This window comes from Rousettus aegyptiacus, unplaced genomic scaffold (assembly GCF_014176215.1).
Source record: "Rousettus aegyptiacus isolate mRouAeg1 unplaced genomic scaffold, mRouAeg1.p scaffold_m13_p_7, whole genome shotgun sequence".
Classification (NCBI taxonomy): domain Eukaryota; kingdom Metazoa; phylum Chordata; class Mammalia; order Chiroptera; family Pteropodidae; genus Rousettus; species Rousettus aegyptiacus.
Window position 1 is genome coordinate 45,792,672 of NW_023416310.1, and position 265,418 is coordinate 46,058,089.

Below are 265,418 nucleotides of genomic sequence, written 5' to 3' on the forward strand. Positions count from 1 at the left end.
AGCTTCTGGATATATGTATACACACGTATGCAAATACACATGTATACACGTATACATTTACTAAAAAAAAAAAATTAATGGATAAACACAAAACTAAAAATCCATTTTGAAATAAAAGTTGCAAGAGCAGTAACAAAGAGGTACTGTTATCCTCTTCACTAGATCCTCTACTTGTTAACGTTTTTCACATTTGTTCCATCACCCTCTTTTCTCTCTATGAGCATTCCCATTTTCCTGGTTCTTTTTCTAAAGCATTCCCTCCGTCCTGCCCTCTCTTCAAAGCCACCTGGCTTTTCTCAGTGCATCACACCAGGGAATACCTGATGTTGACCTGTCCCGTCATGTGGTGACGTTAACCTTAATCAGCTGATCAGGGTGGTGTCTGTTAGATTCCTTCACCATAAATTGAATATTTTCATTTTTCCACTTAATTGATAAACATTTCGTGCACAAATATCTTAATATCTTTTGCTGACTCCTGCCTGAATTAACCACCACTCTATAAAGGCCAAATGATTAGCATCCTATGAGGGAAGAACTTTCCTTCTCCCCTTTCATTTATTCATTTTGTATTCATAAGCATGGGCTCATGAATTTCTATTTTATTCAACAGGATGTAATTCATTCATGTCATTATTTATTTTAATACTTAAATTGTCCCAGATTTGGCCTGTGGGAAGCCCTTCAGGCTGGCTCCTTTCTACATGACCCCAACTTTCTCTGAGCACTTTCTTACTTGGGCCAAAATAAGATACAACATGTTCCAGGCTCATCCTGAATTTTCCAAGTCCCAGTCCTAGAATCAATCAATTCTCCTTTTAGTGGAAGACGAGATTTAGAAACCAAGACTGGATGCTTGATTCCCTTTGGAATATCATAGCTTCTAAGCCCTTTTCACAAACAAAAAAATATACATACATACATGCATATACACACAAACATCACGCACATATACATATATACAGCTGTATCTATCTGTGTATATAGCTGGATAGACAGATTTAAAAAGCGTGAATTCACACTAATGTCTCCAATTCCAACTCAATGCCTAGTTTTCCTCCTTTCCTTATTTATAACTCCCTTCTCCAATAGTGAGAAACCTGACTCCAGTCATCCTCAGTATATTTACTTATTTGCTCAGTTCTGATATATAACCTATTTCCTGGCCACATCAGCCACCTCCTCAGCCCCATCTCCTCAGCTCTCACCATGCCACTGCCTCCAAGGGAAGGGCAAGGGGAAGAGAAGAGGACATACCAAATACTCTACTGAGGTTCCCCGGAGCAGCGGGCCTGGGAATGGGGAGGTGTGATCTGTGCATCCCATCTTTTATATTGCTTGTGCTTTTCATATTTAGCATGAGTCACTTCTATACTTTTTTGAAATATATTTTTAGGAAGGAAAATAAGTTCATTTGCTATCGCCTGCTGGGAGACAGACAGAAAGCAACAGGAGCTAAACGTACGGGGATGCAGCTGAAGATGAAGACAGTTTGCTCACTTAACTTTCCTTGAGCATCAAAAAGGACATTACTGACATTATTCTATTTTATTGCCAAGCTCTTGAGTGGACCAGCTGGTTTGAATCAGGAACCCAGTGTGACACCCCCAGAATTTGTCTGTTCATACTTTCACCCCTCCATTGACTCCAACTGTAACTTTCTGATGTCTTGACCATTAGATTCCTCCATTAAGCCATCTGTTCTGAGGGAGCGCAGTTTGAGCTAAAGTGTTACACCTGATCGTGGCTTAATGCTGATACCTTGTGATCAACCAATAATAGAATGGCCTAATGAACAAATAAGTTCATCTCTCCCCTTTAACAGTGTGAAAAGCATAGGTCGGTGGGGCATCTCTGCCCTTCATGGTCACTCAGGGACTTAGATTCCTTCTAAATCATGCTCCTCCATCATTGCTCTTGGGTGTCATTTCCAAAAATGGAGCTGTTCCATTGGAGGCTTCTGCCACCGCTGGTGCCGGGCAGGAATCAAGCCTCATAGCACCAAAGTCCCTGGACATTCACTCCAGTCAGGGTTCAGAGCAGGATCAGAAACTCTTCTAGGTATTATAAGGAATTTAGTTCAAGAACTTAGGTGCTTATACAAGCACTGAGAGGGCTGGAGGAGCAAGGGGAGCTCTGGGTTCAAGAACACACCACCGAAGCTACAGATCATGGAGCAAGAAGTTCCTGCAGTTGCCACTCAACCCTCCAAAGCTGGGAAAGGGCCCCTGGAAAGGGCAGTGTCCTCTGCCTCACTTCCACACTCGCGATCTCACGCTGGAAAATAAAACTTCAGCATTCCTGCCTCAGCAATGCAGAAAGGCACCCTGGAGGAAGGGAACGAGGATGGTGGTAGAAGGAGCCGATCCACATTATCTTCCACCCCAAAACACAGAAAAATTACGCCTTGTTCCATCTGTGTCCCAGCCGGGTCATGTCATCAACCTTTGTTACCCTGAGGTCCTGCTGAGAGGAGCATCCCCTCCCACATCTGCCAGCCTGGGTGCTCAGCAGCCCCCCATGCCACCAACCAGATCATGGCTCACACTGGGCTCCCTTAATCTCCTTAGCTTAGTCAAGACACAAAAGAGATGTTAAAAAATAGCTTCAGTAAAAAAACAAACAGCTTTAGTAAGAGAAGACGAAGAATGACATTTTTATTTTTATTTATTTTATTATTAGTTTTGAGTATATAGTACATTGCTTAGGCATTTTTATAGCTTATGAAACAGTCCCTCCGATTGCCCTTTCTCTCCTCTGGCTCTGCACCTGGCCGTTACATAGCTGCTGACTGCATTCCCTATGCCGTGCTCCCCATCTCAGTGACCATCTATCAGCTACTGATTTGTACTTCCTTAACCCTTCACCCCTTTCTTCAAGCCCCCCAACTCCCCTTCCTTCTGGCCATCACCAGAGTGTCCTCTATATGTGTGAGTCTGTTTTTGATTAGTTTGTTCTTTTTGTTCCTTAGATTCCACATATAAGTGGTATTATATAATATTTATCTTTCTCTGACTTACTTCACTCAGCCTAATAACCTTTAGGTCCATTCATCGTTGCAAATGGTAGGATTTCATTTTTTTAATAGCTGAGTAATATTACATTGTATATATGAACCATTACTTCTTTATCCAGTCATCTGTTAATGGGCATTTAGGTTGCTTCCATTTCTCGGCTGTTGTAAATTGTGCTGCCGTGAACATAAGGGTGCACAGATTTTTACAAATTATTGTTTTGTATTTCTTTGGATAAATACCCAAAAGTGCAATTGATGGATCAAAAGGTATGTCCATTTTTAATTTTTCGAGGAACCTCCAGACTGTTTTCCATAATGGCTGTACCAGTTTGCAATCCCACCAACAGTGTAGGCGGGGGGTTCTCTTTTCTCCACATCCTCGCCAACACTTGTTGTTCTTTGAGTTATTGATGATACCCATTCTGACAGGTGTGAGATGATATCTCATTGTGGTTTTAATTTGCATTTCTCTGATGATTGGTGACCTTGAGCATTTTCAAAAACTATGCAGAGACGTGTGTGCATGGCTCAGAATATCCCAATTAATTTGGCAATTTCATATTATTCATATTCACATAAATTTGTATTATTATTATTACATATTCTTTATCGCACCACATTCCTGGGAGTTAGACTTTACTCCCATTGTAAAGTTGCGAAAATCGATGCAAGAGAAGTTGAGTGACTAGCCAAGGTCACACTGCTGGCCAGTAGCAGAGCCCAGCCTAGAACTCAGATTCGCTGCCTCCACTGCAGTTCTTTTTCCTCTACGTTTGAGTGGCCTTCCTCCCAAGGTCACTGACCCTATGCCCATGTTTCTGGTTGACTTGGTCCACTGTCACACCGGCCCTGCCCCTCTCTCTAGGGCCCTGCTTGCCTTGCCCCTTAATTCACTTCCTTTGAGGCTTCCCCTTCTCTACCCCCACTGGGCATGAGCTGAGGATAAAAATTTGGCCACCTCACAGGCAGGGTTAACAGTGGGTCAGAAGTGCTTGTGCACCAAAAGCAGAGAAGAGGAACAGACCCACAGTCTTTGTCCCCAGGAAGCTGTTAAAAGGTCATGCCCTCACAGGGACCCTCAGCCCAAGTCTCAGTTTGTGCTTCCACAGCAGCCAGTAGCCTTGAGCTCTGACAAGACTCAGAAAGATGCCTGGCAGCTTTGAGTAAGGGTAGATGGAAGCTTAGAGCCCTGTGGGCTGTGGGGCCTCACAGAAGAATGAGACATAAGCAGGGCCCAGGGTTGGTTGTGGGTCAGAGGGAAGACTTTCTACTGCATAGGAGTCACAGGACCTTTGCGCAAGTCATTCAAACTTTAAGCCTCATCTCACCACTTGTAAAGTAGAGGCTATAATAGAACCTCCCTCAGAGTTGTAGTGAGGAGTCAATTAGGCCATTGGCATAACAGTAACAGTTAACACTTTTATAGAGGGATTCATGTGCCACATACCATTCTAAACTCGTTATGGACAATAACTTTCTTAATCCACACAACAGCCTCAAAAGCAAGGTACTCTAATTTTTTTCACAGAAGACATTGAGACACAAAAGTCAGGTAACCAGCTTTCCCAGATAGAAAGGGACAAAGTCTGGGCACAGAGCCTGGGTCTATAACCACCAATCTCTCCTGTCATATGTAACTCCCATCACATTGTTAAGTGATGGCTACAATAGCAATGATGATTTATGAACCAGCAAGAATATCCAGAAACTCAGCTATTATACAGACAAATCCTAAGTGATCCAAGCAGAGGGATGTTCTGAACAACAGTACAAAAGCTATAATCAGAGCTGGTTAAGGGGACACTGAGGTACAGGGCTTGGTTCCCATGACTGGTAGCAGAGATGTTAAGATGTCAAGATGTCAAGGCTCATTGGGGCCACCTTGAAGAGGGCCTGGAATCCCAGTCCTGGGACTTGTATACCCTGGGAGTGGGAAATGCTTGCCATATCTAAGAAGGGTAAGATTACAACATAAACAAGGCTTTGAGAGATTCAAGGAGTGGGGTGCAGGCTGCTTTGGGGAGGGTAGGAGGAGCAAAGAGGCATGTCTGTGCTATGGACACCCTGCTGGGTGGGCCCTTGTCCTGCAGGAGGACGCCTTTTTGAGGCCCAGCTGGCAGGCCCCTCTTCTACGTTAAATCATCCCACCCCAGAGCAGCCCAGGCCTCCTCACTTTTCTGTGATTCTTCCCGGGGCCTGGGGCTTTCATTGGCAGTGGGGGTCCCTGGGGTTTATTGGCGTCAAGCTGCAGGAATTGCTAATGGTGGTTTGAGGTAGAGCCACTTATTACTGTCCCTTATAAATGAGAGAAATACAGAAGGAGAGGGTCTTTCCGGTAGGCATGCTGTAAGCACACTGGAGGGATTGTGCCAAGGCCCAGCCCCAAATCTGGGTACGGTGCATGGGACTAGAGCCGTAAGAATTCAGGAGCATTGAGGGCTGGGACGGTAGTTGGTACAGCACACTCAGAGTTGCTGACTACAAGCACGGGTACGTTTTCCTTTAAACTAATGACTTTCATCATCTTCAAAATGCTGTGACATCTTCTTTCAGAATGTGTTCATGCTCCTGGCTGAAAAATCACTTCCTGCCCCTAGGAAACCAGCCCTGAGAGGTCATTTTGTGACAACAAAGAAGCCTATGCCTTCTCCCTGTGCTGGAGTCAGGCTCTCACCTAGATCACAGTGTGCAGACCCAGCTTCGACGAGGTCGAGGCCTCATACCCAGGAAGGCTGGAAACCATGGGTCTGAGAGAAAAGGTGTGGGCGCCAGGGTGTCAACAGCACACCCCATGTGATGGCAATTGTCTCTCACAGCCTGCTATTGCTACCAACACAATCCATGGTCACCAAAAGTAGTAGCTGTACATGGCTCCCACAAGCAGAGGCATGGTGGGGCAGGCTATCCAGGGTGACAAGCTGACCACTTCCCCCAGGACAATTGAAGACTTCACTCTGTCTCCCCAGATGGCTCCACTCAGTCTGCAGAGAACTTAATATCTCTGCCTTTCTGACGCTCTCTTGGGGAAACTGCAGCTTTCACAACCTCCTCTGGAGGAGAGAAATGGCTTCCCTGGGCATGAGAATTGACCCTAAAGTGAGAGCAGGAATAGAAACCTATTATTTTTGGGTTTTCTTAGCATATGCAAAAATGTTAGAGCCAATATTTTATCTGATTATTTAATTAATCAATTATTTAATTAAATTACTTAATACCGGCTCCAACTTTTTTTCATATATGCTAAGAAATCCCTAAGACAAAGAACAGAAGTACCTATAAAGAAAAGTATTACCCGTCTCTACACACCTCTGATGCAACATATCAAGGAATAAACTATCAGGAAATCAAATCCAGCAACATATTAAAAAAGAATACCATGACCAAATAAGTTTCTATTCAAGAAATGCAAAGATAATTGATCATTAGGAAATTATTAATGTAAGTTATTATGCTAACAGATAAGAGGATAAAGATTTTTATTAATATTTTGATAGATGTTGAAAACCTATTTGACAAATTAGGACCCATTTCTAATTTAGAAAATAGCCTCTGGTGATTTGGAATTGAAGGAAATTTCCTTCGCTTAATAAAAAGTAATTATCAGAAATCAACAACAAGCAGCATAGGGCAAAATTGTAAAAGGTCAGAAACAAAAGCGTGCCAGGGATCCCTGTTAACTAGTTACTCTCATTTTAGAGGTCTTACCAACCCACTAACAAACAAAAAAGAAATAGGTGTAAGTTCCAGTTATCATTACTTGCAAATAATTTTGTTTATCCAGAAACCCAATACGATTAACTAGGAAAAAAAAAAACATAAAACTAACCAGAGTTCTTATGTATATATTCAATAAACTGGTTAATACATGATAAATATGATACCTTAATATCCTAATCTCTTATTAGAGAATATAATGAGTATCCAGTCAAAAGAGGTAAATTCAATGCACATTCAATGCACACATTCATGTGTGTTTTCTCCAAAAATCTACGATAGTGACAGTAAAGAAATAAATATAAGAAAAACCCATATTAATGAGAAGAATGAGAGAAGAATCAATAGCAGATATAAAATTTCAAAACAATTTGGAAGCTGGCAGTGGGTGGGTGAGTGGTAGCTGACTCAACAGAACTGAGAAAATAGAACTCTAATTGGCAGTAGTGGCGGGAGAGAATAAAAATCAGGACAATCCTGGTAAACTCAGAACTCGGAAGTACCCATTGCCTTACAGAGCAAACTGAAAATGAGAGAGCTGTCTTACCCATCCCCTCCTCTACATCCCATACCCAGGCAACACCCCACAGCTGCCTGCACTGCAGAAGGCTGGTTTATATCCAGAGAGGCCTGCACAGCCAGACTGAAAGCAGAGGACTTCAGGGGCCATCTCTATACCAAACAGAGAGATGCCCGGCCCTCTTCCCGCTCTGGGGCTTGTTGACTGGTAGCAGTGGAGTTTCTATTTCCTAGGCAACATATTAGAGAATTCCTTTCTGAGGAGCCTCCCACAGCCCTTGGATTAACTGCAGTTCGAAATGCAGGGATGCTTCAGTGAAAAATCTAGCTAGCCACCTCATGCCCTTTAGGAGAACCCACCAATCATCAAATCAGTTCCACAAAGATGTGACTTTTTTTGAAAAAGTTAAACGGGGACTTACTCTGCTGGATAACCAGACATATTGTAAAACTACAATAATTAAAACAATGTGGTTCCAGTAAAGAAAAAGGGAGCTCATTGGAATGCAATCAAAAGTCCAGAAACAAGTTCGTGAATTTAGTATTTGAAAAAGTTGGCTTTTCAAGTGAGTGAAAAAGAGCATGTTACAATTGAGTAATATTTGAGGAAAAAATAGATGCCTACCTCACAATATTCTCATAACTAAATTCCAGATGCTTAGTAATGTAAATGTAAAAAAAAAAAATTAAAAAATATATAAGTAGTAGAAGAAATGTAGCAAAATGTTATTTCCATCCTGGGATAGAGAAGGAGTTTCAAAAATTGATCAAAAGCTAAGAAACCATAAAAGAAAAGGTCAAAGAAAAAGCCAAAAGAAAAAGATGAATACCATCAGATTAAACTCTTGTTCAGCCAAAGATATAACAGAATAGAACAGATTTTCATTTCTGGTCATAATGGAGTAACTGGACAAGACTTTTTTGTTGTAAGCAATGAGAAAACTGGAAAAAAATACATAAAATGATCGTTTTCAGATATTGGATAACAGGCAGAGCAAAACTGTGATCTGAGTTCCTAGTTAGATAAGCCCATGACCCCCCTGGGTTTCCTCCTGGAGGCTCTTTCCAGACTCCACTGCAGGAAGGAGGGTCTGACATGATGCATGACAGTCTCAATGAGCTGGAGAGAGAAAGATGGGAGTTTGGGGAGACAGTGCATGCTAGAACTTGGGAGCAATGAAGAGAAAGAGCTCCAGAAATCTCCTTAGGGTTCGCTGTGCAAACATAGGAGGGGACTCGACAATGTGGGGCGAAACACTGCTAAATAAATCCTCATTCTAAGTTAAGCTAGCAGAAAGCGGAGTCCCTGGGAGGGTGAATGGGGTCACAAGATGAGGCCAAAGCCAGAGATTCAGCTCTGAGAGTTAACAGTCTGAAGATGAGATGTGGCCAGCCATAGGAGAGAAATAAGTTTTTGGAGTGGATTACAGGCCTGGGAAAAACCAGCTCCAGCCCCACCTGCAACAGAGAAAATGTAGGGAACATCTAGGATGGCTATTGACTTCCTGGGAACTTGGACCTTCTACGGCGTCCCTGTAGTTTGTGTTAAAACTCTGCTATTTTTAACAAACTAAGCGTTCCTAGCTACAAAGGCCTTAAAGATATGCTTGTTTCAGGACATTGAGAAAGGAGAACAAATCCAGAGAGCAGAGTGTGGTGGCTGTCACAGAGACGAGTACAAAGCTTTTGTTTATCCAATGAGTATTTATTGAAGATCCACTGTCCAACAGGCTTGTGCAGGTTGCTGAGAGGGACGCAGAGGCATGACAAGCAGCCGCTGATCCTCCTGCATCACATGAAGTAAGCATGTTTGAACGGGTTAAATAAAAGGACAGAGCAGGAGACACAAAAGGCCAAATGGAAGGCCCCAGAGAACAAGTTGGGTTTGGAAGCTCACAAGAGGTCATGGTGGAAACAATCCAGAGCTGGCAATGGCAATGACCTCTCAGCTCTGGCCTGCTTCAGACCACACCCTAGCTAATGGGCTTCTTGCAGACCCACTGATAGGGGGAGTTACAGTTCATATCATTCCACTTTTGTTGAATATGGACACAGTCTTCACTCTGACCATCTTTGTGCCGCCAGTTGTCTGGCTGATTACGATTCCAAAACCTGGAGAAAAGAGGGCTTTATTCTGCTTGATGAAGGAAGGGTCCCTTCCTTCCATTGTTGCATAAGGAGTTGAAGTGACTTGGGTTCCTAATCCCCTGGTGGCCCCAGGATGGGGACAAAGCTGGGGCCAGAGTCACCATGAGGATGACTCTGCTGAGGTTGTTTTTAGTTGCTGAGGATTGAGGGACAAGAAAGGTGTCTGAAGCTGCAGGGCCCCTCCCTAAGACTCACATTTGGAGATCCCATGATGGGGGCAGGACCCCTTGGGACCATGCCTACATCGGGTATAGATAGGCAAACAAATAAACAAATAAGAAGATCCTCTCATAGGCTGCTTGCCAACCGCAGGACCAGTCCAATTCTGATACCCCTCTGTGGAGGAGTCCAGGAAAGGATCACGACTATACCCATGTGTACACACACACACACACACACACACACACACACCCCATACACATTACACACATCACACACACATCACACAGACACTATACACACATTGCACAGATATTGTATATGTGTATCACACACACAACACTAACACTTACTGGTCATGTAAACACACACAGGACAGGGACACACAAGAGTCTTTAACCAGGCCTGCCTGAGACAGTGCCTGGAACAGCATTGGGGGCTGGTTGGACTCACCCTCTGCTCTGGGCAAAATCGAATGGTGTCCCATCTACCCAGCGCCAGGTGCCCTCCGTGCCACTGTCAGTGAGGCCAATCCAGTGGTAGGAGGTACTCGTGAACATTACCAGATATGCCTGTAGAGAAAAGACAGTGTTGTTTGACCCTGTGTGAGGAGCCGGTTCTCCAAGCCATGTAAGAGTCCAGGTCATTCCCCCCTGGTCCCAGGGGCATGCAGCCCACTCCTCTGAGGGAACTGGGCCCCTCCTTGGGCCTTCTATGGTTTATCCAAGATCTAGGACAGCAGCCAGATCCCCTCAAGAGAAGTCCAGTTTTTCCCATGTTGACTTGGTGAGAAATGTAGCTTTACTGGGACAGAGACCTAGCTACAGTTTATTAAGATTTGTTTTACAAAATAGTATGTCCTTTGACAAACATACAAAAACAGTCTCAGGAGAACCACGAGTAGATGGTTCTGTAACTTGAATTGTACCAAACCTATTGTCATCCTTTGTCAACAACCCTAGTAAATTCTGATAAACACCTTCAGCAAATGGGCCACCCAGGGACTATATTGCCTTTGGTGGTCCTCAGGCTCCTATGTATGTGTCTAGCCTTGCCAAGAAGCCTGAGTCTCTGGCTTGTGGGCCCTCCACAGCCGATGTATTAATTGATGTTAAAATCAAGATTGACAACTGGAGAGGAAGCTGAGGGTCTAAACACAGGGATGGGGACAGAAGGATGCTCCCACACTCTAAAGGCAGTCACTTGGTGCCACCTCCCATTGCCCTTCACTGCTGACATCTAGGGTCCTCTGAGAGTCTCCCGCATTTATTGAGGTTATTGGGGTTTCCTGTCAGTGCTCATTAGAACTCAATAAATATTTGCTCCCTGACTTACAGAAGTGAAATGAAGGTCTCTGCCACACCTGCTCCCAGAGGGGAAAGGCCAAAGCACCAAAGCCCTTTGTCTCACACCCACCCCATCAGCACCACCCCAAGCCAGCAGCTCTGACCTGCTCCTCTGCAGAGGTCACCGAGGCCAGGTGGGCTCCATGAGACACACAGAACTGCTCAGCCATGTGCCAAGACTCCTTGATGTCAGAAAAGTAATACAAGTTCTTTCTGTAGACCATCCAACCTTGCAGGGCTAGCTGGAGAAATTGATCTGCAACAGAGGTTGGGGAGGAGAGAGAACCAGGGACTGGGAGTGGATGTGCAAGAACACGCCTTCATGATCTCTGCAGGGACTGACCACTGAGAGTCACAAGCACATGCAGTGCTTGGTGCCCAGTGCCCCAGGGGCAAGGCCTGGGAGGCTGCGCCACTACCAAATATGCCAGGAATCTGTCGCCCAGGACACCTGGCTCCATCACTCCAGGGATCCTCAGACAGTTTTGCTACCCAGACGACACTTTCTTTCTGTGCTCCCGCTTTCTGGCTCTACTACCGTTTTCCAACTCCTTGCTATCACCTGACAGCCCTCTGCACCTCAAACCCTGCCAACTCCCTGGCGGAGGTTTCACAGTCACCCCAGAGTGTCACTCATTTTCTTGACTTCATCTCCATCTATTTTGGCTGCCCGCACCCAGGAGCGTACCTGGGACCCTGTCATCACCTGGTCCTCCTGACCTCACAGTTTCAATCAGCTCCTCGCGTGAGCACAAGCCCTGATGATTCTCCCAGCGTTTTCATCCCTCCCCGCAGTGACACTCGGCTCCTCAACACCACCTATTCCACAGCTGTTTGAAATGGTACCACAAGAGACTCGCTATTTATTACTTGATTCTTTTGTTTAATATTCGTTGCTCAGGGTTCCTTAACCTCTATGAACTAGAGACTGTTGTAGTACAAAGATCAATAAGACATAATTCATGCCCTCAGGGAACTTACAGTCTAGTAAATGAGGTATAAAAAAAGGTGTTGGAGAAGATGCATTGATTGAAAACCATGTGCATGTCAGACTAGAAGCAGGAAAGGGGGTATGATCTATTTCACCTGGGCTGGAAGGGGGGCTCAAGGAAGACACCCTAGGTGAGATGTCACCTGAGCTGAGTCTTAAAAGACTGAGGAAAAGTTTGCCAGGTGGTCAGGGCCAAGGAGAGCATACCGGGCAGGGGAAAAGTAGACCCAAAAGCATCAAGTTGTGAAACCACGCCACAGGTGTGGCCTGATCTAGTCAAGTCTTTGGTGCAGTCAGCACGCGAGGGATAGGAGATGAACTTGGGTGGGTTCACCAGCACTAAATCGTACATCCCTCTGAAGGAGCTTGGGGTTTTTTCCTGTGAGCAATGGGAAGCCATGAGGCCTTCTTTCTCTCACATCAGATCAAGTCTGTTCTAATCTAGAAAAACCCTCTCAACGAAGTTCACCAAAATGTTAGCAGTGCATTCATATAGAAAATATAAAATTTTTCTTGAAAATGCAAGTGGTTAATTACTTTATTTCTCTTTTTCAACATTTGCCACATTGTCTACAATTAATGTGTGGGTTTTATACTGTAAATATCAATGATACAGGGTTTTTTCAGTCCTCCCCTCTCCCATGCTAGCCCCTTCGCCTTAGCCTCATCTCCTCTCCTCAGGCAAGGTCCTTGAATGACTCATGCGCCTGATCCTTCATTCATGCCCCACTAACCATGGTCTGGCCTCCAGGCCACACACAACTCTCCATTGACTTACTGATCGCTCAGAGTCCTTGGATGTCTACTGGTTATTTTACCTTGCCCCTCTTATGAACTTGCCAGGACTAGTCACTCACTTCTTGAAATTCTGTCCTTCCTTGGCTTCCACAACTGTACATTTCCTGGTTCTCATACTGCCTCTAAGACTGCCTTCTCCAGTCTCTTTCAAAAATACCTCTTTCCCTTCTTGCCATCTAAAGTTTGACTTCCTATTTCCACCGTCAGCCTTCTTCCCATGAAGCATTTTATCTCATACAAACCCTGTACCTCCACTCCCATTGCCACAATCAGAAGCAACATACCCAGGGCCCCCACATCTATGTCTGCAGCCAGGGCCTCTCTTCCTACACTCCAGACAGCCTGCAGGTGACATCCACTTGAATGTCCCTATAGCATCTCCAACTCAGCATGTCTAAATCTCACTGCTCTTCTGCCTATTCTGTTCTCCAGCTCGGCAGGAGACCCATCTAGTCAGCCTCCTTGAAGCCCTTCTATAGAGCTTCATTTCCTGAAGGCTGAAACTCAAGCTCAGAGGCCTTCCTCACCTAGCCGATGTCTCTCCGGGTCTGCCTACCTTTCTAGGATAGTATTTTTCAAACTGCAGTGAAAACCATTAGTGGGTTGTGTTGAGATGTTTTTTGTTTTTTAAGAATAAATTATAAAATATCAGAGTGCATTCATGCAGTAACGTTTTGTTTTTTGAAACGTGTGTATGTATGTGTATGTGTGTATCTTACACATAATGATACTTACTGGGTCACAAATGTAAAATGAATTTGATGCTGTAGTTACATTCAACACAGTTTGAAAGCCACCGTTCTGGCCCCTGCCTACTGTCCTTTCAGCCTATACCTCATCAACAGCCCTCTTGGCCACAGTCTAACCATCTTTATGCCCCTGACACATAACAGAGCCTCAAAAAATGTCAAATGGATGCATGAATGCTGGGTACCCTGTTAAATGTGTTGACTCATTTGATCCTCACTGTGATGCAAATGTTATTGTCCCCACTTTGCAGACAAAAAAAGTGAATCTCAGAGAAGGTAAGCAACTTGATCAAAGTTGTACCATTTGTGATCACAGGAATTCAGAAATAAGGCTGTTTACCCCCACTGGCACCCACTATTCTGATTACACACCTTTACCATACTTAGCTCATTCCCCAAGTGTTCATTTTGTCACTCTGGCCAGTTGATAAGCAACTTGGGAGCGAGGCCTGTATCTCCTATGCCACCTCTGCCACTGCCGAGGCACTTCGAGCCTATTTGGCTGGATTTGGCCCCTCTCCAGCACCCACACTCTTTCCCAGGGGGATGCGTGATGAAGTAAGCAAAAGGACAAAGGAACAAGAGATTCTACTCTCCCGATGGACTGTGCCTTCCGCAGGCCAACCCCCTCCCTCCCACTTACTCTTGGTCTTCTGTAGCTGCTCCTGAGAAGCAAAGGATGCAGAGAGGTTCTCCAGTCTGCTATACTCCTCCTGGATTTTCATTGTTAGTATCTTTTTAGTGTCCTCGAAATCCTCTTTTAACCTCTGGATCTCAGCATTGGCCTTTTGCAGGTTGTCCTCTAATGTCTGGGTCTTGGAATTTAAAGCTGCAGCACCCTCCATTCCTTGTTTTAAGGTCTGAATCTCTCTGCTGACATTTTTCGAATGATCATTTAACACCTGAAGATTAGAATTGAAGGGACTGGCATTTTCCAGCTCTGTTTTTAGTACTTGGATCTGAGCATCTGTCTGCTCCAGGTGGCTATTGGCTATCTGGGTCTGGGCAGCGGCCATTGCCAAATCTTTTTTTAACAAGTTGATCTCATTGCCAGCCTTTTCCAAATCACCTCTTAATAACTGGAGCTCGACACTGGTGTTGTCCAAACTGCCTTTTAGAAGGGTCTGGGTCTGAGAGTTTAAAGCGCTTGCATTCTGCAGGCTTCTACTTAGCTTCTGAACTTCAGCATTGGTTCCTTTCAAGCTATTTCTTAAAACCTGATTCTGGGCCCTTAAATCATTGACTCTGTCCAGGTTACCTCTCAAAACAAGGATCTGAGCATTAGCATTCTTCAAAGTACTATTTGCCAACTGGGCCTGGGCACTTGCCTTCTCCAACCCTGCCTTCAGTGCCTGAATTTCAGTATAAGCATTTTCTAAGCCTCTGCTTAACATGTGCAGCTCAAGACTAGTGTTTGCTAAACTGCTTTTTAAGAAACTCTGAGTCTTGGAATTTAAAGCATTTGCCTCTTCCAGATCTCCCCTTTGCTTCTGGATCTCAGCACTGGTCCCCTCCAAAGAGCTCCTTAACATCTGGGTCTGGAAATGCAAGGTACTGGCATCCTTTAGAATGCTTTTTACCATCTGGACGTCAGCACTGGTGTTTTTCAGGTGACCACTGAGCATCTGGATCTGAGAACTGACATTGTCCACTCTAGATGTCAACAGATGGATCTCCACGCTCCAGGTTCTGGAATTCTCCACATGGTCTTTAAACATCTGGATAGCCTCTTGCAACTCCGCCACCCTGCCAGAGTGGAAGGGATCTGGAGAGAAGAGATGGAGAAGGCAGACACAGAGGCCCATGACATAGGGAATCATTTATTTCATAGGCAAACCAGAGTGTCCTTAAAATTTTCAAGAGGCATGTCTATGGCACAGCCCTAAGTGCTCCTCCAGCAGCCTGCTGCTCACTGCAGCCACTGAGACCCTGGGGATGGGGCCACCTGAGAACATGGGCCAAAAACAGAAAAAAAAAATAGTTATCTCACATGAACTGAGGGGCAAATTGCATGACTGATAAAGGATAAAAAATAGAATACATACTTCCTTTTATATAAAACTCTAGAAAAAGCCAGCCGATCTATATTACTGCAAGTCAATCTGTGGTTGGCTGGAGATGACGGGAGGAGGGGAGAGGCAAGGATGACAAAGGGAACAAGCAAACTTTGAGGGGAGAATGATGGATATGTTCATTATCTTGAGTGTGGTAATGGTTTCACAGGTATGTACATATGTCAAATCTTATCAGATTATACGCTTCAAATGTGTGTACTTTATTATGTGTCAATTATACCTCAATAAAGCTGTTTTTTTTAAAAAAAAAAAAGAAAAGAAAAGAAAAGAAAAGAAAAGAAAAAGATCATGACTTTCTGTGAGGAGAGTGGAACCCAATCAGGGGCCTGAGCGTTAGGGGAAAGCCACATCCTAGGGTCTGGGAACTCGAATGCCCCAGCTCCCTCCCACCTGCCCGCCCCTACTGTGCCTACTCACTGTCAGGTTCCACGGGTAACTCCTCAGTAGTGTTGTCTCCTGGAAACCCTTGGGAGAAGGCATAGGCCTCTGATGCAGGTCTTGGGCGCTGTAGAACTGAGACACCCCATTCCTGGGTCAGCACAGTCCCTCAGCACCGAGCCTGGTACAACAGGCTGTCCCACCCAGAGTCAGAGTTCCAGAAGGAGTGAGATGGCACCAAAGACCCCTCAGAGTTTCCCTCATGGGCCTCTGTTCTTGGGAGGCTCCCCTTTCACAGTGGCCTTGGTCAGGTTTCAAGAAAGCTCTAGTTTGGGCCTGGGGCTACAGATGGACTGACCCTTCTAGGAGCAGAGCACATGTGTCTGGCCTTCATGCAGGAAGAAGAGAGTCAACAGGGCTCAGATTACCTAGGAGCTTACCTACAACACAGAGAGCCATAAGAGAGGTGACGGTGGCCACGAACACAAGTGCCAGGGTGACAAGAACAAGCCTTGGTGCCTTGGGGGCTATGGGAGCCACTGCCGAGGAGTCCAAGCCTGTGGGGAAGACACCAGTGTCCAGAAAAGAGTGTGCTATGTGGGCCAGACAGAGTCAGCCCCTAGGGCTCAATCTCCTGACCTGCCTTACAGAAATGAGAACACCTGCTACACTTATCACAAAGAAGAGAAGCGGGACACTTTGAAATGCTCGCCAGAGCTCACTGGGGGATACGGTAGCAACACAAAGGCTGAGAGGAGACCACAGCCCAGAACCTGGCGGAGGTGCACAGGGCACAGAACCTGGCATAGACAAGGAGAACAGCAGGAGCATGGTTTAAATAAAAGAAGGAAGGAGGGAGGGAGGGAGAGTAGGAGAGACAGAGCAAGAACCCTGACCTGAGTCCCAGGGCCAGGCTTGTTCATGAATCTTAACCAGAGCAAGACTCACAGCCCTTTGGGGCTGCCGCCTCCCCCACAAACTGACCTGGGTCAGTGCTGGAGCCTCCTTCCACTGGGGTCAGGAAGCCCCTGTTCATGTTCTAAGAAGGGCTGTGCCTGGGGATCTGGGGGCTGTGTTTAGGGACAAATACTATACAGGGAAATCCACTCAATATGGAGCAACATCAGCCTGGAAGCCCTGACACCTCACGGGGCCACCCCAGTGTGCAGAGATGGGATTTCAAATCGGGCCTCTCTGAACTCAAAGTTCACCCTCTTTCTTTTGCCAGGTTGCAGTTCCCAAGAGAAGAGCCTGGAGAGATTTCATGTGGAGACTGAGGGTATGTCCCAGGCTCTCTGGCTTCATCTGACCTACCTTCTGTCCTTGCTTGTCTGTCCTGGAGGCTGAGACAGAGACAAGCAGAGCTCTGACCTGCCAAGGAAAGGCTGAGGGACAAGCAGGCCAGTCCCTGATCAAGGATGAGCTGAACCCCCAGTTTTCTCACCTGGAGAGTACAGAGAGACCCTCTGGTTGTCTGTGCAGAAGTGGACCTTGTCATCATTCATCTTCGCTTCCTTCATCCTTGAATGCTGTGCCCTGCCTCCGTCCATAAGGGCCGTGCTGTGGCCAGCAGTGGTGGGAAGGGAAGCTGAGATACCCTGGATTTATATGTTCCTGTGTAGGTCCTGACCACCCCTAAGCTCTGCCTTCCTCCCCTGATGAGTCTGCAGAAGCACCCCAGTGAGGCCCCTCCCCTCAGGGCTCGCAGGCACCAGTCAACCCAGGCCCTATCCCCTCCCTCTTCCCATCAGCATCAGTCCTTGCTCTCCTCTTAGGCCCATCACTCCAACCTCCTCACTTAGGCCCATCTCCCCAACCTCCTCACTCTGGCCTAGCCCCCAGACACTGGCTTCTGCCCCCAAATCACAAACACCTTTCACCAGCTCACCAGCAACCTAGAAGAGAATCAGAGATTCCTTCTCAGCTTTGCAAAAATAAATAAATAAATAAATAAAATCCTTGTGACTTGTGGTGATGTAATCCTAGCCTGCTTCAGGGGGTTCCTGATACTTGTGGACCTAGACTGAGAAGACAGGGAAGCAAGGCATCCCACTGGAGCTGTGTGAGTCCAAATTCCCCATTCCCCCATGAGAAAAACCAGTGTTACAAAATCAATAATCCCACTGGCTGGTCAAGGCACCCCTCCCAAAGTCAGTTCCGAGGATACTACCAATTCTTGTTCCTCAGTCCCTCATAACTTCAGATAATTACAATTTTATCAAAACAGATCACATTTTAACTAATAAAAATCTAATGACATATTTGTCACCCCACCTCACCAGCAACCCATTTACAAGATGTCAGTTACAACCTTGCAAATGGTTTGTTCAATCTATATTGTGTTGCTTTTTGCTATTTCCACTTTCAGTTCTCAAATCCTGGGGTCAGCCTCCCATAGGCCTCCTGAGTGCCAAATAAGAAGCCTGCAGCCCACTCTGCTGGTGGAGGAGCCATAGTGAAAGCGCCTCCTCTGAGGCTGGGCTGAGAGAGAAGCTTTGGTCTAGGAGAAGCCTTTGCCATGGATGACCAAGGTAAACTCAGCCAGCATCTAGCAGAGTGCACAGCTGATCTGCAGGCTGAAGAAGCGAGTGGTTGCCTACACTCAGTTCATGAAGACATGGTGTTGTGTGTGTGTGTGCGTGTGTGTGTGCGCGTGCTCGCAGAGCCAACATCCATCGACCTGTTTCCTGTCCATGAAAGCTGACCTGAGAGGAAAGACACAGGAGGAATGTAAAGGCACCAGTTTCTGGAGTAGTCAACAACATCATCTGAGCTCCAACAGCATCTGCCAAGCCTCTTCCCCTTGGCATGAGAGGGGGGATGCAAGAAGTACCTCCCTAGAGGCCCATATGAGGTCCAGGGATGGTGGCAGAGAAGAATGGGTGTGCCTTGGTTTCTATTTCCCCCCACACAGGAGGGGACCAAGCCAGGCCCACTCCCGGGGCCTGAGAAGCCAAGGGGGCCTCAAAGTAGAATTCTAGGGACCCTTTGCCCAACTGGAAGGGCAGAGCCTGGGCCAGGAGAGGGGTGCAGTCCTCCAGATATGATGACCTCAGATGGGTGCTCAGCAGGACTCCTCCTCTGGCCCCTCTACCCTGTCCCTATACCCCCAAACCCCGGGCTTCTCCCACAAGAACACCACCTATCAATAGGGAAGAAACTCCAGGAGAATGCTACATCCTTGCAGAGAGGTCTTCCTGTGTTCTGGCCAAAAAAAATCAAATGGACATTTTATACATTAATATCAAAACCACTCATTGGCCAGACCACTCACACATTTGTTTTCCCTGTTCCTGCTGAAGGGTATAGGGCCATGCTCCTAGACATGTAGACCCCTAGCTTCAGGAAACCCAGAAGTTTTTCAGTCATCTATATCAACCCCTAACAACACCGGTGGTCAGCTGTATTCCAGAGAGTGGCGAGATCTAGCGGATTTGATGGAAAGGAAAGACCCATAGCTTGCAAGCATGGGTCCTTAGCAACCTTCGTTCTTCAGGCATTTCTCCTGGGATTTGTCTTGAGAACCACCCTTCCATCATGCTCAGTCTGTCTGGTAAGGGCAAAGCTGAACCCACACCCAATTCCCAGCCCCAGGTATGAGCTTGTGGCTCCATCAACATAACCCATCTCCCAGACCTCCAACATTACTTTGGGGATGAGCATGTGACCCAATGCTGGATTTTGGTTGGAACTGTTGAAAGGGGGACAGTCTTTCCTCTGAAACTGCAGAGCCATGAGGTTGTACTCTTAAAGCTACCAAGATCACCAGTAAGGAGTCTGCCTGGCACTAACGCCAAACCACAGGCAGCCAGAGCTTCATGGCTTGATGTGAGTACATGTACCCAGCTGCACGAAGTGTCTCGACTTTACACCCTACACCGAATCCAACCACAGTCTCTCACATCACAGGCCTCAGTGCAGGCCACCATCTCGCCAGGCTTTAATTTAATTAATGTCCCAATGGTTCTCCCTGTCTTTAGCTTTACCTCCCTCGAGTCCTGCCATCATATTGCAGGCATAATGATCTTTTCAAAAAAACAGTTAGGTCCACACATACATTACCTCGCTCTCTCAGCCAAGAAGAAGCAACAATGCCCAAAAGTAGCAGCACCCACATCTTGGTTTCTAATATCATTCTCCAAAAAAAAAAAAAAAGAAAGAAAACAGGGCTTTTTGGAGAATCATCTGATTCTAGGAGTGGGGCAGGAAATATACAAAATGAGTTTGGAATATCTCGTACTGCCAAAAGGTAAAGAGATGATTTAAAAAATGATGAAGGTAAGTCAAAAGAACACAGGAGCCAACTGAAAGAGCTCCCAATGGCCAAAGCTAGAATAATTTGAGCAAGAAAATATATATAGTATTATTGGATTATAACCCAAAGTATAAAATTCATGAATTCATATTGATATAAATAAATATTTCAATGCATAAAAAGATAACTCTCCCATGCAGAAAAATTCCAAACAATTTCTGTAGATATTCTGTCCTCAAAAAAGTAGAACATAATTCCCACTCCTTAAGTGTGGGCTGCACGCAGTGACTGCTGTGGTCTGAACGTTTATATCTTGCCAGAATTCAAATGCTGCAATCCTAATTCTCCATGTGACCTCTCCCCACCAATTGACTCTTCAGATGAGACCATAGCCCCAGCCAGGAGATGGAATTCTCATAAAGGGGACTAGTGCCCTTATGATAAAGGTTCCCAGAGGACTTGCTCACCTATTCTGCCATGTGAGGACACAAGAAATCTGAGATCTGGAGAAGATCCTGTTTTAAAATGTCCTCTCCTCAGGATCCTAATGAGGGTCCTAATGAGAATGCTAATGAGGTGAGGGCCGCTGTGATGAGCCCACCCCTGTGCTCAGACCTTGCTCCTTCCTGCTTCCCTCCACTCCCCTCCTGTCTGGTGCCACCTGGATACCTGCCGCAGTCACAGGACTGGGATTCAGACCCATAAACAGTGTCTCTGTGAAGAGTGGGAAACCTGAGGAGTCTTCCCCTCCAGAGTACAACCAGGGTAGAGGGTAGTCCAGCGAGTATCTATGAGGCGAGGCCACCAGGAAGGTCATGACACCGCAGACCTCACTCTCCTTTATTTCAATAACTCCAGGGGTAAGCACGGCTCATATTCTGTGGCATTTCGAGAGCTGAAGTTTCCCTTCTTGTTAATTTTGAACCCTCAACTGCTTCCTGAGGACACCCAGAACTTCATCCCCAGCTGAGGCAGGATAGTTAGTTTAGGCCAGTGTCCCCCCCCCGCCCCTCCACAATGAGGCTCTAGAATTTTTCCTTAGTCCTTCACTCAGCCCCCTCCCTGTTTTAATTCTGAGTGTAATAATGGAGCCACAGCAGAGACTGGATGCATAGTCTTGGGCCACACCCTCCTCTCTAGGTGGCATGAGAAACAAGCCAAGACCCAGAGGCAGGATGGATAGCCTTAAGACGTATCCCCGCCTCCAGGATACGGCTCTGAGTTTTTACGTTGTCCTTCATTTGGCTTTGGCTAATCATAATATCATTATAATATCACTTGCATTGCAAGTACCACGTCTACAGTCCTCCTCCACCCAAGAAAACAGAAGCCAATAATTCAGAAAGCCTGGGACAAACTCTGTCTCCGAATTTGCCCTCACTTTTAAGTGTGTGCTTTTGCTTTAATAAAACGTTCCCTTTCCTGTTGCTGTTTGCCGTGTCCTTGAATTCTTTCTAGCTGCATAAGAAAGAACCTGGTCACCAGAGAAGCCCCAAGTTGGGGTCCCTCTTTGGACTCCCCCACCCCACCCCCATGGAGCTCTCCAGCACCACGGCAAAGCAGATGGCCTTTCCATGAACACTCATCTGTACAGCAGTAAAACGTGCACACAGAGAGAGGCCTTCGCCAGGTAGCATTTTATTCTAATGAAGCTTGGAGGTGACCTCTTCAGGTACTGAGGGCCACTTCTTTGCACACAGCACAGGAAGGGAAGAAATAAAGAAAAAAGAAGAGGTGCAGGGCAGTGAGGCAGAGGGGCTGGGCCCTGGAGTTTAATGAGTGAGGGAAGGGAGGAAGAGCCCGAATGCTGGTCCAGCCCCTGATAGGGACCAGTAGATCCTGTCCCAGGGAAGAAGGGGCTCAGACCTTAGGGGATGTGGAAGAAGAGGATGATGGGGACATAGCATGGACTGGGTCACCAAGAGCAGAGCTCTTCCCACTGAGAACATAGCCACCTAAGCAGGCAACTGGCCACTGGGGAGAGCAGGGTGGGGTGGGGTCAACTGGAGAAGCGCTGAGTGTCAATAACAGGAGATTTGTATGGCTGTCTAAAGCAACTTCGGTGTGATGAAATTGAAGCTTCTCTGAAGTGATGAGAAACCTCAGGGTGTTGCCCCAAATTATGGATTCTGATCCACCTTACTGAGGCAGTTCGAACTTCTAAATCCTCTCCACCCTCCCCTCCCATTTTAACCCAAGCTCTCCTTTCCATTCCAGCTGCCTCTATGAGGTGGGAGAACTCCCAGCCGAGGCGGACGAGGCAGACGGACTCCAGGATGCCTGTGGGACCATTCCGAAGGGAAGAAAATTAAAGTGAAAAGTCACCCTGGAGTATGGAGGACAGAGTAGCACTTCCTTGAGTGCATTGAGCACTGGAGCACTGCCAGCCCAAGGGCTAGTCCTGTCATAGTTCTTAGGGGTTGTAGGGCCGTTTACAGATGAAAAGGAGCTGTTTGTCACAGGGGGCATCATTCCATGACTGAAGAGAGGATGTCTGTAGATTGGCACAGTGTTCATTGTTTCCAGAATTGTTGGGCTCGCCTGGAATCCAGAACCTATCCAAGGAAAACACAAAGAAAAACTTATTTCCAATGAAGAAATGAATGACTGCAATCCCAGCTTTGAGATTTGTACTGTGGCAGTATCATAGCCAATGAGGTTTATCCAAAACACTATTATTGATAATTGATACAATCCCAGCTTTGGTCCTAGGAAATAGTCTCACAAGTTTTGACGCCCAGGCCGGAGAGAAAGGGAATTGGTGAACTGACAACCTCTGAGCCTACAAGCAGCTGCCAAGTGATGGCAAAACCAGCCCACCTCTCTCAAGGCCCTATACAAATCTACAGTACTGAGACCTGACCTAGAACAGGGTCCCGGCCAAAATCTGGCTGCCAAAACCCAGCGAGCACAGAGTGGCCACAGATTTGTCCCCAATCCCACAGCCAATTAGTGGCATAGGTGAGCTGGATTTTGGTTCAGTGCTCCTGCTATTCGTGAAATGGAAGAATCACAAACCCTGTAGTCAAAGGTAAACATCACCCCCACCATTTGTGCCCTGTCCCTGGCCTAAAAAAAATGAGGCTGGGAGGGAGGGCTCCGAGGGCCTTACCTCATACTCTGGACCTTGTCGAATGGAGTGTCATCCACCCAGTACCAGTCCCCCTCACTCCCTGTTTTGGTCAGGCCAATCCAGTGGATAAGTCCACCTGCTGTCTTGTACAGGAACTCCTGTAGGAAAGACAGAATGAGTAGAATCACGGCCATCGCTTGGAGTTGGAGCATCTGTCTCTCTGGGTGTTTTTCACCTGTGCTCAGTGACAGCCACAGACACACTGCACACACTGACCTCTCTCAACCCTCTTCCTGTTCCTGCCCAGAGTCCATCTTCTATTTTCTGGTTTGTCTCTGCTCTGCAACTAACAGATTCAGGACTCAGGCCTCTCTGCCCCTTAGGAAGAAAGTACTGGAGCACAGAAAGACTCAACTAAACCCCAGAGCAAGGAGCCCAGGAGAATGGCCCAGATAATAATAGCTAAATTTAATGAGCGTTTAGTATGTGTGAGGCACTGTACATTTATATGCATTTACTTGTTTTCTTTCTCTGAGGCAAGTACTATTATCATATATGTTTCATCTAGGATGAGTTATAGACCAGGTTGGGACTCTAGGCTTTGGCCCCAGAGCTCTTGCTCTTGCCTGTGCTGCTAGCGCACCTTCCAGATAAAAGGAGATTGTTGGATATTCTGCCTCATCAGATAGACTTCTTGGGTTGCGTAGTGTCAGTAATGCTATATGCAAATACTTTTTGTTTTCTGGGCACAGAGAAAAATTGTACGTCCCTGTCCTCTTTGAAGCTAAGAGTATTGAATCATTTGCTTTGCAAATAAAACGTAAGCAAAAGTGATGTCTGTTGTTTCTAGAGAGCCAACACACAATTTGTCATGTTTCCTTTTCCTGCTTCAGCAATTATGGAAACATATGTAGAGAAGAAGGCTCCTTTGCCCTGCATCCTTGAGTAACCACAATGAATAAAACCCCTTGTCAGCCCTTGTCGGACATGTAGTGTAAGTGAGAAGTAACCCTTCACTGTCATGTCACTGATATTTGAAGATTTTCATCACCACAGCATAATCTTTCCCATCCTGCTTAATACAGCTACTAATACATCCCCTTCCTAGAGCTCATAGGAATGGCACTCACCTGTTCACTCTCTGAGGTCACTGAGGTCAGGTGTGAATCTCTGGACTTACAGAACTGCTGTGCACTGTACCAGGTCTTTGCGACACGGGAAAAGTAATAGAAGTTCTCCTTGAAGTACTTCCAGCCTTGAGAAATCACCTGGAGAATGTCATCTGGAGAGCAAGGGTGAAAGGTGAACACTGGTGTTCCTGATTTCTCTGTGTGCTGGCTAGGTGGGGGTACTTGAGCGGGATCCAAGAGATAGTAGTGAATGAGGCTAGGCTCTGGGGTCTTTGAGTTCTTGTGTAGAGGCTTGGGGACACTCTCTCAGATCCTGAAAGTCTGGCTGAGACTAGTAGAACCTCTGGTCTCAGAGAGGGGAGAATGAGAGAGGATGGATCAAGAATCTGTCTCTCTCGTGAAAGAGAAGGAATTCTCCACTGGCCATCACAAGTGGCTAAGCCCATCAGCTCTGGATAAGAAACTTAATGAAAAATGGCCAGATTTGGGCCAGAACAGAGACTCCCTAATGCCTTCATATTCTGTGCCTTTGTGTGAGAGCCTAAGTTGGTCCCTGGTCCCTCCTCTCCTGAAAAGCCCCTAAGTTCTCCCCAAACCCAGTGCTCAGCCCTCTCTTCTGAGCTTTCCAGCCATGCCTGCCCCTCTCCTCTCCTGCTTTCCCCCACACGTACTGAGACTGGCAAGGTCCCATGGGCCACTGATCAACTTTCAACATTCTTTTCTGAGTCACTTACTTTGCCGTTTGAGCAACTTGCTGGTATTCTCCAAACTGCTCTGGAGTGCCCGAACCTTTGTGTTTAAAGCACTGGCTTTATCCAAATCATTTTTTAACTGTGGAATTTGGGCATTTAAATCGTCGACTTCCTCCCAACTTTTCATTAACATCTGGATCTGAGCATTGGCTTTTTTCACATCGGTTTCCAACCTCCGGATATGAGAATGAATGTGATCCAGGCTGGCATTCACCATCTGGATCTGAACGCCAGCTGCCTCCATGCCACCTCTAGTCCTCTTAATTTCAGAGCTCAGGGTGCTGACGTTGTCTACACGACCTTTCAGCAATTGGGCATTGGTCTTTACATCTGATAGTGTGCCCATAACCCAGGGATCTGGATTTGAAAAAATCAAGAGGTTATTCAAGAGGATCCATAGGAGAGGGAGTGGGGATGTTTTCAGAGTGATAAAAGGAAGGGCAGGGAAGGAAGGGAAATGGAAGGGAAGGGAAGGGAAAGGAAGGGAAGGGAAGGGAAGGGAAGGGAAGGGAAGGGAAGGGAAGGGAAGGGAAGGGAAGGGAAGGGAAGGGAAGGGAAGGGAAGAAACAGGCTCAAACTTCCCAAGGATCCAACCCAAGTAGCTGTTGCCTTCCTTCCATTCATTTTTAATTGAGCCATTTAATAAACATGTGATGGCACCTACCATGTGCCAGGAACTCTGATAGTTGCAGCTAATGCAAAGATTGATAAACACAGGCTCACTGTTAGAAGACTTCACAGGCAAGCAGAAGTGGGGATTAGACCCCAGTCCTAAATTTTCTTCAAGCATTCAGGGCACATTTGGTAAAGGGATGCCTTCAACCACCCCCATGTCACCTTCTGGGCCTCATCACTTGATTCCAAGCCCTCTTCTTTCAGGGCCTCCCACAGTGGCCATCAGCGAGGGCAGCACTACCCCTCCCACATCTGTTCACAGACTCTTCATGACCATGGGAGGAGCTGGCCATGAAAACTTCTAATCTGGAAGTGACTTCTCCAGAGCACACAGAAAGGAAGAATTATGAAACCATTTTTCCCCTTCCCTTGTCCCTCTCACTGTCATGCTCTGCTCAGGCCACAGGATCCATGCCAGAGATGAAACCAAAAGTAACCCAAGAGGGCTCCAAGCAGAAAGTACTCTGCTTAGTAGCTCCAAGTCTGAGACCAGGTATGTCCCAAGGCCATGAAGACTGTAGATCTGGTGGGAGATGAAGGTTCTGTCAGCAACAGAGGCCATGAGCCTCAGAAAAGCTGGAAGAAGAAGAAAGATAAGTCACACATCCAATGAAGAAATGGGAAATTTTCCTTGATGTGAATGAAGAGAGCATGAAGGGGTCCTGGTGAGGGGAGGGGACATGGGGATTTATTAGCTTGGTCAGGTTCTCTATCTAGTCAGCTGAGGCTGAGGATACAGTTGGGACTCCATCCTATCAGGTCAGGAAATACCTTGCTCACTGTCAGGAGCTGTCAGTGACACAAGGCTCTGGATCCAAGGGACGCATTGTTCAGAGAGGGAGGAGAAAATAACACAAGATGAGGAAATAGGTGAACATTTCCTGGGGACAAAAGAGTGTATCTTTAAGCACAAGCATGCAAGTAGGTTCTACTCTAATTTAAGACTGAGTTCTAATCCCCACTTCTGCTTGCCTGTGAAGTCTTCTAAGAGTGAGCCTGTGTTTATCAATCTTAGCATTACCCACATCTACCAGACTTCCTCACACACGGTAGGTGTCATTGCATGTTTGTTGAATAAACAGATTATAAATTAGTGGAGGGAAGGCCACAGCTCCTTGGGTTGGATCCTTGGGAAGATTGAGCCTATCCCTTCCCTTCTCATTCAGGAAAAATTTCCCCAGACTTGAGAAAAAAAGAGCAGCAGCTCATCTTACTGAGGACAAGGACTCTGTGGCTACACATGAAAAGAGAAGAAATAAGACAAATGAAAAAGGCATAGGTGGGAGAGACCACTGGAGAGCAGGAAAGAGAGGGTCTAGATGTTGAGGGAGCTGATTGGCTCTGGAGAAGGATCATGCCTGGATGATTAAACCAGAGGACTTACAGAAAATGGCCTGCAGCAGGACGGAGGCGAGCACAACCAGCGTCAGGACGATAACTACAGCACGAACTGTGCAAGGTTTCCTCAGAACCAGAGGCGAACCCGTCTTGGGAGGAGGTTCTGTTGGAAGAAAAAGAGAACATTTGTTGAAGGCCAGCAAATGATGGCTTTGGAAGCGGAGCACTGAGCAGGTTCTGAGCAGCGACTGGTGCTTGCCTCGGGGCCAGAGGGAGATGTTCTGTTTATCTACGGTGAAGTGCGCGTCAGGGACCTCGCTCTCGGCAGCCTTCATTTTGCACACTCGCGCGGGCAGCACAAGTGTTTCTAGCTGGCTGTCTCCCCAAGGAACTTTTATCTAGAGGAAAAAGGAAGTGAGTCCCATAAGAGGTGATCATGTCATCCCAAAGTTCCCCATTCCTGACCTAGGCACCTTGCCTGGCTTATGTCACAGCTCGGTCCTCTCCTCAGAGGTCTGAGTTTTCAGGAAGAGGCCATTTGTCTTCTTTTCTGGGGGATCTGTTACAGGTACTTTTTAATCATCTTGCCCCCAGACTATCCCACCTCTTTTATCCCCTCATCCTTCATCCATCCTCCCATCTATTCATCCCATAAATACATATCGAGTGCCTTCTAAGTACCAGACACTGTACTACGACTGGGCCACAAGGATGAATAATTCAGTCTTTGCACTCAAGCAGCTCACAGTCTGGAAGGAAAGACAGACCCAAGGAAATAAATTACAATACAAGAGAAGAATATGTATGTACAGTTCAAAGGAAGTTCAGAGAATGGAATAATGGTAAAAAGTTCCATGTAGAGGGATTAGCATATTTAAAAGTATGGGAACATAAGACAGCATGGAGTGCTTGGCAAACTGTCAGTAGTTTGGTAGTGTTGGAGTGTAAAGCATGAGAGTAGTGGGGTGAGCGTGGGTCTACAGAGGAATCTGGGATCAGATCATGACGATCTTTTTGTATAGTGTTAAGAAGCTTCAACTCTGGCTTATGGGTGACATGGAACCAATGAAGGACTTCAGGCAGGTGAAAAACAAGGACAGAGACATTATAGAAAGATCACGCTAATCATGTTGAGAAGCATAGATTAAGGCATGGAAAGTCTGGAAGCAGGGAGACCAGTAAGGAAACCACTGCGATGAAATATTCTACTTTCTGTTATTAAGACATCTTAGATGATACAGTATCCCTTTATAAAATAGGGCTTGGAGATGCAAAATGCAGATGTAAAACCTGGGTTTTCCTCCTTGCTTCCTGCACTTGTGAGCCTCTCAAAGTGGGGAGGCTCAGCAACATCAGACCAGGAACTGTTCTTTCATTTGTGAGAGTTCGTTCCTCAGTGCAGAAATGAGCTGATTTAGGGGCTCAGTGAAGGACTAAGTTTTCTCCTGGCTAGCTTCCCATGCTTTGAAGAAGTCTACCAAATCTGAGAAACCTCATATGTAATAGACTCTAAACAAATATTTCTTGGAAAGTAGGAAAAGAAAGAGAGAAGAGAAAAAGGAAGAGAGAGAAGGAAAAAGAAAAGGAAATAAGTTCAGGTAATTGAGTGGATGGATGGATGGATGGATGGATGGAAGACTGATAAATGGATAGATGATGGATAGATGATCAATGGGTGGATAGATGAATGGATCAATTAATTGATTGATCAACCCATCAATGGACAGGTACATGAAAGATAAATGATTGGAAAAACTGATGACTGATCATTAATTCTGAAACCTACAGTCTATGGACTGGGATCAGTCTTCCAGAAGCTACTGCTTCTTCCCACTGCCTCTGGAAGTGCTCATTCATTTCCATAACAACGGCATGAAGGAAGTGTGATTGACACCTTACCCAAAATTCAAAAAACTCTGGCCATAAAACTAGAAAGTTAGCTCAGTCTCACTGAAGCTGAACCAGTGGGCTGGATGACAGAATGGTGTCAGGGACCTGGGCTGGAGGCTAAATGAACAGGGCCAAGGAAACAGCTACCTACGGTTTCAGAGGATGTTTGAGAGGATCCTACCTCCCTGAATAGCCCAGCTCTGCCTGGCCAGCCCGTTGTTCTTGCAGGCCACTTGCTGCTCTCTCGCTCTCTCTCTGGCTGATTAAGCCTCAAACTGGATCTGCTTCTCTGACTAGATGACGGAACCCAGAGAGAGCACCATACCACACTTCCTAAGTGCTGAGAAGGAAGTTGGGTCATAAGGATGGTGCCCCATTCATCTTATCTCATCTCCTTACCGACATCTGTCTATACCTTCCAGGACTGCTATCTAGCCTAACCTTTAAAATTAGCTGATCGCACAAACTGAAGTCCTCACTCTAACTCACTGCCTCTCTCTGTGACTATACCTATTTTCTTCAGGCTGCTCATCTAGTTGCAGAGCCTTGGTTCCCCAGTAAGAGTGTTCTGCTCCTGGACTCTCATGTTTGGTACTCAGTCTAACCCCAGTCTCCTCAGCCCTTCTGCTCTTGGCTCCTGGCTTTACATTCACAACCTGTCATAGTCCAGGGCCTAGGGGTAGAAAAGAATTAGAGTTGCTCAAAACCTTGGCAGAAGGTGCCCTTGGGATCTGCGTCTTCTCCTGCAGCATATAAGGGAGAAGAGCTGCCACACAATATAAGTCAAGAGCATCTGGGCCCTTCCCTCTCTGTCAAAAAGTTGACTTTTCCCCAGCCCCCGCTGGTTGTAGCATAAGCCATTGATGGAACACCCATATGCCCTCTCGGTGGTCTCAGGAAAGGATTCAGAAGCCTCACTACACTGGTGCCAGCTATAGAAAAAAGGGCTGAATGTGGAAAGAATTTATCTAAGCGATAGAAGTGGAGGCCTCTGATAGACATTCTGCTGATTACTGGGCAAAAGGCTGATCCCGTATGAGGAAGTTAAACATGAAGCAACCAGAATCCTGGGCTGTGGGCCCTGTGGGGTTTTGGAGTGTAAAAGTCCCAGCTAGAAGAGTTTCATTTCCCACTCATAGGGAAGGAGTGAGTCACATGTGGCTTCCTCGTGGTCATCTGCAGGTGCTGCTGAGCACGAGCACCAATCCTGCACATTCCTCTGGATGCTCCATGTGCCCCCTGGCCTGGCAGCCTGGGAGAAGAACAGACAAAGCAGGAGACAAGTTCCTCAGCCATGCTTCCCAGCCAGAAAAATTAGCAATTCTCCTGGATGCTCAGAAGATGCCAGTTCTTCCAGGGTATAAAGAACTTCTGGCCAGACCAGAAGTGACCAAAAATCACTGCTCTAATGAGAGAAAGAGAAGTCCATGATCATTTTTTGGTTTGCCCACTCGCCCTGCTCCAAATGTGCTAAGACAGTCTCTGGATAAGGGCAGAAGGAGAAAACAATTTGGCCACTTTTTCTCTTTCTCTGGCTGGGACCTACCCTATGCTTAAAGGTGGACTATGGACATAATCAATGGGAGCGGGAATGGAACTGAGTTATTAAGAAATTAGAATGGACAGAAAATCGAGGAGAGGCAACAGGGTTGGGGTCCAGGGCAAGGGTAGAGAGCAGAAGGAACAATGACTATGAAATGAGAAAGGAGCTATTACAGCTGGTCAGGCTGGTAGGGGATTTGACCAGCAGGTCCCAGATAATGAAAGGATTCCTTGCTAATCTCTGGATGGATGCCCTGGGAATATGGGGTGGAGCGGAGACACCAAGAAGAAAGCAGTGGTAGGTGGGACAATTCATCCGTTTGTGTCTCTAGAATGCCTGCTTTGCACCAGGTACAGGGGGAAAGTCAGATAGACCCTGCCCGAGTAGATAGTATGTCTTCTATTGGGAAAAAAAAAATCTTATTTTCTTAATTCCCGAGAGAAAGGAAGACTCTCCCAAAACTGAAAAGGACCATGGAGACTGCAGGGAGCCTCTCCAGGTCTCCCTTGAACTGGGAATGAGGTCCTCTTTTTTAGGACATTGTGCAGATGTGGTTTTTCTGGAACAGTGACAATGAGCTAGATCTCAGTGAACAGGCCGTTACGTCTGGTGCCATGAAAAGCATTTGGTTGGATATGGGTGGATGACCTGCTGCACAGAAGGATGGCTGAGTCCAGGTACAGGAGGCTGCTCTGAACTATGCAAGTCAAAGAGCACTTGCCTATAGTCTTAGTGGGAAGGGCAGATTCATATTAGGAAAGTAACAAAGGGCTCTTGGAAAAAGCACACACAGTTCTTTTTAAATCTTTTATTTCTTTGTTATATAAATAACGATATTCATTGTAGAAAAAATCCAGGTAACCAAAAAAAAAAAAAAAAAAAAGGCTGTATACCAGTTTATTCTTCCTATCTCTGTGTATATAGATACACATCTACATCTAAGTCTATAGCTGTATATGACTATAACTCTGTATATATTTATATAAGTATTAAACAAGACAGCTCTTGTTTATTTTCCCCAACATCCCTCTCACCCTCATTTCTGATACCAAAAATTTCTCTCCTTTAAGAAACCACTTCTCCTTTTGAACTCCTACATTTATTGTCTCATAGCCAATATCAGCAGTTTGAGTTTTTAATCACATCCTATCACTGACCCTGAGTCTTCTGCTTCCTGCTTCCACTCTAAGGACCCTTGCATATAATTATTGGTCCCACTCATATAATCCAGGATAATTTCCCTTTCTTAAAGCCAGTTAGTTGGCAACCTTCATTGCCATGTAACTTTGCTATATAACTTAATACACTTCTAGGTTCTGGGGTTTAGGATCTTGACATCTTGGCAACCACTGCTCTGCCTACCACACTTCATCACCATATTAAGTTTGGGTGGCCTTCATGGAACCATTCAGAAAGTTTGGTATGTGTCCCTGGAATTTGAGACATAGAGTCTGGTACTTGACACATAAATGAAAAGTCTAAGGCCTTCAACTGATGAATGAATAAATAAACTGTGGTACAGCAGATAATAGAATATTGTTCAGAGCTAAAAAGAATGAGCTATCATACTACTAAGTGAAAGAAGCTGGTCTGAAAAGACTACGCACTATATGGCTTCAACTATATGACATTCTGGAAAAGGCAGAACTATAGACGCAATAAAAATCTCAGTGTTTGCCAGGTGTTAAAGTGGAGGGAGGGATAAATAGGTGGATAACAGAGGATTTTTAGGGCAGTGAAACTATTCTATATGATACCATAATGACAGATACATGTCACTTTACATTTGTCCAAATCCATAGAAACAACTTCACTAGGAGTGAACCCTAATGTAAACCATGGGCTTTGAGTGGTAATGATGTGTTAATGTAGGTTCATCAATTTTAATAAACGTACCACTCTGGTGGGGAAAGGTTTATAGTGGAAGAGGCTGGGGCAGGGGGCCAGAGTATTTGAGAACTCTTTGTATTTTCTACTATACAGTTAGGGGTGGGAACTCTCATCTACCTAGTAACATGTTGATTATTTTGTACCTTTTCCATCAGGAGTTGGATAGCAAATTGGCGCAAAGTGTGAGAATATTTTTGTCCTGCATTGGTACTTACCAAAGAGTCTCCTGGAAAAAAACACTCTCAATAATCTGTGGACCAGATGACCCTTCTATGAATGAGAGTCAGACTCTTTGCCCAGTCTCTTTTGTGATTACTCAACGAGTTCATGTTCAAAGTGTCATATATGAGACCCAACGGCATGGATTTCTCCACTCCAAGGCCACCACTGCTCGGTACCCAAACTGCCAGCACAGCAGCTAACGCTGAGCACTCAAAATGATACCATTCCTCGGGTGGATTAAAGTGCCACCTAATAGCAGGTTGATGGTTTGGGACCCCTGCCAGCATGGAAGGGACACAGTTTTGTCTTTATCGCCAAAGAAACTTTTATTTTGGATTTGGGTTTGTTCTTGCAGCTTGTCATGCTTCTGCCAACACCATCCATAGTCACGTAATAAATGTCATGGCATCCCATACAGCATAACCCTTTTCTAAGAAACTTACTTTAGAGTGAAAGAAGAAAGGCAATGGGCTTGCACCATAGGATTTAATGTACTTACCATATATTTCATCACCCAGAAACAGCTGGCCTTACAGAACAGTCGAATGGTCTATTAAAGAGTCAGTCATAGAACCAGCCAGAAAACATCTTGAAATTCTAGCAGCTGTTCTGCAGCAGGTAGTATCTGATTTAGGGGTTTTTTCTTCCCCAAAAAGTCCATGGATCTGGGTACCAAGGAGTATAAATAGGTAGTATCTCTCACATTGACATGTAATAACCCATCCTCAAGGGTTTCACTTGCTGTTTCTGAAACTCTGAATCTGCTGACTTAAGGTACCCAGAGAGAACTATTTCCACCAGGAAACACAACAATTATTCCCCTAAATTAGGAGCTGAGACTGCTACCAGACTATTTCTAACATCTCGTTACACTGGAAAAACAGTTAAAAAAAAAAAAAAAGATTATTGGTTTGGCAATGTCGCAAACTGGGTTTTCCAAAAGCAGACACTGAGATGGAGTTTGGTGTCTAGGGTATTAATGGAGAACCAACATCTGTGGAAGGGAGTAGGAGGAGACAGGATTAGGCAGAGAGAGAAGCTAAACTGTTTAACTGTAGTACAGGCCCAACAAAATTCAGTCAGCCCTACAGGAAGCTCTGGAGTAAGTATGACCCATCAGACTTTTCTTATATTAGACCAAAATGACCAGGCCTGATTAGCCCTGGCTCACTTGTTCATTGGGTACAGGCCACCTAGGGAAAGACATGCCCTTGGGTGAGGGGATCTCTGTAACTGAGGCTCCCTAAAGGATCTGACCGACAGCTACTGGCCACCTTTTGACAGCCCTCTCAACAGGTGAAGCAACAGGTTCTTTTTTGAAGGGGGACCTGGGAAGTACGTCTCCATGTCTTCCACATAGGATGAATGATCCTGACAATCAAGGGAAGAAGTTTTGCTGACATACAAATGGATCGTGGTAGGAAGCACCTAAGATGCTGCCCAATGATCTCTGTCTCTGGTATTCATGCCCTTGTGAGCTTGAACATGTGACCTCTCCCCACCAATTGACTCTTCAGATGAGACCATAGCCCCAGCCAGGAGATTGATTGCAACCTTGTGAGAGACTTTGAGTCAGAGGTGCCCAGCTAAGCCACAGCTGGATTCCTTACTCATAAAAACTGTGAAACAGTAAATGTTTGTTGTTAAAGCCACTAAATTTTGAGGTAATTTGTTACACAGAAATAGATAATTAATACAGAGACAGGTAAAATTACGAACAGGGATTTGGTTATCTTCTAGTTCAATCTGTAAAGTTTGTAGTTCTTCTGGAACTCTTGACAAACAAGATGACCAACAAAGATAACTTAGAAGGTTTGGTTCATTCCACCAAGTAAAGAACCTAGGCAGTTGATGTGCTGACTAAAGGCAAAAGGAAAACAGAATAAATGGTTACGGAGGGAAGTCATATGGCCTCATGAAAATAGTGGAAACAGGGATTAAAGCCACTACCTGTATTTCCTTCTTGTTGGGTCATGTATGTATGTGTGCATGTGTGTGTATGTATGTATGTATGTGTATGTGTGTGTATGTGTATATATATATATTATATATATTTTATATATATTATATATATATATTCAATTTATCAGCTAGTTTATTTTCCAGAAATAACCTGGTGGTGTATCCATGGGCAAGTATACAAACATATCCCCTCTACACACACCAAACCTAAAAATTATACCATATCTATTATATATTTGATGGTTAAGTGTCATGCATATTTTTATTTTTATTTCATTTCACTTTTTTTCTCCCTCTCCCTTACTATTGGAGGCAACTATTCAGAACATCCAGATGGAATCATGACAGAACTAAAGAGGAAGACCCATCCCTCAGCAATCCTGGACTTGGAACTAGATGTGGTAACTTAAAAGACAGTGGGTTGTCTACTCTTGGAAAGAGGGTGTGTTTCAGTGGGATAAGATATAGCTATACTAGGTCAGGTGACAGCAGCTTGAAGAATTGTCAGTATGAGGCAAAGAGTGTATATAGGTATTGGGCTGTAGAAATTGTTGTCTTTTTTGGCTGTCCAAGATATGATCACCCTTCTTAACAAAAAGAAATCTTAAAATCAGTGGTAGACTGAACCCCAATTATAAGTCGAAAGACAGAGGCAGTCAGACACTTCTTCTTCCCAACCCCCTGGCAACTAAATCTCAAGCATATTACCCAGACTCAGGCAATCAGATGTTACCACCTATGTAACTGAGACAAAAATGCACTGCCTCAGAGATATCTGAGATTCTTCAAGGGACATCTTGTGGGTCATCTCTGATGCTCATTCCTTCCTTTATCCTACCCCATTTTCTAAACCTTCTCATTGAGTCTGAGAGCAAGTGGTTAGCATCCCAATAAATTCCTCTGATGCTTAAATTATGCCTACATGAACTTGTTTCTAATCATGAACCCTGAGTGATACCCACCAAGGTCTTTCCTTTCCTATTAAGACTAATCCAGTTTTCCCAAAGTGTGTGTCATGGAATACTAGTCCAGAAATATATTCTGCCCCAAAACAGGTTCCAATATTAAATAAGTTTGGTAAATATTTCATGCTGTGTGCCTTTTTTAGAGATTCAAGGTAACTGTGACCATATCAAAGGTTCCAAGAAGTCTTTGTTAAGAAAATCTGCTTAACATTGTTTATAACAGAGTTCCCAGTATGGCTTTCCTATTATGCTTACTTAATGCATGACACATCTCACTCTGAAAAACATTGATCTGAAGCCAAAAAAAAAAAAAAAGATTCAAAGAGAGACTGCAGCTCCCTCTAAGTTCCTATTTGTTCTGAGGTCTTACCACTTCCCCAGTTGAATCACACAAAGAATCATCACTCACTTCAAAAGTGTCCATGTTACCCATAGAATTTTAGTGTCACTCTGTTGAGTAATTTGTACCCCTCCATTAATTTCAGATGCTTCCTTTGACACTAACAAAGTGTTTTATTCTGAGGTCTACTAAGGGTCTCTCTACTCTGTTTCATTGATTTTTGAATTATTTTAATATTACCAAACTAATAATTGCTTTACAAAACATCTTAAAATATGGAAAGTCCCCTTTTGAACCTTTTTTTTAAATAAAAATTTTCTTAGTCATTCTTAACTTGTTCTTTCAAATTACCTTTTGGCAAGTTACAAAAACAAAATTCTATGAAGATTTTAAGTAAAGCTTAATTTTAGTAAATTTAATAATTTATTAAAGCTATAAAATAATTTGGGAAGATTTGATGTTCTTTATAAATTGGATGTCCTGTCTTTATACCCAGATGCACACAATGTCTCTCTATTTCCTTTATATCTGTCAGTCAACATTTTTTGGTTTTCTTCACGCAAGTCACAATCTTTTCTATTTGAAGGAAAGAAGATAAAGTTATTATACTTATAGATGATGGTAATTTTTATCTATGAAATATGAAAAAAAATCTGGAAATATTGTTTAAATTGATAACAGAGTTCAATAATCATATGGACAAAAATAATCCACATGAAAATTTTCCCTGTATACCAAAACAACTGATTAAAAATATGGATATGCATATCATAGTAGGAGACCTAAATATCTCACTGTCAGATATGGACAGATTATCCAAACAGAAAATCAATTAGGAAATAATATCCTTAAATGACACATTAGACCAACTGGACATAATTGACATTTGCAGAGCCTTCCATCCAAAAAATAGTTGCTTATACATTCTTCTCTAGTGCACATGGAACATTCTCAAAGACTGACCATGAGGATTGATCATAATGCTTTGAAACTAGAAATCAACTGTAAAAAGAAAGCGGGAAGAACCACAAATACGTGGAGGTTAAATAACAAGCTACTGAAGAATAACTAGGTCAGAGAAGAAATAAAAAGGGAGATCAAGAGATATATAGAAACGAATGATAATGATAGTACAACATATCAACATATCAAAACAAATGATAATGATAGTACGACATATCAAAACTTTTGGGACACAACAAAAGTGGTAATAAGAGAAAAGTTTATGTCATGACAGGCCTATCTCCAAAAATAATAATGAGCCCAAATAAACAACCTAACGCTTCATCTTAAAAAATTAGAAAAAGAAGAACAAATGAAGCCCAAAGTCAGCAGAAGGAAAGAAATCAAAATTAAAGCAGAAATAAATAAAATTGAAAAAATAGAAAAAAATAAATGCAACAAAAAGCTGGTTCTTTGAGATTAATAAAATTGATAAACCCCTGGCTAGACTCACTAAAGAAAAAAGAGAAAGGACACAAACAAAATCAGGAATGAAAGAGGGGAAATTATAACTGACATAGCAGAAACACAAAGAATCATGCAAGAATACTATGAAAAAGTATATAACACCAAATTTTATAACCTAGAAGAAATGGACCAGTACTTAGAAAAATACAACCTGCCTAGACTGAATCAAGAAGATCTGAAAAATCTAAATAGAGTGATCAGCAGTATGGAAAATGAAACAATCATCAAAAACCTACCAAAAAGTAAAAGTCCAGGACCAGATGGTTGGACTAGTGAATTCTACCAAACATTCAAAGAAGATTTAAGACTCATTCTCTTCAAAGTCTTCCAAAAAATCTAAGAGAAGGCAATACTTTCTAACTCATTTTATGAGGCCAATATTACTCTGATACCAAAACTTGGTAAAGATAATACAAAAAAAGAAAACTACAGACCAATATCTCTCATGAACACAGATGCAAAAATCCTAAGTAAGATACTAGCGAACTGAATACAGCAACACATTAAAAAAATTATATACCACGATCAAGTGGGCTTCATCCCAGGGGCACAAGGATGGTTCAACATACACAAATTGATTAATGTGATACACCACATAAACGAATTTAAAAATAAGAATCATACGATCATACCAATAGATGCAGAAAAAGCCTTCGACAAGATACAGCATCTATTTCTGATCAAAACACTTAACAAAATCGGTATAGAAGGAAAGAACCTTAACATAATAAAGGTCATATATGACAAACCCTCCTCCAACATTATACTTAATGGTGAAAAACTAAAAACCTTCCCTCTAAGATCAGGAACAAGGCAAAGTTGTTCATTATCACCACTCTTATTCAATATAACATTGGAAGTCCCAGCAAGTGCAATTGGGCAAGAGAAAGATATGAAAAACATCCAAATAGGAAATGAAGAAATCAAACTGTCACTATTTGCAGGTGACATGATTCTCTATATAGAAAACCCTAAAGACTTCACAAGAACACTACTAGAAAATTAAGCAAATACAGTAAAGTTTATGAATACAAAATCAACATTCAAAACTCCATAGTATTCCTCCATACTTTAATAATGAAGTGTCAGAAAAAGAAGTGGAAAAATAATTTCTTTTGCAATTGCACCAAAAAGAAGAAAATACCTAGGAATAAATCTAACGAAACATGTGAAGGACCTATATAATGAAAACCTCAAGACTCTATTAAAAGAAATCAAAGAAGATACAAAGAAATGGAAAGATATTCCATGTTCTTGGATTGGAAGAATCAACATAGTTAAAATGATCGTTTTACCTAAAGCATTATACAGATTTAATGCAATCCCCATCAAAATCCCATCACATTTTTTAAAGAAATGGAAAAAAAAATCATCAGATTTGTATGAAAACACAAAAAAACCCTGAATTGCCAAAGCCATACTGAGAAAAAAGAATGAGGCTGGAGGCATCACTTTGCCCAACTTCTAATTATACTGCAAAGTGACAATAATCAAAACGGCATGGTATTGGCAGCAAAATAGACACACAGACTAGTGGAACAGAATTGAGAGTCCAGAAGTAAACCCATATTTATATGCGCAAATAATTTTCAACAAAAAAAGCCAAAAACATACAGTGGAGAAAGAAAAGCCTCTTCAATAAATAGTGCTGGGAAAACTGGAAAGCCACCTGCAAAAGAATGAAACTAGACTGTTGTCTATCACCACACACCAAAATTAACTGAAAATGGATTAAGGACCTGAATATAAGACCTGAAACAATAAAATGCATAGGAGAAAACATAGGAACAAAACTCAAGGATCTTGGACTTAAAGAAGATTTTATGAATTTGACCTCAAAGCCAAGGGAAGTAAAAGCTAAAATAAATGAATGGGACTACATCAAACTAAAAAGCTTCTGCTCAGCAAAAGAAATCATCAAGGGAAAGAGACAACCATCCAAATGGGAATAAATATTTGCAAGCAACGCTTCCAATAATGGCCTAAATCCAAAATGTACAAAGAACTCATACTACTCGATAACAACAATAATGACAACAACAAAATGATCCAATCAAAAAAATGGGCAGAGGACCTGAGCAGACACTTCTTCCTAGAGGACATACAAATGGCAAAAAAATATATGAAAAGATGCTCAACACTGCTAGCTATTAGGGAAATGCAAATCAAAACCACTATGAGATATCATCTCACACCTGTTAGAATAGCTATAATAAACAGGACAAGTAATAATAAATGCTGGAGAGGATGCACAGAAAAAGGAACCCTCATACACTGCTGGTGGGACTGCAAATTGCTACAGTCATTATGGAAAACAGTACGGAAATTCCTCAAAAAACTAAGAATTGACCTACCATATGATCCACCAATCCCTCTCTGGGTATTTACTCTAAAGACCTGAAAACTCATATCTGAAAAGATATTTGCACACCGATATGCATAGTGGCATTATTCACAGTGGCCAGGACATGGAAGCAACTGAAGTGTCCTACAATAGATAATTGGCTAAAGAAGCTGTGGTACATATATACGATGGAATATTATTCAGGCATAAGAAGAGGTGAAATACTGCTATTTGCAACAACATGGATGGACCCCGAGATAATCATGCTAAGTGAAATAAGCCAGACAGAAAAAGTTGAAAATCACATGATATCACTTATATGTGGGATATAAACCTAAAAGCAACAAATGAGCAGGACAAACAGAGACTCATGGACAATGGACTATAGACTAGTGGTTTCCAGAGGTAAGAGGGGAGGAGGGAGGGAGGAGGTAGTTGGAGTAAAGAGGGTCAAATATGTGATGTCAAAAAGAAATCTTATTATGGGAGGTGAATACACGGTGTAAATATATATATGCCTTACTGTTAAAGTGTACAGCTGAAATTTATTGGATTTTGTTAACTAACATCACCATTAAAAACAAATTTTAAAATAAAATAAAATTAATTTAATTAAAATAAAAATATGGATATGTAGATAAATCGGTAGTATTGCAGTTATTTTTAAGAACAGAATTAGCAGGACTTGGTAAGGGCTTTGGTGTAGAACATGTTGTGGTGGCGTTATCAATTAAATTTTTCAGTATTTTGTGCTGCCTCCTTCTGTCCCATTATCACTCTCCAGGGGAACCATGTTGGATTATACAGTCTCATTCTAATTTTAAATTCCAACTTTTTGCCTCTAAATCAGCGGTCCCCAACATTTTTGGCACCAGGGATCGTGCTCCTATGAGAATCTAATGCCTGACGGAGCTGAGGCGGTGAGGCTAGTGCCGGGGAGCAGCTAACAGACCATGGGCAGTACTGGGTCTGCAGCCCGGGGGCTGGAGACCCCTGGTCTAGATGACACTTTCCAAAGTTCTTAGTATTCCTAATTTTAGCACTGCTCATATGATCTTTGCTATTTTGATTTGTTGCGTTCTTTTTATTTCAGTTGCATGGACCTGGGTTTGATTAGCTAGTCAGCTCCTACCCCCGAGTTATTCCCAGAAATCTGCCTGTAAGTTTCTCTGTGACTATTTCCCCTTTCACTTTTTCTGTTGTTTAATGACGTAGGAGGATAGGTCATCTGCTGAAGTTGCATACAGGATCTGAAAAGAAAATATTTAGAATAGTGGTAGAGGAGAAAGGAAGAGGAAACTCACCGCAAACAAAGAAATGGACAGGCAGCCCCCCAAGACCACACGGTGACCCCATAATTCATAATGGCCCTGTACATTTCAGACCCTTTGAACAGCATTGATGGAAATAGGTGAGGGAAATGCCAAAGCTTATTTTCTGGAAGAACTTAAAATCTTGCAAATTATGCACTCAGAAAAAAAAATAAGTCAATGTAAATAGTTATTAGGGCATCAAATTACTAAGCAACAACCAAATGGAATCATAGACTTTTAAGGGTTAAAGTTTACACTCCACAGGACATAACAATTTCTGAAGTCCAGGCACCTTAAAGACTCCTTTGTTATATGAAAACAGAACAGGATTCTACACTTTCAACAAGTCTTCTCACTGGGCAGGAGAGTAAAACTGATGCTCTTTGTAAAGATTCACAATACACCTCTTTATCAGAACTCACTTTAAATTGGTATGCTTTCTTATAGTTTGGTATGAGGGATTTTTTTTTCATATTTCTAAGACCTTTTTTTTATGAGCACTATGCTCAAGGTTAAGACTATTCTCAAGGCTAAGTTCATTAGTCCAGGAGAAAAGTCCTGAGAAACTTCAATATAGGTGGGGAGAAGGGGTGGAGGATAGAAGAGAATTTTAAATAAATGAAATGTGCAGTGGTATGCTCAGAGATGTTAACAACTGGCCCTCTGGTACTAACAGGGAAATCCTAATGTGTGATATTTGCCAGTTACCATTGTGTAAATATTCCCACCATGGCCACCAAGTTACCAATATAATGTCACTGAATGCAGAGTTGAGAAGAAATGTACATGATAGGTTCTTGAGAGACTGTAAAGGCCAATTCCAGGCCACCATTAAGGGACAAGTAATGTTTTCCTCCTGTGGCCCCAATGTATCCAATTGTGTTTTTTCTCCAGCCTTGTACTCCAGTCAGGTGAGGAGGCTGGAAAGACAGTGGTGGATTAAATGTCATCAGGAAGACCCAGAATGGGGAGAAGATGCAAAGACCCAGTGTAAAATAGAAGGAATGAGTTTCTGTTCTTCTTGGGAGTCCTCCATTCTGAGAACTTATTTGTCTATTTCCACCAATTTCCACCAACTACGTGCCTTTGCTTGCCTTAAGTTCTCTCTGTAAATTCCAGAATAAACCGTTCCTCTTCCCTGCCTACAAGAGCTCTGGTTTCTCCCCATGACCACAACTCCCTGAAGTGGGCATGGCTCACTTTCCTGGGTGTAGCCTATGGTCACCTTCTCAAGAGTGGGTGACCTGACAGGGGTACTCCCTGGTTCCTGGGTACTTTTCCTGGAGCAGGAACCACCAGGACCGCAAAGGCCATCTCTCTAGTTTGGCCACTAGAGAGATGGGCTGTAGGAACAGCTATGTGTCTATAAGGAACAAAACACTTTTCATGGGTGTGGCAACTCCAAGAACTTGGGGACATTTACTGGGTATACTGGAAGAAATGAAATGTGTAATGGGATTTTAAAACAAAAATATAATCATGTCAGTCCCTTGCTTCAAAGGATCCTCATTACCTTTAAAAGAAAATAAAAATTCTTTATTATCTGTAACGAAATTCTTCAGGATCTGGTACCTGTCTATTTATTCATTCCCATCTCTCACAACTCCTTTTCACTGGCATTCTTTACATTTGGAAATATGCCAAGCCTGTCTCTTCCTTAAGCCCTTTGCACTTGCAAATGTATATATGTATGTGTACATATAGATGCATGTACATATACATATTTTTTCTTGCTGAACCACTTGAAAGTAAATTGCGGCATCATAGATTATTTGATATTTCAGCATTCCTCTCCTAAAAACAGAGTCATTCTCCTCCATTATCATAATACCATTAGCATACCCAAGAAATTTAACATGAGTACAATATCTAAACTGTACATAAATGTCCGAAAAAAAGAAGTCCCTTATAGCTGGGGGTTTTCCTGACTCTAGGATCCAATTAAAGCTCATACATTGCATTGAATTGTGATGACTCTGTAGTTTCCTATAACCTAGAACAGCCCCACTACCTCCACCATCACTCACACACGTACCTACTTTTATCTTTCATGCCATTGACATTTTAGAGCGTCCAGGCCAGTTGCTTATTGAATGTCCCTGATTCTGGATTTGTCTGATTGTTTCCTCATTATTAGAATCAAGCTATGGTTTAAAAATGAAAAATTGTTCATGCAGCTTGACAGCCCTTCATGCAGTGGGTGCTGAGTGATAACTGAGCTGGGAACCCAGCAGGTGTACACCAACCATGGCCCAGCCTGGCCTCTGGGTGTCTCCTGGGCTCCGTGGCCCTGATGCTGCTCAAGTCTGAAGACCATTTAGGCTAGAACCATAATGAAGAATTTTCCGGACCAGCAAGTGCTTTGGAGCTCCTGGAACCAAATGTTTGTTGCCTTTTGACAGTGATACCTAAACCCCTGGGGCAAACATGCCTTGATGGAAGACACAGAAACTAAGAAGTAACTCTATTCAGAAGCCTATGTCCCAGGGATCCTTGACCAAGAGCAAGAAGATGCCCCAGTAGGCAGAGGAACTACGTCCTGCTACTGTTGGAACTGGAAGTATATCCCTACAAACTCCATTGTGGGACCAGAGGACCAGACATATCACATACCTATAATACCAGCCACATGCCCAGTGGTGCTGGGAGGAATGATTCTTTGTTATGTGGTCCCTGAGAACAGAGGCTGGGAGCAAGTCCCCTGAGATGCCCTGAGACTCCTCTGCTGGTGTCTCCAGAAACAAACAAAAAAAAAGAGCAAACAAACAAACATACAAACAAAAACCCAGGAATTTGGCTTGGCCTAATAATTCAAAACTAAAGTGGTCGACTAAAGACTTCTACTTCTGGCTGTGTTTACTCTCCTGCCTAGTGGCAAAGATGACAACATGGAGGAAACAATGGCCTTTAAGACCTTCATCTGGCAATGAAGGTCATCGTCCCTGAGACGAAGGAAATGGTGGGGTGAGCCCGTCCATTGCCTCAGCTCACTATCTCGAGAGTTTCCACTGCAAAGGGAGGAAGAACAGGCAAAACTGGGCAGACTCCCTGAGTTGAGGAGACAGAGCTGAGAGACCAGGTAGACTGAGGCAGATAGAAAACAAGACAGAGCCCCCAAGAGGAGAGAGCTGCGCAGACACAGAACTCCAGAGATCTGCAGAGTCTCCCCAGGGCCCCAGCAGCATATCGTGGTGCATGCATGTGAGAGGAGCACATGAGGCTGGGGAGAGGACCCTTCAAATGGAGTAAGAAGAACAGTGGCTGGGCTCACACAAAGCTGAGAATGGGGCCTGTTTCCACTGGCCAGACTGGAAAAATTCCTAATTCACAAGGCACTGGGTAGGGCTCTCAGGAAGGTATCATCTCAGCCATGGAGGATACCTAGCCTTAGACCAGGCACATCTATGGACCTGCCTCACAAAGCATAGCAGCTAGATCTGAAAGGACCTAAAAATCACGCAGGAACTTCACTGCACTCCGGAATAAAGCAAAGCAGACTCACAAATATACAAAAATATTCAGTCTCCAAAAAAGAAAATTCATAATGTCTGGCATCTAATCAGAGATTACCAGGCATGCAAAAAAGCAGGAAAACAAGACTCATAATGAGGAAAATAATCAACCTACTGGAATCAACCCGGAATTGATACAAACATTAGAATTAGCAAAGGACATTAAAATAGACTGTATAACTATATTCCATATGTTCAAAAAGTAAAGTAGAGGCATGAAAGATTTTTTTAAAAGGCCCAAATAAAACTTCTACAGATGAAAACTATGAAGTCTAAGATTTAGAAAAACAAACAAAAACACAGTGGGGGATTAACAGCAGTTTAGACATCGAATTAAAAAAAAGATTAATAAACTTGAAGGTGTAACAATAGAAACTATCCAAAATAAAATACAAAGAGTAAAAACGACCCCAAGAAACGAAAAGAGCATCAGTGAGCTGTTAGACAATTTTAAGCAATCAATTGGATTTCCTGAAGAGAGAGGGAACAGCAAAAGTTTTGAAGAAAAATAGCTGGGAGCTTTTCAAACTGAAACAAAACTATAACCCACAGATTCAAGGAGTTCAACAAAACCCGAGCACAAGAAACATGAAGAAAACTACACCAAAGCACATCCTAGTCAAATTGCTCAAATTAACATGGTCAATATTATCAAGGATTTTAAATACATCTTAGCCAAGCTAGAAGATGACAGCCCTTCCAAGATGCTCATCAGGCCGGCCCAGGAAGCCTTAGGGAGAAGCGGAAGAGATGATACTAGCATCTGTGGAGATGCCAGCCGAGCCGCCACCCCACAACATGGGCAGTCAGTAGTCTGTGTAATCAGCCCAGCCCCTGATATAGCCGGGTCCCTTATCACTCTGCCAAAGCACATCAGACACTTTAACATGACCCCCACCCCCACTCCCAGGCCTTTGTCGAGAAAAGCCACCTTTCAGTTCTATGTACTATTTAAGGGATGTCCTATTTTGTATCCAGAGCACATCATACATTATTGCGTGGCCTCATACCATGCAAAACAACCTCTCTGAGCTGGACCTGCTTTGTCCCCTTGAACAGATGAGGGAATGGGGAAAAGAGAGCCACAATGGCTTGCCCAGGATAACAGACAATAGGTGACAGAGTAGGGGTTCGAACTCAGCCTGACTCTGAAATAAACCGCATTCCTGGCAAAGAGAGTCAGTGAAGCTGTCAACTGCAGACTCCACGAGGTCAAGAATCTTCATCTGTTTACCCCTCTGTTGTATCTCAAGTGCTCAGAACAATGTAATCCATTCAAATAAATATCTGCAGCCTGAATAACAAGCTCCAAAGTCAGACAACTTTAGTGCAGATCTCGGCTCATACTTCCTAGTTTTCTGTCCGCCAAGCAAGTCACATTAGCCTAATGGGGTTCGTAATCAACAGTACTTACCTCAGAGAGTTTAACGATTGACCGTGGAAACTCACAAGAATGACTAGCAGTGTCTATCACAATAAACATTCAATAAATGTTTAAGAAATTAAAGTAAGTAAGTAAAGGAACCTGGTAAAGGCTGCCTGTCTTGGCTTTATTCTTGTGAAAAAATTTTTGTTCTTCATAGTTCTTCATTTTTCTAAAATCAAGGTACATGGGCTCTATTATTTCTGTTAGGCCACTGAAAGGGACGTTGACAGTGGGAAAAAAGGGAGCTGGGAAGGGGTGCAGACACCCTTAGAAGCTCCTCCCACCACCCAAAATGAGGCAGTTTGGGAGAATGGCACAGAGCAGTAAATGAGAGGAGAGAGGCAGACAGTGAGTACAGATGGACATCAAGGTCCTCTATCCACAGCCAGGTCAGGACAGACCAGCTGCCTCGCTGAACACAGGATCTCCTGGCTTTGGAAATCCTGATGATGGAGACTGGGGAGTGGGCCTCTGCTCTGGGGTACCAAGCACCTCAAAGGCCTCCCTGTTCCCCAGTGAAGGTGGGGATCTGGGTTGCCACCCAAGGGAGAAAGAGTCCAAAAGGGGCCTCCCATTTTTGAGCAAGGGGAATGTGTTAGTCCAAGTAGTCAAAGAAATAGACACTAAGGCAGAATGAAACATGCAACAGATTTATTAGGGGAAATGCCTGAGGGTGTGGGAGGATGTGGAGGGACTGGAAGAAGCTGGGGAATTATCCCACCACCACGCAAGTCTGACCCCAGAGAAGGAGAGAGGAGGGGAGATCAGATGGAAGCGTCCCAGGCTGCTGGTCATCTAAGCAGTGTTCAGCAAGGTCCATGGGGAGTCCTGGAACCAGTGACCCATTAAATGAGTTTTAAATCACCCCGCCATCCCTTGGTATCCTGCCTTAGTATCCTCACCTGGAAGCAGCTGTGGGAAGCACAACCTCGGCACCAAGGAAGTGATGGATTTCAGAGTGAGCAGCTAAGGACACTGTCTGGAATTGGAGGTCCGACTGTGAATTTCCATGGTTGCCACAGGGAAGGCCTAGCGAAGAGTGGAGGTTAAGGACAGGAAGTGAGTAAAAGAGATCTTGCAGAAACCCTGAAAGGCCTAAAATCTCTCTGAAGGTCTCTGTGAGCTTCTCACCAAGCTGGTGGTTCAAATCTTTCTGCCAAATCAGAACACCTTCTCTTGGAGGTTTCCTTGTTTCAGATTCATGCTGCACACAACAAAAATGAGAAAGAGAAAGAAGAAAGATGACCATTACAGAAAGGACCTATGGGTCACTTCATTCTAGCCCTCTGCCTGTGGGAACCCCTTTGGGCCAGGGCCAGCAGACCTTTGCTATGTTTGGGGGGGGCCGGGTATGACAGACCATTTCAGGTGTCGGAATGATAAACACCCCCGCAAGAGACCACAAGCACTTGACGATGTCTCCCCATCAGACTATTCCCACCCATCCCCCAACTGGGGATCTGCACTCTGGACAGGTAGAAGGAATGACCATTCGAGAAAACCTACAAAAGACCCTGTTCTTCAAATTTACCCTCAGCTGCTGCCAGGTCCCTCTTGAGGTCAGCAATATCTCCCTTCTCACAGTCTTCCCCTCTCAGCACTCTTGCACACTCCTGCCTTCCTCTTCTTCCACGTCCTCAGCTGAACCCACTGCTAGAATGACAGCTGCTAAGATGCTTAAGCACAAAGCCCAAATCTTCCCTGGTGAACTTCCTAGAGTTGCGGGGCAAAGACAACTGCCAAAGGAGTAGAGATAGGAAAGTTGTGTCCAGTAGGCACCACAGAGGAGGACCAGGCCTTAGTGGCACTTTGAAGAAAGGGAGAGGAGAAGCAGTGCCTGACCAGACTTCTCCTGAGTGTGGCCCCTTCCTGGTCCCCTTGGACTGGCCTGCTCTGAAACGTCTTCATCCTAGTTCCCATCCTAAGATTGCTGGAGAAAGCACCAGGCCTATTTGTCTGGGGCTCTGTGCACCTTGAAGGGACTGGGCAGGGTTGCCCACAGGACTAGGAGGTAAGGCACTCTCCACAGTACACGGCAACCACCACGGCCTTCTGGATCTGCTCGTCAGGCAGGCACAGCCCCACCCTACATCCCCAGTCAGCAGCACCAGGGCAATGCTGTAAAATGTGACATCGTCACTGGGCTGGATGTCACCAGAGTCTTCCAGCCCCACTCACCTAGCACCCAGTCCTTTCAGTAAAGTGGAATGGAGCAAGGTCAAAGCCAAATGGCTGGGCAAGACAGGTAGAGCTGTCTTCTGGAGCACAATGGCAGGACAAAGTCACCTCAGGAGGCAGTGGAGGCAGAGAACAGAGGACGAAAGAGAGAGTTTCTGACCCTAACTCCCCAGAGTCCTCCATGCCCCTCTCCTCCTCACTCACAACTCCTCCTGAACCAGTCCCCAGAAGCCAGGCCAGGAGACCATACTTGTAGGGGCTCTAGCTTCACTATCATTCCCAGGTCTCCATGCCCATTATCCTTGGAGAAGACTCAGATCAGTTTCTAAAATGGGACCTAAATGGGACCATGTCTCTTCTGCTTAAAATACTTTCACAGCTTTCCATCTACAGTGGGGACAGTCATGAGCCCCAGATGACCTTGCAGCCGATGGCTGCTTCTCAGCAGCTCTGAACCCAGTGCTGTGTTAGTGCTTATTTTATGCTCCTCATGCTCCATTTTAAGAGTCAGGGCACATGTGATGCATTTTAGAAGTAGGCGGAACAGATCTTGTTAACAGATGTCAGAGAGGCAGGACAGCGCAGTGGTTAAGACCTAGGCTCCAGAGCCAGACTTCCTGAGTTAGAGTCTTGGGTTCCCCATGGTGTGGCCTTGGACAAGTTACCTAACTACCCTGTACCTCAGTTCCCTTACATACAAAAGGGAGGCTAAGACAGTGTCTAGCTTACAGAATTGTTGTGAGGACTAATGAGTTAATACATGCTTTGAGTTCTTAGAATATCTGGGACTTGGTAAGAGAGTGCTGGGTATTAATAAATAACTGAGGCACACACACTTGACTTCCCAAGCTGCATCCAGCCCTTAACTTGTCCCTAACCTGTGATCAATGGCCTCTCCCACAGGAACACAGTCCCCACTCCCACCACTCTTTTTGTCATATGCTGGAAAGGAAGCCTTTAGCATTGCTTTTGTAGGGCACAGACATCCACAAGCTTGATTCTCCCCCCTCCCTAATTCACAACCGGGCTCACATTACTGTCCATCCACTTCTTGTATTGCTTTCAAACATCTAGTCATTACACAAAAATCAAGTTCACTTCTCACTCATCAATAGGAAGAGCTCGGAACCCGTTCCTGAAGGCGACACCCATGCTTTCTCCTTCAGTGACCCATAGATGGCACCATTACCTTTGGCTGGACACAGAAGGACAATTTGTTGAAGGCATTAAGGGGTGTCTTAGAGAGTTGGCAGAGTTTGAGGTTGAATTATATCTAAGTATATGAAAAACTAAACAAACAAGAAAGAGAAAACAATTATTAATTCAAAAAATACTGCAGGAAAGGAAAATATACTTTATGACTCAGCCGTGAACAATATTTACAAATTCACGCTAATACGAATACTGAATTGATGTGCCAGATGTTATTTATTGCCTTTAAGCATCTATTTCCATTCCTGCTATATCTTCCTCTACATCAGAGGGGAGAGAAGGCTAGAAACTACATTTCCGCACTTACATCAGCTTGGAATCTGATTAAGATTTCAGATCTGCTACAGAGATACCACTTTTTTTTTTTCTGTTTGGCCTATCAATAACCTAAAAGCATGCTGAAAGCCCCCATTAGAAATGAAGAATTTGTACATTTCTCCCTGTAATTCCATCAGTTTTTTTAGAGTTATAGTGTTAGTGCATACATGTTTAGAACTGTTCTGTCTTCTTGGCGAATGTTTGTAATTACCTAGGATCCTGCTCCATCTCTAATGGTGCTTTTTGTCTTAAAGTCCCTTTGGCAGGATATTAATATGACCACACCAGCTGTTTGTTTGTTGTTTGTTTTTTCCATCCCTCTACTTTCAGATTGTGTCTTTATTTTTAGATGTGTATGTTTAAAGCAACATATAGCTAAGTTAGCTTCTCTTCTTTCTCTAAAAGTGTTTTAAGTATAGCTCATTCTATAGCACGTATTGAGAAAAATCTTTATTATGGTCACATTTTGAATAACAATCTGCCTGAATATAGAATTCTAATTTCAAAATTCTTTCTTTTCAACATTTTAGAAATACTGCTTGATTGTTTTTATATCCAGTGTTGCCATTGAGAGATCTGATATCAACCTTACTTCTTTGGAGGTGATTTGCTCTTACTCTCTGGAAGCTTTTAGAATTTTTTCTTTGTCTTTGATATTTTTAAATTTTATTATAACATGTCGAGAGGTAAGTTTTTCCTTATCTCTCCTGTTTGATACTCTGTAAACCCTTTGAGTTTGAGGTTGGTCACCTTTCTAACATGGCATGAAACTTATTTCCATTATTTTTTCAAATATTTTCTCTTCTGCATATTTAATTTTCTCCCTTATATGATTCCTGTTATCTGGATCCTAGCACTTGTACTTCTACTGCCAATCTTTTTAATTTTTATTCTAAATTTCCTGCTTATTTATTCTTCATAGTTTCCTTCTGGGAGACTTTCTTAATTTAATCTTCTACCTTACTAATTGTTTTTATCAACTGTGCCCATCCTACTATTTATCCCATCTGTTGTGTTCTTTAAACTATTCTATTGTTTGCATTTAATATTTTTTCTTGATTTTTTTTTTTACAATTCCTTACTCTTACTTCATATTACTACTATTTTTCCTTGTTTTCTTAAGTATATTCGTCAACTTTATTTTAAATTATTGGTCCTCTTATTCTAATACTTCAGAAGATATATACTGTTTCATTTGTTATTTCTTTTGAGGTAGTTGTTCCCTTTGGATGTCTAGTTATTTTGGCCTGTGAGCTCATATTCCCCACAAAATTCTAACTACTCCATCTAATAGTGAGTTTGGAAGAAAGACCGAAGATCAGACCCTAGTCTGTGTCAGCCCTATGAGCACAAAAAGAAGGAAGGGAATGAGCCCTGGGGATGAGCACCAGAACCACGGATAATCACACCTGTTTGCTGTCACCCCACCAGGCAACTTCTCAAGTCAAGCTTCACCTTCCAACATCATGGAGAAGCGGCACTGGGTGGAGCTGGTCTCCCTGGATTGTGACTCACCAGCTCTGTCACCCTCCTGAGGATGAGGAGGACCCATCTGCCCCTGATATTTTTGGTATTCCTTTTGCCATGTTTTATCTTGGGGTAAAGGTAATAATGATCCTCTTACTTAAGTTGACAAACACAGTAAAGAACTGTCTCTCTCTCTCACACACACACACACACACATACACACACACACCATGGTCTCGGAGGACCTAATTTACCGCAGGCTGCCAAAAGGTAATGGGGGAAGGGCAGGAAAGAGACAGGTGAGGCCTGGAACAGAGCAAGCAAAGATGCACATATCGGGACTGCCCCCAGCATCTCCGTCTCTGCAGGGGCCTTTCTGTGTAGGAAAGGTCCAGCCGGTGGGCTCCTATAGACCCTATTAAGCCTTGCTCAGGTGCAATCTCTTGGTGACCACTGACCCTCCTAGTACCAGGCTTGTATTTTATACCCACAGTTATTCTTCCATGTATCATCCTGTGTCATTTGCTCCTATGCCTGTCTCTCCTTATCAGACACTCAAAATGGCCTCTAGTCACTAAGAGGAGGGCGGGCGGTGACAGCCTGAGGTGGAGACTGCCAATTCACTACATCAGTCTGGGTGTGTATCTTCGGTACTCAGGACGTACTGCAGGAACGAATTTAGGACTTGCCCCCTTGGCTCTGGACTCAAAGTCCTAAGGAGGCCCTCGTCCCGCCCCCTTCCCACCTCCTCCGGGGGTATAGGGTTAGAGAGAGTGGACCTGCGCACAGGGCGCAGACTGGTAAGCCACAGAAATGAGACACGCGACCAGCTAGCTCCTCGGGCCTGGACTCTGTTGGAGACATTTTCCCCATCCCACCCTTACCCCGGATCTTTGGGCGGGGAGGGGCGGAGTGGGGAACTGAGAGACCGCGCGCCTTCTCCCAGTGCGCATGCGCAGCGACGCCGGCGCAGGGCCGAGCCGCCTCTTTGCGGTAAGGTCTTGACCAGCAGGTGGCAGCATGAGGCCGCTTCCGTGGAGGTGGCCCACAAACTAGCGGCGTAACTGCTGGAACTAGGGCTCGCACCGGACTGAAGGCGGCCGGAGGAGGAAAGAAAGAGAGCCCACCCTCCGGATGAAAGTAGCGGAAAGGCAGAGACGTGCATTTAGTATGGATGCCTGGCGCACGTCCCGCAGATCCTGACACCGTCAGTACTGTAAGGCAAGGGGTTGTGGAATGTGCTGGTCGAGGAAATAGGCTTTGCCCAAGACAAAGAATTTCAGTCTCATCTTTTACTGTGTGACTTTGGACAAGTTATCATACTTACTTCTCTGAGCCTGGGGCTTCCCCATCGATTAAATGAGAGTAGTAGGATCCACCTCATTGAGTCATTATGGAGTTCATAAACACACGAGTAAGTACTTAATTAGTGTTAACCCTTATCTGCACTTTTCTTATTGCATCATAATTGTCTGTCTGTGCATCTCTCTCCTATTCCCCTCACACACACACACCTCGGCCACCCTAACCCACCGCAGGAGTTGCCCCGTGCTGATAAAGGAAGTCAGGCATCTTGACATTGCCAGTGCCCACCACCAGCCCTGATAAAAAGAACTGTTTAGGGAGCCCATGAGAAGCATGAAGCTGAGCTGCAATCAGGTTGTGGGGGTTCCAAAGAGAGCCCTACAGAGTCTCTGTTCACACCTCAATCCAAATCAGCCACTCAGATACACAGACTCTAGCCCCATAAAGCCTAAAGGCTTTGCTCCATCCGGGTAGCCTGACCTGGAAAAAAATAAAAGTGTTTCAGAACATTTTAAGTAAGAGGGGAAAGTTGGAGAAAAATATGAAGTCAGATCCATTTAGGTTTTAAGAAAATATAGTACTAACATGTAGCAGAATGCAGAGAAATGGACCAAAAGGCCAATAAGCACTTAGCACTTGGGAAGATATTGAAGATCACTGATAATCAGGGTTATAAGAAGTAAAACAACAAAATATTCCTTGATGCCTAGTAACTGGCCAAAACTAGAAAGTGGGAAATACCAAGTTAGGGGCAGAGGGGATGTGTGGATACAGAAACTCATGCGCACTGCTGGCGAGTGTGGACTAGAGCAGACATTCTGAACAGCAAGCCGGCAGTATTCAGGCAAGTTAGACATTTTCATACCATATGACCTAGAAATCCCACTCCTGGGTATAGCTCCCACTGATATTTCCCATAGGTGCTCAAGGAAAGCTGTACAAGGATGTTCACTGTAGCATTATTCGGGGTGGTAGGGGAGTTGAAGATGCCCGGATGTCTTTCTCTAGAAAAACAGACAAGTAAAACGAGATAGTCACACACCGTGGAGTGTTATAAGCAGTGTGAAGCAACAGATTAAGTGTGCACAGAGCAATAGTGATGGATCTTTAAAAACATAATGTTGCTCTTCCTGAAAATTCCACCAAAAGCCATTAGGTAAGCATCCACATGAGGGAAAGTGTGTGCCACGGCGATCAGGGAAAGTGTGTGCCACAGTGATCAGGGAAAGTGTGTGCCATGGTGATCCGTGATCCTGCGTGGGTATTGGAATCCAAGCAGGTGACCCAGTGGCTCAACCCGGGTGTCACAGCACCAACAGAGTGAGAAGAGCCTCTGCATTTGAGCCAGGAAGTAGGGGAGGCAAAGCAACAGCAGGAAACCCTTTATACAAAGGGGAACTGATCAAATAAACAGACTGAGGATAATAGGAGCCAGGTTTCCCACTGTCAGAGAAGGGAGTTACAAATACAGAAAAGAAAAAAAAAACAAGAGCCCTGTGGTGTTGAATTAGAATTGGAGCCATTGGTATGAATTTATAGGTCTCAATAATTATAGATGTGAATGTGTTACAAACACATACATATATTCCCTGGCTCTGTCCACTGAGAGGATCTTGAAGCTATGACCTCAATAGCAATGGCCATAGCTAGCATCCAGATCTTGACTTTTAAATAACATTATCCACTAAAAATAAAACTATAACTCTTTACAAAAAAAAGGCTGATTCAAGGGGTAGAGCATGAAAAAGTATAAGGTAAAACTGAAGCATCTGGTTCCAGAAAGTAAGAAAATGCTTAAAGAATAGGACATGTCAAAAGGAAACAGAAGTTTCTGACAAGGACAACAATACAATTCTATGGGAACAGTCTTTTCAACAAATGATATTGGAGTAACTGGATACCTGCAAGCAAAATAATGAAGCTGGACCCTTTCCTCTTACCATATACAAAAATTAACTCAATGAATCAAAGATCTAAATGTAAGAACTAAAATTATAAACCTCTTAGGAAAAAAATAGGCCTAAATCTTAATGACCTTTGATTTGAAAATGTTTTCTTAGATATAATGTTAAAAGTATAAGCAACAACAAAAATATAGATAAAATGGACTTCACCAAAAGTAAACCCTTTGTGCTTCAAAGGACACTATCATAAAAGTGAAAAGACAACCCACAGAATGAGAGAAAATATTTGAAAATTATATATCTCATAAGAGACATATCTAGAGTTAGATAACATAAAGACAAATAATGCAACTTAAAAATAGGCAAAGGAGCTGAAGAGACACTTCTCAAAAATATACAATTGACCAAAAACCATCATGTAGCATGTATCAGCATGACTATGAAAAGATAGTCCACATCATTAATCAGCAGAAAATGCAAATCAAAACTATAATGAAATACTATCACACACACCCAGTATGATGGCTATAATCAAGAAGACAGACAATAAGTATGGGCAAGGATATGGAGATATTGCAACCCTCATACACCAGTAGTAGGGACATAAAACAGTGCAGCCACTTTATGTTTAATTCCTTAGAGAATTAAGCATAAATTTAACTGTGTAACCCAACAATTTCACTCCTAGGTATATACCCAAGAGAAATGAAAACATATGCTCACAGAAAAGCTTTTACAAGAATATCCATAACAACATTAATCATAATAACTGAAAAGTGGAAACAACCCAAATGTCCATCAACTGATGAATGGATAAATAAAATATGGTATGTCCTTACAATGAAATATTATTCAGTATTAAAAAGGAATGAAATAATAATACATGCTACAACATGGATTAAGCTTGAAAGCACTACGCTAAATGAAAGAAGTCAGTCACAGAAGACTACATATTTTATAATTCCATTTATATGAAATGTCCAGAAAAGGCAAAGCTAGATTAATAGTTGTGTAGGGCCTGGAGGTATGAGAAGATTGATAGTAGATAGTTGATCTGAGGTTTCTTTTTGGAGTGATTAAAATGTTCTAAGATTGATTGTAGGGGTGGTTGCACAACTGTGAATATACTAAAAACCATTGAATTGTATACTTTAAGTAGGGGGATTGTATGGTATATGAATAATATCTCAATAAAGCTGTTACCAAAAAAGAAAAAAAAAAGTACATAAAGTCCAGTTTAAAAGGCCTACCACTAACTACATTTGGGACAATTTGCAAACTAAGTAAGTAATGATAGTAACAAGTAACTTAAGGAATAAATAGGAATCCCTTGTATGTATGACATAACAATGCATAGAGAATTTGATGAGTAGCAGGATGTGCACCTAGTCTCAAATTTCATACCCCCCTCCAAAAAAAATACTTGTTAACAACAAAGGGGAAAATAAACTTAATTGGGAGAAACTTAGCAGACACCACCTTACTGAAATGATTAAAGTTCACATAACCAGTAATGGGCTACAGAATCACGCCCCACCTGATAAAATACAATAAGAATTCAGCATTACTTCAGTGATATTCCTGACAAAAATGCATAATCTGAATTGAATCATGAAGAAACATTAGACAAACCCACACTGATGGACATTCTACATAATAACTGGCCAATGAAGTCAAGAAAAGACTGGAATTGTTACAGACTGAAGGAGAGTAAAGAGACAATGACAACTCAGTGCAACACATAATGAGTCCTTTTGCTACAGGGATATTGTCAGGACAATTGACAAAACTTAATGAGGTCTAAGTACTTGATGACAATAATGTTCGTTTTATGATTTTGATCATTGTATTATGATTATGAGTGAAAATGTCCTTGTTCGTTGAAATACAAAATAAAGCACATGTCAGCAATTAATGCTCAAATGGATGAGGAGCAGGGTGAGTTCTGCATATGTGACAACTTTTCTGTAAGTTTCAGATTGTTTAAAATAAAACAAGACACCATAATGTATATAAAACAACCGGCCCATATTCTTCAAAAAATGTCTGTGTTATAAAAGACAAAGTAAAGTTGAATTGTTTCCAGCTAAAAGAGATTAGTAAGAACTTGAAAACTAAATTGATGAATGGTGTTGGAGCAGACTCTGGACCAGGAAAAAATATAATACGAAGAACATTATTGGACAACTGGCAAATTTTGAATAAGACCTGAAGATTATACAATACCACTGTATTGATGTTAAATTTCTTGATTTTGATTATTGCACTGTGGTCATGTAAGTGAAGATCTTTCCTTTTAGGAAATACACATGCAAGTATTTAAGACTAAAGGGACATGGTGTCTGCCACTTATTCTCAAATACTTCAGTAACAATAACTTTATAAATAATAGGGAGAGAGAATGATGAAGCAAATGCAGCTTAAAAATAAATATACTGGAGTTCTTTGTGCTAGTCCTGCAACATTTCCATAAATTTGAAATTATTTTAAAATTAAGTTTTTAAAAATAACATTAAAAAAAAACAACAACACAAAATATAAAACCCAATGTAAATGAATGAAAAATACACGCACACAAAATGGTGCATATTTTGTGACAACATATAACAATAAGACACACCATAAACAGTGGTTCCTGATTGGGCCTGGGAGGGGAATAGGAGTATGCGGGCTAAAGAGAATACATAAAACAATTTGTTTAGACGGGATGAGGGGGCTAGAGGAACATCTGTCAAATTTCTCACCTCACACTTCTGAGAATGGAGTGTCATAAGAGATAAGCATGAAGACGGAAAACATCAGATAAACCCACACTGTTTTGTATTTTATCTTTGTAGTTTAGCATTGTTTGAATTGTTTTATGATAGAAAAACATTTATGTATTATTTATATAATTTTTAAAAGAGGAAAAATGGTAGAACATCTGTATAATGTTATCTAGACAGCTATTAAAAATGTGACAACTATATCTACTGGCACGTGAGAATGCCATGGTCTATTGTTAAATTTTTTAATAGTAATTTAGAGAGTAGCGGGGATATTATGAATCACTGTTGCAAAAGATATGTAAACTGTCCACATATGCAACATTGTAACTATCAGCCCTGCGAGTTCTGGAGGGAAGATTAAGAAGAGGGACTTGTATACATCTTAGTCTTATTATTTTGCAATGAATTTGTGTTGATTTATCATTTTTAATTAATCATATAATGCATGAACACATTCTCATTATGGAAAAAATCAAATACTATGTCTTATTTTTTTAATTTAAGGTACACAGTACTGTGGCTAAGAGAAGGAAATACTTCTTAAAGGACAATTAGTGCTTTTAAATAAGGAAATGTAAGTTCCCTTTCAACAAAACACGATTTTAAACAATAATGATAATATAATTATGTATCTATTGATAAAGCAACGGTTTAAAATAGTGCGAATACCCAAAGTGCAAATACCCAAAGTTGAGGTTGTCAATTTCCAGTTCCCTTGGTCAGGATGGTGAGTTTCACCCTCCCCAACTTTCCCACCCATGCTGGACACTCCTGCAAATTATAAACCACTAGCGAGTGCCTCTCCAAATCCGCAAAGCTCTCAGTTGCCCAGCCTGTGCTGCTGAAGGTCCCTCTGTCCCTCCCTCAGTTTCTTCCTCACAACCCCCTGCCTGAGACTGTCGTATGTCACCTCCACTGTGAAGTCGAACCTGACTTTCTACTCCAGGCAGAGAAAGGAAACTCCTGCCTTCCCCCTGCCTTCCCCCTACCCCAGTGCTCAAAGTGCCTGGTCTTCCCTCCTTCCTTAGAGGGCTCACCACTTTGCGCTGTAAGACTTGCTCTGGGGCCCTTTCTCAGCAGAGGCTTGGGTGCGGGGGGTGCGGGGGGTGCGGGGGATGCTTTAAGGTCTGACTGCTAGCACCACGCCCAGCCCATAGTGGCCTGAAAATAAATGGCTGTACAGATTGCTTTGGAAAGCAGTTGGGCAGTATATTAAGAGCAATGAAAATGTCTCTATCCTGTTGACTCAGTAAGGAGCCTGAAGAAATAACCCTCCCCAAAGGCGAAAGCTATATATTTAACCATTTTGATTTAAGCATAATTTTGATGCTGAAAAACTGGAAGCGCCTGGAAAATCTAACAACTGAACGGGTAAGAAAATTACACAGTACCATAATAGAATACTAGTCGGCCATTAAAAAGTATACTTACAAGGACCATAGCATATGGCAAACATTCAGGTCAGACCTTAAGTAGAAAAGATTGAATACAAAACTGCATGTTCGTCGTGACTAAAATGATGCAAATAAAGTATGCAGTGAAAAAAATAATGCCTTATTATTTATTTATTTTTTTAAGAAAAGATAGTCACGAATTTAGGTTTGGGTACGGAGTCTTTTTTCTTTTAATTCTCTTATCGTTGTTCTAACTGTGTGAACAGTGTGCAGAGGTTGGAAGCGGCGTTGAGTCTGAATATTGTTTATACGATTTAAAGCTGAGGAGATACTTTCCATCAAAAGAATGCATTTCTAATGACGGGATTCAGGCACCTTGACCGACCAGTGAGGACTGGGGGCCCGGGATGAGATTTTCAGGGTCTTTCAGAAGAAAGCTACAGCCCCCGATTACACCTGGACGAACCGGTAGGAAAGGGGCCGCTCGCCCACTATTCATCGACTCCGCACCCGCTACTAGAGTCGTGTTGGGCGGAGCTGAATGCCGGTCGGCTGAGTAAATGGGAATTCTCCAGCATCAGTCCCTTTAAAGTGGCTTTCCTATTAGCAACCTTCACGTCTCCACCAAGACCCGCCGGCCTTCTGATCAAATCATAGGATTCGAGAGAAATTGGGGGAAAGGCGACCACTCTCTGCGGAGACTCGGCTGCGCTTTGTTTGGGTCGCGCGCGGCCTCCCCGTTTCCGGCCCCGCCCCTTCCCGCGCTCCCACCGCGTCTCCCAGACCCCCGCTCTCGCTCCTGGGCTCTCGCGACCCATCTTTCGAGGCTTCTTCCCCTTCGCGGGCCTCCTTCTCCCCTCTCTCTTCCCCTTTCTGCCATCTTCACACACGCTCCTGGCCCCTCATCCCCCGACATCCAGCACCTCCTTCACTATCATCATCGCCCCAGGGATTTGCAAACGTTGCCCCTAAGGAACAGATTTTTCCGGAAAGTTCTCCTCGGAAAATTGGCAGGACCCACTCCAGAGGAGCTGGCCTTCGTGGAAGTGAAGACGCGCGCCTGAGCAGCCCGACCCCATCCCTCCAGCGGCGTCGCCCTCGCCCACGGGGAAGGGAAGGAGAAAGGTCCAGGCTGGGAACGGCGAGGCAGGCCCTTGGGGAAGGGATGACCGGGCGTCGGGACACTGCGAACGGCGAGCGAGCGGGACCATTTCTATCCAGTGATGCTGAGCACTTGCCGTCATTTTCCGCCCGTCTTTTTATTGGGGTTTGGGGATTATCTACCATGGCCAGGATTTCAGAGCGGAGCTCCCACTTAACATTTTGTAATATCCCCAAGTTTGCTCGCCAAGAGTATTGGGGAGGGGGGAGCAGAGAGAAAGAGACCACTCAAGTAATATGTAACTACATTCTTATTAAACAAACCAAACCAAACCAAAACAAAACAAACCAAAACAAAAAATACAGCAAGTCAAAGGGCTCAAGGAATGAAACACACTCCCCCAACTCACTTCTTTTGGGGAAGAGCCGTCTCGCGCAGCGATCCTTCCAGCTCTCCCTCCATACACGTATAGGACTCAGGAGTGTGGAATGTGGGCCGTGATCATCTTTATACAAACGGTGCGACGCTCCGCGATTGTTCCGCAGCGGAGGCCGCGGATGTCCGCGGCGGGAAGGGAGAGACCCTCTTTTCACAACGAATTCCTTTGCACTCTTCGGTGCAGTTTGCTAAGCTATGTGTTGGCCTAAGTAAGCTATGTTCTACCTTGCCAGGAAAAAAAAATGTTAAGAAAAGGAAGTGGAATTAAAATCTAAAGAAAAGTAGATAAACCGTGTTCCACAGATAGAAGCGCGCGTGTCGAGAGCACACGTTGCTCTTTATTCACTGAAATTGTCTCGGACTCATCTAGGGGCTCACCTCTCCACTCCCTTATTCCCCGTGGCCGAGGCCCAGATGGCAGTGTTCCGATCCCGCAGCCGCCAGAGGACACAGCCTTCCCGGGAGAGCCTGCCGAGCGCCCGAACGCGCTCGAACTCGGGCTTCCCGGCGCAGCCTCCCCGCAATCGCACTCTCCCCGCTGCGGTTTCCGCGCCCGGCGCGAAGCCCACCTCCACCGAGGACCTTGACCTCGCGCGGACCTCGTCGCCTCGTTTAGCTCTCTCTGACCTGCTTTTGAACCTGCTAATCCTGTCTCGAACTCTCGTCCTGCGGCGATCCCTCGCCTCGGCCCAGGCGCGCTAATTCCCGCTGACCCCGCTTGCCCCGCGGTGGCTCTCCGCTCCCCCGGCTCTGAAGGGCACGGCTTCGGGCCTGCGAGTGCGGGGCGACCGCGTCCGCCGGCTCCGACCGCCCTGCGTGCGGGCGGACCGAAACTAACAGCCTCGTGTTGCAAACACTCTTTCCTGTTCTTGCTTTCTCTTGTTTCTCTTTAGTTTAATTGTTTCTTTAAGGAAACTATCAGACTCACAAAGACCAAAATCTTAAGTAACATACTAAGCTGGCGACGTTGTGGGGAAGCCAGCAGTGAGGCGCTCAGTGAGGGTGCAGAACCGGTAAGCCGGGGACCGGCTATGAGGAGCAACCCCAGAGGTGCTCGCGAAAGCGAAAAAAGTGGGACGGAGAACAGAGAACAGTGTGACTTTGTTCCTATCTTTAAAGAGAGAGATATATGTCGGAGATGGGGCAAGAACTTGGAATTTCTAGGAATGGGGCTACGGGCCTAAAGTGACATCTACTTGTCATTTTATAATCCTTTATGCTGTTTATAATTTTTCCCCAAATGTCTTTCATTTTTTTATAAAAAAATTAAAGTTGCTTTACAAGTAAATGAAATTAGTGCATGCCATATGCACTTATAAACAAAAGCGAACCCCCACAAACACTTCCAAAAGGCATGGGTTGCATGTTTGTTTAGGGGTTTTGTTCGTATTTTTGTTTTGTTTTATCACCAAACACTGGTTCCCCCTTTTGGTCTTTCGTTTACTACAGGGCCACTGAGGCTGAGCAAACACTGTTTAAGGGGATATATTTTCAGAGACTGTTGTTTAGCCAGGAAAACAAAGCTGTGCTTAGTCACAAGCTGGCCTATGCATCTCTGTGAACTACCAGATGGAGAGGTCCAGCAATATCAACCTCAGAGGTCTCTTCCCTTGGCTCCACGGAGTTCGATCGTCCAAGGGGAGGTTAGCTGTCTCCTGCCATGCAGGCTCCATCACTAAGAGGATTTAGGTCTGTTTGGTTCACAACTGTCCTCCAGTGCCTGGCACTGTGTCCAGCATGTAGCAGAAGCTAGATAAATATTTGTCGAGTAAGGGATATTCCATAGTGTGTGCAGCAGCTCCTGAAAAATAGTTCATAGTAGATATAAATTCCTGGTGACATCTGGGGTAAGGGGACGGACTCCCTAAGCTATGATCTCCAGGAGAACTTGGCTAGTGGTCAAGGCATTACCAGCATTCCAACAGAGGCTCAACGGTCACCCAACAAGGCTGCCTCATGGCTCCTCCTTCCATTTTCTGAAGTGCTTTCCCAGGATCAGGAGATGGAGAACTCCCCAGGCTTACCCCACCCTTATCTCTGGGTAACTCCCTGTCCTTCTCAACTGGTGTGACTGGTGTGTGACCACGCTGTGGAGAGGCCTCAGACACTGGAATCTGGACCAACCTGAACCAGAGAGCAAGGAAGACTTAGCCAGTGAGATAGGGAGACCCCAGAGGCAGGGCTAACAGGGAAGGGGTGTCAACATCATGTTCTCTCAGCTCTACCTTCACCGAGCCCACCTGCAGATGATGCTGATCTCAAGTGATCACTTCTTAGAGCAACAGGACCCAAGACTCTCAAGTTCCCTGGCACTGGGAACTAGGGACGGGGTGGTTGGTGACCTTGAATGTGTGTGGGGAGAAGGGGGGACAAGACAAAAAGGAGCCATGTCTACGCAGGAAGTCTCTGTGGGTAAGCTCTCTGGAGCACAAAGTTGCGGAGGAAAGTTAAATAAGCAGCCCTTGATGGAAGCAAAGAAACAAAATGGCTCTTCAAACCTATTCTAACAACAACACTTAAAGTTATTTTGCTAGATTTGTTTTCATTATGACACCCCACAAATTCAAAAGGTATCAAAGGCTATATAAGCCACCATTGTTGGCCTCCAGGCTGCTCCCCAAGGCAGTCAGGGGAGCCACCCCTACTGTTTCCTGGGGCACCTTGCCGTGAAATGCTGGGGAAAGAGTAAGGGTCAAGACACTGCCCATTGCAATCCCCCTGCTTTCTGGCCACTAGCCACCAGACTAGGATCCTTCTTGGGTTTGCATTTCCTGTTCCTTCCTGGCTGCATCCCTGTTTTGTCCTTCCCTGAGCCTCGGGAAGAGCCGCCAAGCAGGCTGGGCATCTGGGACTAGGAAGCCGAGAATCTGGCTTGGGGATGGAGGCACGTGTGGCACTATAAACGTGAAAAGTTTGACAATGTCTGCTCCAGGCCCTTGAGTCCCTATCTCACAGCTCACTATCTTCTCTGAGCTCAATGTCTGCCTGCTGTGGAGAAATCTGAAGTTTGCCAAGATGATAGAGATTTGCTATCCTCCGACTTCGGCACTGAGTTGTGTTTCTCCCACACCCCAACCTCAACTCCACAGGAGCAGCTGGGATTGAGGGCCCAGAATCCTGACTTGCAACCCACAGGCCAGACAACCTTCCCCTATCCCGTTAGGGGCGCTGACCTGACAAACTAGTGCTACGGGTGCACTCTCAGCTTTAAACTTTAAGTGACACAAGCTTAAATGTCTTTCCTTAGCACTCACCAAGTGCTAGGTATTATATAAAGTGCTCTACACAAATTAACTCCTCATAACAACACTAGGAGTTTTGTACCAACATTATCCCCATTTAATGGATGAAGACACTGAGGCACAGAGAGGTTAAGCGACCTTTTGGCAACTAGATAGCAAATTCTAACCCAATCTATCTGAGAGCCAAGGCTCTGGATTCAGGAGCAATTCTTAAAAGGCCCCCAGTCCAGGGGGACCCTCCTCATTAGAAACAGAAAGGAGGCTTCCGAAAGGCGACCGATGAACTGGGGACTCACAGCCAGTGGATGGTCCTTCCCTGAGCCTCACTACGCTCCTCCAGCTGCTCCCAGAAAACCGCCCCTTTCTCCTAGTTGAGCTGACTGCAGGGCACCCTGAAACAGGGAGACAACCACACTCTCATGCAGGTAAGGTGAAAACATTCTAAATGTCTATCAATATTGAATGGATAAACACATGTGGTATAAACCTGCAATGGAATGTTATTCTGCCCTAAAAAGGAATGAAGTATGATACAAACTACAACATGAACGAACCTCAAAACATTATGCTCAGTGAAAGAAGCCAGACACAAAGACCACATATTGTATGACTCCATTTATATAAATTATCCAGAATAGGCAAATCCATAGAAACAGAAAGTAGATTGGTGGTTGCTTAGGACCGACTATGGATGGGAGCTTGGCAGTGATAGCTAAAGGATACAGGTTTCTTTTTGAGGTGATGAAAATTTCAAATATTTACATTGCAAATATTTGAAAATTTCAAATATTTGCAATGTATACATATGCTATATATTTTAGTGTAACTGTGAATATTTTAAAAACCATTGAATTATACATTGTAAATGGGTGAATTGAATGATATGTGAATTATATTTCAATAAAGCGGATACCAAAACAGCAAAAGCAAAACAACACATACATAGTTCTAGGAGGTCAAGCCACTGCTCAGCCACTGTCAACACAGGTTCTGCTGCGGGGTCCTCATCGACCAGGTTTCCTTCTGTCTCCACAGAGGCCACAGTCCTGTGAGAGCTCCGTGTCTCTCAATCCTAAAGCCCCGCCCAGGCTGCTGTGCCAGGAACCACCACATAGTGCCAGGCCAGGCCTCCAGTGCGTGGATTTGGGAGGGAGCCCAGTTTTCAGAATGAAGTGAGAGGGAGAGGAAGAGATTTTTGCTTTGGCAGGGCCCCAGGATCTGGTGCCCGGGTTTGAATCCATATGAACTAGCTGTATGACTTTGGTCTCAGTTTCTTCTGCAAAATGGGGCAACCAAGTCCTGCCCTAAGGGTTGTTGTGACTATTTCATGATCATATGAGTCCAGCACAGCTTCGGGCAGTTAACTATGTATCCCTTGCTAGAAAACAAAGGAAGGATGGATCAATTCAGGGGAGGATCCAGATAAAATCAGAATGTGGTAGGAGTGAATGGATTTTGTTTGTTAAGAAGGAAAAATTTTTAGAAGATTCTCTCGAATCTCTGGCATTTCTTCCTTAGTTTAAACGCTGCACCTATACTGGATGGTAATTTCTGAAGAAAGACAAGTAAAAGAGATGAAGGCAGACAAGTAAAAGAGGGTGCTCCTGCCTATTGCGGAGAGGGCTATGAGAAGAGGGGAAAAAAGGGTATGAGCGAGGGGAGAGGAGGAGAAGGAGGAGGAGGAGGAGGAGGAGGAGGAGGAGGAGGAGGAGGAGGAGGAGATGGGGAGTGGGGATGGAGGGACACACTGCCACTGAGGTCTGAGGGGCTGAGAGGAATGAGAGGAAGATAGCACGGGGAACAGGTGCCCACGAGAAGGAAAGAGAAAGGAGGCAAATGAAGTAAGATGAGGTGGCAAAATCATCTGAAGAAAGGGAAGAAGGAAGACTCACAGAGAACCCCCAGGAAAGAGGAATAGGAAGCCAAGAAAGCTCTGGGGAGAATCTGGAGGAAAGCATATGAGAAGAGAAGATCATTAAATTGGGAGTCCCTGAGCCCCTGTCCTAAAACCTTGGGATACCCCTTCCGTGCTGGCTGTTGACTCTACCTCATGCCCTGTCCCACTAGCTGCCTCCTTTCTTGCCCTTGGGTGGCCTGTCCCCAGGCAAAAAAGATTCCTGAGGTGTACGGGCGGGGGCGGGCGGGGGAAGCTTTTGGGATCATGTTGGACAAGTGCAGGTCGGGTCCAGTCGTTTTCTGGCAGAACTGTTTACCTTCTCTGATCCCTTTACCCCAAAACTGCCCCTACTTTTCCAGCCCCCACCACTACTGGCTTCCTTTCTCCTCATTTCACTCAAAGTCCCAGCCAAAACCAGCATTTCTCATTCTGGGAATCACCACTTACTGGCCACTTCCAAGCCTTTGTTCCTGCCTTTCTCTCATCTGGCAATGCCTGCTTCTCCCATTCTTGGCCCAATTTAGTGGTTTCCTAGAAGCATTTTAAATATAAGGAGCCCATTAGGGATCAGATTTGTAGCCATTTGGTCTGCAGCTGAGCATTAGCAATTTTTTCTAAGTTCTCTGAGCAATTTAATATGTAACAGGTATAGAGAACTCCTTTGCCTGCTTTAAGCCTTCTTGGCCCTGGCCTAAGGCCAGAGTCAAGGTGGGAGCTGCCTGCTGGTACCAGCTGAGTGATAGGTACCTGAAAGATTTCATCAGATCTGTCCTGCTCGTGAGTCATTCTTGTGTGGCCCTCGTTATAGTAGGGCCCTAGACCCACAGCCTCCCCAGGGAAGCCCTTCTTATCGGGCCCCAAGACTCACAGGCTAAAGAAGACTGACAGGATGTACCAGGCCTGGCACTAGTGACATATTTTGATGGCCCTAGAACTCCACTGCCTGACTAAGAACCTTGCCCTAGTGGAAGAGGGGACAAAGCAAAGCAAGGTAGTGCTGCCGGCTGCCTGAGGCAGGGAGGGCTCGGGCTGCATCTGGGAGGTAGCTTCAGGAATCTAGGCTTACACCTGTAGGACCCTGAACTGGACAAGATAGGTGTAGGGGGAAGGATTCAGCAGTAGCCAAGGCGGCCTGTCCTGAGCCCAGAGAGCACAAGGCTAACTGGAGGCAACCAGATGCCAGAGAGGATAAATGACAGCTAGCCATCTCCTGTACCAGCCACATAGCCCAGCCAACTTGGGTCCCCTGATCTCCCCATCAAGGGTGACCTCCACTCTTTTGATGGTCCTCACTTCCAGCAGACAGACCTCAATCATCTTGTGTTGCCTGAAATGAGTCAGTGACTGACTACAGTGACTGAGCCTGCATGCGGCTAAACCCTAAAATTTGAGGAGCCTCACTCTGCCCCCAGCACCTCTCCACTATCCAAATGAACCACCCGTCTCACCATTAGAGTTGCCCTCCTTCAGCACTGCTATTCTTCTCAGAAATAAGTACATTTTATGGTTTTACAAAATTAATAATCCCCATCATAAAAATCTCCAGCAGCATCCTATCTCCTTTTCAAATGTCAATCTCTCTCTACAAGTGGGTGAGACCGGATCTCTCCCTAATGTGCTGGTGCAGAGGTCTGGCTCCAGGCATGGAGGGGGCAGCGTGGGCGGATCAGGGAAGGAAGTGATGCATAGATTGCTTTTGCCACCTGGGTCTTGTGCTCCCCAGCTTAGTCCTTGAGGCATGTGCTTCCCTGTTCACCCCAGACCTCCAGCACCCTTCAACTGCAGGGGAATCTCCCCCAATCCCAGCAGTGATGGCAAGTGCCACGCAGGATCTCTCAAGGGCCTTTGCGTGGGGCCCCAGAACGAGCAAGGAGAAAGATGGACAAGAGACCCAAACAGAAAGGGAGTAAGACAGGGCAGAGGAACCCAGACTCCTGAGCTTTTGGCTCCGGGGAATGGGTGGGAGATGCACAGGCTGAGAGAGAGAAGCTGGGCAGTGGAGACTGAGAGGCCAAAGAGGAGGACAGGGAGAAAGTAGAAATTCCTCAGGTGTAGAAGCAGCTGCAAGCTCAAGGCAGGGACACCAGCAGCCTGGAAAAGCAGGCGGGCCCCAGCCGCAGCAGAGGGAAGAGGCACCAACAAAAGTGGGGCTGAGCTGGGGCCAGGGGTCCATGCCTGTAGAGCTAACCTGATGTGCCTGCAGGAACACCTGAGAAATACGGAAGAAGTAAAAATGGCCAGACGCAGGATCGGACCAAGTTCCAGGTTCTGAGCACCTGAAGAAGATTCTGAAGTTGTGGGGGTGGGCTTAGCAGTTGGGGCTATTTACCTGAAGGCTGCAGGACCCAGCCCTCAGCAACATGGGAAGGTGAGAAGTCAATTTTACCTGCTAAGCCTCCCGAAGGCATGGGGAAGGTGAGTGGGGAGGGTATGGAGGGTCCCTGGAGAAAGACTGGATCGGGCCCACACCCCGAAAAAGTGGCAGGAATTAGAGGGGGCTGAGCAAGGCAAGGCAAGAGGGAGGACGGCCTCTTTCCCCAATTCAGGCTGAAACTTGAAGAAACCCTCAGGAGACCTAGTCCTAAGGAGCATCAGACTAGAGCTGGGGTTGGTAGCACTCCTTCCTGACCTGCCCTCTCTCCGCTCCTTCTGTGGTAAGTGGAGGACCTGGACCACCGTGTGGCCCAGAAAACTCTTGGTGGCAAAGTGTCACCCAACTCTAATCCAGGATATAATAGTTCCCTGTGCCCAGACCTGCTCCTTGGGGAAAGTTAAAGCCCACTAGATCCTGGGGACATGTGGAGGCCATGAAGGAGACAAAGCAGGGATCCCAACTGGGCTTTAGGCTGCAGCAGCCCTAAAGGAACCAGAAAGGGATAGAAAAACCTGGGATTTGTCTACAGTGGAGATGCAGCAGGGCCAGCGCCCCGGAGAAAGCAACTTAGGCTATCCCCCTGGTTCATACAGGCTGGGGTCCCTCTATATCCCTCATGCTTAGGTTTCTAAATAGTTTTACAAAGAAAAAGGGAGTATAGAGAGGCAAAGGACACTCTCCAAGTCCCTAGGATCCTGGCTAGGTTGAGATGACAGTGAGACTGGCAGTGTAGACTGGCAGTGGAAGCAAAGTCAGCAGGCACAGGACTCTGGCCTTCCCCAGCTGCTGCCGCTGCCTGGCGAAGAAGAATCTCAGATCCTAGCAAATTCCCGGATCCTATCGCCCACCCCCCGCCAGGCGATCCGAGGTTGTCTAGAGCTCAGCGTCCAGATTACTCTGGACAGAAGGGTCCCCCAGAGTCAAATGGCGTCCCATCATGCGTGCACGCGCGCATACCCATATACACACTCAGGGAGGCCAACCCTATTATACATGCCTGCCAAGTGGCAGTACCCGGATACCTGGTGCACCCAGCCTTCCTCACCCAGCACGCGCAGGAGGTAGACCGGCAGGTTGTGGGTGGGAGCCCAGTGGCCCCGCACGACCCTCTCTCTTTCTGCCCCCCCCCCGCCCCTTAGTTCTTCACTGGATCCCCGCGCACGGTCACCAGGGCCGTGGCCTCACTTACCAGGCCTGCAGAGGAAGAGCGCCAGGACGCCTGCGGCCGCCCACTCGCATTCCACTCTAAGAGAACGTGAGGAAAGAATAGAGCACGAGGGAGAGAGGGGACGACTGGGAACTCCCAAGAGTTAACATGGGCTGGGCTCTCTAGTGCTCCCGACTCTCCTGCAGCCACACACCCCGGGCCTGGCTCCGCGGGGCTCTGCAGGAGGCCACGCGGCCTCTCCCCTCAGAATGGCTGGCTCACGGTGAGGATTCCTGGGCCAGGAAGCCATCCATTGACCTTAGAAGAGGACCCCAGGATGGCGACACGAATGTCCGACACAGATGACGCCATTCGTGAGGTGAAAATTGTAAAGCGTGAAAAGAAAACACGACAGGGTTCAGCAAATGCTGTTCCACTTTTCTTCAAACAGAAATCTGGGGATCCTGTGTGGCAAGAGGAACAGGTTTGGGGACTGCGAAATGTTAAGCTGAGTGTTTGCATTCTGCTTAGAATTATTCTATATTGTACATGTCTTATTTGAATAATAAAAATAATTACACTCGAGAGAGCCGGGGAGAACAAAGACTGAAGTGCAAAGCAAAGATGACAGGCTAGATCAGGCAACTAGCACCTTACCGTGTGTGCCAGGGTGGAGGGTGCACTGGCTCATGGGGGGTCCCTGAGGAGTTCGGGTGCCCCTCCAGGAGCCAGGTTCAGAGGGACCACGTGCAAGGCTCACCCATCATATGCAGCATGGGTCCTTCCAACAAAGCTCGGTCCCTCTGGGTCACACTCCCGAGGAGTTAAACACCCTCCTTTATAAACCTCCTTTCTCTCAGTCCCCAGTGCTACTACCTCTCAGCACCAGCAGCTGGTCTCCACTCCTCTCCCTCTGCACACTCTGCCTCACATACCTTGAAATACTAGGCACCCGGCTCCCCGCTGCCTCCCAAATTACCTTGTAGGTGTACCCTTCCTTCCTTCTTACCTTCCTTGCTTCCCTCCTTTCGGTTAGTATGGAGCAGCAGGCCTCTTCCTCTAGCCCACTGACCCTCTGCTTTCCAGGAGTCCCAAACCCTGTGCAGAGGCACAGTCATCCAATTAAATAATTGGTTCACTGGTGCCCACCTGTTTTGGCTGGGTACATTTGAGAGTGGACATATATGCTCACCTGCACGCTAGACACAAACTAAGACACTGACACATGCACGCTCATATACCTCTTCATACGAGTTATGGAGGCTGCACCAACAACACACTCAGCCGTGCCACAGCCTGACCATCCACTGGCCATGCCCCCACTCTCAGGCAGACCCTTGGACAGACCCAGGCACCCTTGCTCCTTTTAGCATGTGGGCCAGAAAAGGGAAGCAAAGTCTGCTGTTATAGTGCTTTAGGGAAGGGGTCATGGGCTCTCCTGCAAACACGTTTGCACACACATCTTCACTTGGCTCTCTCAATATTTCTTCCAAGTTTCTTTCTAAGTCAAAGGAAGGGAAATCGGGCCTGACATCTCCTGGCGCTGTCGAAGGAGAAGCTAGACTCCAGCGAGCACGGGCTCCTCAGAAAGTAATGGGGACCTGGACTCCACGGAGGGCCAAGCAATGCCCAGGGATCCCCAGAGCTCAGCTCCACAGCCCCGCCTGGCCTTCAGCCGATCTCGCCTCCGCCCTAGCCTCTCCCCAGCCCAGAGAAGGCGAGACCTGGGACCCGGGACTGAAGTGGGGGGTGGTCAGCGGGTGGCAGGCATGAAAAGCCCACCTTCTATCGCTGTCTGGGGGTGCGGTCGCTGTATGAAGGCCTCAGAGCCGCAGGGGAAACGTGAGTTTTCTACCTATCAAGCCTCACTCTACCCTCTCGGCTCCTGGACCGGGTTATCCGTCTGCACGTCCGTTTTTCCTGCCCCGGCGAGTGCAGGTCATTCCATCAGTCCCCTTGCTTCCCTCTCTCCGGCTCCTTCGCTACATTCTTGGTTTTGCTCTCCCTGGAGCTCCGGGAGGGGCCTGCGGTCTGGGTTCAAGAGTGTGGCTGGACTTATGAATCTGGGGGTGAAGGAAGAGCACTGAACCCCAGGCCTGAGTCCCCGCCTTCAGCCCCCCAACCCCGCCAAGCGCCCGAGCAAGGCCAACCTCCAATTTTCTGCTAGGTCTCGTCGGAGTCGCCTTCCCGGAGCATTTTGGTTATTGATCTCGCTGAAAGAGCTGGAGCGCGAAGGCTGCGCTTCCCTGGGGACGGAGAGAGAGAATTGGGGGGGGGAGGGGGGCGGAGGGAGTAGCCTGGCGGCTGGGAGGAGGGAGTTAATAAACTTCAGAAGACGTAGGGCGTTCCTCAATACCCCAGGGCAGCGCCAGCCTTCCTCTGCGGGTTGGGAGTGGGGCTAGACTAGGGGTGGAGAAGTGGGGCCCCCCCGCACCCCCGCCCAGCCCGCGCGCGTATTTCCCAAGCGCGCCGCCGCGAGTTGGAGCTCCGCAACTCGGGCCCAATCAGCAGAAAGGGGTGGAGCAGCTGACGGGGGCGGGGCCGGAGGAGTCAGGGTAGTCGGGCGGGGGGCGCAAGGGGAGGGGAGCAGCGGGCTTGGCCAGCCCTGGCTGGCCAGGCGTTTGCGAAAGCGGCGGTGGCGGCCGGCATGGGCGATGGGGGCGCGGAGCGCGACCGTGGCCCCGCACGCCGGGAGTCGCGCGACGGTCGCGGCGCGGACCGCGGCGGAGCCGAGGACTCGAGCGCCGATGCCGGCGGCCGCAGCCCAGGGGAGATTCCCGGGACCTCAGCCGCCAGCCCCGCGGGCTCCAGGGAGAGCGGTGCGGACAGCGACGGGCAGCCTGGGCTTGGCGAGTCAGACCATTGCCGCCGCATCCTGGTGCGAGGTAAGAGGACGACAGCTCGTGGCTCTGGACCACTAGACACCCCCCCCATCCTACTGCTACTGGGGTCTCCAACCTTCCGGTAGCCTCCACTTCCCTATTCAGTCAGTCATCGTTCAGTCATTCATTCAGTAAATATTGAGTGTCTATTGTGTGCTGGACATTGATCTGAGTGCAGGGGACAAAGCGGAGAATGGGACCGAAGAGATCAGCGTCTCGGGCCAGCTCCTCACCCTAGGATCATCCGGCCGGTTGCTTTAGCAGCGGCAGGGGTGGGAGTTCGGGATGCAAAGTCAGGTCCCCGCCCCGCGTCCCTCGCGGCAGGTGCAGAGTAAAGCGTCACAAGCGCTCCGCTAGGTCAGGACGAGGAGGGACCAGAGTCCGGAACCGCGGTCTGGTGAGGAAGGCCCGTGCTCCGCTCAGCGGCGGGGGCGCGTCCTCGCCTCCTGCCCAGCCTTGTTTTTCCTTCCCAGCGACGAAGACAGCACCGGTTGCTCTCGAGAGAGAGGGCACCGGGACGCGGGGGGCGGGGGGGGGGGCTGGCTCGCGGGACGCTCGCCGCCTTTGCTTCGCTCTCCCCGTACCCACTTCCTCGCGGCGCCTGGGCCCAGCCAGCTCTTGGTGCGGCCTTCTCCCGGCCTGGCTTTTCGCGTCTCTCCCTTTCTCCCTCGCCCTTCGCCCTCCTTTCTTCTTTCCTGGCCGTTTCTCTTCGCCGAGCTCGCTTTTCAGCACTCTCTTCCTGCAAGCTCCTGTGGACTGCGCCCGAGTACCCAGCTGTCCCTGGCCTTCTCCCCGCGAGAATAAGGCTATTCTGCCCCCCCCCCCCCAAGCCAACCTCAAGCGGAGCTCTAGGCTCCGCTTTCGCCGGATCCGGGCTTCACCCAGCGAGATGGGGGGAGAAAGGGGATTCCGGAGTCTTGCTCTCAGCTCGCTTCTAGGCCGCGGCCAGAGCCTGAGGTCTGTTTCCCCGAGCATCCTAGAGGCCGGGACCGTGAGACCCAGCGCCCAGAAGAGGCCACTCGCGGGTAACGGTTTCCCTGGCCTCCTCTAACTCCTTCACCCGCCTTCCTCCCGCTACCTTTTCCAGCCTCTTCTATTAGGCGCGCGTTCTGCCAGCTGCGGGGCCCGGGCAGTTTCCTGGGCCACCGCCTGGGGAAGGGGAACCAGCCTGATGCCGGCTAGAGGTCGCTCCAGCGCTGGGATCTCGTTTGTCTGATCCGATCCAGGGGCTACGCACACACATACTGGGACACCTTGGCATGGTGGGGCACAGCCTCCCCACAGCTGCTGAGTTCCAGCGGCTCTGGGTATGGGGATTTGGCTAGCGTACAGTTTGGAGGCAGCCTAGTGTGAGAGTTGACTGATAACTGTCTTGGACACAGATTCAGGGATCCGGGTCTTGGGAAACACTTCTGGTAACAGGTGTAGTCACCTAGAGATGGGTGCCCAGTGCTGTTATGGGGGACAGGCCTGAGTTACAGGACAGGGAATGGGGGCGATCCCCACCTAGCAGGGATTTCGGCAGGTGGGTGGACCTGTTTGGCACCTGGAGTTAAATTAGATCCCATTCTCAGACTGTGGGGTGTCCTGGGTGCAAGGCATTAGCAGCCAGCTTGGAGTTCCATTAAGGAAATCTGCAGGGCTTCCAGAAATGGAGAAATCAGTCCCCTAAGCCCATATTACCACGCTAAGACCCTGAGTCCTTGCCTGTGACACTCACCACCTCACACTCCGTCTATGGGTGTGCATTTGCTTCCACCTGGACAAGTGCAAGTTCTATACCCACCTACCACCCCTCCCATTCTATGAACTCTACATGCAGAACAAAATAATTTTATGTATAGATATCAGTTAAATAACTCCCAGGTGTTGACTCATTGAAGGTAGGAGTCAAAAGTGACCCTCCACTCTGTGGATTTCTGGCCACCCATGCTAGGAGCAATTCACAGAAAGGTAGAGTGGACTTGTGTGCATTGTCAGGGAGTGTACTTTTATAAACACATGTATACACATACAGCAATGCTGTAATATTTGTACAATATAATGGAAATACAGCACAGAGGGCATATTTATGCAGCTAAAAGAAATAAAAGGGCCCTCATAAACTCCTCTGCCCTTTCCCATTTAATGATAAGGTTATTATAGCCTGAGAAACCCAGGACGTCATTTACCACTAATCCCTCCTAGCCAGGGTCACCTGCGTCACTCCCGGCCCCACTGGGGCCAAGGGCAGAAGCCCTGACAGATGAAAGATCCAGCACTGGTGAAGAGAAATTAGCAGTGCCTTAGCCCCAGGATGAATATCCCTCCAGTATGCTCTAAGCAGAGAGTACATTTTGCCCTTGACCCCTGAACACACATCTTCCCTAAGTATCTTTGGATAAAATTATAAAAAGGTGGAAGGAAGGCATTTGCCATTGCAGCCATAGGGTTACTGGTGGGTGTGGATTCTGGGAAAGAGCTCCACTCTCTCTGGGTCTTTGCCCTTCTTTCTGCCTCTTTTCCACTCTGAACTTGCTCCCCTGAGGGCCCTACCCCAAGGCAGCAGATCTATGTTGGGGGAGACGCATGGCACAGGGGAATAAAAGAAAAGCTTAGGCACTAGAATTAAGTGAAGTTGGTTTGGAATACCAATCAACGGCCCTTTGAGCTTGAACCAGTTATATTTTTCTCTCTGCGCCTCAGTTTTCTTATCTGTACAGAGAAACCCATTGTTCTTTACCTTGAAGGGCTGTGCGAAGAGCCAGAGGTGATGTCTAGAAAACTGCAAACACCCAGCAGAATCTTCATAAATATTCCATTGAATGAAAAAAGGGGAGCTCTAAGGTGACCCACAAACCACTTCTGGGAGTGGGCCTCCTTCCTCAGAGGTCTCCCCCAACATCCCACCCAGTAGAGAGGAGGTCTCCTTTGGGCCCTGAGCCCAAGAGGGTTGGGAGGTGAGCAGTCGAGGAGACAGAACAGGCTGATGAAAGGAGGATCAAAGACACCTTACATACCACACCTTCGACTCCTCAAATCCCCTGCAGGAATCCTCACTCAACCAATCCCTCAAGTTATCAACTTCTCCCAAATGAAGGTCAGGGAGCCTGGGAGGCCGACATTGCTGCATCCCCCTCCTCCCCCGCCTCAAAATGGAGGCTGCTTCAAGCCACGCAGGGCACAAACAATGCTGCAGCGACAACAGGCACCCCGCACACCCCACGGCAGACACAGCTAGGCTTCCGCCGGGGCCACACAGCCGCGCAGGCCGCCCCACACCTCTGCGTGCACGGCTGCTGGCCGGTGAGGGATAGGGACCGGGGATCCTTTTGTTTTATGTTTGTTAAGGGCGTGCCAACCACGGACAGAAGGCAGCGGAAGGAACAGGCCGCCTCCCTGCCGGTGCTCTAACCGCACCGGGCGGCCGCGGTGCGATGGCCTTTTCGGTGGAGCCGGGATCCCGGCAATCACAAGAGGTGGAACTACCCTCACCCAAAACTCTCTGCGACCTCACAATCTACGATCGCACCCGCACACTCGGATACGCCGACATGATTCCCAGATCAACACGGACGCAAATTCAACCACCTGTCTGGATAAAGCCTGGAATAACCGTCTGCCAGCGCCACCCAAACACGCGTGGTGCTGCTCCCTGCTTACGCGACTCGGTCCCTTGAGCCTGCAGATCTCAAAATCCTATTCGGGCCGCACCCTCTGCCCCAGACTCTGTTGCCATCTGGGCCGGGATTCGGCAGGACTCAGAGGTTGCCCTGAGCGCTCCGCCTCGGCTTGAGACCTGCGGCGCTCCGCGCCTGGCTCTGCACCCCTCCGTCTGTGAGCAGGAGGACAGGAAAATTGCTGGATCCTCTGACCCGGCTGCCCGCTCTCCGTCCCCACACCACTCACTACCCATTAGCCGAACCGTTTTCACCTGGAACCTTAAGGATTTGCTCCGTGGCTGGGGACGTGGAAGGACGCATGAAGGCCAGGGCCTCTGGCTGCCGCTGAATAATTCCTGCTGTGGATGTGATTTGGAAAAAGAGGACCTTGAATTTAGCGGGCCTGCCCTCCCTGAGAATCCGTGCTCCAGAAGCACGCACGTCCAGACATTTACAGACAGCAGAATGGCGGACACCCGGCAGGGCCCTGGATGCCACAGATGCGACTGAAGACGCCTGGCAAGGGGCCACGGCTTCGGGGACTTGAGCTGGGAGTGGCCTGTGGGAACAGACTCCCCCCTCTAGCAGCCAGGTCTGGACTGGACTGAGCATTGCCCGGCCTCTGCTAGCTTTCTACTTGGATTTACAGCAGCCACTGGCCCTGGGGAAACGGCCCAGACCTCGCGGACCTCATCCTGCAGGTCACAGCAGCTCACAAGGCAAACCCGTGGGCGTTTTGGCAACAGAGAAGGTAGGCACAGTGTTGTATAGGAATGAGCAGGCACTGGACCTGGCGCTTCGGCCCTCGGAGGACCACAACCTCAATATCTGAGTTTGTTAGTAGATGCATTAACCCAGGACCAGCGCCCCGGGCAGTGGCTGGAAAGTTTAAATTGTTCATTCAGGGGACTGCACTTTGGGATTTTTTTTTTTTAATTTTTAGTTTTGGGTTTTGTGAGGGTATTGAGTTTCTTTTTTATTTTCCTGGGATTGTTTTATTTTGTGTTTGTTATGTTTTTCCTTTTGCTTTGTTTGCTTTTGACAGAAGGTTGCACATTCTCCTTGCAGGTCTATGCTAGGCTCTATCGTATTGGTCTTTATTTTCCTTTTTATATGCATGACCCCCCCCCCCCACACACACACACACAAAAGCAGAGCAGGAACCAAATGCGTAGCCTTGCTGATGTGTCTGTGTGAACTGTTTTCATTTTCAGGGAACTGTGCCGGGCATTAGCGGCTCCTCATGTTCTCATGCTAGTTCTGCCGCCCTGGGTGGTCGCTTGGCTTCGCGCGCCTGTAGACTCACTGCCGCATCCCGCATACCTTCAGGGTGGGAACTTCCAGGTGTGACCCACAGGTGACCCAGCCGGGCAGGGGAGCCGAATCTTTCCAAGGCTGAGACAATGAGTACTAGGGACTGGAAGGGACGACTGTGGTGTGTGTCCTAAGGCCTAAGCTGGCACCAGACAAATTCGAATCTTCACCCACGAGGCACCACTTATAGGGAGAGAGGCATCTAAGGGTCTTAGTGGCTCTGCGCCATTTCCTTTATTATCCTTACTATACTCTGGGGCCTAGAAGCCCCAAGCTCCGGCTCTGCTAGCTAAGTTTCTTTGATTTGTATTTTTAAATGGGTAAGGGAGGGGCATGCGAAGCAAATGAATTTTGCTTTCTATTTTTTGTTCTCTTAATATAAAGATTGGCCTGGTTCTCCTTGGAAAGCTGGGAACGGGCTTTCGGGCAGTGTATCTGGCGAGTTCGTACCCGTTTGAGAAACTGATAGAGAACACCGAGGCGGATGGGCCCACCCAGGAATCCCCAAGACCTGGGGTGGTCTAGTCGCCTGATTCGCTCCCCCTCACCCAGGAGGGAAATTGGAGGGTCTCAGCTGCGGGTACTAGAGTGCTTTCCGACACTGCGTAGAGAGGTAGCGCCAGGATCGCATCTGGCTTTACAGAACCCAGTACCGGGAGGACCCGGAACAGCCCGGGCTGCAAGCGCAGCAGGGGGACAAGGAGGGTGCCCCGCTGGAAGGTCCTTGCTAGAGCTCGCAAAGACCCCTCCAATCACCTCACTCACGTTCTCCCCTGGCCTTGCCCTTCGCTTGCTCATTCATTCATGTCACAAACATTAATGAGTACCTACTATGCGCCAGACCGACTCGGCCGGCGATGTTGGCGCTCGGCCTACCTACCGAGACACTGACTCCTGGGAAGTGCGAGGTTTCTGTGACCCGCGAGCAGCGTCCGCGCAGAGTTCAAGGGAGCTGGGAGCCTTTGATGCCGCGCACGCGGACCACGTAGAAGGTAGTCACCGCTCTCGCGAAATCCACGCGATCTCCCAAATGTGTTCCTAGCACACAGTAGGCACTCAGTAAATATTTGTCGTATGTCACTAAGTAGGAGGTTGCAACGCCCTCGCCCAGTAGAAACTGTTCTGTTCTAAGATGACCTCCTCATTTCCCCCCCCCCCCCGACGGTACAGCGTCTTTCCTTATATGAAATGGCGATGATGCCGGAACACAGAATAATTGTTACAAATACAGGATTTGTTCTTGGATGGGAGACCACCTAGGAATACCAGGTGCTGTAGGCATTTTTTAAAAATTAAATAATAATAATAATAATAAAGGCAGAGTTTGCTCTGAATTTTGCTACTTTCGCCAGGCACCTCATCCAGGCGTGGAGCTGCCCGCGCCAGGGTGGGACGAGTGAAGGACACTCCGCCACGGGCCTCTCTTATAGATCGAGGATTTAAAAACAAAAAGTAAAATTGAAGCTGTAGGAGGTTCCTAGAAATGACCCCCATTCCTAGTTTCAGGTGTGTTCTTCCAGGAGATTTTCTCATTTTCATATACAACCAGTAGCTAAAGCAGCATCATTTTACATAATCTGTTTTGAAACTTACCTTTAAAAAAGAAAAAGAAATTAATCTGCAGGAGTCATCTTTTCAGGTGCAAGCATTTCACACTGTTCATGACTGCGAAAGCCAAATCCTCCTTACCTCTGGAAGGACGTCCGGGCTCTTTTCCCCAAATGTAAACACTGAAATGAACTCAAAAGGCACAGGTCTTTGTGCACTTTTTTTGAGTATTTCCATGGGATAAATTCCAAGCAGTTGAATAGCTGCTTCAAAAGGTTACACACACTAAAATGTTTTTTAAAATTTAAAAACGTATTTCCTTTCATTTTAAATAATAATGAATCGATGTGATTCGAACATCAAGAAGTTGTTGTTTTAAGAACACAGTGAAAAATCTGTCCCAATCCTGACCCTGGTTCTCAGGTTCCCATCCCGCTCAAAGGCAGCTCCCCCCCACTTCTAATATGTTCCTTCCAAACAATCGTTATGCTTATGCAAGTCAGTGCAACTATATTTTTTTCTTACTTTTATTTTTCACTAATATAATAGCATCTCTGTTCTTCTGCACCTTGCTATATTCACTTATCAGTATATCTTGAGATGTAAATAATTTCTTGCTCGTTTTTTACAGATGCTTGGTATTCTATTGTATGAACTGGATGGACAATATTGTATATTATAGAACTTGCACCTTATTGGTAGACATGTAGCTTTTTTTTTTTAATCTGTTGCTATTATATACAATGTTGCAATAAATAAAGTTGTTGCTTGGTCATTTCCACATGTATGGGTATATCTGTCAGAGAAGTTCCTAAAAATAGGTTACCGGACCAAAGAGTATCTGTTTGTAATTTGAAAGATAATGCCAAATTGCCCTCCACAAGGTAGTATACCTCCCCACCAGCAATGCCTGAAAATGCTTGTATCTCCAAATCTGGCCATCACAGTTTACATTTTATATCTCGATAGCTATTGTCATATTGTTGTTCTTCAGGAAAAAAAATATTTAGCGATTTATAGGAATTTATACTCCCACCTTTGCCCTCTCCCCACATTGGACTCTAATATATATAACAATTATATATGTGTAATTTTTTTTTTACTTTTGCCAATCTTACAGGGAATAAGTAGTACCTTGCTGGCATTTTAATATTTTGATCATTAATTAAGTTTCTTTATTTTCTTTCCATGTTTATTGGCTAGTTGCATTTCTTCTGCTCTTATCTATTAATTCATTTTCTTTGACTAGTTTTAATTTTTAAATATCCCTTTCCTTATCGATTTGTAGAAATTCTGTATTATGAATAGTGCTCATTGTTTTCAATATATGTTGCAGTTTTGGGGGGGTTATGATTTGTTTTTAAACATTATTTCTGCTGCCTTTTGTTTTCCGAAGTATAAAATGACTTTCTAATTACAATCCATGCCGTTTAGCTATATTATGCAAAAGTTCAAAGTTCTTTTTTCTCTCATGCAATACACTTCCACTTCCAAGATGTAACCTCCTCAACTTTCCCTAGTAACTGAAAAACATAAATATGTAAATTACATATTACAAAAATAGGATTTTTTTTGCAAAGTGCTTTTTTTCATTTAATAAATATTTGTGGAAATATTTCTATGTAGAAATGCCTCATTCTTTTTTAACACCTGCATAGTATTCCATTATGCAGATATAATATAATTTACTTAATCAGTTCCATATTGATGAATATTTAGGTTGGTTCTACTCTTTCACTATTACCAATAGGGCTTCAGTGAACATCTTTGTATCCCAATTCAAATAGATGGTTGTTTAAAATTTCATTTATGAGACAAGGTAAAAAATATTAAAAGGGGGGATATTTTATTATATTAAGGAATTATTAATTTGGGAGATTGTGATAATAGTATTGTGATTGTTTTTTAAAGGAGACTTTTTTTTTAGAGAGAGATGTGTATAGAAATTTTTTGGATGAAATTATATATCTGGAATTTTCTTAAACTTACATGGATATGGAAGTAATACTATTGTTCCTGAGTTTATAATTGTTGAAGTCAGAGGACAGGTATATCAAGGCTCATTATACTATTCTCTCTAATTTTATATGTGTTTAAATTTTTTCATACTAAAATGTTTTAAATAATAAACATCATTTCACATATATCTTGGATGGGTAAAATTACAAAATAAATTTCTAGAAGTGAAATTCAAAATCCAAGCATATACACTTAAAATTGTGATAGATATTTCCAAGTGCCAAAAATATACTAATTTATACTCCCAGCAATTGTGTATACATGTGCCATTTCTCTACATCCTCCCAACCTGAGATATACTCAATCTTTTAGAGTAAAATCTTTTCGAGTGGAAAAAATATTTTATTTTTGTTAGCATTTTTAATTACTAGTAAGGTTAAGCAGATTTTCATATAGTTATTACTCACTTGTATTTCCTCTTCTATGAATTTTTTATTCACATGCTTAGCCATTTCTGTATTGGTTTGCTCATTATTTTCTTATAGTTGTAACACTATTTATGTATTAAGGAAATGATACCTTTTTCTGTGACATGTGTTGCAAATCTTTTTCTTTTTTAAACTTTGCTATGCATTTTTTTCTGAACTTAAATTTAAACTGCAATCACATCTAATGGTCATTTCCTTTTAAGCGTCTACATTTTAATTCTCAATTAGAAAGTTCTCCAAGCAAAGATAAAAATACATATTTTATCATTTTTGTTACAAAATCTTTTTGTTAGTCTTTCAAACAAACCAAATAATAAAGAAGCACACAAAGTAAGAAAGGAGAAATCTTCTCTCTCTGACTGCTTTCCACTCCCCAGAGCAAAGAGAAGAGAGAGGTGTCCATCCTGCAAGACTTGATCCTGAGTAGGTATAAAAACACACACACACACAATTATTAGTTTTACTTTTTGTTCTTTGTAAAAACAGTTTTATACATACTTGCTGTTTTCATGTAGCAGTATACAATGAACATCCATCAGGTCAGTATATGGAAATGTACCTCATTCTTGTCAATGTCTATATAACAGCTGAAGGCATGACTACTGTGAATTCACCAACATATTCCTATTGACAAACATTTAACTTTTTCCTTTTTCTTTCTCTTACAAACTATACTACAAACAGTGTATCTGTCTTTATCAAACTACAGCAATATTTCTCTAGGGTAGAAACCTCTATAAAATTTCTAGTACAAAGAATTTATGGATTTTTAATTGAGCTAGGCATTGTGAAATTGCCCTCATATTGTATTGAATCATATTCTTACAAACAGAGCTCTGGAGAAACTTTATTTTCACTCATCTTCACCAGCATAATTTCCCCAGATTGCTAGATAAAATATGGCATCTGGGGGAAAAAAAAAATAAAAGTTGTATCTCACTGCTGTTCTAACTTTTGTTTTCTTTGATTCCCTCTGAGCTTGAGTATTTTTTCATATTTATTAGCCACTTGCACTTCTTTTCTCTGAATAACCCATCATACAATTTGTTCAGTCTCCCACTGGACTGCATGGCTTTATTCATTGGGCTATAAATGCTACATGTACTAGAAATTAAAACTCTGTCATGAATGCATTATATTTTATCCCAATCTGTCATTTGTCTCTTAACTGTCTCTCATCCTACAGATTTTTATTTCTAGGTACTCACATCTGTCATTTGCTTTCTTTTATAAAAAATTATTTTAAGGTATTTTTCAATTTTTAGAGCTTTATATTTTGCACTAAAAATTTAATCCATCTTGTGTTTATTTTTGTATTTAATGTGAGATAAGTTACATTATTCCAAATAATGAGCTAATTGTCCCAAAACCACATCTCTAATATTTCTATCCTCCAACTAATTTGAAACATCGTCTTTATAACATACCACATCTTCATTTATGCATGAATTTGGTTTGTAACTCTTATGCCAGCATCATACCATTTTACTTACTATGAATTTGTAATATATTTTGCTGCGTGATATTACAAGTATTTTCTCCTCATTCTTTTACATTTTTCTTAACTATACTTTCATTTTCAATTTTCCCAATAAACTTGAGAATGATTTTTTCATAGGGAATTTTTGTAGTAATCACATTATATTTGCAGATTAAGGCAGGGAGGACCTTGTAACATTTAAAAATCAGCACATTAACATCATGCAAAGGAATCTCCTGGGTGCTAAGGGTTCTGAAGTCAGGTAGGACTTTGAGAGGGCCTCTTGGGAGAGGTACCAGAAGTAGGTAATATTTGTTTCCAGGTCAGAAGCATTAGCTAACTATTGTCAGATAGGAGTTACCACCTCTACCAGGGCAAAAGCTCCTTGGACAGGATCACCCTCCCCTATAACCCTAGGGCTCAGGGCTCATTCCATTTACACTCTTGCATTTCACCCTATCAAGCACCTACCTGCAAAGAGTCCCTGATATTAAAACTATCCCTACTTCCTTGTGCTGCCTCTAAATTCCACTTAGAAAAGGAATGACTCCAGGAAGGGAGTTGTGTCAGTAAGGATGGGCTAGATTCTGCTGCAGAGACAGCCCCAAATCTCAGAGATTTAACAAAACAGAAGTGTACTTCTTACTCCCATGAAAAGTGCATCACAAGTGGTTAGGGGCTCATCTTGGTACTCAGAAACCCAGGTGATGAAGCTCTATCTTGGCTCCTGCTTCCAGGACCATCACAGTAGGGATTAGGAGGTGTGGCACATTGTGAACCAGCTTTTAAAATGTTGACCTGAAAGTGACTGCATCCTTTCCTCTTGCCTAAAACAACTCATGTGGTCATACCTAATTTCAAAGGGCAGAAAATTAGTGCAATCCTACCATGAGCCTGAAAGGGGCTGGAAACACTAATGAACAGTATTCATGATTTATCCAGGACCTTGACTTTGATGAGTGGTCTTCTCTGATGGTCCTAGCTAAATTAGTAAACGTGCGCACGTGCATGCACACACACGCACACGCACACACGCACACGCACACACACACACACACACACACTATGGCTATTGGGTTTTGGTTATTTGGAGAGAGTCAGTAATATCCTTATCTTGTTTTATTGTCCTCCCAGCATTTATTATTACTGTACATATTAGTTTTGTTTTATTTTGTTTTGTTTTTTGTCTGTCTCTCTCCCCAATATGAGGTCTATGGGAACATGGATCTTGTTTATTTGGCTCATTTCTATATCTCCAGACTTTAGAGTAGTATTTGGTACATAATAGGTGCTTAGGAAATATAGGTTGAAGTACGTACTTACGAACTATATATTGAAGTTTATGTTGAATATGTTGAATGGTTGCATATTCATAGTCATTTTATTTACATAAATGGTATAGTACTACAAATATTATTCTATAACTTTCACTTAATGTTATTTCATGTAGATATTGCCTTATTCTTTTTAATCACATGGTATTTTATAATACGAATTACCATCATATGTTCAGCCACATTAACGATGCTTTCAAATTTTCAACATTTGGAACAATGCTGCAGCAAATATCCTTATATATATACCATGGAGCACATGAGCCTGTGCTTTTCTGAATAAGTACCTACTAAATTAAAATTGTCAGGGTAAAAGTTATGAGCATCCTTAATCTTGACAAATGCAGGCTTAAAAGGTCATGACAATTTTAGGTTCTACCAGCAGCTTATGGGGGTGTGGATTCCCTATGGGCATCAGTGCTATATTAATCATCTTTTAATGTCTTTCCAATCTGTGGGAGATAAGTGATTTTCCACTGTTGCTTGAACTTGGATTATCCTGATTTCTGTGAAGCTGTGCTTATCTTTTCATATTTATTGGCCATTTGGAATCTTTTTCTGTGAATAGTCCAGATAAATTTCTTGAACATTTTTTCTACTAGACTATTTCCTTTTTGAAAAAACTCATTTATTTTTAATTGCATTTTATTCTGGATAGTATTTCTTTGCCTTTTTAAAAATATTTTCTTCAATTCCTTTTTTTTCTTTTTCTTTTTCTTTTTTTGTATTTTACCTTGGTTTTGGTGCTTTTGTCATAAAGAAGTTTTAGCTTCAGTATAGTCAAGTACATCTTTTGTTTTTCCTTTTAGGCTCCAGTTCTATATCTTGCTTGGAAAGTTCCTCCCAAGCTTAGAATTATAAAAATACCCTCCTATATTTTCTTTTTCGTGCCTTATCATTTTACAATCTATGCTCTCTAATCCATTTGAAACTTATTGTTATTTATGATGTGAGAGAGGAATTTAACTTAATTTAATTACAAACAGATAATTTACAGACATCAATCTACTTAACTTCATTTATTGAGTACACTGATCTTTCCCCATTTAGAATGCTCCCTTGATCATTAACTTTATCGGCATATATACATGGATCTAACTCTGTATTCTTGATTCCATTTTTTCCCAATATCCAGTCATTTAAATACTATCTTCATTTCTGTTATATTCATGTTCCATTTATTTACTTAATATTTTATCATAATACATTTTAAAATTAAATACCTACTTTAGCCTCATCCTAAGCACACAAAATCATAGGTTTAAATATTTTTTCTAGTAAACATTAAAATAAGTGCTTAACTATTGACATGACAAATGCTTATTTAGATGCCATTTTAAATCATCTTACAAATCACAAGTGGAATACAGAGGTACTTTGGGGAAACACTATTGCATTCTTTCCACTGACGGATTTGTCCATTTCTGTGACAAAACACCATTCTAGCTTTATGGCATGTTTTATTGTTGTTCTTGTTAATGTCTTCTTTTGAAATAATTTCAGACTCTCAAAAAGGTAAAAATAGTATAAAGAGGTTCCAATAGAAAGATTCTGTGTATCCAGCACCTAGCTTTTCCCAATGGTGACATCTTACAAATCTACAATAAATTATCAAAATCAGGAAACTGGCACTGGCATAATATAATTGACTAGACTCAGATTTTACCTGTTTTTGCATAAACTCATAATTTTGTCTTCATATATAGTTCTATGATAGTTTATCACATTTATAGATCCATATAACCACTACCACCGTAAAGATTCAGAACTGTTCTGTCACCATCAAAGAACTTCCTCATGCTAGCCCTTTATAGTCACACTTCCCTTACCTAACCCCTGGCAACCATGGATCTGTTCTCCACCTCTATACCTTTGTCATTTTAATAATGTTATATAAATGATTCATGCAGTATGTCTGGAACCTAGGGGACTGACAGGTTTCTTTGTTTGTTTTCACCTAGCATCATGTCCTGGAGATTCATCCAAATTGTCATTATCTATCAATAGTCATTCATTTCGGTTACTGAGTAGTGTCCCCTAGTCTAGTTATAACACAGTTTGTTTAACCATTCATTCACCCACTGATGGACCTCTGGATTTTTTGCTTTGAAAATGTGTGTGCAGGTTTTGATGTGAACCTAAGATTTTGTTTCTCTCAGATAAATGCCCAAGTGTGTGGTCTGGGTTCGGTGGTAAGTATATATTTAACTCTTTAAGAAACTGCCAGGCTGGTTTTCAGAATGACTGAACCATTTACATTCCCACCAGTAACGTCTGAGAGATACTCACTAGCATTTGGCACTCTCAGTGATTTTTAGTTTAGCTATTCTAGTACATGTTTCTTGAGGTTTTAATTTGCCTTTGCCTAACGGCTAGCCATGTTGAACATCTTTTCATGTGCATATTTGCATGACATGTTCTGATATCTGGTGGGCAAGTCTGAGGCTCCCTTTCTTATATGCGACCTGCCTTCCCTGATGCTGAGGGGAAGAGCTGACCTTGACTGCTCCCTGAGGTGGGAATGCTCCTATTAGCTCTTCTTTGAAGACAAAAGGGCTGGTGATGGTGGTGTCTGGTTTGACCTCAGTGGTTAGGAGCACAAGCTCAGAGCTTCAGGTAGGCTCTGCAGGCTCACCAGGGAGAGGATGTGAAGTTTCAGCACCAGATGCGACACCCATCACTCTTCCTCCAGTCCACAGTTCCCAGGACATTTTTAATAAAATCAATGCCCTTGGGAGATAGAGTAACTTGGGTGTTATGAGGAAGTTCTGAGACTGAGCTCACAGTTAAAACTAGTGGGACCCAGGCAAAGGGAACCCAGTCACAACGGGGTCACAAATATTACCTCACCTTTTTGGAATGTAGAAAGAATTGGAAGTGGGGAGCTTGAGTTGTCCCAAAAGGCCTGTGGTTCTCACCAACACTCCAAGGGCAGAACCCAACCCGTTTGTTGTGCTCCGCCTAGTGCCCCCACAAGACCTGCCCAGTGGGGGGCAAGAGGCACCTCTGAGCAGTGACTGTGTCCCTGCACCCAGACTCACCCTATCCTTGAGGACTGACTGTGAACACAGGGGCGGGACCTGCGAGCCAGGAGCCTGTGAGGAGCTAACGCGCATCCTGGAGGAGCGAACTGGCCCTGACAGAAGCCAGGAGAAACAGGTCTCATAAACCCTATCATGGGGGACTTGGGGGGAAGGGTGTCGGTTCACCCTCCAGAGCAGGGATTCTAAAGGTAGGATCTGCAGTCCTGTGGCTCACGAGGAGCCTGCTAACAGACAGCATATCTCAAAGCTGGACCTTCCCTGTGTCTTCCAGGGCAATGATGAACCCCTCCAGAATGTTCCATCTTTACCCATGACCAAAGCCCTTTTCATTATATATCAATTGAATCATTAATAATTACTAAAAGAGGGTATTCATAAAGTAAAATGAAGTGTGTCTAGAGCTTATTGAACATTGTCAGTGTGACCTCAGGTAAGTTAATTAAATTTTTTTTTCCATTCCCCATTCTATAAAATGGGGATAATAATAGTTCCAACTTAATTGAAACATTGGGGAAGGTCAAAGTGTTTAAAACGGTGGCTGGCCCAGAGCATGCATTGCTGAGGTGACAGCTGTTATCATGACTAAAGCATAAGCAGCCACAGCCACTCACACTTCTAGGCACATTGCAAATTCCAGCTGGCCACACTCCCCAGAGATGTCTGGCATCCCTGCAGCTGTGGGGGTGTCTTGATCAGGGCTCCCCATGCTTGATCAGGGCTGCCTTGAGCTGGTAAGTTTTCCACTGGCACTAGTCTTCCTATGTCATGGTAAATTTCTGTTAGTTTATCTTTTTATTATCAACATCATATGTTAGAAGTGGTTTGGTCGATCCTACAGAATACGATTATGCATTCTTCCATGCTCTAGTTTTTGACATAAAATTTTCTAATAACTAGATTTCAAGCCATTGGTGTGTATTGTTCAAGTATGGATCATCTTTGCTTCTGTAGTTAAAGCTGATGTATACACTCCCTCCCCCAAATTTGACTTTTGCTGAATGCTTTGTTGCTGTTACTGAGTTATGTAGGTGGGACTATCTGGGCTGCAGGATTTTCAACCTCTCTTAAGTAGGCTCTAAAATATTGGAGACCCCACGCGTGAGGGCCCGAAGGGTGGCCCTGCTGTTAAGAACTAGGTTCACGAGGAGTGGCAGCAGTCCCCCTCTGTAAGACACCACAGCTCGATGTAGTTTGTAGTGGCAACGGTTCTTGGGCTCCTCCTGGGGACCCCACCTCCCCAGACTTTCCCCTACCTGACAATAGCTGGCCTCTTCGTGGACCCCAGGAGGGTTTATGGACAGAATGCTCACCCATGCACACACACGCGCACACCCACACACACAGAGAGGTTCGAACCTGGCTCTGGACATCTCCAGTAAGCCTTACATGATTGATCATACCCAGTGCTAATCCATCTTTTCCTCTGCACTTAATATATCTCTTTCCATTTGTTCGTTACTCTGCTGAGAGAACAGAATCCTGGCTGGTTCAGAGTTCATTCTTTCTGCCCAAGCTATGATAGCAATCTAACATTTGTACTAAGGCCCATTCACATATTATACCCATTAGATACAACATACTGCATTGAGTGATTAAGGAAGCTAGGCCCAGAGAGGGGAAGCAACTTGTCAGAGGTCACACAGCCAGGCCCATTTTTGAGGAGCTCTCAGTAGATCACACCGCCTCTAATTAAGATGCTTTTTGGTGGCCTAACACCTTAACTAGTGAACTAACTTAACTCCTTTCTTGGCTCCTGCAGATGCCAAAGGGACCATTCGGGAAATTGTCCTGCCCAAGGGCCTGGACCTGGACCGACCCAAGAGAACCCGCACATCCTTCACAGCTGAGCAGCTGTACCGCCTGGAGATGGAGTTCCAGCGTTGCCAGTACGTGGTGGGTCGTGAGCGCACTGAGCTGGCCCGCCAGCTGAACCTCTCTGAGACGCAGGTAACAGGGAACCGGGCCCCTCCCCCTCTGCCCTGGCAGCCTGAAAACTCCTTGGGTGTGAGAACCAACTTTGAATGAGTTCAAACATGCATTAGGGACTGGCTTAAAGTTACAGGTAAACCAGAGCAAATAAATATAGTGCCAACAAGAGAAAGTCGGTATATGCCAACGGGGACACCTTCAGGATACATTGGGCAGTTTGAGTGGAATATGGAAAAATGCTAGAGAAATGGGTGGGGGATACTCAAGGTCTAGGGAGTGGCTTAAAGGCATGTCGGCATGTGAGAAGAGCCTGAAGAAAGGGATGATGAGAGCTTGGAGTTGGGGGAGAGATGAGACATTACAAAATTGGGTTGGGGACCTCTCATTTCCCCATTCCGGGTCTTTTCTAACCCTCTGTCACCTTCTCTTCATGCCAACAAGAAACAGAGCTTCTTGTTGGAGGGATCTGAACACCCTTCACCCAAGAAGGGCTTAGCATTTTAACAATAGTATGCTTAACCTAAAGGAAACACTTTTGTAAACTGAGTACTTACTCTGTGTGAATGGAGGCATTTCAAGCTGGCAATAGAGCTATGTAACAACAACAGCAATAACAGTACTCATTCTGCCAAGGCACTGTTCTAAGTGCTTTGCATATGTTAATTCTTTAACTCCTTCCAACGACCCTTTGATGTAGCTATCAGTATTATCTCATTTTACAGATGAGGAAAAGTTATCCTCAAGGTCACACAACTAATAAGTTCCAGAGCTAGGATCTAGACAGGCAGTCTGGCATCTTTATGCTGTCTACAAACTGAGCAGCCATCCTGGAGCTTGAAACAGAATGACTGAGAGACCTTTTGTTTCGCTTCGACTCTATTAGTTTAATCTCGCATATGAGGGAGATCAGTCAACAGACGTATAGCAAACAGCCAGAACAGGATTTATAAAGGGAAGAGAGGAAGGAGAGGAGCAAGGAAGCGGAGGGGCTGGAAGGCAGCACTTCTGGGGGAAGGCTGCGGGAGGGTGGGTGAGGCTTCTCCCCATGCTGCCTGCTGCCGTCCTTCCCCTGGCACCCCAGGTGCTGCAATGAAATCAGGATCCTACCACTTCCCTCAGAATTCTTCCAGCTCCTCAAGTCACATTAACAAACTGCTGTCCAGTGCACTCCTCAGGAGGGGTTGGTCAGACATGCCTGGACGTCCTGGTACCCTCGAGGGGTGAGCAGGCTCCTTCCAGGATAAACTCTGAGTGGGGCAGAGGAAGAGGTGAGAACCGGCAAGAGGGGATAGAGGGGAGGAAGGCGGGAGGATGGGGCCTGCTGGGCGTTGGCTGCTGTCGTACAGGCACCGGTCATCTCCATCTGGACCTGTTTTCCTCCAGAGGCCGCTGTAGAGCCCCAAACAACTCAGCAGATGGCTCGGAGCAGCTCGGCCCTCCCTCCAGCTGGGGTTCAGCCTGGGGCTAGAACACCAGGCTGCGCTCACAGAGGGCGCTGCAGGAGCCGGGCCAGGCCAGTGCTCCTGGGGGACATAAGAGAGATACCCTCAAACCCTGAAGTCTAGGCACAGAGTCACGCTGCCCCCAATACCTGCCTTTCCTCTTTGTCCTAACTACTCTCAGCCTTCCCTAGTTTTGCTTCAAACTCTCTCCTGAAATTTTGCTCTACAAGGGCACTTCAGATGCCTAGACCACCAGCTCCTTCTCAATCCTCATCCTTCCCCTGCTCTCTCTGCCCCCCAAACACCCTACATTACCTGCCTTTGAAGGTCAAGGACAAGCTCCTTCCCTTCCAGGAATCCTTAACAAAGGCACCTTAACCTCCTCCAAAGAGATCTTTTCCACACGGCTTGCCCTGTAATGTGTGTGTGTGGTGTCATATGTGACATTTGTGTATATGTTGGTGTGGTATGGTGGATGCCAACCAGAATGCACTTCCCAAGGACAAGAATGTGCTCGAAGGCCACATCTCTTCAGGCCTCCTTGGGGATCCCAGCACAGAGCTAGGCTCACAGTGAGCCCTCAAGGAATCTTCACCTTACAGATTATTGCTTATCGGCCTTCTTTCTCTTTGCCCAACCCTGGGGTTTTAGAGACAATATAAGGTATAGCTAACATTTATTGAGAGCTTCCTGTGCACCAGCTGCTGCTCTATGTGCTTGACACGTTCTAACTCTTTTACTCCTCACCATAGCCTTGTGGGATAGGTGTGAGGTTTTTCTTCTGACACCACTTTTGATGCTAAATGTGTGGTGTTTTCCAACACCAACAGAGACCAATTTTCTAGCACCAACTGGGTGTCCAACAGTTCAATTCCATTTAATTCTTACACTAACTCCTGGAGTTAGCACAGACCCTGCAGGTTAAGGGCTCAGTTTCACAGGACAGTCCTACATCAGATGCCAGTCACAAGTCCCAGGAGCCACCTGTACTTCTGACCAGCTATAAATTGGGAGTTCCCACAACCCCCTCCTTAGGTTTGATAATTTGCCAGAAGGAATCACAGAACTCGGGAAAATACTTTACTCACATTTCCACATTCACTATAAAGAATACAACTCAGAAATACCATGTGGAAAAGATGCATGGAGCAAAGTGAGGGGAGCGGTTCAAGGAGCTCCCCCACCCCTTCTGGGTATGCCACCCTCTCAGCAGTTCCATGATCTTGTGTCCACCAACCCAGAAGCTCTCTGGGTCTCATTGTTTAGGAGTTTTTATAACCCAGTCTCCAGCCCTCCTCCCTTCCCTGGAGGTCAGAGGTGGGGCTGAAAGTTCAACCCTCTAATCACATGTTTGGTCTTCCTGGAACCAGCCCCATCCCGAAACTATCTAGGGGACCACCCTGAGTCACCTCATTAGTATAAACTCAGGTGTCCTCAAAAAGGGCTTGTTATGAATAAAGAAAGACCCTCCTATCACTCAGGAAATTGTAAGGGTTTTAGGAGCTCCGTGCTAAAAACCAGTGACAAAGACCAAATATATTTTTTTATTGTACCAGAATGAGTCTCTGTATGTTATTTCTACCTTAAAGAGAAGGAAACAGAGGCACAAAGAAATTAAATAACATGCTCAAAATTTAAAGTGACCGCATTCATTATTAACTCATCTAATTTTTATAAAAAGATGGCCCTACGAATAATATCATTCCCATTTCAGAAAACTGGGCCTTAGCAAGGTTAATTAACTTACCTAAGGTTATACAGCTAAGATTTTTGGAATTCTCCCACACATTTGTTCAAAAATACAACTGAATGGCTACTATGTACAAGTACTGTTCTTGGCGCTAGGGTTACAGCAGAGAACAAAACAGACCAGGCACCTGCCCTCACGCAGTTTGTATCTGGCATAACAAAAATTCAACTGAGTATTAATTTAAAATTTAATTTGATAAAATTAAAGATTTTATTGGCTTTATCGAAAGGGGCAGTATCCCGTCTAGTAAGGAGGAAGGAGCTCTGAGGAGGCATGCAGAATGGAAGGCTTTTCTAGGCAGAAGGAGAAAAGAGAGGATTTTTCAGGCTTACGTACCCTACCTATAGGGGACAGAGGGGGGCCGTCAGGTGTGTTACATTCTAGTGCTGACCAGAAAATTCCAGACTGACTCATTAAGATTGCATTCCTGGGAGAGGCTGAAACTGCAATTACATTAGGTACTGAGTCTTGTTTTGGTGATGTGGGCTTAGCATACATGACTCCATTTTGGGCTTGTTGTCTCTTTATTTATTTATTTATTTTAACAGTGTTGTGAGGAAGACAAAACATGATATGATAGAGACTAAAAGGAAATCTTTTATTAGGGTGGTCAGTAAGAGTCTCTTTGAGGAAATGATACTGAGCGGACAGGGAAGAAATAGCTAGATGAGGAGCCAGAAGAAGAGAAGTCAAGATGCAGGGTAACTGTGAAGACTTTGGGGGTGGGAACTGGCATAGAATGTTCTAGAAAGTGTCAGCAGGCCAGTGCGGCTAGAGTTGGGTAGGTAAGTGGAGCAGATCATGTAGTGCTTAGAGACCATTGTCAGGTGTTGAAGGGAGGATGGCATAAGATGACTGGCATTTTACAGAGGTCACTCGGGCTGCCATCTGGAGAAAGGAGGCAAGAGTGGACCAGTTAGAGGCTGCTGTATGGTCTCTCGAACAGAGTGGTGGTGGAGGGGAGACATGAACTGACCTGAAATGCACACCTAATGGGAGATCGGGCCTGCTCAGACTTGCTCGTGGAGTGCATGCACAGGGCAAGGGGATGGAAAGAGGTTTGGGGTTGGACAACTGGATGAAAGGTGAGAAATTGTCAGGGATGGTACTTAAAAGGTTGTGAAAGTTGGAGAGAAACGGAATAGAATCTAGAGCTTTGTTTTAGATCAGGTAAATTTGAGGACCCAGTGGTGATGTCAGGAAGGTGTGTCGGCATTTCCCTGGGAACTGGTTTTTCTCTGATTATCTGAGGGTCTGGGTCAGGGCTCTTCAGGGGGAAAGGCAAATCGATTCCTTCAAATGTGCTCAGATGATGGATGGACTCCTAAGGGATAAAAAGAGAGGCACAGTCTTGTGGAAATCCAAGAACAGAGATCGTGATATAAACAGGCCTGATGGAGATTGGAAGCCAAAGGTTGTTGTGGACCCAGGGCTTCAGGTCCAGGTCCTCACGGACCTCCCCTCTGGCGCTCCACTGAAAACGTGGCCCGACTGCTCTCCAAGCGCCTGCTTCTCTCTGTGCCTGCCCACTTCCCTTCTCTCCCCACTGTCAAACAGCATCTTTACCCACTTCCCTGGATACCATGAGGGCCTAGGTGTGGTCCAAATTCTGGCAGAGAAAGCATAGGGCTTTCTCGAGGCCCATTCAAATTCCTAGTCTCTTCCTTACCCTCTATGTGCCCAATTAAGTTGAGTTGTCTGAACATTTAAAAAAGAAACCCATTTATAGGACCTGGTGGCCAGAACAGTAAAGCCCTTCTCCCCTCTCCCCACCACCCACAGAGTTCTGCAGGATGAGGATCCTTCTGATGTAGGAACAGTGAACAAGACAGGGCACTGCTGATTTCTGCCCTTGGCCTTGTCCAGAACCTAAGGTTGTGCAGTGAAGGAGGGCCTTGGAGCGCAGGAGGGGGTCTCAGAGGGATCTCACTCTTGGAACCATCAGCAGAGCCCTCCACCCACCCCATCCCCCAAGGGTGCCTGTACTGAAAGCTGCCCTCCTGTGAGGACAAGGAGGGCCCCATGTGGTTCAATTCCCCTCGTTTTTAGAGCCTCCCCCTCCTCAATACACTTTGTCACTCTGCTTTGTTTCGAGGAGAATGGTGTTTGATTAAAGCAGTGATTTCCAAGGTATGGTCTGCAGACCACCCATATGTGGAACCTCCGGGGTTCTTTTTAAAATACAGATTCCTGGTTCAGATTCCACACTCATCCCACAGGTCCCAAGTCAGAATTTTTAGGGAAAACCTGACACCCTACATATTTTTCAGTTGATGTGGTCACCATGCTTCTTAAAAGGCTTCGGTATCTGTCAGGCAGTTTACTAAGTCCGTGATTATTAGCTCAGTGAGTCTGCACAACAAACCGATGAGGAGGTATTATTGCAAATGTCCTTTTACAAATGGGGAAACTGAGGCACAGAGCAGTTAAGTAACTTCTCTCATGTCATCCAACTAATTAAGAGAAAAACCAGAATTGAATCCAGGGCTGTGTGGCCACAGGGTCTTCTTCGTTGTATCATTTGCTACTTCTACAGAAACACCAAGTCAACAGCACTTGCTGACTTATCTCCCCCGCTGTTGGTGTCTGAGACCCAAATGGGTAAAGATGGATTTTTATTTATTCTCGTTTTCTCAGCACCTGGAAATCCTGACATGTATTGGATGCTTGCTATTCGCATGTTGTATGAATGAAGGTCAGAACAGAAGATGTGGCTGTGGATGAAAAGAAGGCATGAGGCTGGCTCCTGGGCTCCCCTCACTCAGCTGGCCTGGGGGACGTTTTCAGGGCCAGGGGCCAGGTGCCAGGCTAAGGACAAACCGCCAAGTCCCAGTACTGACGTGATCGCCACTTAACTTGCCTCTGCCCATTGCCTCTGCCCCAGATGGCTTCTTCCAGAATAGTAGAATAGGGAGTACTTTCCTGGCCCAGGTTACAAAAACCAGGGTTACACTAGATACACAGGTACCGTGCGTCTCAGATTAAGTACGTGCCCACGGTCACAGGAAGCAGTCCATTAAAAATTAATGTCATTTCCGAATCAACAATGAGTTTTAGAATTTAACACTGACTATTCATGAGCCTGAAGAAAGGAATGATCTTCCAGCAAATGCTTCCTTTCTCCTGGCAGCCAAGTGGAAACCATGACCACGCCCCTGATGTGCAGCCACGGGTCACAGTGGGGTCTCGCAAAGGATCAGGGGTGAAGCTACCGAGCAGTCATTGAGTTCCAGAGAATCAGGAGAGGGATGAGGCAAGAAGGCACAGCCCCCAGGGAGACCATAGCAGGCACCTAGAAGGCAAGGGGAGGACAACGCCCCAGGAAGTGCCCTGCACTTCAGGATAGGACCTGTGCCCCTGAATTGAGGGCAACTGAATTGAGCCTTAAGGGACCAGTAGCTTTGGTCCTGGGAAGAGTGTGACGCTCTGAGGTGGAACTGCAGGCTTCCTGGAGGAGTGGCGAGTTCAGCGGCTCTGAGCCTACCTCTTACTCGGTTTGTCCCTTGTTCTCTGAGCCTTACAAATCTATGACGCTTTAGGGACTGGGATTCATGATGGGAAGTGGACAGGCAGGTCTTCTCACTCCCACCTCCACAGCTTCAGCACCCACCTTCATAGTTCCCAACATTAGAATCACCTACGGAGCTTTTAAAAAGTACTGATGCCTAGGGCCCGGCCCCTAGAGGTTCTAATTTAATGGGTCCAGATGGGGCCTGGATATTGGGACTTAGGAAAAAAAGGACCCCGGTAACTCCAAGGTGCAGCCAGGAGTGAATTCCTGACCTAGACCCTGACGCCCAACAAACAACAAAAGGCATGCCACACCCCAGCCCCGGCCGGACCTGCCCTCTGCCTTCTCCTCCCCTCCTGTTCCAGGCCCTTCTTCCAGGAGATTCTCACAGCCAGCACCAGACCACGCCCACCTCTCCCAGCTGTGCCTGAGCTGCAGAGGGGCAGGACATGTGGGAAAGCATCTCAGTCACACCCCTGTTACTGCCACTTTCTTTGTACCTAATTGCCCTCCTTATGCTGGGAGTGGGTCAGTGTCACTCTCCCACGAGGCCCTCGGCTTCTTGAGGGCAGAAACTATGACTTTTGGGTCTGTCCTCTCCCCCTAGTTCAGAGCCAGGGACAGAGAACTGAGCACTATTAACAGTAAATAACTCACATCGAGGGTGAGCCAGGTACCATGCAAAGCCCTCTGCATGGATTTCCTTATTTGATCCCTGCAACATCCCAGGTATTCTTGTTCCCACTGGAGAGATGAGAAACTGAGGCTCTGGGTTCTTGGGGGTGGTGCTGGCCTGAGATTCTAAGAGGGTGGGTGCGAGCTAGGCAGAGAAGCTAGGAGGCTTCCCAGCAGGGGAAAGGAATGTGGCAACATGCAGGTTCGAGGTCCCCAAGGATCCGGAGCAATTGAATTCCAGGAATGACAGAGATAAAAGGGTTTTCTTTGTTCTAATAGCTTCTTTCAGCCAGAACTGGTCATATCTCCCTTGGCCTTTCCTTATGATACCTCCTTCAAATGTTGGCTCTTCAGAGGAGCTGTATTTGCCGTCCGTCCCATTAATAAAATAGTCACCTCCCCGTCTCTTCCCCACCTACCCTGCTGCCTTTCTCTGAAGTGGTGCCCACCTAAGTGTAGTCCTTGGGCTGCTGCCAGCCTACAAACTGTTACCCGTTGATGACTGGTTAAGTGCAGAAATGGAGAGTGTTTAGATATGCATATAGCAATATTTATAGTAATTCATTTTAATTGTATTTTACAAAAAAAAATTTTTTTGATCTGCAACAGATTGGAAATTTTTCACAGTGATTCCTTATCCCAAATAATTCGAGAGACGGTTCAAAGCACTTACTACCACCTGACGGTCATGCCCGTTTGTTTTTATTTGTTGTTCGTCATGTCTCCTTTCTACACTGCACACTTCGCATAACAGGGTTCGCTCTGCTTTATTCACTGCCGATTCCACCAGCCTTGAACACTGACTGTCCGGCACATAGTAGGCACTCAATACATATCTGTTGAATGATTGAGTGAGTAAATGAATGAAGCAATCAGTTTCAAGTAGTTCCTATAACTCTCTGGTCACCTTTGGTTATTGAAACTTAATCCAATTCAGTTTAAAACACCAAGCACTTCTATTTCAAATGTCCTCTGCTCCTAGTCCCCAGAACAGAGCTGGAGGGACCTGCAGGGGACAGACCCCCTCCCTGTCTAACACTCCCCTTTGTAGCCTCTGGAAAGGAGTCTTGTCTGAACCACCTGCTCCCTCTTCTCCCATCAACTACCTCCCCTGGGGTCAGAGGGCAGGGAGGGTGGTGGCAGGAAGACAGAGATCTTTTTAAATAGCTAGGCACCTTCTGGTGTGAGGAGCCTCACTGGGTGGAGGCCTTCACTGGAGAGGCGATGATGCTCAGCATTGCCTTAGGCAGCCTTAGCTCTGCCCTGCTCAGCATTGCCTCAGGCAGCCTTAGCTCTGCCCTGGTCCTCACCCAGGCAGCCCTCATGCTTCTGCCTCCTCCTCCTCAACTCTCAGTTCCTTCACCCAGAGCCACCAAGATACTGGCCTCCCTCACATCCTCCAAAAGCTCGAGGGACCCAGCAAGCCCTTCCCGTCCTTTTCTTCCCTGGTTGTCCACCCCATGGTTTCTACTCATTCCGCTGGCACACACTGCTCCAGCTGGCTGCCAGCCTCCTAAAACCTGCAGGCCAGAAACAGGGTCAGCCTCGGTGCTCCCTGAACTCAAGTCTGGGTGCTGCAGTGGTGGCCCAGTGACATGGGCCTGCAGATGCCGTAACTCGACGTCTTCCAGCTGGGGAGTGAATGCCAGTCTCTCTTCTCAGGCACTTCTAGCCCCTATGAATGAATCTTTCAGGGCCCCCTGACTTGCCTTCTGTCAGGGAGCACCCTCGCCTTCTCAAAGAGGGGAGGAAGTCCCCCGTCACCGTTAGGGGTCCCAGAGAGCTGACCGCTGAGCTTCCCTCCCAGCCTTTCTTCTATAGGGCAAGGCAGTGGTAGAGGGCTAGTTCCCTCTCATAGGCCTCGAAAAGGGCCTCTCTGCCCTCTCATTGGTGGTTCCATTTAGGACGTAGAGTACTTGATACCTCTTTGTCCCCAGGTTTGAGTTGTGGCCATTGGAAGTCCCCCCTCAACATCCTGCCACATCCTCTCACACTTGGTATCATGTCAAGAAACCCAGCCCTTACAGGCGATGAAGTCGGAGGGACTGTGATAGATTCAAACAAAGGAATGGCCAGGTTGGGTTAGAGAGCTCACTTCAGAGGTTGTGTTGGGGTTAAGGTGGGAGAACTGAGACCATCCTCAAACCAGGCAACTGGCCCCTGCCGTACGCCCTGACACTTGAGAGGGTCCCACTTTAGCCCTCCCCTGGCCATGCCTCTCTCTGGGGGGAGGATTCTGCAAAGCCAAGGGGTTGTGCCCACCACCATGATCCTGTGCCAAACTCTAGACCACACCCCAGGTGTCCAAGATTCTAGAATTCCCTGCAAAATGGCCCGAGCCCACTTCTGGCCCCTGCCTGGGCTTCTCCCCATGTCTGTCCTCCTAAGGGCCATTATTTAGCACCCTAGGCCCAAGAAGTGGCCGATGGGGGCTGTTTGCAGAGTGTGAACAGGCTGGGGAGCCCACACATGTGCAGGTCGTGAGCCAGAGCCTTCCGGTTTCCCATTGTCCCCAGCTTTACCAATGCTAAGGTTAAAGCAGTCGTTCTCTCCCCTTGGGGCCACCTGGTGAACTTTAACGACTCCTGGCGTCAGGGTCCCAGCCACCCTCATTCTGAGTGGATTGGTTTGAAGGAATGAATGCATCAGGCTCCCCAGGTGGCTCCCATGGGTGGCCAGGGCTGAGAGACGTGGCGGGGCAGATGCTGCCACAGCCCAGGCAGGAGGAGCAAGGGAAGGCAGGAGGGACTGCACTGAGGCTCGGGGAGGGGACCTCGGCGGCTCTCCCTGGTTTCTGCGTGGGTGGGTGGAGGTGCCCCTCATAGAAGAGGAGGGGAGAGGCCTCTGTGTCCGGGGGTGGATCTGACTGGGTCTGTACGTGTGGCGTTTAACACACAGTTGGATAATGGCCTGGATCTCTCCACTTGGGAATTACCAGGACATAAATGGTGGCTGAAGCCACAAACTTGGCTAAGAGCGGAAGGCGTATTGGGCTGAGAGGGGAATTTCCTTCATGACCTCCAAATTCCACCCTCCGTCTGCCAATCCATTCCTCCATCGTAGGCCAGAGTCAGCTTAACAGTGGAGGGGTGTCCACGGTTTGGCGGTGAGCAGGGTCCCTTATCAGTTCACCCAAAGCAGGCTGGTTGGGGGAAGACCTTGATGACGATCTGAATGCTCTTCTTTCCCCTTTCACTCCACCCTTGCTCCCCCACCCCCCACACCCCTACACCCTCATACCCTTCCTCGCCTTTGCTCCTCCCGTCTGCCCCCTTTGCTTGCCTGACACCCCGGCCCTCTTTACCCCAAGGTGAAGGTCTGGTTCCAGAACCGCCGCACCAAACAGAAGAAAGACCAGAGCAGAGACCTGGAGAAGCGGGCATCCTCCTCGGCGTCCGAGGCCTTCGCCACCTCCAACATCCTGAGGCTGCTGGAGCAGGGCAGGCTGCTGTCTGTGCCCAGGGCCCCCAGCCTCCTGGCACTGACCCCCAGCCTGCCGGGCCTGCCTGCTGGCCACAGGGGCACCTCCTTGGGTGACCCCAGGAACTCATCCCCGCACCTGAACCCACTGACCTCAGCCTCCGCGTCCCCTCCGCTGCCACCTGCTCCTCCAGCGCTCTGCCTTTCCACTGCCCCACTCCTGGACCTGCCTGCCGGCTACGGACTGGGCTCCTCGGCCTTTGAGCCATACAGCAGGCCCTACAGCCGGCTAGAACGGAGAGTAGGCAGCCCCAGTGGCGCCAAGAAAGCAAACGCTTAAGCCTCCGCCCCCATGTGACACTTTGTCCCCAAGCACAGCACCACCCCACCTCCCAAGCCCAGAGGAGGTGGGCAGCCACAAGCCCCCACCGACCTGCCCCACAGCTCAGAGACTCTCGACCACGACCAGACAGCTGTGGTCACGCAGCTCGTGTGCGTGAGTGCCGTGTGAGTGCGTGCGCCTCTCACTGAAATAAAAGGCTAACAATGACAAGAAGGGAAACAGAGTCCCCACAGCTCCACCACTGCCTCTCTACCCTCTCGATGGGGAGGAAAATGGACTCGGGTCGGCGGGACCTTTCATGGGGAGGGGCAGAAACTGGGGCCATGTCCACAGTGATGGGGGTACCTGACTCTCACTCCAGGTTAGAGCTCCCAGCAGGGGCATTCCCAGGCCCACGGGGGCAGCGCCGGTGCTTTCGTGGGGTAAGCATTGCCCTCGGCAAGCTCCTCTTTCAAACATAAAAATACTTGAGCAGAGAGATGCGGAGTCCTTCGAGAGGGTGCGTCCAGAGAACCCGAGAGAGGGAAATCCAGGTGAGACGCCACCTGCTTTAGAGGGCCCACCCATCCCAGACACAGCAATACGAAGCACTTAAATTTTTTTCATTGTTGCTCAAATAAGAAACATGTATTTAACTATGAATTTTGTAATAATTGTAGATTTATAGAAGTTGCAAAGGTAATTCAGAAAATTCCTTGTAACCGTCGCTCGGTTTCCCCCGATGGCCGAATCTTCCATAGCTACGGTATAACACCCAGACCAGGAAATCGACATCGGGACCGCGTGGGTGCAGTTCCCTGGCATTTCACCACTCGTGTGAGATTCACGGAACCACCGCGGCCGTCCGGAATCAGAACCGTCCATCACCGCACGTTCTCCCCACACTACCCCTTCCTCGTCACACCTACCCCTGCGTCAGCCCACAAGAGCTCTCTGAAAGAATGGGAATTGTGAGAGAGGACCAGAGACCCGAAATGGGTCCTTAGGCCAGAGGATGCGCGGTAAGAGTTGGACTCTGTGGGGGAGAATTGGCCTGCTCCGGTCTGCTCTAGGAAACACGTATTTGTTTTCAAATTGGCTGCCCTGAATAACCCAGAACGGGGTGCTGGGAGGGAAATCCTAAGTCTGGAATGAGACGTGTGGGTGACTGGAGCAGACCTTGGGTTGAGAGGGTCCAGCCACCCCCACGCTGTCCACCCTGCCCTGCTTAGCAGACCCGTGCCAAGCTCCGCGGGCGCAGGGGAAAGCACAAGTCCTTTAGTGCCCTGGAACAAATGTTCCTCCATTTGTGCTTTGTCCTCTGCACTAAAAAATCTGCTGCACGGGACCCTGGAGGGGAAACGTAAGACGGTGAGCAAGGGTCCTAAGATCATAGGAGGGATACCTGCCTTGATTTTCGGAGCTCTCAACATTACGAGACAGGTTTTAGAAAGCCAAGTCCAGAAGAGAAGATTCAGACTCAGCTCTGGGGGCTCATAGACTGGCGGCAACAAAGAGAACTCTCCACGGTGCTGTTGGGGCTAAAAATAATAATAGTGTTTTTCCTCCCATTTTCTGAGTTCTTCTAACTGGGCTAATAATCTAACCGAGACAGATTAACAGGAGAAAATCAAATTTTAATATGTACACACAGGGGATTTATAGAAACATGAATATTTCAAAGAGAGTGAGGGAAAATCGGATAAACGTCACTTCAGACAAAGAAGAAAAGAGGGGTGACCGGTTTTAGATTTTAAAAGTAACAATGGGCTATTTGCAGGTAACTGGGGAAGAGCTGAATACCCATGGCAGGTAAATTTTTGCTAGGCAACCCAGAAAACAATGGGGGGGATCTAATTACCTGGTTCCTGCTTGGAGTCTTCCTGTCTAATGCTAAGGTGATTATGCTAAGGTTTCCTTCCTGAAGCAGCTTTTGCCATCTGATCTCTTAGGCCAAAAAGGAGTAGAGTCAAAGGATCTTTCGGAGTCTTTTGTGTGTGGCGACTATAGGGTGCTGGAGGATCCAAGGAAGGCTTCCTGTAGGAGGTGGCACTGAAGCCGGCCCAAGAACAGTCCTCTATAGATGTTCAAAAACAGATGATGATGGAATTGTGCAGGAGAAGTACCCCGCTATGGTCAAGGCAAGGCGTGCAGGGTGAGGACATGCCGTGGGGATAGTGAGAAGATCTGAGGAGAAGGCAGCCTGCCAGAATGAGGGGAGGGGGATGCTGGGAGGGGAGACCAGGAAAAGATGCAGAGGTGTGGTAAGGGGCATGGGCTGTGAGAGCACCTGAAGTACCAGGGGGAGGAATGGAGTTCATACTGGCCACAGATTGGGGGCAGAGGAACAACCAAGGACAGCGGTGAAAGAAACCAGCTGCACCTTTCTGCTCCTCCCCTCCCCTCACCCCCGACCCCCCCTTCCTGTTCTAGGTGGCCTAGGGCACCTCCCAGATCTGGAAGAGTTCCAGGAAACCGGCTTTCCTTGTTTATAGTCAACTAGGAGGAGGAGAAGAGGGGAGAGGGAAGGGGAGGGAAGGGATAGCCAGAGAGGCAGGCTGGTGCTAGAGTGTTGGACCCGCCTCAGCAGGCTCAGGCACTCTGCTCCAAGCCTGACACCTCATTATGGCCACGAAGGTAGACAGTAGGCCTGAGGGGCTTCCCAGCAGTGTCTGCGACCTAGGCACAGCCTATGAGCACAAGCAGGCGGTCACCAGAAACTACATCACCCACCCGCGTGTCAGTGAGTAAGACCCCTGGCGGGTGAGGTTGGGGTGGGCCGCTGTGTCCTCAGGCGCTGCCCTTCAGCTTCAGGAAAACTAGGGGACCAGAGGCCTCGCAGTCCTGTGGCGTTCTTGGTCCAGTGGAGTGGCACAGGCCGCCTGGACAAGGGGCCACCTCTGCAAGGGGAGAAATGGGGGTTCCTCTGCATAGGCTACCCTAGAGAAAGGGCAAGGGAGTAGTCACAGAAGCCTCCCTGTCATGCTTCTGATTCTGCACTGAGTCCCCAAGCCAGAGACAGCCACAACTGCCCCTGAGAGAGAGAGAGGGGGGGAGAGAGAGAGAGAGAGAGAGAGAGAGAGAGAGAGAGAGAGAGAGAGAATGTGCGTGAGTGCATGTGTGCATGTACACGTGAATATGTGTTTGAGATGTGTGTGTGTGGACACCAGAACACTCAGCACAGTAGAATGTATGATCGAGTGTTCTTGTGGGGCGTGTGGCAATGCAGAACGGTGCATTTTCAGGACGGGGAAATACCTGATACGGCGTGGGTCATGTCAATTGGTGCATGTCGTACGTGTGTTCTGGAGAAGGGTGTCTGTGTGTAACCAGGGGAAGGCCTGTGCCTGGGTTGTGTGTGTGCTCCCCCTTCACTTGGGTGAGGATATGTGTAAATATGTGTGTGACAGCTTGAGTGTGTGTAATCAAGTGATCAACACTTGAGTGTGTGATCAAAGTGAGGAAACGTGTGACTGCGCATGCTTGCACTCTCAGGGTGAGGGGTGTATGTGTGTGTGTGTGCGCACTCAAGCGTGCATGCTCATGGGGAGAATACGGTGAGTGTGTGGTCAGGTGATGTCACATGTCTGTGTGTGTGTGCAGTCGGGGGAGGGCTAGTGCCTGGCATCCAGGCATGGAGGTGTGTGTGCTGGAGCATATACCCTTGTAGGCGGCAGAGCCGGTGTCCCTGGGCGGCGTTAGTACCTGTCCTAAATGAAGGGGTGGGCCAAGTTCAGATGTCTGGCCTCAAGGACCAAAGGGAGCTCCCCGCCCCGCCATCTCTCCTTGTTCAAGGTCACTCTCCCTGGCCTGGCTCTGGAATCCTCGGACAGCCCAGCTTACTGGAGTAAACCGGCCTGGCCAGCACTAGCTAAGTAGAGCCAGAGGCTCCTGACAGGGTGTGTATGGGAAGAAACTGGCTTAGCACAGCCACCTCTTCCTCCCTCTGCAGTTAAAGGGCCCCATGTGGGGAGGAGGAGAGATCTGAAAGGGAGCTGAGAGCTGAGTCAGTGAGGAGCCCGGGGGGAGTTGGGGGAGGGGGGTTCTAAGGCACCTCCTGAGGCCCAAGCAGGCACTGAGGGGTAGAGAGCATTCCAGCTAAGGAGAAGGAGAGGAGTGATGTCAGCTTGATCGAGGTGGCCCTGCAGGCCCTGCCTGTGGAGGTGCAGAGAGGATGGAGGCCCAGATTCACCCTTGGGGTAAAACAAGGGTCACCGAGGCCTATTACTATGCAGTGACTAGTACCCCCTTGGGTCCAGAGCCCGGGCCTGGAGACTGAGCGGAGCTGGTTGACTTTTGTCCAGTCTTGTGTGAGGGCCCACCCCTGCAGGCTCCACCCCCTGCACCCGTCCTCCCTGTGAGAGCAGGAGAGCTGCCAGGGTCTTGAGTGGAGTCTGGGGTCTGGACCTACATGCTTTGCTTTCTTTCTCTCTGGAAGGTGCCCTCCCATGAACCCTGCAGGGTACAACCTCGCCCTAGGGCCCCTCCCATCCAGTCCCTTACTTACAGTCAACAAACCCTTCAGGTTTGACCCAGGCTAGAACCCAGGGGTGGCAGCACCCCTGTGTATACAAGTGTGTTGCTCCATGTGGCCCCACCTAGACACGTGTTCACACACAACAGTGACCCAGAGACAAGGGTTAGTGCGGGCGGAGTCCCTTTGGCTCCAGGGCTGTGTTAAAGATGTTACTGCCACCATTGCTTTTGCTGCACATCAGTGTCCTCATAGGATACACCCAGAGGCCAGCCCCAGCCCAGCCCTGACACCTCCCACCCCCAGCGCCAGGCTTCCTCAGGATGCTTCAGTACCTGAAGCTTTAACCAATTGCCCCTCTTCCCTCCTCAGGTGCCTGAGGGGTTGTCTCCCTGCAGGGCCATGGACAGGTTCAAAACCCAGATCTGTTGCCCTGAGTAGGCTGGAGGCAGGACCCTTGTGTCATCTCTGCCTTCCTCCCTCAGCCTGACCTCCTATTGGGGACCGCTAAGCATTTCCAGGCAGGAGAACTTTGTACAGAGACAGAAAGAGCCTAGGAAGGCGGCTGGCTTCGAGCCCCAGGGTCCACGGGGTCAGAAGTCTTCCTGGAGGAGGAGGTGGACTAAACCGGCTTGAGGCACTGCAGTGGCTAGGGAGGGAAGGGGCCAGAAAGGAGCAGGCAGGATGGAATCAGGATGAGGAGTGAACCCCTGCAAAATCCGCCCCAGGAAAGAAGGGACCCCTTTGCCTCCCTCAGAGCCAGAGCAGTTTCCCCAGGGGAGGAGGCGGCATAGAGCTTTATCTGGTCCTGTGGGGCCGAGGTTGCTAGCCTCACGGGGTGTGGGGTGTGGGGCACAGAATGAGCAAAGTTTAGGATGGACAGGTTGGCAGCCTGGATGGAAGGATGCAGCCAGGTGGGGTGCTCAGGGGTTCAAGTGCCACACTGCTGGCTGCCTCAGTTTCCTCAACTCAAAGTCCAGAGAGATTCCACTGAGAGAGTTGCACCAGGGTCTTCGGCTAATTCTAAAAATCCTCTCTTCCAGCCCCTGCCCCCTCTTCCCTAATCCCTCCAGCGGGATCAGGGAGGAGGTGAGGGACCTGCTGCCCTGGGCTTGCCCCTACCCTCGCCTCACGCATGGGCGAGCCTGCCTCAGCCCTCTCCCAGGACGCTGCAGGTGTGGCTGGGCCGCCCTAATTAGTGGGCCGCTGGAGCCCCCGCTGAGCCTTTGACCAGGAAGGCAGTGAGGAGACAGGGGCAGGGAGGGGCTCCACCAGCCGGCAGCCCAAAGTGCAACCCAAAGTGTCAGCCAGGACAATGGAGAGGGGGTGGACAGAGCAGCTGGAGGGAGAGTCTGCAAAGTCTCAGCAAGGCCTATTGAGGAAGTGCCCCTCAGGGGTCTTCTGGTTTAGCCCCTGCCTCAGCACTACACACACCCAGGATGAAGGGTGCGTCCCAGAACTAGGGTAGTAGCCGTTTCCTTGAGTGGCATGGGATACTGTCCTGAATTGTGGTGTGCCCCAGAAGACCTTCTAGGCCTCAGTTTGCCGTTCCATGCAACGGACACATTCCATGCAACGGAGTTGGGGTTGGGTACAAACAAAAGGCTTGGCTTCCAGGCAAGGGCACCATTGTTGTTCAGCCACCACCACCTAGACTGTGTCCGAACCAGCAGGGCCACCCTAGTCTGAGGGGAGAGACACAGTCTGTCTTGTTAAGGAGCACACAAGCTGGAGAGCAGGAGTGCCCCCCAGGGTGCCAGCCTAGGGCACTGTAGCACTTTGGAGGGGAGAAGACCCAGTGGGCCGAAGTAGTCAGTCAAGGGCAAGGTCTTGAAGGAGGTGAATAGTCAGATGCTGAACCGAAACAGCCACATAAGCGATTATTCGCAGTGAAGGACCAGGCTATGGGGCAAGATCTTCATCCAGGAACTGTACATGAGGCCCACTTAGACCCAGGGAAGGGCGCTTGAAGCCTGGGAAGGACGCTGGCGGACCAGGCTGGTGTGATGAGATAGATGGGACGCTTACAGCCCTCGTGCTGGTCACCTACGTGGGTTGGGCTGGGGGAGGCGTTGAATCCAGAAGTTGGCAGTCTGGGCGGGTGAGGCCTGACTGCGGGGGAGCACTTTGTCCCAGCCCTTAGGCTCCCCCCTCCCCCAGATCAGCTCCTCCTCCTTGGGGCTGGGGGTGGGGGACAGATCTGGATCCCCTCTCCGTGCCCACCCCCACCATCACCACTCTCCAGCCCTCCTTGGTGACCCAGCCCCCAGGGTAGAGTTGTTGAATGTCAGGGTTAATGGGGATTTCATATGACAGAAGCTGTGAAGTGCGGGGAGCCCCCTGTGACCCCAGGGAGGAAGCTGAAAGATTTGTCTCCCAAGCAGTATTGGAAATGGTCCCCTGGGGTTTTCTGGACCTGGGGCAGGAAGTGCTTCCCCTCCCCTATCCCTCCTCCCTATGAGGCCCACCCACTCTTCATCTTTCTTCTGCCATCTCAGCCCTTTTGGCTGGTCTGGTATTTTCTCTATAGGACCAGCAAGATGCCAGCTCTTCTGGGGCTTTTTAAAACGTGGCCCTCTCCCCACTCTCATGCTTTTCCCTCGGTTCTCACAATCCATTTCCTCCTCCATCCTCTTTCCACTTCTCCATCCTCCCTCTTCTGGGCTCACTTGCTCTTCTCTGCCTCACACAGTACTAGCGATCCAGAGAATTTCATCAGCCTGCCAGGTAGGCCAGTGGGGAAATGTGTGGCTGCTTGGCAATTTTCTTTCTCTATGGGGAGGGTGGTACCACAGCCTCTGCCTTTCCTCCCTCGTTGGTGTCTTCCTGTGCCCCTCCTAGCTCTGGGCATTCCCTCTCTCTCTTCCCTTCTACCCTTGGTCTTCATGGGAATGGCTGAGTGACAGGGCTCACATCTGGTTTGGGGCTGGGTTCTGATGAGAGAAATATGGGAATGAGCTGGTGCAGTCAGGTAACATCTTCCATAATTTCATCCAACAAATGCTTACTGAGTGTCTATCATATGCCCACACTCAACTAAGAGGTGAGGACCCCTCAGTGGCCACTGCAAACATCCCTGCTCTCATGCCCCATGGAACTGATATGCCCGCCTGCGCCCCGGAAGTGAGCCTGCACAGGCCAGCCTCACTGCCCTCCTTTCTATTTCCCAAAGGCACTGATATCCCTGCCTCTGGGCCTGCTCACCTCGGCCAGATGTGCCCTTTGCCCGGCTGTCTGCGGGCTGACCTAGAAGCCTCAGCTCAAATGGCCCTTCCTGTAAGGTGCTTCCTCGTGAGCGCCCAGTCTGGTCTTCCTGCCCATCCTGTTCCTTTCCTTACCACAGTTTGTAATTATATTGATTTATCTTTATCCCCTTTTTTAATCCCTGTTATATTTGCCACTCTTTATCTACCTAGCCTAGTACCTAGAGGGCATCTGAAACAAACGCTTGAAGAAAAGAAGGGAGGAGAGAAGACAAGCAGATCATCAAGGGGCAGGAGAGTGAGAAGTCAAGAGCCAGGTCCCAGCTTTGAGGCCACCCAAAACCCAGAAGCCCTCCAAATAGGCTGAGGAGAAGCCAAGGGGCAGCGGGGAGGGAATGAGGCAGGGGACAGGGCCTCCCAGGAACTGCAGGGGGACATCCAGGCTCTGGTCCCTTTGGATTTAGCAATCTGCAGGCCAGAGATGGCCTCGAGAGCAGTCAGATTGGAGAGGGCGAGGGGTGGGTAGAAGGTGGAAGGGAAGAGAGGAAGGGAACCATGCTCGCGAGAAGCTGGGCTGCGAAGGCAGTAGCTGAAGAAGGACCGAGGCTGAGGGAATGTTTTCAAGATGAGAGATGCCTGAGCTCGCTGGGTGGGGAGATGACAGAGAGAAGTGCGGGCCCTTCACTCCAGGGAGCAGTCATCTCTAGGGCCTTGTCCCTGGTGGGGGGTGGGGGTGGGAAGGTTGGCCTAAGATGGAAGGTGGGACTCCTCTTCCATAAGAAAAGAGGAGAGGGTAGCTCAGTGGGTCGGTACTTTGGGGGCAGGGAAGTAAGGCAGTCTCCTGCTCCAGGCCCAAGCCCCGGAAGAACTTATCTTCCGGTGCCCTCCTCCTGTTCTTAAGTTTTCCTAACAGTCTTTAAGCTCAGAAAAGCTTTGCAGTTGTCTGTGTCAGTCTTTCCAGCCCAAGTCCCAGTGTAAGGAGCTTAGGCCCAACAAAAATAAGGACTCTGACTACCGAGCCCTAGGCTGGGGAGAGCTTGAGCAAGGGGCATTTAGTTTCTCTTGGCAGGGTCCTTGGCACCAGGACGGCATAAAAGCAGAGGGTAAGTGGCTGAGAGACAAGGAGGGGAGGTCCTATGGGAAGGACAAAGAGGGGCTCCTAGCTCCTGCTCCGCCACAAGTGTACTGTGTGACCCTAGGCCAGGCTCCTCACCCTTCCGGGCCCCATCGGACCACTTTCCCCTGTGAATGACCTAGCGACCTCGCCCTGCCCATCTTGCCTTGCCAACTTCCTTCATCTTACGACCTTAGGAAAGAGCTACCTTATCCCAGGAGAATGGGCAAGAGAGGGTCCCAAGGTCCCTCAACTAGCCTCTAGGGTAACCAGAGTAGGCTCCCCGCCTTCCAGTCCCCAGCTGCCTCTACTGGGGGCCCCAGTGCCCGTCAGGAAGTATGTGCTGATGCCTAACCCAGTCGCTCCCTGTGAGTAGAGCTCATGTCCCCATTTGCGGGTCTCTGCGGCCACTAGGACCGGGACATCCTGCTGCTTCCTCCTTCCTTGTCTCTTTCTCCCCTTCCCCACAGGCATCCAGTGGGCCTGGGGAGTCTGAAAGTGTCCCTGGCAGGGCCTCATGGCAGAGCAGGGGTGCTGGCTGGTTTTTCCTCACTGGTGCCTGCACCCCCCACACAGAGTTGTCGATTAGTGTGGGGTGATGGAGAGAAGTGTGATCCTGGTGAGGGGCAGGGGAGGGCAGTTCTCAGCCACAGCGGGGTGGCCAGAAGCTGGGGGTCAGAGAGGAAGGAATGGGTAAGGTCGGGGCTGAGGCCGGAGGGGAAGCCGCCTCAGGGATGAGAAAGGCCTCTGCATGGCTGGGGAGGGGAGGACTCTGAGGGGCCTCTGCCCTTGCCCTGGCCCTCCCCCAGCCTCCTGCAGGTGTCCGAGGCAGCGGGGACCCTGTGGGCAGGGGCATGACCCTTACAGCAATGGTGGCTGGCCCTGTCACAGCTAATGACCCTGACAGCCCAGGCTGGGGAGGGGGTGGGGGTGGTGCTTAGAGAGAGGAAAGGGAAAGCAGAGGATGCCTCTGTGTGTGTGTGTGTGTGTGTGTGTGTGTGTGTGTGTGTGTAGTGTGTCTGGTGTATCCAGTTGTCTGGGTGTGAGACCCTCACCCGCCTACCCTTTTATCAGCCTACAGAACCGTGTGCAGTGTCAACGGGCCCCTGGTGGTGCTGGATCAGGTTAAGGTAAGACTTCTGCCCTTTCCCAGGCACCAAGGCCATGACCCAGGAGCCCCCAGCCCCTGCGCAGGATTTGCAGGATTTCTTCTAAATTGCCCTGCCTCTAGATGGCCCTATGGGCCCGCATTGTTCTTTTTAATTTCCTGTCACCGACCCCCACATCTCCCTTCCCAGTTGTCTCCCAGTCACCTAGGTTTCTCCTTCCCTCCTTTTCAGTGTCCCCCAGTCCCAACCCCGCTCTGGGCCTAGGGAGACCTGCTTCACCCAATGAGCTGGGGATCTGGGCTACTGAGCCTCTTTCTTCATCAGTCGAACGGCTACGTCTAACTTGCTCGTAAGCCTGCTGCTCTCGTAGCTCTTCTTCTAAAGGGAAGAGAACAAGGAGGCAGATCATTGCCAGCTAACTTCTCTCCAGAGCTCTTTTTCAAAGGCCTTTGGAATGTCTCAGCCTGGGAACCAGCGGCATGGGTGGGAAGCGAAGTGGGCCTCACAGAAGGAAACGGAATGTGGGCTAGTCGTAGCTCTGGGAACTGCAGGACCACGGCGGACACTGGCGGTATTTTGAGTCCTGAGGTTGGGGATTCTTGAAGCATAAAGAGCCCTGCAAAGGCACGAGATCACTTTGCTGCTCTGCTGCCTCTGCCAACCTGTGGCACGGCACCCCCCAGCCTCCCGCCCCATTCCCCAGCTGAACGAACTGGAAACGTCAATGCCACCTTTGACTGCTCACTTCCTCCCTTCCCACCTGTCAGTGCATGTGTTTTCAACAATCTCCCACCCCACCACTGCCTCGTTAGGGCCATGGCCTCCGAACCCCCAGCCTTGCTCCCTCCCATCCTCCACCCCGTAGCCATGTAGCCCTAACCCCTTCACGCCCCACTGCAAACTCGCTTCGGACTCCCAAGCGCCTTCTCGCAGGTCCTAGGTTCCATCAGGGTTCCTGCACACCTTTACACTCTCACGTCTCATCATTCTCCTCCGCCGCTTGGAAACCCACAGTCTCTCCATGGAGCTGCCATTCGATGCCTCCTTTGCACGCACTTTTCCCTTTGCCTCCTTGACTACTGTTCACCCATGCCCTTCGTCTGACTCATCCCCAGGGGTGGGTGGGAGCTCACATACTCCTGGAAGGCCCTCCCAGCCCCCTGGACAGTGAGCCTCCCTCTCCTCAGCTTTGTGCACTGTCCTGTTTGCAGCATTCATCAAGGCATCTGGTCACCCCCTGGCCACATGTCTCCTGCCTGTCCGATTCCCTCCCCCCCATACGCACTGTGCCTCCCATTGGATGTGGATGGTGTCTTATTAATCCTGAGCTCCCAGAGCTTCACATCGCACTTTCACTGAACACCCAAGCCCATTGTTGGTGCTCAGTTTGTTCAAAGAAGGATGAGAAAATGAATGAGTTGAAAGAATGAATGAATGAATTAGCATGACTAAATATGAACCCATCAAAACCTGAGCCAACTATGTTAAAGAAATCAGACTCACTCATTTCTGAAAAACAAATTCCAAGTTCATACAGACATTACTGTTTGACCTACTAATGTTGAGGACTCCCGGGGAGGAAGTGTGGTATAGTTAGTCACGTGTGTGCCTTGGGGTCAGACAGTCTGACTCAGGCTTCTTGACTTTTCTTGCTAGCTCCGTCCCACTCTTTCTGCTAGCTACCTGTCAATTTTAGATCAGCAGCATCAGTACCATCTGGAAACCTGTAAGAAATACAGATTCTTGGGCTCCATCCCAGACTGACAGAATCAGAAACTTTGGGTATATGGCCCAGAAGTCTGGTTTTAAAGCCCTCTGGGTGATATGATGCTCCCTAAAGTGTCAGACCCATCTATCTAGAATTATAAATCCCAGTTTCCTTATCAATTAAATGATCATAGAGTTGTTATGAGGATCAAATCAGGTAAATGTATTATTATTATTATTCTCCTTTGAGGACAGCTAGCAATAGCTCCTCTTGGAATGCAGAAATGCCTGATTAAATAGTGCCATCTCCTGCCCCCTTGCCCATCTCCACTGCACTCCCCAGTCTATGTAGGACCCAGTCAGTCTACAAAGGACCCAGTCAGTCTATATAGGAACCAGTGTCGTATGGGGAGTCAGAACCTATGCAGACACACATTTTCTAACCTGTAAAATGGGGCTGGAGTAAGGAACTGGAGATAGATCCCCAGGCTATGGTTCTGTGATTATTGGACGCATCTGGAGCTCTTGCAGGACAAAATAATTGAGTGATGGAGGCACCCAGAGAACCCTGGGCTGGCAGAGGGAAGGAAAGGAATCAATAATTTATAGTCTCGTAAAGCACCTTTTTAAGGCACCTTTAAAAAAAAAAAAGGCACCTTTATGCACCCTTCTCTACTGTCCCACACTCCTTTCCCTGTTCTGAAGTTGCTTGGGAAAAATGCCACAGTTCCTCCTCTATGGGGCCACCTACTGCCTGCATTGAATCCCAGGCAATGATGCTTCCTTCTTTCATCCTTCTCAAATGGAAAAATATTTGGGGGGTGAATTATGTCTAGGTCAGAGAGTTCTTAGTCCAGGGAATAAGAGCCTTGAAATTGTATGCAAACCTCTGAAGGTGTGTATTCACGGGCCTGTGCATTTTTCTGAGGGTAGTTTCCACAGTTTCATCTGATTTCCCCAGGTAACAAAGTCTCACCAGGCTTGCTAAGAACTTCCCAGTCCTCCCAGTGTACACAGCAGCTCCCCTGTGCCTGACCCCTTGCTGGATGAGAACTCAGCTGAATCTCCAGCAGAGGAGATGGGTTACACTGTACCATCCCTACCCCCTGCAATGTTCTAGTAACCAACAGAGTTGAGAGAATCAGGCTTACTCAGCATGTGGCTGGGAAACGGGGCTCCTTTGGGTAAGAGCTGGTGTTTGCACACTGGAATTCCCCCCCACGCACACACACACTCACTGCTCCAAGTGGCTGTAACCACCCCTTGCCATTCTTCCTACCGCCTGACTGTAATCTCTCTGCTGCTTGAAGTTCTTTTTCTCCGATTTCATCTTTCACAGACACACAGCACGCCACTTCCTCTCCGCTTTCCTTTCCTCCCACACTCCCTCACCCTCGTAAATCCACATTAAAAGGATCGCGATTTTTCACCCTGCCTTGTTTTTATTGGGCCCATTGCCTGATTTCTCTTGGACCCACTCTAGCCTGTGCTCTGTCCAGCAAATTTCCCCCTGCTTTTGACTGGCAGCCCACCATCGGCTCCACAGGCAACGAGGTCATTGGGGGCTTCAGACAGAGGGAAAAGAGCCTGGATGCCTAGTTAACATGTTTCCCAGGCCCGGCAGTCCTTGCTCTTGGGCTCCCTCTTGTGGTTGAGAAGCCTCTCCGCCGACCTCAGCGCATTCTTCTTGGGCTGAGCCCGCTCCTCAAGGACTACAACTCCACACGGTCTGAGGGGTGGTTTGGAGGAGAACCAAGTCACCTTCCGGCATCCCCTTCACAGGACAAAGAGGAGCCCAAACCAGAGCTTCCCTCAGTGACTGTCATAGCTGCAAAATCTCCTGTCTCAGGTTTAACCCCAGCAGGGGTGCCCTAAGGAGTGAACCCCACACTGGTCACACCCAGTTGGGAAATTGAGCCATCTGCCAGCCTCCTTTGCCATTAAGGTCATCAGTGTATGGACAGTAGGGGATATAATGATAGTAATGATGGTGAATAACCACTTGACCTGTAATTGAACATTCCCAAATTTTTATTACATTTTAATTTTTTAAAAATGCTCCTTTGAAACTAGTGAAACAAAAAAAAAGACATGTAAAGTTAACTATCTGCCCCTAACCTACTGAGATCACCAATATAAAGACCCGCTGTATATGGACAAATATACTCATGTCAGAGGTTTACATTGATGTTAGTCTCTTAAAACATATCAAGTAGATACACATTTTACTGTCTTAGAAAGCAGCACAGTAGGCGATAGTATGGATGTGCTGTGACTTACCCCATAGCTCCACTGTTGATAGACATTCAGCATCTTTCCAGGCTTTGCTGTTACAAATAATACAGCAATATATATCCCTTTTATACCAATGCCTTTATTGCTATAAGATAGATGCCCCAAAATGGAATTGCTGGTTCAAAGTGTGTATTTATTCTTAAACAGATATGGATGGTTTGAGGGAAGATTGCTTATCCCAGCTGGGCTGGGGTCATTCACATTTCTACCAACCCTGTGAGAGGACACCCTTGCCAGCCCTGAATATGTTCTCGCCTGTAATTTTGCCTGCCAAATAGATGAAAATTAGTACTTGCTTATATGTGCGCTCCCTGATGACTAGGAGAGTCATCAGTTATCTATTTAGATTTCACTCCTTTCCGTGTAATCTTTCCTGGGGTGTACAGATTGAGTTGTGGGAGCTCTTTATTTATTGTTCACATTTGTGTATCGTGTCTTCGTCATACAGAAATTTTGAGTGTTTATATAATCAAATATTTCTATTTCTTCATTCATGGCTTCTGGGTTCTTGTTCTGTTTAAAGACATCTCTCTTATCGGGTTTTTAACTAGATTTTTCTGAAAGAAAGGAAAGAAAAAAAGCTCTTCTAAGATTTTTGTTAGTTCGTTTTCACTTTATATTTAATTTTTTTTATATGCTTGGAATGTATTTTTGTTTCTGATGTGGGCATCCTCCAAGGAGATACCCAGTTATGTTAGCACCATTCGTTAGATAAATTCTCTTTTCCCCTGTGAATTAATAATACGTCACATTTGTGCTATAACAGCCCCCTGAAATCTAACTTCTATCTCTGGACTCTAATCTGTCCCACTCATCCACCTATGTCCCACACCAATATTTACTTTTTGCCTTCAGTAGCTTCAAAACATGTTTTAATATCTGATAAAGCAAGTCTTCCATCTCTGGTCTTTTCTATAACTGTTTTGGGATATTCTCAGACATTTGCATGAATTTTAAGATTTTTATTAAGTTACAGAAGAAATAATAGTCCATTAGGAATGTATTTAATTCATACACTTTTGAAAGGATTCATGTTTTTATGACAGTAAGTTATTCTGTCTTGGTAAACAAAATTGTACTCCATTTGTTCAGGGCTTGTTTTATGTTCTTCAATAAGATTTTATTATTTTCTTGTACCTTTCTTGTTAAATTTATTTCTAAATATTTTGTGGATTTTGGCCCTATTGTGGGTGGAATGTTTTTCTCCATTTCCTCTTCTGTTTATTATTGGAATAGAAAAAAAAAGAGTTTGATTTCTGTATATTTGTCTTTTATACAGCCAAATTCTCTTATTAATCCTGTTTTATGTTTGTTTAAACTAGAGCCTCTTGGGTTTTTCTTGATGTACACTATCATCTGCAAGTCAAGGGAAATATGTTTCTTTTTCTACTGGCATACTTTAATTCTACTTTTATTTCAAAACAATTTCAAATTTATAAAAAGTTGCAAAAATAACAATAATACAAGGAACATCCATATATCCAATCGTTAACATTATATCTTATTTGTTCTATCATTTACCCTTAAATACGTGTGTATATGTGTGTGTGCATAATTTTTTTCTAGCTCTTTCGAGGGTAAATTATCCCTAAATACTCCAGTGTGTATTTACAGAGAATAAGGATATTCTTTTATATTACCATGGAATTATCAATCTCAGAAATTTACACTGACACTTTTATCTAATCTGACTTCTATATTTTAATTTATCAGCTGACCCAATAAAGTCTTTATAGCTTTTTTTTGTTTGTTTTTTGCCTTTCTGCATAGGATCTAGCCAAGGGTCAGGCATTGTATTTAATATCTGTTTAGTCTCCTATAATATGAAGCATTTCCATAGCCTTTCTTTGACATTTTTGAAGACAACAGTCTCTTCCCTTTACCACCTTTTTATTTTTTTTTAATAAAGCATTCTCCATTATGTTTACTGGGATACTTTTTAATTTCCCTCTCTCTCTCTCTCTCTCTCTCTCTCTCTCTCTCTCTCTCTCTCTCTCTTTCTCTCTCTTTTTGTCTTATCGTATAAATGAAAATTTCCAAAGCAAAATTAAGTGACAGTAGTAATACAGGCATCTCTGTGTGTTACTGATTTTATTAGAAATGAAAATGGATTTAGCATTTCACCATTTATCAGGATGTTGACGTTGGTTTCCGTAAACAGTCTAGTGTTCAAGGAGTTGCCTTTTGCTTCTGTTTTACATAAAATTGTATGAATTTCATCAAACACCTTTAAAGTTTCTATTTACATAAGCCTTTGAGGTTTTTCATTTCATTTATGTAGACAAACTCCCTATTATTATGGTGACAAATTCCCTAATGTTGATTGATCTAGGCTTGCATTCTTGGAATAACCTCTTCTTGGTTATACTTGTTATTTATTTAATACGTTTCTTGATTTGACTGGCTTACAGCTTATAATTTCCGCATTTGTATTCATAAGATATATTGATGTATAGTTTTTGAGGGAGGTTACACTCTTTATTGGATTGAGGATTTGGGGGTTTTCCATTTCATAGTTTTGTTTCCTTCTAATCTTTATTTACTATTCATCTTATTACTTTGTTTCCTCTGGTATATGCTGAATAGATCGAAATAGCAGGTATTGTTGACTTGTTCCTAATTTTAAGTAGAACGTTTTATACATAATCCCATTGGGTATGATATTTTCTGTAGGTTTTTTGAGGATTTTGGGGAAGTTAAGGAATTTCCCTTTTATTCTCCATTTTCAAAGAGTAGTTTTGTTCTTATCTTTTTCTTAACTAAGTGTATTGGGATGACTGGTTAATACCATTACATAAATTTCAAGTGTACAATTCTATAATACATCATCTGTATATTGCACTGTGTGCTCACCATCCAAATCTAGTCTCCTTCTGTTATAGTGTATTTGACCCCCTTTACCCCTTTTAACCTCCCCACACCCAGGTTGTTGTCTTTTGTTTTTAATCATGGACGGTTTTTTTTTTTAACTTTTTCTAAAATTGTTTTAGATGATTGTAGGTTTTTTAAAAATCCTTTAATACACTAATAAGGAAATTACATGAATAAATTTTCTAATAATAGACTAATCTTGAATTTCTGGAATAGTCCCAAATGATTTATTATTATTTGTCTTTATTATTTTTATTTGTGTGTGTTTGTGTGTGTGTCTTCATTTTTTTCTTTTATTATTTGATTCGTTTGTAACTTGCTGAATTGGGTTTGCCAAAATATCGTTTAGGATTTTTTGCATCTATGTTCATGAGTAAGATTGCCTAAAATTTTCCCATAATTAAATTATCTTATTTTGGAATCAAGATTATGCTTTCCTCATAAAATAAAATAAAGACCATCCTTTTTCTTCCAGTTTCTTGAATAGCTTGAGTAAGTTTCAAACTATTTGTTCCTTGATTGTCAGAACTCACTGATAAAACTACCTGGGTCTAGTGTTTTCTTCGTGGAAAGATTTTTAACTATTTATCCAATATCTTAAGGATTATAAGAATACTCTGGCTTTTTATTTTATTTTTAATCGGTTTTAGTTTCAGTTATATTCTGCTAAGACTTTATTCATTTCACCTAAGTTCTGAAATATTGCATAAAGTCATTTGTAATTTTCTTTATCTTTTTAGTATTATTACTATAGATGGTTTTGACTATTTTATTCCAGTAATTATTTATTCATGCCTTTTTCTTTTTTTTTAAATCAGTGTTGCCAGAAATTTTTCTATTTTATTAGGCTTTTCAGAGAACCAATTTGGCTTTGTTGATCTTCTCTACAATAAGTTCATTTTCTTTATTAATGATTTCTGCCCCTTCATTATGTCTTTGCTTTAGATGATCACAGGTTTTTTTTTTTTTTTTAATCCTTTAATACACTAGTAAGGAAATTACATGAATAGATTTTCTTGGAGTATTAATGCTGTTCTTTTTTTCTAACTTCTCAAGTTGCATACTTTTAAGCTTCCTTAACCTCTTTTCTTTTCTAATATAAAGCTTTACGTGTATCGGATATATGTTGCTATATAGTTTTTCATTATTGTTTAGTGCTAAATGTTTTCTAATTCTGATGATAAGTTCTTCTATATTTAGAATGCTTTTAAATTTTCAAATGTACGAAATTTTTCTAACTGCCTTTTTGTTATTGATTTCTGTCTTACTTTGAATATTGTCAGAAAACATGGTACAGCTTTCTGTGTTCTCTAGGTCATGGCATGAAGTGATGCCCTTTCATTCACTCTTTTCAGTTTTGATTTCCTCTAATGTCCAAGGAGTAATTTAGAGGAGTATTTTGATTTCCAGAGCATCAGGAACATCCTGGAGAGGGGTGTCGTCTTTTTACTGGATTAAAATTATGACTTACTGGTGCTTGTTTTGGCAGCACATATGCTAATTGGAATGATACAGAGAAGATTAGCGTGGCCAGACATGCAAATTCATGAAGTTTTTATATTAAAAAACAAAACAAAAAAATGACTTACTCTCTGAAGTACATCAATAACCTGGGAAGCAAACTGAGGGAACCCAGATGATGCTATTCATTTTCTCCAGTATTTCCCCTTGGGAAGAAGATAAAGGGCTTAGCTCTCTTGGCACCAATGAGAGCTGAGGACCAATGTCAGTGTGAAGGGTCTGCTCTCCCAACCCAGCTTCCCTGGCCCAGCTCCTCTAGACGTGGATAAAGATTGAGAACCTAGTTCCTGGAGTGTGCACAGTGTGCTCACCATTAGTTCTCAGAGCCAGAAACAACTGTGCCGTCCAAGAGAACTAAGCAGCCATAATAGCTACTGCAGTTTATTAAGCTGTTTACAAGGTGCTGGGCACAAGCTAATGACTTTACATATATTATCTCATTTTCTCCTCACAGCAGCCCTGTGAAGTAGGTATTATCACCATTTTAAAGAAGAGGAAACTAAGGCTCAGAGACATTAGGTAGCTTCCAAAGGTCACACGGCCTCTAAGCGTCAAAGCTCCAGTTCTAACCCTGGTCTCCAACTCTAAAGTTGGTGCTCCTACCCATTTAGATATACTGCCTCCCAGAAAGGTTTCCAGCTTCTCACTTCTGAGCCCCTCAATTTTATTTCCAAGAGTATCTGAGCACAGGGGAGGAGATGGAAACTTGAGACTGGATTGAGGAAGGATGGGGAAGGGCAGCAACTTCACCTCTGGTCTCACTGTCACTTGGGATGCTCTCCCTTCCTGCCAGTTTGCCCAGTATGCTGAGATCGTCAACTTCACCCTCCCTGATGGGACTCAGAGGAGTGGACAAGTGCTCGAGGTGACTGGGACCAAGGCAATTGTTCAGGTTAGTAGTATCAATGAGATGTTGACTAGTTGAATAAATGAATAGACCCACAATGTTCCTGCATTATCTTATAAGTTCCAAAGGTAGGAAATGTCCTATTTCCCTGAGAACACCTTGTCCAGAGCTGAGTATAGATGGGAGGATGGAGGAGTCCTTTCCTGTCACTAACCTCTCATCCCATAGGTGTTTGAAGGGACCTCTGGGATTGATTCCCGTAAGACCACATGCGAATTTACAGGCGACATCCTAAGGATACCAGTGTCAGAGGACATGCTGGGTGAGTAGTGAGGTGTGACAAGGGTGGGGACACTCTTCTATCCTACCAGCCAGCTCCCCTAACCAAGTACTTCGCACACTGCATTGTCATTGCCTGTTTTTGTGTCTGCCTCCCTTTTGAGCTCTTTGAGTTCAGAGGTTGTGTCTTTTTCTCCCTTTGACCCCCCAACACCAGTTCAGGGCATGACATACAGCAGGCGTTCAACAAATGAGGAAGGCACAGTAGGTAACCATCCATCTAAGGTCAGGCTGAAATGGACTGCACATCCCCTAATTTCCTCCCAAGATCTACCACACCTGGCTCTCTCCTCTTTCTAACTCCCAAACCATCCCATTAGAGTAGTTGTTCTGGGCCAAGGTCTTGTTGTAAAGATTTCCAGGAGAAGAAGGACAATGCCCCCCTAAAGAGATAGTCATTGTAGCTAGTTCTCTGGAGGTAACTGAGGGATGGGGGGAAGGGGACATGAGTCATTTGCAATGTGGGAGGATGCGAGGGATCTTGGCATGGTGTGGAGGGTGAGCAGCAGTGAGAGACCCAGGGCTGGCCCTGAGCATTCTCCAACAGCCCCTGCCCACCCCCAGGTCGGATTTTCAATGGTTCCGGCAAACCCATTGACAAGGGGCCAGTGGTCATGGCAGAGGACTTCCTGGATATCAATGGTGAGTGACTGGAGGCTCTGGATGGCTTTAAGTATCCAGCCCCTCAATCACCTTTTGCACCCCCAGATATCACCTCTACCACCTTGCCCCTGGAAGTTCTGCAGCAGTCACAGTCCAGGGCAGTCGGCCGGGGCTCACTTCTAGGACACTGTATTGGGTAGTGCAGTTAGAGCCCATTTCCATAACTACAGAGAATTCTGTTAACAGTGCCACCCTGGAGTCAGGGGCAGGGTTAGGGGAGGGCAGGGGAGGAATTGAGCCCTCGAGCATGGGTCCATGATCGTCCTCTCCCAGGCCAGCCCATCAACCCCTACGACCGCATCTACCCCGAGGAGATGATCCAGACAGGCATCTCTCCCATCGACGTCATGAACAGCATTGCCCGTGGTCAGAAGATCCCCATCTTCTCAGCAGCCGGGCTCCCCCACAACGAGGTGAGGCCTACAGGAGTTATCAGGCACAATCAAAGGCAAAGGACAGGGCAGAGGCCAGGGCTGATGGGCCAGCATGGAAGGCCTCCTGTGCCCAAGCAGGCAGGGGCCAGCCTACCTGGAGTCACCGCCAGTCCAGACTGGCAGTTGTTCTCTGGCAGCTCAAGACCTCCTCGTGGTCCACAAGCAGGTCTTCAAGCCTCTGCACAAGTGAGTGGGGGACTTGCTGGCTCATGAGAGAACTCATGGGTAGCCCCAGTGTCGACAGTCCTGCTCAGCTGTGCTGACAGCGCTACCTATTGAACCTCGTCATGGTCTTTGCTCCCTGCATTGGGTGAACCCCTCTCATGCCAGCCCCACAGCCATCTGAGGCCTCCCTGTGCAGGTTCTTTGCCCCACCCCTGCCTTTCAAAGCAGCTGGTGTGACACAATTTCTAAATGCTCCTCCCCCGACCACCCCCAATCCAACCACTCTGGGATGTGCCCCAGCTCATCCTTGAAATGGCCTGAGTGATCAGAGGGCATGAGTGGCCCCACCCTCCACCCTACACACATACACACACACACACACACACACACACACACACACACACCCTGATCCGTGTTACTGGTAACTCCAAGTACTGCAGGCCTGGGACAATTTCCTGCCTAGAAAAATCCCAGCAGACTGGGGGGAGGCGAAGGGGCTCCAAAGGGTCAAGCTGCCCCAAATCCATGCTGAGTCTGCTGCTCTTTGGAACTGTTATTCTGCCCACTCCTCAAGTCGGGCACCCTGGCCCTTTAAGAGTCCCAGGACAGGAGAGCCCGCCCCTGAGAAAAGCTGTAGGACCTGGGGTAGCCCTTGGCTTTGTGTATCCCTTCTACTGGAGACTCTGGCAGGAGGACAGAATAGAAACCTGCCCATCCTCTTCAATGGTGCTCAGTAGGGTGGGCTCTGACGTTCTTCCTCCTAACTTGCTCCACGCTAGATTGCTGCCCAGATCTGTCGGCAGGCTGGGCTGGTGAAGAAATCCAAGGCCGTGCTGGATTATCATGATGACAACTTTGCCATCGTGTTTGCAGCCATGGGGGTAAGAGGGACTGGGCAGATTGGCAAGTTCTGGAAGTTGTGGGTGGGCGGTCTTGTCTCCCTTGGCTCCCAGCATGGCCTGATCTGATGGGAGCAGGGCACGATCCTCCTCCTTGAGAAGCTGTCAGAGTCTGGGCCTGTCTAGTGGGAGAGGCAAAAAGGGTGACCAGAGGGGTGCAGTGGGCTCAGTGACTAGGGTAGTGTGTCCCTGAAGGCACCCTGCAGGCAATGGTTGCTATAAGATGAGCCTAGGGTGGCCTGGAAGAGGGTAAACTAGGGAATTTGAGGAGACCACACAGCTTCTGGAGGGGGATACCAGGGGACCCTCATAGGGCCCAAGGTGGGGGACAGGGAGTTAAAGGGAAGCAGCTGACCAAGGGAAAGGCAGATGGCACTGAGCAGAGCTCAACCAGGAGAGGTCTGAACTTCCCTTTGGTAATTTGATAAGACTCTACCCAGGACTGGGCAGCAAACCAGCCCTGCCCTCTCAAGCTCCAGTCATCTCAGTGACTGTGGCACCTTTACCCTCAGTGACTATTAGACAGACAATCAGTCAGTAGGCTTTACTGAGAAGAGATGAAAGAGGCCAGGGCCCCTGTCCTCAGGCCACAGCATTCCACCTCCAGCCCTCCCTATTGTGTGACCAGGTGAACATGGAGACAGCCAGGTTCTTCAAGTCTGACTTTGAGCAGAATGGTACCATGGGGAATGTCTGCCTCTTCCTGAACCTGGCTAATGACCCCACGTGAGTACTCCCCTGGCGCCTTCACTGTCCTCAGGCAGTAGGCCTTTGGCTCCTTCCAAGACCCAGAGTACCAGGGCTCAGGGGTTTCTCAGAACTACTGCCATGGGCAAGGGCTAGAAGAACAACCCCTTGTTGTGTAGAAGCGGAGACTGAGAATGGTAAGGGGTAGGGATGGCCCACAAAAAGACAAAGGGAACAGGACCGTGACCCCACCTGCCACCTACAGTCACTCTGCTCTCCCCACAACCTGCATCCAACCACTGTCCCAAGTCAAGGCTCCTCATCCTTGAGTCACTTCATGAAGCCACCATTAAAAAGATATTTCCCTTAATATTTGTTTAGAAAAAAATGCTATTTAGAAAGTTTAGAAAATGTGAGTTTAAATCTGGGGGCCAAGTGGATGGAAAAAAAGGGACCCGGCAGTGCTTGAAGCAGAAAGGGGTGGCCAGAGCAGGCAAGCACATGGACTGTGCATGCTTAAGTGTGCTCAGGCGCAGTGCGAGGACTAATAAAGAATCCTGAGGACACAGAGTGAGAGTGCTCCGGCTGACCCAAGGGCAGCTGTGCCAGGGGAAGAGGGAGCTAGAGCAGAAGCCCTGAACTGTCTCCCTCTGACATGCCAGAGTCCCTGACCTTCAGGCTGCGAGGATAGGGCCACTACCACCCTCATCAGGGCTCCTGGCCCTGCCTGTCTCACTCTCACTTCACTCTCTACATGCCCCATCCTCTGCCCCTTTCCTCCCTTGAACCACAGGGGAGAGTGTTGGACCTGGCTAAGTGCCGGCTCCCAGGAACCATGGCCCTGACCTGGGGGCTGGGAGCGAGGGCTCATGGTATTCACGCCTTAACTGCTTTGCACAGTTCTAGCTTCCCAGTTCACTTTCCACTCAGCACTGGGGCTAAACGGAGCACAGGCCTGGGCCTCCAGGCCCTCTAACGATTGGCCATACCTCCAGGATTGAGCGAATCATCACCCCACGCCTGGCACTGACCACAGCTGAATTCCTTGCCTACCAGTGTGAGAAGCACGTGCTGGTCATACTGACTGACATGAGTTCCTACGCAGAGGCCTTGAGGGAGGTGAGGTGGCTGGTGAGGGGTGTTAGGTTCATCCGAGTCCCTTTCCCACAGAGCTCGCCCACCCAGGCCTGCACCCACTCCATTTCTCATAGCCACTGGACCTCCCACTCACCCTTCCTTGTCTCAGCCTCTCATTCCTCTTCTTATCCCAATGCCCACGGATATTGCAGGTCTCGGCCGCTAGAGAAGAGGTGCCCGGGCGCCGAGGCTTCCCTGGATACATGTACACAGACCTGGCCACTATCTACGAGCGGGCAGGCCGTGTGTCTGGCCGGGGTGGATCCATCACTCAGATCCCCATCCTCACCATGCCCAATGATGGTGAGCCTCTTCATTGCCCACTAACCTCCACGGCCCCCCTGCCCTTCCCACCTGGACACTTAAAGGGACTGTGCTTCTTTGCATAGACGTACAGCAGCTCTGTCTGTTCCCCTAGCAGTGTAGACACTACCCTTTCCCTGCCTCCATCCACTGCTATCACTCCCATGAGGGGAAACGGACTCAGGTGGCCTGGAGTGGGGGGAGACCTGGGCCCCATCTACACTAAGGCCAGCGTATTTCCTTGTAGATATCACCCACCCGATCCCAGACTTGACAGGTTTCATCACAGAGGGACAGATCTATGTGGACAGACAGCTTCATAACAGACAGGTACTGCACTTCCTCGCCCACGTTCTACTTTCTCCGCCACCTCCTGTGTTTCATCTCTCTGTGAATTAGGAGGGGCCAGGCAAGGCTAACCCCAAGTGAGAGATAACCCCCGGGAAGACTGTATGGTTCACAGACAAAAGACAGGTCTGGGTAGAATCCAGCCTACCTGGTTATGGGACCTTGAGAAAATGATTTCATTTCTCTGATCCCAGGTTTCCTCTTCTATAAGATGAGAATAATAATACTTATCTCACTGTTGCATTTTTGAGGATAAAATAAGTGGGCATACAGAAAGCATCTAGCAGATAGTAGATACTAAAGAAATACCATCTCTCTTCTCTTTCCAGTAACTTGCTTTGGTGAACAGAAAACAATGAATAACTGACACAAACAGATGGTGAATAATGTGCCAATGGGTTAGAAAATGTGTCTATCTGTCCTACCTGAGATCAAAGGCAATCCTATGATTTTTTTCTTCTTTGCTCAGCAGGTTGCTCCTTTGTAGATATTAACTTAAGCTTCAACCTGGGTTTGTCTAAACAATAAAAAATTTTGAAATAGTGAGATTTTCAGTAACCAATGTCATGGCATGTCCTCCCTTCACTCTCCTGTCTGGGAGCACAGCTGCACACGCAAGCCCTAGAATCTGTGGGAAGGCAGGTATAATGCCCTTCTTCTCTGTAGGATGAATGAGGGCCAGTCCCCTGAGAACTATGGGGAGAGCTGAGAGAAGCAGGGTGGGACCGGAAGTTCACGCCCTGCCTTCTGTCGCCGCTTCTTCTACTCCCCCAGATCTACCCTCCCATCAACGTGCTGCCTTCCCTGTCTCGGCTGATGAAGTCCGCCATTGGGGAGGGCATGACGAGAAAGGACCATGGGGATGTGTCCAACCAGCTGGTAAGAAGCAATGGACCCAGGGGTTGGCAAGAAGGTTTGTTTCAAATGTTGGCAAGAAGGTTGGTTTCAAATGAACCCTATATGAACCACGAGCTTTTACCTATCAAAAGCCCTCCTCCAAAAATAGTCCCCCCAGCACAGCCGGTTTGGGGGTCATTGGGATAAGGAGATAAACCTGTGGTGACCACTCCCTCTGCCCCCTCCTCCAGTATGCCTGTTACGCCATCGGGAAGGATGTACAGGCCATGAAGGCAGTGGTGGGAGAGGAGGCACTCACTTCGGAAGACCTGCTGTACTTGGAATTCCTGCAGAAGTTCGAGAAGAATTTCATCAACCAGGGTGAGGCTCGTTGGGGCGTTCAGGGAGTAACCCCCTTACCCCGCTACACCTATTTCCCCTCCCCCTTTCTCCCTTTCTCCCTTTCTCTCTCTCCCTCTCCCTTTCCCTTCTGATACTCCTGCTCTGTCCCCAGGCCCTTACGAGAACCGCTCGGTGTTCGAGTCGCTAGACCTGGGCTGGAAGCTGTTGCGCATCTTCCCGAAGGAGATGCTGAAGCGCATCCCGCAGAGCGTAGTCGATGAGTTCTACTCCCGCGAGGGGGCGCCGCAGGACACCGCGACGGACACTGTGCTCTAGCCGGCCGGCAGCCTGGCCCCGGAGCATGGTCTGGGGACCCCTGCCCTCCGCACCGTGTCTTCGCACCCTTCCCCATTCTCCATGGCCCCACGTACCTGAACCAATCGCTCCCTCAGCCCCCGCTGGTTATGGAGGGCCCCCACTCTCCATCCCTCTCCCTGGCTTCCTGGCACTGGGAAAGAACAGATAGTTAAGCCTGTATTCTATGTCTTGTTCTGATAGGAGTGTCTGTATTTTTATTTTTAAAGTCCCCCAAATAAGAACTGAGATGAAGAGTTTATCTTATGTGAAAACGAAATTGTCAAAACACTGATAATTGTTAAAGCTGGAGGTGATGGGTACCTGAGGTTCATTAAACTATTCTCTGCACTTAAAAAAAAAAAAAAAAAAAAAAAGCCACATTAGTGTCTTAACAGCTGACAACGGAATTCCTCTTTGGGAGATATGTATCTTTGTTAAGAAATGTCTTGGTAAATCTCTTGGGTGGAACATGAGCTCAAGGGCCATGGAAAAGACAGTCTAGGCCACAAAAGATGTGTCTGACTCTAACCAGGTTTGTCTGAGAGATTCTAGGGAGGAATTTGGTGTCCTCCAGACAGGCAAGAGAGTTGCTGGACAGTTGCCTTAGGATATGGGAGAGGGTGAAAGGCTGAGGAGAAGCCCCCCAGTTAAAAAATGGGTGGAGGACATCCTAAAAACCAGGATGTAATGTTGCTCTGAAAAGCTGCCTGCCCTCCTGGAATGTAATCCCTCCTGTCTCCTCTGCCTCATGCACAATGAAGTCATGAATGCTTCCTAAGAGTTAGGGCGAGTTGGAAGGATGGAACTTCAGCAAAAGGCTGAGTTCCATTTCCGGGTCCATGTGTTGTGAAACCAGCCAGAATTCCTGGACATCGGCTGACACCAAAGGAGGCCCTGAGAATAAAAGCCTCATCCCCATGATAATTCACAGTCTTTCGGGGGAAAGCTTTTATTTTTTTTAATTTAATAACAGTTTTACTGAAATGTAATTCACATACCATACAATTTGCCTACTTATAATTGTACAATTCAACAACTTTTAGTATATTCAGAGTTGGGCAACCATCACCACAATCAATTTTAGAACAACTTTATTGCCTCAAAAATGAAACTCTGCTCTGCTATCCATGACCCCTCAAACTCTTCTTCTGCCCTTTCCACAACCCTAAGCAACCATTAATCTATTTTCAACCTGTATACCTTTGCCTATTCTGAACATGTCATATAAATGAGATAATACAATATGTGGTCTTTCATTACTGGTGTTTTTCACTTACCATAATATTTTCAAGGTTCATCCATGTTGTAGCATGTATAAGTATTTCATTTCTTTTAATTGCCAAATAATATTCCACAGCATGGATATACTGCCTTTTGTTTATCTATTTATCAGTTGATGAACATGTGGTTTTTTCTACTTTTTGGTTATTATGAATAACGCTGTCGTGAACATTCATGTCAAATTTTTTGTGTAGGCTTATGTTTCCATTTCTCTTGGGTATATACCTAGGAGTGAAATGACTGGGTGTCAGAGGGTGACTGTATGTGTAACCTTCAAGGAACTGCCAGACTGCAAATTCACTTCCAAAGTAGCTACACCACTTTACATTCCCACCAGGAGTGTATGAGGGTTCCAATTTCTCCACATCCTTGACAATACTTATTTTTTTTTTTTGATTATAGCTATCTTAGCAGGTGTGAAATGATATCTCATTGTGGTATTGATTGCATTTTCCTTCTGATTAATGCAGAGTTTCTTTTCACGTGCTTATTGACCATTTGTATCTCTTCTTTGGAGAAATGTCTATCCAGATTCTTTGCCCATTTTCAATTGAGAAGGAGAATACATATTATTCAGTAACACTCAACACCTGATTCGAGTCAAGGCTGATTGCTTGGCTACTGTATATTGTAAAAAGTTAAAAGGCAAACTGTGGAAAATATTGACAACAAAAATATACAAAGTGTTACTACATTAATAACTTTTACAAATCAGTGAGACACATTAAGACCCTCAGAATAATGTGAATAGAGAACAACCAGAAGACAAAAACACTGATAATCAATTGTTTAACCCTTGCCAGTAATCAGAATCAATTTAGAACACCATTTCCACTACCAAATTAGCCAACATTTCTTTAAAGTCATAATATCCAGTGCTAGTGATGGTTGGAATAGTTTCTCTTCTGACAGTAGCAAATGACTCAGCTTACTTCTCTCACTGGTGGAATCCTTTCCCTCCTTGCCACGTAGGTACGATTTCCCCATGTTGTTGATGCAGAAATTGAGACACAGAAGTCAGGCAACTTGCCCAAAGTCACATTGCTGATGTGCAGCACCTGCTTTACTGCAGGCGGATGTGTAAATGAATATAAAATCTTGCTAGAGGGCAGCTGGAAACACATATCGACAGCTAAAAAAGAAATGCTCATTTCCTTTCACCTAGTAATGCTCTACTTTCTTAGCAGGAATCCCCGCTAAGAAAACAACCTAATAAGAGCCATGTTGCTTTCTGCAGCGCTTGTGAAATGACAGCGCATCCATTCTGATGTTGGGCTAAGTTGCGTCACAATGTGCGTTTGCTATGTGGAATGACGGCAGAAGTTAGCTTGTAATACAACGCGAAATGAAAAGAGGTACAAAATGTCTATATGGTGTATATATACATCGTAATAGACTGATTTCTGTGGGTAGTAGGGTTACGGTTTTTAAATTCTTCATTGTTCTTTTCTCTCTCTCTCTCTTTTTTTTACACTCAGCACTTGCTAATTTTATAATCAGAAACAAAAGCTAAATATCTTTCAGTCCGTTGTGTTTGCATTTGATGCTGCATTTCCAGGACGAGCGGGCAGGGGCGGTGGGGGTGGTGGGGTTGGCAGCAGCCAGGGCCCTCCGAGGCGCCCAGGCTCTGCCCCTGGACCCGCCCCCTGCAGCCTGGGAGGGGCAGGCCCCGCCCCCGCCCCGCCAGCAGCACCAGGTCCAGTCTCCGATGGCCGGCAGGACCCTGCGAGCACAGAGTGACCTCTCAGCGCGCGGGGAAGAGAGGAGGAGCACACAGTTCCTGCCAACACCGCGTGTCTCCACGAAGTCTGCGGAGAGAGCCTACTCGAAGGTCATCTGGAGTAACTCTGGGTCCAAACAGCCCAGGTAAGCTGGGGACTAGATGTCCCCGCTGCGGCAGGGAACCCACTCAGCGCCTCCCTGGAGGGGCAGGGCCTGGAGCGGGCGGGTGGAGACTGTTGAGGAGCCAAGGGCTACGGGCTGGGGTCCCGGCTGGCCTCCACACAGAAGATCGGGGCCCTGGACTCTGGTCATTTCTTCCTTGCCCTGCCGGCCAGCCAGCCCGGCCTGGCCTCCATTAACGCCTTGAGTGCAAGTGACAGCCTCGCCTGAGCGGGACTGCGACCAGCCTGAGCTTCCTCGCTCACTCCCTCTTACCTCCCCCCACGCCCGCGCTGACTCTAGCCCAGTGGATGAGTGGGACCATGGGGCAATTGGAAGCTCTTACGAACTGTTCGCAGCCGCCTTGGGCAACCTGGAATGGTTACAGTTCTGTCTGAACCGGGATCGTGGGGAAATCCCTACCGATAACAAGGTAAGGCCTTGGAGTGCCGAGGCAAGGACTGAGGTCCCCATAACCACCACCAAGAGCTTCTTACATGGTGGTCACCTGGCAAAGAGGTGTCCTTTTCTGGATATACTGTCCTAATCCACCTTCCCACAGTAGGAGGGCCATTTGGGGGCAGCCAGGAAGAGTGAGCACATACAGGAGTGGGAAAGGGGTGTGAGTGACTCCAAGGGCACAGGGAATAGAGGAAGGGGAACCCCAAGAAATTGCTACCTAGGTTAGGTTGTGGACCCTGGGACCTCAATTCTGCTGAGCCTCCTCCTGCCCTCCTCTGGCCCCCACAGGGTTTCACTGCCATCCACTTTGCAGCCCAGAGCGGCAAGCTTGAATGCCTACAGCTCTTGGTAGAGAAATACAAGTTTCCTGTGGACCAGCCCACCAACAATGGCCAGACACCCCTGCACCTTGTCATCCACAGGGACAACAAGACCATGGTCCTCCCCTGCATTCACTATCTGCTTAAGCATGGGGCGGCCCTCAACACGTGAGTCCAGCCTACATCAGGAGAGTGGCTTGGAGTCTGGCATATAGGAACCTGCTTCTAGACAAGCAGACAGGCAGAGTTGCTGTGGGGAGACAAGAATTGGGTCCCACATAAAGCAGTCAGAGAACCCATGTGGTGTACAGGTTAAGAAACTGGGTTCTGGAAAAGGACAGACTTAGTTCATGTCCCAGCTTTGACACCTGCTAGCAAACGTCAAGACCTCAGGCAGGTCACTCAACCCTAAGCATCAGTGCTCTTCAGCACCTCAGAATCACCTGGGGAGCTTCAAAAAGACCAATGCCTGTGTTCAATTCAGAAGTTGTAATTTAATTGGTCTGGGGTGTGGCCTGAGCTTTGGAAGTCGGAAAAGATCCCCAGGTGCTTCTAATTTGCAGCAAAGTTTGGGAACTACTTATTGCCTCAGTGTCTTCAACTGAAATTTGGGAGGATGACAGTGACTATCACATGAAACTAGTGTGATAATTGAGAAAATGCATGGAAAGGGCACAGATGGCATACAGGAGACTGCATTCATTCAAAATATTTATCTAGCATGTACTGTGTGTTCAGCACTGTGCCAGAGGTGAGGAGTACAGCAGTGAACACGCAGAAATGGTTCCTGCCTTCATGAAACTAACATCCCAGGATCAGATAGTAATTAGCACACTAATAAATGAACAGAACAACAGTGGTGGGGCGGAGAGTAAAGGGGACAGGGAGAGGGTCTATTTTGGAAGGAGCAGTCACCTCTTAAGGCAGTGACATTTAAAGTGAAACCTGAAGACAGCCAGCCATGAACATTGTACCTGGCAGAGAAAACATCATGTGCAAAGGCCATGTGTTGGGAAAGAATGGGGCAAGGTCAGAGAATGAAGTGGAGGAGGAAGCCAGGACATGCAGGCCTTGTGGGCCATGGCCAGGCATGGGGAAGGGGCAGGAAGGCTGGCTGACTTAAGAGGATGAGGGTAGTGGTCTCTGAGCTCCAGGCAAGCCAGCTCCCCATCCAGCTCTCCTTCACCCATAATCAGATTTTGGCTGTTTAGTCCAAACCCAGGACAGAGAAGGGACATGCCAGTATCATCCAGGAGGCTGGTGGCAGAGCAGGCCTGGAAGCTGGTTTGCCCGCCTGTCTGATAGGCAGGTGTCCTTTTGTCCTTTTTTCCCACCCTCTTCCCATTGGCTGGACCTCCAGTCAGACATGCAATGGCTCCACGCCCCTGCATCTGGCAGCCCGTGAGGGCCTGCTGAGCTGTGTGAAGGTCTTGGTAAAGAATGGTGCTAATGTCCATGCCCGAGATGCCATGGGCTGCAAGCCCATCGACTACTGCAGAATTTGGAACCACCGCAACTGTGCTCGGTGAGGTTATGAGGACCACCTGCCACCCCTTCCCCTCTCCCAAGCCATGCCCCTAGGGCCCTCATCCAAGGCGGAGTCTTTAAGAGGGTCTGGGAAGCCAGATGGCTATGGGATAAGTCTACCAAGGAAGCCCTTTCCTAGGATATTATTCCCAGAGGCTTTCCACAGGCCTCTCTCCTTTGGTATTAGCACTGCCCTCCTGCCTTGCCCTGAGGCCCGTAGAGCCTCAGCAGAAGAGTCGTGATCAGACTCTCAGACACTTTCATCTCCTGACTCACTGGAAGTAGTTAGCCAGAGGGGCCTGGAGCAATGGGGGTGGGTCATCTTGCTCATCTCATCTCTGGCAGCCCCTCTCACCCCCACCCTGGCCCTTAGCAGCAGCCAGTTTTCCCAGCTCAGGCTGAAGCCCAGTCACTGAGTGATGACATGCCCGCACCCTGGCACCAGGTTCTTAAAGGATGCCATGTGGAAACGAGACAAGAAGGACTTTGCCCGTGAGATGAAGAAACTGAAGAGGCTCAAGGGCCAGCTGGTCCTCATGGAGCAGGACTACCTGATTGAGTATCAAGTAAGGGGCAGGGGCAGGGGCACTGGGCATCAGCTGCTGTCCAGGTATGTGAGCAGACAATGACTAACATGTGTGCTTAGAATAGTGGCTAGAAGCAGTCCCATCCAGAAAGAGCTTCTCTTTCTCCCTCCTCTGACAAATTCCACCCTTAGAAGTCACTCCCTTAGGTCAGAAGTCTTGGTTAGAAAGTAAATACAACTTAAATTATCGAGTATTTATGGAGCTCCTCCTAGAGCACTGCCTCTTTCTGGTGAGCAGAATCTTTAATGAGATGCAGGCCCTAACTGGGGCACACTGGTCAAAAAGACCCATCCTTCCAACAGACACTGAGCACTCACTCTCTGCTAGGCACCTGGTAGACCCTGAGGCTCCAAAAACCAGTAAGAGGTGGTTCCGTCACTTAAGGAGCTTTAAGTTTAGTAGGGGAGTGGTCCAGGAGGGCGCCAGAGGGATAATGTTTAAGAAAAGTCTTTAAAAGATGGGCAGCAGTTGGCCATGAGGAAGTAGGAAAGGGCTGACCAGGAAGAAGGAATAGACAACCATGTGGAGAGGCGAAGAGGTACATGGAAGCACAGTATATGCTGAAAAGTACAAATCCAGTGGAACTGGGAGGTCCAATGTGAGTTGGAGATCGACAAGCTAGAGATTTGGCAGAGTCCCAGATTAATGATAGACCTTAGCTGGGGAAGAAAAGTCACTAAAGGATTTTAATCAGGTATAATTACATAGGATGCAAGACCCAGAAAACCCAGCAAGAAGATGGTGGGAATCCTAAGTGTATCCATAAGTGGGGAGGGCTTTGTGGCTGGCAAAATCTAGGACTACAGCTCTGCTCCAGCTAGCTGCACCTCTTTCCAGTTTTCTCAGCCCTATTTTCCTCTGTTTTCAGTCACATGTGTCCAGAGGAGGCAAAGCCCATCTGTTCCTGTGTCTCTAAACTTTCCCAAAAGCCCCTTGCAGATCACCCTTCATCTCTTATTGGCCTCAACTGGATCATATGTCCACTTTTGTTTCAGTCCCTAGAGCATGGGCTGACTGACCTAGGTCTGGGGCATGGCTGATCGAATTATTATGAGAGGCTTAGCCTAATCAGAGCCTACCTCCCCAGCTGGGTCAATCTCCCAACCACCTGAGGGCTTAGCAACAGTCTAGGAAGTGAGACTGAAACAGGGCAGGAAGGGGGCAGCAGTTCTGTGACAAATCAAAAGGTTCAGTGGTGGTGGAGGCAAGAACAGAAAGCTGGACAGAATTATCACCACCCAGCCTGGAGAACTAGGAAACCATGCCCATACATGACTATTCAAAGCCAACCACTTTCAAGAAGCCTGCCCAGATTAGCTCCACCCAGCTCCAGGCCTGCCAAACCTTTCTGCTTTCTCGGTCCAAGGTCAAGTTTGCAGTTTGCACTTCTCATTTGCTTCCAACCATTTCCTACTCCCCCATAATCCCATTAAACTGGAGACTCTTAGGGTGGGACATGTCTCCACTATCAATATGGGTTCCCCTTGTAAGAATCAAGGGTTTCTGAAGGGCAGGGACTGTGTCTCCCTGCTCAAGTTGAACACCTTACCTAGGGTGGAGGCTATAGCTCCATCAGATTGGAGGTCTTCCCTATGGGAGAGGTTCTGTCTGCCCCATCAGCCCAGGGGCTCCCTTCAGGCAACAGCTGTCTCCCCATCAGACGCAGGGCTTCCCTGGGGCAGGATGATATCTGACCAATCAGATCTGAGATTCCCAAGGGCTGTAGCCACAGGGCCTCCTTCCACAGTACAGGGGGGACAGCCTGCCTCAACTATCTTGCGCCCTCTGATGTTGCAGAAAGAGCACCAAATTCTGAGAGAAGCTGATTTCAAGAAGTGGCTCCGTAGCAAGCTGCAGCCCCAAGGCCAATCCCTGACCCGCAATATTGAGCTAAAACCCAGAGCCCCAACCTGGGCCATCACCCCCTCTGAGACTCCCAAGCCTCCCAGGAGATTTCACCCCTCCCCAGAGGCACGCCTGCAACAGAAGCTAGAGCGCAAACTGCAGCCATTCGTGAGATTCTTACCCGCCTACCGGCAGCCCACGATCAGGCGGCCAGAGTTGTGGAACCGTAGCAACAACCCTGCCAGATCCCCCACTGCCCAGATCGGCTACCCACAGGGGATCCGCTTGGGTGTGCATCCAGACCCCAGCCTGGAGCACGACTTCCACGGATTCGTCAAGGTTAAGTCTGATGGGCACGGTGGTGCTCGGCTGCATACGGTGGCCGGCAACCAGGTGGGGCCTGTGCCCCAGCTGCCTTTGGAGGTGATAATCCACGAACTGTATCCTCTGATGCAGCCCTACAGGATGAAGGTGCCACAGGGCTTTTACTCTGTCAGCATGAAGAATGTGCCCCAGAAACGGTATCTAGGTGACCACACCTTCTGGACTGACACTCTGGCCATGAGCCTGCGTGAGACATTTGACGAAGCCTTCGTGGCAACTGTACAAGCCCATCAAGGGCTTCCCGCTCTGCCTTCTCCCTAGTCACCCACCCTCCATAAACTTATTTTGGCAGCCTCTTGACCTGAGGCAGCCCAGTGAAGGCTGAGCTGTGGCCATCCATATTGTGGACGGGGAAAAAGGGACGAGGCTTCCGACTTCCAAACTCAAGGATCGGAGCCCAAAAGCCCAAGTCTCAGGTCTCCCTTCTCTCCACAAAGAAACCTCTGGGATCCTCCAAGAGATTCAAGTTAGGGCAGCAGCCCAAGGCTTAGAGTGGGGGTCAGTCTCTATCCTAGGCCCTAGCATTGTAAAAGTAATATACTGGTGTTTCATTTGCTCCCCTCTACATCCCAAAAAGCCCACCAGGGACAAGGCTTCCAGGATCGGGGGGCGGGGGCGGGGAGGCACTTGGAAATTCTGCCTCTTGTTCAGATTAAGTCCTTCTGTAGTTTCTAAATCTCACGCTTCATCTCCAGATCCAGAATGGTGTAGAGGACAGCTAATGTGTCACCTGCCATGGGCTTCCATGCCACTGTGGGCTGCCACTAGGGTTTCTACAGTCAGGGAGGCACAGGCAGCTTATGTGGGGGAAGGGAGGGAGGACCTATTACTTCAGTTTGAGACTATGAAAGTGCTTGTCTTTCCTCCAGGAAGCTACCATGCACCCTCCCCACCCCCACCCCCCCAGCTACCCCCTGTACACATCACTACAAATTGTTCTTTAAACAAACATTTATTGAGTGCTTTCTTTGCACCAGGCACCAAGCCAGGCGCTGTTGATACAAAAATTGAAGGACAGTCCCTGCCCTCAATGAGCTTACAGTCTGGTGAGGAGAGAGACCAGTATACAGGCAAATGAGCCCAAAGTGACCTGTGAAATGTGCTGGGGTAGGCTGGGGAGGGGACATCCAAAGCTCCTAGGATGAAGTGAAATCTAAGTTGAGAATTGACAGAGAAGATACCCAGTGAAAAGAACAAAGGAGAATCAAAGCAGCATCTCTGGAAACAGGAGGCTGGCACCCAGAGTGCAAGGTGGCAAGTGATGAGGCCAGAGAGGCAAGCAGGAAGCAACATACCACAAGTCTCACAGCCATGCTGAGGAGTCTAGATTTATCCTGAAGGCAGTGGGAAGCCATGGAAGGTTGCAGATGAGGGAATGACTTGATCAACTGTGCATTTTAGAATGACAACTCTGGATGCAGGACAGAGAAACAGGAGGAGGCTGTCACAATAATCCAGGTGAAAGGTGATGACAGTGGGAGTAGTTCTAAGCAAGAGATGTTAAGAAGGCAAACGTGACAGTTTTTAGAACTTGGATGTGGGAGGGGCAGAAAGACAAAGCAGGGATAGAGAGCAGGTTTCTGGTCTGGCTCCTGAGTGATCTTGGGGCCACAGCAGGTAAAAAGAAGCAGGTTTGCAGAGGCCAGCAACAAGTGCCATCTGGGCCATGAAAGTTGTCTGTGCACCCAGAGGCATCAGAATTGTGGTTCAGAAGCCCAGGAGGGATGTTGGGGCTGGAGGTCAACTCTTAGTTCCTTGGCAAAGAGTCAAAGCCATCAGCATGAATGGGCCCCTCCAGGGAGCCCGTGACAGAATCCTGAGAAACCCCACAATGCATGGGGTGAGTGGAGAAGCCTGCACAGGACACGGGAAGGAGAAGCCACAGAGGTAGGAAGAGAACTAGCTGCAGAAGTGCCAGGGAGGTGCGATTCAAGAGGCTGGGGGTGATCAGCCCTGTCAGATGCTGCAGAAACCCACTAAAATATGAAAAGGGTCTGCTGGATTTAGTATTAGAAGGCCACTGGCAACTCCCAGGGAGAGCACTGGCAGTGGAGCAAATGGAAGGGGTGAAGCCTCGTCATTGGAGTGAGGGACAGCAGGGGGGCAGAGCCAGCTGCTGGCACAGCAACGAGGATGATGTTGGCCTCCAGTGTCCTCTACCTTGTTCTCCTTTGTCTGCATAGGATAAAAGGGCCTGGCAATCTCATTTCCACTGAGAGAAGACCAAAATGTGCTGCTCCTCCCAAGGAAAAGGAAATGCTAAAGCTAAGGAAATGAGGAATGTGGTGGGACTTGAGGCAAGATGTGGAAGAAAGGTTTTCAAACACAAGGGTCTTCCCAGGGTCTTAAAGGTACCATGTGTGTGCAGTCCATCTCTGCACGTGCCAGCCTCACTTTGAGGTATAAGATATGGCTAGCAATGGCTCTCATGGGGACTTCACTCTAAATGTGTACTGTTGAGTACTTGCAAGGCACTGTAGTTGGAGTGCAAGGTCAACAGATGCTGGTCTGTGCCCGGGACCCAGCCTGCCTTCTTAGAAGTCTGAGGTCGTCTCCCCAGGAGCCAAGTACACAGAAAAGAAGGCCCAGCCCTCGTGTGCTCTTAGAGTGACAAACAGCTTCTCCCATCAGTCCCATTTCTTAAAATAGGCTGTAGCCCTCTGAGCCTGACCTAGAATTCAGCCAGAAACCACTCCTTTCCCCGCAGGGGAAGACTAATAGAGTATTGTAGATGTTGCTCTGCAAATCTAAACCTCTCAGCCCCCAGCTTGATAGTCATGAAGTCTTGGGGAAAGAAGAGATGGAAGAAAGTGAGGGGCATGAAAAAGGTTGCCTTCACCCACCACTCTCCATCCCCTGACCAGGCTAAGCTCCTCTTCTCTGCCCCATTCTCACTAAGGGCCACAAGAATAGTCCTGTCAGAAAGGCAAGAGTCAATCCCAGAAAAGAAACCCATGGAGCAGACAAGCCCATCCAGTCTAGGGCAGAAGGTCAGCAGAAAGGAAGATGAACTTTCAGGGTATTAAGGCAAACAATGCCACCTAGAATCTTTATTCAAACAGGAATCAGACTTGGACAGAAATCACAGTTCAACAGCAAAACCTATTTCTCTTGGAAGTGCCAAGCCATGGCCCCACCCCATGGCCATCTGCCCAAATAACTTATCACTGTCTGCTCTCCAGCTTCATGGCTTCTGCCTTGCCTGCCCCAGCTGAGCCAGCACCTCCTGACCCAGCATGGAAGGGGGTGGGGAGGGCCGCAGAGAACTCAGCTTCCATACAACCAGGTGGACCACAGCCTCCTGGCCAAGCAGGCTCTGCCACCTTCAGTGCCCTCTAAGGTCACAGCCTCTAGCAGTGTCAGATCTGAGCCACCCAAGGAGGGTGAGGATGGGAGCTTCAAGGAGAGTTGAAGGAAGTCAGGCCAGGACTGGGGGAAGGTGCCTTCCAGGCTCACGTTCCCACCTAGCACAGAGGCCCAGGGGCCTGACTCTCCTGATCTTGCCCCGGCATCCCCTACCCAGGGGGATCAGTATATCTTCTGACGACTGGGTAGAATAGCCTCTTTGATGAAGGAGAAGACAACCAGGATCCCTAAGCGTTTGCCCCGCTTGCCTTTGGTGAAGTAATTGGAGACCACGTCATCTGTGGAGACACAGGCAGGGAGATGAGAGAGATAGAGAGTGAGTGAGTGAGAGAGAGAGAGAGAGAGAGAGAGAGAGCATGCGCGAAAGAGAGTCAGTCTGTCTCTCTCTCTCTGAATGTTGCATAGCTCTCCCCACCTGGAGCCCAAGTGTCTCCATCATGGGGCTGGGCTCCAACTTCCCTAGCTGACTCAGGCCTTGCTGGCATCCTCCCACCGTGAACCCTCACAAACCCATTCTCACCTCCGGGCTGCATGGTAGAAGGCAGGACGTTCTCCCCAGCCGACAGTGACACAAAGAACGCAAATGGGATTATCCACAGACAGAAAGTGAAATAGGCCAGGACCTGGCAACAAGAGACACTGAGAAGAGGGTACCCCTAGAGATGCCAAGGGTGGGCTGAGCGTGGTCACCATGTAAACTAGGTGGTCAAGAATGCACAAAAGACCCAACACCTGATCTCTGACGGGGGCCTGGGAAGCAGAGACAGGACATCCTAGATATGGAGATGGTACAGCTGGGAGAGGTAGAGGGCGAAGATGACCTAGTGTGGCCACAGTGCCCAAATCTTGGTCACTAGAACAAGCAATTCCTCTGAAGGAGGCAGATGGAGGGCAAAACTATGACTGACCCACAATACCCAAAGAAGTGACCTTGTTCTTCCCCAGGGATCCAGATTGGAGTAGCAGGATGTGGAGAATTCCTAAGAGGAGAAGGTCTTGGTGGGCCAGTGAGAGGAGCCAGGGTTCGGGGCTGCAGTCTAGCCCTGAGAAGTCTGCATCAGGCAGACCTATCTGACTGCCCCTTCCTGTCCTTGGGGTGTTAGGCTGGGATCCTGGGAGACCCAAAGGACTTACTGGTGAAGAGCAGTGATCTCCCCACCTCGGCAGAAGGGGGTTCCCTGCTCCTCATCCACATTGCTTTCTAAAATCACCTAAGTTTTTAAAAATGTGTTATCCCTAAATGGATGGTTTCAAATCATAGCCAAGTTCACAAAGCAAATCATGCAAATCCCCTATATTCCCCTCCATCCCTGTTAATAGTTTGATATACTAAACACTTCTTACCTCTGAGAAAGGATAATATTCTTCTGCAAAAAATTGAAATGCTAGGTAATGATTCACCACCACTAGCCCTGTTGAGGGAAGGAAGAGTCAGTTAATTTGGAGGGAATAACATAAAGCCAGACTTTTAATCGTTTAAAGGCCCCCTGGGAGTTGGGAGCCCTGAGCTTTAGTCCTGACTTGACAGCCAATTCAGTATGGCTTCTGGGCCAAGTACAAAACTCTCCAGGACTCAGTTTCCCATCTGTTAAAATAGGAGAGTTAGCCCCCACCTCTCCACTGCAGAGGGCATTTATGAGTAAAAATAGACAGCAGGTAAGAAAGCTCTTTGAGTGATAAGACACTTCAGTGTTCCATATTCCAAAGTACCATGACAACCTGGTTTTTAGTGGATGTGAGTGCTATAGAGAACTCGCCCACAGGGGAAGTCGCGGGTGTGTAGGACACGTACTCACAGTAGATTCTACTCCAAAATGGGCAGCAGAGAGACAACCAACTCAAAAAAAAGAGGCTCTCATTCCTCAAGAATAAAAGAGCACAGTTGGCTAGACACTTTGGGGGTGTAGTTTTAGGGTTCCTCAAAATTCTGAGGGAGGGGGTCCTTCCTCATCCTACTGCAGAGCAGAGCCCACTGCTCTGAACTGGTATGTTCCAGATCCCCACACACCTCCTTACTGTGCAGCCAAAGTTATGGGAGAGAGCAAGCGAGAGATCCTGGGCACAGGCTGCTCAGAGACAGGTACTCACCCCTGCTCAATCCCATGGTGAGGTGAGAGCAGGCACCAGAACAAAGTGTTCCCCAAAACTGAACACCACTTACATACACCTCATAGCCACTACATCTCTTTTCTCCTCTCTTGCCCCTCCCATGCCTAGCCACACTCTAGCACTAGGGGATACTGGGAGATAGGATGGTGCCTGATATCCACAAAATCTTTCAGAAAAACTCAAGCATCTAAAGGGCAGGTTGAGAGAGCCGGCTGCTAGTGGGGTGGGGAGCGGGGGTGGAGGGCCCTGGAAAGATGCAGAAGGGGCCTGGTCTCTAGGGAAGGGCTCCCCACACCAAACCCCACTGAATAAATTCTTTGGTGAAATGACGCCAAGGCACACAGAGGCCAGTCCTAGCTTTAACACTGTACCCCCCTCGTGGATAATATTCTTGCCAGATTCTCCCACAGAAATACAAAAGTAGTTCTAAAAAACCCAATTCCACGTTGACATCCTGACGAAAGGCTAGGATGACCAGTAACAATTAATAGGAGAAAAGGCAATCCTGGTAACCAAATACCTTCCAGAACCTTTTCCATGAACACCTATAAATATACGTAAGTACCTTCTATGTGCCAACTGAGTCTCCCAAACATTGTCTTTGAACAGATGGAGAACCTAAGGCACAGAAAGGGAAAAGGACTCCGCAGGGTCAGAGAGTGGTGGCAGGGCAAAGGCAGGAAGGCCAGGGTGCTCCAAACATACTCGTCAAGCCATAAAGCGCTATCTGCAAGGGGCCCACAGACCCACGAGACTTCCATCTTAATCACGGCATTGGGCCAGAAGACTAGATGGGGAGCTGCCTGCCTGCCAGGGAAGGGCTTTGGGCTTTTCCTGGCCAAGTGTACCTTAGGGGCTCTAACTACTCAGCAAGCCCACCTCTTCTCTCTTCCCAAACCCTTCTTCATACTTACCTCCCTGGGAGAGCCCTCCCTATCTGAGTATCTCACTCCCACCAAATTCAGTCACTTGAGCCAAGGTAGGCTCTAGGCTCCTCATGTGTGAGAACCCCATCCTCCCAATCAGTCTGGACTCCTGAAGGACTCAGTGATTTGTTTTTCTCTTTATAACTCTTTCAGTGCCCCCAGACTGAGCTGGGCATATCCAACCACTTCAGCTGCCTCCTCAACTCTGCCCCTTCTCACCGCATGACAGGATGAAGTTAGGCGAAGTCAGCATGATGAAGGGGAAGGTCTGGAGGAGGCCAAAGTAGACGAGGTTGGTGAAGAGGCCCACGCCAATCATGCAGGTGGGGAAGCGCTCAAAAACGTAGAGACCAATCAGCACAGCTGTGGAGAACTGAAACAACCAGAGGCACACAGTGCAGGAAGCCTCTTCCAGGCAGCCATCCTGGACTCATTAACCCCCAGCCCGCTCGGGGAAACACTAGGTTCATGCTTCAGTCTTTCCTCACTTCATTCACAGGTCTGATCTCCTCAACTAGTCTCTCAGCTACCAAAGGGTAGCATCTTTAAATGTCATTCTCATAGTTTTTGATAGCAACACACAGCAAGCAAAAGTTTACATTGTGACCCCAACACACATACATACAAATATATGATCAAAATTCAATTTTCAATTCTAGTCTTTTACATTCCGTCTTTTTATGCTGATCATTTCCTACTGAACTGACTATATACCCCAATAATGAATCATACCTGCAGTGTGAAAACGCTGTTCTGAAGGGCTTATAGTTGTCAGTGCTTAACAAATGGAAGTTAGTTGAATGAAGGTCTAATTCCTGTACCAACATCCAAAAGCTGGACCTTTGAACCCAGAGTTGAGAGCTTGTCTCCACCCATGACTCCCTATCCCAACCCATATCCAGAGCGGAAGTGGTTACTGACACCCAGGGACCTGAAGGGCATTGGACTCCTCTTGTCCAAATGTGCTCCCACCGCCACCCCCAGCCTTTCCTGCAGTTGGCAGAAATCTATCCACCAGAAGCCACTCCTGTGGCTTTGACATTAATGGCAAAGGCTGTATCTTCAGAAAGAGAAGTTTTCCATGAGACCTGGGGAGGGCATGCCAGGGCCAGAGAAGGTGCCTCTCTCTTTGGATGAGTCACTTGATCCAATGAGAAACAGGACAATGAACAAGTACTCAAAACTGTCCTTAAGTTTCCTTTCAGTTCTAAATGCTGTGAGCAGAGTGAGGGGCTAGAGATAGTGGAAGACAGCCAAGCAAAGGCAAAGGTATGGTCCCAGCAACAAAGAATGTGCACTTAGCTGTCGCACTAAGGAACTGAGAACGGGGTCTGCAATGAAGCGATGCCCCTTGGGGAAGGAAGCAAAGAAAGACTGGGGCCCAGAAGAGCAGACCCAGAGGATAAGGTGCAGGGCAGGGAGGTAGGAGTGGTACCCTCGAGAAACAGCAGGGACAGAGGTCTCATCATCCATGCCACACTTTCTCCACTTCCTTTTGAGGCAGGGCAAAAGAGTAAGGGGGAGCCCTGGGGACAGCCACCACTTACCCAGATCATGTATTTTATGATCCTGCTGGTAGCCACTGTGTATTCTTCTATCAGTTCTGCCAGATAATAGAGTCCAGCCGCTAAAGAGACAGAAAGAGGGGCAAGTAGAGAGAACATTAGCCAGGGTCACTCCTACCATCATGGTCATCCTTTTCTCTACAGTTGGGGCCCCATCACCGGTGCCTCATGGACTCCAGAAGGCAAGGAACAAACCAAACAACCTATGTGTAGCTTCTCAATTCTGAAGAAGTAAAACTTTATCAGGGCACCTAAGGAGAGACTTCATAAAAGTGTAAACCTGTATCTGACGCCTCAGCACAGTGCTAACCTCTAGCTCATAAAGAGGAATTTCATTCAGTCATTCATAAATGTCTTGCGCACTAAGCGTGGGCCAGGTGCTTGGCTGAGTGCTGAGACGATATAACAGAAGACAAACAAGGTCCCTCCCCTGACCCAGCTGGGGAAGGGGGGAAGTGGGAGGAGCATAAGGTAATACCAGTGTAACAGTTCTATTTTAGGGAAAGTAGGGACATTCCGAACCATCAAACCCTACAAGAATGGCTTCCTGGAGGTGAGATCTCAACTGAGATCAACAGTACGAAGTAGCCAGAAGGGGTAAGCGTATCAAAGTCAGAGTAAGAAGTTCGAAGGGCCGGAGGCGAAAGGGAGGCAGTAGATATCCGGGAAAAGTTCGGAGCTGTTGACCCCGAAGGTGGGCGCGGCAGCGGTTAGCGGTGCGCCGGAGCGGGGTACTTGAGAGCCTCTCCCGGGAACCGCTGGGGCAGACTTTGTGACAACTGGAAGGACTCGCGGTCAGGTTGGGCTGCTGGGTTCAGAAGGTAGGGCAGGACCAGGTGGGATAGGAGGGAGGGGATGCGAAAGCCAGGAGCGCAGGGCAGGAATCTCCGGGTCGCTCTGGCACCCTCGTGGTGCGAACCCAGGCGAGCACAGATGCCGGGGTGGGAGCCCGCTCGGACCGGGGTTGCGCACTCTCACCGACGGCCAGCGTGATGAAGGACACCTGGATGAAGAGCGACAGCCAGCTCAGCACGTACATGAACCACATGGCGCCCCCGTCCCGCCCGGCCCTCGACTGCCGCCGGGACGGGCCTGCGCGATCGGGCTCCGGTGACACGGAGCCACCGCCACTGCTGCCGCGTCCCCGCCCAGCGGACGGCCCGACGACTGTGCGCCGCCGCCGAGAGAATCCCGGCCCCAGAGCTGCCTCTGGCCGAGTCTGGACTAGCGCCGCCCGCCGGCGCGGAGGGCCAACTGCTGCTGTCCCGCGCGGCGTGCGCGCTCGCGCACCGCCGAACTCCCGGGGCTGGCTACACGGAGGGGACAGTCGCCGGGGGAAGCCGGAAGGTCCAGAGGGGCGGGACGCGGCGCCAGTACAGGAGTTCAGAAGGCAGCCTCTGGCCCCTTCCTGCGCACTCCCACGCCAGCCTGGAGTGGGTTCCAGGGCTGGGGAGGGCGACATGACCCCTCCCCAGCAACCTCCGGCGGCCCAAGCCTCCGGGCAGGTTGTCCACAGGGTTTTCTCTTGCTGCCGCTGGTAAAAAAGGACAAAATTGTTGAGTGCCTAACATGTACCAGGCACTGTGTTAAAGGCTAGGCAGTATGTCCATGTTGGATATTGATCGGATGATGTAGCTTATTTTATAAATGGAAAAGCTGGAGCCAAGGAAGACCTTGCCTCATTATACATCTAGGAAGCGGCACAGGCAGGAGTTGGAGCGTCTTTGATCTGTCATCCTCAAGCCAAACTCTTCCTCGGGCTCAATTCCTTTAGGGTACAACCTGAACCTTTGTATTGTCCGCAGCCTGCCCAGTGCAGGGCACGGCAAGGCGCATACTAGGCGCTGAATGCCTTTACTACACCTCTGGAAGAGTTACTGAGGGGCACAAGGAGCTGAATTTCCCTTGTCAAGAGGTCCCCCATCTAGTGGCTGAGAGTGGCATGCAAAAATAGAGTATGTAACGGGAGTCTGGCGTGCTTCTCATCTCAAAATAATACTTTTCATACAGAAAAATAAACACATATTCCTCAAAATATTAAACATCGAATTACGATAAGATTCAGCAATTCCACTCCTAGGTATATACTGAAAAGCAAAGAAATCAGGGACTCAAAGACATTTGTATACCAATATTTATGACAGCATTATTCGCAATAGTAAAAAGTCGGGAACAACTCAAATGTCCATCAACAGGTGAACGTATAAACAAAATGCGGTATATAAATACAATAAAATATTATTCAACCTTTAAAAAGACATGAAATTCTGACACCTGCATCAACATGGATGAACCTTGAAGACATTATGCTAAGTAAAATAAGCCAAATATAAGAGGACCAATTTTGTATGATTCCACTCATCTGAGGTATCTAGAGTGGTCAAACTCATAGACACAGGAAGTAAAATGGTGTTTGGGGAGCAGGAGAGGGCTAGGGGAGTTAGCATTTAATGGATCCAGAGGTTTAGTTTGGGAAGATGAAAAAGTTCTGGATGATAGTGATGACTGCACAACATTGTGAATGTACTTAATGTCACTGAACTGTATACTTAAAATGTTAAAATGTTAAATTTTATGTATGGTTTACCACTATTAAAAAATACATAAGACAAAGCAAAGAAATATTGAAATACAGATATCCGAATATTTAGAAAACTAAATGTGTTATGTAATAATATATGTGCTCCTTTGTTAATACGTAACATAAACCAGATCTAATAGAAAATCTAATAACTACTTGCCACATAATAAGAAATATATATATGTATGTGTGTGTATATATATGTATGTATGTGTGTGTGTGTGTGTGTGTGTATATATATATATATATATTTTTTTTTTTTTGGTCTCTGGCTCTAGTTTCTGATACAGAGCTCCTAAAACCCTTGGAATTTCCTGAGCAATGGAGGCAATAAGAGTGTCTTATGCAGCACTCCTAAATCCCTTGGAATTTCCTGGGTGATGGTAACATCTTTTGTTCTAATGAAGTGACTCTTAGTGTCCTCTTGGACAGCTTCAGGATGGGGGCTGCTCACAGGAAAGACCAAGGCAGGGGGTCACAAGAAGGGGCAAACGCAGCATTCCCTGAAGGAGAGATAGGAGGGAACAGGAAGGCCCCCATGCTCAATTCAAGGGACTCAAAAGTGAAAGTGTTTATAGATTCAGAGTTTTGTTGATTTGCATATTGACAGACTTCAGTAACTACATACATTTGTTTCAATGTTACATGCACATACTCCTTTAACTTTACTAATTCACACACTCACCCGTTACCATTTTATGCCTCCATGTATGGAGACAAATTCCCAAATATCTCCTGTGGATGTTCTAGAGCAGTAATCCTTAACATTTTTGGCACCAGGGGCTGGTGCTCCTATGAGAATCTAATGTCTGATGATCTGAGGTGGAGCTGAGGTGGTGATGCTAGTAGTGCTGGGGAGCGGCTGCAAATACAGGTGAAGCTTTGCTCGCTCCCCCACCCCTCTACTCCTGCTGTGTGGCCTGATTCCTAACAGACCACAAACTCTGGCCGGGGTGTTGGCGACCCCAGTTCTAGAGAAACCAGCTCTTTCCACATCATATGGATTTCTTCCTCAGAAAACAATAACTGCTAGTATGTATATAGCGTTCTTACTCTGTGCCAGACACTGTTCTAAGTAACTTATATGTATCAACCCATTTAATGCTCACATCTAGCATAGAGATAGTGCTATTATTGTCTCTATTTCATAGATTTAAAAAAAACCAAAGCACAGAGAGATACCTTGTCTAAGGTCACATAGCTCATACTTGGAGGAGCCAGGATCTGAAGTCTGGGTCCAGAGCCATGTGTTTTTTTCTGGTCACTTAAAGCCACCTGCCTTCGCTTGTCAGGGTAATTGTGCCTACCTAGTCATCATGTGCCATTTGGCCATTGGGCTAAGTCCTGCTTTATCTCTGTACAAACTACTTGGGTCCTGGCTCTTCCTCTTGTCCCTCTACCTTTATTTTTACAGAAGCTAATGAGTACACTTCAGGATTCTGGCTTTGGCCATTTCTGGTCACCTTTGTCTGCTGCCCCCAGCGTCTTCACTAATTCACCTTCTCACACACTTTCACAGACTTACACCTTCACTGCACCCAAGGCCAGAAACAGACAGACAGACGGTTGAGTAGTCCCAGCAGCTCGTCTGGCTGGGGCCTGTGTATGCCTTGGGGCCCGGAAGGTCAGTGAAGTATGGAATGAAAAGGCTGGGGAGCAGGGAAGTTTGGGAGTTTACCGCTTAAGTTCTCTGGGCCTGGCTGTGTTGGCTGCCGCCCTCTAGTGGTGGCCAGAGGAGCTGGCAAGGAACCAAGCCTGGGCCAGTTCAAAGCCTGCAGGAGTTTTGAGATAATTGGGGGCCCCAGTGCCAGTCTTGAGAGTCAAGACCCAGGAGGGCAGGCCCCAAGAGCGCACAACTCATTACACACAGTTGGAGACAGGGTCCACATCAGCATCTAGGCCCATGCCTGGCTTGGCTGCAAACAATGGTCGTCACATGAGAGACAACATGAAGTCAGAGACAGGCAGAGACAGGTTCAGAGATCCAGGTCCTGCTTCTCTCCTTTTCCTCTCCTCTCCCTGTGTAGCTCTTTCCCTGCCTGCTCTCCTGCCCCAAAAGAAGCACAGTGTTGAGGCAGGAAGATTTAAAGCATGTTACCTTCCACCCCACACCACCCCAAACACATACAAAGTCACCACATGGTGTCTCCTCTGTAAGGTGCCCACATCCTAGGGGGAAATTTTCCCTGTGATGGTCCATGTGGTCACCAGGTTTATTGTCTGACATCTTACCTCTCAGGTCTTAGTTTCTGCAACTGGTTGGCCAGAGCAAAATTCTAGTAAAAGATAAACCACAAACAATGAAAACAATGACCACTGTTATGTCTACATAATTTATATGTCCTTGTAGTTTAGGCCCCCGTCCCTGTTCTCTGTTATGCCTCTGCACCCAGCCCCCTAAGCAGCTGCCCTGGTGTTCCTGGCTTCCCTCCCCCATCCCTGTCACATGCCTGGGGCCCCAACTCAGGTGGCTGAGTTAAAGAGCTTTCTAGTGAGAAGTCCTCAAAGGGCTCTGTTAATTGCCTCGGCATTGTCTTCAGCTAAGCTGCTAGGCCTGAGAGGACCATGTGAGGGGTGGGGTGAGGGTGGAGGTGAGAAGAGAGTGTGAGGCTGGGGGATGATAGTAAAGAACCAGGTGGGGGAGGGGAGCAGTCTGAGACTTCACACTCATCACATGAGACCCTTGCAGAGCTCCACTCCTCCCCCCACAACATACACACAGCGGAGCCCCTGAGTAGGGTAGTCACGAACTGACGGAAGCTCCTCTTTAAGGAAAGGAGGCAGCCCCATCAGCCATTCATGTTTGCCTCTGTCTTTACCATAATGCCGATCGTTAGAATCATGGCTAGAATGGCTCCCTGTCTTTACGTAAGCAGCTCTGAGTGGTATTCCATGACGGGAATTCCTAATTAGGAGAAAAGGGACACTATCTGACAAGGTAGCTCCCTCTTCAGGGGAAAAAAGAGACAGTGATATGACTATGTCAGAGAACCAAGAAATTTCAGGACTAGGAGGAAACTTGTTCTGTCTTTTACTTCACAAAGCAGGCCCAGCATCAGCCTATATTGAACACCTTAGCAACTCGGTACCCCATGATCCACGAGGAAATTTTTCCTAATACTGAGCAGATTGGTACAGTTTTCCCCTGTGGGACTACTCGGAAAAAAAAAAAAGACTACACAGCTAATATAATGTTGTTATTAATGGCTAATATTTGTTGAACATGTCTTTGTGTCAGGGGAGCTAGCTCTTTTAAATAAACTCCTCACAAAAAATCTATAAAGGAGGAATTATTTTTATACCTTTTTAACAGAAGAGGAACCTGAGGCACAGAGAGGTTAGATAGCTTGAACAAATCACACGCCTAATAAGCCCCACGCTGGGCGACCAATTGTGCTGCTATGCCTAGGATGCAAGATTTTACGGGTAATGACCAGGAAAGTCAAGGGACAAGTTGGTCACCCCAGGCCCCAGTCCTCCTGGCACTAGCATGCTTAACCACTGAGATGCCAAGCAAAGTATGCACCAGTAACTAGTGCCAGGGGAGGATTCCCAATACGTGGAGGACAGCAAAGACCATCACAGTGCCAGTCACCAGAATAGAAGTTCGAACACTTCTGCCCACTGCATCTTGGTGTTGGAGTTGCCAAGGAAAACGCAACACAATCAAGTACCGGATGGAACAATACTTTTTACTCACACAGAGAAGAGACAGAGCAAGATCAGCTCCAGCAGTGGGTGTTGGTCCCTCATGGATAGTGGGCGCCCCTTAGGGCAGGTGCAGCTGACTCTGGGCAATTGACCTATGTGCACACCTCTTGTTCCACGGCAGAAGGAACCCAACCCCTCCTCCACAGAGCTGGAAATAGTGAAAGCTAGGGAGTGCCTGAGGGCCATTGATGTACAGGTTTAAAAGCAGAACAAAAAAACCCTCAATGAACCTCAAACTTAGAAAAGGCTTCACACACAAGAATGTCTTTCCAAACAGATAACACTGTCTCAGATTATCCACTCTTCAGATATTTTACACACACACACACACACACACACACACACACACACACTCCCCGCAAGTCCTCTCCTAATAGCCAGTCCTCAGATGGAACACTGTCACATCCCTTTGTCTGCCTTCTCCTGCCTTTGTGAACTCTTCTTGGGCGGCACACCTATTACCTTCCCTATGCTCCTGCAGTGTCCGCATCAGGTGTTTACAGTAAAGGCGAATGAACACGTGTAGGCTGTGGGGTGCTGTCCTATCTCCTCTTTTCCATTCCTTCCTACCAGAAACTCTATTTTATTTAGAGCAGCAATGATCTCTGCTTTTCAAAAAACAAAACTCTCTGTCATCAGCCTCAGCCCAACCATTGGAGAGGAGGTGGGTGGTGGCAATAGGAGGAGGAAGTAGGATGCATATCAAATGCAAACAACACGTTAGCATTAGCGTTAGCATGGTACCCACCGGGGTCCATCCTTGCCTTGGCATTCTCCCTCTCTGTTCACATAGAGATGGAGTGTCAGCAGGTTCCTCTTTTTCTCTTTGTTCTTGCCTCAGATGCAGACGCCCAGCCTCACCCATTGCACCCTGTGCCACCTTTCAACCTGGCAAACTCCTACTCATTCTTCCAAACTCAGCTCAAATATTTCTTGAGGAGGCCTTGGAAGTGTGCTCATTTCCATGTCCCCAGTGCCCAGCACAGGGCCTGGCACGCAGGAATTATCTTGCCTGCAGGGCTGGCCCATGAAGCCATATTTCTGCCGGATCACACTACAGCCCTTGGAGAGGTGGATCCTTGACCCAAACTAGTCAAATAAATTCTCTTTCCTAGAACTGGAAAAAGGGCCAGGAAGAGAGCTGGATCAGTTTTTGTGTGTGTAGTATGTGACACTTAACCATTAAGATGTCAACTTTGTTGCTCAATATATGGATAACAACAAAGACCCTGGGCTAACTGTGAGTAGGGTACAGTCAGTAGGGTATGCCCTAGGCCTTTCAGATTACAGTTCAAACTCTTCCTATCCCAGCTTCCTCCCTACCCTTGACTTCTACAAGACACTACTGAGTTTCCGTCTCTTGCAATTCAAGAGTCCTAACTGCCCCAGGGGAGTTGCGCAATTCTGGGTCCTGTAATGACCTCAGACTAATGAAATCAGACTCTCCTGGCTGGGACCCAGGCAACAGCAGTTCTTCAGGTGCCTCATTTGCACAGGACAGCCCCCTGTTTACACAGGGTTCCACAGGGCAGCCAGGATGAGAACCACTGCCTTAGGGGAAGAAGATCACAGGAGAGCATGGGGTCACTAGAGTCCAGAGTACCCATACCTTCTCCTCCTGCCAGGTAGACTGCAGAGATGTTGGCAGAAGAGGATTGGCTGTGCCCAGCCTGCCCTTCCTCTTTCTTCCCTTTCCTCCAGCCCTTACCCAGCAAAGGGCAAATTCCTGGAGTTTTCCCAGCCCTACCCCCCACTGTCCCCACCAGAAAGACTCTTTGAGTCATGATCTGGAACCTTAAAGAACCCTGCTCATCCTGACCCCTTACCCTGCACGGACCTCCTTCCCCAGCCCCGCTTTGCTCACAGTGCTCTTCCTGCCCTTTCTCTCTGCTTGTCCAGTTCCTACCAGTCTCTCAAGACCCACATGACATCCCTCCTCCAGGAAGCTTTCCTGAGTGCTTCGGCCCATTCTAACCCCTGTCTTCTCTGGTCTCCTGTTTGCACCTGTGGACTAGAGTCCACAGTCCTCACTGGGCTCATTTACTGCCTCCTTGTGACTTCTGGACTTCTTATTGAACTCTCCAGGAGCTAACACCTTGTGTCCTAGCCAGTCTGTGTGACCCACGTGTGTCTACTCCCAGCCTGGCTAGGCACATGGAAATACTCAGAAACTGGCTCGCTGGGTGCTGCTCCTAACCCCTCTTTCTCACCTCCCCACTCCAGGGTTTCAATGAGGGGCCCATCCTTGGGAAGGTCCCGGGAGAGTCAGGTCAGATGAAGTAGGCTCTCTCTCGCACAATAAGACGCAACTGTGGCTGCTGGAATGGATAAGTTAGGGAGGGAGACTAGACTACCTCTTAATTTCCTCCCAAAGCCAAACCCTCAGAGCCAAACAAACCAGATGAGATATCCTTTGAAGTCACACTCCCTGTCCCAGCCAAGCTGCCTGCCTTTCCTCGCCATCACCTTCCATGCCCCATCAGGTGGGCAGTGGCAGTGACAAGGGTCTGAAACCACAGCCAGAGGTCAGCAAGAGGCCAGAATAAGCATGTGACTAGTTTTAAGGCCACTGGTCTGGCTAGCTGTACAGTAGCGGAGGTGGGTGTGTGGATGGATAGTGACGTGAAGACAAAGCTAAGTGCAAATCTCTGCCAACCAATAGCAGCAGAATCACATCTCCCGAGAGCAGCTCGCATCTCCTTGCCAACTCCATCTGCAGCCTTGACAAGAGTAGAACAGGCAGCTTCTCCCCCGAGAGCCTCAGGGTCAGGCCAGGGAACAGGGTGTTACAGACTTTAGAGGCTAACAAGCGACAAACCTCAGGATGTCTCAAGCACTCCCACCGAGAAAGGCACATCCACAGAGAGGCCCCACACAGTCACACAAAGCGGCCCACAGGCAGATACATAGGCACAGAGGCACATGGGACTCACTCGCATGCACGTAAACAATCAGAAAGCTACCAGACTGACCTAGACACCAAATACACGTATGTACAAGCAGACTCACAGACCCACAGGTTCTCAGTGAGATGCAGACACAAGCGTCATAGCTGACATCATCCTGAGACACCCAAACTAATCTTCCCCAGTCGAAGAAAGCCTTTGGGTGGTTCAGCATGGCAACAACAGTTTTTCCCATCCATCTGCCTCCTTTTCCTTTCATCCACCTGATTTCTTATAGAGGTCTCCTGAGGCTGGCCAGCTCAGCTTCCCCTCCTGAACCTACGAGGCTCTCTGTCCCAGGGCTGTAGGGTTTGGGAAATGAAAGGAAAAGTCTGAAGCTGGCTGTCAACACTTTTGCTGGGGTCTGCAGCCTTCCTCTTGCATGAAGAGGAATTGGGCAAGGCAGTGAAGGCCAGCGAGGCCTACGGCTTTCCCAAGGCCCGGCCCTGGTTGCTGCAGCATGCTGGACCTCCCGAAGAAAAATCTGGCCAGAGGGAGCCTAGTCCAGGGTCTCCAGTGTCCCCCTCTGACCCATCGCACCATCTGCCAGCGCATACATCAGGGCAGCCACAGGCAGCCTTGCCTCTGGCCACTAGGATGCAGCTTCAAGGCCAGTTTTGGGCTCTTGTCCCATGATCAAGTCTAGCTGCCAGGGTCCTGTTCTTTTTCCCTACAGTGGCCTTTATTTTTACTGGCTGCTATGTGGATGCAGTTGGATTAGCAGAACTGAGGGTGCCCACCTGGGGATGGTGCCCAGCCCTGCACAAATAGGAGAGGCCTCTGTGTGCTGGACTGTAGGGCTGTATTTGGGGAGGGTTCAGAGTTGCGCTCAGAGTTGAGCTCGGCATGTAGGTTCTAACTGAGGGCTGTTCTGTTGTCTGGACTGTCAGATGTCATTCCAACTGTGGCATCTCCCTTTTCCCCCTGTTCACACCACACACACCGACAGCATGATAGAATTTCAGCTCCTTTCACTCTGGCTCCAGTCACTACCCTCTGTCTCCAGCCCTCCTCTTCCTGATACTCAATAGGCTACCTTCTAATAGTCTCGATCAAAGTCACCTTCTCAGAGGGGCCCTCCCTGATCACACTCTATAATAACAACCACCATCTTATTTCCTGTTTTACCTTTCTTCAAGGCACTTTCCACTACATGCCAATATTAGGCGTTTATTTGTTTATTTTCTGTTTCTTGCACTAGAATGCAAGCCACATGAGAGCAGGAACTTTGGCTTGTGTAGTTTCAGAATTCCTAGAAGGCATGAAGTAGACACAAAGTATGCACTAAACATTCCAAATGAAAACGAGCAGACTTGCACATGTCTATGATGCACGAATCCTAAATGATGAACATGTTCACAAACACACACACTGTGCACATGTCCACACACCAACAAGATTGCAGGCAGAGGCGTGCATGCTCACGTATCTTACTTGGCTTAGCTCCCCAGAGCCCGGGGGGAAGCATTATCACCCACGTTCCCCCACCCAGGCAGCCTCCAGCTGGACTCCACTCAGCCCTCCTGGTGCTAACTCAGCCTGACATGCCAGTTGCACGTGGGGCTTCCTATAGAAGCTGCAGCAAGCCCACCACCATTGTGGTGGCTGCTAATTGGCTCTGTGTTGGGCCTTGGGTCACCGCTCGGTCAGCCATAGCTGATACCTTCTTCCCACTTGTCTCAGGAAAGGCACTACTGTCCCCTCTGCTTAGGCCTCAGCCGGCCACTGAACCGCACATGCCTGGCCATGTGGGACCGGCCCAGCCGGCGAGCCCCTCTGGTGGTAGCTCCTGCCCCACTCACTGTTGGGAGAAAGCAGAGATAGCTCAGCAAACGGGGCTAGTTCTGAGGTGGGCATTTGCTCAAGGGGTGCGGTGTGATAGCAAGGTTATGAAGAAGGCCCCAAGCACAAATGTTTATGCAAAACCTGATGCCGTCCCTGAAATGCCACCATCGACAGAGGTTCTCTAAGTCAATGCTTGCTCTCCTTCAAGGTTCCTCTTAAAGTGCACACGCCCTAATTTTGAAGGGTGGACGTTGGAGTGAGTCCCAAAGGGTGAGATGAAGAAATATGACTAACAAATACTAGAGTTTATCTTTACTTATGCTATCTGCCAGGGCTCTAAAGCTTGATACTGTTATGCCCTCAATACTCCATTTCCAGGGATTTTCAGGGGATTGCCTTCAGAGTAGAGGGAGCTGCCTCAGCTCATTGTCATCACACATCCATCTCTGAGATATTAGACATTAGGGTTCTGGGAAAGGTAAAGTGGCATTTCCTTAGACAAGTGGGATCCTCAGTGGGTGCTGATTTATCTGACTTTCCTTGAGGGTGGAGAGGAGGCAGTGCCCAGGACACAATAAAGGTCAAGACCTGGCTTCCTATAGATGGTTGCTTACTTCATTCCTACTTTTCATGCCTCCAGAGCCTAGTTTGTGCCCATTCAGTTCCAGGGCCCCAGCCTCCTCCCAATTAGGGACTAGAATACATCTCATTCTCCAAGCTATCTTCAAATCCTGCCTCCTCCAGGAAGTCTCCCTTACTGCTGCTCTGGCCTAGTCTTGCAACCTGTGGCTACATCCTTGCCCCACCTGTCTCACTAGAAATTGCAGAGGTCAGGGTGTTATGCCCCAACTCGTATCTCCATGAACCACCAAGAAGCCGACATCGATACAAGAGCAAGAGGGAGTTTATTTCAGACTCGAGTCCGGACCGCTGTCTGCACACCAACGCAGCAGTGAGTAGGAGGCGGTCCCGAACAGGGGGCTTCAGGGGTATTTGAAGGGAAAAATCGTATTTGGGCAGCAGCATGCCTCTCCTGCCTTTCTTTGCTCAGTGCCCCAGCCGAGGGGTCATGACTGCAAAGAATCCATCTGTTCAACAACTCTAGTGGCCTTTTTTGATGTATTCCACCACTCAGAAAGAGGCAAAATGCTGGGAAAACCCCAGAGAGGCTCTGGGCTACACTACCTGAGCTGGTCTGTCTCCTGCTCTAGGTCTGAAGCGTTGAAAACCACCTTGCCCTTCCTTCTTAGGGGCCAGAAAAAGCTAGGCAGACCAAAGTCTCCAAAACCCAGAATCTGGGGGAGGATTCCGAGCTGCCTCAGGGAAGGAGGGAATTGAGAAGAAGAGTGGAGGAATGCCAGCCCCACCTTTCCACTCTGTGAGGGCGTGGCTTTGTCCACAGGCTTGGGCCTCCCGCAGAGATGATTCTGGTCCAAAGAATGATCCTAGGCTGTTGGTGGTTCCAACCCAGAGGGAAACGAAGACTGGCCTGAGGCCTTAGAGTGAGTTAAAAAGTCCAGCATTTAAAAGTCAGTGGATTATTAAAGAAAAAAAGGAAGAGAAATTGAACAAGAATGAATATCGAACTTCAAGTCGAATTATCCTAAAGTTTTCCTGTGGGATTATTGAATCGATATGAGGTCTCCAGGGCAATAAAGTGGGTGACTCTGCAGGTTGATGTTCTCTTCCGGAGTTTTCCAAAGTGAGATTAACAGAAAATTTGTTGAGGAGATGGCAGGGGGCATGTATCGGAGCTTAATACCTCTGGAAAGACGAGACACCTTCAGTGCAAATAACCTTGTTTATTAAGCCATTCAACAGAACAAAACAAGTTTCTCTCCTTGGGGGCTTTTTTGAGCTTGAAGATGCTGAGGGGGAGTGGGATTCCCCAAGGTCGCAGTGGGCAGTGCATTGTAGGATCACAGGAACCCTTTGTTTGGGAAGGGCCAATTAACCTGTCCCAAGGGGAATCCATCTGGGAAACACTGCTGAATTGATCTGTGGAGTAATACCTTGTGGTATTTGCTGTCACGTATAAATCCTGCTCTCCTAAATTAATTAGAAGACAGTTTTATAGAATTGAAACCTGAACATTTCTCCTCCTAAAAACATTTGCATCCTATACTCTTTCATAGATTGTTTTTGCAGTGACTCTCTCAGACGTGCTCTAGGATGCCACTCCAGAAGTCAGTCATAAGGTGACCAACTCATCCCAGTTTAATAATCGAAAGGCCCATGTCCCGGGAACTCCTCAGTTCCGAGCGAACCAGACCACCAGGTCTCACCATTTCTTAGCAGGGACTGAAACAGCAGGGATGGGCTCCAAGGTGCCCAAGGAGCCCTGAGACCCCTGCGGTCCCTACAGGGGAGTGTTTTGATTGATTAAGTTGCCTGCCAGCCCTATCTCTTCCTTCTGTCTAGTCTTCTTCAACTGCAGATCGCACGGGCTATGTCTTCTGAGCAAGTAGAGAATGGAAGGAAAGCTGCCTATCCCCACCTCCCACCTCCCCACCAACACAAGCTACTCTGAATCATGGCTCTAAAACCCTAAAGAACTGTGCTCATCCTGACCCCTTGCCCTGCACAGACCTTCTTCCCCAGCCCTGCTTCGCTCACAGTGCTCTTCCTGCCCTTTCTCTCTGCTTGTCCAGTTCCTACCAGTCTCTCAAGACCCACATGACATCCCTCCTCCAGGAAGCTTTCCTGAGTGCTTCAGCCCATTCTAACCCCTGTCTTCTCTGGTCTCCTGTTTGCACCTGTGGACTAGAGTCCACAGTCCTCACTGGGCTCATTTATTGCCTCCTTACTGAACTCTTCAGGAGTTAACACCTTGCCTCCCAGCCAGTCTGTGAGACCCATGTCTGCCAACCCCCAGCCCGTGCAAACCTGGGCTAGGCAGGTAGAGATGCTTGGAAGCCAGTGCACTGGGTGCTGCTCCCAACCCCTCTCTCACCTCCCTACTCTAGGGTTTCAATGAGGGTCCCATCCTTAGGAGAGTCCTGAGAGAGCTGGGTCAGATGGAGCAGGCTCTCTCTCACACACAAAGATGCAACTGTGGCCACTAGAATGGATAAGTTAGGGAGGAGGCTGCAAAACCTTAGGATTCTGGAAGGAGAAAGCTCGGGAGGAAGAGAAGTCTTGGAGGCACTTGGTACGCAGTGGCAGAACCAGGCAGTATAGCTGCCTGCCTTAGAGCAAGTTTCCCAGCCTGTTTTCCTTACTTACTTCCCTCCCTCTCCCAGGCTCCAGAGATTGTCCCTTCTCTCAGCATGGGCTCTTCCAGAAGCCCTGACCCAGTCCAAGGCATGAGCTACTTACCACATGCCCTAAAGGCAGACACTTAGTGCTTGCCAAAGGGGTCCTAACCAGGCTCAACTCCAGGAGACAAAGCCCCAGAGGTATCTGTCCTGAATTCCCACTTCCTCCAGGGAGTCCTCCTGACAGAGGCCTACCTGATTCTGGAACTGCCCATATACTCATCCCTTCCTTGGATAGAAGCTGGTGTTGAAACAGATAGTGATGTACTCTGAGAGGCGTCCCTGCCCAGACGCTACTGGCAGCCATGTGCTTTAGTCTCTTCCCACCAGAGGTGTGAACATAAAGAGAGGCTATAGTCTAGACGGGCACTTGTTTACCTTCTCTCTCCATCCCGAGGCCCCCACCATCCAAGCCCAGGAGGCTGGGTTCTCATCAGCCCCTTTCCCAGAAGGCAATTCCTCCGGTCCTGTGGAAGCATACTGATTTGCAAGGACTCGAGGGTTGATGCCAAAACACTGATTTTCTCCTTATTTCTCAGGCTTCAGGTTTTCGCAGATAAGGAGCCATGACTTCATAACCTCTACGTACGTTATACAGATTTTTGTATATTTTGTGAAATATTTCACAAGAAATACAGTACATCCACAGCATGGAATACTACTCAGCAATACAAGGGACTGTTGAGACGTGTCACAACTGGGATGAACCTCCAGGGAATTATGCTGCTGAAAAAAGGGTGCACATTATATGGTTCCATTTATGTCACATTCGTGAAGTGACAACATTTTGGAAATGGAGAACAAATTAGTGGTTGCCAGGGGTCAGGGGTGGGGTTGGAGAGAGGCAAGGAATGTAGGTATAGAAGGGCAACTTGAGGAATCCTTTCGGAGATGGAACTGTTCTGTATTGTGACTGAGGTGGTAGATATATGAACCTACACATGTGATAAAACTGTACAGAACTAAATACACACACATGTCTGGAATTCCTGCTGTACCACAGTGTCAGAAGAGGTGACAGGTGGTAGAATTGGGAATTCTATGATTATTCGAACCCCAGTGGCCTAACCCATCATGACCAAAAGCTTATACCAAGTGACTCTAATCCACAGACACTGGGGTGGACTGGTAGAGTGGAAAGGGCTTTAGGGTTAGAGAGAACAGGGTTCAAAACCCAGCTTGGCCCTCTCTGAGGCTCCTGACCTCTAGGAATTTCGGGCTCTATAATATGGGCATAGAGTTTATCTTATGGGGTGTTGTCTAGTTAGGTGACCTGACATTCCTTCTCTCTCTCTCTCTCTCTCTCTCTCTCTCTCTCTCTCTCTCTCTTTTTTTTCTGATTCCTGGAGATGGCAGTCTAGAGGAAAAGTCCAGGAGCCTAGAAAGAAGGAAACATAACTCTTGAGAAGGGGACAGGTTCCAAAAATGGCAGTGTGGACTGAGCCACTGGAGGCTTCATGGGGCCTAAGGAATCTCAGGAGATGTCACTAGATGCAAATGAGCAAAGGCCCCAGTGGGAAAACTGCTCATCTCAGCAACTGCCGGTAGCTGTCGCTCCTCACTGCCGCAGTGCTGTTTAACCCTGGCTCTCAAATTCATAGTTGGGGATCCATGAGGACAAGTGTTCAATCTAGTTTGAAACCTGAAATGACTGAGTTCATCTATAAGGGACTGGATCAACAGTAAAGGATTGACACAGAACTTCAATTCAGTTGTAAGAATATTGTTGCATTTTGCACCCTGAGTTTGTGGCCTATAAAAAATTGGACCAACTATTCAGGTAAGCACTTGTTACACATATATGTACTTCTCCACTGATAGATGCAGACCATGGACATTCTCACATCGTAGAATATCTATCCAATGTGTGCTGATATATGCTATCTGGAAAACAACAACAATCAGCAGTTGCTGTTTTCTGTGTTGTAAACACTCCCATGGCAATTTCAACCCATCAACATTGTATCAGAGAACAGAAGTTAGAAATATGTGCACTATTAGCTCTTTGGGAGCTAATGCAAGCTGGCTCAGCACAATGCTGCAAAATTATATTTATACATCTGTGAGTCTGCTAAAATGTCCCTAAATAGGCAGGATTTCCTAGGTTCCTTTAAGAATTGACATTCTTATTCTAATTCTGTACATGTACTAGTAAAGAAAAATGCATAAAGACGTTATCTCAAATACATGCACTTGTGGACACATTTAGTCACTTAGAAACATATATCGAACATATATTATATATATATATATATAAACATATACACACCTATGTATAGATCGACACAAGCCAAAATATATAAATGCACACATAGACACCCACACAGTCAGGGAGAAGGAATAAACTGCTCTGATTTTCTGGGGTTGCTGCCCTGGCCTAAGGCCCCATGCCTTTCAGAACTGCTTCTGATAAAAGCAGAAGAGACTCAAAGCGCAGGCTGTTTACAGTCAGTCATCCACACCTGCTTCTGCGCTCTACCCCAAACCCCCATGAAACCCCCATCACTTCTGGGTTGTTCCTGGCAGTCCTGCAGGTCTGGGAGAGCCCTTCCCATGTCTTACAGGAGGAGTCCCACCTCCATTCTTAATAAGGCAGCCTCTCACCCCTGCCTCTTCCATTGTGAGAAAGCCAAGTCCAGCCTCTATCTCTGCCCTCATCCCAGATCAACAGAGGGAGAAGTCAGCATGACCACCTACTTGGTTCTTACCCCAGTGACTTCTGCTCTGCTCTGTTCCTTATCAGTTCCTTCCTTATTTCTTGCCTGGGTCATTGCCCCAGCCTTCTAATTGACTTCCTGCTCCAGGCTCTTCCCTTCCATTTATCACTATAAGGAGCCTGCCAGATCAAGTATCTTTCATAGCACAGTGTTAAGGTCACACATGCACTGACAACTTCCCCACGCAAGACAGATTAGGGCTAGATCCGTGTGAGGTCCCCTAACCACTTGCCCAACTCCTGCTTCCCCAGTTCAAATTTCACTTCTATTTTCTCCAAACATTTTTTTCTCTCCCTACTCTGGTTTGCAAATTGTCTTTGTCAAAAAATCTGCTTGCTCCCTCCTTTAGTTCACAGTGGGGCATTTACCACCTCTCATGGTTGTGGTACAGTGTTTTATAGTTTATAAGCACTCTCAGAAATGTTTACAGACCTCCTATCTGTGCCCCATACTGAGATTAGTCCTGGAAATACAATGGTGAGGAAAAAACAGATGTGATCATGCTTTCATAAACCAAGTCAATATAACCTGTTGAAGACCTTGAGGCTAAAGTTCTCTATCCCAAAATCATAAGTGGATTTGGAGGGGAAGATATTTTTCCACTGTCCCTTTTAACTGCCCCTTCCTACCATAGAAATTTGGTCTCCCTGGAATCACGGGGACAGAGTAGAGAAAATAGAGAACAAGTAGAGAATAAGACTGTGGTTTCCAGATTCTTAGAGGACTTTATTAACCCCATGAACATCAGAGGAACAGCTGCTGGGATGTTGCAAGCCCAGTACACAGGGGCATTAAACTTTAAAAAAGCTATATAGTGGTTACCACTTTTCTGCATTGCAACATCTTTATTTCCTTCCCATTACAGTAATTATCCTTACCCATAATAAGAAAAAAACTATTATGTATGTGAGCCTTGGCTGATTACTTTCATTTCAGAGCCTTAGTTTCCTTGTACTATGTGGTTGGAAATCTCTGTCATTCTCTATATAAGGTTGGTAGAATGATCACACGAAGTATATAGAAGAACTCTACAGAAGTATAAAGTACAACATAGTATTATTATCAATCTTTTATTCAATGCTATGTCTTCTTAAATCGATCTGATGTCATTATTTCATAAACAGGCACTCAATGACTTTGAAATATTCTGGTCTAACAGGAGACAAGACATAGACTGACACTGTACAATAGAAATATCTGAGCCATAAAATGAGCCACACATATAATTTAAAATTTTCTAGTAGCTATGTTCAAAAAAAAAAAAAGATCAAAACAGACTGGCAAAATTAATTTTAATAATGTGTAATTTTAACTCGCTATCTCCAAAATATTATTATTTCAACATGTAATTCACATAAAAATTATTGGAGATATTTTTACATTGTTTTGGTATTACATCTTTGCAATCCTGTGTGTTTTACACTTGCAGCACATCCCATTTTGGACTAACCACGTTTCAAGTGCTCAAAAGTCATATGTGGCTGCTACGTTGGACAGCACATGCAAGTCAGTAATGTATATAAAAATTAAAGATCCCTGTAGTACTTAATGGTTTCCAAAACACTTGATGTTTAAATGCCACGTTGGCCTAACTTGGTGGATGTTTATCATCCCCACTTTGTAGGTGAGCGGAAGCAGCAGCAGTTATGTATAATTCACCCAAGGTCATCAGCTAGTAAACTGTGAACTCAAACCTGGGTACTTTTTCTTCCTTTTCTAAATGAGCAATACAAAGGGAAACTTGAATATTATCATACATGGAAGTCCCAAGTGCACGAAAAGGCACAGTTCTTTCAAAATCCACCTACAATTTCCTCCCTCCAAAAATCCTACCCAGTTTAATCCCACTACAATCTATTAGCACCATTATTCTAAAAATATGTGTATTTAGCACCTTCCAGCACCTTTCAGCTCCGATGGGCTGTGGCTGTAAATGATATGTGGGCATAAAAAAAAAAAAATCCAACTCCTCTCTGATAGTCTCTATTATGTAGTGATTTACCTTTTAATCACCCTTGGGGGTTACATTTCAGCATCCCGAATAGGTAAAAAATGAGGTAAAGACTCCTCTCTTCTAGTTTAAAAAACACATATAAGTCAAATGTTTACACCATAGTATAACAAGACCCAGATGGTTACCTGGGAAAAAGGCTCCTAGTGCAGAATTTCTCTAGAATAACATGCCAGGTATGTAGGGGTAATGTGGGGGCAGAGTAGGGGACAGGCCAGCTTGAGAACTGCCCTGCAAAGGACTGGTTCCTAGGCTAATGTCTGCAGAGAGATGCCAAGGGCAGCTGATGACCCTCCTGGCCCACAAACTGCCATGCAAGCCCAGAACTGCCCACAGGAGCTCATGGAGGCCCATAGGAGGCCCAAGTTGACTCCCAGATGTGGTTAGTTTCTTCTCCCTTCTCCTTCCCTTTCCGTTTTCCAACTCCACGTAAGGAAGGGATGCAGGGAGGTGGCTGGAGGGCATCAAAAGGTTTGCAAAACCGTTATCTGCTAGTTTGCCGGGTAGTCTATGTCCCTACCAATGCCCTCACTGAACAAATTCAAAAAAGGTCTGGAGGCTTTTCTAGATATAAATTATAGAGATTTATTCAAGGGTCCTGGAGTTTCCCAACTGGGAACACAGCTAGACAAAACTCCAGAAGTGTTCCAAAGAAGAAAGACAAGTTAAAAGTTCTTACAGTAAAAAATATATTCTTGATAATTATCAGTCCTGTACTTTTTAGTCCTAAGATTAATCTAGGAAAGTTATCAGTCAGATGTCAGGCAATCAGGATGATGGGTGTCAGGTGGTTCAGAAGATGGATGTCAGGACAGCTGGTCACATCCAGTGGCCTGAATAATGACTATTAGGTGGATGTACAGGTGAGTCCTTCAGGAGTAACTAAAGTTACCTGGAGGTCCAGATATATATCCAGGCATTGACACAGACCTGGAAAGTTAAAAAGAAGTTTAAGTTCTTAGGGTAGTTACAAGAATGGTTAGGGTAGAACAAGAATGGTCTTTCCTCATACCTCATCCTTCATGTTAATAATTTTGGCATCCTGATTTAAGTGACTCTATTGTATATATTCACGATCTTCGCTCTTTCCTCATCCTCCACAAAGAACTAAGTTGGGCGGGTAGTAAAAGCTGAAGGTCCCTTTCTCTTGGCCAAAGAAAGCCTCGAGTGCTTTTCTCTTTCCGCAGCAACTTCTAGTTACTCCTGGTGAGGCGTGACGGTTTCTGTGCGTACGTGTGACTTTTGTCGTTACCAGGCAGGTGTTGAATTGAACGCTATAACTTTCCTGAGGTCCCCCACCTGGCTCCAGGACATGGTTCTCCGAGACCCCTTGCATTTGTCACTGCGTGTATCTCCATTTAAGTCTCGTGCGCACGCGCGAGACGGGGTTGCCAGCAACTTCCGGCACTGAGGGGCGGGCTGGGGAGTGACACGTCTAGCTGATCCGTTTTTGGACACCCCTTTCTGGCTCCTCCGCTTAGAAACGGGTGTCCATCTCTGGAAGCAGAGTCCAGGAGGTGGGGAGGGGCTGGCAGCGTCCGAAAAGCCGCCGAGGACCTCACTGGCTCACCCCGAGGGAGTCGCTGGGACAGGGGCGCCCTGGGGCCAGCGTCGGCTCACGGCGCCGCGCCTCGCCTCGCGCACGCGCACTGGGAGTCCGCTGGGCTGCGCGGGCGTTCACGTGACGCGGGGCAGTGCTGGGTGTGTGGGTGGGTGAGAGGGAGGGAATCGCTAGTGGGAGGGAAGCAAACCGCGGGATCGGCGGCGGTAGCAGCAGCATGGCCGCGCTCTACGGGGGTATTGAGGGGTGAGTGCAGCCTGGCGGAGGGAGTCCGGGAGGGGCGGCCTGAAAGCGGCTTGGGCCACCTCCCCCGACCCGAGGGCGGGACGGAAGGAAGGCCGTGGGCAGGATGGTGGCCTTCTGCCTCGGGGTCTGTCCACTTCGGGCTTTTAGGCTGGGAGGCCTTGCAGAGGAGTGTTGTGTGCACGCGCGTCGGTGCCCTTGCGCGCGCGGGGGTGTGCTTTGCAGGGGCTCTGCGTGTGCCACGGCCACACCCCGGGCGGGGGTCCTTTGTATTTCACGGCGGAACCACGCCCCTTTCTTCCACGAAACACCCACTTTCTGTCCCTTGCTGGAGATGCTCCTTTTTTCCCTTTGCTGACCCCAGAGAGAGTTTTGCAGAACAGGTGTCAGGTGTGAAGTTGCTGGACTCGGGGTGGGGAGATGTTTGCTACTGTAGGGTATCAGGGAGCCGGAGCAGCTGCGAGCCAGAGTGCTGCCTTGTCCTGATGCCTGAAACTCCTCCATTCTTGTTGGCACTCCAGGCTCCTCACTCTAAATGGAGCCCTCTGTTATTCTTGCATTTTTCCTGCTCAAAAACTTGTCTACTGGACTTTTTGTACTAGCTCTTCCTTTCAGTATGAATATGGGCAAGGCTTGTGCCCTCACTAGGCTTCAGTTACCACATGTGTATAAAGTGAGTAGAGAGATGGAGATGACTGCCAAGTCCCCTGTCAGTGACAACATTCTGTTAATCTGGATGTGTCAAATCAGGATTATAGAGCATGACTGTTGTCTCAGCCAGGACACATGAATCTGAGATTGGATTATTTCTATGGCAGCCACATTTTACTGCTGACTCACCACCCCAACACCTTTTTTTCACACACATTGTTACGGCTGAACTCCCCCATCCTGTATCTTCTGACCTTTTTTAAAACTAAATACAAGAGTTTGCTTGTTGAACCTGTCACCTCATGCATTAACTACTTGAAATGCCTTGTCATTTCTGAGTTTGATCACCAGGTCTTCATTGTCCTCTTCTGATATAACTAAAAGTACTGATCAATAAAGAAATACACCACACCACCGCAGACCTCCCTCACTATTTACCCCAGTAATAAGCATTTGACCATTTAGTTGCATATGTGGGTATAAACTCTCCCTACCATTTGATCAGTGTTTCTTATAAGGGTGTCTTCAAGACCTTGGCAACTGGAGCTAGATCTTGAAAGGCAGCCTTTAGCTTTTGTAAGAAGTGGAGAGATGAGCCATTCTCCTTAGTCATATTTACTGAGTGTTTTCCTGTGCTAGATATGAGGGTGAATGATCTGGAGCTTGTAGTCTAGTGAGGGGCAGACAGGAAAACAACTAAACACCCTCTTCATACAGAGGAATCCTTAAGAGATGAGGAGCCCTGACTCAGCTTAACTAATGGAGCTGTGGGGGTGGGCCACACATCAGAGGTGTCAAGACCTGGGTAATGTGTAAGTAAGGCCTTGCAGGATAAGTAGGACATACCCAAGGGAAACCAAACAGCACCTATGTTTCAGTTCAACAGCACAGCAAACACCAAACCATAGAGATGGGGTTGAGAACCGTGACTAGGTTTGCTGAAGTAGTCTCCATCATGCTGGGCTCTTGATAGGGACTGCACACAAAAAAAGCTGTACCTGTAGGGTTTTCTGAACAAGACTGAGTGCCCCCTTGTGTTCTATAGGGGAGGAACACGGTCCAAGGTTCTTTTACTCTCAGAGGATGGGCAGATCCTGGCAGAAGCAGATGGACTCAGCACAAACCACTGGGTAAAGGCTATTTTGAGGGGACCATCAGGCTTGGTTGTGGTTTTATTCTCTAACTCCTGTTGAGGGGTGGCTGGGGCTCACATAAGCAGCCTGTAGGGGCGGCATAGGTTTGCAAGCCTTTGTAACTCCTCTTTCCCTTGATTTGGAGCTAGCTGATCGGAACAGACAAGTGTGTGGAGAGGATCAATGAGATGGTGAACAGGGCCAAAAGGAAAGCAGGGGTGGACCCTCTGGTACCTCTACGGAGCTTGGTGAGTCGGGTGGAGCCTGGGGATTAAGTCACAGTAACAGTGAGACATCTAGTTGGAACTAGATGAGTCTGACAACAACTGCAGAGGGACAGGCCTTGGGGTCTTAGTCTTTGGTCTAGAAACTCACATGATCTCATCCATTTTGCGGCGTTAGTTGTCACTTAAAAGTCACAACAACTGGAAGAGCACAGGGCTTTGGAGAGCCATTGAAAACTTGGTTTGTCACTCAATATCTGTGTGACTTTAAGGTTACTTACCTTCTTTAACCTCAGTTTACTCATTTGGAAAATGCAGGTAACAGTAGCTACCTCAGAGTTGTTGGGAAAGTAAAATGACAACACATCCCAGGGTGGTTAGCAGAGAGCCTGAGCCATAAGCACTCATTAAATGTTTGCTGTTATTTCCAGCTCAGGCCTTTCTCCCAAGTTTCTATAGCTCTGGCTACCTTCTGAACTCATTCTCAAATGTTCTGCAGGGACAGCCAAACCCCATGTATTCCAGACCAAGCTTAACTCCTCAATTTGTTCCTCTGCCTGATTTTTCTGTTATGGATACTGTTGTTCTTTCAAACTCCAAATGTGGCATTGTTGAATCCCCTCTTCTGTTCATTCCCAGTCATGGTTCTTGCAGCCATTGTATGGGTCATTGTGTGTGACAGAAGGAGGACTAGGTTGGATAAGCAGGGCCCAGATGTAGAGAGAAGGGGGCAGATAACAGGAGGGGAGGGCTTTGAGAAAAGAGCTGGGTCTGGAACCCTGCTTCATTCACTTACCCCCAACATGTCCTAGGGCCTATCCCTGAGTGGTGGGGACCAGGAAGATGCCGTGAGGATTCTGTTGGAGGAGCTGAAGGACCGATTTCCCTACCTGAGTGAAAGCTACTTAATCACCACTGATGCTGCTGGCTCCATCGCCACAGCTACGCCAGATGGTGAGGAGGTGGTGGGAGGGGTGAGTTTGAGAACCGGTTTTCTTGGGAAAGCCCCATGGATGTAGTTGGCAGAACTTGTCTTGCAAACATCTAGAAAGCAACCTCTGTCATTAGCGTAAGTCCCTGTCACAGTGAGGACTGGACAAGAGGGAGGGGAAAATGGTATCTTGATGAGAAGCAGGGAGTGGAGTTAGACATAAGACTCCATCCCAGAGGAAGGGGGCCCTGAGGCTGGCTAAGGAAAGCAGTAAGTGTTGAGAAGAAAGTGGGAGGAGCTCTGATAGTGTAAAAGGCATGGCTACCACAAGAATGGCTCTTGAAGCTCAGCTCCTTTTCTGCCAGCTGTATGGTATTGGAGAAGTTACAGAATTCTCTGAGTTTCAATATCCTCATCAATAAAACGGAGGTAATTGTACTGATAAGGTGATTTAGAGTATTGAATAAATATCACTGCGAGCAGGGTCTAGTACTGTCCCTGGCACATGGTCAGTACTCAGTAAAGCTGGTAGCTATTTGAAGCCTGGCTGGGCGAGGATACACAGACTCATAGTCCTCTCTGTCCCCAGAGAAGGGCTGGTGTGATTGGGGTTTTTCTGAGAGCTGGCAGCACCTCCCCCACACCTGCAAACACACACCCCTTCAGCAGGAAACTAGCTAGGCTCAGTTTTTTTTTCTGCAAGACTAGGTGGTGATCCTTTGGCCTGGGGCTGGTTTCTGTCCTGTCTTTCCTCAGTTGGAAACTGCTCTGTTCAGGTCCTTGGCCACACTGAGCCTCCCGTGCCCTTTCCCCAGGTGGGATCGTACTCATCTCTGGGACAGGCTCCAACTGCAGGCTCATCAACCCTGATGGTTCTGAGAGTGGCTGCGGCGGCTGGGGCCATATGATGGGGGACGAGGGCTCAGGTGAGCTCATATTGACTGGGCCTGGCTAAGGGTCCTGGGCCCTTCCCTTTCTGCAGCTCTCCATCTTCTTTCCCTTGCCCCCATGGGGCTCTCTGGGCATAGCTCCTGAATCTGATGGTTTTGAGTACGGAATAATGACAGAGATCTTAGAGATGCAAATACTGCACCAGTGGCAGGCCTGCTCTTCAGCAGTGCTTTGCACCCAGGGTTCAGGTTCATGCCTCAGCATAATAGCTTGTCGCCTACCTGTGTTGACTTTTGGAGTCATTAGGGAAGAATCAACACTGAAAGTTAAGGCCATAGGGGCCGGGAGATGCTGTAGCAGTCTCCTGGTGGGAAAGAGGTGTAGAAGCTTTTCCTGCTATCACCTCTTTATAGGCAGCAGATATATATTTTCATAGGGGTCCTTGGGATTCAGCTCCTGGCAGTGATCCAGTGGTTTGAGTATTACCTGGTGTGACTCAGTATCACCTGTTCTGTCTTCCCTTCCTATTTTCCCTTATGTGGATCAATCAGATACAGTTTAATTAGAGGCCTCCAGGCTGGGAATTGGGACACTTAATTTGCCGTAATATACCAGCTGATCACTAATCCTGTCTAGGTCTGAGTTTCCTTTCCTGTGAGCTCAGGCAGATTGCTCCATTTTCTAACCCTCTCTGTTCTCCACAGCCTACTGGATTGCACACCAAGCAGTTAAAATAGTGTTTGACTCCATTGACAACCTAGAGGCAGCTCCTCATGACATTGGCTACGTCAAGCAGGCCATGTTCAGCTATTTCCAGGTACTCTCCCTGCCTCCAGTAAATAGGCACACTTGGGAGTGAGCAAGAGTGTATGTAGGTGAGGGACTAGATAAGCCAAAGAAAGATCAGGGTAAGTCACGGGTCAGAGCTGGAGGACAGAGAAGTCATAGGTGAAGACAGGATTCCAAATGAAGTGTGCCGCACATTCCAGGAGGGTGTCAGGCATGAGGAAGGGGTAGGTCGGAGACAAGCAGTTAGCCAGACTTCATGCTTGACCCTGCTGGGTGGTGAAGGCAGACAACATTCTAAGCTGGAATGAGAAGTGCAGAGTGAGATCAGGAGATAGTATTCACAGACAGACGGCAGATAAAGTCTGAACAGCTGTGTTGGAAAGGAAGCTGCTCCTAGCCTCTATGGGTCAAAGAGGAAAGCCATTAAGAGGTGGACAGGGAGAGTTCCTGGGGGAGGTGTAGTCTTCTACCCAGGAGATGAGGGATTGATTTTACTTCTTGTCTGGGCTGTGTTCATTTGTAGTGGGTTTGGAAACAGTTATCTCTAGCTGAGCCAGCGGTAAATAGTGGGCGAGGAGAAAGAAGAGAAGTTTATGTGATAGACATTTCTCTGAATGAGGGCCACTTAAGTGAGCTAGGGCCAGGGAAGGAGATTAGAAATGCTGGAAAGCAGGACCTGTATTCTCAAGGCTAAGGGGTTGGTGATTAAAGAGAAACTGGTCTTGGCCAAGCTGAGGAAAAGGAGGGGTCAGGAAGAGAAATTACTTCCTATAGCAGTTGCTGTAGGAAGTGGAATTAAAGTATCCTGACTCAACAGATTGGTTCTAAACCCCACAAGTATGTCTACCATTCCGTCTTATCCTTTGGTCATTTTTATAAGGTAATTTACAAAGATTAAATGAGATAACTTGAATAACATGCTTAGTACATTCCTGGGGGTGCTCCAATTTTAGCTCCCCCTTCTTTCATCTAGGTAATGTATTCTGGGAATTACTCATTCCTCAGGACCTTCAGAAATATTATGTGTGGGTTAAGTTGGGGTGGAAGAACGACCTGTGGCCAAATAAGTTTGGGGCAAATAGATTTCTTAGGGTTCAGGACTTCTCGGAGCCTTTGACTTGCTAAGTTGCATTTTGACTCTCTAGGGGAGAAATGCAGTGTGCAGTAGTCCTTAGATTTCTTTGACCAAAGAAGTGCTTTCAAGAGCACCTCAAGGAACTATAGAACACTTGGGTGAGCACAGATCTGTGCTCTATGTTGTATCCAAGCTAATCTGTAAGGAGCAATGGCATTTATGTTGGAGAAAACAGAACTTTTCTCAAATGAGAAATCTCAAATCCTTGCACTCTAGAGTTTTAAAAACAAACATTATTTCAGCTTTTAAACAGTAAAGATATCAGGAAGGTCAACTTGGGTGAACAGGCAGAATTTTCCTTTGCTTCTGATGACTGTCTTGTGCCCCTTCTCTCTCAGGTGCCAGATCGGCTAGGCTTCCTCACCCACCTGTATAGAGACTTTGATAAATGCAGGTTTGCTGGGTTTTGCCGGAAAATTGCAGAAGGTACTGGATGTGGGGTGGAGCTTTTTCAGGCTTTGTTCCCCCAAAGACCCTACCAAAGGGGAGTTTGGGGTGGAATAAGGTTCAGCTGGGGACTGGAAGTCTATTTAATTTCCCTTTGACCAAATAACCTCACTTCTCTGCCACCCTGGGCCTTGGTACTGGTGGGCCTTGGGGTGGAGCCAGAAGGACATGTGGGTTGGCAATTGTTTTATACTACCTTGTTTCTCTTCTTGATAGCTGTCATGGCTTGTGCAGGCTGTGTGTTTGTTTCTGAGAAATTTATGAAGCAGTTGTCTTTTCGGCAAATCTATAACTTCTTTTTGAAACCAATGATACCCAAAGAACTAGGGGATCCTGGAGAGGTTAGGCAGATTTGGTTAGGTCAGAAGCTGAACCATAGGGCTTGTCTGCACATTGCTCTTTCTCTACTATATGGTCCATACTCAATTTGGATTCCTGCAGCCTCAGGGCACTGTAGGACCCTCTTAGGTCCTGCTGTACTGAGGCCCCTTCAGAGCTGAGAAGGAGCTGAGCAACAGGAATTGGGTGGGGGGCGGGGGGCCAACAGGAGTACCAGCCAGCTACTCAAATATGGTTCTGGGTCCCCAGGGCTGAAAGACCTTCAAGGACAGTCTCAGTAACTCAGTGTAAGCTAGAGTATGAACTAGATGCCAGTGTACTTCTTGAGTGGGGGGTTCCCCTTCTCAAGTGCCTGGAATGAGCCACCTCCATACAGGACACCCCTCCTAGGGAAGAAGTACCTGGTGGGGGCAGGGAGAGTAAAGATGGAGTTGCAACTTTGGAGGCTGGCTTACCCATTTGCTATGAGGCGGGTGGGCATCCATTCCTGATTAGAAAAAGACCTAGCTGTGGGTACTCCTGCTGTTGCTGCCCTGCAACAGAGAGCGAGAATAACTGAAGACTAGTGGTTCCCTAGGTACTTACCACTCCCCTTCTTCCCCTGCACCCCAGGTGCTCAGCAGGGAGATCCTCTTTCCCGTTATATCTTCAGGAAGGCTGGGGAGATGCTGGGCAGACACGTTGTAGCAGTATTACCTGAGATTGACCCGGTGAGTCGAGGTGGGAAATGAAGACTGGGAGCTGCTGGGCCAGATTTGGCCCTTCTCGTTAGAGATGAGACAGTCCTATCAAACTCTGTAAACTGGTTATGATTTTAAATGAACTTCGGTTTGAGAAAAATTCTGTAGAAAGTCTGTAACACAAAAAAGTTCTTTGGTCCAGGACCTCCCTTCTGGCTGGTCCATGATCTGTATTTATAGGTAGTAAATTGGTTTAATGGGGTGCATGTGCTGTGCCTTTTTTCAGTCGTGTTTCTACTATTTCTCTCCCTTTTCTTTCCTTCCTCTATTGTTACTTGACATTTTTTTCCTTTCCCTTCTCTCCCTTGCCTTTATGAATCTGTTTTCCTTCCTTTTTTTCTTGAGTCCATTTTCTGGTTCTTGATCAAGAGAGTAAGTGAGATAGGGTGGACTGGTCTTAAGAAACTACCCCCTTCAGCTTAGTCACCCCCAATATCCATTTCTGCTCTCTGCCCAGGTCTTGTTCAAAGGAGATATTGGTCTCCCCATCCTGTGTGTGGGCTCTGTGTGGAAGAGCTGGGAGCTGCTGAAGGAAGGTGAGTATGGGGTGGGGACAGAAGGGGACTGGCAAGGATGAGTGATGGAGCTGGAAAAGCAGTGGCTTGGGAAAGTTGACAGGCCACTGATACCTTAGGCCAAGGCCCTCAACTTTCGCTCTGCCAGGGAGCCCATCTAGCTTCCTTGGACTCTTTAAAGATGTTCTTTTCCAAATAACTTAGTAAAGAAGCATGATTTTTAAAAAATAAAGACAAATCTAACTGAAAATCAGAGCTTCTGACTAGCATGTGGTGACAGCCCTAGTCAATACAGTCCTAGCAGTCCCGAAGTAGCTCAAGGACCCCTGTTGCTACCGTGGAGATCCCGGTATCAGGTGCTGGGGGCAGCTGGCTCTAGTACCCCACAGCTGTTTCTGGGCTCGTGTGCCCTGGTATACCATCTATTGGGGATTTGGCATTTGGGCCCCTCTAGGACCTCCATAGAAATGCCTCAGGGCTTAGGCCTCTTCTTTCTCTCCTCTTTGTCCCCACCTTCTCCCTGGTCTCCCCCGCAGGCTGCTGGTCTCCTTCCATCTTTGTCCTCTGTGTTCTTTCCCTTCAGGTTTCCTGTTAGCGCTGACCCAGGGCAGAGAGATCCAGGCTCAGAACTCCTTCTCTGGCTTCACCCTGATGAAGCTGCGGCATTCCTCCGCCCTGGGCGGGGCCAGCCTAGGGGCCAGGCACATCGGGCACCTCCTCCCCATGGACTACAGTCTCAATGCCATTGCCTTCTACTCTTATACCTTCTCCTAAGGGGCTGATCCTGGCTCAACCCACTCCTAACCCCAGTGGACATTGGGTGCTGGGAGAGAGGAGGCCTTTACTTCTTTCCCTTTTCTTACAAAAAAGAAAAACACAGAAGAAAATAAACGCACTTTACTCACTCCCCAATTGGATTGTGTTGTGAAGCACACTTGCTGTGTAAATGTATAGCACACCTGCCAGCAGGTATCCCAGAGGTCTCAGGAATGGTTTTAGCCCAAGGTTTAAAGCCCCATCCCCAAGTGCTTGGCCTGCAGTCTGCCTGCGATGCAATTGGATGTATAATATATCTGTGTGCCTCTCCTTCCTGCCATGTTAGCATACACATAGGCTGCTGCTGCCAGTTAACCTCTGACCTCAGTTTCCTCCTGTCAAAGTGGTTATTGATCCCTGCTAAGCATTTTCAGTGGAATTAAATATTCTCCATGCAAAACATCACTGGAAAGAACAGACATATCACACCCTCTCCTGATAGTCCCAGTAGAATTTAGGGGACAGTACAATTCTAGTCTGGGAGAATTTTTACCTCACTGGATTTGGTAGTTAAGGGTGAAGAGCACACTTGCAATTTTTCTGCATTAATGAGTTCTTAAGACATTATGAGGATAGCTGAGATCTGGGGCCAACTAGACATAAGCAGGTGGCCTATGTATTCTGGGACTACTAGCCTGGCTCTGGTTACAGTACAGCACTTTGTATTTGTGGTGTGGCCCTGGGAAAGATGAATGGCAGTGAAAACAGACATAATTCCTGTCTTCTGGATACTGTAGTTTGAGTGGTAAAGACAAGTCCTGAGCTTCCTCTTCTGCTGCCCATGCTGCTTAGTGAAGACCGAGGACAGTCTTGACACAAAGTGGCAGCCTTTGCAGGTAAACTGTTTGAGGGCATGGACCATGTCCTGGACATCGGTTCTCAAACTTATATGCATCAATTATCCTAGAGCTTGTTTTAAACGCATTTTTTTCTTTCTCCTCTAAAAGGTGTTCGATTTAATAGGTAAGGATGACATGGGGAATTTTCATTTCTTCTAAATACCTCATGTAATTTCCACTGCATAGGTTCAGGATCTGCGCTTGAGGGAGCTCTACCCTATAGCTTTTGAGTTCTGATTAGGCCCTTGAAAGGGGTCTTAGATGTTTCTCAAGTCAACTGACACTTAATTCACAGTGTAGAACAAAATGGCAGCAGCTCTCTCTCCATCAGCTCTAGCCCAACATAGCAAGCTGAAGCTTTGAGCATAACTCAAGCCAAGTCTCTTCTGAAGGGACAGCCAGCCAGCCATCTGCATGTAGGGCCAAACCACTGGGGTCTAGCTCTTAACAACTCTCCAATACATCATCAGGTAAAAAATTGGCAAAAGGAACACACAGCAGAGGTGCCTTTGCTATATAGCTCATTGTCCTAATAACATTATTACTAATGAGCAGTGAGCTTTGGAGAAGTTATTTTACATGATCTCATGGTCAAACAATAATTTAGATTTAGTATCAATAATCATTGGTAAAGAGCTTAGAGACCTACTTATGTTCAGGATATGGTCATCACCCTTACCATTGCTAGAGTCTATTCCAACTGGACAGTGGAGGATTTAGAACAGAGCAAGGAGCATGTTGTGAATTTTTTAGTCCCAACACGAGCTGAATAAATTTCAATTGAAAAAAAATGAAGGCAATATTAAAGTGCACAAGGTCAGATGTTTCTAGTTCTTTTGGCCAAAGGAGATGTGATGAGGTACCTCATTCTCCAGTTAGTAAGGCTCTATTACACAGGAGTTGCAGTGCAGGAAGTTGTGATTTTTGATGAGTTTCTACCTTCAAATTTAAACTTGGAATCTTCCTCCAATAAGATATCAGGAGCAAATAATGGGATTTCATACTACCAAGGCAAGAGAGCTTGGAACAGGAACTGGACTTGGATGATGTCAGCACTGCTTTAATCTACCTGAGTGATCTTGTGGACAGCACAGCCTCCTCTGTACCATTTATTCAACAAACACTGAATGTCACCTAGCCATGATGGGTACGCTAAAGATTAAAAATGGGTACACTCTTACACCTTTATAGAACTGCATGTTTATATCTGTGCTTTTCTGTAACATACTTCAATCAAGTTTAATGAACTCTTTTAAATGAATAAATACACCATTCACATCTTCAAGGATGTGAATAGTCTGGTCCCTGTTTATACATAACTAGTATCTCAAAAAGCTATAAATTGGCAAGTCAGTTCAGGTTTTTTTTTTCCCTCCTGGCTTTGGGAAGAAGGCAAAGAAATGAGAGCACTCAAAACAAAACCCATGGGCTATGGTCTGGCCCCATGATCTTTTTACCATATGATAAAGCCCCCTCAGAATCAGCTAGGTGTAAACTGAGTAAGTACGGATAATCAAACTAATCACAACAGCAGAGACAAGGTCTCCTTGTTACCCAGTAGCTCTGGTACCCAAGGACTTGCCCAGAAATAGGAGAAGTAAGTTTTCAAATTTCTCTTAAAGCCCAAGGATTTTGTTACTGCATTTTTGTTCAAAGCTGTACACATTGCCACATATGTTAAGTGCCCATTATGTGCCCGGCAGTATTTTGAAATTATAGTCAGTCTAGTGTCACATTAGCCCCAGGAGGGAGGTATGGTATCTTTACAAATAAGCTGAGGTTCAGGTCAAAGGCACAAAGAAAGTGGTAGAGGTGAAATTCACTCAGGTCTGTGACTTCCAAGCCAATGTTTTTACTATTATGTAATGCCATTTAGAATGGAAAAGTATTCAACTAAAATTATGATCAATCTTGAGACAAAAATCTCACATACCACAAGCATACTACCTGCAGTATGATATATAATGACTCAAATGTAGAAAAAAAGGGTACCACTGCCAACAAATGCATTTTATTCTCTCATTTTATTGAGATTTTCGACAGCTGCCATTGGTTTTTCAAATTTTTAGAAAAGTAAATTTTTTCCATTTTCGATAGTTTTATGAAAATTGTTTTCAATTTTAAAGCCCTGCTCCTCCCACAAAGAATAACAACTACCATGTAGTGTTTATTTGCAGGAAGGAGGGGGGAGGAAAACAGCTTTTAAACACTTGTGAAACAGGGATAAAGGTCCAAAGTCAGACCTGGGTCTGCTGGAGGTGCTAAGCTGCCCCTGGCCACCATCAGCATGTCACTACCTGCACCAACAGAGCTTGGCCATGCACAGACCCTCTGAGGGCTTCTTGTTCCATAAACTCCACTCTTTCTCCTTGACCTCCTCTCCTGGCGATCCTCCTTTCCTCCAAATCTGTCCAACAAAGGCAGCATGATCTTTAATACAAGTTCAGCTCTGTAATGGATATGATACTGTATTTAGAAAGTTCAGAGATTCCCCATCCAGTCTGGGAAGAAAAAATCTCCAACACTGTATTGATGGTTCACTTTCTTGTCCACTCAAATACATGCTCATACTTATTACCAGATGCTTCAAAAGTCCTGACATGTAGACAGCATAAAAGTTCCTTATAAAAACATTGTAAAATTATAAAAATTTCTGCAGTTCAGGAACTTCTGGTGACAAAGCTGGTTCTGATAAGACATGCAGAGCAGCTTCCCTTAGAGTCCTATGTTCTGAGGGTTCCTTTAGACCATGGGAGGTTGAAATTCAAGTTTAAAAGACTCTTTGCTGACAAAATGTGGTATATCTATCAATGGAATACTATTTAGCAATAAAAAGGAACAAACTACCAATACAATTTATACATCATGGATGAACCCCAAAATATGCTAAGTGAAAAAAACCAGATGCACAAGACCACATCTTGTATGATTCCATTGATAGGACATCCAGAAAAGGCAAACTTATAAATATAAAAATTAGTGTTTTACAGAGATTATTATGCAAATGGGCAAGAAGGATCTTACTGGGGGGGATGAAGATGTTCTAAAACTGAGTTATGGTTATAGCTGTGCCACTCAGGAAAGTTACTAAAATCACTGGATTGAACATTTGAAATGGGTGAATTTTATGATATGTGAAATATGCCTCAGTAAAGTTGTTTAAAAAAACAGTCCCTGTCTCCAAAACCACCCATCAAGCATTAAACATTTCTGAAGGTTCACAATTAACAGGGCAGGATTATCACATAGTGTTGAGTTAGAATGAAAACACTGTTTTGTTTTACAGTAAATTGCCTAGAATTTTTGAAATTTTTTCCTCATTATTTTAACTTAAAAGGTAGCCAGTAAAAAGGTAGGATTGGGGATCAAAGCTCAGCATATCTCAAAAATTAGATACCTAGTAACAACAAAATCTAAGGGGGCTTTTTCTTTTGTAATAAAGATGGTACATCTGTCCTTTTGCAGGTTTTTCTTCTGTCCCTGGGGGCTGTGTGGTGAATCTCTTGGCCGACACCCTGTAAAGATCAGTGTACTCAACTGTGGTATTCCTATGATCCTCCTAAAAACTAGACTGACTGGGGACAGCAGCAGGGGGTTAGGCAAAAGGTCAAGTAGCAAGCAGGAAACTCAAGTGTTGCCTTGGGTCAGCCTCCTACTGCCCTGTCCCTTGTCACCAATTGTAGCTTCAAGATGGGAGAAATAAAGACAAGATTAAAATCAAAGGGGAAAAAAACCTTTCAAAGTTGTTACTAACCAAGTATGGATGAAATTCAGATGGCAGCAGAGTACTCTATGAACTACACAGGGTGGTGGCACCATAAGTAAGGATCCCTGTGGGCAGTAAGGGGGAAATGATTCACATGGGAACTGTGAGCAGAGACAGGAGATGAAGGTTGCTGATACACACCAGATCTAGGTCAACCCTCCTGTTTTCTCCACCCACCTCCCAAACTAATGAGGTTTGCATTATCCCCAAGGAGAATGCCAGGGGATATATAGTCTTTGCCAATAGGTGGACATCTCCAAATCTTGGTCAAATGTCAGGCCTCTTCCACCTGTTCCCATTCCTTGGCATCACTTAAACCAAGAAACATCATTAACCTGTAATGCTGGGACCCTTATAGAAGAACACTTGCCCCCTCCAATCATTGTCAGTAGATTCCTGGGCTCCTGACATTTCTATGTGGTGTTTGCATCAGCACTACTGTAAGATTCAGTCAAGCTATTTCCTTTGGCTACTTCTTCACATGACCTTCCTCTCTGACATATAATTACCAGAGTATATGACTGACTCCTTGACTCTTTACTTCCCAGCCTCTCCAAAATCAAGACAAAACTTTGACATTGTAGCAATACACAATTTGAAAAAAATGCTTAGTGTTTCACTAAAAACATTTTTAAAGCCACAGCATTATAACCTTAATTATAAAGCTCCCAGCTGTTTTGACTTTGGAAACAAAAGATCTACAAAGGTCCAGCCTTTTCTTTATGACTTTTTGCTGGTTTGACCTTATATGATCCCTAAAAGTCAACTGCTGTAGTCTGAAACTGGCTCAAAGACCCAAAGTTGCAGGTACTCAGGCTTAGGCTATATCCATCAAGTATTCTGCTGCAGTTCTAAGGCCTGAAGAAACTGAAAAGGCATTTCTTTTATTTTTATGTTTTTCCTCTTGAAGAGCAAGAGATAAGATCATATTTATCTTGGAGTTTTAGAGTCCAATAATCACAAAAATAAGAAATCAATCACTAATAAGCTAATTCTGGGACCAACCAGAATTGGCAACTGTTAAAAATACACATTTTATTTCTATACAAATTCTCAAACTTCCAGTTGCCAAAAAAAGTTTCAACAGAATAGCGACTTAAGTTCAACACCAAAATGATCACTTATAAATACCAGCCTCACTTTTAAAGGGTAAGGGTGTGCAGCCTGGCTTGCACCCAGAATCTCTCTTATGAGGAAAAGTCTGAGATGGACAACTAAGCATCTTAGCCTGTCCCAGTATGAGAAAAGCAAGCCTTCTTCAGGATGAAGAAATGGCTAGATCTTGATTCCTATAAGCACTTTCTGGCCTGGGAGCCACACAAGAATCCATTGTACTCTTTGTGATGAAGACACCTACGGTCTACAAAATCACTCTTTCTGCAATCCCAACACATTTTCAACAGTCTTTATAGAATTCTGAGCTTGAACAAGCTAATGAAGATGATTTAGCAGCCCCAGGAAAGAGAAACCTCTATTTCTGCACATCCAAGCCCCTTTCCTTATTAGAGGCAACAACCCAAGCTCAAAGCTGAAGCTGGAATAAAGAAGTTTCTTTATTCGTAGCCTTCCCTGAAAATAAGTCAGAGTTCTATTCTCTCGAGGTAGAGGCTTTGGGAATTAATGTCCACATCTGGCAATACAAGCTCCCTAAGCTACTCTCCTATGACGTGTGACCTAAAAAGGAAGGCCAGTTACCAAATAATGCCATCCTATAGACTCAAATGAGAAAAAGATGTAAGTTCGTATTTTAAATCTGACCTTAGGCTGTGGCTGATCAAAAAGTCAACAAGGGACTCATAAAAAAAAAAAAAAAAAAAAAAAGGAGAACTTCTTAAGCTTTTCAGACCCTCGTCCTTTCCTTCCAACCTCTCTCCCACAACCACATACTGAATTTACACAGACTTTATTTCAAGTTACATGCTTTTCCTGATAGGCTTATCATATAACAGCAGCAGTCACACAGAAGCCACTCCCCACAGACCTCTGCAAGTCCTCATCCTAGGAGAATGGCTAGGACTGGACATGCTCTTTTCAATCGAACTATGCCACCTACATCTCTACCATACAAAGCCAGCTCCTGGAACCAGTTTAGTTCCTTATGAGTATCAATAAACAAACAACAACAACAAAAACCCTGTCACTTATATGTAGGAAAAACGAAAGGAACGTATCCAGAGAGCCCATCCTAGAAAATTTGCAAAGCTGGGCATGTGGGAACGACAAAATTTTACAACCACTGAAACTATCCTGATGGGTCACAATCACCTGGGTCAAGTGGAACTCAGTCTCCTAGGCTTTTTTGCAGTCTTGAATAGTGCGAGAAGCATCCAAATTGTGAACTTAGCTTCTTGCTAGTGTCCTGAAAAATATATTTACTTTACTTGTAAAAGTGCATAAACCTTTCTAAGGGAAGTAAGCTACCAGGAGGACCAAGTCTTCATGGGGCTGGAAAAAAAAAAAAAACTGTCAAAATAAATTTAAGACACAGCTAAGAGGATTCAAAGATGACTTCTGCAGGCTGAAGTGGATGGCCAGCACGGCATGCTTCTCACGCCCCTTTGGTAACAATATTTTCTCTTAAAATCAGAGTAGGGTTGGGATGGAAAGGGATAGGTAGCTGTAAAGAGACTTAAGAGTAGGCTGACAGTAACTGTATGACTCAAGTGACAATAACCATCACAGTCCTCCCCTTCTGATTTACAACTTTCATCAGCCACTAAAAGTGTTACTATAAACCAGTACTTTAAGTCTATTTTCTTGAATGGGGTTCAAGGTAGGAAGGCCTGGGCTCAGCAAGCCATTTGTAATCCCAGTTCATCACAGGAAACCCCCAGGGGTTGGGGAAGCTGAGCTGCATACTCTGGTTTGCAACACTCGCTTCTTCCATTTGTCCCTCTATCTATCCAGCTTAACAGACTCGATAAGTAGTTCTCCAGGTATTCAATGCCTTTGTAAGTACACAGTAATGTGAGTAGGGCATTTGTAAATGCCAAGATTTTCTTGGTCAGCTTATTTTGTTTAAATACACACAGCAGAACATTCCTAATGAAGGGAAAAAAGATTGTAATTTCCTTAACTCGAAAAGCCAAAAAGCTGCAAATAATAATAATAATAATAATAATAATAATAATAATAATAATGATAGGAAACTGTTCAAAATGAAAGTCAGTAGAATGAAGGAGAACTACTCGGAGGCTTGCAGAATAAGACTGAACACCTTAGTTACTCCAGTCACAGTGTCGAGGTAAACCCCTGTTTCCCTTCCCCTCTATGCACCCCTTGCCCACCCTGCCCCCCTCTTCAGCTCTGCCTTTTCGTGCAGCGCTGTCCCCAGATGTGGGGACATACAAGTCCTCCTCAAAGCTTTTCTGTCAGCTCAGTACTTCACTCCTGGAATAAATTCCTTCGCATCCGGGTTCAGGTTACTTTTGCTCTGAAATAAGAACCAAGAGATAATAAATCCCATGGCAAGCAGCACTTTAAAACATTTTCTCCCTGCTTCCATTATTACCAGTACCTTCCTCTCAGCCTCAAGGAGAGAAAAAAATTGAATTCCTTATAACTCAGGATGTTATTGCTGGGCTGCTCTCAATGGCTCCTGACGTACTAAGCCCTGACCAACCTCATTTTCTCCTACCTGCTTTAGACTCCTGCTACCCTTCATGACGCTTTCATTAGTGGCTTGTAAATATGACTCCAAAAATAATTTTTCCATTGAGTGCCTTACTTCAATGAAAATCAGAGAATTCCATCAAATCGGAGAATTCCAAGATCACTCAATTAATCAATCTATCTATCTAAAAATTTTTTCCATCTTGCTGTACTCTCTTTGGTTCTCTACTCTCATGAATACCCGGCGCCTTAGCAATGTGCAGGGCACAATCATTCAGAACATGAGTTGTGTGAGAACTAAATCACTCACAGAGTTCCGTAAGTAAATATGGAAGGCAGAGAATTCATTTATCTGGTCTTCTAATTTTACGTGGAAAATAGCCTCTTAGGAGCATGTTCCCTTCAAAATGAACAACTTCTGTAACAGCATCCTTCAAAACTGTAAATACAGATTTAAGAGGCGGTAAAAGAAAAGGAAAGCAGCAAATGATGATTTGAAACCAAACCTTTTCCATGTTCAAATTTTTATCCTTATTTATCCCAATTCTACTTTGAAAAGCCCACCGAGGAAAATGAATGTTAATGATGCTACAACATTAACGTTTTCTGAGTGCTTTATGAAGTGAAATGCATTTTCACTGCGACCATTTATCAATGCCATGTGAAGAGTGAAGAAACAGCAGCTTGGAGGGCTCCAGAGACTTTCCCAAGGTTGTAGGGCCAGAAAGAAAGTCTGTGACTCCAAATCCTGTATTCTTTTCACTATGTCACATGTGGAACCACATATGGCTCTTACCAAAATATCTTCAGAATCATGACCGTCACTGACAGACAGTCCATTTAACTGTTGTTGCAACTGCCCCACAGCCTGAGGCAGGTCTCGTGAGGGAATAAACCAGTCTTGGTCTTCTTCGTCCAGCATCTCCTGGAAGCAGCGGTCCAAAAAGTCTTGCTCCTGCAGCTCCTCCTCCACCTAGCAAGCAAAGGTGAGGTGCTTAGACTTAGGGCCCCATTAGGACTCATCCCTCTCAGTTTTTGCTCCACCTCTCTTTCAGGGGTTATTACTCCACAATTAAGAAAGATCTTGTATGAGATCTACTAAGAATTAAGATGCTTCTAATAACCGGCTAAAGAAAATATAAATTTGAATTTTTTCAACCAAATTCCGTCAACAATAAGACTGAGGAAATAGTTAACTCAAAATAGCAGAAATTCCAGGTCTTCATAGATCTTGTAAAATCTCTAACATGTGACGCAACTATTTTTCATTCATATGGCACTTACAAAAAATCATTTTTAAAGTTTAAAATTCATTTCCCAGTCTTGTTAAGACACAACTCTTCTCAGATTTCCCATTTTACAACTATGAAAAAGATACAGTAACTATATAACTAGATTACTTCCTGGATAGTGGAAATTAAATCAAAACCAACTCTCAGCTTCTGGCCCACTTTTCTGGTAATGAGGCCCCGAAGGGAGAAAAATATTTTCAGAATCTTAGAAGAATATAAAAACACTTTTTGGCATACCAATTTTAGAAAATGATGTCATCTATGTAGTCTTCTTTCAAAATAAGAATAATATGCATATTTAAACAACTCCATATCTCTTAAAGATTGTCCTAAACTAAAGCAAAACATATCTAGGATATTTTATACCTGTTTGTAGATATCGTTGACTCTAAAGAAACAGTATGTTCACTCTGAAGATTGTGTGATTTTTAACAGGTCTCCTATTTCACATTTGGCCAAACCTTTCCCTACAGGCTATGTGGTGACAGGTTCATGGCTTACTCATGCCACTACTGTAGAGGGTCAAGCAAAAGTAATCACCCAAACTAGCCAATACAGTTAATCTTGTGAATTCAAAGGAAAAGTCACTGGTACCAAGACTTAAAAATAGTATTTTAACATTACAATTAGCCATGCTTTTTAAAAAAACTCAAGTAGATTAGAAGGTTATAAAGTATTTAAAAACCAATAACTACAAAATATTTCTAAGCCACACGGTTTCACATGACTGCTCAAGATCTGCCCTGATGCTCCCCAAAACGTAACAGTGTATCCCCTTATTAAATATATCCTATTTACAGGCACAACCCTTAAAAATGATTACCTGGGCACAGGGTGTGATGGAAGCATGGTCTATGAGCTACTCACACAAATCACGACACAACGAGGCACTTGGAGTAGAAACTGACAGATGACCCCAACCAAAGCTTGTTTTCTTCTTGCCACAGCCCCAGGCTGTTCAGCTAAAACCATATTTTCCATCTCCCATGCTGGATATGGCTATGTAACTATTCATCATATAATGTCCCCAAAAGAAATATGAGCACTTTCTGTCACCTGGTTAAAAGGAAACCCCTTGCCTCCACCTTCAGTTCTCTGCCTTTCCCAGTGGCTAGACTTCTTGTTATCCTTCAGCTACTCAGCTGATAAATTCCCTGGGAGTGACAGAAAACTACCACAGAAGGGACTGTGTGGTCGCACTTCTACCCGGAATGGCTTACCTTGGGATGTTAGTGTCACAGAGATATAAGACAATGAATTGTTGCTGAATCTTTGATGAAGCAGTCTAGCCTTCCCCCACCTAACACACTTCTCTCTCTCAGGCTCATATCTTGCCAGTCCCCAGTTCCTATCTGGGGCATGTTAAGCCAGCCTGTCTGCACAAAGCTGCTGCTTCCCAGAAGTCTACACCAGATTACCCTAGCATTAGATTCTCTTTTAATCAATGTGGTAGAAAAATATCAGTATCTTCCTCCAAAGTACTGTCGTCTGGGCTCTTACTAGCTGAAGAGGCTTCTTGGTCATCTCAGATCAGGCTTCCAAGTATTTTTAAGTTATTTTAAAGCCAACAAACCCATTTCTTTTGTAACAGGCTGAAAGTAAAATATTATAGCTGTTGAGTTACACATATCATTGTCATTCTACTTCTTTTTTACCTGTCTGTTGAAATCCTCTTCATTCTCCATCCACATGTACTCTGCAAATGGGTTTTCCTTCTCATCATGCCCATTTAAGCTCTGTTCCTCCTTGGATTTTACATTGGGTGATGTGTTGGCCACACTGGATCCATTCATTATGATAGACTCTAAACAAGAGAAAAAGAAAGGATAAAATGTTACATGGATCAAGAAGTGAAAACCTATATTTTCCAGATTCTTCCAAAAGCTCCAGAAGTTCTAGTCGAAGCTATTAACTACAGATGAACAGGAATTGTTAGTCTGTACCTGTTATAAACTAACCATATCTTGCAGTTGTCAACTATACAGATGTATACTTCTTTAAGAGTTAAAAGAAAAAAATGTCTAAGGTTAGTTAGCCTTTCTAGACCAGTGTGTGTGTGAATGGGGGGAATCTTATCAAGGCAAATTCTGTAGGTTCTAGAAATTAATCGATTGCATGGCTACTTTAACATTTAAATCAGTAAAGAAAATGCGTTCTTAATGAACATTGTAACTAACTGCCCCTTATTCTGATTTTCAAGCTTATTTTTCTTTAGAACATATTTCAAAATATAATACATGTTCACTATATTAATAAGCAATAAGGAGAAAGTTAAGGTCACCAGTTGTCCAACTAACTAGAGTTAAGAATGATTAACAATGTGGTACATAAAAACTTTCTGACTTCCCCATGTGTATTCAGATACACAGACACACACATATTCCCCGAGTATCCATTCTTATAGTAATATCATGATAAGCCATCATTTGCTTTTTCTTATTTCTATGTTAACATGGCCATCCTGTCTTATGGGGTGTTTCCAATGTTTCTGTATTATAACAGGTGCTTTTATAATCCAAATCCAGCTCCATAATAATTCCAAAAGGCTAAAGAAGGGAGGAAACCAACTCTTTACTTTTACAACTTTTATTTACAGCATAACAACGATAGGAGCAAGTCTGTTCTAAATGCTAGGGCAACTGCATAAGTAAGCAGGGTATATTCCTTGGCACAGAGACTCTTAAAGGTCCTGATCCTAGCTGGGTAGCAGGTTATAAAGACTCATTTGACATTTGTTTATAACCAGCACAGTGATTTGTCCTTATCGATATGGAAATCATCCACAGAGAATCAGAGTTCAGTTTTCTAAAACATCTGCCTTTCCCAAAAAAACGATTCCCGAGTGCACATGATCATAAGAAAAGAGAGAAGGCAAAGGAAGAAAGAAGAGAATATCTCTTCTAATTCAAGAGCAAGGAGAAGCACAGAGCAAATTGCAAGATGTACCCCTTCATGAGAAAGGGAATAGAAAATTGTCATAATCTCAACATGGGGACGTTACTCAATTTAATGCAAACACTTTAGAAAAGTTGGAAATACTGAGATGTAGGGCTGCCAATATCAGAAAAGTGGTTCTCTTATAGTAGGCTACACAGTGTTGATTTATATTTTATACCATTCCACCCGCATTTTCCACACAATTGACAAGTTTGGTTTCTCTAAATAGCAGCAATTCAACAACTTCATTTGTATAGTGTTTACCAATTTATAAATTATTTTCATATCTATATTCTGACTTAAGGGACATAATCTGTCCTGCCTCACTTGAAAAATCATCCAGACAGTGCAATACTAAGACCAAAAAAAGTACCAGATTCAGGGGTTAAGCAACCTGCGTTGCTAGGTTAGTTCAAGAATAACACTGGTTTGTGGGCCTACTTGGTGACAGTGACTGGTGCTTAATTTGTCTCTCAACTTTAGTAGTGGGGGACTAAAGTAGTAGGAATGGGTAGATTTTGCTGGAGACTGATAACTCCTTCATAAGGCTTTTGGGGAGAACCTTCCCACTTAGGGAAGACACCAGGTAAGATATGATCATTGCTCATAACTTACTTGACTTTCCTGATTCCAGAGTTTTATGTAACATTTTCTTTCTCTTCCCAGCTCCTCTCTAGCTCGCCATCCATCATGCTCGCCCTCTGAGAGCACAATGTTTCTCTAACCATCCTATTTTGACGTTTCACGTTCATTATTTCCTTGATCCTCACTCACACCAAGTCACATCGTTATGATACTATAGTGCAGTGGGGACAAAGAAAAAAAATAAACCCAAAGCTTCCAGAGATGGGGGAAATGCTTGGTTACATAAGTAGGAACATAAATCAGAATGGTAGCCAAGTTGTCAGCTACACTATGGAGAAGCCCACGAGACAAGGGATTGAATCCTATTAACAACCATGAGAGTGAGCTTAGAAGGTCATCTTTCCCCAATCAAGTCTTCAGATGAGACAGCTGTCCCAACTGACAGCTTGATTGTAACTTCATGAGAGACTCTGAGATAGAGGCACCCAGCTAAGCTGCTCTCAGATTCTTGACCCACAGAAACTGTGAGATAATTGTTTGTTATTTTAATCTGCTAAGCTTTGGACTAAGTTGTTCATAGTAACAGATAACTAATATAGGTATTCAATAAACAATGACAACTAGCTCTGCCACACAAACTACCAGTTGCCATATCTTTCCTCTTATAAAACAAGACGGCAATATGCAGTTTGAAGTAGGTCACTGCTTGAGAAGTTCTTTAGAATCAGACCTCAACAGCAGACAAATGAGTTTATGTCTGGTCTGTGTCTATATTACATTATGAAATCTAAGAACTATTTGAAACTTATTCTCCACCTCACTTTCCCTCTTATGTACATGGCAAACATGCTGAAAATGGAAAATAACAGTTGTCATTTTGGCTGAAGATGGGAAAGCACGTAGCCCTATTCATAGTCAAAACAGAGGTGCTAAGGCTTCCCAAACATTTTATTAGCATTTTAGTATGGTCAAGGGTTCATGTCTAAAATATCTGGCTTAAATAGGGGCCTTGGTTCCCAGTCATAGGGACTTCAGAACTTTCAGGTATCTAGGATATTTCTAGAATACGTGCTTCATCAGTTCAACACTTTGAATACCCACGACTTTCAGGTACGACATGCTCAAAGCAAAAACTAGTTATTCTCTGAACCTAAATGAGATTTGGGACTTTTGACTGAATTACCTGGAAAAAGTCTAGTGAACAGTGGATGTAAAAACTAGTTTCTACTATTCTGTTTCCTACGGTTTTGTTAAGTTCATTCAGTTTGGTTAATACCATTTTTTAAATTAAATATTGTGGATAACCAGGTTCACGTTTTTAATTTTATTTTACTTCAAAAATACTGTCACCAGGTTCACGTTTTAGCGATATCTTTATGCACCCCCTCATTAGTATCTGAGTGCCTGTTTACCATAGGCGCTGTGCTTGACTGGGCCTTTGACAGGCCACACAGTCCTTGCTGGTAATATCTACATTCTCTCAGGAGACAGAAAAGCAAATAATTCAAAAATAATTATGGTCCTTTTTATAAAAGGGGGCTATTAGAAAACACCAGGGGGATCCCATTAAGTCCAGGCGTGGGTAATGGTTAGGACAGGTTTACCTGCACAAGCAACACTTACACTGACACCTAAAGAATATGTGAGCTAGCAATAGAGAGAAGAGGAAAAAGCACGTGTAAAGACTAGAGGCAAGAAAGAACTTTCAAGAACTAAAAGGAGGTAGATATGTATATAGTTGGCAGGTCAAGGGAGAAGCAGTGGGAGAATGGCCGGGAAGAGATGAGGCTGCAGAGGTAGACAGGGCCAGATCATGTAGGACATTAGAGGCTACATGAAGGATTTCATGCTAAAAGCAATAAAAGCCATTTAAAAAGGTTCTTAGCAGCACAGTGATGATTCTATTCATATTTTGAGGTCACTCAGGCTGCTATATGGAAAATGGACTAGACAGACTGAGAGTGGATAATGGGAGACCAGTAAGGCAAGGCAACTAATGTGCTAACCAGATGAAAAAAAATGGTGGCTGTTTGGACTAAGATAATGGCAGTAAGAGGAGAGTAGGCCGATTCTAAAACTACTTTAGGTTGTTTGTGGTGATGAACTGGATGTGGGGAGACAGGATGAGAAAAAAATCAAGGATAACTTTGGCACAAGCAACCAGGTGGATGGTTATATCCTTTATTGAGCTACGGAATTGTGAGAGGCAAACTTTTCTTGGGTGGTGCTTGGGAGTGGGAGTAAAAAGTGTGATGAGTTCTATTTTAGACATATTAAATTTGTTATGCCTCTGAAATACTCACATGGCGCTATTAAGTAAGTTGTTTATATGCATCAGGAACTGGAGAGGTCTGGATAAATACAGACATTTGGAGAGGTTGTTTATGTAAATGTAACAGAAACCATGGGACTAGAAGATATTGCCTAGGGAGAAAGGACAGAGTGAGATGAGAAGAGGGTCTAAAACCCAGACTCAATGTATGTGAACATTTTAAAAAGTCAGGTAGAGGAGGAAGATAATATAGAAAAAGGAGAAGAAGAAGCCAGAGAGTTGAGAAGGAAATCAGAAGAGTATGGCATCACAGAAATCAAGGGAAGAAAGAACCCCAGTGTGGTGAGTTGAATGGTAGACCTTCAAAATATATGCCCACATCCTAATCCCTAAAGCCTGTGAAGCCTACCTTATTTGGAATAGGGATCTTTGCATATGTAACTAAATTAAGGATTTTGAGATAAGTAAATCATCCTGGATTAACCCAGTAGGCCCTCAATCCAAAGATAAGAGTCCTTATAAAAGAAAAGCAGAGGGAGATTTGAGAGAGAGATGAGAAGGAGGAAATGTGACCATGGAGGCAGAGATTAAAGAGGCCACAAATCAAGGAATGCCTACAGCCACAACTGCTGAAGAGGCAAAGAACAGATCTTCCCTCTCCCACAGCCTCCAGAGAGAGTGCAGGCCTGCCGCATCTTGATTTTTGGCTTCTGACCTCCAGAACTGCAAGAGAATAAATACGTTGTTTTAAGCCATCAGTTTGTGGTAATTTGTTACAGTGGCCACAGGAAACTAATACACCCAGTAGATGGGTATGTTGAAGGCTGCTGAAAGGTCAAGAGGATGGCTGAGGAGTGTCCACAGATTTTAGGACCACGGAGGTCTCTGATGAGTTTAAGAGCAGTTTTGATGAAGAGAAATGAGGATGAAAGCTGAATGGAGCAAGTAGGATTTGCAGGTGATGGGAATTATTAGATAACTTTTTCAAGGAGTCCAGCTGCCAAGGAAGAGGACAGGATGGACAGAAACTAGAGGTGTGAGCAGTCCCTGGAAACTTTAAAGACTGGAGAGTCGAGACTAGAGCACGTTTAAATGTTCATAGAAAGGGTGCAGTGGAGGAGGGAGAGGCTACAAATACAAGAGAACAAAGAAATAACTGATGGTGTCTGCCATGGGACAGCAGAGATGGCAAGAAGGGATACTTATTTGCTGATATTTTTTGAATACCTAATACATTCCCATGATTCAAATCTAAATGCATGGGATTCTTAATTAGTAATAGAGAGCTCTACATGGTGAACATGAAGTCAAAGCTGAGGGAGCTTTGAGAGAGAGATTAGATCCATTACAAAGCCGCATGACACATCCTCACTCCATGGCAGGAGATTTCACTTCTGTGGTAGAAGGAATGCTCATGTCCCCCAAATGTAAGCCTCACTGCCCAGACGGTTGCTGGATAAATCTACCAAACTCCAACTTTGACTTTCTTTTTGTTTCCTCTTCTATTTTTCACAGGAATACACACACACACACACACACACACACACACACACACACACTTTTTAAAACTACATAAGCAATATAAGAAAGAATTTTATAAAGCCTCTTAAATTCGTGTAGAACATATTTCGTGCCATGTTATATTCTGCACTAAAATAATTTCTGTCTCCTTGTTTTACAAGGTAAATACACCTGTCAGCTTTCTCCATCATCTGGTACAAGATCAAGATGAAAAGGAGGCAAATTAGTAGTTTGGCTTTTAAGGAGGGTGGGGTGGAGAGGACAGGTAGGATATATATACACACAGAGGTTTTAAAAGTTCCAGGTCAGTCTCTAATTATAATGACTTGTCCCTTCTATTTCATTTTTTTTCCTCTCAGAGAAGCTGCATGTACGTTAAACTCTCCTATACTGACCTCAACACACAAATGCTCCATTAGTTATCTTCCATTTAATGCAAGGAAAGGGCTTGCAGACAGAATGTCAATGTCCTTGTTAGCACACAGAAAACTGAACTTACATGTAATTAGAAGTTGATAAGAAGCTTTCAAAAGCTTATTAGCTGACAAGTCAAGAGGAAAATAATTTGGGTGTGCTAGTAGTAAAATACATTAAAAACAAAAGTCAATTACAAATAGAAGCATTTTCAAGGCTGCCAGATTAGAAAGACAATATAAATAAAATAGAATCTCTTTTCCACTATTTAAAATGTGTCCTAAACTGACCTATAGATTTGCCCTACTGAGGAAACGGACTCTGAAAATCTGGAGACAGACATTTTGGGAGGAATGACAACACTGAACTTAATTACTGCAATAGTCTAGTCCCTAGACCACAGCCGAGAATACAAAATAGAAGCATATAGGATTAAGAATACATTCAGCCAGTGTCGAAAGGACATATTTCTATTTAGTGGTTCTCAATCTCTAGAGTACATCAGAATTACCTGGAAGCTTTCTACATCATTTCAGATATTCTGATTTGTTAAACCAAAGCCAAGGCCCCACATTTGTATTTTTGCTTATTAACTGCTATAAGTGGTTCTGATTATAGAAATACTAAGGAATAAAGACAATTCCTCTACTACAGTGGCATATTCTATATGGAACAGTCCAAATCTCAATTACTCTAATTCCTATATAAGCAGTTCCCTTAACTAGTATTCATAAGAGCAGTCTTATGAATGCTCTTCAGGGGTAGGAGGTGGGAATCCATGGCTAAGTAAATTCATTGCTCTGAGAAATCCTGTTTAACTTTAACTACTCAAACATATCCCTAATTAATTGCCTTTATATTTATTACCTATTTGTTATATTTTTAATCTAACACCTATAAGAACCCACAAACTTTTAGAAACCATGCCACAAGGATATTGTGTGATATTACTATTATCCTATTAGAAATGTACAGAACAGACAAAAAAAAGCACTCCACAGAGCATTTAAAAGCACTTCCAAAGGTAGAATCACCAGACTTGCCTACAGTCAGTGACAAGCCCTCTGTATCCAGACCTGCCCTCAAGTTCCCCTTCCACAGGTAAAGCCTATTAATTGTTCTCCAAGGATATCATTGAATGGTGGTCATCACAGGGACCTTGACTTCATGTCTAGTTCCAAAAAGATATTACATGCTATGAAAAGGTAAATACTAGGAACTGAAATCTCTAACAAATAATACTAATCAAAACATTCCAATGGGCAATTTATTACATATGAAATATGTTTTGTTATTGTTTTTTATTGCAATACCAAAACAAAGGCTTCTAAATGTTTTTAGGCTGAACTGATAATAGTTTAACTTATTTTTTAAACATATATCAGAAATGCCACTACAGAATCCTGAATACAATCTCTGCCTAAGGTTTCCCCAACCTCCACCCCAATTTCACATTTCATTATATATATATTCGAATGTGTATGTATGCATATATATAATTTGTTTGGGCAACAGTTAATTTATATACTTGGAAGTTTCTTGAGAGCAAGAATCAAGTCATTTACAGCTTCTAGCATGCCTCTGTACACCTACCAGGTCCTCAATAAATAATAATATGTTGACTGCCATCTCTAGAATGGAATGTTATATTCTAAATCATTCCCTAGGAAGGAAGCCATGCCTTTAGGAGCTAGTATCTGCAGTTGAGCACTCTTCACTGAGTAGTAACAGTTAATTCTCCACAGCCAGTAACATATCACTGAAGAATCTGTTTTGACAGGTTAAATTACTCGAGGGGTTGGGGGAACTCCTACTTCTATTCTAGGAAAAACTTTTATATGTTCTTGTTTACTCTTTTAGCATTTAATAACACCAGGTTACTATAACACACTCCTCATGAGCTGCAGGCTAGGCATAAGAGCTAGCCACAGTAGAGTTATCTAAACTGGAAGAAACCCATACCACAGATCTAAAGGAAAATCACCAAAAGGGAACACATGTACCTTTTATTTGATATCTTTCTGGCAAAAGGAATTGTTTGCCACGGCAAACGAAGGAGAAGGCTGCCAAGCATTCTAAATACATATGTAATGAGGCAGAGAAACCAGTATTCACAATCTTTTCAGGAAGAGTACCATTTTGGGTGGGAGAAACTTCTTGAAAATTAATTTGGGATAGAAGGAGAGACCCTGAGGAGCTAAGGTAAGAAAAGAACTGTCCTTGGAAGAAAGGGGAATATTTTCCCAGCTAATGGGGGCACAGTGCTGAAACAGAGTGAAGAAAAAAAATGAGTTAAAAGCGGTATATTTCAGATAGTGAAAGGCCTCACATTGCATAATGTGGCTTCTACCCTAAGAACTTCGATTTTCAGTAAAACTACCAGGGCATTATAAAGCTTACGAGCCTATGGATTTTTTTTGGTGTGGAAACTACTGAAGAGGATGGCTTTGCTGTCTAAATTGCAAGGGTGGAATTGAATTGGGAAAGTATCTGAAGCAAATTTACCCAGATCTCTAACGGAAAGAGAGGGCACCACAGAACAACTGAGTTACAAAGAGCAAACAAGCAATCTATCCAAGGGGAAAAATGAGAATAAAATAGCAGCACTTCTAAGTACTTCACTAACATTCTCTTTTAATCTTCACAACAATCCTAGGAGCTAGGTGCTAGCATTATCCAAGTTTTTCAGATGAATTCTCCACCATTCAGAGATTAAACACCTTGCCCAAGATACAATCCTAGTAAATGCTATAACTAAAGCTTAAGTTTCGGTCCTTCTGTCCCCAAAGTCCGTGCTCTTAGCCACTACCCTACACTCTCACACTTCCCACTTCAGTTCCTGAATGGCTAAGCTATAAAACGCTGATTTTTCTCAAATATTGCTAATGGGAGTGAGAAAACCTGGCTAACGAAAAATGCTATTCAACAATAGTAGGTCTTTGGAAAGAAAATACGAAAAGGTTACACCATATGCTAGTGTGTCTGAATTAAAATAAATTACATTCTCTACCATAAACATTCAAACTTGTTAAAAAGCTTTCTAAAATACAACATAGATTAGGGGGCCTCTCCCCCAGACACTGTGAATCACGATCTCCTAGGATGGAGCCTGAAGTCTGCATTTTTAACAACCCTCTGAAGTAATTTTAGGTTCTGTGCCTCTGACTAGATGGGTGCTGGTCCCAAATGAATTTTCACCAGCCTGTGGTGAAATAAGAAAAATTGAGATCACATAGTGTTTTTCATAAAATTAAATTTATTCAATTTAAAGAATTGTCTTTTGCATTGAATTAAGGCCTTCCTGTGTTTTTTGGCATTAAAATATCATTTTATGAAATGATATTAATAAGGACATTTTTACTGTCCTTACTTAGTTAAAAAAAAAGGAATCCTATGTTGTCTTCAAAATGTTTCTGAAAATTTACTGGTCTGTGAAATTCTAAAGATAAAGTATCTCTAATTTAATCAATATTGGAAATTGTTTCTGATGGGTAGCCAAGCTTCAGAACCACTACTGGTCTGTCCTGTAGGATCTAGTCCTACTCTTCTTTTCCTCACCCAAAATCGTCTCTAAAGGGAAAGGAAAGCAAAACAGGTATATTTCCAAGTAGGGAGTCTCCCCAACTCACTGTTTGCAATACCATTTATTCCAATGCTGGACTAGCTGATTAACTTGAAAACTGAGGCTATTAGTAGTAGAACAAGAGAAATTAGGTAGACAAACGAGAAAAACTTGTTGAGGCAAAACTCCTCTGTGAAAAGGTGTGGCTTCCAGAGTTTGCTTTCTCTTCAACTCAAAGATTCTATATGATGCCTAAATTCACAACATGTACCTTTGTCCTTAGCCAAAATAAAATTAAAAAATAAATTTTTTTAAAGTGTATGTATATAATATGTATGTATATATGTACACATATATATGTGTGTATATCTATCTATTTCTTCGTAGCTGTCTCCTGTGTCCAGTTTCTATGCCAGGTCTATGGTTTTGGCCTTCGTTTTTCATCTGCAAAGGGATTACAAGAATTACTAGTATTACCTCAAACAACGCATGAGAAATCACTAAAACAATTAAAAATCCATAGCACTTTTGATGTTTATTCTCCAACATTCCAATAAACTAATTCTGTGATTTTTTTGGGAAAAAATTTCTCATTCTCTTAAGTTACTGTTAAAAAAAAATCTTAAGAATAAGCGTAGCTAATATCTTTTAAAAACACACAAAACTTTCAATTAATAAGGATTCAAAGTTCTTGGCCAGCTAAAAAAAATAAATAAATAACCCTAAAGCAAGATTAAATGGTGAGGGGAGAGATAAAAGAGACATATAAATAACCCCTATTTTCATGGAATTAATCACTAAATCCTACTTGACCAGAGTCCCCTGGTTTCTAAGCCTTGCAAATGAAACAGAATTTCTCACTTGATATTTGGCTAGGACTTACAATTATGAAAGGAGAATTGTGTCACTGGGTATTGCTAATTACCTGAACTCAACACTATGCTGGCAGCAGAAGGTTGAATCTTTCATTATTTACTCCATAATCCGTGCACTTCTTATATTCCCAGATCAAATCCAATTTTCTCCTAGAATCGAATTTCTAGTATTTACAGTTAGTATACAACAATGGTTCTCAAAATATAGTCCCTTGCCCAGCAGCATCAGCATCACCTGAAATGGAAATGCAGAAATGCAAATTCTCAGGCCCCACCCCAGACCTGTTAAATCAGAAATTCTGGGTGGGGCCCAGTGTTGTAATAAGCCCTCCAGGAGATTCTGTAGTACGCTCAAGTATACACTGGTATACAGCAAATAGAAAAATGTGTTTCCTTCTGAAGAGTCAACGCCAGGGGTAGGTACTATCTATTCTATCTTGATATAAAATAAAGACATCCAATTAAAAGACATAATCACCCCACAACTCCCACCCTATGAGTTAAATAAGAAAACAAGCTGCAATGAGATTTGTCTGAAATGTATGAAATCTAGCCTGATTTCATACAATACTATTTACAACTAAAGTTCTCTAAAAGGATCTTCATAATGTGAGCCTAAGAAACTTCGGGAATTCTATAATAAAACATCAACTAGGTCTGAATGTATCAAACTTACTGGAGAAGAAAAGTGGAATTATGTACTCCATCTTAGAATTGCATTCAAAAGGGAGTTAAAATTTAAGATTTTTTTTCACCTTTACAATTCCAAATTAACAAAATTAAACCAGAATACCCCATTCTTCAAAAGATTCTAGAAAGGCAAAGTTCACTGCATAACTTCTTGCTTTCAGTGAGAATAAAGCAGGCATTTTGTATATCTGGGAGGCTGCAGAACTAAATAGTTATATCTGTTCAATATTAAAACGAAGGCCCTTTAACCCTCAGATGATGAGTGTAATACCTCTGTACTAGTCTAGGTAATAAAAAGACGCCAACAAAAGTCAGCTCTCACTAGGTAATAACACTGTTCTGCTCCTCTTTACACTAAAATCACTATGTTAAACCTCACTTCCCCTGAGATTACGTTGGGCAAAACCACTCTATAGTCCACAGAGTGCCTACTTTCAAAACACAGGTAATTCCTATGCAATTGTTTCAGAGCACAAAGAAATGAAGAGCGTTCTAATGATTAGTATATAGGTAGCTCAACACATTAAAAAAAAACAAAAATACCACAAAAGAAAACCACAGACATATTTTCATGCTACAGACACAAAAGTTCAAAGAAAATATAAGCAAATAAAATCAAGCAATTTATTTAAAAACAAAAACACTTTAACCAAATAGGGTTCAGCCAGGAAATGGAATATGGTCTTAATTAGGAAATATAAAGATGTGTTTTTTTATCATATTAGGTAAAGGGAAAAAACTACATGACTATCTCAATATTTGCAAAAAAATGTGTTTAATAAAATTCAATATTCGTTTTAAACAAATTATGTTTAAAAGGAATAAATTTTTTAAAAAGAATAAAATCATGATTCTTTAATATAATCAATATACTCACATAAGCATCTCTCTGCCCCAAACCTTTAGTGCCCTCCCATTAAGAATAGAAAAAAATCAGGAATATGCACTACCACAACCACTACGTAACTTTGAATGCTACCACCCAATGCAATCTGTCAGGAACACAAGAAGTATAACTATTAGAAGAGGCAATATTATCCTTTGCCAATATGATTTTTACTTTTAGCAAGACTAAGAATCAACTGAAAACTATCAGAAACAGTAAGAGAACTTAATAATAAGTCTGGTTCCAAACCAATATACAAAATGGCTTTAAAATAAAACGACAACCAGTTAGAAAAGATAAAAAAGACCTACACTATATGACACACACAAAAAAATCTAAAATTCTTCAGAATGAACCTAATAAATGGATAGAACATAAAATAATATCCTGAGAAACATTTAAAATGACTTGAATAAATGGGCATATTGTAAAATATTAACTTTATAAATTAATCTACAGTTGTTAAATTCTGATATAACCTCCAAAGAAAACTTTTTGAAAACTTGACAAATTAATTCTAATTTTAGGTGAGCTAATAATTGCATATGAATAGTCAACAGAATTTTTTCAAAAAATAAAATTAAAAATTAATTAAAATGGTGTAGACTGAGCATAGAAATAAATATATCAATGAACCAGAAAGCCCAGAAATAGGAATCTAGTTTCTGTTATAAGCTAAATTGCAAATAGTGGATAAAGAATAATCATTGGGACTAGTCAGCCATTCAAAACTGAGGGTGGAGGGCAAATAAAAAACGAACTGCCTACCTTCATACAAAAATAAATTACATACAGATTAAGATTAAAAATGTTTTAAAAAATACAACATTTAAATAAATATTTTTAACCTTGGGATGGGCAAAAATCTTTCTTAACAAGCAACCAAAGTGAAAAGTTACAAAATTTAAAAAATTGGATAGATGAGTATAGTACAGAAAAAAAATATATGCTTTCATTCAGCAAGACACCAAAAATAAAGTTAAATAGCAAATTACTTTCTAGAGGAATGTATCTGTAATCTCAGTGACAACTAAGTTTTATATCCTTAGCCTAAAAGGAAATCTTAAAAATTCCTTTAAAAAGACAAATTCTTCAATATAAAACAGGCAATGGAGAAACAGGCAATTCTTGCAAGAAGCAAAATGGCCAATAAGCATATAAAAAAGATTCAAAGGACAGATAATGCATGAAAGCAATCCTACTTCTTTGGCCACAAAAGACTGGACGAAGACTCAGAGTCCTAACTAACAGATTGAACTTGACTAGATTGAGTATGGTTTGGCTCAAAATTCTGCCTAATAGGGGTCCTATTGGTGACAAACCAATCCATTCAGATACTCTTATCTTGGGAAATACAAATGTTGGGCCAACAAAGTAAAAGAAGGTAGGTCTCCAGAATTCAAATCCTATTTTAAACATTGCTAAATTATTGTTATATAAAGTGTGGAAAGCACTAGGGCCAAGGGACAATATGGCTGCTGAAATGATTTCTCATTCAAGTTTACATTAAACCTTCATCTTCAAAGGTAATATGTGTGTTCCTCTTCCTTGCAACCCACAAGGGCTTAATCGCCATACCAGCGCTCTTGAAATTTGGAAACAGACTTAAAAGTTCAACAGCTTGACCAAAGTTACGAAGTTGGTAAGTGGCAAACCCAGAAACCAAAGATCAGTTCAGCCTGATTTTTCTAGAACACTTCCAGTTACATGAGTAAATGGCCTCAAAATAAACTAATGGCAAGTGGAGGTTGACACAGGTCAGAGGAAAGAGGCTTAAAAGGAAGTGTTTAGGCACAGAGCATAACAGAAATGTTCTTAGTCAGTATGCTAGGGGATGTGAAGTGAGAGGGCGCACACTAGGTTTCACTTTGGTCAAATTAATTTATAATTCCAACCTGGACCTCTCCCCTGAGCTCCATCCAGACTGTTAGCTGTCTGTCTCTCTTACATGAATACAACATCTATAAGGGCAGGAATTTAACCTCTAGTTTGTTCACCGCAGTCTAAAACAGAACCTGATTCATAGTAAGTGTTTAATAAAAAATTGTTGAATAAATGAATAAGTGAACGAATTGTCAAAGAAGCTTAGGAATCTACAGTGGACTAGGGGAAGGGTTACCATGAAATAGACTCCATGAGTCATTTACAAGTACGGTTGATCCACATTATTTGTGGATTCTGTATTTGAGAATTCGTCTACTCACTAAAATTTATTCATATTCCTAAAATTGATACTTGTAACACTTCTGCAATATTTCAGAGACATGCACAGAATGGCAAACATTTTGAGTCGCCTCCTACATTCCTAGCTGAGGTGGACAAGGTACTGCTCTGCCTTCTTTCAGCTTTCACACAAAGATGACTAAAGAACACAGACGGTAGGGGGCAGTGCAGTGTAGCACAAGACGCTCTGCCTCTAGGGCCAGTAGGACAGGGTTTGAATCCTAACTAACTCTGGCACCTTTTAAAGGGTGGCCTCAGGCAAATCATTTAACACTTCTGAACTTCATTTTCTCTTCTGTATAAAAAGGAAAATAGGATCTACCAGGATGAGTCGTATTTAGGATTTAAGATTATAATCTATGAAACATGTACATATGTATATATATATATTTTTTTTGTGGGAGCAGTAGTGGTTCATATTTGCTAATTAGTGATCTAGGTGACTATAGACCATAATTACTGTGAGTAATGAGAATCATCTGTAATTATTTAAAATGAAATAACAGAAAGATATAGATAACAATTATTTGGATAGAGTGGAGCATAGTGGCAAGCTTCAAGATTTTGAAATAGGTACTTATGATGTGGGGGGGAAAAAAAAAAGGCCTTCAAGAAGAGAAAACAGCACCCACAGGGAGGGGCTCAGGTGTGTGAAATATACAGGAAGGTTCAGGAAATGGCACTACAGAAAGTCTAGAGCAGCATGATATCAAGTCACTGTGCTTCTCTGGGTGCTGTAAGCACCCTGTACTGCAGAACTTCTCCCTTTGGATTTAATTCTTGGTTTACAGGTCTCCCTTCCATTGAACTGTGAACTCCTTAAAGGCAAGTTCTCTAGGAAGAAATTATAACTATAGTCCTTTAAATTTGCAAACAATTATAAGTATAAATCCACTGGAAAAGACTGTACAAAATAACTGGTTTCCAACTGCAGCCTTTAATAACCCACGATAGTGACCAACTTATGGATTTGCAATTTGTCCAGGGATTTTCTTTGAAAACTGCCAATAATTTTTTCATAAATACTTTTTATTGTTCTAAACACCTAGGTATTTGTTGGAATAGTTTTAAGATCTTCCTCTTTTTATTATGATTTATTAACAGGGCTCAAACATATAGTCCATTAAACAATGCTGACTCCTCACAGGAAAGGTTCCTTTTAATTCACTCTAGTAGACTTACTTCTTTATACACAAGATATGGTCTTATCATAGCAAAATACAAAGAAGCATACTGATATGCAGTGACAAATAAGATAGGGAAAACAGTAAGAATTTTTCACAAAAGCTTACAAAATTCTGGCTAAAACCCAGTGGACATGATATTAAATTTACTGCTTACAATTTGCCACTGAGAACAGGAAAAACAATTCCAATTTATGTAAAGTCATGAAACTAAACACTGCTTGAATCTACAAGGTTTTGTACACGTGTATTTTCTCCTGTCATCTCTTTCCTCTCTCTCCCTCCTCTCCCTCAGGCACAGCCTAAGGGCCATCAGGCTTGTCCCAATACTTCAATTTCCTCTACCCCACAAAACAAAACCCTCCCTGCCCAAAACCTAGGTTAACATTTTCAAAACTCTAAAGTCTCAATCAAAACTAAGTGTGAGTTACTCTTCATAAAATTCCTAGCATAATATTATTTAGACACAACAAAGTTTGCACTATTATCTAGAAACATATGGCTAGAACCAACACTACTGAAACTCGAACTGTTATAATATGAAGGTGAATACAAAATTCTCTGTGAAAGGGGTATAGAGAATATTATTTTAAAAGATTCAATGCTATATTATCCATAGGCTGCGTGTCATCAAACTACACTGTGCTGTACAGCTAAAAGCATGTCTTATAATTTGACAAACTAGTGTGCTGAGGCCCTTACACTGCAAGCACCTGCCACTCCAGTTAAGCTGTTTAAAATATAATCCAATTCTATCTACTTAAAAATAATACATTTTTAAATTTTTTGCAGCCAGTAAATTCTTCGCACCTGCATTTTCAGAAATTGTCACCAAAACAACTGTACTGGGACAAAGATTCTAGAGAGGGTATAACGATCAAATGCCATTTTAAGCGACAAGAATGGTTTGTCATTAACAAATCCAGTTAAAGTTCTCAGCCTTGTAAAGCTCCCTGTACAGTGTATTCTGCCTCTCTTCTGTTCACCTTCCAGATACCTGGAAGGGGCAAGTGGAAAGTGTTAATTTCCATGAGATGAGTATGAAATTCAGAGGGTGGAGGATAAAAGACTCGCTCGCGGAAGGGAAGGCAAAAGAGAAGCGGCCAAGGTCCCTAACTCAAATTAGGTATCAAGAAAGAAGGCCGGAGTAAAGCGGGAAATGGAAGAAATAGAAGAAACACAAATAACGCAAGGGGGCTCGCGATTGGGGGAGGGGCAAAAATGCGCGACTCCTCCCCCTTCCCGCCTGGGTAAGGGGTCCGGGGATGCAGCAATGGTCAATTTGCCTAGCAGTGTTGCAACGGGGTTGCAAGGGGACTCAAGAGACAGAGACTTCAGTCGGAGTGTTTGTTATAAGTGGGCTCAGGGAAGTTGGGGGGCGGGGGAGAGGTGCGGGAGGGGAATAGCGTGCCTTTGCTGGACTAAGACCCTCGAAGCTCCCAAGGGGCAGAGGGGCAACCTAGCTAACGCGACGTGGGACCCGCCGGCTTAACCTCCCAACAGGAGCTTGGGCAGTCGCGCGCTGCCCCTCACAGCTTCGAAGGCGGCGGAAAGGGAGGCGCAGGGCGCCCCCAAAGCAGGGAGAGCGGCGCTTCCCGTGGGTCCCCTCCCCGGCAGCCCAAGCGCCCGAGCCCACCTGGGCTGACTAAACGCCTCTCTTCCAGACCGTACTTCGCCGCTCTTCCGAGAGCCTCAGTCGTTGCCACAGAGGTCGCCGTCGTCGGAACACTCTCGGCCTCTAGTACCAAAGCGTGAACCTCAGCACCGAAAAGCGCTGGTACCACTCGCCAGGTTATCTCTTACTGCACAGTGGCTCCTCACCCCGCCCCCGAACCCAAGCCATTGGTTGCTGGGCACCGCCCTATTTGTCTATTGGGCCGAAGAGGATGCCGCTCAGTCACCTAGAAGGGAACGTGTGGTGTTTATTGGTCTAAATATAAAGTAGTTCCCGCCCACCCCCTCCGGAGTTCCCGCTTCTGATTGGTATTAACATCTGTCTTTTCGCTCCTTTCGTTCTTTTCCTCCAGGTGGAGCGCCAACTTGCGGGAGACACCGGCTCTGATTGGCTGAAAGAACGCTATGCTGGTCCTGGATAGGCATTGGGCCAAAGCATTGGGCGTACAGCCCCCGCGTGAAGGAGGAGCCCGAGGCGCTGCACCTCTGCGTTTGTTTACACAGACTCTTGCTCCCGCTTTCTTCCATTGGCTGAGCCAGCAGCCCCTCCCACGGGATGCGCCACTCATTTTAACAAGGAGGGGTATGGGGAGGGCGGGCCTTAGTGGGATTTCCCCAGCTGTCAATTACCAAGGGAGGAACTTTCAGCAGCGCAGGCTAGGAGTTGTCTTTGGCGGACAATTGGAAAGTTTGGGAAGTTGGGCTCCTTTGAGGGACTGGAAGGAAGCAGAGGGCCTCGTACACATTTCTAGAAGCGAACCTAACCTCTCGACTGCTTTTAAAAACATAAAACCTTATTTTCCTCTTGGATTTAGGGTGTCCAATCTTTGATTGCTAAGGACTTTGAATTTTATCCTTCAGGAAGTCTTACTTTAAACATCTTTGTCTCTCTGCATTCCCCATGCTAACTGTATACGTAACACAAAGTAGAGCCTAGTAAGTGATTGCACAGTGAGTGGATAAATAATAAAAATGAAAACGACAGTTAAATAATGTCGGATGAAATAACAATAAATATGTTAAATATATACTCATAAATAATATACAACAAATACATAAATAAATTAATTCATTCAACAAATATTATTGAGCACATGCTCTGGGTATATGCTGTGAATAAGACAATAAAGATGCACCCATGATGCTTATTCTCTAGTGAAGGAGATGACAATAAATAAACAAGTAACTAATAAAGCATAACATGTCATGTTGCTGTTAAGTATTATGAAGAAAAATAAAGCAATCTTAAGGAATGGTTGAGGGAGTGGCTATTTGGGGTAGAATGGTTAGTTTAAGAGCTGTCTGAGGAAGGAGCATTTAACAGAGATAAAAATGTGAAGAATGGAAAGAGGCTGGTAAGCAGGGCCATTACATTGCACAACACCAGGATCACTAGTCACGCTGTTTCATGTATTTCCAATTTGTGTCGTTAGGTATAGATCCCTTTGAGGATTGCCTGCTTTTGTTTTAAGCTTTATCTGATTAAGTAATTTAAATGGATCCTAGAAGAAACACTTAATCTCTTTTGGAAAAAAAAAATCTGTCTCCAATATAACTTTCCCATATATTCTACTGCTTCTTTTCTTAAGATAGCCTTCAGTTGTATGGTGAGAGAAGAGTTTACATGATTTCATAGCTTTGAAAATCAGGGTTTTCAAGTCCATATTCATGTAATTGCATAACTAGAAATACTCTTCAAAGATAAGATTTATACCAGGATAGCAATGGGACGTGGGGAAGAGTTGATTGGCTCTTGTTGTTTCCTTCTCAACCACTGACACTGTTTCTTATAACTTCATTACTGGATATCACCAATGATAAAAAGTAAATCTTAAAAGCAGACAGAGAAAAAAAGTCCATTACATATAGAAGGGGAAAAAGTTAATAATTACAGAAGACTTCTTATTGGAAACTAGAAGTCAAAAGACAAGGCAGGAGGTAGCCACGTGTATGTTTTGTGGTGGTAGGCAGAATAGAAGTCTACAGGAATAGATAGGAGACAACCAGTCATGAAGTTATAGGGAATGGTGTCAATTGGAGAGAGAGAGACAAGAGGAATCCACCAACCCTTCCACACATCCCAGTGCTGCCCTGGTGATTAATATTAATCCTTGAAGAGTATCTCTTTTCTTTTTATTGTGGCCAAATACACATAATAAATATTTTACTACTTTTACCATTTTTAAGTATACAGTTCATTACAGTTTATATGTACATTCACATTGTTGTGCAACCATCACCCCTATCCATCTCCAGAACATTTTTAGCATCTCAAACTGAAATTCTGTACTCATTAAACAATAACTCCCCATTCTCCCTTCCTCCATCACCTGGAAATCACCATTCTACTTTCTGTCTCTATGAATTTGATGATTATAGGTACCTTATATAACCAAAATCATACCATATTTGTCCCTTTGTGTCTGGTTTATTGCACTATGTATAATGACTTCAAGGTTCATCTGTGTTGAGGCATGTACAGAATTTCATTTTTAAAAAGCTGAATAGTATTCCATTGTATGTATATAACACCTTTTGTTTAGCCATTCATCCACCAATAAAATTTGACTATTGAGTAATGCTGCTATGAACATTGGTGTAAAATATCTGTTCAAGTCCCTGCTTTCAGTTCTTTTGGATATGTACCCAGAAGCAGAATTGCTGGATCATATAGTAATTCCATTTTAAATTTTTTGAGGAGCTGCCATACTGTTTCCTACAGCAGCTGCACATTTTACATTCCTACCAATAGCACACAAGAGGTCTAATTTTTCCACATCTTCACTAACACTTGTTATTTTCTGGTTTTGTTTCATTTTGTTTTGTTTTTTAACAATAGTTTTTTTAATGAGTGTGAAGTGGTATCTCATTGCAGTTTTGGTTTGCACAGTCCTAATTAGTAATGTTGAGCATCTTTTCATGTGCTTATTGGACATTTGTATATCTTCTTTGGAGAAATATTTATAAGAATCCTTTGCACATTTTGTAATTTGGGTTGTTTTTTTATTTTTGAGTTTTAGGAGTTCTGTATATATTCTGGATATTAATCCCTAATCATATACATAATTAGCAAATATTTCTTCCATTCTTGTTGCTCAAAGAGTATTTCTGATTAAAAAGCAGAATTCTACTATTAATTTAAAAAGGAGAATGGATGTAAAGGCCACAGAAGAGCTGAAAGATGAAGTTAAGAAAATATCTCATAAAGCAAAATAAAAAGAAAATTTGATGGAAGAGACAAAATATAAGAAATTTTCTAGAAGTAGAGAATAGAAAGATATAAATTTAATGATACCGAAAAAAAGACTCTGAATTCACCTGAGTTTTTTAATAGACAGAACCAGTGCCCCAAATTTTGAATTAAAAAAGGTTCATACCAGTAATAACTAACTTGTTGAATTTTTGCTGTGTCAGGCACTGCTTTAAGCACTTAACATGTATTAATCCATTTGATCTTTAAAACAAAGAGTACTGTTAGTATCCCCATTTTACAAACAAATCCACTGAGGAGAAATAAGATTATGTAATTTACTGAAGATCATTCAGCTTACAAATGGTGGAGATGAGCTGTGGTCACTCTGCAGATGAGAAATGAATTTGGATGTCAACACTGATGACAGCACACACACATCAAGAAGGCATGAAGAAATTTATTGTGCACATAAAGATGACATCCATGTCTCTGCTTCCCAAACAGGGCAGAAAATGTCTAGAAAGATGCAGGAGGGTGCCTTTGGCTTTGGCTTTAATTGAGTGTAAAGGGCTGTGGTAAGGGTTTTCATATCTAGGCTGGGGCTTGCATGGTTTGAAATTCCCAAAGGAGGGAACAGGAGGCTTGTTGCTCTGCCTACATGTGGGGCAAGAGGAGAAGAGGGAGGGGTACAGATTGAAAGCTGTCAGTAATTGAATATAAAAAATGGAGTCAGATTCTTTATTACAAGCTGGAATTCAAGTCAAAGCATTTGCAAAGCAGTAGGGATAAGGAGAAGATCCTAAAATTTTTCAGAGTGAAATAGGTCGCACACACACAATCTGGAATCAAGAAAATTAAACTTTCCATAAGTGACACAGGAGCCAATGGACCAGTGCCTTCGAAATTTAAGGGAAATTATTTCTAAACTAGATGTCTTAGTCTGTTCAGGTTGCTATAACAAAATAGACTGGGTGGCTTAAAAACAACAGTTTTTAAGTTTTTCTTGTAGTTCTAGAAGCTGGGAAGTCCAAGTTCAGGTGCCCACAGATTTGGTGCCTGGTGAGGGCTTGCTTCCTGGCTCATAGATGGCAGTCTTTTTGCTATAATCTCACTTGGCAGAAAGGATGAGGGATCTCTGAGGCCTCTTTCATAACAGCACTAATTTCATTCATAAGAGTCTCACCCTCACAACCTCCTAAAAGTCCCACCTCCAAATACCACCACAATGTGGATTCAGTTTTAACATACAAATTTTGGGAGGACACATTCAGTCAACAGTGCTAGAAATGATATCCATATTATCAATTAAGTGTGAGGGTAGAATGAAAACATTGTCAGATAATCAAGTTCCCAGTAAATTTACCCCTCAGGTACCCTTTATCAGAAACTGTTGGAGGATGTATACATTCAAAATTAGAAAATAAATTAAGAAAGAAAAAGACACAGTTATATTCCAATAAACCTGGGGGGAAAAAAGAAAGAGGAAGACACAGAATCAAGGATAGCAAATCTAACAGAAGAGTGTGGGAATTACCAGAATAACAAGGAAGGGCCAACGGCTATGTGAGCAGGCAACCTGCTTATAATGGAGAAGAGAATTCGGGGCTTTAGGAGTGATGTCTCCCAGAAAAAAATGGAATAGATATGTTACCTATATGTATGGCCATTTTGACAGGTGATTTTATTAGCTGGGGATGAATTAGCGATAAATACACAGAAGACTAAGAGGGAATTTATAAATGCCGAGAAAAGCCAAAAGAAAAGAGACATAATCCTACTATTCTTGGTGACTCAGCTACAAACAATAACAGCAAATATACATATAGAACTTACTATGTGCTAGGCACTATTCTAAATGTTTTACATTTATTAACTAATTTAACCCTCATAGCAACTCATTTTGCAGATAAGAAATCACTGGCAAAGAAGTTAACTACTTTGTTAAAGGTCACACAATGTATTAGTTTCCTCCTGCTACTGTAACAAATTACCACAAACTTAATTGCTTAAGACAACACAGATTTATTATCTTATAGGTACCCTTTATTTTGGACTTCTGGAGACCAGAAGTCCAAAATAAGCTTCAATGAGCCTGCAGTGAGTAGCAAGGCCTGTGTTATAGCTGGAGGCTCTAGGGCAGAATTCATTTCCTTGCCTTTTCCATCTTCTAAGGGGCCCCTATATTCTTTGGCTCCTGGCCCCTTCTTTCATGTTCAGAGCTAGCTAGCTACATAGCATCTTTTATTCCTCTGGCTTCTGCTTTCGTCCTTATACCTTCTCTCTTTGACTTTGGTTCTTCTGCCTTTCTCTTACTCGGCCTCTGGTGATTACATTGGGCCCACCTGGCAATCTAGGATAACTTCTCCATCTCAAAATCTTTAATTTAATCACCTCTACAAAATCTGTTTTACCAAGTAACGTAACATAGCCATTGGTTCTAGAGATTAGGGTGTGGGTGTCTTTGAGGAGACATTCTTCAACCTATCAACACACAGCTAAGGGTAGAGGCAGGATTCAAATCTGTCTCCGGAGTTCTTATTCTTATTTGTTATGGTTGCTGCTTTTGTGACAACATTTACATAGTCATAATCATATTAACACTGAATAGGGATTTAACAAAATTTAGGATATAACCACATTGGGAAGATAGAAGAAAAATATGCAGTGAGTAGTGTAAGAGAGTCAATTCATATTGCACAGCAGAACTAAATAGTCTAATACTAAAAAAAAAAAATCCAAGAATAAATATATAATCAATTTATTAATATATGAGGAAATATATGTATTTATATATGAAATAGGTTAAAAAGTCAAAAATTGTTTTTTCAAGGGCAGAGAAGATAATGGGTGATTTTTGTTAAAAGCCTGGTTTAAAAAAAAGCCTGAGAAAACCAATCGATATTGTAAAACATGTTACTTTGATTAAAGACATTTAATTAGAAAACCCTAAGGTGTGCATAGGGGACCGTGTTTATGGAGTTTCTATTTGCAGCGTCCTCCCTGCTGGTCTTTGCTCTCATGTTCCCTGGCTCCATGACCTTGTCTCAGGATCTTGTTACTTGCCTCTGGCTCTTTGCATGATGACTAGATTTGGCTGAGTTCCTCAGCCTTGGCTTTCATTCTTCCTTGGACAAGGCTTTGATATTTGTCTCCAGTTGCAAGTCTGAGACTCTGAGTGTCTAAACCTCCCCTGTCAGAAGGGAAGCAGACAAGGACTAATCTGATTTTGGTGGGTCCCAAGTATGGTATGTAGGAAGAGTACCTCTTTTCCATGTTAACATGGCCTGAAGCCAGAAGCCAGAAACCAGAATCAAAGGCAAAAAGAGACGATATGCCGGGGGAGTTCATCCTGGAGGCAATGCAGAGAGCAGGAGACACGTCTAGAGCCAATAAATATAGGTGAAGGAATGGAGTGACAGAGGGGACTGGGGCATTGGGCTTGGCCTTGACTAGGGGTGACCAGCAAATGAACCACAACAAGTGGGTCTTGCTCCTGTCATTAGAATCAATAATGTATACCTCAGTGTTTTTTCTAGACTCATGGTAGATTGCATTTTATGTGATTTCCTTCGGCCAATGAAATATGAATGGAAGCAATGTGTGTTATCTTAAGACCCAGAACACTATATGTCACATCGTCTTTTGACCACAGTAATCATATAGCAGATGTTAAGACGGAGCCTTCATCAGCTTGGGTCTCTAATAACTACAATGAGCAGAGTTCCTGACTGACTCATATTGGACATAAAGAATGAGAGACAAAGTTTTGCTGTGTTAAGGCTCTGAAATCTTGGAATTGTTTGTGACTACAGCTTGGCTGAACCCATCATGACCAGTGAACCAGAGCAGTGAATACAAGGCAGAACCTTTTGGAACTCTATGGGTCAAGCCCAGAAAACCAAGTTCATTCAGTGAATACAAAGGGCAAGAATAAAGCCTCAAAAGGTGGCAAAGTCAAAAGCTGAGAAGAGCTGGACTGGGATGAGAACAGAATGGAAGCAAAATTCAGGGGATGCCAATTAATTCCTAGAGAAAGAATTGAATCAAAGTGAGTCATACTTGTTATTATTATTCTCTCATTTCTGATCCACAGGCTTATGTGGTGGGTTTAAAGGTTTAAGGTCAAGTGGACAAGAGAGTAGTTGATGCATCATTACTATGAAACTTGTGGAGCTTCATGCTGGTAGTGCAGGGGGATATAGAAACATGGTGGTGGTGCTCTAATTAGAGAGAGAGCAAACTTAAACACAAATCTGCAATGATGAGGTGATCTGCAGAGCAATGTTAATGACAGATTTTTTTTTGAGTCTTTGGATGAGATGTATTGTTTGGTCATCACTATCTGCTGGGTAGCATTCAGGTGGACACAGATGGACTCTCCTAAACTGGCAGGCACACTGAGGTCAGGTCAGAGACGAAATGACTTGGGGGGGGAAGATGACCTCACCAGTGAACAGATTGGCTATGAAGGTGCAAATAGGGGCTGATATGGAAAATGTCCAGGATAGGAAGTTGGGTCAGAAACATGCAAAGAAGCCCTGGGAGCTGGAGAGGATATATTAAATCCTCAGGCTTCCCAGGCATTCCTTGATTTCAGGGTGGAAGTCTTATGTAGCAGTAATGTGCAAAATGTCTTTTTGATTCTTTGTCAGTCATATTCAGGGCTAGTTAAAACTAGTCAAGAAGCACATGACAGAGTATCAACCTGGGCATATCTCCCTGAGCTTTAGAGAAAGAGTGTCCACCTGACAGTTTTGGCTGTCTAGAGTCTATGAGATTGGAAACTTAGAACATTATAAAGAGATAGCCTGCCGGGTGTGAACAGAACTTCCCTGAATGTGGCAGCTGCTACAGGCTGTGATGAAATGTGTCCCTTAGCTTCAGATGCTGAACCCTTTCAGAAACAATGACCAAAAGCTGATTTTAGGCTGGAATTTCCATTTACTGGGATTTTTTTTTTTTTTTTACCTCTGCTGGGGTTTATCTTCCCTGAGAAATGGGCAAAGGGTCAAGGATGCTAGACTTGATGTCCCTCTGAGATATAGTTACCCTCATAACTTCATTATAAGCTGAGGGTCTAGAGACTGTAAAATGCTAAACTGGCTCAGATAAGGTCAGGGAAGAGACAGACAAAGCCTGCAGTCTCTAAACTATAGAGCAACTTCCTAGGATCTAACAAATCACCTTTCCCTCTGAATGAGTCAATTGTGCTGCTGCTTTCACAATAGGAAAGAAATGAATGAGTATGGGTAATATCCAATGTCCCCAGATATGGTGATGAGCTATGTTGAGGCCTTGGTAGGAGTTCTTTACAAAGGTTTCAGGAGTCTTGCTGGGAAAGTGGTGTTACTGTCTTTGAGAAGAACTTCAGCTTCAGTCTAGAAGAGGGAAAATCTCAGGCTGGATGCATGTTCAACTAGTCACTCATACTAGGGAGGGGTATGATAACAGGGCAAATCCTCAGCCCCCCTGTAGGTGGTATACATCTGGAATCTTTGGCATTGAAGTGGCAGGGGAACTGAGGCTCTAGAGGTAGGTGGCAGACATGAGTCCTTCAGGAGATGCTCTAGTTGTGAAGATGCTCTTCAGTTTGAAAAGTTCAAGGAACTCAGACAGTCAGGGCAGCATGTGACTAATAACAGGTAGCTTTGAACACAGTTTCCCCAAGAACAGCTGCAATGAAGTGGCCTTCCGGTTCACTGCCCTCTCTCTCTTTCTGCCCTCCCCTCCAGTTCAATATTGCTTCCTCTTTACTCCCCAGCTATTTTTTAAGAAGAGTGGGTCCAGTTACCTGCAAGCCTTTATTTTGCTGCCAAATATACAAGTGATATGTGACCACCTATAGTCTTTTTCCGTGTCTCTTCACATAGTATGTCACTCTTCCTCTAAAGAAATATAGAACAAATATTGTTTAAGCATTGATTTAATGGAACATCAAATCCTTAGCTTCCCTGGGATCAGTGTTCTGATCTGGCCCTTCTCTACCTACCCTAAGAAGGAAGACTCTGCCCAAGAAAAACTGGAATGCAGAAAAACCCTTGTAGTTGAGGTCTAGAACACAGTACCAAACATACAGTTCAACAAAGCATCAATCGGATGGAGAGATAGGTGCAGGAATGAGGCCATGAAAGACTGGTCAGCACATCAAAGACAGGGCAACACTGACATAGCCGAACTGTCATAGTCAGATCCTGCATGGTACTGAAAATCCACCCTACTCACCATGGGCTAAATGTAAGAATATCCCCTCTCCCTTAGATGGGAACCCTAGTAGAACTCAAAGGCATAGTTTTGCTGATGTTGGCATCAGTTTGGTTAAGTAGGGTTGAATAACCAGGGAAAAGAGATCCAGAAGAGCGGTCCAATAACTGCCTAGGAAAGAGCTAAGGCCAAGACTGAAGAGGGCAATGACGTCAAATCTGAGTGATGACAAAAAGTGGACAAAGCTAGAAAGCTGGAATCTAGGTAAAAGGAAGATGAGGAACAAAGGCAAAAAAAAAAAAAAAATAGGTAAGGTCTAGCTAGGACTCCTAAAGAGGGCTGAGATACCAAAAGTCCCTTTGTATTAGGTGTTGACCTAACACAGAATAGGAAGGGACAGTATGCAATTAACAATTAATGGATATTAACAGTAGTTGTTTAATGGTAACAGTAATTTCAATGTCCATTTAAGTAAGAAGTTAAAACAACTCTAAAATACATTTGGAATAGTTGGGAAAATATCAATGTGTAATAGATGTTAGCATTAGAGAATTGTTAATTTTGTATGTATAATGGTGGTATAGTGGTCAATTGGGAGAATATTCTTAATTTTTTAGAGCTACAAGATAAAATATTTAAGGATGAGTCAACTGTCGTGACAACAAATGAACTTTGAAATGGTTTAACAATACACATATATACACATAAATTCAAAATGATAAAATGTAAACTAGTTTTAGATTCAAGTAATGAGTATACGGCTCCGTTGTATCGTAATTTCTGCTTTTCTGTTTGTTTAAATATTTTTCTTATAAAACTTAAATAAGAAAGTTAAAGCATTAACTTTTATAAATAGATCAAACTAAAATACAGCTATGTAATACATGATTATACTAATGAGAAATCAAAACTATGTGGATGAAAATATATTATCAATTATCAATGTTGACCAAACATTTGGCCAAGTCTCTTTAACATAAAAATATTTTGCAGAATAAATCTGAGAGTAGAGCTGGCTGAGAAAATAATTTCCGAATTTCTCCAATAGTTTCTTAGGTCTGTCCTGATCTCAATAATCTAAAATTCATCTGCAAATTCATCTATTTTAAGGACAATAGAAGCACTTTTTTTTCTTCTTCTTCTGAGTCCTTGTGTCTGTTATGTGATACTTATTATTTCTTGTCTAGAATTTTTAATTGTGTCATCGTTACTGCCTGATTTATTCCTCAGCAAAATTGCCTCCTCTTTATGGGTCATGTTTTAGAATTCTTGATTTCTCTATCCCACATGCACAAACCCAATAGATGAACTTCAAAGGTTCATATTGTGAATATATTTGCAGAGTCTGTGAACTCTACCACTACTATCCAATTTATCTTTTGCAAATTATTGTTTTCATTAGAGTAGCTTGCACTCTGAAAACTAAGCTCATCCACATTCCCAATGGTCAGAAGGGCCCGACTATACTCTGGGAACCAAAATTCCAAAAATGCCTCCAGGTTCCAAATTTACCCCTCCTGTAATGGAAAATCCAGCATTGGCCTCTCCTGCTGAGGTGGTAATTTCTGATTGCACAATATTGTGTTCCCGTTCCAGGGCTGCAGGAGCCCAAATACTCTTTTGAGAACATCTCTCCTCACTAGAAACACAGACTGTTCATTTAGCAATTAGAGCTGTCAGCACAGCAAGCTGGCAAAGAAAGACAGCAGCTTTTCTCCCTGGACAGAGAGCCCTTGGCAGAACCAATACTTTAAGGCCTAGAGAAATAGGTAGGGCAGTGACTCTTAATTTATTACTTCCTAGCACTTACATATTTGCATCATGTATCCTGGCAAATAATATATGTATTCGTTGCATCTATATATGGTAGAGAGGAAAGTTAGACAGGAATTGTAAGAAAAAGATAAGAACAGGAATGGTTCTCAAGGGCTCATATTCTAGTGGTGTGGCCTTATCCATTCATCCCTCCATTCAACACCCACCTACTGACCGTCTCTTCTATGCCAGTGCTGAACTGGGTGTTGCGGACTCACTGATGACTGTGACATGATTCTTGTCTTTGAGGAACACACAGTTAGTGGGGAAAAAAAACAGAATATAAGAGCAATAATGGGTTTCAGACTTTATGGGGCATAAAGAGGACACATAAATAGAAATGGAATCAACTGTGGACCTCCACAGTTTCTACCTGCCCCTTTGGCTTGAGGAGCCAAATTTCCTAACCACTTCAGCCTGGTAATATTTTCCAAGTTTAGTCTTTAAGGTTGTCCATCATCTGACTAGGAAACCCTGAAATTCCTCAAATTTTTACGGGACATGTTATTTCTGCATTTTATTTTGGATTGTAAAATATGTTGAGCCTGTGATAGCTATTTAGGTATTATATGTGTATAAATCTTGTCTCCTTGAGATCTCTTACTTGATCATGGTAAATGTCTTATACTTTCATCTAACGGCAAGCGTAGTGCTAATTATATAGCAGCTACTCAATATATATATTGAATTAAACAGTTACTGAATTACTAGAAGGTATCTCATCTCTCTTTTTGGTTTCAGATATTCTATATGAAAAATGAAGAAAATTTCCCTGCCTTCCTTACCCCCACCTAGAATTAATGATCAAGGGCTCCGAAGAATTGACATATTTTATCTGAATAAGAATGAATGATTAGAGTTCTTCCTTTCACAGAATTCAAGATACAGACATCAGGGAAGAATCAGGTGCAGTGCTCTTTACTAGTCAAACTCTAGATGCAGCTGACAGAAACCCAACTCTAAATTCCCTTAAAGCAAAAGGGCTTTTGTTTGTTCATTTAACTGAAAAGTCCCAGGATTAGTATTAGCTTCAAGCATGGCTGGATCCAGGTGTTCAAACAATGTCATTAAGCCCTGTTTCTCTTAGCGCTGCTATTCTTTGGGCTAATTTTATTGTTAAACAGGTTCTTTTACTATGGACATATGCAGCTTTTGACTTTATGATTTTCCTAACTTTCAGTTCCAGAAACAGATAAAACCTTGCTCTCTATCCATGGTTTTACTACATCTCATGTAGTGACTCCGATTAGCTATAATTGTGTCACATGCCCATTCGTTTGACTAACTACTGGGGATTCAAGAAGGAAGCATCATGATTGTCTAGACCTAGGACACCTTCCCAACCCTGCCCAAGAGGTGAGTAAGGCACAGTGGTTGATAATACAACCAGAATCACTAAGGATGGAAAAGGGAAAGCTCTCTGTTGCATAAAGGGATATTAGAACCTAGTTATTATGCTGAGAGAAACCCAAGCCACATGAAAAAATCATGTAGAATACAGCCAAGACACTGCTGTTCATAGCCTCAACTGAGCCTACATCAACTACCAGCTATGCGAGTGAACCATCTTCTAACCCACAATGACTTTGATCACTAATTAATATTTTACAATCTGATCAATCAGATCACTAATTTCTCTTACCTAGGGAGGAGATAGAGCTGTTGGGAAGGCAAAATATAGATAACCACAGGTTCCTTGATTATTCTTACCTAAACCAGAAGCAGGGAGAATTCAAGTGCATGTATGGGCAGTGGAAACTACTGAGGGACCATTATATATCCTTTGGTGGTTGACTGCATCTTGACCTCCCTTTCCAAATGCTGGTGGCATCTAACTGGTAAAAAGCGAGTTGACTGCTCCAATTTTCTGCTTCCTAGTTCTCTTCTCCTGTGCACAGTAGGTGAAATAAGTGGGCTCCAAGCAGGTTTAACTCCTTGTCCTAACCTGTGAGAAGTTGTGGTTTATTTCATAGGTGGTTCAAGGTATGATACGTAGCCAAGCCACCCCAGAGTAAAGAACAAGGGTCCAGGCATAAAACTGATGGGAGCTGTGATGCATAATGGGCCCAGTGAGGATGCAATCTGATGGGCACATGGGCTGAATTTGGGGACTTATAAGACACCAAGCCTATGAACAAAATAAATTCTCCACTCAACTACTGGTAGACTGGAGATATATATTATATATATAATACCTACAGCACCTGGTCTTCCTAGGTGGTCTCCCAACCACGTAGTAACCAAACTGGACCCTGCTTAGCTTCTGAGATCAGACATCGGACTTGTTCAGAGTGGCAAGGCTGTAGACTAGACCATGGACAGTGGCTCCACTGGGGCACGAAACAAGGACCTTCTGCGTGTAAAGCAGATGTGCTAACTGCTACACTATAGAACCACATCCAATATTTTTTCAGCCCTCCCAACTCCTCTATCTCCTCCCTAGGTAAGAGAAATTAGTGATCTGATTGATCAGATTGTAAAATATTAATTAGTGATCAAAGTCATTGTGGGTTAGAAGATGGTTCACTCACATAACTGGTAGTTGATGTAGGCTCAGTTAGGGGCTATGAACAGCAGTGTCATGTCTGTATTCCACATGACTTTTTCATGTGGCTTGGGTTTCTCTCAGCATAGTAACTGAGTTCTAAAAAGTATTCCAAGAAAAAGGAAGCATAAGTTACTAGTTCTCTTAGGCCTAGGATTAGAAGTCCCAGAACATCATATCCATCTCATTCTATCGGTAAAAGCAATCACAAGGTCAGCCCAAATTGAACAGAAGGAGAAATAAACTTCACCTCTTGATGTGAAGAGCAGCATACACATAGAGGGAAGGGAGGAATTTTGTTTTGTTGGGGGCCACCTTTATAGACTAGTTGCCACAAACAGTTTGGGTTGTATCCTAATACAATGACATTGCACATTTTTAGTCTTTCAAAATATTTCCCATCTGATAGTCAAACAATATTATCTTATTTAAATTTGCATATCCTTAATTACTGATGAGGTTATAAAAAAATACATATGTTTATGAGCCATTTGCATTTTTTCCAGGAATTGTCTTCATATCTTTGCTTATTTTCTCCCATATGATATCTTATTGACTTATAGGAGCTATTTATATGTCATGGATATTAATCCTTTGATGTTTGTTGCAAATATTTTATTTCCACTTGTCTTTTAACTTTATTCATTTTATTATGTTAAATTTCAAAAATTTTATGTAACCAAATTTACCAGTGTTTTCTGGTTTTCAAGTACTCCTGGGGAAGGCTTTCCTTATTTTTAGATCATAAGAATATTTTCCTCCATATTTTTCACTATGTTTAGTTTTCAAAATTTTATCTACAGAGATATCAAGGTCTTTATACCAACTGTATGAGTTGGGTATCTATTAACTCCTTATTAGTCATATTTGCTAGACATTTTTTTCAAGAATAACCATTTCGTAGTATTATTTTGAATTGAGTAAAAAGTTGTAATTTTCATAGAGTTGATTTGCTGATTAGATTTATAACTATTGTATCAATGTTTAGAAGGATTTTCCTTCCAGGATCTGAAATAAATTATGTTTTATTTCATTACCTTTTATTATATTTTACTACTTTTTATTTTATTTAATTGTTTCATTTAATTGATTTCTCCCAGTGTTATTGAAGCTATATTTTACTACTTTTTAAAAAATACTTAACTCTTTCATTCATCTGGAATTTGTTCTAGGCTGTAAACTACTCACCACAATGATATTTTTTAAGTAAGGTTCATTAAGTTATTTTTGTGGTGTCTTTTTGTCATGTACTAAATTTTGACATACTTCTGTTGCATTCACCATAGTCCAGTTGATAAAAGCATACTATGCTATTTTGATTACAGCAGCTCTCTTATACATTTTAACATCTAGTTAGGTTAGATTCCCTTCTGTGTTTTGTTTTAGAATAGTCTATTTATTTCACCTAATTATTCTAACTGATGCAAAAGTTAATCAGTGTTCCAAGAGTCCAGCCAACCAAGGTTTCCAGAATGGGTCTAGTTATGAGACAGGAGATTACATAGTTCCATCATAAGAAATAAACTATAACTCAAGAGCCCTAACCTATGTGAGTATGGAGTGGGAGGCAGCATAGGTTCAAGGTAGAGAGTGAGAAAAGGAAAGTGAATACCACTATTCTAGGGCTGTATGGAAATCCTGGGTCCACAGAGATGAGATATGCTTAATTGTTTAGAATTAAAAGAAATATTATTTTAATATTTTTTAAATAAAAAAACATTTTATTAACACAATGATATGTCATATTAATAAACATTCAATGATTTAGAAAAATATGAAAAGGAAGGCAAATGTGTCCAGAAATACTCTTATTCAGAGATTACCCCTATTAATCGTTTCTTCCACATACTTCTCTCCTTGTTTAACCACACATGCATATACACAAACATATACACAGTTGGGAGCATTGTATGCATGATGTTCTCTAATTTCTTTATTTGATTTGAAAAAATATTGTGGACATCTTTTCATATGAATATATCTAGACTAACATCATTTTTAATATATGTGTAGAATTCCATTGTTTCTCTGTATGTCATAATTTATTTAACCAGTTCCTTATTAATAAACTTTTGTGTTATTTCCCATATAAAAATACTGGCATTAACATTCTTGCAAATATGTGTTTAGAAATCTGTATTATTCATTCTATAAGATAATTTATAGAAATAAAATGTGGGGTGACTTCCTCTCCAAAGGTAATCATTACATAGAATTTTGTGCTAATCATTATCTTGTTTTTCTTTATAATTTATCACATTTGTTTTTATTCCTAGATGCTCACATAAAAGCTTTTTAAATTCTTGAATAGGTCAAATTTATCTCTTCTACTCTATGATTTATGACTTTTGTTTTATGCTTAGAAATGTCTATCACACTTATACATTTCCCATATTTCTTTTAGTGCCAGTTTCAATTTTTTACACCGACGTGCAAAGATTTATCCATTTTGAAATTTATCCATTTGATTTAGAAACCAAGCTAGGAAATCCAACTATTTTTTTTTCCAGATAGCTAACCAGTTTCCCCAATAGCATGGTTTAGAATATCTATTTCTTAGTAAGGATAATACAACCCCTATTCCTATTCCCCTGTAAGAACCAAGGAGGACATTGGTTTTGAGCTAAGGACGTAATCCAGTCATCAAGAGCCTTACAGTAATCTCCACATCCTTAGCCAAGTCTGTACATCTGAGAAAGGACCATAAGGAGCCACTGGACTTCTCTTTTTCAGCAAGCCAGAAGGGGTAAAATCTGAGAGCCAAGGAAATAAAGAGGAACTAACAGTACACCAGCATGAGGGTTCTCCAAATGAAGTTAAGAAATTACCTCCTGTTTTAAGGATTTATACTGAATTAAGAGTCATGTTTATCTGATTCAATAGTTCGTTTTTTAAAACAAATATTTATTGAGTGTCTACTGTGTGTCATGTACTGACGCTGGATTTCAAGCCCCATATATGCCTTTGGCTAAGTGCCCAACTATATGCAGTGGCCCTCAGCAGAAAGGATATCACCTGGAAGGTGACACTTGAGCAAATACTGAAAGAGGTGAAGGATAATTGAGGGAAGAGCATTCTAAGTAGATAACAGCAAGTAAAAAGGTCTTGAGATGAAAACATGCCTGGAATATTTGAGGAAAAGCAAAAAGGCCCACATGGCTGGAATAAAGTAAGCAAGAGGGATAGTAGTAAGCGATGAGGTAGAAATGGTAAATAAGAATGCAGACAGTGTAGCATCTTGTAGGCCATTCAAAGAACTTTCATTTTTACTCTGAGTGTGATGATTTGACTTCATTTCAAATGATTTCTTCAACTGCTGGGCAGGAATAAATGATAGAAGGAGCGATAGGCATGCAAGGGGGACCAGTAAGGCAAGGGGTGATGGTGGCAGTTAAGTAAAGGTGGTAAGAAGTAACTGGATTCTAGATGTTTTTAAGGGGGAACTCATATGATTTGCTGCTAGATTGGATGTGAGAGGTAAATGAGAGGAGTCAAAGATGACTCCAATAATCCTGTTTTGGGAGGTTTGAAGGATAAAGTTGCCCACCTACTGAGATGGAGAAGACAATTCAGTATGAGGAGAAAGTTACGGGAGAAGATCAGGACTTGGTTTTGGACTTAAGTTTGAGATGTCTGTTAGAGATACAAATGGAGATAGGTAGATAGTTAGATTTGTGAGTCTGAATTCCAGGAAAGAGATCAAGCTGGAGAGAAGTTATGCTAAAGCTTTATGCTAAAATCAATAGGGAATCATGGAAATGGGTTCAGGCTATGGAGTAACCCAGCCCCACATGGAGTTTAGAAGGCATATTCCAACAGTAGTATATACAAAAACTCAGAGCTGCACAATCCAGGGGGCAGCAATAATATAGAATATAATATAATGATAGTACCTACAGTTGTGCAGAGTGCAGAGAAGCAACTCCGCCTGCTGTGGATGAATTCTCAGTAGCCAGAACTAGAAGAAAGTGAACTACTAATGAGGCTAGTGTAATAACCCAGATGAGAGAAGAGGAGCGTCTGCGCTAGGGTCAGGAACATTTCAGAGATGTTTCAGAGGTAGATTCCGCAGAACCATGAGGCTGATCTTAGGTGAGGAGGAAAAGTCTGAAACAACTCCTAAGTGTCTGGCCCAAGGAAAATAGTGGTATGATGGGGGGCTGGGCTGTAAATAAGGTCATTGGTGTCTTTGGAGAGAGCAGTTTCTGTGGAGTGGTGGGAATAATGAACAACAGGCAATGGACAAGGACTTACTGCAATGAGAAGAAACACGAGTTCCCTAAACAGGCAGGAAAAGAAAAAAGGGCATTGAAATCTAAAATGGCAAAGGGAGGAGGGAGCAGGGGTGGGTGAGTGGGATGACTCAACCCTTTATCATTTATACTGCAGGCCTTTGTGCCTTAGAGGAGCAGGGTGTGCAGTGGTTAGTACAGGCTTTGGAGCCAGGCTGCCTGCACTTGTAGTTCAGCTTCACCATCACTTACTAGCTATGTAAACTTGGGCAAGTTACTTAACTTCTTTGTCTTTAGTGTCCTCATCTAGAAAGTATAATTGTAACCACTTCTTTGGTTTCTGTGAGTGCTTGGAAAAGTGCATAGTGCATAGTAGGCACCCAATAAATGTTAGCTATCAATATTATTATAACTATTATCATCATCATCATTACTATATTTGTAAATTCTGTCTTTTTTTCTTGATGATATCTATTGCTTTTGCTCTAGGGCAATGATTTTCAAAGTGTGGTCCAGGAACCTCTCTAAAACTCTTTCTGGGGGTCTGGGAGATAAAAACTGTTTTCAAAATATGAAAATATGATTTGCCTTTTTGACTCTAATTATCTCACAAGTGTATAGTACAGCTTTTTAGAGGCAATACGATGTGTGATATCGCAATAGATTGATGCAGAAACATATCAGTCATTAATTTTTTTTTCAAAAAAGTAAAAGAATACTAGTCTTCTCACTTATTTTTACTGTGTTTTTGAAAATATAGTTAATTTTCATAAAAATATGCTCTTTTTATTTAACATGTTTATTATTTTAGATGATTTCAAACTAAATATTTAAAGAACTTTATCTATTTTAATTTCTAATACAGTAAGTATTCAAAAGATATTACCCACATAAACAGAAGCTCTTTGAGGTCACTCAGATTTTTAAGAGCGTAAAGGGAAACTGACACCAAAATGTCTGAGAATCACTGCTCTAGGAACTAAATCAGAATTGGAATAGAAAATGTTAGCTAGTTTGAAATGATTTACCTTCATAATGTTGAATCCTTGCTTGTGCTGTTCTCTCTCTTTAGAATGTCTATTTATCCTTCTTTGCCTGTCAGAACTTTGCACATTTTTCAAAGACACCTATCAGCCAAAGGTCATTGGCTTATGGTGAGGTAGGTCTTCAGCTTCCCTTCTCAGAAGCTGCCCAGAATGAAATGTACTTATGTTCCCTCCCCATAATCTCTTTCTTAGTATTCACCAACCAAAAGCATAGAAATAATTATGTGCCAACCTCAGCAGAAGCAGCAGGGCCTTGCCACCTATGCTGTGGCCAGTGTCCTCTGTGAGAACCCTTCTTCCCTGCCAAGGGTGCTGCTCTCCATGCTTCCCAGGCAGGGAGTCCTAGATTTGAATGACTGCACTATCCTGTCAGCTCTCATTTTATAGCTGTAGTGGGAGAATGACTCTCTCCCCAATTCTTCGCTAACCTTTGTCACCTAGGCCCCCAAGCACCATTTCTTGTTTGCTAACCCTCACAAACCAGCTACTTTAGTTTTGCTCATAAGCACTTTTCTATCAGAGTCAAATAGAGTCTGAGCCTGAATGAGAAACATGATACACTGTTTCCCATTCCTTCATCTCTCCTATACTCCTCAGGGGCTCAGACACTAAAATTATCTTCTTTGCAATAATAGCATTTCTGCCATCATTTCTGAATTTTAATTTAAGCTTAGCTGGGATCCCTATTGCCGTGGTCCTCCTCTACCTCCTCCTCATCCTAATGCTCATATATATTCTGATCCTCACAATAATTCTGCAAGAAACATGTTATTCCATTATATTCTTTATCTATTGCTATGTAACAAATTACCTCCCCCCCAAACTTAGTGTCTTTAGCTTTCTAGAAACTTTATACACATATTGTATCAATGAAAAATAAAGAAAATAGAAGTGGTAGTCAAAACAAACAAATGAAACAACAACAAAAAACAATTTAGTGGCTTTAAACAACATCTATTATCTCATAGTTTCTGTGGGTCAAGAGTCTGGATTGGCTCAGCTGGGTTCCCTGCTTCACAGCCTGCAATAAAGGTATCAAATGGGGCTTTGGTCATCGCAAGCCTCAACTGGGAAAGGATTTGCTTCCAGGTTGACTCACATGATGTTGGCAGGATGTGGATCTTCACTGGCTGTTGGCTGGAGGCCCCCTTTGGTTCTTTGCCACATGGGGCTCTCTAACATGACAGCGTGCTTCATTAAAGCATGTAAGCTAAGAAGATAATAGAGAAAATCCAGTAGGATGGAAGCCAGTCTTTTACAATTGCTAAATTTTGTTTTTATTCCCTCCACAGAAAACTCTAGAGAAAACTTGAACCAAAAATACACGCTGGCTTTCCACAAAAAAGTGCAAAGGTTTCCTTCCACCATGATATTCATTAATTCAACCAAGGTCGTTCGGTTAGTAAATGGCAGAGCTGGACTTGAACTTAAGTCTTTCTGACCCCAAAGCTTAACTCTAGCACTCATTTAATATATTCTTACATTCTATTTGATACTGTGGCTATCTCCCTCATTCAACTGTAGCCTTATTAAGGGCAGGGGATACTTATGTCTCCTAAATTACAAAAATGTTGGTGAATACGTGAATCAATTAAAATAGTACATATGTTGGAACAGGACATACAGAAATTGCTAAAACAGAGTTCAAAATAAAACAGAACTGTAAAACAGAGCATGGGTCAAACTGAGAAGGGAAGGAGGAAGTGAAGCCAGGGGCAATCTGTTGACCCTTTGGGGTTTTTCAAATTTATTTTTCCTTGAGTGAAATAGCCTGTTTTGGTGAGCAGAGACAAATCCTGTGTATTGCTAGAATTTGGACAGTAGAATGGCCAAGAATGTTCAAACGGCATTCTGAATAAAGCTAGATTCTCTTCCTACCCCAACTGTATTTAACCCATGTTTGTATGTGTATTTAACCTAGGAAGTCCTCATCTATGTCACTGTCTTGCTTAATAGAGGGGAAAAAAAGGTAGAAGCCAAAAGTATTTATGCTAAAAGAGTCCAAGGAGCAAAAAATTTCATGCAAATTTGGATGTTTGGGTTATTCCATTACCTAACAATAATTAGGTTGTCAATGTATTAATAAAATATTGCCCATAAAAAGTAACATTTCTAATAAGCCTGATTTTATTGGTGGATACATTTGATATACATTTTGTCCAGGTAGTTCTGTTGTAGGAATGAGGCCTATAAGATGCTTTTAGATATGATGTTAAGCTATGGAAAAGGGACTAGCTTCACCCACTCCAACCAGTTAGGTGAGAGCTTGCTGAGAAAGCTACTGGACCTATCACTTTCTTTCTTCTGTTGTGCGTTTAGATTTTATGTTTCTGGTCAGAGTCTTGCAGAAGGCATGACTGAAGAATTGAGCAGAAGCAATTAATAAATGAAGAGAAGGAAAGTAGCAGCCAAGAAGTCTGTAGTCTATGACTGTGGTATTGTCACTCAGAGCTGGACTGCAAGTATTAACTCACTTTATGCAGCAATCATCACAAAGAATCCTTTCTGAAAAGTGGACATGAGATTAACAACACTCCTGAAGACATAAATTTTTAAAGCTTTCTGTTGACTAGATCAGTGTAGTGTAAGAATCTACCCTAGAGAATGATCACCTAATAGTGGTACTAGCTTTTGTTTTCCTAAAAATATTAGCACAGCAGCTCAGGTGTAACATAGCAGCTTGCTAAGCAATCTTTTCATGGCCTGGGTAACAACCTATTTTCCATTCTACTTTCTAGTTCTATTAATTCAGTAAGGAAACTTACAGGGGGTTATCACTGAGGGCCTAAGACTCCAGAAAATCTGTACTTATGGAAATGTTTAGATACTTCTGCAAGACCCTGTAAGCTTGCTGGTATTACAGCGTTGAGAGGTATTATTTAGAAGTTTATTCTTTAAAGGATGAGTGCCAAAGGTGACAATCTCTGTAGTTTAAGCATTATACAACTGGTGGCTTCATGATAGTGGAGCTGCGCATTTAAAAAGTTTTGCAATTGTCCAAGAGGATTTTTTTTCTGAAACTTTTGCCTAAGTGCCCAGCATATTACTGTTTATAAGATTAGGCAGGTCATTTGTTGTCAGATAGCATTCGCAATTGTTGAGCAAGACTCCTTTAGCCATAAACTATGCAAACCTCTCAGACATTCACTCTTCATCTCTTTGCTGACAGTACACAAGTTATCATATAGCCTGCATGGGAGTGTGAGGTGTAGTTCTATTTTCAGCTCACCCTCTGGCTTGCTCTATAACCTTGGGAAAATCACTTCCAGGCCTTGCTCCAAGGACCTGCCATCTGTAAATTAGGGCTGGTTAGTAACCCTTCTATGGCTAAGTTAGTAGAAGCCATGAATTCTGGAGTTGGGCAATTAAAAACTCCAATACACTCACTCAGAGTCATTTACATATTAATTCTTTTGAACTTTTCTCACAGACCAGCTGTCTTGAACATTTGATCATGTTTGTGCTCTAATGACACTTCAGTACAGAACACATTGAACAATTTTTTTCTTATTTGGGCAGCTTAGCTACATTCCTTCCAGCCCTACTGCTAAGAGAGAATGAATATAAATTTTTCCATCTTACGTATCCATTTCCATGCCCCCAGATATTATGCAGAGTGTACCCGAACATCATTTACACTGAATTTCACTATGGCAGGAGCTTAGCTAGGATCCATCCATTCTGCTTTAGTCAGTGGATAGGGTTCAATATTGTTAGAACAAATGAGAATTTAAAAAATATATACATTCAAACCTCTCATAAAAACACCTACAGTTACTCATGTTATCTTCATCTCCTTATGCAAGGCAAATGTCAGCGACAGCCTCCCTCTCCTTTGTGATCTAAGTAAGATTATTCCAAACATCCAGTTTGGATGTTCCGAGTCCTTCTCAAGATTACCAATAATTTCTAGGGGCTCATTTTCTTTTGTTCTCTCTGTCCCTGAGCCCCTGCATCCATGGGTGCTGTCTTTTCACTGTCCCCACTGCCTCAACTTCACCTTCTTCCTCAGTTTCTACAAAAGCTCATTCACACAAAGCTTTAAAAACGAGATTTGAAGATCTGAGAAAACAACTTAAAAATTTACATTAGACACTTCTATTCCTTAAAATGTCCATTTTCCCACCCTATTGCCAGAGATTTCCTACTAACCTTTCATTCTATGCAACAACCCAGACTTCTCCTCTTGACTCCTCTCTTCCATCCCTTCCTGGCTTGGTGCATCTCTTCTCACCTCTCTCTCTCTCAGGAGCAGACATAATTTCTCCCGTGCTTTCACGCAGAACAGCTTTACTTGTGTTGCTAAGGCTTCTGTTTACATCCGTGTTTTCAGAGTCTCATCTTATACCTGAAATTGCTTATCGGGGTATTTTCCCAAACAATGACATTTTTTTCCCCCAAGAGAAATCCTGGTATCATTTCTTTAAAAATTTCCTTCTCATTATCCTCAAGAATGTACATTTATTTAATTACACTCATCAGCATTTACAAACTAATTGAATTCTATGTTTCTCATTATTTTGCAAATACTTTATTATTCATTAATGCAGTCCATGTTTGCTACTTTAATAAACACCCTCCCAATTATCAGGATTTGGATTTATTTCCAGTTTTATTTTGTTTTGCATAATAAACAGTGGTCTATGAACATTTAGTGAAAATTGATTTTTCTCATTTGGATTATTTTGAGGAAATATAGTCTTAAATATGTATTATGGGACAAAGGTAAATAATTTCATAGACTTTGAGCTTTGCCTCAATATATTAAAAAATAGTTGTCCTAATAAATAATTTTATCAGTTTATGAGTTTACCTTTTATACTTTTCAATTAGCTTTGCAGCAGGACTAATCATTTCCCCAAAATTTACTTTTCTGAGTTTTTTCATGTATGAAATATTTGTTCATATACGTTGACCTTTTGTCCAATGAAGTCTGGGTATGAATTTTGTTTTAATATCTTTATTGAGATATAATTCACATACCATATAATTCATCCATTGTAAGTGTACAATTCTATGAATTTTATTATATTCACAAAACTGTGCAACCATCACAGTACATTTTTGAACATTTCATTACTTCAAAAAGGAACCCTGTATTCCGAGCCTTTACCCCTCCAATCCTGTCATCCACCAGCCCTAGGAAAACACTAACCTTTGTTTCTATAGGTTTGCCTTTGCCTTTTCTGTACATTTTGTATAAATAGAACCATATGATATGTGGTCCTTAGTGACTGGCTCCTTTCAATATAGTGAAATATTTTCAAGGTTCATCCATGTTGTAGCATGTATCAGTCCTTCATTCCTTTTTATTGTTGAATAGTATTTCATTATATAGCTATATCATATTTCTTTATCCATTAATCAGTTGATGGGTATGCGGGTTGTTTCCACTTTTTGTCTATTATGAATAATATTGCTATAAACATGTACAAGTTTTTATGTAGACATATGTTCTGGGGTAGAATTACTGAATCATATGGAAACTCTATAGTTAACTCTTTGAAGAACTACCAGACTGTTTTCTAAAGTGGCTATACAATTTTACATTCCCACCAACAGTGTATGAGGGTTCCAATTTCTCCAAATAGCTGCTACATCAGTTTGTTAGGGCCGCCAAAACAAAACATCACAGGCTGATTGGCTTGAACAAAATAAATTTATTTTCTCACGGTTCTGGAGGCTGGAAGTCCCAGATCGAGATGACAGCAGGTTAGGTTTCTCTGGAGGTTTTTCTCCTTGGCATGTAGATGGTCACATTCTTGCTGTGTCCTCATATAGACTTTCCTATGTGTGTGGGTATAGTCTATGTGCGTCTCTTCCTCTTTTTTTCTTTTTCTCTTTTAAGTGATTTATTTTAGTTTCAAGTATACAGTACATTGGTTAGACATCTATAGAGTTCATAAAACAATCCCCCCAATTGCTCCCTCCCTCCTCTAACCCTCCATCTAGCCAACATATTAATGTATTAATGCTAACTGCATTCCCTATGCTGTGCTCTCCATCCCCGTGACCATCCATAAGCCACTAATTTGTACTTCGTTAACCCTTCACCCCATTCTTTCAGCCCCCTCAAACCCTCTGCCCTCTGTTTATCGCCAAATTGTCCACTATATTTGTGAGTCTGATCTTGTTTAGTTTGTTCTTTTTATTCCATAGATTCCGCATGTAAGTGAAATTATATAGTGTTTATCTTTCTCTGCCTGACTTAAATACCTTCTAGGTCCATCAAAACAATATCTTTTTCCATCCCCTTCCTTTTCATATAGGAATCTTATTTCCTTATCCTTTCAGCCACTATATCTTTTGGTTGCAGCACTTAATTCTTTTTCATTTAAGGTACTTACTGATAGGAATGTAGTTGTTACCATTCTTTATTCCTATTTTTGATACATGTTTTTTCTTCTTAAAGAAGTCCCTCCAACATTTCCTGTAATAATGGCTTGGTGGTGATAAATTCCTTCCGCTTATTTTGTCTGGGAAGCTCTTTATCTGTTCTTCAACTCTAAATGATAGCTTTGCTGGATAAATTATTCTTGGTTGTAGATCCTGGGTCTTCATCCATCGAATATTTTTTGCCAAGCCCTTCTGTCCTGCACAGTTTCTTTTGAGAAATCAGCTGCCAGTCTTATGGGTATTCCCTTATAAATAACTATCTGTTTTTCTCTTGCTTCTTTTAACATTCTTTCTTTGTATTTAATCTTTAGCATTTTAATTATGATGTGTCTTGGTGTGGGCCTCTTTCAATCCCTGATTTTTGGAATCCTTTGAGATTTCTGGGGTTTTATATCCATTTCCTCTATCAGGTTAGAAAAGTTTTCCATCATTATTTCTTCAAACAGCTGTTCAACATCTTGATTTTCTTCAGTTACACCCATCGGATGGATATTTGGACTCTTAATAATGTCTCATATGCTCCTTAAATTATTTTTATAGTCTTGGCATCTTATCTCTTGCCATTCTGCTTGTGCGTTCCTGTACTCTAGATAGGGCATTTGATCCTTTTCTTTATTCACTTTGTTTCTTTATTTATTCCATTTAATATACTTCTCATCTCAGGTAATGTGTTCTTCATTTTAGACTGGTTCCTTTTTATAATTTCCATTTCCATTCTTATGTTTTTTAAAATCTCTTTGTTGAAGTTCTCTACACATCCCAAAAGTTCGTTGAGCATCTTTATAACCAGTGTTTTAAACTTTGCATTTGTTAGATTGCTTAACTCCATTATGTCTGAATCTCTGTTCTGTTCACTCATATGGTTTCTGCTTCTTTATCTTCCCATTTTGGCTGTCTTTCTGTGTCTGTTTCTATGTACTAAGAGAAGCTCCTAAGTCTCCCTGTCTTATTAGTGTGGATTTGTCAAGTAGGTGTCCAATGGCACAGTCCTGAGAGGGGTTCAGCTGCAGGCTAAATTTAGCCCAAGCCTCTACCTCCGGGGTGACCTGTTAAGATTCAGTAAGCAGTCCACAGATGCTGTGCTTATAGTTGCCTCAAAAGGCCATATCAGGAACTGAGGCCAGTTGCCTACAGTGTGAGTTTAGGCACTGCTCAGCAAGGAGCACCTGACTTGCTGAGGATATACCTGGACGTGGCTGGAAGTTGGGATAGGTGGGTTTTCAGGGACTGCTCTGGGCATAATGACCTCTGTTATCCAGTTTGATGACATCAGTGCTATGGCAGCTCTATGTCCGGCGCATTGGGAGGAGGGAGGGCTGTACAGGGAATAATGGATACTGCTGGGACTTGTGTACAGAGTGAATCTTGCCTCGGCCCTCACTCCAACAATGTCTCCCTGTAAGTCCCTGGTGCCCCGTGTGCACAGCCAAATTGGCAATGGTGCTCAGCGCCAGCAGGTCCATCTTCACGAAAATCCGCTTGCTGATGTGGCCCCTTTACAAGGTTTTTGCCGCTGCCACAGGCTCCATCTCACTCAGCAGCTGGAGACCAGGCAGCCCCGTGTCCTCGCCTGATCCTACCTTCTGCCATTGCAGGGTGATTTATTGGATTCCTCCCTAGTTTTATGGTTTGTTTATTTATATCTAAGGCAATTTTTCCTTGCTGCTGCTGCTTCTTTCCTTCACAACCTTGATTTGGTCGCCAAAGGGATGACCAGAGCCTCTATCATCTATGTTATTTTTTTTTTCTTCTCTGAAAGTGTGGCCTTTCTTAACAGCTATGTTGCCCGGTAATGGGCATTTGCACCTGTGGTTTGGGGAAAAGATGGTACACTGTTCATTATCACCACCCCCTGAAGGTCTTACAGTGGTCGAACCTGATCAACTGCTCAAATGAAACGTTGGTTCAACACCAATAGCCAGATGAAGAGACTTAGGGCAAGATCCTGCACAAAGTAGCGTCTCTCTTCCTCTTTTTATAAGAACACCAGTCATATTAGATAAGGGTGCCACTCTTATGATTTCATTCGACCTAATTACCTTTCTAAAGGTCCTATCTCCACATACAGTCAAATCGGGGGCAGGGCTTCAATATATGAATCTGGGGGACTTAAGTCAGTTTATGTGGGTTCCAGGCCTGGCTGGTCCCAGGTTTGGCTGTGATCCAGACTCGTGGCTAGGAATAGGACCCTGGATTTAGAATGTTACATTAGTGTAGTAGTGCTTAAAATATGTAAACATAATTCAGCTTATTGTATTACGCATCTGTGGCCGAATGTCACGATTGTACTCTGATATGAGTGGATTCGTGCAGTCCACTGAGGAGCAGAAGAAGAGCAGAAGCAGAAACCCGCTTCCTGCAATAGACTGCACTTCCTCCAATAGAGCTGTGCTCCTCACAATAAAGTTTGTGCCTCTCGTATTGGCCTCTTAAGTATTCTTCCAACTGGGCGTCTCACCACCAAAACTTTCCCTTCTCAATCAGCTTGGTGCTGACAGTTCATAACACTAGCCAATTGCTACAGACTAAAATTCATATGTCAAAACCTAATCTGTAATATGATGATATTTGGAGGCTGTACCTTTTGGAGATGATTAGGTCATAAAGTTGGAACCCTCATAAAAGGGATTAGTGCCCTTAAAAAGAGACCCCAGAGAGCTCCTCACCCCTTTTGCTATGTGGGGAGAAGATAGCCATTTTTGAACCAGGAAACTAGTCCTCATCAATGAATCTGCCCAGTGCCTTGATCTTGTACTTCCCAGCCACCATAACTGTAATAAATAAATGTTTGTTGTTTAAGCCACCCAGGTTATGGTATATTTGTTATAGCAATCCAAACAGATTAAGACATCGACACTTGTTAATATCTGTCTTTTTGATTATAGTCATTCGAATGGGTATAAAGTGATATCTAGTTGTGGTCTTGATTTTCATTGCCTTAATGGCTACTAACATTGAACGTTTTATGTGCTTTTTGCTCATTTGTATATCTTCTTTGGAGAACTGTCTATTCATGTTCTTTGTCCTGATATATTTCTTTGTTATAACATATTATTTTTATTGAAGATTATCTGCATATAGATTAACCATATAGATAGATATCAAACATACTATAAGCAAACATGGGAGTATTTTTCTAAATTTGAAGGCAGTGACAGCCTTTCTAAGATAAAAAAAAAAATAACCTAGAAACTAAAATAAAAATTAATCAATGTGACCATGAAAATAAAAATAATTCATTGTAAAAAATACAATAAACAAAGCCAGGTGGGCAAAAGGTAAGTAATTTATTCACAATTGACTAATTTTATTTGTGTGTGTGTGTATTTACATATGTACACATAAATATATAGAAATGTAAATATATATATACAATTAAGAAAAAAAGAGTCTATAATTGAATAGAAAAATGAGTCAAAGATAGGACCATATAGTTCATAGAAAGAAAATTTTTAAAAATTAAGTTTGATAACATACTATATAAATGATGTGGTGAAACAGGCACCCTAATAAACTGCTGTGGGAGCATAAACTGAAACAAACTGTATGGAGAACTATTTGGCAATATTTATCAGAATTCTTAAAGTCCCTACATTAGGATCCAGCATTCAACACCTACGTATTTAGCCTAGACATACATTTGCTCACATGCCAAATGATTAAAAAATAAAAGTAGAAATACTGACTGCAGCATTGTTTTTAATAGCAAAAGAATGGAAAAAAAAACTTAAAACAATAATTTGATAGAATGCTATGCATTCATTAAAAATAATGAAAGCTGTCCAAGATATGGGTGGTGAGGAAAAGTAAGGTGGCAAAACTATGTCGAGTACCATGTGTGTGGGGGAGGAGATTGGGAGAAGAGTATGTGTGTGTCTGTGTGTGTGTGTGTAGATAAGATAGGTAGGTAGATAGAATGTCTCTGAAAGGATTTGCAAGAAATTAGTTTAGTTAACAGTGAGTGGTAGCCTAAAAGGAAAGAAAACTGAGCAGTGGATGATGGAGACTTTCTGTTCATTGGACAACATGTATTTCTGAAGCTACTGAAATTTTTACTTAAGACGCACATATTACCTAGTCGTCTTTAAGCAGGGGAAAAAAAGAAAAAGAAAACGACATGTGGACTGTTCTACCCTATGAATCACGGCCACTAGAATTCCAGGATTACAAGCCTTTTAGTTCTCCCTTGGCTGAAATCTCATCTCACATCCCCACTTCCCACTGCGAAACATGGCTTTTAACATTAGAAAGTGCCTTATGTGGTGGGCTCCTCTAATTACCTGTTTCCTTATCTGCAACTCCACCTGACTAACTGGGAGATCCTCGAAAGTAGGTTGTTTCCCATTCTCCTGTGTCCCCAAGCACTGTGGCTGGCCCTCAATAAGTGTTCTATAAATAGCGACAGAGAATATTTGTCTAAAAAGGATAGCATGAGACCTCGAAAAATCAGAAGTGTTCCAAAAGTCTTATACTCTCCCAGATCTTTTATTTGCAAAATGTGCACCCTCTCCCCACTCCTCACCCACCTAAAATGCATTTCCAATCCTGGCTACGCCGCACCCGAGGCTGCTCTGGCTGGCTGGAAAGGACCGCAGAGCGAGCGGCGATGCCGGGTTGTTCGACTCACTCCCGCCCCGCCCCCCGCTTCCCGCGCTCCGCGCCCATTGGCCGCCCGCGGAAGTGGGCGTGGCCCGCAGCGGGGAGCTCTGCGCCCTGGGTCCCAAAGGGCGGCGTCCGCAGAGCGCGAGTAGCCGCGGGGTTCTGTGTGCGCGCCGCTGGCGATGCCCAGGGACAGTGTTCCTGCCAGGGCTGCAAACGGGGCTGCAGCCGGGGCCGCGGCACCGAGCTCCGTTTCCAGGACGGCCGCGGTGGCGCGAGCTACGGACCCACTGAAGCGGTGAGCTCTTCTTTTGCCCCCTTAGCTCCGGGATTGGCACTGGGTGCGCAGGCGGGGCGGGCGGGACGGCAGGGTCCTCTTCCCCGCATCCTGGCGTGGTGGGATTCAGGTAAAGATCATCTCCCCTTTTCCTTCTCCCCACTGACAGTCGCTTCCCAATCGCTGGTCTTAAGTGAGTAAGTAAGTTGTGTGTGCTGAGGCGCCAGCCTCTCAGTGAATCGCCGTGGAACACCTCACCGGCACTTGGTGCTCGGCTTCGAAATCCCAACTGTTCTCCGGGTCTGGACAGGCTCGGTGGACACCGCACGGGCGGGTCTTGGGAGACTACGATTAAGTAAACTATCATTTATACTGCAGGGGTATTGGGGCGGGGGGTTGGTGATGAGGGGTCGCCTCGCATTCTCTTCTAAGGCAGTGAAATAACTCCGACGAGCAAGAGCTGTTTTTAAAGATTGCATAATATGCTGTATCTCATCCGAAAATAGTTTTTGATGTCAGGATAGTCATTTGCATGCAACACTGAAACTTTTGTTTTCTAAATAAGTTTTGAGCTTTCTTATTTTAGAGTAATAGATTTATTTCATTAAAGGATTTTCTCAAAGTACAGGAAAATAAAATAAAGCCATGCATAGTGTCTTGAGGATCCCCTTCCCCTTTTGCTTAGGCTTGCTTTCACAACTGCATACCCAGGTTCCAGAGTTTGGAACGGTGTAAATAGCGTGTGCGTCCCCGCCCTGGTCCTACTGGACAGCACAGAAAAGAAAAGAAAGAAAGAAAAAAATCAGCCACGCTGGGCCTGCAGACTCGGGGCAGTCCGGAGCTCATTGCAACAATTTGCATGTTCTAAGAGTCCCCAGGAAGCCGAGCTGCATAGTTGTTAGGACACAACTCGTGTCTCAGCGCGGGGGCGGGGACTTCGTAGCAGCAATAGCTCGTTCTTTTCACTCTCGTGGCCTGGTTCCTCTCCCTGTAGCAGCCGAACGGACACTGATAACCCAGTACCAGTACTGTATTGCCCTCTCCCAATCTTTGTGGCGTTTGTTGCGAGTTAATGGGAGCCGGGAGTGGAGAGAATGATGGACGCTCTGCAGAACGGAACGCTCTAGTGTTATGTCATACTTCTTGGCGTTGGTTTCTAGGTTCAAGTTCTGGTGACGTTGTTTCAGCCCGATTTGCCCTTTCCCAAGCCCCCGTAAGAGTGAAAAAGAAGAGCCTATTTCTTATCCCGTAAGGATTAAGAAAAAGAATTGTTGGCTTGAGTAAAAGATGCTGGAATTTAGTATGCCGCCTTCAAATGATCAGAAGATTATGGATTTTTTTTTTTTAAAAATGAGAGCATAATGGAGACTGTATAATACTGTGATTATTGTTCTTATTAGGGGGTTGGAAAATAGAATGCCAGTCTCTTATTCAGTAACTAGGAAAAGTGTTAAGTACTTAAACATACCCTTTAAAATTGAGAATGCTGCTATGTATTCTCTTGTAAAGTCAAAAACCACCCGTTATTTCTTTTCTGTAAATATATTTTTGCATATGCTTACAGGACTTGGGTTATGCTTTGCAGTCCCTAGTTGTTAGGATTCTTAGTGACTTATTTGAACTTCGTGTATATAAAATGTAATCTTTTCCTTTTGACTCTGGGGATGTTTTGCTTGTTAAAAAAGAAAACCCATTTAGTACTGATCTATGAGAATAGAATGGTTTAAAGAATTTATTGGGGATTGCTCTTTTTTAAAAAAGTTACATTGTGTTCATTATGATTTCCAGAATTGTATAATATGCTGTATCTGATCCAGAAATAGTTTTTGATGTCAGGCTAATCATTTTGTTAGGTAGCTACTCAGACACGAACGACAACTGGAACAAAGGAATAGAGGCCCAGCCTACATACCACCCAAAGAACACCCCCCGTGGTAGAATTCCGGGTACACACATGCGCACTAGGCAAAGAGTTATATAGCGGGCAAGTGTCAATCAAAATGACCTCATTTGCCAATCACTTAGGAATGCCTTTGGAACCACCCCACCATGCCCAAATAGAAGGCAGACATTCCCACTTCTGGGTTCTCTTTTTGTGGCCCGGTTGTGTTGATTATTGTGGTTATACAGCACAGGGACCATGTTCCTCCTTGGAGCATGCTTTGTCTTTCACTATGTGTCTCCTTGGGGCAGTCTTTGTCTTTCTAAAATATACTTTTAATAAATCTTTTCTAAATCTCACTGACCTGTCATTCCTCTCTCCGTCAATGAGGAAGAACCGAGGAAAAATGCAAACTACACTTCTGCACCTGTTGTCATCCCTCTCCCTCCTACCCGCTGTTGCCGGGACACCAGAATCCCCCAATGGTAACAATTACCTCTTCCCCTTATTCATTTCTACACCCATGCTCTTTGCTAACATTATGATAGTTAAGCACATATACATAAAACATCTCATCATCACGAAGGCAAAGGAACAGGTTAGACTTAATGCTAGTACATACAGCCATACACAGCGATTGCTCTTGAAATGGACATGGCCCTGCCATGAATGCAGTGCAGATCTGTGCAAAGTGCTAAGCAGGGAAGCACCATTCACAAAAACTGCAATGTGCAGATCTGTGCAAAGTGCTAAGCAGGGAAGCACCATTCACAAAAACTGCAATGTGAATGGCACCCTCTGGAGGAGTGGATTGGCCCCGAGTGCTTCAAAGTGCCAGAATTTGAATCCCTGTTTATGTAATTCTATAGTCTGTGATTTTACTTTGGTTAAGATTAATCCCACTTGTTCTATATACATGTGATGTTGAAAGATAATTTTCAAAAATGGCTAAAATGATTCTCATACAGATATAAAATGAACAAGTGTCGAAGATTTTAACTCATAATTAAATGAGGGAACTGGTAAGATGTTACGATTAGTTCAAAAAGAGAATCCAAAGAACACATTTATAGATTAGGAATATTGAAATAAATGTACAAATGAAAGCAGAGCTGGCCTTTTCCACAGCAGAGAGGAGTCAGTTGAACCTCCAGGAGACAGAATTTGCATGCCTAGAGGCAAGAGTGATGTCATCGGCTATCAGTTTTCTTCAGTAGAAAATAGCTCAACAGCAATGAAAGGCTAGAATAAGATCATCTGGAAGGGTGTGATCTAAACAAAGCATAGTTTCTCACTGAAACACACGTTTTCTCCTACAAATCTCATCTAGCAGAGTTTAGATTTTAATTTGCACGCCCATGTAAAATTATCTATAAGAAAATTCTGGTTGATAGAGAAGTTACACCAAACACCGAAGTGAATAAATTTTTATTCTGCTCTCCCTGCTGTCCTCCAACCCCCCGCCCCGCCGCTACCCCAAGTATTGTTTAAGCAAGTTGTTCAGGTTAAAAGGCAGTGATGAGCTAAATAGATAATTTAGAAGGCTGCTAACTTAGGTCCCAGACTGGTTTCCCTACCCATAACTGATAGTGGCTGGCAAGTTTTTTCAAGATCAACACTGCCTTGAACTTGGAGGGCATCAAAATAAGTAAGCCTCAGTCCTGTATCCTTGTTGGAGAGATAGCTTTGTATATAGTGAACCATTGTACAGTGTGGCAGGAATAGTGTGATGTAGAAACTCAAAGGAGGAAGCAATCAGTTTTGGCCAGGAAATTAACATTTTGTCAGGGCTGTCTACTAAGACCATCCAAACTGGTAGAACATTTTATAAAAATTTATTTGAGTCAAACAATGGATATGCCTGGAAGCAAGATCTTAACAGAAAAATGCTTCTCAAAAGGGCAATTAGCAGCTTCTTTTATGCATTTTTTTTTTGCCTCCCCTCATCCCTGCATTTTGAATTAAGGAAAGAAGATTACATAAAGGTGGGAGAAAGCAAGCCAAGATTGGATTATAGAATAGTTAAAAAATTATGTACTCTCTTGAGGGTATTTTCTATTAAGAGGCATTTCGAAGATGTTAACCTAGAGTCACAAAAGCAAGGGACAGTGCTTGCTTAAGACAAAGGTAAACCTTCTGCTAAAGAAGTTATATGCCTGGGGTGTGACTACCCATCATGACTGCCCAGTTAGAAATTTATGATCAGATCACACCGTTAGGTTACTTTCTGTAAAACCCCCTTTTCATCCACGAGAACTTGAAGGACAGCTAGAATTTAATCAGATGATTTTTCCAAATATGGGAACTTCTGATTATACTTCCAAATTAAAAGCCGATTTCCTAGGTGATTACCAGACCTAGCCTCCTGGTATCCACACCCTTGCGTAGGCTTCTCCCACATTGTATCAGGATTGGTCTGTATACATGATAGAATGCGGCAGTATGTGTGGATTCCAAGGCTTGGTCATAAAAGACATGGCTACCTCCCCTTGGTCTCTTGGCTTGCTTGTTCTGAGGGAAACTAGCTGTCATGTTGTAGGAACACTCAAGTAGCCCTCTGAAGAGGCTCAGATGGGAAGAAACTAAGTTTACCCTGGGCCAATGGCCACCCAGCTAGAGTGTCTATTTCCTAGCTTCCTTGGCAGCTAGGTTTCTCTTTGTAACTAAGTTCTTGGGAGCAGAAGAGATGTGTGCAACTTCTGGTACTTGCCTTTAAAACTGGATTTCTCAATCTTTTTTTCATTAGCACTCCCATGACGAGCCTTTTTAGATATTTTTTTTCTTAATTGCCGCCATGGAATTTTAATACCACAGATACATATCTGTATACATTGTATGTGAATATCTGCGCTTCATCCTTAAAAAGACTAACATTCTTTTGCCCTCACCCTCCACCCCTGCACCAAGAACTAGCTTTTGCCCCCTTGAAGGTAATATTGTTGCCGTTGAGAATGCATCTTTTAAAAAATGGACTGGCTTTGCTCTCTCCTTTTTCTTTCTTCATGAGAACTGGAAGGCAGAATTGTGCAGTGAGCTAACTTAAAAAAAAAAAAAAAAAAAAACCTTAGACTTTTTCGATGCAACTGGGTGTTCTGGGCAGTTAACCAAGGTTTGGTAGAAGACTGTTAAGCATCAGCCAAAAATGGGAGGCCTTTTTTTGTGTGTGTGTGAAAAGACTACTATTTGCTTTGCTAGTTTTACTAAGAATATAGATTGATGTTGGTAGGACTTAAGTCTTTTGGTGGGTTAGTGGAGGGGGATAGAAGGGAAGGTGTCCCAGATTGGCAGGCTGTGGACTACTTGTTGGGCTCTTATATTGTTTAATGTGTTTTTGAATTAGTTGGCAACACTTTAAAATAAAGCAGCATCACACACACACACACACACACACACACACACACACACACACACACTCTGCATTTCCAGGATTTAAAGACTTGGAAGCTCTGAGAAGGCTAAGAGTACATTAGGGCATGGCTGTAATCAGCTGGAGCACAGTCTCTTCACTTAGACCATCCCCATCATTCCCTCTTGCCCCCAATATGTAGGCTGAGTGTCAGCAGTTTTTTATCCTTTGTACTTGTGCTGCTGTTTTTCCACTGTAGTTTTAAGAAAAAAGGGCAGTATATTTTGGGTCCACTTTTCTCTCAAAAGTGGAGAAAGAAAAAGGCCTTTTCATTATTTTTTTTAAAAGGAAGGAGACACTTTTGTGTGTGGAAGAAAGTAACTTTTTGTGAGTGGAGGTAAAGACTATTCCAGGTTTTAATATTGCAAACAAAGTGTATCTGTGTCAAAAGAATGCAAATTAAGATATTTTAAAACCAGTCATACATAGTAAGCACCATAACTAGCCTATAGAAAAGATACAATAGGATTTGTTTTTGAATGAGAATTAAATAAGTGATACCACTATGATATATAGTTATTTATTTGGTAAAAAAAAAAAAAATTCTGGTCATCGGTACCTTATATAGATGGTAAGTTCCTAAAGCAGTGCCTTTTGAGTAGAGTAAAAGAACAGAAAATATATGTAAAGTAATGTAGATAAAATTGGAAGCACTGTTTTGTAGTATATAGATGATATAACAGAACTTAAAAGGCAGGTTACATTACACATTTAACTTATCTATGGCATTTTCAATTTAAGCTCATGAAAATGCAAATATAGATACTACCACACAGTCAATAATTATTTGTGGCCTTTGAAAATTTTAATGGGTTGGAGAACTTTTAGATTTGTTGCCCATAAAAAGGCCAGTACTAAATGAATCATTTATGTGTGTTAGAAAAACCTGTCAAATGGAATGAAAATGGGTAAAAATATGTTAGCTTGATTATAGATAGTGCTCTTAGAATAGTGAATGGTTGGTTGGGGTTAATGTTGAACATTGGTGACATGTTAAAAGGATAAAACATGGATTTAATAATTTTTTTATTCTAGATTTTACTGGGAATATTTTTAGGCCAAAAGGTTAAAATTGCAACCAACATAGTAATTACTACCATAAACTGGATACTGATTCTTCAACTTCAGTTGTTACAAGGTTTTGCAGGATTCATGGTATGCTCACTGTAGTCTCATGTATGTAGTTTAGGGCTGAAAATGCTGTTTTAACCGTTAAAAGAAATCAAGCTGTACTTGTCATCCAAAGGAAAATCTTTGCCTCAGTTTACCAGTGAATAATGGCCAAAAGATTTGGCTCTTTTGGTTGGTATTACAGCTCATTTAAATACTGCGAGTATTTCTTTACAGGGGCATTCACAACGAGTGCCACATTTATGTGATTCAGTTCTCCCATTTGTAGTAAATATATGTTTTTTGACAAGCTTTTTTTTTTTTTTTTGATAAGAAGTAATCTGGATCACTTTCACGTATTGAAGTTGGTTTCCAGAAATGAAAATTATGGCCTTACCTTCATTCCAAAAATTATGGAATTCAGGACTGAATTCCAAGGCACCCTCTTTGATTTTATGCTTTATGAGAATAAACTAACATTTCTTAATTTATAGCAATAATATGAATGAATAACTACAAGTGAAAGTATTAAAAACTAAATATTATAATACTGGAGCACCAGAATTTTGCAAATTTCTTTGAATTATCCCACATTCAAAACTCACTATGCAAAAATTTCATCTTGTTTGAAAGTGGCTGTGTTTAAAAGAGTTGTTTTTGCTTATGAAACAAAAAAATACTGCTTAGTTCAAGGATTCAGGGCAGAATTCAGTATTACACGTTGCATGCAACTCTATATTGACATTTTGGTACAGGGGACAGAGTGTCAAAATTTTGGTTTTAGATCAAAGTTTTTATGAGCTACAAGGAACACTGAATAATTACATGTTCCTAGTTTTTAATTTGTATTTTCCAGTTTCAAATTTACAATCTCTAATATAATAAATGTTTGTATTAGGTGACATGTCTAAATCATAGTTCATTAACTATAATGTTTCATTTTATTTCTGGCATCTGAATTTTCTTTTACCTTTATCACTGTAATTATTTATGTTACCAGCTTTTCCCGTATAGGTATTTAAGTTTGTGACTATTGTCAGAGGAGAAAAGTAAAATCTCAGCTATATCCGTGGAGAAGATGCCTGTGAAAAAAATATGGTGGTCACTTTATTCTAAGTAATTTTACATGGTTACCACTTTTCCATAACTTAGGCACTAAACATATATTCATAGCGGTTTGTCTCCTGGTGGCAGTTTTAGGAAATGAAAATGAAAAATTCCTGCTTATTTGTATCAGCATTGTAAGTACATATTAGACAGCCTCATATCATGTAACAGGATTTGTTCCAGGGTGCTTCTCTCACCCCCTATAGAATCTTCAATGAGAATTCTCTGCGAAAGCTTCAGGGCAAACCATTAATATATAACACCATAAGATTTGATAGGATCAGAGGGTCCACCCAGACAATGTTTAAACATATAATTATGTTTAGGTGAGGAGTCAGAGGCTGTGCTGTGTTTTGTAATAACTCCTGAGTTTCTGTCGTTGCCACATTGAAATTCTTTGGTTTGGGAACAGCCGTCTTCTGTCTGTGAGAAGCTGCCTGGTGCTTTCCTCTTCCTGGCACTGCTATCCTCACCCTGGCTCGGATACAGCTATGGCTCTGCCTTCTCAATTGCTTGCTGTGTGTTGTCTTTTCATAGAATTATAGAGCTTAAAGACTCTCTAGTAAAGCTTAAGAAACAAAATTTTTTCCCCCCTAAAGTTCCCAAACCTAAGAAAAACAGAAAAAGGACAATGAAAAATATTTTTCTAGATCTTAAATAATTTGTAGGTTCTGAATTGTCACTGTTAATATGTCCCTTTTTCCTCTCTATAGTTCATTGTCTATTTTGGTGTTTAAATTTTAATTTTGCTGAATGTTGAGAAAAAAATGTATTTAAAAGAAATGATAATATCAAGGGGGTAAAATGACTACTAGCCACTCTTCTTGCACCTTTTTTTTTTTTTTTTTAACTCCTGCAGCACCTGGTCTTCCTAGGTGGTCTCCCATCCAAGCACTAACCAAGCCCAACCCTGCTTACCTTCCGAGATCAGACGAGATCCAGCATGTTCAGTGTGGTCTGGTTGGAGACCTTTTTTACTCCCTTTTCAATGCTTCTTTGAGGTCAGATAGGTATAATGACAGTTATGTTTGAATATGCTCTTCAGTGGTTCTCAAGTGTGGTCCCTGTGCCAGTAGTTCTCAGCATTGCCAGGGAACTTGTTGGAAATGCAGAATCTGGGCTTCTATTCCAGATCTACAGAATGAGAAACTCTTGGGGAGTAGAATGGGCAGCAACCAGTGTTTTAACAAACCTTCAGGTGATTCTGATGTATATCACGTTTGATAACCACTGCTCTATGTAACCTGAATTATAGTTACATTAGATTTGTACATGGAAACCTACGAAAGTTCTCCAACCCCTTTAATGTTTTTCTGCTTTCCTTTCATTACTTTGCAAGTCTGGGATAAAGTCTACATTGTGGTAAACTGCAGACTTTTAGCCCAGATGGCTGAGACTTTGTGGTAGCTACAGTCTGTTAACTATCTTGAATGACACAGTTACTACTTGTTGAGGTAATGGGTGAGACAAGGATGCCTTTAGCACTTAGAGAAGACATCGGTTAGGTCTGGCATCCCAGGAACTATTGATCAGGGGGAAATCTGGTTTGGAGACTTGACCAAGAGCAGTTATTCTCATCTTGGATACTTACTGTAAGTAAGTAATCCACTGGAGAAAAAAAAAGTCTTGAGTCTTTAACTTTACATGTGAAATTCTGTATTCAATATTTTTTTTTATTGTGGTAAAATGTACATAACATGAAATTTACCATCTTTAAGTGTACAGTTTAGTAGCATTAAGCACATTCGCATTGTTGTGCAACCATCACCACTATCATCTCTAGAACTTTTACATCATTTCAAATTGAAATTCATTATGTATTAAGCAATAACTACCCATTCTTGCCTCCCTGTAGCCCCATATAACTGCTATATATTTTACTTTCTTTCTTTATAAATTTGACTATTTGAGATTCTTCGTATAAGTGGAATGATACAATTTTGTCCTTCTGTGTCTGGCTTATTTCACTTAGCATGATGTCTTCAGATTTCATCCATGTTGTAGCCCGTATTAAAATTTCATATTTTTTAAAGGTTAAATAAAATTTTATTGTACGTATATTATACATTTTATTTATCCATTCACATGTGGGTAAACATTTGTGTTTTTTCTTACCGTTGGCTGTTGTGAATAATACTGCCATAAACATTGGTGTACAAATATCTGTTCAAGTCCCTGCTTTTAATTCTTTTGGATATAAACATAGACATGCAATTGCTAGATCATATAGTCATTCCATGTTAGTTTTTTGAGGAACCTCCATATTGTTTTCCACAGTGACTGCCCATTTTACATTCCTACTAGCAATGCAAGTGTACAAAGTCTCCAAATTTTCCATATCCTCTCCAACCCTTGTTATTTTCTGTTTTTGTTTGTTTGTTTGTTTGTTTTTGTTTTTTTTTTTAAACGGCCATCCTAATGAGTGTGAAGTGATATCTTATTGTGGTTTTGGTTTGTATTTCCATAATGATTAGTGATGCTGAGTATCTTTTCAAGTGCCTATTGGTGGTCATCTGTCTATCCTCTTTGGAGAAATATCTGTTCAAGTCCTTCGCCCAGTATTTTGATTGGATTGTTTATAGTATTTTCTGTTTTTGAGTTGTAGGAGTTCTTTCTATATTCTAGGTATTGATGCCTTATCAGATATACAATTTGAAAATATTCTCTCCCAGTCTGTGGGTTGCTTTTTTTACTTTGATATTGTCTTTTGATGCACAAAAGTTTTTAATATGGATGTATTACAATTTATGTATTTTTGTTGCCTATGCATTGAATATGTAGATTGCTTTAGGAATTATTGACATTTTAACAATGTTAAGTCTTCTCATCTACTTATTTGTTGAAGAAGAGAAGAGAACTTTCTCAACTTGGTAAAGAGAATTTACAAAAAACCTACAGCTAAAATCATTCTTAATGGTGAATGACTGAATACTTTCTCTTTAAGATTGGAAACAGGAACAGTGCTAGAAGTTATGTCAGAGAATTAAAGACATACAAAAGAGGTAGAATTAAAACTGTCCATATTCTCCGATGACATAATTGTCTTCATAGAAAATCCCAAAGAATCAACAGAAAAACTCCTAGAACTAATACATGAATTCAGGAAGGTTGCAGAATACAGAAAAACATATAAAAATCAATTGTATTTCTAAATGCCAGCAATGAATGCATGGATACCAAATTTTAAAATACAATATCACTTACCATTGCTCTAAAAAAATGAAGTACTTAAATGTAAATCTAACAAAAAATGTACAGGACTTGTATGTTGAAAAATACATAACCCCGATGAAAGAAATCAAAGATGATCTAAATATTTCTTTGGAGAGAAATACTGTGGTTTGGAAGACTCTACATAGTGAAGATGTTGATGCTCCTCAAATTGATAAACAAGTTTAATGCAATTTCTATCAAAATCGCAGCAATATTTTTATAGATATAGAAGAGATTATTCTAAAGTTTATGTGGAAAGGTAAAGTAACTAGAATAGCTACAACAATTTTGAAGAATGAAATAGGAGAAGTCAGGCTACCTGACTTCAAGACTTATTATTTATAGCTATTGAGGCTGTTGGTATTGGTGGAAGGATAGACACGTTGATTAATGGGACTGAATAGAACCCAGATATAGATCTACACAAATATGCCTAACTGATTCTTGACAAATGTGCAAAAGCAATTCAATGGAGAAAAGACAGGCTTTTCAACAAATGGTGCTAAAGCAATTAGATGCCCACTGGTAAAAATATGAACTTTGACCTAAATCTCACACTTTATTCAAGTATTAACTCAAAATGGATCACAGATTTAAATGTAAACTATAAAACTATAAAAATTTTTGAAAAAACAGGAGGAAATGTTTGGGATCTAGGGCTAGATAAAAAGTTCTTAGAATTAATACCAAAAGTACAATCCATAAAAAGAATCATCGATAAATATGAGTTCATTGAAATTAAAACTTCTGCTCTGCAAAAGACCTTGTTAAGAGGAGGAAAAGATAAGATATAGAGCAGGAGAAAACATTTACAAACCACACATCTGATAGAGGACTAGTATATAGAATATACAAAGAATTCCAAAACTTAATAGTTAAAAACCAATCAAATTAGAAAATGAGCAAAAGATACAAGGAGATATTTCATCAAAGAGGACATACACATGACAAATAATTACATGAAAAAGATGTTCAACATCATTACCCATTATGGAAGTGCAAACTAAAACCACAGTGAGATATCACTATATAGTTATTATAAGGCCATATGTGGTATGTACATACAATGAAATATAACCCAGCCTCAAAAAGGAAGGAGATTCTTCAATACGCTACAACATGGACAAAGTGTGAGGCTATTATACTAAGTGAAATAAGACAGTAACAAAATAGCAAATACTGTATGGATTCACTTATATGAGGCACTTAGAATAGTTCAAATGGAAGGATATACCATGTTTATCAATGGAAGTCTCAGTATTGTAAAATTTTCACTTCTTATGAGACTGATCTATTGAGTCCCAAAATCCAGTAAGTTTTTTTGTGAGAACTTGACAAGCTGATTCTAAAATGTACCTGGAAGTGCAAAGTGTCAAGAATAGCTCAGACAATCTTGAATAGTGTAGGGACTTAGCTGTATTGGCTATCAAGACTTAGAAGCTACAATTATTAAAGTGAAATATTAATGGAAGGTGTGATGAACAAAGTTGTAAATCTAAAGATCTAATAGGCTTTATTGGGTGATTCATGAGTCAGGCAGCACCCCAGCTAGTAAATGGAGAGATGCTCCAAGAAGTTGTATAAAATGGAAGGTTTTTATAGGCAGAAATTGGTTGGGACAAGAAAGCTAGTAGCAAAAGAAAAGAGAAAAGAAGAGACAAGAGGAGAAAAGAAAAGATTGTTTCAGGCAAGGGCACCTTTCTTTGAAAGAAGGGTGATTGAAGTCTTAGACAGATTACCTTACTAGTGTAGATCAGGACATTCTAGACTGGTTCAAAGTCACATCCTGGGAGAGGCTGAAACTGTGATTAAGTCTTGGTTTGTCATCTTGGAAGCAAGAGAATCTACTTTGGGCCTCTTTCTTTCTCTCTCTCTCTTTCTCTTTCTTTCTCTTCCTTCCTTCCTTCCTTCCTTCCTTCCTTCCTTCCTTCCTTCCTTCCTTCCTTCCTCCCTCCCTCCCTCCCTCCCTCCCTCTCTCTCTCTCTCTCTCTCTTTTCTTTCTTTCTTAACAAAGAATATAAAATTTTAACAATAGAATAGAGAGCTCAGAAACAGATTGACATACCTCTAGATACTTGATATAGTACAAAATTGACCCTAAAGAGAAATGGAGAAAGGGCTACGTTTTTCAGTAAATGGTGCTGAGATAATCAGGTATTATTATTTTTAAAAGAAAAAAATATTTTAAAAAAACCCCAAGCTCACTTTAAAAAATATTAGTTTTGATTTTCTGTCAAGATGGTGGAGTAAACAAATGCTGTGCTTGCTTCCTCTCATGACCACATCAAATTTACAACTAAACTGCAGGACAACCATCAATGAGAATTGCCTGAAGTCCAGCTGAACTTAAGTCCTACAACTAAGGACATACAGAAAAAGCCACCTCAATAGTGATAGGAGGGGTGGAGATGAGGAATGGGCTGGTCCCACACCCATGTGTGATGATTAAGGATCAGGAGGAATATCTTGGCTACAGAGGTCCTCCCAGAGGAGCGAAGGGTCCCAGCCCCATACCAGGCTCCCCAGCCCAGGGTTCCAGTGCTATGAAGAGAAGTCCCATAACTTCTGACTGTGAAAATCAGTGGACAGTGTGGCTGAGTGAGACGGAGGGGGTCTAGAGTCTCAGATGTCCCTCTTAAAGGATTCTTACATGGACTTACTCCTGAGGGGCTCACTTGCTCTGAGCTCCAGCACTGGGGCAGCAGCTTGAAAGGTGCCAGGGACATATAAGGGGGACGTGAACTATCTGCTTTCAGGGTGAGGGCTTGAAGGGGGAATTTATCCCAGACAGAAGTGCTGACGGAATCCATTGTTTCTTTGTTGAGCCCTCCCCAGTGCCAGCATGCAGACACAGGTGGTGCGTTATCGAGTCTCTACCAACCTGGCTAACACTGGTTTCCCTGCCCTGGTGATTTCCTGAGACACCACCCAACCTATGCACCCACCCAGTCCATTTCCAGTGTTCTATACAAACAGCCTGTCTTGGCTCGTGCTGGAGAGTTTCCTAAACTCTCTCAAAGGTTCACAGAACCCAAAGAAGCAGCATCTAGCCTCAACATGCCACGTTTCTCTTGCTGAGTAGCCACAAGCTTGGTACTAGCGGCAGCCAGCCTCAGTTTCAAGCTCGGCTTCTTAAAGCACCTCCAAACCCAGTGCAGGTGGCAGCTATCTGTGAATTGCTTGCTGGCTCATGCCAAGTGACCCCAGACAGGGAACAGACTACAGCCTAACTTGGCCTGCAGCAGGGTCCCTTTACAGGGCCCCTGGGGCTGGCACACCCCATGACTGGCTTTGGACTGAGCTGGAGCACCCCTGGGTCACATCCCAGGATGATATACCCAAAGAGCAAACTAGGCAGGCACTAGAGTCCTGCTAAAGGGAATTCTGCTTTGTAGAGTTAGCTATCAACTCTGAGTTACAACTCTGAGTGTTGGTAAGAATTTGGAGAAACAGGAACCCTCTTAAACTGGTGGAGTGTGTAGGGAAGAAAAATAATTTTCCCTCTACCCTTCTAGGTCTTGACTGAGTGTCCTTGTAATAAAAGACAGAATTATAAGAGAAAAGCAAGCAATGATAATTACATATGCATATAGGTATATATGGGAGCCCCGCAAAGATATGAGACTCAAAGAAGTGACCAGAGCAGGAAGTTTTTTACCTTTTAGACAAAATAAAATAAATTCGTGAATAATTAACAAGGCATAGGGGTTTGGGTTAGGGTCAGTAAATAGTGAAGAAGTAGCAATGTTTGTTAATGGAGTGTTCTTTGCCCTAGATTCCCTGACTCTCATGATAAGGATGTCTGTTTCTCCTAGTACAGGAAGGGTACCTTTCACGCGGGAGATTTATCCTTGCTTTGAAGGAAGAAGGATGGAAGGGGCATGGTGTAAGTCAAGTGACCTCAAACTCCTACAGTTTAAGGTCTGTATTTTAGGATAAATTGGTAGAAAGCACATTGAAAAAATGATTTGGCATTATCTACTAACATTGAAAATATGCATACTTTTTGACCCATTTCCACTCCCTTGGTTTTATATTAGGTAATCCACCATCCCAATTTGCGCAGGACCAAGGGAATTTCCCTGGCCGTGGGACTTTCAGTGCTAAAACTGGGGGAGACATAGGCCAACCGGACATTTGGTATTCTAGTATATACTCAACAGAAACATGCACATGCGCACCAGTAAACATGTACAAGAATGCCCATAGTATCATTATTTATAATAGTTCCAAACTGGAAACAACCCAAATGCCCTCCAACAATAGAATAGATAAATTATAGTATGTTCAAACAGTGGAATATTATGCAGCAATAAAAATGAACAATGAAAATATAACCATATGGGTGAATTTTGCAAACATAACATTGAGTGAAAGAAGCTATATACAAGAGAATACATGCTATATAATACTATTTATGTAAAGTTCAAAAATAGATAAACTAAAATGCTTATGAATTCAAGATTAGGTGGTAAAACTATAATGAAAAGCAGGGAAGTGGTTATCATAACAGGCCCATAATAGTGGGCCTTTGAAGGGGAGGGAAAGAGGAGACATTATTGAGAATCAACTAGTTAATGTAGGTAAAAAGGGGCATAAGAGCATCTTCTCAATGTTTGATTTTTTGACCTGGGTGACAGTTATATCTCATGAATTACTTAGTTATTCATTTTTGTTTTGTCTTTTTTTTCTCTGTGTGTATGTCATATTTCTCAAAGAGCTTCCCTCCCTCCCTTCCTCTCTTCCTTCTTTCCTTCCTTCCTTCCTTCTGAGATTTAGCCCTGCTGGGAAATGATTAGAAAGCAACAATTAAAAAAAAGCATTGCTCACCAGAAATACTATGGTAGTATCCTCTCCCTGGCATCTTCACACAAACTATTGCAAACCTTAGAGCCATTCTTCACAATGATTGATATCTGTCAATTATCAGCCATAATGACATTTTCAAAATGTACTCTTTGGCTTAAAATCCTTCCAAAAAGACTGGTTAAATAAATACCAGGATAGCTCCATAAAATGAAATATTTTACAGTTGTTAAAGAGAGTGAGGTAGAGCTCTTTATATTAATATAGAATAATCTCAAAGAATTATTATTACTACTACTACTAATAAGCAATGTTTATTAGGTAAAAACAGCATGTTTAAAAATGGGTAAAGGAGGGGTTTGGGAGGATGGGTGAAGAAGGTGAAAGGGATTAAGATGCACAAATTACCAGTTATAAAAATAGTCACAGGGATGTAAAAGTACAGCACAGGGAACATAGTAATATAGTACTAATTGTGTATGGTGTCAGATGGTCAGATGGGTGCTGGATTTATCGGGTTGATCACTTTGTAAATTTTATAAATGTTTAATCACTGTGTTGTACACCTGAAACTAATAGTATTATATGTCAACTGCAATTGAAAAATAAATTTTAAAAGATGGATAGAAGAATAAATACAGTGGAATTTCATCATATTCCTTTAAGTTACTCAAAATCTACTAGTTTATGTAGCTAAAAAGTAGAGAAATATGTATTATTAAACAAGGGCAGGGGGCTGCAATTATTCTTTTCCCCACTTTGTGAGTATACAGTCCATCCTATGACACTCTGTGGAAATGACATGAATAATTTTAAGGGTTTTACTGATCATTTACAAAGAACAGTTATGCATAATTCAGGAGGTCAGACAAGTGAACAACAGGGATTTTCTTATCAACTGTGCAGGATTATGTGTTTTAAGAGACTATCTCATCCATTGCAGTGTTTTTAGTGTATCTGGCCCTCACCCATTAAATGCCAGTAGATCTTGAGTTATAGGGTCAACCAAACAGCCACCCTTGCAGATCCCCAGACAGTAATGGTGGGGCAGGGGTTAGGACATACTGTCTCAGGTTGAGAACACTAGAGGAAATAAAGAAAAAATAATAAAAGGTCACAGAGAAAGCTGAGTGAAGAATTAGAGGAACTGACAACCTGGTCTTTGGGATTTATTGCGGAGAACTGTGTGTTCTGTATTTGAGCAAAGATTTTAAGGACGTCGTAAAGATTATTTTGACTATAGCAAGGCAGAAAAGCAGGCAAGGTTGTTGCACTTAAGTTAGTTCTATTTGATATTTAAGGTGAGCTGTCAGTTGCCAACACCAGGGAGCTGCCAGGAAATGGATGTGTGCCTGAGGGACTCATCAAGTCTCTTCTGACCCTCACGCTTAAGTGTTCCCCTGGGACCTGCACTTGTCTTATCTCTCCAGTGCCAGCTTTGTCCCTCCTGCCCTCCAGAGGAGGGGAAAGGGAAATACCTTTGAGCTGGGAGACTAGCTCTGAGGTGAGGAAATAAGATAGTGACTAATTTAAGAATTCTGATTTGGTGCAATGTGTTACTGGATTAGACTAAGGAAATCCAAAATACATTCAGCATGATGAACTGTCTTGAGAATGTTTCAACTGTGAAAAGTCACACAGACTTCCCCTCAGGTGGGGGCTTGGTGGGACAGCTTTCCTTAGAAAGGTTTTGAATATGGCTGGCCTTGAGCTAGTACTTAAGTAATAGACTGGATTATGCCTAATTTTGGTCACCACACTTTAAAAAAAGATATGGGTAAATTCAGCAGCCCATAGAAGGTGATCAAAATAATCAAAAGCAGGCAAAATATCAGCTCTAGGATCGACATTGAAATTTTTTCTGGAGCCCAGGCCAGAGACGTTTAAAGGTTTCAGGAGCAATACTGTAAGAGACCACAAGATGGCAAAAGAACTCTAAAATACCTTTGATTTCTTTTTTTAAAGGTAGATTTGGGAGAGATCAGCTGCTTCTTGGTGAAAACAAGGAAAAGAAAGTTTAAGAATGTCAAAACTAATGAAATGATTAAAGTGATATAATTTGCTCTGGCAAATTTTTGCAATGTTTACTTATTGTTTAGGTGAAGGATTTCATTCATGTTAAAGTGCAATATTGTGATATCACTTATATGTGGAATCAAAAAAAAAATAATAAACACCTCGAACTTATAGAAACAGAGTAGGAAAGTGGTTGCCAGGGGCTGAGGGGTGGAGAAAATAGGAAGATGTTGGTAAAAAGATACAAACTTTCAGCTATCAGATGAATACAGTCTGAGGATCTAATGTAAAAAACGTAGTGACTATAGATGATAACATTGTATTATATAATTAGAGTTTGCTAAATTGAAATGTAATCAAGTATCCAAAAGATACTGTATATATTTGTATAAGATCACAAATATAAAATTAATGCCATGTATTCACCACTCAGTTGGAGAGATAGAATGTTAATAATACTTTTGAAGCCCCTTACACTCCCAAGAAATTCATGCCACTCCCTGAACTTCCCCATCTGAATTTTTGATCTCTTACATTAAAAAATATTTTACCATTTGTGAACATATTCATAAACAATGTATTGTTAAGATTTGCATGTTTGAAAACTTTACATTAACAGAATCATATTATATCTTTTGTGCCTTGATTTTTTTCCCAGCCATCATTCTATACCTGATGTTCATCCATGTAGATATATTTAGCTTGAGTTCATTCATTCTGACTACTATATAGTAATCTATTATGTGAATATATCATTTATTTTGCCTTTTTTCTGTTAATGAAAATTGGTATTAAACTCAAAAAGACTTTTGATTTTGCTATTAAAAAATCAGTGCTGCTATGGACATTTTGTACTTGTGTTCTGGTTTGCATGTTCAGTAGTAAATTTTCTATGCTACATATTCTAGGAGGGTAATGCTAGAAGCTACAGGGTGATTATTATCCATGTGCCTTCCCATTGGCTGTGTACAAGAGTTTATATTACTTCATATCCTCACCGACATTTGGCTTTTTTTTTTTGGCTCATATGTACAAAATGGTCTCTGCTCCAGGCACTCCGGCCTCCTTCGTGTTACTTTGGACCAGCATTTATTCTTCCTGCTGCCTGGAATATTCTCTCCTCTACCGTCGTAGCCCCATGGTTTGCTCTTTTACCTCTTTCAGACCTTTACTCAATTGTCAGGTTCTCTATGAGGCCTTCCCAGTCCATCCTTTAAAAAATTTGACATGCCTCTCCCCCACTTCCTATCCTCCTTCACTGCTTCATTTTTCTCCAGAGCACTTAATACCACTGCCTTTCACCACTAGAACCTAAACTCCACAAAGGCAGGGATTTTGTATGTCTTGCTCAGTGTTGCATCCCTAGAGTTTGGAGCAATACCTTGCACTCAGTAGACTTTAATAAATATTTGTTGACCGAAAGGAATGAATCTCATTGAGGTTTCATTGGCATTTTATGGATTATTAATGGAGACTGAGCAGATTTCTATTGACTATTTATATTTTCCCATCTGAACTACCTCATCAAATCGTTTACTGGTTTTTCTACTGGTTTAATACTTTATTGATTTTTCAGGAGTTCTTTATAAATTCAGATATAAACTTTTCTTAATTACTTGTCTGATAAATATTCTTCCACTTTGTGACTTAGTTTTTAGCCTCTTTCTAATGTTGGTATCTTTTAATAAATAGTTATAATTCTAAGTTAAGTTCACTAATATTTCTCTTCTCTGTGTTGTGTTGTGTAAATTCTTTTCTATCCTGAAGTCATAAAGATACCTACATCTTTTTTATTAAAGGTTTAAAATTTTGCCTTTCACTTTTAAGTATCTAATCTACCTGAGATGGATTTAGGGGTATGCTGTGAGATTGCTTAGGTCTTTCTCTGAGCTTTTTTGTTCGTTAGTTTTTGTCTATTTCTGCATAATGCCACACTTTCTTATATAACTTTTACTGCCTCTTGATATCTGGTGGGGCAGTTCTCTCATTATTATTCTATTCTTCCATAGGAGAGTCTTAGCTATTCTTGGCCCATCATTCTTCCATGTAGATTTTAGAATTAGTTTATCAAATTCCAGAAAATGTGTACTTGAGGTTTTGATTGAAATTCATTGAATTTATACATGTATTTAAGAGAGAAGTGCTATATATGTGATATTAAATGTTACCGCCTGTAAACATAATATATAGCTCACATTTATTTAGATCTTCTTTAATATCTTTCAATGAAGTTTTATAATTTTCATCAGACAGAATTTTGTATATCATTTAAAAGATTTACTCTTGGTACCTTAATTTTTATCACTACCATAAATATTTTTAAATTACATTTTCTGACTTTTTTGTTGATGTATAGACATGCAATTGATTTTGTAATTAATCTTATACTATTTCTCTGTTAAAATATCTTATTCTAGTTATTTATATGTAGATTCATTGGAGTCGTCTATGTATGCAGTTATATCATCTTCAAAGAGTGATAATTCTATTTTTTCCATCTTTATACCATTTTTTCCCTTGTCTTTCTTCATTAGCTAGGACTTTGGATGTAATGCCAAAAAAAAAAAAGCAGGACTGATGGGTATAGAGGGTTAAATGGTTTCTCTCAAAATTTTTGTGTACCTAGAACTTTAGAATGTGATGTTATTTGGAATTTGAATCTTTGCATTTGTAACTAACGATTGAGATGAGATCATACTGGATTGGGGAAGGCCCTAAATCCAATGAAAGTGTCCTACTGAGAGGCAGACAGTGTGATACATCAGACACAAAGAAAAGGCTATGTGAAGATGGAGGCCGAAATTGTAGTGATGTATCTATAAGCCAAGGAATGCCAAGGATTGCCAGCAACCAACCACTGGAAGCTAGGAGAGAGGCATGTCATATTTTCTCCCTCAAAACTTTCTGAAGAAACTAACACTACTAACACCTTGCTTTTGGACTTCTGGCCTCCTGATTGTGAGAATAAATTTCTGTTTTAAACCACCTAGTTTGTGGTTTGTTATTGCAGCCCTAGGAAACTAATGCAGTAGGCATCTATCTTTTTTGACTTTAATCTCTCTCTCCCTCTGTCTCCCCTAGCTTTAAATTTGAGAGAACTTTATTTTCTTATTACATTCTTGTTAAAAATTATATTCAATAGACAATGTATTTACATGGTTCAAATTTAAAAGGTATAAAAGGTGTTAAAGTACAAAATTCAACTGAGTAAATTTGAAGATCTAACTGGTATTATTAAGTGATTCATGAATTAGGCAGCATCTCATTCAGCAACTAGAAGGATATGCAAAGGGGTTGTACATAATAAAAGGTTTTTATAGGAAGACGGCTGAGGCAAGAGGACTATTAGCAAGAGAAAAGAAAAGACTGTTTTTAGTCCAGGACATCTTCTTTTGCTGGAGAAGGGAATGGCAAGGGTTTTATTGTGCAGATTGCCTCTTCTTTGGGGTGGGGGTGGGGGTGAGGGCCCAAGTCACAGATTACCTTACCGGTTTTTGATTAGAAAATTCCAAATGGGTTAACTAATATTATATTTCTGGTGAAAGTCGAAACTTCAGTTAGGTGAGGTATTAACTCTAGGTTTGATATCATGGGCTTTAGCACGAGTGATGCCATTTTGGGCCCGTAGTTTTCTTTTTAACAAAGGCTATATATACTCTAGTCACCCACTAAACACAGTGTTCTTTCTGCCTTTAATATTTTAGTTTTCACTAACTATAGTTCAGTGATCATTCCTAATCATTATACAAATAGATTCCTTGCTCATTTCTACAACTTTGTAGTATTTTTATTGGATAGATGTACCATAGTTTGTTTAATTTTTTATTGGCAGATATTTAGGATGTTCTCAATTTTTTGCAATAATAAATAGTGCTCGATGAATAGTCTTGTATGTTTGTACATCTGCTGTATAAATTCCTAGTAGTGAAATTCCTGTTTCAAAGAGCATGTGCTTTTGTAATTTTGAATACATATCGCCAAATTGTCTTCCATGGAAACTGCAACAATTTACACCCACGGTCTAACCACAACATAGTCATACTTTTTGATCTATACTAATCTGATAAGGGAAATGTGTAGCTTGTTGTAGTTTTAACGTAGGGAGGAGGCAAGATAATTAAAAATGTTAATCAAGCTATATTCAAGGCCGCAATATGCTGATCAGCTCTGCAGCCAGGCCGGAGGACACCTGCAGAACAAAGGAAAATTTCTACTGGGATTGCTAACAGCCCATTCCCCACATCCGTGAAGGGGAAACAGGAAAAACAAGAGTCTTTAAGTGGCTGCCCTACGCAAAATAAAATCATTTATTCCCTATGGCTAAAACCATGGGGAACCCACGGATTAAAGCCTGGGGACTGCCAGGAGGCCTTTCACTCTATATATTCTTACCTTTTTATGCTACCTTCTGCTTCCTCACTATATTTCCATATCAAAGGAAATGGGTTAACAAAGTCTTTTAAACTATAACTCACAGGAACTAAAGAATGATATATAAACTGAATTCCCCAAGCGCCCAGGGTCTCTCTCATTATCTTCCTCTCGGTACTCTTTACTTTGTCACTGTCCTCGTTTCTCTTGGGCCCTCTCACTCTCTTGCCTCTGTGAGGAGACCATGTCTATGGAGTGTTACATCTTTTCTAATAAACTTTCCTTTTGACTCAAACTTTGCTGTGTATGTTGAATTCTTTCTAGACTCTCTGCCAGAGGACTCTCTTCTTCTCTCAGTGCAGGGCTTGGGCTTCCCACCAACTCAGGGAAATTTGCCCTGCCCTGCATCAGTTTCAACTTACATTTTCTTAAATAAGAGGAGTTGAGCATCTTTTCATATGCTTAATAGCCATCTGTGCATCTTTCTTTGTCATATCCTTTGCCCATTTTACTATTATTTTTTTCCTTATTGAATTGTAGGTGCTATATAGGAGAAATAGTCCTTTATAATGTGAATTACAGATATTTTCCTAGATGCACTTCTTTTTAAAAATGTTTTCATCCTTTCTATTTTGTGAATTTTTTTGCTAAGTTATTTCTTTCCATGGTACTAGTATGTAGTTGTGATAGGGGCCAGGCCAGAAAAAAAAATACAAATTTAACATACCTAAGAGATTATATTTTTGAAGAATCCTTATGTGACTCTGGCAATCTTTAGTCACAACTTGAGGGCTCCTATTTTATATATGTTCTGTGTTTCAGGTAAAATTTTAAATATGAGAATCAAATCCTAATATACACATAAAATTTTAAATGTTTGCTTTGGCACAGGGGAAAAAACTGGTCATTGTAAAAAGAATATGAAAATAGAAATAAAACAAAGCAGAAAGAAAATCCCTCAAACTCTCATGGTTAACACCAGACTTTTTATGACATATACTTTTGGATAAAAGGTTACATGTATTATTTTTTTCTGTTTAAAAACAGGAACATACTATGAATATTTTAAACTTTTTTGGTTAATCATACAAATCTAAAACATTTGTTGAATAATATACTATCATACAGATATAAAACAATTGCGTGGTTTGTCCTGCAAACTCATCCTTTTTTTCATTGTCATTAAATATTACCTATTCTCAACACTTGGCCTTGACCATCTTCTCTTTTCACACTCAGTAATATTTCCCCAGATTATCTCTTGGATGGCTCCCAGTGTCAGTTATTAGGTACATGTCAATGACTTCCAAATTTACATCTCATACGCCTATTCTGAGTCCCGCCCTAGGTTTCTTATAGCCTATTTAGTATTTCTACTTGTTTGAGACACCGCAGATTCTGCGTATTGAAGCTAGCCAGAACTAATGAATCCCCCTCCCCCAAACGTGGCTGTCTTTCAGTGTTCCCTATCTAAGTGAATGACAACATCTGGCGTACTGAACGGGCTATAAACTTAGCAATCACCATTGATACATGCTCCACCTCTCCCCATATCTACTGTATTACCAAATCATACCAAATTTTCCTCCTAAATATCTTAAGTCTTTCCATTTCTTAGTGTCTTCACTGCCAACATCTTAGTCTATGCTGTGATCTTTGGCCATACCAACTGGTTTCCTGTACCCGATCAGGCCCTCACCGTATAAATTCTCCACACCAGTGCTTCTTAAAGTATGTGGTGAGGACCAGGTTTTAAAAACTTCTGATCTTTCACAGACCAATCTTTGTAAAATACAATAAAAATAAATTACTGGGGCGGAGACCCAAAATATACAAAATACAAGCCTCGCTTTATTAGATTTAACAGACGTAAAACTGCTTGTCAAATTGGTATAAAAGTTGTTGAACACTCAGTTTTTGCACTTGAAGTGTACTGTTGTATCCCCACTGCCTAGCACAGTGCTTGGCATTGAAAGAAGGGAAATGAAATGAAAGAGGCATAACTTTGGTAATTTTGGGACATTCAAGTTGTTTCCAATGATTGGCCACTTTAAATACCATGTGAACATATCTGTAGTTAAGTCTTCAATTTCTTTAGGATCAATTCCTAAATGTAGAATTTCTGTATCCACGGTAGAGACATTTTATTTAAAAGGTTTTTATTAAGCTAAATTGCCTTCCAGAAAAGCTGCATCCCATCCACATCAATACTGAATTTGAATACTCATTTCTGTTCCTTATAAGAATAAGCTTCTTTCTCTTTTAGCTCCTTCACTCAGTTTAACTATGTGTCTTGGCCTCTGTCTTGGGGAATATTTGAGGTGGGGAAGCACAGTTTATCTTCCTCTTTGTCTCCAGTCTGCATTCTAGAGATTGGTTCTTTTCACCTACAGTGGTTTGGGGTAGGATGAGAGGAGACAGGAGGGACCTTGGCCCTTCAGGCTATCCTGATTCTTTGGGTCTTCCTAGGTCCTTATCAGATCTCTCATTGTGTCTTCCTTAATTTAGTTTGGCAGAAATTTTGACTTTCCAACCTAATAAGGTTAGTTATTATCTGACTAACACCCATTTTCGGATTTCTATCTGTAGGCAATAAAGATACCTCTTTGCTATGCTCCATGGTATTTCCTATTTGCTTTCAGATGGACCAATTCGACTAAAGCTTGTTCTTTCTTGCAAAAATTCGATGTCAGAAGTAGTCGATTATATGACTTAGAATACTTCTTGATTTTAAAATACAGAAAACACTGATTCAACCAAATAGATTTATTGTATTGTATGACTGGAGTCCAGCAGTAGGGTGACCTTCAAACTGGTAAAGATCAGCAATGGCTCACCCATGTCATTATGGACCCAGGTTTATTCCTCTCTTCGTTCTGCTATTCTAATGGAGGCTTCATCCTAATGCTGGCTTCTCGTAGTGGCAAGGGAGCTGCCAGTAACTATAAAGGACAGAGGCTTCCTTGGTGATGTCTTAGGGTAGAGGCAGGGAGAGACTCTTCACTGAAATAAAACAAATATTTTCTCTTAGTCTAATTGGACCAACTGATTGGCTAGGTCATGTGTTCACATCTAAAATATTTCTGAAAAGCCTTTAAATATTTAGGTTTGATAGGCCAAAGTCAGCGTTCCAAGTTACAGGAGTTTAACTAGCTCCTTTGTAATCACAAAATAAGGGTTATTACTTCCCAGCTAGGGATAGAGAGATCCTCACGGCATCCTATATTTTAAGGCCTATCATTGGCACCCCATCCCTTTTCTGTTATCAATTTACATATTAGTCAGGACTCTAGTTTGCAAGTGACAAGCACCAAACTCAAACTAGCCTAAGAAAAATGGGAGTTTATTGATATATGGAAGTGAGAAGGCTATGGAACCGTCTGGCTTTGGGCATGGCTGGATTTAAGGGCTCAAGTAAAGTTATCTATGTTCTCCTTTTCTTTTTAACAGGTTGTCTCCGTTTAGTAGTCATGAGGGCCACCAGAAGCTCCATACTCACATGTTAATCAGCAACCTCAGCAGAAAGAGAGCATCATCTCTGATAACTCTGGCAAAAAAATCCCAGGGAAGATTCCAACTGGCTACATTCTCATTCTTAATCAATTCCTGTGGTCATGGGAATGGAATATTTTTATTGGTCAGGCCTGGGTCATGTGTCTACTATGGTCAGGGAAAGCAGACCAGCTGCACCTAAACTACTTAGAAGTAGTTCCCCTCTGGATGAGGGTTTGGTTACTGGAAGGAGGGAAAATGAATGCTAGGAAGGCAAAAATAACAGCTGCTCTCTATAATGGTATTTTAGCAATTCAAAGGAGGCATTATTATTAGGACAGTATGTCTCAAGTTGTGGTCCCCAGACCTACTGAATCAGAAACTCTGGGGGTGGGGCCAGCAATCTATGTTTTAATAAACCTGCTAGGTGATTCTGATGCAGGATAAAGTTTGAGAACCACTGAAAAAGAGGTTTCCCTCAGAGGCTATGGAAGTGCAATGGAGCTAGCAATTGATTCTGAGTATAGGGAAGTTTCTAAGGTGAAGTGGAATTTAATTTGGGCCCTTAAGGGGGAGGTAGACTTCTCCATGTGAAGAAATTTCCATTTCTCTCCAACTTTCTACTCTTCTTTTTCATCAAAGCCTGGCTGATGCCAATTTATCATATTTATTCTGCCTCTTGAGCCACTATGTATGTCTCAGCTTTCCTTTCTCTTAGAATATCCTTTCCTGTTTCTCTTTACTGATTCAAACCCTAGCCATCCTTGAAGATTCAGCTCAATCTTTCCTCTCTTCCAGGAAACCTTTCCTGATGAGTTCAATTTTTATTAATGTATATCTACTCAGTACCTTCTTTTATCCTGTTAGCACATGCTTACTAATTTCTTCTATACCAGGTACTGTGGTAAGCACTGGAATTGCGTAAATGAATTATGCTGTCTGGTTTAAAGGATATCTGCATATTCTTTAAGATGCCATCAGATGCCCTCTAAAAAAGGCTCTGCCAGTTTTCATGTTCACCAGCATGAGGCTGCTCCGTTCTCTATTTCCTCATCACCACTTGATACTATCAGTCTTTCTCACTTTTGCCCATCTGATTAAGTGAACAATATCTTGTTGCTGTTTTAATTTGCATTTCTTTGACTACTAATTAATTTGAACATTTTTTAAAAATTGGCTATTTGCATTCCTATTTCCATAACTTGCGTTTTAAGATCCGTCTTAATTTAGGCTGCTGTAACAGAATATCATACTATAGGTGGCTTATAAACAACAAAAACTTTTTTCTCACAGTTCTGGAGGATGGGAGTCTGAGATTAGGGTGCCAGCCTGGTGAGAACTCTATTCAATACTGCAGACCGTTGTCCTTGTGTTGTCTTCTTTAAATGGCAGAAAGGGGGCTTTTGTAAGGACACTAATTACATCTTAGCAGTTCCACCTTCTAATACTATCACATTAAGGGTTAGGATTCCAATTTACCAATTTTGAGGGCGACACAAGCATTCAGTCCATGATAATATTCTAGTCCTACTAGTTTTTATTTTTTAGATTATCATAGAGAAAAATTGATTTTTTTTTCTCTTTTGGTGTGCAATTATTTGCATTTTAACACATGTATAGATTTGTGTAACCACCACCATAATCAGAATAAGGTATAGTTTCACCACACGAAAAACCTCCCTGTGCTAATAACCCTTTGTGATCACACTCTCCCTCCACCCATAACTCCTGACAACTGCTCTACTCTCCATTATTATAATTTAGTGTTTTCAAGAATGTCATATAATTGGAATCATGTAGCATGTAACTTCTCATGACTGGATTGTTTCACCTAGCATAATGTCTTGGGTTCACCCAAGTTGTTTCAAGTATCAGTAATTTATTCTATTCTCGAGTTTCTTTACTGCTGAGTAGTGTTCCATGGTATAGACGTACCAAAGTTTGCTTATCAGTTCATCCACGGAAGGACATTTGAGTTGTTTTTAATTTGGGGCTGTTACAAATAAACCTGATATGGATCTTTGTATACAGATTTTTGTGTAAACATACACACAGATAGTACCACATCCTTTATACAGTGTGTCTTTACCTATACATACATACCTGTGATAACATTTAATTTATAAATTAAGCCCAGTAAGAAATTAACAACAATAATAAAATAGAATAATTGTGACAATATACTGTAATAAAACATATGAATGCAGTCACTCTCAAAATATCTTATTGTACTATGTCCACATTTTCACTTAGAGGAAGCCCTAAATGGCTTCTCTTTGCCACATGCAAATTGCCAGCATCATAAATCTTGTGCTTTGGGCTTATCATTAAGTAAAATAAGGGTTACTGGAACACAAGCATTGCGATGCTGTGGCAATTGATCTGATAATCAGCTAATAAGTGATTAATGGGCTGGTGGCATGTACAATGTGAATATCCTAGATGAAGGGATGATTCGCATCCCGAGAAGGATGGAGTAGGATAGCCAGAGATTTCATCATGCTACTCAGAATGGCATGCAATTTAAAATTTAAGAATTGTTTATTTCTGGAATTTTTTTATTTAATATTTTTGGACCAAGGTTGACTGTGGGTGACAAACTATGAACAGCTAAACTCATATAAGGGGAACAGCTATATAGTAAATGTCTGTTTAACTTTATAGAAAAGTGCCTTTTTTTTTGTTTTCTAGAGTTTCTGTACCATCTTGCATTCCCACTAGCAATATTTGATAATACCTTATGCTCCATTTCCTATAAGCCCTAGGTATTGTCAAGTTTTAGTCATTCTAATAAGTGTATAGTAGTATCTCAATGTACTCTTAATTTACATTCCCTAATGGCTAATGATGTTAAATATATTTTTTATCTCCTCTTTAGTGAAATGTCCATTCATGTCCCTGGCCCATATTTTAATAGGGTTGTTTTCTTATTGGTGAATTTTAAGAGTTCTTTTTCTGGTCTTGATACAAGTCCTTTGTCGGATATGTGATGTACAAATATTTCCTCCCAGTCAGTAGCTTGTCTTTTCACCCTCTCAACAGTCCACTGATTTCTGCTCTTTTTATCATTTCCTTCCTTTTAAAGCAGCGGTCCCCACCCTTTTTGGCACCAGGGACCGGACCAGTACTCCTATGAGAATCGAATGCCTGATGATCTGAGGTAGAGCTGAGGCAGTGATGCTAGCACTGGGGAGTGGCTGCAAATACAGATGAAGCTTTGTTCACTTGCCCACGTCTTACCTCCTGCTCTGCCACAGATGGGTATCAGTTGATAGACTGGGGGTTGCAGACCCTTGTTTTAAGGCACAAAATTTTTTATTTTGGCATAATCCAATTAATCAATTTTTTCTTTTCTAGATTATGGTTTTGGTATCATGTCTAAGAATTCTTTCCTCATGAAGATTTTCCACTATGTTTTCTTCCAAAAGATTTATAGTTTTATGCTTTACATTTAAATCTGTGATCTATTTGAGGGTGTTCCTTCATCTTCTACTTTCTAGAAGAGATTGTGTAAAATTAGTTATTTTTTCTTTTTACAGTGGGTAGAATTCACCTGCGAAATCATCTGGGCCTGGAGATTTCTTTCTTGGAATGTTTTAACTACAATTTCAATTTATTTAATAGTTATCGGACTATTCATGTTCTCCATTTAATTTTGGGTTAGTTTTGGCAATTTGTAGTTTTCAAAGAATTGGTTCATTTCATGAAAATCATAGAATTTATTGGTATAAAGTTGCTCATAATATTCCTTAATTTGTTCCTTTTGATATTTGTACTCATGTTACCTCTTTCATTTCTGATACTGATAATTTGAGTCTTCATTCTTTTTTTCATGGTTAGTCTCATTAGTGGTTTATCAATTATATTGATCTTCTCAAAGAATCAGCTTTTGGATTTCACTGGTTGCTCTGTTTTTTCATTGTCTAGTCCACTGATTTCTGCTCTTTTTATCATTTCTTTCATTCCACTTCTTTTGGATTTATTTTGCTCTTCTTTTTCTAGTTTCTTAAGGAGGAAGATTATTAGATTACTGATTTAATATCTTTCTTCTTCTAATATAAACACTTAGTGCTAAAAATTTCCCTCTGAATTTTGATAGAATGGATTTTCATTTAGTTCAAGTTTCTCTTGAGACTTTTTCTTAGACCTGTGGATTACTTAGAAGTATGTGGTTTAATTTCCCAGTATCTGGAGATTTTGTTACCTGTTATTGATTTCTAGTTTAATTCAGTAATGGTCTGAGAATGTCCTTTGTGTGATTTCAATTATTTTATATTTGTTCATTTGCTTTATGACAGAGGATATGGCCTATCTTGTGAACGTTTCCCATAAACCTGAAAAGCGTGTATATTCTTTTGCTGTTGGATAGGGTGCTCTATACAGGACAATTAGATGCAGCTGGTTGATGTTATTCAGTTCTTCTGTATCTTTGCTTTTTATTCTGTCTATTAGTTTTATCTATTACTGAGAAAGGAGTGTTGACGTCTCCAATTATAATGCTTCATGTATTTTTAAGCTGTTAATACATGCACATTTAGGACTTTTATGTCTTCTTCATACTTGACTCTTAACACTATAAAATGCTTTTCTTTTTTCATGTTAATTTTCTTTGCTCTGAAGTCTACTCTGTGCAATTATTAATAGAGACTCTTGTGTTTTTTTTTTTTTAATTAACATTTATATGGTATATCTTTTTCTATTCTTTTATTCTTAGCTTACCCATACCTTTATATTTGAAGTAAATTCCTTGCAGACAAACATATCCAGTAGTCTATTCTTATCTGTGATTTCGCTTTCCTCAATTTTAGTTACCAGCAGTCAACTCCGGTCCAAAAATATTCAATAGAAAATTCCTAGTAAGCAATTATTTATAAGTTTTAAATTGAGTATAGCTCTGAATAGGGTGATGAAATCTTGTGCCATCCCGCTCTGTCCCTCATGGGACCTTCGTTCAGCATATCCATGCTGTACATGTTCCTTGCCCATTAGTCACTTAGCGATCTCTGAAATCAGATCTACTGTGGAGGTATCACAGTGTTCGTGTTCGAGTAACCCTTACAGCAGACTAATACTAATTATAGTGCTTATGTCATTCACCTCACTTCACTCATAGACATCTTATCATCTCACATCATTATAAGAAGAAAGTACATACAGTACGATAAGATATTTTGAAAGAGAGACTACATTCACATGTTGTTATAATTGTTTTATTTGTTATCGTTAATCTTCTATTGGGCCTAATTTATAAGTTAAACTTTATCAAAGGTATGTGTGTACAGAAAAAAATATATATACTAGAAATAATATATTTCTAGTACACACACACACACACACACACACACACACACACACACTAGGCATCCACTTGTTGTGGCGCGTTCAAATCTAAGACCCACGGAGCCAATTGAGATTAATTATGAGCCTTTATTAGCCGGCCGGTGACTGACTCTCTCCACTACACAGAGTCAGAGAATCAGCCCTGAGCTTCCAGAGGAGGTAGCTTATAAAGCCTAAAACCACATCAGGCAAGCAGGTTTACAGAAGCAGAAGTTAGCCATTCGTATACCTTTGCACAGGACATCTCCTAGAACTAAACTCTGGTTAAACATTAAATAAGCAAGCAGATTATAGAAGCAGAAGTTGGCCGTTATCATCTGGTACAAAGATATATTGTTTCTGGGGGACTCTTAAATCTTATAGCAAATAGGACCTGGTAGACAGTTCTATTATCTGCATCTGGGCAGTGATGTTGTTTTTTTTTTTTTCCTGGGAGCTGGCGCTTGAAGATATCACTCCCTGTCTTGTCTTTGTGACTAGCTTACTGGAGAATTTTCCACTTTTACACATTGAGGGTCTTGGAACATATCCCATGCAGATAAGGGGGAAGCACCTACTGTACTTGGGTCATAGATTTTATTCATCCTTATAATCTCTATCTTTAATCGGTTTGATTAGACCATTTATATTTAATTACTATGTTTGGATTTAGGAATACCAATTTGTTATTTTTTTCTATTGTTCCCTCTATTCTTGACTCTTGTTTGTTCTTTCTTGCCTTCTTTTGGAACATTTTAACTTTTTTTTAGTATTTTGTTCTTATTTTTTTATTGCGATTTTGAGTATATCTCTTTATACAGTGTTTTTCTACTTCTCTTTGTATGATAGCTTTTCTAGGGGTACTCAGTAAGATTTTTACAGTCTACTTACAATTAATATTTTATCACTTTAATTGGAACATAGCAGAATTCCACTGTGTAGGTCTATTCGTTCTTTCCTCTATATGCTATAGTTGTCTTTTATATAACATCTAAACATGTTAGAACTACCAGCAGACTATAATATTTGCTTTCAAACATCAAATATATTTAAGGAACAAAAGCGGAGAATAGAATGTTGTATTTACTCAGATAGTCACCTTTTTTTTTTGTTTGTTTTTTTATTCTTATTTTTTGGTATATTAACACTGATTTGATATAAAGCCAATTTTATCTAATACTGTATAGCCACTTCAGCTTTTTTTTTTTTTTGAATGGTTTATTTACTTCAGGCTTGTTAAGAGAGTCAAGATGTGTGTTTAGATGAGTAGGTGGTATAGAAGAACTTGGTTGTTGTTTGTAGAGGTGTATTTTAGAAAGAGTTGGAAGAGAAGATGAGAGGAATTTTCTGGCCCAGATTATTGCTTAATGATTTAAAACAACACAGTATCACCTAAGAAAAAGTATGTAAGGCCTAAGAAAGACCTTCTCTACAGAGTTGAATTTAACTCCTTTCACACCAATAAATTCATAACAAAGGGCAAAATAAAATGTCTCATCCAGATTTTTATTGTTATTGACTTAATATATGTTTTTCCACCCTTTTACTTTCAACCTATTTGTGTCTTTGAGTCTAAAGTGTGTATCCTGTAGACAACATGTAGTTGGACATATGTTTTATTGAGTCCGACGATCTCTGCCTTTTGATTGGTTATTTTAATCCATTCACATTTAGTGTTATTTTGATATGGTTGGATTTACATCTGCCATTTTATTTTTCATTTAATGTCTGTCTCCTGACTTTTTCCCTCAATTCTTCCTTTATTGCTTTCTTTGCATTATGAATACTTTTGTAGTATAACATTCTTTTAATGATTTTTTTATTATATAGACTACCTGGTCTTCCTAGGTGGTCTCCCATCCAGGTACTAACCAGGCCCGACCTTGCTCAGCTTCCAAGATCAGGTGGGATCGAGCTTGTTCAGGGTGGCATGGCCGTAGACTGGTGCTACTTTTTAATACATATTACTTAATATATATTAAAAATTCAAAAATAGATTGTTATAAACATTACTCTATATAATTTTATGTCTTTTAAAGAAGTCGAGAGAAGAAAGATGAGCAGGTACATATTTATAGAGTTTGTTTTTGTAACTTCCTTATTTACCAATTTTGATTCTCTTCATTTGTTCCTGTGTTTTCAAGCTACCTGAGTGTCATTACCTTACCGCAATACAGATTTGCTTGCGCTCAATTCCTTTGTGCTATGATTGTTGAATGGATTACACTTCTCTGTGTTATAAATCAAAATACGATTACATACTTGTTGTTTTATAAGTACTTTTAAAAATCACTTATGATGAGAAAGGAAAAGAAATATGCATTTATATTGTCTTTCTTTTTTATTAGGATTTGAATTGTTTCTAGAGTCTCTTGTTTTCCACTTCGATGACTTCCTTTAGCATTTCTGGGTAAATACATATCTTCTTGTACAAATTCTCTCAGGTTTTGTTGTTTATCTAGAATGTCATGTGCCACATAATGACATTTTGGTCAATGATGGACTGTCTAATGTTGGTCCCATAAGAATATAATGTATTATAAACAAAGTTTGCTTGCTACATTGAAAGAAAAGGCTGAACCTGACTTATGTTGAATTTACTGCTAGCTTTGGGTTGTTTAAATAGATGAGGAGGCTGAACATGTTGTCCACCCTCGCTGTCCCTGTGTGTAGCTGGGGCCTGGAGTTGGTGAGGGAGTTAAGGAGAAGGCGCCTCCCCTCCATAGCCATCCTCCTGCCTCTCAAAGTGAGCACACACACTTTATCTTTTATACAGTATTTTTACTGTACCTTTTCTATGTTTAGATATGTTTAGATACATAAATACTTACCACTGTTATGGTTGCCTGCAGTATTCAGTATAGTAACATGCTGTACAGGTTTGTAGCCTAGGTGTGTAGTAGGCTATACCATCTAGGTTTGTGTAAATGCACTCTCCGATATCTGCATGATGTCGAAATCACCTAACGACACATTTCTCAGAACATATCCCTCTCATTAAGCACTACATGACTGTATTTCACTTTCTTTTTTGAAAGATAACATTTGCTAGCTACAAGATTCATGGTTGACAGTTCCCTCCCACCTCAACACTTTGAATATGTCATTCCACTACTTCTGGCCCTCAATTGTTTCTGATGAGAAATCACCTTGTGATGAATCATTTTTGTCTTGCTGCTTTCAAAATTCTTTGTCTTTCAGCATTTTTACTATGATTTTTTTGTGTGTGTATGTATGTGTGTGGATTTCTTTAGATTACTTGAAACTTCTTGGATGTATAGATTAATGTTTTTCATCAAATTTGGTCACTACTGTACTAGCTTTGATAAGAACTCAACACAATATTTGTTTTTCTTGACTTGGTTTCTAAACTTCTATATATACTATATCCGGGTACACACCTAATAGTCTGACACAAATGCTGCAAAATTCAAGTATCAATAAGAACTAAATTTTCTTAGTAGTTATGTTCTTTTGCATGAAGTGAAATGGCTATACAACTTCTCAAACTTTTATTATGGCCTGTGTTTATCCCAATAGTTATATTTGGATTTTAAAGACAAAAGGAGGGCAATAGCTGCCCCCAAAACCTATTTATTAGGATATTTACATTTGAGATAAAATGGTGAAGAGATTCTTTATGTCTTTAGACAAAGCTCCGCTAATGTTAATAAATCACAGGAACAAGTTCGTGATGACTATTCTTTTTTGTAATACTTTCAGGCATTGAGTAGTAACTGTGCTGAGCAGGTAGAAACTGACCTCTGGATAGAGCTGCTCCATACTCGTTGTCTGGCCAATCAGAAAATGGAGTGGGTGATAGAAAAGAATGGAGAACTGTGGGATAAAATGATGGTAAGAAGAAGATGTGGGATATAATAGCTTTTTACTGTCAAGAATATTGACATTTTTAGATGGTCCAAGGAAACTAACAGACATAAAAGTTTGGAATAGCATGGATATAGTAGACTCTAAGATAAAAATTTTTATTTCTTAATGATGCTATAGATATTGATGAGCATCTTTCAATTTACAGATTTCCAGATCTAAAAGGATGCTCAACAGTTTCTTAAATGCACGCGCACACACACACACACACACACACACACGGACACACACACGCGCACGCACACGTTTTTACCCATTAGTGTCATTCATTCTTTCATCAAATACATACTGAGTTTCTACTGTGTGCTAAGTATCATTCAAGGTTTTAGAAATAAAACAGTGAAGAAAACATAAATATCCCTGACACTATAAAGCTCATGTTCTAGTGGAGAGAGACATATATAAGAAACAATAAAAAATAAATTATATGATATAATGGAAGGTGATATGTGCCACAGAAATAAACAAAGCCTTGTAAGGGGGCAAAATAAAGGAAATGTGAGGATTTTAAGAGGTTACTTTGCTCAGCTTGAGGGAAATTAATTTGAAAACCTAGATGACATGAATGCTTTTCTAGGAGAATATAAATTACAAAAATGATTGTAGAAGAGAGAAATTCTAATCAAATCAGATATCATAAAATATCTAAAGAGGTTGTGTATAAATAAATGGTCATTCTCCTATGTATTTATCAGAAGTGGAATTTGTACAGTATGATAAACTCTTAGGAAAGTATTCCAACAATGTCCACTAAAGTTATATATATGTGTGTGTGTGTGTTTTACATAAATATGATTTACATATATGATTTATATATACATGTAAATCATATACATACATATATATGTCTTTTAGTCACACAGTCTCACTATTGAGATTTATCTAGCATTTAGAAATAAAAATATCAGTTTGTAAGGCTGTTTGTATACAGCAATATTTGTAGTATCAAAAAGACTGAAAACAACTTCAGTGTTCTATAACAGGGTGAATAACTGATGATGGAGCCATGCAATGACTATTCTGCCTCGATTAAAAAGAGAATATATATGGTTTACTTGGAGACATGTCAGTAATCAGAAAAGCAGATAGCAGGCCAATGTGTAAGTTTTTGGAAAAAATAAAGAATTTTTCCCATTACAGGTAGATAACATGTTTGCGTATATTTGAATGAAATAAAGAAATGTATGGAGGGAAACACGTCAAGCTTTAATATTGGTTATTTGGAGTTTTGGGAGAGCTTTTTGGCTTTCTCTTTGTGGTTTCTGGCTTGTTGCCTTAGGCAGGACTTTTAGTTTGCAAGGCAAATCCAGTAAGATGTTTTAGAAAAAGCCTTTCTTTCAGCTTTTTCTGTGCTTATTTTAATGTGA

At 43.7% G+C, this 265,418-nt stretch overlaps 8 protein-coding genes, 1 long non-coding RNA gene and 3 pseudogenes across 15 annotated transcripts; 5 read left to right on the forward strand and 7 right to left on the reverse strand.

The window, feature by feature from the left end:
• Positions 1–8,933: 8,933 nt before the first annotated feature.
• CLEC4F (C-type lectin domain family 4 member F) lies at positions 8,934–17,528 on the reverse strand. 3 transcript variants are annotated; one of them, XM_016155820.2, is made up of 8 exons: positions 17,338–17,528; positions 16,334–16,450; positions 15,933–16,028; positions 15,021–15,205; positions 14,084–14,342; positions 11,007–11,158; positions 10,010–10,128; positions 8,934–9,361 (listed from the first exon to the last, which is right to left on the reverse strand). In XM_016155820.2, the coding sequence occupies exons 1-8, from the start codon at positions 17,441–17,443 to the stop codon at positions 9,223–9,225; spliced, it is 1,173 nt and encodes a 390-aa protein (XP_016011306.2). In that variant the 5' UTR covers positions 17,444–17,528; the 3' UTR covers positions 8,934–9,222. The 3 variants fall into 3 exon arrangements, with proteins under 3 accessions (XP_016011306.2, XP_016011298.2, XP_016011287.2); XM_016155812.2 differs by having other exon boundaries at positions 14,084–15,205; positions 15,933–15,980; XM_016155801.2 differs by having other exon boundaries at positions 14,084–15,205.
• Positions 17,529–21,784: 4,256 nt separating this feature from the next.
• Positions 21,785–29,411, reverse strand: CD207 (CD207 molecule). Its single transcript, XM_016155882.2, has 7 exons — positions 29,406–29,411; positions 27,376–27,514; positions 27,163–27,279; positions 25,086–25,460; positions 24,352–24,503; positions 23,261–23,379; positions 21,785–22,703 (listed from the first exon to the last, which is right to left on the reverse strand). The coding sequence occupies exons 1-7, from the start codon at positions 29,409–29,411 to the stop codon at positions 22,562–22,564; spliced, it is 1,050 nt and encodes a 349-aa protein (XP_016011368.2). The 3' UTR covers positions 21,785–22,561.
• Positions 29,412–71,344: 41,933 nt separating this feature from the next.
• On the forward strand, positions 71,345–99,722 carry VAX2 (ventral anterior homeobox 2). The gene is made up of 3 exons (XM_016155787.2): positions 71,345–71,624; positions 88,189–88,376; positions 99,047–99,722. Exons 1-3 carry the CDS (start codon positions 71,387–71,389, stop codon positions 99,494–99,496), a joined length of 876 nt encoding a protein of 291 aa, XP_016011273.1. The 5' UTR covers positions 71,345–71,386; the 3' UTR covers positions 99,497–99,722.
• A 2,299-nt stretch (positions 99,723–102,021) lies between these two features.
• On the forward strand, positions 102,022–126,389 carry ATP6V1B1 (ATPase H+ transporting V1 subunit B1). Its single transcript, XM_016155781.2, has 14 exons — positions 102,022–102,221; positions 109,344–109,399; positions 118,566–118,664; positions 118,848–118,941; positions 119,523–119,600; positions 119,895–120,034; positions 121,000–121,101; positions 121,748–121,845; positions 122,802–122,925; positions 123,096–123,246; positions 123,494–123,576; positions 124,369–124,473; positions 124,683–124,812; positions 124,946–126,389. The coding sequence occupies exons 1-14, from the start codon at positions 102,104–102,106 to the stop codon at positions 125,107–125,109; spliced, it is 1,542 nt and encodes a 513-aa protein (XP_016011267.2). The 5' UTR covers positions 102,022–102,103; the 3' UTR covers positions 125,110–126,389.
• LOC118605858 lies at positions 117,725–117,817 on the forward strand (annotated as a pseudogene).
• A 1,432-nt stretch (positions 126,390–127,821) lies between the features above and the next one.
• Positions 127,822–134,338, forward strand: ANKRD53 (ankyrin repeat domain 53). The gene is made up of 6 exons (XM_016155764.2): positions 127,822–128,277; positions 128,596–128,725; positions 129,043–129,242; positions 130,435–130,599; positions 131,047–131,167; positions 132,986–134,338. Exons 1-6 carry the CDS (start codon positions 127,955–127,957, stop codon positions 133,676–133,678), a joined length of 1,632 nt encoding a protein of 543 aa, XP_016011250.2. The 5' UTR covers positions 127,822–127,954; the 3' UTR covers positions 133,679–134,338.
• A 12-nt stretch (positions 134,339–134,350) lies between these two features.
• On the reverse strand, positions 134,351–142,536 carry TEX261 (testis expressed 261). Of its 2 annotated transcripts, none has more exons than XM_016155747.2 (6): positions 142,362–142,536; positions 141,366–141,445; positions 140,038–140,191; positions 138,128–138,195; positions 137,304–137,406; positions 134,351–137,061 (listed from the first exon to the last, which is right to left on the reverse strand). In XM_016155747.2, the coding sequence occupies exons 1-6, from the start codon at positions 142,429–142,431 to the stop codon at positions 136,946–136,948; spliced, it is 591 nt and encodes a 196-aa protein (XP_016011233.1). In that variant the 5' UTR covers positions 142,432–142,536; the 3' UTR covers positions 134,351–136,945. The 2 variants fall into 2 exon arrangements, with proteins under 2 accessions (XP_016011233.1, XP_016011243.1); XM_016155757.2 differs by having other exon boundaries at positions 142,421–142,445.
• An 18,419-nt stretch (positions 142,537–160,955) lies between these two features.
• LOC118605271 lies at positions 160,956–161,597 on the reverse strand. Its single transcript, XR_004952034.1, has 2 exons — positions 161,403–161,597; positions 160,956–161,320 (listed from the first exon to the last, which is right to left on the reverse strand). It is a non-coding gene; the product is annotated as an uncharacterized LOC118605271 (long non-coding RNA).
• A 291-nt stretch (positions 161,598–161,888) lies between these two features.
• Positions 161,889–170,901, forward strand: NAGK (N-acetylglucosamine kinase). Of its 3 annotated transcripts, none has more exons than XM_016155722.2 (10): positions 161,889–161,907; positions 163,891–163,975; positions 164,128–164,226; positions 165,015–165,156; positions 165,949–166,059; positions 166,729–166,841; positions 168,287–168,374; positions 169,347–169,444; positions 169,932–170,010; positions 170,573–170,901. In XM_016155722.2, the coding sequence occupies exons 3-10, from the start codon at positions 164,167–164,169 to the stop codon at positions 170,761–170,763; spliced, it is 882 nt and encodes a 293-aa protein (XP_016011208.2). In that variant the 5' UTR covers positions 161,889–161,907; positions 163,891–163,975; positions 164,128–164,166; the 3' UTR covers positions 170,764–170,901. The 3 variants fall into 3 exon arrangements, with proteins under 3 accessions (XP_016011208.2, XP_016011215.2, XP_016011201.2); XM_016155729.2 differs by having other exon boundaries at positions 161,893–161,907; positions 164,124–164,226; positions 170,573–170,763; XM_016155715.2 differs by lacking the exon at positions 161,889–161,907 and adding an exon at positions 162,095–162,197.
• A 101-nt stretch (positions 170,902–171,002) lies between these two features.
• PAIP2B (poly(A) binding protein interacting protein 2B) lies at positions 171,003–199,270 on the reverse strand. Of its 2 annotated transcripts, none has more exons than XM_016155739.2 (4): positions 199,135–199,270; positions 181,970–182,118; positions 179,819–179,995; positions 171,003–178,843 (listed from the first exon to the last, which is right to left on the reverse strand). In XM_016155739.2, the coding sequence occupies exons 2-4, from the start codon at positions 182,105–182,107 to the stop codon at positions 178,787–178,789; spliced, it is 372 nt and encodes a 123-aa protein (XP_016011225.1). In that variant the 5' UTR covers positions 182,108–182,118; positions 199,135–199,270; the 3' UTR covers positions 171,003–178,786. The 2 variants fall into 2 exon arrangements, with proteins under 2 accessions (XP_016011225.1, XP_016011222.1); XM_016155736.2 differs by having other exon boundaries at positions 199,100–199,270.
• Positions 199,271–237,796: 38,526 nt separating this feature from the next.
• Positions 237,797–237,915, reverse strand: LOC118605691 (annotated as a pseudogene).
• A 24,071-nt stretch (positions 237,916–261,986) lies between these two features.
• Positions 261,987–262,105, reverse strand: LOC118605755 (annotated as a pseudogene).
• Between the last annotated feature and the right edge of the window lie 3,313 nt (positions 262,106–265,418).

Bases quoted from the DNA above. Each gene is read 5' to 3' on its own strand.
- CLEC4F (XM_016155801.2), bottom strand. From the start codon at position 17,443: ATGGACGGAGGCAGGGCACAGCATTCAAGGATGAAGGAAGCGAAGATG. The intron at 11,159-14,083 runs GTAAGTGGGAGG...CCTCTGTTGCAG, and splicing joins GCAGCTACAGAAGACCAAGA to ATCAATTTCTCCAGCTAGCC. The intron at 10,129-11,006 runs GTCAGAGCTGCT...TTTTCTCTACAG, and splicing joins TGACCTCTGCAGAGGAGCAG to GCATATCTGGTAATGTTCAC.
- CD207 (XM_016155882.2), bottom strand. The intron at 27,280-27,375 runs GCAAGCACCAGT...TTCTTCCAACAG, and splicing joins CATCTCCCTCTGGCCCCGAG to AACCTCCTCCCAAGACGGGT. The intron at 24,504-25,085 runs GTAAGTGACTCA...CTTGCTCTCCAG, and splicing joins CAAGTTGCTCAAACGGCAAA to ATGACATTCTCCAGGTGATT.
- VAX2 (XM_016155787.2), top strand. From the start codon at position 71,387: ATGGGCGATGGGGGCGCGGAGCGCGACCGTGGCCCCGCACGCCGGGAG. The intron at 71,625-88,188 runs GTAAGAGGACGA...TGGCTCCTGCAG, and splicing joins CCGCCGCATCCTGGTGCGAG to ATGCCAAAGGGACCATTCGG. The intron at 88,377-99,046 runs GTAACAGGGAAC...CTTTACCCCAAG, and splicing joins TGAACCTCTCTGAGACGCAG to GTGAAGGTCTGGTTCCAGAA.
- ATP6V1B1 (XM_016155781.2), top strand. From the start codon at position 102,104: ATGGCCACGAAGGTAGACAGTAGGCCTGAGGGGCTTCCCAGCAGTGTC. The intron at 123,247-123,493 runs GTGAGCCTCTTC...ATTTCCTTGTAG, and splicing joins CCTCACCATGCCCAATGATG to ATATCACCCACCCGATCCCA. The intron at 124,474-124,682 runs GTAAGAAGCAAT...CCCCTCCTCCAG, and splicing joins GGGATGTGTCCAACCAGCTG to TATGCCTGTTACGCCATCGG.
- ANKRD53 (XM_016155764.2), top strand. From the start codon at position 127,955: ATGCTGCATTTCCAGGACGAGCGGGCAGGGGCGGTGGGGGTGGTGGGG. The intron at 128,726-129,042 runs GTAAGGCCTTGG...TGGCCCCCACAG, and splicing joins AAATCCCTACCGATAACAAG to GGTTTCACTGCCATCCACTT. The intron at 130,600-131,046 runs GTGAGGTTATGA...CCCTGGCACCAG, and splicing joins AACCACCGCAACTGTGCTCG to GTTCTTAAAGGATGCCATGT.
- TEX261 (XM_016155747.2), bottom strand. From the start codon at position 142,431: ATGTGGTTCATGTACGTGCTGAGCTGGCTGTCGCTCTTCATCCAGGTG. The intron at 137,407-138,127 runs GTAAGAAGTGTT...TCTTGTTGCCAG, and splicing joins AATATTATCCTTTCTCAGAG to GTCCTGGCCTATTTCACTTT. The intron at 137,062-137,303 runs GTGAGAATGGGT...GTGTCTCCACAG, and splicing joins TTCTACCATGCAGCCCGGAG to ATGACGTGGTCTCCAATTAC.
- NAGK (XM_016155715.2), top strand. From the start codon at position 162,169: ATGGCCGCGCTCTACGGGGGTATTGAGGG. The intron at 166,060-166,728 runs GTGAGCTCATAT...TGTTCTCCACAG, and splicing joins GATGGGGGACGAGGGCTCAG to CCTACTGGATTGCACACCAA. The intron at 169,445-169,931 runs GTGAGTCGAGGT...CTCTCTGCCCAG, and splicing joins TATTACCTGAGATTGACCCG to GTCTTGTTCAAAGGAGATAT.
- PAIP2B (XM_016155739.2), bottom strand. From the start codon at position 182,107: ATGAATGGATCCAGTGTGGCCAACACATCACCCAATGTAAAATCCAAG. The intron at 179,996-181,969 runs GTAAAAAAGAAG...TTTGCTTGCTAG, and splicing joins AAGAGGATTTCAACAGACAG to GTGGAGGAGGAGCTGCAGGA. The intron at 178,844-179,818 runs GTAAGAGCCATA...TTCTTATTTCAG, and splicing joins ATGATTCTGAAGATATTTTG to AGCAAAAGTAACCTGAACCC.